The sequence below is a fragment of the Schistocerca piceifrons genome, chromosome 7 (assembly GCF_021461385.2).
Source record: "Schistocerca piceifrons isolate TAMUIC-IGC-003096 chromosome 7, iqSchPice1.1, whole genome shotgun sequence".
Lineage (NCBI taxonomy): Eukaryota > Metazoa > Arthropoda > Insecta > Orthoptera > Acrididae > Schistocerca > Schistocerca piceifrons.
The window spans coordinates 355,642,433-355,930,790 of record NC_060144.1 but is presented as its reverse complement, the minus strand read 5'-3'; the positions used below and the strand labels follow the sequence as shown (position 1 = coordinate 355,930,790).

At 41.1% G+C, this 288,358-nt stretch overlaps 1 protein-coding gene across 1 annotated transcript; it reads left to right on the top strand.

Annotated features, from left to right (window-relative positions):
* The first annotated feature begins 139,375 nt into the window (after window positions 1-139,375).
* LOC124804899 (mitotic spindle assembly checkpoint protein MAD1) lies at window positions 139,376-243,771 on the top strand. Its single transcript, XM_047265272.1, is given in 13 exon segments — window positions 139,376-139,895; window positions 151,166-151,338; window positions 167,113-167,280; window positions 176,464-176,670; window positions 176,765-176,895; window positions 190,344-190,637; window positions 191,413-191,557; window positions 207,208-207,397; window positions 213,859-213,908; window positions 213,911-214,029; window positions 221,296-221,462; window positions 234,465-234,655; window positions 243,153-243,771. Coding segments are annotated over 13 exon segments (2,454 nt in total). The 5' UTR covers window positions 139,376-139,441; the 3' UTR covers window positions 243,318-243,771.
* Window positions 243,772-288,358: the final 44,587 nt, after the last annotated feature.

The window sequence follows — 288,358 nt, the reverse complement described above, 5'->3', positions numbered from 1 at the left end:
GCAGGTGCTTGCTGTCGCCTGCGATTTGAACCAAGACAGTGAAGAAGTATGCAGCCCGCGGCTCCTGATGAGCGGTGCTGTGGTGGCAGGAGCGAAGTCCACTGAGTCGACTCTTGGCACATCCCGACATCACGACCATACAAGGCCGACACACAGCAGTGCGGGCGCAGGTCACTGAGGCAGCCATTCTGCGTCAAGTCGTATCGCAGTTAGTTAAGTGGTGTCCTCAGCATTGTGGGACTTGGTGACACAGACTGAGAGGAATGGGGGCACTGTAGTTGGAAACTATAAATCACTTGGAAAGCTCGGACAAGTCTTAATACAGTGTCTTCTACCTCTTCCCGCTACATTTTGTGTTGCTGTTACATTCGCTGAAAGAAGTTCTCACTACAGATCCAATCCCATCAGGTCAGTGCTTATCGTAGACTATGATACCTTGCTACTGGCAAGACTTGACATTTACAAGTGCAGTTTCACCTAAAAGTATTTGAGAAATGGTTATAGAATCATGTCATGCAATAATAAGTGAAAAAAAGAGTATATTCGGGTACACAAGGAGTTAAATATCCATATACACTGAAGCGCCAAAGAAACTGGCATAGGCATGTGTATTCAAAGAAAGAGATACGTAAACAGGTAGAATATGGGGCTGCGGTCGGTAATGCCTATATAAGACAACAAGTTGTTAGATCGGTTACTGCTGCTACAATGGCAGGTTATAAAGATTTAAGTGAATCTGGACGTAGTGTTACAGTCGGCGCATGAGCGATGGGACACGTCAAAAAATGGTTCAAATGGCTCTGAGCACTATGGGACTTAACATCTGTGGTCATCAGTCCCCTAGAACTTAGAACTACTTAAACCTAACTAACCTAAGGACATCACACCCATCCATGCCCGAGGCAGGATTCGAACCTGCGACCGTAGCAGTCACGCGGTTCCGGACTGCGCGCCTAGAACCGCTAGACCACCGCGGCCGGCGGGACACGTCATCTCCGATGTAGAGATGAAGTGCGGATTTTCCCGTACGACCATTTCACGAGTGTCCCGTAAATATCAGGAATCCGGTGAAACATCAAATGTCTGACATCGTTGCGGCTGGAAAAAGATCCTGCAAAAACGGGACCAACAGCGACTGAAGAGAATCGTTCAACGTGACAGAAGTGCAACCCTTCCGCAAATTGCTGCAGATTTCAGTGCTGGGCCACCAACAAGTAACAGTGTGTGAACCATTCAACAAAACATCATCGATACGGGCTTTCTGAGCCGAAGGCCCACTCGTGTTACCTTTGCACAACACAAAGTTTTACATCTCGCCTGGGCCCATCAACACCGACATTGGACTGTTGATGACTGGAAAGATATTGCCTGGTAGAACGAGTCTCATTTCAAATTGTATCGAGCGGGTGGACGTGGATGGAATGACATCTTAATTGGACTTGTAGTAGATAACGTTCTGTGAATAAAATTATAGCACTGCTCTGCAACTCAAAAAGTTTGATCGACACACAGACATTCTTACCAAACGCCAGAATCGCCCAAATGAATGTTCCAGCAACGGAAGCTGGGACTAAAGTATTTCTGTTATGTTTAAAGCCTGTTAAATGATGATTATGTAAAAATGACGCTGTACAAATAGTCTGAAGCACTTTGCAGCACCAAGCTAAACAGGCAAAGGTTTCCAATGTTCTTCTTTTCGATGGTTTGTGCAAGAAATTGTTAAACATCGCCAACACGGAGTTGACATGTAATTTAGCCTATTCTCTCAATTGCTTGGTTATCGAATATAATTACGTTATTTCTACAATTATTATTAGTCCTCTGCTAAGTTTTAGTAGAGACTTCGTGAGGGACCGAGGAGACAGAGTGACTACTGCACATTCTTCCATGAGTTTTGTCGTCTATAAATGGATAGCCTGGGTTCTTAATAGGCAAACTAAATTTACATTGTGGTCTCGTAGATTAAATGCAGTGAATAAAGTTATGGAATTACACTGCACCAAAAAAATTCTGCCCGACAAACATTCGTTCCGCGCGCCATTCACGAATATTATTAACGAAAAAAAAGTACACTTGACTTCTCCTGGGAGTCACGTGTATATCTGATCGCTACGATAGTGAAACTCAAAACTAGGGGAGAGCCACCTTCCGCATTTTCCCGTCAATTCGTGTGTGATACATTCATCAACGATCATTCTTTCGGAATGACGGAAAAATACTACAATTGCCAAGTCATAACTGAATGTGAATTTTAGTGAAATAAATGAAGTCCCCTAGCTATGGAAAATTATACAATATTTCAGGATACATGCAAATTCGTGCACATGGCCTACTCAGATATGTAGGGCAAGTGGAAAGGAGATGCATTACTGTAGTTTTAATCGAGATATGCTTATCGCTCATAGAGGCTGGCTGATACGGCAGACACCTCGCTTCTCTTTTCTCCCTGGGCACTGGGCTGGTGAGATTGAATTGGGAGGGACGAGTTGGGTGATGGGCAGCCGGTGGCCACTTTCATACAGAGGACCGTTGTCACAGGTGCTGACAAGCGCTTGCGTCCAGCGTTGTCTGAGGCACAGAGGTGGACTGTTCGGACATACAGCAGAAGCAGTTAAGAGCACGTCACGACAGTACTCTGTGGTGAGTTTGGAGGGTACTACACTGTATGGCATTTGTTCAAATATACCCATTGCAATTATTTGTCTACTATCCCAGCAGTTTGCATCCCCAAAAATGCAAGGCAACGGCAGCGATGGCCTGTAGATGCCCATAATATGGGTGGTTTACCAACCTCACTGTCCCCCCTCGTACAGCGTGACAACCATAATAATGATCTACATCTACATCTACATCTACATGACTACTCTGCAATTCACATTTAAGTGCTTGGCAGAGGGTTCATCTAACCACAATCATACTATCTCTCTACCATTCCACTCCCGAACAGCGCGCGGGAGAAACGAACACCTAAACCTTTCTGTTCGAGCTCTGATTTCTCTTATTTTATTTTGATGATCATTCCTACCTATGTAGGTTGGGCTCAACAAAATATTTTCGCATTCGGAAGAGAAAGTTGGTGACTGAAATTTCGTAAATAGATCTCGCCGCGACGAAAACCGTCTTTGCTTTAATGACTTCCATCCCAACTCGCGTATCATATCTGCCACACTCTCTCCCCTATTACGTGATAATACAAAACGAGCTGCCCTTTTTTGCACCCTTTCGATGTCCTCCGTCAATCCCACCTGGTAAGGATCCCGCACCGCGCAGCAATATTCTAACAGAGGACGAACGAGTGTAGTGTAAGCTGTCTCTTTAGTAGACTTTGGCATCTTCTAAGTGTCCTGCCAATGAAACGCAACCTTTGGCTCGCCTTCCCCACAATATTATCTATGTGGTCTTTCCAACTGAAGTTGTTCGTAATTTTAACACCCAGGTATTTAGTTGAATTGACAGCCTTGAGAATTGTACTATTTATCGAGTAATAGAATTCCAACGGATTTCTTTTGGAACTCATGTGGATCACCTCACACTTTTCGTTATTTAGCATCAACTGCCACCTGCCACGCCATACATGAATCTTTTCTAAATCGCTTTGCAACTGACACTTGCGTGTTCTTATCCGATCTATGATAGGAAACAAAGAAACGAATGAAGTATCGAAAAATTTCCATTCTGTCTCGAGACATCGTCTTATAATTTGCTTCACCAATTGAAGCAAGTGCCTAGTGAAACGAGGGATAATGTGAATCCACTTCACGAAAACCCAATCACCATGAACTTAGGCTTACGCAAGAAAAGTGTTTAGTATGATCACTAGTAACTTCAAGAGCGGCAACACCGCTTGGACCGTTAGCAGATTTACTTACTAATTTATTAATGAATCCTATTTTCAGCTTGCATGTCTTTGTGATGTGAGAAATCACGATGAAGTGCTTCAGTACTAGGGACATTCGGAAAGTAGATGCACGTCAATAGTTGCGCAATCGGTTGTGTGGGTTTGTAAGTGACCTGAACAAATACAGCTACAGTGCACCATTGGACATTTCATTAGTTTCATTTTAATGGTTTTTAACACCCGTATTAGAAAAAAAACTGTGAAGTGTCAAGTAATCCTGTACGACAAATGTTAAGCTGGAGCGGCGACTACGTAGAGATGTATCTGCTATTGTAAATAAAATATTTTTAATTTTCACAGTTCTGGGGTGTCATAGCAGGACCCTTTGGCTTGTCATTTGCTGCACACATATAGCTCAGCGCTACGTTGGCGATGTTGTGCACCCCGTTTTATTGCCTTCGTGTCAAACCATCCTGAGCTTACGCTTCAGCAAGATAATGCCCGCCTGCACACGACGAGAGTTTGTAATGCTTGTCTTTGTGCTTGCCAAAACCTTCCTTGGCCAGCAAGATCGCCGGATCTCTCCCCAAATGAGAACTTTTGGAGGATTATGAGCAGGCCCCAGCCATGTCGGGATTTTGACGATCTAACGCTACAGTTGGACAGAATTTGTCACGATATATCTCAGGAGAGATCCAATTACTTTGTCAATCAATGATAAGCTGAAATACTGCTTGCATAAGAGCCAGAGGCGGCCCAATGCTTTATTGCCTTGTTCAATTTGTGGAGCTCTTACTCTTGGACAAATCATCTAATTTTTCTGAAACTGTAATCATTAGTTTGTCTGTACATGTGCAGCACTTCTACCAATTTCCGTACCATGCGGATAACTCCGTCATGGTGGGACTTGTATTGTCTTACAATAAATACACTGAAGAGCCAAAGAAACTGGCACACCGATCTAATATTGTGATCCCAGTTAATTCTCTCGAAATCCCATCATGTTGCAACAGTACTGTTGCAGTAGTTAGAAGGCTGTCTGGCCCTCAGTAGGGGAACAAGGGCAGCATCAGCACACACTGCAGGTTGCCTACATCGGTGGCAAGTATAAATTCAGGGGGAAAACTATGGTTTTCTTTTGATTCACAGGCCCTTAACCTATTGTTCTGCTAGGAGGATTAAGACCCCCAGGTATAATCCTTCCTATTGATTGACAAGTCATTAACTTATTGCTCCCCCACCTCTCCCCCTCACTCTCTTCCCCCTCCACCTCCTCCTTCCCCATCCCTCTGGGAATTCCCCTTGCCAATACAAGCACAATTTTGATATCAAGTAGATTGACTAATTAATTAAATCGATCAATTAATTAAATACACCCTCTGGGAAGCCTCCAGCCGTCCTCCACCCCTCCACCTTCCGGAAATTGGCGGGAAAAAGACTCAGTTCATCGGCCATTTAGAAAAAAATTGGAAATTTGTGGCAAGGTCTTATGACACCAAACTGCTGAGGTCATCGGTCCCTAAGCTTACACACTACTTAATCTAACTTAAACTACCTTACGCTAACGACGACACACACACCTATGCCCGAGGGAGGACTCGAACCTCCAACGGGGGAAGCTGCACGGACCGTGACAAGACGCCTAAGACCGCGCAGCTACCCCGAGCGACGGCCACTTGGAGTAAAATCGATTGCAGTGTATAAGACATTGTTTAAACAATGTAGGCAGTATAGTTTTTTATTTATTTTTAAAGGATTTGGTGGGAAATCGATTGCAGTGTATGGAATATTGTTTAAACAGTTTATACAATGTGTGGAATATTGTTTATTTAAACAGTGTATGGCTTCAAAGTGGTCTGTGGAATATAGTTTATTTATTTATTCAAAGAATTTGTCAGGAAATCGATTGTAGTGCAAGAAATAATGTTTAAACAATTTACACAATGTGTGGAATATTGTTTATTTAAACAATTTTTGGGATACAAGGCACTGTTTGGAATATATTTTATTTAGTTAGTTAAAGAATTTGTCAGGAAATTTACTGCACTGTATGCAATAGTTTATTTATACAATTGATAGCATACAAGATGACGTATGGAATATAGTTTATTTAAAGAATTTGTCAGGAACTCGATCGCAATATGGAATATTTAAACAACTGCGGCGCTTTTTTTATCCCGATCGCGCTTGAAAACGCTGAGTAGGCTTAGTTGCTGCCAGAGTCAGGTATGTTAACGATTTTATTATTAAATTATCCTCACTTTTCGAAGTACACTGGTGTCCAAGCACAGACGGAAAAACTAGAACTACACTCCTGGAAATTGAAATAAGAACACCGTGAATTCATTGTCCCAGGAAGGGGAAACTTTATTGACACATTCCTGGGGTCAGATACATCACATGATCACACTGACAGAACCACAGGCACATAGACACAGGCAACAGAGCATGCACAATGTCGGCACCAGTACAGTGTATATCCACCTTTCGCAGCAATGCAGGCTGCTATTCTCCCATGGAGACGATCGTAGAGATGCTGGATGTAGTCCTGTGGAACGGCTTGCCATGCCAGTTCCACCTGGCGCCTCAGTTGGACCAGCGTTCGTGCTGGACGTGCAGACCGCGTGAGACGACGCTTCATCCAGTCCCAAACATGCTCAATGGGGGACAGATCCGGAGATCTTGCTGGCCAGGGTAGTTGACTTACACCTTCTAGAGCACGTTGGGTGGCACGGGATACATGCGGACGTGCATTGTCCTGTTGGAACAGCAAGTTCCCTTGCCGGTCTAGGAATGGTAGAACGATGGGTTCGATGACGGTTTGGATGTACCGTGCACTATTCAGTGTCCCCTCGACGATCACCAGTGGTGTACGGCCAGTGTAGGAGATCGCTCCCCACACCATGATGCCGGGTGTTGGCCCTGTGTGCCTCGGTCGTATGCAGTCCTGATTGTGGCGCTCACCTGCACGGCGCCAAACACGCATACGACCATCATTGGCACCAAGGCAGAAGCGACTCTCATCGCTGAAGACGACACGTCTCCATTCGTCCCTCCATTCACACCTGTCGCGACACCACTGGAGGCGGGCTGCACGATGTTGGGGCGTGAGCGGAAGACGGCCTAACGGTGTGCGGGAGCGTAGCCCAGCTTCATGGAGACGGTTGCGAATGGTCCTCGCCGATACCCCAGGAGCAACAGTGTCCCTAATTTGCTGGGAAGTGGCGGTGCGGTCCCCTACGGCACTGCGTAGGATCCTACGGTCTTGGCGTGCATCCGTGCGTCGCTGCGGTCCGGTCCCAGGTCGACGGGCACGTGCACCTTCCGCCGACCACTGGCGACAACATCGATGTACTGTGGAGACCTCACGCCCCACGTGTTGAGCAATTCGGCGGTACGTCCACCCGGCCTCCCGCATGCCCACTATACGCCCTCGCTCAAAGTCCGTCAACTGCACATACGGTTCACGTCCACGCTGTCGCGGCATGCTACCAGTGTTAAAGACTGCGATGGAGCTCCGTATGCCACGGCAAACTGGCTGACACTGACGGCGGCGGTGCACAAATGCTGCGCAGCTAGCGCCATTCGACGGCCAACACCGCGGTTCCTGGTGTGTCCGCTGTGCCGTGCGTGTGATCATTGCTTGTACAGCCCTCTCGCAGTGTCCGGAGCAAGTATGGTGGGTCTGACACACCGGTGTCAATGTGTCCTTTTTTCTATTTCCAGGAATGTATTACATATCTAAAAGTCCTTGACATATTTCGAAACACACCGTCACTTTCTGCAGATAGACAAATTACTAGAATCTAAGCAGCAAATAATTTTGTACAGCTCGAGAAACATACAGCAGTTATATTGCACTGACAGTTAAACCCTGTGAAAGTGGTCTACAGATCACGAATGAAAGTAAGGGTATAGTAGCCGCCATTTGTGGTCTCCCTTACGTGTCTCTATCGTCAGAGCGCCTCCATTGACCTCGTGGCCCCAAACGAAGCATCAAGTGGCGGCATTCTGGTGATCGGGAAAGTCGAGACCCACATTCTGTCTCTAGAGTTCTCAAGAGGCCACTCCCTGATGGTATGTGTGAAACAATGTCCCAAAACATGAAGACGGAGGTTTGCATCTCTCCTCGAAAAACCGTGTTCCTATTGGCTAATGCTGGAGACAAAGGGAGAGCTGATGTAATTTCGATATCAAAAATACAGTGAAATAAGCCATTTGTACTACACTTTCAAAATAATTCTTTAATAATTTGCAGCAGTCAAAGAGATTGCATAAAAGACTCACCTCCACCTTACGATGATGAACGTTTGAGTACCACACACAAACATTATGCAAATCAAATAATGTAATTTGTACCACAACTGGATCGTAGCGCTAAATATATCCGAGGTCTTGGAGGCACCAACATTTGAGAGCGCAAACACACTCCTCCACCACAACATTCCACTAAACATATCTAATGAAAAGAAGAAAAAAAAACAAAAAACCTACCGATCACACAAACTAGCGATCGCGAGGTGCGGGCTGTTCGCTGTATACAGGGTGTTACAAAAAGGTACGGCCAAACTTCCAGGAAACATTCCTCACACACAAATAAAGAAAAGATGTTATGTGGACATGTGTCCGGAAACGCTTAATTTCCATGTTAGAGCTCATTTTAGTTTCGTCAGTATGTACTGTACTTCCTCGATTCACCGCCAGTTGGCCCAATTGAAGGAAGGTAATGTTGACTTCGGTGCTTTTGTTGACATGCGACTCATTGCTCTACAGTACTAGCATCAAGCACATCAGTACGTAGCATCAACAGGTTAGTGCCCATCACGAACGTGGTTTTGCAGTCAGTGCAATGTTTACAAATGCGGAGTTGGCAGACGCCCATTTGATGTATGGTTTAGCACGGGGCAAAAGCCGTGGCGCGGTACGTTTGTATCGAGACAGATTTCCAGAACGAAGGTGTCCCGACAGGAAGACGTTCGAAGCAATTGATCGGCGTCTTAGGGAGCACGGCACATTCCAGCCTATGACTCGCGACTGGGGAAGACCTAGAACGACGAGGACACCTGCAGTGGAGGAGGCAATTCTTCGTGCAGTTGACGATAATATTAATGTCAGCGTCAGAGAAGTAGCTGCTGTGCAAGGTAACGTTGAGCTACTGTACAAGGTAACGTTGACCACATCACTGTATGGAGAGTGCTATGGGAGAACCAGTTGTTTCCGTACCATGTACAGCGTGTGCAGGCACTATCAGCAGCTGATTGGCCTCCACGGGTACACTTCTGCGAATGGTTCATCCAACAATGTGTCAGTCCTCATTTCAGTGCAAATGTTCTCTTTACGGATGAAGCTTCATTCCAATGTGATCAAATTGTAAATTTTCACAATCAACATGTATGGGCTGACGAGAATCCGCACGCAATTGTGCAATCACGTCATCAACACAGATTTTCTGTGAACGTTTGGGCAGGCATTGTTGGTGATGTCTCGATTGGGCCCCATGTTCTTCCACCTACGCTTAATGGGCCACGTTATCATGATTTCATACGGGATACTCTACCTGTGCTGCTAGAACATGTGCCTTTACAAGTACGACACAACATGTGGTTCATGCACGATGGAGCTCCTGAACATTTCAGTCGAAGGGTTCGTACGCTTCTCAACAACAGATTCGGTGACTGATGGATTGGTAGAGGCGGGCCAATTCCATGGCCTCCACGCTCTCCTGACCTCAACCCTCTTGACTTTCATTTATGGGGGCATTTGAAAGCTCTTGTCTACGCAACCCCGGTACCAAATGTAGAGACTCTTCGTGTTCGTATTGTGGACGGCTGTGATACAATACGCCATTCTCCAGGGCTGCATCAGCGCACCAGGGACTCCATGCGACGGAGGGTGGATGCATGTATCCTCGCTAAAGAAGGACATTTTGAACATTTCCTGTAACAAAGTGTTTGAAGTCACTCTGGTACGTTCTGTTGCTGTGTGTTTCCATTCCATGATTAATGTGATTTGAAGAGAAGTAATAAAATGAGCTCTAACATGGAAAGTAAGCGTTTCCGTACACATGTCCACATAACATATTTTCTTTCTTTGTGTGGGAGGAATGTTTCCTGAAACTTTGGCCGTACCTTTTCGTAAAACCCTGTATAGCATAGCCCCCGTCTGCACTGGCCAGGAGAGAGACCCATACCTGAACGCAAGTATGCACGTAGTACAACTACTGGAAACAATAAATTGATCAATCGGGAATTTGACATCGAGATTGGTTTTTAAAAGTACTGTAGAATTCGAAAATTTGTTCTCTCCGCTACATTCGGAAGGATAAAGATGCATGGTACAATAGAGGCAACAGCTAATACCACTGCAAGACAGAGCCCACTGCAATATATTGAGAAGCACTAAACACGACACATTTAGAACCGTGATCCAGTTCGTAGCAGTAGTTATCACGTCTACATGTCAGAGATAGCTGAAAGCATTGGCAGAGACCGCGCTATCGTGTCCCGAAGTCGACACGCTGCACACCCGCCTCCATATACACCGCCAGCGCCGAGTAAAGAGGTCGATGAAAACTAGCGCCGCGGCTGCAGCCGCAGTCATGGACACACTTGTGTGCCAGATTGCACCACCCCCGGCCACGAAGGGCACCCGGGGATGATTGGAGGGGTAGGAATTCGGACGTTATCGATACCTCCAGCGCAAAGGCCATCATTTGAATCTTCTCACACGTGACACGCACAAGTCCGCTTCTGTCGCGCTCACGCAGTCCACTGGTCACTTCGACAGCCCCCGCTGTCGCGGGCAAGATCAGACAGGTAGGCGCATTCTTTGTACACGTCAAAGACTGAGCTAATCCGTTAATGCGGTTACCAACTCCTCAAAATGTTCAAATGTGTGTGGATTCCTAAGGGACCAAGCTGCTGAGGTCATCGGTCCCTAGACTTATGTGCTATTTAAACTAATTTATGCTAACTACAAGACACAGACCGATGCCCAAGGGAGGACTCCAACCTCCGACATGAGACGCCGCGCAAACTATGACATGGAGCCTCAAACCACGCGGCCACTCCGCGCGGCTAAAACACAGAATTCCAAACAATATGAGCATTGTGCAACGGCAGGTTTGCCATAGCGCGGAGATGACTCCTCGTGACTGCCCTTGCAGGCAGCTGCTGTGTACTGTGAAACAAGCAGCTGCACCCTGGACGTAACAGTAGTTCTAAACAATTCCACCCAGACACACACCAATCAGTGTAAAAAGTCCACTTTACCCAATCCAAGGCAACGATGTTATTGACCACACACCTCGAAGTTCTCACGATAAATGTAGATTCCTCCCGTTTCTACGAGTTATTTTCGAAGATAGAAGTAATCAGACAATACATGTGTTTTTACGTCGCTAAAGTATCGTTACTTGTTGTGAAAATCCTTCACAACACTATGGAGTAGGCTATATTCCCTCTAAGTATTCTTTCATCACGTAGAATAATGTCTTTCCTCATCTGTCACATCCTGCATCACAGGACTAGAATATTAAACTCATTATTGGCTCATTATGGAGTGCTAAGATCTATTACTGTCACAGGACGCCTCCTCATTTTCGGACTCTCCCTTAAGGTAACCGAATATCTCGCCACTTACGAAGTCTCTTAAGGTAACAGCACAGAGAAGTTGTAAGTATAAGTTTTATACTACGTATCACTTTATAAATTCGGTAACACATCTGATTTTATTACGATGGTTGTATGTCCCTACATAGGTGGACGATTGAAATATCGTTAAATAATATCGCTGCAACGAAAAAAGCGCCAGGAGAATAATCATATCCGTGACGCCCTAGTTAGGCTGCATGTCATTGATATCAGATTGATAGGCTAACGAATTAAATAGATTATGGGAGTCACTTTGCATGGCGAGTAATTTTTCTTTTTCATTAGTCGGATTACACTCACCAGGTAGTTCAAATGGGAATCCCTGGAGGGAAGACGATGTTCTTTACGAGGAACACTATTGAGAACCGATATTTGAAGCTCACTACGGAAGGATTCTACTGCCGGCAACATACATTACGCGTAAGGACTGTGCTTGTAATAACACGATCACAACGACTATTTTACCGTCACTCTCCATAAAAGACGGCCGTGGTTCTACAAGTACACTCAAGAATCGCTGCTAGTGTTACGCTTTCTGTCAGAACTGCTGTCAGTCATTTGGAATCAAGTTTCTCCATTCAACTACAAATTAAAGTTGGATACTATTAAGAGGTCATTTAATAATTACAGCCACTGGTAAATAATATCCGTGACACTCTCATATCTCGAAACGAGTCACCTTTTTCGAACGTATCTGCTATAGCAAACCTCCAACGTGATTTTAGACAATTCATCTACATCTTGCAACTGTTCCCCAGTCTCCGCTCGCCTCCCAGCAGCTTCGTCTATGTGATCGTCCCAATTTGAGTCGGAAGTGAACGGAAGTTGGAGAGCGCTACGTCCTGCGCCTTCTGAAAGCCTTGTAGAAACAGGTTGAGCTGAGTGAATGCTACAAGACCGTCTTTTGACCAGTCGGAGGAAACAGGATCATGTTGTTGTAGCTCCGCCAACAAAGCTGACTACGAAAGTTTTCTACCGCTGGCAACATACCTGACGCATAAGAACAGCGCTGTTAAAAACACGGTCACAACGACTATGTTACCGTCACCCTGCAGAGAAAAACGGTCTTGGTTCTAGAGCTACACACAAGAGTCGCTCATAGTATTGCACTTTCTGGTAGAAATGCTGTATGCGATTTGGAATCAAGTCTTTCCATTAAACCACATACCTGGGTTGGATCCTATGGAGAGGCCGGCCGGGGTGGCCGAGCTGTTCTAGGTGCTTCAGTCTGGAACCGCGCGACCGCTACGGACGCAGGTTCAAATCCTGCCTCGGGCGTGGATGTGTGTGATGTCCTTAGTTTAGTTAGGTTTATGTAGTTCTAACTTCTAGGTGACTGATGACCTCAGATGTTAAGTCCCTTAGTGCTAAGAACCATTTTGAAACGAGTCACCTTTCTCGAACTTACCTTTTACAGTAAAACTCCAATGGTGTTTTAGATAGTCCCTAAGCATCTTGTAACTGCTCCTCAGTCTCTTCCCGCCATCCCTACAGTTTTGCGCATGTGATCGTTCCAATTTAAGTCGGAACTGAGCAGATGTTGGCGAGCGTTATATCTACCACCCTGTGCATCCCATGAAGAAGCACGGTAAGCTGAGTTAATGCGACAGGGCCGTATTTCCATCACTTGGTGGAAATGGGAACATGTTATCGTAGCTCCGCCAATGGTGTTTGATGTGTAAGGTCAGCGCCAAAACGAAGCTTTCTCATGCAAAATGAGGTACTATGAACGTCAGTACGACAGTTACAGTGGTGTTTCTCATTTGGAAAATTAGGAAGACTCCACGTCATACAGGAACTGGAAGGAAGGCAAGGTTCTGCTACTGCACTGCGATGCGTTTCTAAACTTAACAGGTACTACACTCTGAAGGAGATCTGCGTCCCTCAGGGTGCATTCACATTTGTCACCCAAACATATTGTCATCGTTATTTTATACCAACAAACAGAGAAAACTGCGAACTATAAAAGCTCTGATAACTTCATGCGACAGAGAACTCAATAACATTTTTATCGAAACTCTCTCTTCAGATAAATCGAAAACAAATACCGTCTGTGTGTCAACATCGAGCATATGTGGTGATCCTATTAAATACGCAGGTACTGATCCATTTGAATGAGTGACCAGTGATCGAAGTCGCTTGCACAGACCGGTGAAAAGTTTCATTGCCTGTAATGTAGGAGGGCCATATCCCACAGACTATCTGTCGCACTGTCGCTAGAGAGGGTCCATGTTTTGTTGTTTGATATATTGTTTCTTCTCTGCTGTAACACGCACGCTTTTTACACCGCCATAGATTTTGTTTTTTCCGCCACGACTTTGAGGTCTGTGCCATGTTCTAAACTGACATTAACAAGTTTCGATCCATTGGCTCTTACAGAAAACTGGACGTCGCACAGTGTAAATCATGTTGCTGCTGCTCCCACAACAGACACAGTGGATGATTGAAATAAAAGACAGTCAGAACGTAGGGAAAGTGGAAGAGTTTCACGACATCGTGGAGCGTTTCCAGACTGCTGTCCGAAGGTGATTGACGATCTCTACTTTTAGACTCATCTTTCACAGTGACAGGATAGCTGATGGCCCAGTGTACCATTTCGATTAATTCCTCATATTACAGTCATGTATGCGATCACTGTTTCCGTGATAGTTGTCCGCGGAATGTATTGCCCCTCCATCAAGACTCTTTCTTCATCTCAATCAAGCGATATCAGTCAATCATTATGTGGTAATCAAAAGTTTACCAGTGAAGAGATGCGATGGAAAAGACACCACCGATGTACTGTAATAATCATCACACTTAATAGTGCGATCAGTTTTATCAGTTTTTTACAACGCTGGCCAGTGACACTGCAGCATGCTTCCCAATTTCTGTAACATCACTAAACCGTCTCTCCTCTATTTTGCGGGTACCATTGCGAATGTATATAGATGATTGTGCAGTACGTTCATTCATTGTTAATTCTGTACACCAAACTATGCCAGACAGCAAGCTACATATTTCTAGCACTTCGATTATAGTACGTAAATGATGATTACAATTGCCCTATACGGATGGGAGTCACAGAGCATTCTCGCATTCTGAAGATAAAGTTAGAGATTGAAAGATCTCCTCACATTGTCTTTGACCAACGGTCCTAAAACACTGTCACCGATTTAATCTGCAGCTGACCAGAAGTAGACCGCCACATTCCACGTTTCGTGAAGGAACAGAGCGAAACGAGTTCGCAACTGCTGTCCCGCACCCATCCAAGAACACAAGATTTCTCCAGAAGCGCGAATGTTGAGGACTTCAGCACCCCTTATCGGTTTATGGTAGATATGAAAGTGTTGTGATGCTATAATAGAAGGTTAAGAACTAGAAACGGGTGGTTTTTATGCGTGATAGCTCCAGACGGACGGAGTTCGAAGCGCTTTACGTAAATCAACTGCGCTATCCTTTGTATAGTATTGTTCTAGTGTTTGGAGTCATTACAAAGAAGGCATTGGTAAGAGAGAACATCAACGCATGCACTCCTGAGGCTACATGGTTCTGCTCTTAAAACACGCTATTATGTTAGATCGTTGCGGTTTCCGACCTATTAGTCATATGGAGTGTACGGCTGTCACTATCCTAGTGTAAGAAACATGTTTCCAGAGCGTGCCATACACTCTCCTTGAGGGTTTCTCTACGATAAACTATGGTGACAAACTGTACAATGAAGAAACTACTTCCTTAAAACACCGATTCTTTGTGGTACACGCACAATATAGCTTTCGAGAGGTGTATAGCGCCCACTGTTCACATCCGATCACGGTTCAGAAATTATACTATGCTTGCACCAGTTCTATATAAAATTATTGTTAGTAACGGAGAATGCCTCTGACAAAAAAAGAGACAAACGCATAACAATGGTTTTTGACATTTGGAATTACATTCACGCCGCCACTAACTGCGTAAACAGGACATCTGTCAAGCAGATGTGTACATAGGATTTGCAGTACTTCACAAACATCTGTCGCTAGCTTAGAATCATCGTAGTTATGTAACTGATGACTCGATTTTATCCCCAAGATGAGGCAGGATAATGAAGTACGTCGCATAATTCTTCGTTCGCCTAGAGTAACATCTCGAAACAGGATGGACATGTTTCCTCGCCATAGGTTGGAAGTCGTCTGATGGCTGAGAGATTTGCTGTTAGCGATCGCAATTAGACAGTGCTCTAAGTTACACACAGGTATACGAGTCGAACGCGATTTATGTCACACAACTGATGCATCGCGACAGAATAACGGAAAAAATGGTCAAATGACCTGCAGTACCATCTCCCTCTCTCTTTCTAGAATGCATCATCAGTCTACCGTTAAATCATGTCTCGTTGCAACACCATCTCAACCGAACAGTCCATACACTCTCTGTCATCCTTTAATTCAGCTGCAAGTAAGGTTAGAGGCAAATGGTTCTCTTTTTCCCAGGAAAGCATCAAAGACAGCAGTCAACTCGCGTGTATCACTATTACCTCAACAGACATACAGTAGAATGTTGCCTCGATTAAAAAAAAAAAGACTGTTTCCCTGGTTCCAGTACTTCCATGTCAACGTTTTCGCGCATTCCTCTTGCTGTCGCATACTCGTTCCCATGTACTCAAAATAAAAAAAAAAAAGAAGCACTCCGTCTTCAGGCCACGAGTGGCCTACCAGGACCATCCGACCGCCGTGTCATCCTCAGTAGAGGATGCGGAGAGGATGGGCGTGGGGTCAGCACACCACTCTTCCGGCCGTTATGATGGTATTCTTGACCGAAGCCACTACTATTCGGTCGAGTAGCTCCTCAATTGGCATCACGAGGCTGAGTGCACCCCTAAAAATGGCAACAGCGCATGGCGGCCCGGATGGTCACCCATCCAAGTGCCGACCACGCCCGACAGCGCTTAACTTCGGTGATCTCACGCGTTCCCATGTACAGGTACAAGAATTGTTCTGCACCAAACAGAAGACATACAAGTACTCCCTGAATTTCCCCGCATTTCGGCGTAATTTCCCTAAATTTATACGTATTTTTCGTCATTTTTCGTAATTTTATCGATTTTATGTCACTTCTACCCATGCGATCATGACATCACTTCTCGTTCTGCATTCTAAAATTGCTTGTAAATGTAGTACAGCTGCCAACACCTAGCGCAAATGCACTACGTTTCTGGTCGGGCGATACACTAGACTAGAGCACTGTACTCGAATACATCAAGTCACCTACAACCACATATTCTACAGTTGCACCGTATATGCTCTGTTTTCTGTATGTCTGTGTCTGTGCATGTGTCGCAGATGGCGGTGATATAGTCGTGCTGATCATGTTTTTAATAGCACGGTCCTTACACGTAATGTACGTTGCCGGCGATAGAATCCTTTCATGGCCAGCTTCAAATATCGGTTCTCAATAGTATTCCTCGAAAAGAACATCGTCTTCCCTCCAGGGATTCCCATTTGAACTACCTAGTGAATGTAATGCGACTGCTGAAAAATAAAACTTACTCGCCATGCAAAGTGACTCTCGTGATCCATTTAATTGATTAGCCTATCACTTGATGCCAGTGGCATGCCACCTAGCGGGTGTAAGCGATTGCTAGGGCACCACGGATATGATTATTCACCTGGTGTTTTCTTCGTTGCGGCGATATCTTTTAATGATATTTCAATCCTCCACCTAGGTAAGGAGAGACAACCATCATCGTAAAATCAGATGTGTTACGGAATTTATAAAGTGATACATAGTATAAAACTTACATTTACAACTTCTCTGTGCTGTTACCTTAAGAGACTTCGTATGTGGCGAGACATTTGGTTACTTTAAGAGAGAGCCCGATGTTATGTTATGTTATGCTATGGTGATCTAGGACCTAGAAACGACAGAGAGGCTCCATCCCCGCCGAGGCGCAGTGGTCCGCAACCCCACGACGACTATCGCAGTCCACTTCACGCCTCCGGCGCCCCACACCGAACCCAGGGTTATGAGAGCCCGATAGTGAGGAGGTGTCCTGTGACAGTGGTAGATCTTAGCCTCCATTATAAGCCAAAAATGAGTTTAACATTCTAGTCCTGTGATGCAGCACGTGACAGATAAGGAAAGATAGTTGTCTACTTGACGATAGAATACTTAGAGGGAATATAGCTTATTCCATACTGCTGTACAGGATTTTCACAACAAGTAACGATACTTTAGCGACGTGAAAACGCGTTTATTGTCTGATTACTTCTATTTTCGAAAATAACTCGTATAAACGGGAGGAATCTACATTTAGCGTGAGAAATTCGAGGTGTGTGGTCATTAACATCGTTGCCTCGGATTGGGTAAAGTGGACTTTTTACACTGATGGGTCTATGTGTGGGTGGAACTGTTTAGAACCACTGTATATGCCCATGCTGCAGCTGCTTGTTCGCAGTACACAGCGGCTGCCTGCAAGGGCAGTCACGAGGGGTCGGCAACCGGATTAACGAATTAGCCCAGTCTTTGACGTGTGCAAAGAATGCGCCTACCTGTCTGATCTTACCCGCGACAGTGAGGGCTGCCGAAGTGACCAGTGTACTGGTTAGCGCGACAGAAGCGGACTTGTGCGTGTCACGTGAGAGAAAATTCAAATGATGGACTTTGCGCTGGTGGTATTGATAACGTCCGAATTCCTACCACTCCAATCATCCCCGAATGCCCTTCGTGGCCGGGGGTGGTGCACTTTGGCACACACGCGCGTCCATGACTGCGGCTGCAGCCGCGGCGCTAGTTTTCACCGACCTCTTTACTCGGTGCTGGCGGTGTACATGGAGGCGGGTGTGCAGTGTGTCGACCTCGGGACACGATAACGCAGGCTCTGCCAATGCTTTCAGCTATCTCTGACATGTAGACGTGACAACTACTGCTACGGACTGGATCATGGTTTAAGTGTGTCGTGTTTACTGCTTCTCAATATATTGCAGTGGGCTCAGTCTTGCAGTGGTATTTGCTGTTGTCTCTATTGTATCATGCACCTTCCTCCTTCCTTCCGAATGTAGCGGAGAGAACCAATTTACGAATTCTACAGTACTTTTAAAAACCAATCTCGATGTCAAATTCCCGATTGATCAATTTATTGTTTCCAATAGTTGTATTGTGTGCAAGCATGCGTTCAGGTGTGGGTCTCTCCCCTGGCCGGTGCGGATGTGTTCTATGCTGTATACAGCGAACAGCCCGCACCTCGCGATCTCTATTTTGTGTGATCGGGGGGAATTTTTTTTTTTTTTTTGTCACATATGCTTAGTCGAATGTTGTGGTGGGGGAGTGTGTTTGTGCTCCCAAATGTTGGTGCGTACAAGACCCCGGGTATATTTACCGCTACGATCCAGTTGTGGTGGAAATTTCAATACTTGATTTACATAATGTTTGTGAGTGATACTCAAACGTTCAAAATATGTTATATCACGAAGACGGATCATCGTAAGGTGGGGGTGTGTCTTTCAAGCGATCTCTTCGACTGCTGCAAATTATTAAACAAATAAATTTAAAGGGTAGTGCAAATGGCTTATTTGACTGTATTTTTGATATCGAAATTACATCAGCTCTCCTTTTGTCTCCACCATTAGCCAATGGGAACACTGTTTTCTGAGGAGAGATTCAAACCTACGTCTTCGTGTTTTGGGGTATTGGTTCACACAGACAATCAGGGAGCGCCCTCTAGCGAAAGACAGAGACAGAATGTGGGTCTGGACTTTCCCGATCAACGGAATGCCGCCACTTGATGGTTTGGGGGCCGCGAGATCAAAGGAGGTTCCCTGACGATAGAGACTCGCAAGGGAGGCCCCAAATGGCGGCTACTATATAAATATAATATTTCGAACGAGTAGAAAATCTAGAGAGTGATCGATGAGAGGATACAGAACAAAAAAGGTCTAATGAAGTTATGTCTGGAAATGCATGTTCTCCATGCCTGAACCATTTATTCAGTCATACTTCGTTACAGAGACTGCGATCTAATACACGCTGTACCATGCACCCGCAGTTACAGTATGTGTTGAAAACGATTTACGTGTGCCCCAGCGTATGCATGTACGCGCCGTAGGATTTTCTGTCTCACACGTTCACATCTGTCGGGCTGCATTCGAACAGTGTCAAACGTAGCACGAATACACTGCTCCAGTGTCTCCACATCTGGAATGGTTCTGCATACACGATACTTCTGAGATGGTCCCATAACCAGAAACTAGAAATCACGCGGGTTGAGATCCAGTGAACGAGCAGGCCATACAACTGGTCCCCCTTCTCCGATCCATCGACCAGGAAAAACGCGACAGAGATGCATCCTGATGTTAACGGCGAAGTGGGCTGGAGCACTATCATGTAGTAGCCACAGAATCCTTCGAATCATCAATGGCACTTCTTCCAGAAGGGAAGGCAGGTGACTAGAGATAAGAAGATGTGGGTTGAAATAAGCGAAGGAATGTTGTTTTTGGGTATAAATACGAATCGCTTTGGTGCAGGAATCATCCCAGTCTGAGACTTGCTAGCAGCAACATCAACAGCGCAAACAGAATCAGCAGAGATGAAAAGCCATAATGGAAATGATAGTTCTTCAGGACCCAATAAGCGACCCCAATTTGCCCCATTAATCATACAGGAAAGCACTTAAGATGATTTTTTTCCGTTTTTGTGTGTGCTCGTTATAGCTGCATTCTGATTATTAATTTCTTCTTCTTATTCTTCTGTTGCAGGTGTGATGAACGTGTACAGGCTCAGGATTGGGCCTGCAACAAGTACTCCACGACCTTAGAAAATGACGCATTCATCGTCCCAGCTCAATTAATCTGTACTGTATTCACTGTGCCTGCTAACATCACCACCGCCCAGTCTATCATCATTGCCATGGTACTGGCTGATGAGAACAGCTCGTTTGTGAATGCAACCATGCCATGGACCATCTTGCAATCATCATGGACAATCATTTCTAAATGCACTCTATGATAATATTGCAATGTGTTAAGCGGATATGATATTACAAGCCATCGCTGCAAATAACAATGTGACAAGGGGTTTCTGGACTATTCGGACGCCACTAATTTAAAACATGAGTAGAACTGCTGTAGGTGCTTGCACATACCATTTTTAAATTATGCATGATACCCACCAAATTTTTTCTTTCTTTGCAAGTGAGATGAAGGCCATACCCGGATCTCTGCTTGAACCTTCAACTGGTCCACCACCTGACAAATTAAGTGTTCGTTGCCCCAGTCTGTTTTGTTGACAACGTATTCACTGTGCCCATGAATACCACAGCAGCTGCGCCCATCGTCATTATTGTGGTACAGGTTGATATCACCAGTTCGTTTGCCGATGTGGCCATGTCCTGGACGAGTTCACAATCGTCATGGACCTGCTCAGCATCAGACATCGTTTCAACACAACTCTGGGTCTAGCAGCAGCAGTATCCCTGCTCGCTCTGTTACTGATCAGCAATATGTTCTGCAGTCGCACTGGACTACTCTGTGGCTGCTGACAGACTCTCAAAAGCCTTTATTGGTAACTTGAATGTGGGCTACTGAGAGCCTGCCACTTTTCTCCATTCCTGGTAATGCAGTTTGGAAAGGATGCTCTCTGAAATCGTCAAAGACCAGTGTCATTCCGTCATTAAGTGTAACACAGCTCTATACTGTGAACTCATGCATCCTGCTGAAGAGGTCAGTGATGCTGGCCGGTAGAAGAGCATTGTCCAAATCTGCAGGAGATCCGGCATGCTATCATGGAACGACTGAATCGCAGAGTAGTTCCGAAATGTTGTCAAGAGTGTCATACTGTTTCTCCGAAATGCAGGAAAGGGGGTCGAGTAAGGCAGTCAGATGTGTTCTCCATATTGAGGTGTACTTGCATATCTTTAAGCTTCTTAATGAGGGGTCCAGTTTCATCTCTCTTTCGAAAGTTACTGCTGCTGAACAAGCCTGCATTAATGTCCATAATCTTGGTGAGCAGGATGCATATTGCTTCACACAGTCACTTCTGAGTAGCGATAGAAATTAGCCAAGATGTACCCAGTGTACAATTAAATATGAAACATCTGATGTCCTCATGCATTACAGTTTCGAAGACATCTCATTCCCCATAAAACTCTAGAACCTAACAAGATTCGAGAAGCAGAAATATGATTATTCAGTTCACATATACTCACTAGATGGTAAAGACAGCAATCCAGATGAAGATGACCATGAGCACACTGAGCAGAAGATTTGTCTCTATACTACAAGGGAGAACCAATACTATGTGTGGATAAAAAGCACGTCCCACCTACTTTCTACCCAACTGAAAACAAGATAATATGCAAAGTAGTTTTGAAGTAGATATCTCAGCACTTTCATCAAGAGTGAGGATCTAGAAGGGCACACCATTAAGAGCTGAAGCCAGGAGCTGGTACTCGTGGATAAGCCTACCAAGGATAAAATTTCTTAAAGTTCAAGAATGCCCACCACCATGAGCAATGTCCCGTTATCAAATATGCAGACATTGAATGCCTCCTAATTCCTAAGGCACATTGTGACAGTGACCCCACTGCCTCCCATACTACCTTCACAGAATGGTACATACAGTATACTGCATTGTACCAAGTTGTACGCTGGTATAACTCCACTTGCAACAAATTCAAATCATATGTCGGGGATAATCGTACAAGATGGTTGCTTACTGAGATTGAAAAACATGCATGGGAGGTTTATGGGATTTATCACAACAACGTTCCCATGGCTGAGTCGCAGGAGAATGAGCTTATAAGTGTAGACAACTGACTGTCATATTTGTGGGCTACCATTGGATAGAGAAGCGGAAACTCGACGTAGAGACCAAGTTCCACAGTACAGCTCACAATGCATGCGACTTGAAGTACCGCTGTCATGGCACATACCTGTCACCTTTCACAATTTGAGTGGGTATGATGCCCACTTTCTCGTTCAGCACTTGGGTGATATCGGTTTGAAGGATGATAAGGTCAGTATCACAACCCAATACTGTTGAAAGGTACATTTCTTTTTTCAATAGAATCACGCAAAAAAATTAAGTGCCCACTTTCTGAGTTTGCTTCGCATCACGTATGCTTCTCTTCAGAAACTTACTGAGACAATGTGTCAAGAGGATAAGCATATCACCAAAGCTGCAAGTTTCAGCTGGTAACAAAGAAGGAGGTCGTTCCACATGAATAGTCTTCCCATACGAATACTTGAATTTTATAGAGAGGCTCAACGAAACTACATTGCCTCACATAACGACATTCTCCAGTAAACTAACAGGCACTACAATAATGGATTCAGTATATGAGTACATGGTGAATGTTTGGCAGACGTCTGACACCTCTGATATAGGAGAAGATGGAAGATTGTACATGAATACCAACGTACACTTGCTTGTGGGTATTTTCGAGAAATTACAATCCGTAGAACATGTGTTGACATCTAATTGTTGGCCAATACTGAGATGCTGCTCTACTTTCAAAGCGGAATTCATGTGGAACTTCGCCAGTGCGTGCACAGGTTCACGAAGGCAAGTAACCAGTGAATGAGTGACGAGTACAGGCCATCTGAAATATAAGCTACATCTTGTTGTTGGATGTAAACAATCTCTATAGCTACTCCACGCAAATAAGTAATCGTGAAAGCGTTACGGAGATGATAGATAAAATCCAGTGGAAGACTCTGCAGGAGAGACGCTCAGTAGCTCGTTACGGGCTTTTGTTGAAGTTTCGAGAACATACCTTCACCGAGGAGTCAAGCAGTATATTGCTCCCTCCAACGTATATCTCGCGAAGAGACCCTGCGGATAAAATCAGAGAGATTACAGCCCACACAGAGGCATACCGACAGTCCTTTCCACGAACAATACGAGACTGGAATAGAAGGGAGAACCGATAGAGGTACTCAAGGTACCCTCCGTCATACACCGTCAGGTGGCTTGCGGAGTATGGATGTAAATGTAGATGTAAATCTACCATTTGGAAGGTCCCAATGGATGTCCTACGGTGAAATCGCCAGACTGAAGGAAAACATCCAAGATGTAGCTGCAGATGCTGATGAGTGATATGTTCTGGAAGAAGAACTGGCATATTTCAGTCATTTGCATGACAAGCACTGCGCCTTGAACTGTGTATGGAGTGCCTTTTCTCGTGAAATGTTTACATCCTGAAGTTGTTGATAATGCTTGGAATAAGCCAGGGATTTCTCAGGATGGGTATGGAAACTGTTAGTATCACTTGCATCTCCTTCAGCCAGCATTGCTGGTTGAAGGTGTACACTGATGGAAACACCAAACAGGGCTCTCGTAATGTGTGACTTTGGAAAACGTATCTACGAAATAATTCACTTTTCGAAAAAACCATGGAAAATATTAGAGAATATGCGATATTAATATATTTTACCTGTGGGATAGACATTATGGAGCAAGGGATTACACCGCCAGATCAGATCAAATTGTACGCAGGTCATAATCTTCAAACGAAGGATTAATTACTGAGGAGATGGTCAAGGTTTTAGTGCAGTTCATAAAGCGTGTCTATGTTGGCATGTGTGTTCTGGACCCGTCCAAAATTCACATGTATAGATTCTGCTACAACTCTGTGAAGCCAAACTTCGCCGATCCCAGGTTACTTTCTTTGGATGCACACAGCCGCATCTACTGAGCGAAAGGCTGCAATCCATATGAAGCAATTAGGTAAAATCATTAAAAATTCGACACGTTTGGATATGCAACCGACAATTCTTTTGGAATAAAGCCTCAAAACAAGGAGATTATCAGCTGATGAAAGACGAGGCGAACGGTTCACAGATTGGGAATTTGTAGGCCTCATGTCAAAAATGCATGCATACCACATAGAAGCTGGGGTCACCTGGACATGGTTAAAGGTGTGCATCACACAGCCTCATAGGCTCTCACGATTGAAGATTACAAGACGTGCCTCCTCGAGGGCATTAGCTCAGCTCTAGATGTGGTGCCCCAGGCAATCTTTCGAGAGCCTATGCAGATTAGTTGGATGAACCACTTGTCATAGTTGTGTGTATCTGAGTATGTAAGCCTGATTGTGTATCAGACCTTACTGTTTACTCTTGAAACCAGTAATGGTATCAAGTGGTGCGTGCTCTCTACATTTGTAGGAAAATTGGAAATTTGTGATAAGGTCTTATGGGATCAAACTCTGAGGTCATCGCTCCCTAAGCCTACATACTACTTAATCTAACTTAAACTAACTTACACTATGGACAACACACACACCCATGCCCGAGGTATGACTCGAACCTCCGACATGGGGAGCCGCACGGACCGTGACAAGGCGCCCTAGACCGGGCGGCTACCCCGCGCGGCACATCTGTAGGCATTCGTAGTACATATGCCTAATTTTTTTCCTGACTGTGGAAACAACTAGTCGCTGGCTAGTCACTGACAAGTGAACATGCGTTAGTGGTAGTTGTCGGATTTCGTGTCGTGGGAAAAATGACAGGAAAACTGGAACAAAGTCATTTCATCAAATTTTGTTTTATTCTTGGCGATTCTCAAGTTGAAACAATCCTTACGATTCAACAATTGTTTGGGGACGAAGCAATAGGTTCTACTTAGACAAAGGAGTGGTAGAAGCGCTTCATAAATGGGCGCTCATCAGTGAAGAGTGAAGCACGTTCAGGTAGGCCCTCAATCTCTGCAAATGATGTTGTTATTGATCATGTAAGGGACCTCGTAACGCAGGATAGACGAATCACGATCAGAGAACTTATAGACGACGTTAAAATTAATATTGGGTTCATTCATTCCATTTTAAGGGAACATTTGGGCCTCACGAGGATCGCAGCAAATTTTGTGCCAAGTTTCTAACAACTGAGCAGACGCAATTTTGTTGGGAGATCCCGCAAGACATGCTGGACACTGTGAACAGTAATCCCAACTTTCTTAACACAATGATCACTGATGATGAGTCCTGGGTTTATGGGTATAGCCCAGAAACAGTGTTCCAGTCATCACAGCGGAAGCATCCATCATCCCCAAGACCCAAAAAGCAAGGCAGGTCTGCAGCAATGTTAAAGTCATGATGACTGTCTTTTTTGATTCCAGTGGCGTGGTCCGTCACGAACATACCACAGACGGTACCAATGTCAATAACGAGTACTACCGACAGTGTCTGCATCGCCTTCATGATGCTGTGAGATGCAAACGGACAGACTTCTGGGTAGTGGACAGTTGTCCTTTCACTATCGAATTATTGCTAATAACAAACTTGAACCTCTTCTCATGATACACAAACTTCGAAAGAAGAAGGCTACACAACTGAACTAATAATGAAGGATGATAAGGGTGATGAGGAGCTCGAATCTTATTGGTCCAGGTGTTTCTCGGCATTTTAATGTGGTCCTATTCGCCCAGAGGATTCAAACCAATTTCATATAACATGGTCAGTATCGAGTTACGCCATGACCTTGAATATAAATAAGACACTTGCCTAATGTGTGTGGGTTGATCTTTATCAGTTTCTGGTAGTAGCTCTGGTGGAGGAGAATTGGGGTGGCTTTGATTATGTCACCGAAGTGAGTAACCTGAGACCGAAAGTCCTAACCCGTGACCTTGTCTTACATCTATTCTGCCTTGAAGTGGCCCTTGATAACTTCTACTTATCGTTATGTCGTTATCATATCACTGTAAGTAATGTGTCATGAGATTTTTACCTGTGCTCGTATCCGTCCTAGATAACTTCTACTCAAACTGAAAAAGATACAGCTCTATACTGTGTATCAGTGTGCTCCAAGAACTATTAAAGAAGGCTGCTTACAAAACATTAATGTGTCCTAGTTTACGATATTGCTGAAATAAGTGGGACCCATATTAAAAATTACTAATGGGGGATATTAAATGTATCCAAATAACGACATCACGAATGGTCACAGATTTGTATGACTTGTGGAAGAGCATCACCAAATTGCTGAAAAACCTGAATTGGCAGATATTTGATGAGAGATGCCAATTACCCAACAAAATCCTAATTATAACAAAAAGTTTCGAGAACCAGTATTAAGTGAAGGACATAAAGATATTCTTCGGCCCTCAGTGTATAACTGCCACAGCGATTTTAAAGTCAATATTAGGCTGATTACCCCATACATGAAGACGTTTAAGCAGTCATTCCACCTGTGCTGTGTATGTGAGTGAATGAAGATATAATGAGCTGCTGATTTACAGGCTGGCCGAAATAAAAGAGGCCCCATGTCCTATAAACTACATACAGACAATTCACTCGTTTATTCGAAATACAGAGGAATAAATTATTAATATGAAAAACGACGTACTGAACACTCAATAATTCAATAGTTCATAGGAGATGCTGAAAATGTTCACAATAAACATGGGTAAGCAACTTAACACGTCTCAACACGTTTCTGGAAACTTTTGCCAATTCATATGTTATGATTTCCACAGTCGATTGCGAATGTTCGCTTTCAACTCTCCAATTGTATGTGAGTCGTTACTGTAGATTTTACGCTTTAAACTACCCCACAAATAAAAACAACAGGTAGACAGGTCGAGGGATCTGGTTGGCCATAAACCTGCGGAAACTATACGTTCCTCTCTAAAGGTTTCACCGACATATGACATTTAAAACCGTGAATTATGCGCCGTAGCGCCACCTTGCTGGAAAAATGCATACTCTCGTTCTTCCTCCGTTAGCTGCACTGTGAATGGTTTCAACCGTTCCGTTACATACAGTTGAGAGTTCACAGTGTTGTTAAGGAAAATGGTGCCTACAATTCATTGGCCTTACACTGCACACCAAAAGCGTACTTTGGAAGCATGCTGAGGCACCTCAAAGAGTTCTCTGGGATTGTTTCTTGACTAATAGCGTGTGTTCTGAGAGTTCGGGCACGGGCTAAGGTGAAACCATGCTTCGTCTGAGCTGATGTAAAGATTTGAATCCAGATAACCATCAGCGGCATGTGTGAGTAACCATTCGAAGTAGTGTTGTCATTGTGCATAATCCGCAAGTTTTAATGCTTGCATCACTCTTACTTTGTATTCTCGATTATGTAACAGCTTCAACATGTCCTGGCATGACATTCATTTGATGTTTAGTTGGGAGGATAGCCGTCTAGTTCATTTCGGTGGACTTCTTACCATAGTCCGTGAACATGTTCAATATTTTTGGCGAATAAACTTTCTTTACATGGTCACGTTTGGCGTTAGCGACTGAAACCGTTGCTCTAGACTTAATGATAAATGTTTGTACAACACTTTTTGCAGAAGCAGCTGTCTCTGGATATTTTATCGTGAACCTTTCATTTAACGTTTCAAACAATTTAAACTCTAAAAGAGTTTCAGCAATAAACACTCTTTGTTCGATTGAAACAGGCATTCTGCAGAGCTGTATTTACAACAAGCTTCAAAATGACTACTGAGAACACAGCACTGATCACTAAATTGCCGCATGACATCACGTGACACGGCTCGAGCGCCGTCCTAGCATTAAGAAATAACAACATTCAGACAGCTTCAAATACCACGATAACATGGGTCTTCTTTTATCTTGGCAACCCCGAACTCGTCTGCCAGAATGGCTACCACACTTTAGGATCACAATTTTAAGTGAATGATCAAGCTACCATGAATACAGAGATATCTGTCCGAGTCTTCGAGAAAGTCAGAGTTAACCTTTCAAAGGAGCAGAGTCACTCGTACAATATATACAAACAAGGACACACGTGTGTAGTGTCTTGTACCGCAAGGAAGCAAGGGAGAGGATATTGTTACGGGTAGCCGGCGTCATCTTTCTACAGCACAAATGCACAAGTGGATTAATACGGTTCTGTACTTACAAGAACTGGAAACTTCACTTATTTTGGATAGCGTACATGTGTTGTGGTAAAAGCTCATCAGTAATAACCCTCTTGCAGACTGATGTAAAGTATAATATTCACTGCTAGTAAAGTACAACTCTGGTTGAGATTAGCTAGTGCCATTATAGACACTAATTAAGTTAATTTTTTTGACTTGGGCAACGACTGATACAGCCTGGGCTTTTTATATTCTATTTTGCTTATATCGTGGCAACGGATAAAGTTCTCAAAAAACAACAGGACGACCACTAATGATATGTATTTGGTTATCTTTTTACAAAAATTTGAAGTGATTCGCACAATTCTGAAACATAGAAGCGGCATGCGTTTAAAAAAACCTCACAAAAAACGTGTTTTTTGTACGTAAAATCCGAATGAAGGTACATTTTGAAAGCGAGTATTTAATTTTACCATAAGAAAGCATTTTTTATTTATTTGATTCACTTTAATCCTTTTCCGTGCCCTCAATTCACATAAGAACGAATTTTACGTGTTATATTTAACTTGACTTTAAACCATAGTATCTCGACAACGGATAGAGATTATTGGATAAAAAATTTCGTTTCGACTTTATACATTTATCTACCTTCTTGCAAAGTTTGAACCAATTCGTTTAAGTTTAAGGTATAGAAGTGGCACACTTCAAAAACCTCCCAGAAGAATGTATTTTTTCCAAATGGTTAAAATTTGTCTTAGCTCATGGTCCGATACACCAGTGAACCAAGTTTGGACCATCAATCTCGCTCCAGTTCGGAGATATTTAACAGTGACTTTTTGCACACAAAATCCGTCAAGGGCGACTATTTTTGCACTTAAAATCGGAATGGTACACATTCAAATGGTGCCATTAGCTCAGCATTAATTTCAGCCCAATAAAAGTCGTACGCAAAAGGAATTAATTGATCCACACAATCCGTCACCAGCTCTGGTTTGTCTTTAAAACGTTGCTTAATTCACTGAAACATAGCTACAGTCAGACAGATGTCCGAATTTCTATACAAGTGCCCATTGGTACTGGCTGAAAGAAAAACAATTTACCCCATGTACCTAGCTCAAATAGGAATTGAGCATCAAGTCCCCCCCCCCCCCCCCCAAACCGCGAATCTGCGCGTGGCCTTTTCAGACACATTTGTTACAGCGCTTCCTCACTGTAACAATTAGCGTATACCAGGACACGAACTTGCCGTCCTTCTAACCTATTAACTGCACGTCTCTGACCACAACCATCGTATACAATTTTGTGCATTATTCCGCCTATCTTAAAATCTTCTTAGAACTTCTACAGTCGATGTGCCATTAACTGCCATTTAATTATAACAGACTGTATGTAGAGTGATGTGTGTTTGAAAAATCTTCGATGCGGCGTTGCTCTGAAACGGAATAGTAGTAGTAGTAGAGGGTTTTTGGGGGCACGACAGCAAGTTCTTCAGCGCCGAAACGGAATGCTATCATACCGCGCAAGTTACGAGGGTGGTTAGAAAATTTCTCGGAATCACGGCGAGAGACCAGCGCTAGCACAACGAGTTGTTCACTTGATATTCATTGGACTGTTGCCTGTAAACACATGCCACGTCAGTGCTCTTGGAAGAGAACTGTGGCGATGACGTGGCTTTGTTGTTGTTCCCGCGTAGTGATTTGCGAAGACGGAAAAAATCGAGATTCGAGCACTGATTAAATACTTCGTAAAGAAAGATATGAAAGCAAAGAACATTCACGCCGATTTCCAGAATACACTGGGGGACTCCGCTCTCTCATATTCAACTGTTGCCAAGTGGACAAATGAATTTCAATTTGGTTGGGAGACCTTAGATCCGGTCTGATGACATACGGCCGGAAGAGCGGTGTGATGACCACGTGCCCCTCCATATCCGCATCCAGTGACGCCTGTGAGCTGAGGATGACACGGCGGCCGGTCTGTTCCGTTGGGCCTTCATGGTCTGTTCGGGAGGACTTTTAGTTTTTTGGGAGAGCTTAGATGATGATCCGCGCATTGGTCGGTCAAGATGTGTCACTACTCCAGAAATCATTGCAAAAGTGCACAAAATACGTGAAATTGCTCACGCTTGCCAGATGTCATCTGAAAGGGTATATCACATTTTAACTGAAGAATTAGAAATGAAAAATTATCTGCAAGATGGGTGCCGCGAATCTTGACGTTGGATCACAAACATGTGCCTTCACCACGGCAAAATTACACGAACTATGGTATGAATTGTTGCCACACCCGCCTTAATCACTTGACATGGCTCCGTCAGGCCTTCATATCGTCCCAAAACTGAAAATTTTTCTTGGTGGACGAAGATTCACTTCAAACTAAGAATTGATAGCCGGAGTTGACAACTAATTTGCAGGCCTGAAGGAAACTCATTTTCGAGATGGTATCAAGGCACTGGAATATCGTTGGACCAAGTGCATTAATCTATAAGCAGACTGCACTGAAAAATAAAAAAAAGTTTCAGTGATGTAAGTACTTTTTTTCTATTCCGTTCCGAGAACATTTCAAACCACCCTCGTATAATACAGGAACAACCCAAATACCATCAATCAATTTGGCGTTTCAAGAGCAGTGAGCGAGGAACGTCACGTGACCGATTTCCATTTTCGGCCGAACGCCAACCGCCGATTTCAGATTTTAGCCGAACGCCAGCCGCACACCTGCCGGTGTGGCCGAGCGGTTCTAGGCGCTACAGTCTGGCACCGCGCGACCACTACGGTCGCAGGCTCGAATCCTTCCTCGGGCATGGATGTGTGTGATGTCCTTAGGTTAGTTAGGTTTAAGTAGTTCTAAGTTCTAGGGGACTGATGACCTCAGAATTTAAGTCCCATAGTGCTCAGAGCAATTTGAACCAACCAGCCGCACGCTGTGGCACTTCCTAGTTTTAGCCACTCGTGTGACGAACAAAGGAATAGATGTAGTACTCGCAATCGATCTTTGACTTACGAAAAGAGCGAAGAATGATATTACATGTTGACCATGAGAAAGCGCACCTGCACGTCTGGCGGTGGAGAGGCGGTGGCGAGCAAGAGGAGCCTGCAGGCAGCGGTGGCGGCAGCGGCGGCGGCGACGGCGGCCCACACTGGCGGGGAGAAGGGCCGCAGCAGGTGGAGGGCGGCGGGGGCGTCACCGGCCGCCGGCACGGCGGCGCACACCGAGCTGAAGCGCCGCGGCGCGCCCGCCTCCACCTCGACGTCCGTGGACGGCGTCGTCCCCAGCTGCGCCCCGTTGGCGCCCACGTGCGCTCGCCCTGTGGTCAGCTCCTCCGACATCCCCACGAATTCCTCCTCCCACCTCCTCGGCAGTAGGAACACGGTCCTGCCCCCCATAGCGCTCACCACCGTCTCTACTTCCCACGCGTCCGGCCCCGCGAACGTATCCGCACCACTCCTAACAACCTTGTCGTGGAATGGAAAGATGCTCGTTCTGACCCCGTGCCCGTGCAGGTCCTGCAGTTTGTCCGGAAACAGTTCACCTCCTTCGAGCCACCCCGTGCCAGTTTGCTCCTCCAAGAATCCGTTATATGTCAGGACCCTAGGGCTGTACCTGTCAGACAGTATAACTGACGCAGCATTTAGAATGTAGTTGCTCCAGAGCAAACGTAGATCTCTCCTTGCAGCTCCGAAGTTGGTCGATCTGTCGGTGCGTAACAGAACTAGCCGTCCTCTATTATTCCAGCAATAGTGGCCAATTAGTCTTTGCAAGCTTCCACGCAAAGACGACTCTGACACAATATCTATGAAGAACACAAGATAATTAATGCTAACTCTTTCGCACACTCTTTTGAACCTTCTCACTACATTGAAATCGTCCGATAATTCAAAGGAATTTTTTAAATCACTTGCCAACATCACAGTCACTGGCAGAAGCGACAGTGCTTTCAGGCATATAGACTTCAGAGCTCCAGTAGTCTCATTTGCTGTCAATACGAGTACACGATCGCCTTCTCTGACTGCCTTGTCCAGTATGAGTTCGACGTCTTTCACCACACCGAACGCTTCGTCAGGTATTTCCAGAGTTCTCTTCCGTGCTGGATGTGGCGTCCCAGTAGTTTGGGAGCATATCCACACGAGAAAGGTGACACGGCTCAACACTCGCATGTTAACCACTCGATTTTACTTGGCAACGCTACCTAACTTTGTAGCCGAGGTCTTAAACGCAAACTAAAATGGCAGTTCTCGATTCTCTGGCAATTAGTTTCACTTCTGGTGATAGCAGAAATTTTCAGCACCAGAATTGTGATGATGAGGTGGCCTACTGTTCCTGGACTTCAGTCTGGACAATGATATGCTAGTTTAAATTGCAAATCTCTCTGCTGTTACTTGTGGAATGAGATCTTGTGACAGGTTGATGATGATCGTAGCTCAAACGAGGAACTTAAGCTTGGCGATATCCTTGGCTTTGTTCGACAACATCAGGATACATTCTAGTTCCGGGTTTCACCCTATCCCTTCCCACAGTTGCTTCTATACCACAAAGACAAACACGCATTCACCAGTCATCTACTCTAAACTAACGTACTTGACACCCAAAGATCATTTTATGCGAACAGAAACTGTCAACTTCGTCCTAATAGACAAGCCCTTTGTGATTTAATTGGCTGAACTCCATAACGGCTTCCGAGATGACATCCGTTGTTTTTTGTCTCGTTATGAAGTATACCCTGGTACTGTTGGATGTACGTGGTCTGGGTGTTTTGATAACAATTTTGCTAAAGCTCACTATGACTCGCTCGATAGCGTGTAAAATAGCAAATCTCTCGGCCCCCAAAGTACATATCCGTTAACACCATCCCTTAAATCGGCTTTACGCTTTCTCTTTTGTTACTCTAAGACCACAACAGATCGTAATTGGCTGGCATCTTATAAAAGAATGTGCGGAAAGTTGATACATCATGTTCTCAACTGCGCCGACATATTATTAATCAGATTAGTTGTGCGATGCATCCGTGCCTACCTTTGTGCTCTATTCCATGACGTACGTGCTTGTATATTTTGGAAAATTGCTTGCGTTTGGCTTTTCACTGAGTCAGAATTATTTGTCTGTTTACATTGATGTTGCCATGACCGTTAATTATAAGTCGCTATTCTTATTCACTTTACGTATATGCACAATGCGATACTATTTTCTTCTGACAACTTGCAGTAAAGTAGTCGTCTTTAGCCCCGAAACTCATTACAGCTAATCATACTGCAGGCGTGGTAAGTCTTTGCTGCCTTCTGACTTGAGAACTAGCTCAATCCAGGCAGTATTAAAGCGGAGAGAAAAGTGGGGTGGAAGTGGAAGTGTGTAGCTTGACGTGAAACACAAAGCACCTTGCAATGCAGTATTTTTCGTGTATACAATGTCTGCAGCTGAAAGCAAGGCGTTGAACTAATAGACTGCCACTTAACCAACTCTGCTACTTGGCCACGACGAAGCAAAAAGCATAAGTCTTTATCATTTCAAGAACGTTCAAAGCGGACCCCAACTTGTAAATATGAAAATTAGCCGACCATGTATGAAATCATCACAAGATTTCATAGCGAGTATAATCCCAAATGTACCCATTTTATATAGCTTTTTAATCGAATTTCTGATGCGTAAATAGCAGCTTTACGTCTAAGACATAACAGAGGAGCGTGTGAATGTATTCAGTAAGTAAACACATAACTGTTACTATCACAGTCATGCTGCGTGTGACGGTAACGACGAATTGACAAAGCCTCCCCATTCCATGCTCGACTAGGCGCTATTGTCAATCATTTCGTTATTCTGCCCGCGGTTTAATTACCCAGTTGCCGTTCTGTGTTATGTTAGCGTTGTTCCATGTTGTGTTGCCTTTACTGCTACCGTTCTTACCAAGCTCACCGATCATACCATTAGCTGAAACATTAGCCGACGTCACGATCGTGATTGATAGCTTCTCGCGCCAGTGAGCATGTTGATGCTTACGTTCTTGTAGCAGTACAGATTAAGCATTTTGCTTGCCACAAATGTTTGTTCACTCGTTTGGCTCACGCCAGCTCGATCCTACGAAGTGACAGTCTCTAGTTACGAATGTGACACTGGAATGGTAAGACTCACACAACACAGGAAAGAAACTATCATTATTTACTGTGCAGCGAGGGCGCTAGTGTCTATCGACAACGTAATAAGGCAACCACCGAGAAAGGTACATTAAAAAAAAAAAAAAAAAAAAAAAGAAGACTGAAGAAATATTAGCGTAGTGTCTTATGCTTGGAAGTCCTATACATATCACTTAGCAACTATGATTTTTTGAGTGCCGTAGACCGAACTGTACTCTGTATAAAGCTGTAGTCTTTGAATTATGGTTTCATCTTTAGTGCGAGTAGATTCTGTTGCCTTGTCGGAAGAATTATCTTCCGATCACCTGAATGGGACAGTCAGTATCACGGTCACTTTATTCATCAGTACTTGTAAGTCCAAACTGTATTACAACCTTTTCAAGTACCTACTATATTAAATCCTCACAACGCCTTTGTTACTTTTACAAATTTTTAACGTGCACTTACTGCGTCTCACATATTCGTCACGAGAAAATCAGAAACTGTAATGATGTTTAAAACAGTTTTAATACACCCTTTTTTTCAGTCCCAGTTACACGTTTTTTTATGCGGTATGCCAAGTTTCTGTCTCCCTCGATCATCTTCAGGTCTATGCAATTGCGTGAGCAGCCCGTCATGTTTGTATTCTGACGTGTAGTTCCGATACAAATATGACAGACTGCTCAAACGACTACAGAGATTTGAAGATGATCGACGAAGATCAAAAATGTACTCTGTTAATTATAAGAGTGATCCTGATGTAAACAAATACATGCGCGGCATTTTGTCAGCGGTCTAGCATACGTTCACGGGTGTTGTTACACCATTGGAAATAGACCCATATTTCGTGTTATACTACCACTACTGAACCTTTAAGACGTTCTTAATCAATAAGAGACAGCAATGGTTTTACCGATCAGTAAGCTAAATGCTTACGCCATGTATTTCTTATTTCAAATCACAGTGTACAATCACTTTCCTTAGACAATTTTGTGCACAACGATATGGTTAGTTACGATCGGTACATGGCGGCTTGGTTTGTAAATACTCTCTCAATTCGTTCTTGAAACATGAAATTCCGAAACCCTTAAGTTTTCACCTTCTTTTTAATACATTTGAGAAATACGGTACAGTTATGTTAGAAAAATATAATTCGAAGCATATAGTTGTGGTAGCGTAGTGGATATAGTAACAGACGCAACTATACGCAAGGTTGTGGTTTAGATTGCACTTCATGTTTTTTTTTTAATGTTTATCGAAATGACATCGTGTGTTGTACACTTGAGATTAAATGGAGTGTGTGTCACCATTCGTCAGTTTGTAAGTGGTGTATATGTCATTCTGAAGAAACACCCTGAGGGTAGTAGCGTGCAAAGATCCTCTCCCATTGTGTATACCTAAGAAACAATCACGTGGGCAGTCGTTGTGGTGCTTTTCACTCGTTCGTGGTTCCCATGTGTACGGTGAAAATGGCTGAAACTGCATTGTGTTCACCGTTCAAAACCGCTGAAAAACTGATGGTTATCAATGTTTTTGAGAAGTTATTGTAAGACGTCCATCGCTACCGTTAAAAGAACTTCCAGCAATGACACCCGAGTTTAACGGTGTTTCTGTGACAAGCGTACTGTGTGCGTGTAAAGAAAGACACACTACTGGTAAGCTGTCAGTTCCATGAAAGATAAGAAAATTTCAATCGTGTTTTAGGAAAATTTTTACGATTTTGTTTAAAATGCTGTGCGCTCAAAAGTGCACGCATTTTTCTTCAGGAGCGAAGCGCCTGCAATAAACAAGGTACCTCAAGCGGTAAATAATGACGGTGACTTGCCTACTTTTAAATGAACAACAATTATAAAATGATAAAGGATATTGGTTTTGAATTCTAAAGTAGAAAACGAAATAGTGTTATTACAGATAGGGAGGATACTGCTTTGTAGAGGAGGCCTTCCCTCCGGCAGATTTAACTGTTCAGATGCAAGAAACGGGCGATTCATTACCTTGACGTAGCTGGACATGTTACACAAAAAATGTGGACTGACAGAACAGTGACTGATAAGAGACAAGCATTTCTTGCAGTTCTACCCTGGGGTTTACGAAATCAGAAGGGAATAGGAAAGAGGCTAAATATAGTGCATATACGAAGCAAATGTGGTTTTGTGGAAGGTGCTGAGTTGATTTTCGAGTAAAAAAAGACTGGAGATTATCATGAAGACATGAATGAGGGAGTGTTCCTAAAATGATTCAAAGATATTCATCCAAATTAGAGCCAACAGTGCTATAATTATGGACAATGCTTCACATCGGAGTGTTGAGGTTGAACGTAAGTGACAATAATCTTGGAGGAAGGAAGACATTGTAAATAGGCTAACGGAAAAGGGAGCACATGTCGGTCCTACTGCAGTTAAGCTTCAATTACTGGGACAGGTTGAACCTTGACGTTGTAGATCAGCACATTTGATGAAACGGCGCAGTCTGCGGGTCACAGTGTCGTTAGGTTACCGCCGTACCACTGCAATTTGAACCCCATAGAACTTATTGGAAGCCAGGTTAACGGATACATCGTAAGAAATAATACGACGTTTAAACTGCCGGACGTGCTAAAATTAATGCACGAAGTTCAGTCACACGACACTGCTGAATGCAGGTGGGATACAGAACAACATGTAGGAAAAGTAGAAGACTAACTATGGCACTCTGATGGTTTCGTAGATTGTGTTGTTGACCGGCTACTCGTCAATATTGAATATGACAGTTCCACTGATGAAATGACCTGAGTATAGTTGCACATCAGTTTATCCCTCTTAAAATTTAAATGACATTTCAAGTTTTATTATTTGGCTACTGTTTGTTTATTTTGTTAATTATCTGCAGGTGTAATGTTTGGTCTAATCTGGTTCCGAATTATTATTTTAATAATTTTGACGAAAATGATTTCAGTGTTCCAGCATTTTCAAATGTCTATCTCTGAGAAGTGTTAAAGCGATTGAAAGCAGATTAAATGAAACATTATTAGCATTCAGCTGTGAAACATCGTTCAGAAACAAACAAGCTTCCATATGATTATCTGTAGTCGTTGACATCACTGCGGGCTTAATGGACCAGTTTCCCTGTTTAAATGTACCAGCAAAGCGTTCGGTTATCTTCATTGAGCAGTGCGTGTGAATTACGCTGTCGCATAAAACTATTATTGTACCCGACTATTCACGGCTGAAGCTTCATGAGAAATAAAATCCAGTAAGGTAACAGCAAACGCTGAAAAATATGCAACGTAATATTTACGTTCGGATTGTTCTTACGAGGAACAAACTATAGTCATACTGTATAAAAAATATGCGACTGGAGCTGAGAATAAACTATACATTACAACTGTTTTAAATGTGCACATGCCTTCACCCAGTCTTCTTTAGTTACTTCTTCTATACAGTTCGATATGAAATGCTTCGAGTTTACAATGAATGGTTTGAAGAAGTCTTCCAAATCAGTTCGAATAGATTCAGGCTGCAGTGACAGGGGGTCATTAAGAATATGAAGCCTGTTTTATTATAAAATCTGTCCACAGTTTAAACAAGATTAAGTTTATTTTCGTTGACAATTTCAGAAAGTATTCGCCTCACCATGTCTTCTGCTGACTTACATAACTGTTTTTCTCAGCAATGATAATGTACAGTATTTTCTTTCTTGAAAGAAACTTTGCAAGTTCTTTTTCTTGAGTTGCGTTATATGGAGCATTGTCAAGTACAGCAAAGCAAGCTAAATGTGAGATTTTAGGTATGTCCTTTCTCCAGTAGTGCTGCAAAAGTGACGAGTTAATTATGTACCGTGTGTTTTGGGTATTGTCGAGAAATTTACCAGATACAAAGTACTCGTTACTGAACGTCATTTCTTGCGTATCAGTTAGGCAGACTGAGAATTTTTCGAAAACTTGTCGCTGTTGGTACAATGGCGCTGCTGTAAGATTAAGCTTCATAACTATTCTGAATGCCGGCCGCGGTGGTCCAGCGGTTCTAGGCGCGCAGTCCGGAGCCGCGCGACTGCTACGGGCGCAGGTTCGAATCCTGCCTCGGGCATGGATGTGTGTGATGTCCTTAGGTTAGTTAGGTTTAAGTAGTTCTAAGTTCTAGGGGACTGATGACCATAGATGTTAAGTCCCATAGTGCTCAGAGCCTATTCTGAAACAGTGGAAGCAGGAGACATGGGGTACATAGGTTTCGTATGCAGTGATGGAGCGAAGTGGCATACCCTGATGCTCGGAAGGAAAGACACCGCTATATCTTAAGACTGGCAATTGATAGGATAAGATCCTAGTTAAAACACGTTATTTGTCAAAGAAACATCAGTTTACTTACATGAAAAGAACTGTCGAGGTGGAGCCCTTGAGAACCAAACACTCTAAAGGTGTACAACATGTTAATAATTTTAAGAAATTCCAAGAATGAGGTAAATGACTGAAGCGAGAGACGAGTGGTTACCGACTTGTTGACAGAATCAAGATCTTGCCCGTGTCACAAAATCTGTTGTATCTAACGTACTCCAGCAAACTATTCGTAGTTAACTGATACTGTAAATGTTAACGTTCAGTTAAGCAAAATTATGGTTGTTGAAGTGGGTCTTATTCACACCATTGACATTCATTCTTTAGTTGGAATCCTTAACTTAAATCCTCACGAATGTTTGCAAGTTAAACTTTGCCTTGGAAAGTTAAGATGTAGAGATAGCCATGGGGTCTTGTGGGCAGTCAGATAGCAGTGTTATTATATATGGTGGCACACGATAAGTCACCCGATTGTATTTTGACCCTATAAGTATACTATTGGAGCAATAGCTTTCAAATTGTGCGCTCAACTTTGTGCAGTTCATGGAACTTACGTCAGATGTCGTTGAGAGTTTATCGCTTCCGATGTGAGTCCGCCATTTCAGTTTGCCGCGATGGCGGATAAAGGACGGTTGACTGTCGCACAAAAGACGAAGATTCTGTTAATGTTCTTGACGACGAACAGCGTTTCATTGACACAGAGAAGGTTTCGTGCTCATTTCGGCCCACGGCGGGCTCCCAGCTCACAGACAATAAACAGATTAAATAAAAAATTTGAATGTACTGGATCTGTTTTCGAGTGTCAGGGGCCACACGCACGTACCATGCGTTCGCCGCAAAACATTTAAATAGTTCCAGTTGCTTTGACTCGTAGTCCGAGTAAATCAACAAGAAGAGCCAGTGCTGAGTTGGGAATGTCACGCCGATCTGTACAAAGAATTATTCAATCCAGCCTTCGCTTGTATCCATACAAGATGACAGGCGTATAAGCTTACTGCGAGAGATAAGGAGCGGAGACTGCAGTTTGCAAGGTGGGCAATCGAGCAAGACCAAGAGGCAGTGCTAAACAACACGTAGTTTTCTGACGAAGCTTATTTTTACGTGAACGCTGTTGTGAACTAACAGAGCGTTCGATTCTGGGCATATGAACCTCCGTGAGTAATCCACATTAAAGAAACCTACGGGGGGAAAGTGTGCATGTGGGTTACGACATCAAGCCATGGAATCATCGGTCCGTTCTTCTTCGATGTTACAGTAACCGGTGGACGCTATTTACACATGCTGCGAAACCAGTTCTTTCTTCAACTCATGGCCTCATGTCTTTCATTAAAGACACAATAGTTCATTCGGGATGGAGCACGCTCCCATACTGCCAACGTTGTGCTTGATTTCCTACACGAAAGACTTGGCCTTACGGTATTGTCAAACAGATTTCCAGAACGCTATGCTGGAGAAGGAATGTGGCCGCCCCCACAGCCTGGCCATTAACCCATGTGACTTCACCCTTTGGGGTTCCTTAAAGAGAAGATGTACCACAGAAAACCTGAAAATGCAGTGTAATTTAGGGCCATCATTGTGGAGTTATGCCGCTCCATTCCAGCAGATTTGTCTCGGAGAGTCGTTGCAAATGCACGTGTGCGACTTGAAGAAGTTGTAAACCGAAACAGCAGTCATTTTGACCATGTGATTCATTAAGTTATGTTTCCAGGCTGTATTTTTTACTTCTACATAAATAAATTACATATCTTGTCAACAACAAATGTGTTATTCATTAAACAAATCAGGTGACTTATCGTGCGCCACCTTGTATAAGGGTCAGCCAGGTACTGTTAGGGGAGTAATGGAGATTATGAAGAATAACTTTGAAGCAAAATACACTCAGACAATAGAGGGAATCAGTAGAGGGTAAATACGATGCTGAGAGTACCAGGTAGATATTGGGCGCTGCATAATTCATATCTTTGTTGGATCCAACAGATGGCTGATGGAAGATAACAGAGGTTGCTGCCGTACGAAACTGCTTCAGTCTGTAAGCCGAAATGGTAAGAAACATGTAATTGTAAACGTGGTTAGCAATGAATTTTAGGCCAAATGGTTCTGAGCACTATGGGACTTAACTTCTGAGGTCCCCTAGAACTTAGAACTACTTAAACCTAACTAACCTAAGGACATCACACACATCCATGCCCAAGGCAGGATTCGAACCTGCGACCGTAGCGGTCACGCGGTTCCAGACTGTAGCCAATTTCAGAACATGATGTAATTAATATCCTCCTCGGTACATCAACTTCTCTCGGAGATTCTGTAAATAATGAGCAAATTTTGAGGAATTATTTCAGTTTGCATAAGAAAGCCGTTCACTTTTCAGAAAAGTGAGGTCCTGGAATGGTCCATCCTGCAACTGACTACCAAAGCTTTAATTAGCGGCTTTCTAACTAGCCATTCCACTACGTATCTTACATACACTGTAGTATTTTCCGATAAAGTATTAGTGCTCTTTCAGTTTCGATAAGTCATTTAACTGAGCATGTCTCCTGCTTACATGGCTAACATTCCACTTAAATGTAGTGTTCCTATCCTTACGGCACAGAGTCCGCCCCACATGATCAGTCTTCTCTTCGGTTTTCACTCTGATACGAATTCGTACAGGGCAATAATGTGCAGTAATTTTCCGTAATTCTGTAATCCAATCCAACACCAATCGTTCTGGAGTATGTTAATAAATGTCATAGTTTACAATGCGTCTTTTTAAATTATCAGTTTCCTAATCCCAACATCATCATAATCAGTAGTGTGAATCAGAAAGATACAAATTACATTCAGTGATCAAGTGGCCATCTCCATATTGCTGTACCGAGTTAGAGTTACTGTCTGCAGGTTTACACTAAGAACTCTTTCTTCTTAAATTCAGGGATAATACGATTCATTCTGGACAAAACAAAGTATGGGCCACTTCACGTATGGTCAATGACCAATGAAATTGAGAAAGGTGGGATATCTGGTGAGAGAAGTCGCTAATCTGTCCGACTACTACAAGAACAACCAGCTGTTAGAAATTCGAAAGTCTTTATCAACTATAAGCCCCAGATATTTCCGTAGATTTATATCAGATTAGCTCAACAAGTATCTTTCGCAACTTTGACTCAAAAACGAGTATCAATGAGAGGGAGACTTGGATATCGTTTAAGGGAACATTAAGAACCCATACTGTAATTTTATTTTTGCCAAAATGCTGGAAAAGTTCTAGAAGTTAGAGTATTTGATGAGCATCAAGATCCACTTTTCGAACGGTCACATTATTTTTCAGTGATAATCGGGCTGGTATCAGTGGAGACCTAGGTGAGTGCTTTCATCAAGACATCGAAGTGATGGAAACACGATATTTGGACCTCTGGTGTACCAATATAACGGCAGACTACTGTTGGTTACTTTACTAAGACGTGCAACAGGCAGTTCATAGGAAAAGAGCTACTGTATTTTAGATACTTTAAGCAGAAGATAGAAGAAATATTAGCCAATGGGTACACAATGAATGACAAGGCAGCATGTTTACAGATTAGTCATGGGTCAGCACACCACATTGTGCATGATGTGCTCCAGTTTCACAAAGTGTCTGCAAGATTGGTGTCACGGCAGCTGACTCCTGAAATGAGAGAACGACATGTTAATGCTTGTGAAGAACTTCTTCGGCTCTTTGAACGAGAAGTTGATGGCTTCCTTGCAAGAATCGTTACTGGGGACGAAACCTGGGTTCACTTCCACCAACCAGAAATGAAGAGAGCGAGCAAGGAATGGCGCCATTCCTCATCACCAAAACCAAAGTAGTTTCTAACAGAACCATCAGCAGGGAAGGTTGTGCTGACTCTCTTTTGGGACAAAAAAAGCGTCATTTTGGAGCATTGCATGCCCAGAGGGGCCACTGTCACCAGTGCATCATACACAGATCTTCTAAAAAATCATCTGCGGCCTGCAATCAAATCAAAGCGACCTGCTGTCAGCAGGTGTCCTTTTGCATCACGACAATGCAAAGCTCCACACTGCCCATACAACAGTTGAACAATCACAGACCTGCATTTTGAGTGTCTTCCACCATACTCACCAGACCTTGCCGCAAGTGATTTCCATATGTTTGGACCACTCAAATACGCAATGCGAGGAAAGAAGTTCCGTTCCGATGAAGAGGCACGCCACGCGGTCTATGAGTGGTTGTGCGGACTACCAAAAGAATTTTTTTCTAAAGGAATTTATGCACTTTGTAAGAGCTGGAGGGCTTGCATGAGCGTGGGGGAGATTTTGTTGAAGAGTGATACAGCTTTGTACCACTTCTGCACGATAAGTAATATTTTAAAAAATATTTAAGGTTTTCATTTGACTCACCCTCGTAATAAAGAAGTGTGTTGATGTTCCTGATTCAGTTAAACTTTTGCTTACACTGAAGAAGTGAGTTACCGTTTTAATTATTATGTATTGCTAATTTTCCATTTTTGTTGGCCGCATTGTGATAAAACTGTACGTGGAAGAAAATAAGGTTAGATACGGATTCAAAAATGGTTCAAATGGCTCTGAGCACTATGGGACTTAACTTCTGAGGACATCAGTCGCCTAGGACTTAGAACTACTTAAACCTAACTAACCTAAGGACATCACACACATTCATGCCCGAGGCAGGATTCGAACCGGCGACCGTAGCGGTCGCTCGGCTCCAGACTGAAGCGCCTAGAACCGCACGGCCACTCCGGCCAGCTTAGATACGGATTCAGTGCCCAAAAAACCGTAAGATTAAGTGTCGTCTCACCTAACAAAAGGTAATGAAAAATATTTTTATTGGCCTGTGCAATTGACGTTATTCGGTAACATGTACCGACACAAAGGAAACTACATTCCATTGATATCAGTGCCATCTTTGTGCCAGGCAGAGACATTGTCTGTTACTAATACTATAACTACAAGTAGTCGATGAAATTGCTTGCGGTGATATGTTGAGGGGTATGTGCCGTACGTCACGAGATCGGCGAGGACGTGACAGCAGATGAGGAGGAGAAGCTTCGGAATTGGCCCGCTGCGAGCAGCCTACTTGCTGCAGACCTGACCCACTAGCCCGAGGGACGGCAGTCCACGGACGCCAGAGCGGTGCAGTGGCAGCCACTACGGGGGCGGCTGCTTTCCGCACGACTGGCGACGCTCTTGCTGGCGAAGCACACCGCACTGGACCTCGTTTACATGTTATGGTCTTCGCCACCCCCGGTACCCAAGCCACGGCATATTGTGGGAATCGTCCCCCAGCCACAGCCGCTGTAGAATACTGAAAAAAAAATTAGGTACAACAATCTAGACATCGCCTGCTGTCGCTGCTGCTGCAGGGAAAAAAGAATACCGATTATTCGTAAGCAGAGTGAGTATGTATTACCTATTTTGCTCGGGTTCCTTGGCATCTCCCTAATCTTCTCACGACGATGAAGGTCTTCCTCCATCTCTTCCACCCACTGTGGCACTTCGCCCTCGCCTGAATTGGGGAAGGCCATAGATTCATCTCCCCTATATCGCCTGCAACATAATGATCTAATAATAAAAAAGCATACATACACAAAAACTACAGGAAACTCTATATATATATATATATATATATATATATATATATATATATATATATATATATATATATATATATATATACTGGCTGATCAAAAAGTCAGTATAAATTTGAAAACTTAATAAACCACGGAATACTGTTGATAGAGAGGTAAAAAATGCTTGGAATGACACGGGGTTTTATTAGAACCACCCCATATTTCTAGACGCGTGAAAGATCTCTTGCGCGCGTCGTTTGGAGATGATCGTGTGTTCAGCCGCCACTTTCGTCATGCTTGGCCTCCCAGGTCCCCAGACCTCAATCCGTGCGACTATTGGCTTTGGGGTTACCTGAAGTGGCAAGTGTATCGTGATCGAACGACACCTCTAGGGATCCTGAAAGACAACATCCGACGCCAATGCCTCACCATAAGTCCGGACATGCTTTACAGTGCTGTTCACAACATTATTGCTCGACTACAGCTATTGTTGAGGAATGATGGTGGACATATTGAGCATTTCCTTTAAAGAACATCATCTTTGCTTTGTCTTACTTTGTTATGCTAATTATTGCTATTCTGATCAGATGAAGCGCCATCTGTCGGACATTTTTTGAAAGTTTGTATTTTTTTGGTTCTAATAAAACCCCATGTCATTCCAAGCATGTGCGTCAATTTCTAAGTCTAAGGGACTGATGACCTCAGTGCTTAAAGCCATTTTTTACAAAGAACGAAACTCGTCTAGCTTGAAGGGGGAAACCAGATGGCGCTATGGTTGGCCCGCTGGCGCTGCCGTAGGTCAAGTGGATATCAACTGCGTTTTTTTAAAATAGGAACCTCCATTTTTTATTACATATTCGTGTAGTACGTAAAGAAATATGGATGTTTTAGTTGGGCCACTTTTTTCGCTTTGTGATAGATGGCGCTGTAATAGTCACAAACGTATAAGTACGTGGTATCACGTAACATTCCGCCACTGCGGACGGTATTTGCTTCGTGATACATTACCCGTGTTAAAATGTACCGTTTACCAGTTGTGGAAAAGGTCGATATCGTGTTGATGTATGGCTATTGTGATCAAAATGCCCAACGGGCGTGTGCTACGTATGCTGCTCGGTATCCTGGACGACATCATCCAAGTGTCCGGACCGTTCGCCGGATAGTTATGTTATTTAAGGAAACAGGAAGTGTTCAGTCACATGTGAAACGTCAACCACGACCTGCGACAAATGAATGATGATGCCCAAGCTGCTGTCGCGGCTAATCCGCACATCAGTAGCAGACAAATTGCGCGAGAATCTGGAATCTCAAAAACGTCGGTGTTGACAATGCTACATAAACATCGATTGCACCCGTACCATATTTCTACGCACCAGGAATTGCATGTCAACGACTTTGAACGTCGTGTACAGTTCTGCCACTAGGCACAAGAGAAATTACGGGACGTTGACAGATTTTTTTGCACGCGTTCTATTTAGCGACGAAGCGTCATTCACGAACAGCGGTAACGTAAACCGGCATAATAAGCACTATTGGGCAACGGAAAGTCCACGATGGCTCCGACAAGTGGAACATCAGCGACCTTGGCGGGTTAATGTATGGTGCGGCATTATGTGAGGAAGGTCTGTCCTTGGTAGCTGAGTGGTCAGCGTGACAGAATGTCAATCCTAACGGCCCGGGTTCGATTCCCGGCTGGGTCCGCTGAGGAACTGGATGTTGTGTTGTCCTGATCATCATCATTTCATCCCCATCGACGCGCAAGTCGCCGATGTGGCGTCAAATCGAAATACTTGCACCAGGCGAAAGGCCTACCGGGCGGGAGGCCCTAGTCACACGGCATTTTTTTATGGGAGGGTGGATAATTGGCCCCCATTTTATTGATGGCAATCAAAATGGTGCAATGTATGGTGATTTCCTAGGTAATGTTCTACCGATGTTACCACAAGATGTTTCACTGCATGACAGAATGGTGATGTACTTCCAACATGATGGATGTCCGGCACATAGCTCGCGTACAGTTGAAGCGGCACTGAATAGCATATTTCATGACAGTGGATTGGTCGTCGAAGCACCATACCATGGCCCGCACGTTCACCGGATCTGACGTCCCCGGATTTCTTTCTGTGGGGAAAGTTGAAGGATATTTGCTATCGTGATCAACCGACAACGCCTGACAACATACGCCAACGCATTGTCGATGAATGTGCGAACATTACGGAAGGCGAACTACTCGCTGTTGAGAGGAATGTCGTTAGACGTATTGCCAAATGCATTGAGGTTGACGAACATCATTTTGAGCATTTATTGCATTAATGTGATATTTACAGGTAATCACGCTGTAACAGCATGCGTTCTCAGAAATGATAAATTCACAAAGCTACATGTATAACATTGGAAGAACCGAAATAAAATGTTCAAACGTACTTACGTTTTATATTTTAATTTTAAAAACCTACCTGTTACCAACTGTTTGTCTAAAATTGTGAGCCATATGTTTGAGACTATTACAGCGCCATCTATCACAAAGCGAAAGAAGTGGTCCAACTAAAACATTCATATTTCTTTATGTACTACGCGAATATGTAATAAAAATGGGGGTTCCTATCTGGAAAACGCAGTTGATATCCGTTTGACCTATGGCAGCGACATCTAGCGGGCCAACCATAGTGCCATCTGGTTTCCCCCTTCAAGACAGACGAGCTTCATTCTTTGTAGTTTTTTCGTTTGAGGCTTATTTCGTGAGATATTTGGTCCATTCACGACCAATGCACCACCCTGTATAGTCAAACAATACAAATTTCTTATTGAAATGAAAGAAGTAACGTTCATCGATTTTGATCCTCGAAATCATCTGCAGAAACAACAACATATTACGTAAATGATGAAAAATATATATACTACTTACGATGACACTGCTGTCACTGTTGGACCTCCGCCTCCAGCTCTTCCACGATTTGATGGATGTATGCTGAAACAACAAGAAGAAAAATTAACACCTAAAACTGAACTTGATACTGCAAAACTTTTTATGAAAATGTACATTTCGAAATCCGACCTCATGTTATGAAGTTAAATATATGCTTATCTGGTAATTCCCATAGCCTCGGGCATTTGCCGCCACTGGCATTGCCACTGCCGTTCGTTGTCGCTGATCGCTTTTTATTATTTGATTTTTTTTTTCTAATAAATCGGTCGTGCGCACGCGCGCGCACAAACACACACGAGCGAGAACAACACAGTCGAGCTGACCCCATCGCGGACGATAGCAGAAAGAGAGTGACTGCCCCATGAAGAGGGTTATATAGGGTGTTACAAAAAGGTACTGCCAAACTTTCAGGAAACATTCCTCACACACAAAGAAAGAAAATATGTTATGTGGACATGTGTCCGGAAACGCTTTCTTTCCATGTTAGAGCTCATTTTATTACTTCTCTTCAAATCACATTAATCATGGAGTGGAAACACACAGCAACAGAACGTACCAGCGTGACTTCAAACATTTTGTTACAGGAAATGTTCAAAATGTCCTCCGTTAGCGAGGATACATGCATCCACCCTCCGTTGCATGGAATCCCTGATGTGCTGATGCAGGCCTGGAGAATGGCGTATTGTATCACAGCCGTCCACAATACGAGCACGAAGAGTCTCTACATTTGGTACCGGGGTTGCGTAGACAAGAGCTTTCAAATGCCCCCATAAATGAAAGTCAAGAGAGTTGAGGTCAGGAGAGCGTGGAGGCCATGGAATTGGTCCGCCTCTACCAATCCATCGGTCAACGAATCTGCTGTTGAGAAGCGTACGAACACTTCGACTGAAATGTGCAGGAGCTCCAACGTGCATGAACCACATGTTGTGTCGTACTTGTAAAGGCACGAGATCTAGCAGCACAGGTAGAGTATCCCGTATGAAATCATGATAAACTGCTCCATTGAGCGTAGGTGGAAGAACATGGGGCCCAATCAAGACATCACCAACAATGCCTGCCCAAACGTTCACAGAAAATCTGTGTTGATGGCGTGATTGCACAATTGCGTGCGGATTCTCGTCAGCCCACACATGTTGATTGTGAAAATTTACAATTTGATCACGTTGGAATGAAGCCTCATCCGTAACGAGAACATTTGCACTGAAATGAGGATTGACACATTGTTGGATGAACCATTCGCAGAAGTGTACCCGTGGAGGCCAATTGGAGGCCAATCAGCTGCTGATAGTGCCTGCACACGCTGTACATGGTATGGAAACAACTGGTTCTCCCGTAGTACTCTCCATACAGTGACGTGGTCAACGTTACCTTGTACAGCAGCAACTTCTCTGACGCTGACATTAGGGTTATCGTCAACTGCACGAAGAATTGCCTCGTCCATTGCAGGTGTCCTCGTCGTTCTAGGTCTTCCCCAGTCGCGAATGTTCCGTGCTCCCTAAGACGCCGATTAATTGCTTCGAACGTCTTCCTGTCGGGACACCTTCGTTCTGGAAATCTGTCTCGATACAAACGTACCGCGCCACGGCTATTGCTCCTTGCTAATCCATACATCAAATGGGCATCTGCCAACTCCGCATTTGTAAACATTGCACTGACTGCAAAACCACGTTCGTGATGAACACTAACCTGTTGATGCTACGTACTGATGTGCTTGATGCTAGTACTGTAGAGCAATGAGTCACATGTCAACACAAGCACCGAAGTCAACATTACCTTCCTTCAATAGGGCCAACTGGCGGTGAATCGAGGAAGTACAGTACATACTAACGAAACTAAAATGAGCTCTAACATGGAAATTAAGCGTTTCCGGACACATGTCCACATAACATCTTTTCCTTATTTGTGTGTGAGGAATGTTTCCTGAAAGTTTGGCCGTACCTTTTTGTAACACCCTGTATAACCTCTGACCTCTCCACCTGCCATTTTACCCAGGGAGCCAACAGGAGTGCGACGTTCTACCCCCCCTGCAGATGAATGCTGGTCTGAGCTCGCAAGACAAGTTGGTGCTGGTCTGGCCGGCTGCATTTTTCGCGAACTCGTGGATCCGGTCGGGAAAACCCTGGCTTCCGCGGACGATAGCAGAAAGAGAGTGACTGCACCATGAAGAGGGTTTATATAACCTCTGACCCCTCCACCTGCCATTTTACCCCGGGAGCCTATAGGAGTGCGACGTTCTACCCCACCTGCAGATGAATGCTGGTCTGAGCTCGCATGACAGGTTGGTGCTGGTCTGGCCGCCTGCAGTTTTCGCGAACTCGTAGATCCGGTCGGGAAAACCCTGACTTCCGGTCTGCACAACACTCTGTGATGAGATGTGGCTGTGGCTGGACATGCCGCCGTTTTGCAGGTCCCCAGTTACTACCGTGTCTCATGTAGCAAACTTCTGTGATAGTATATTTAACAATATTTTGCAAGTTTTGAAGTGGTGTATTTGCGCTCATTTATTTTAGCGATGATTTTTTTTTCGAGTGTATTTTGCCATAGTGTATTTCAGTGTCCGTCCCTGATAGCTGAGTAGTCAGCGAGACAGAATCTCAGAATGTCAATCCTAAGGGCCCGGGTTCGAGTCCCGGTTGCATCAGAGATTTTCTTCGCTCAGAGACTGCATGTTGTGTTGTCCTAATCATCATCATTTCATCCCCACCGACGCACAAGTCGCCGAAGTGGGGTCAAATCGAAAGACTTGCACCCAGCGAATGGTCTATCCGACCGGAGGCCCTAGTCACACGATATTTGTTTATTTATGTATTTACCTTCCACATGCACCTGGGAAGCCAGTTTAATGTTTTGTGTGAGGGTGCATTTGAAGCAAATTGTTTAAAGCAACATTTGCAAATGTATTGAGGCGTTAAATACTTTACATCATTTGTTATGGATGGAAATGTTTTGGAGTAGTGGAGGAGGACAGAGGTTTCACAAGTGTGCCGCAGTCTTTTTTTAGAGTCAGTGGCGGTATACATCGCAAAATTGATGCAAGTTACTGTGCAGCGATCTTTTTGAAAGTGTGTTTAGAGCCATATTCAATTGGATTTAGAAGCTCGTGAAGCAGTTCGTGCTCAAAGACCAGTGTATTTCCTGCAAAAGCGCGCAAAGCGCCTCAGGACCAGTTTCACAAGTGTGTTCAAGTCTGTCGGTGGAGGTATTCCTCGGAATAAAACGTGAAATTGTTTGAATGTTCTTGTGTCATCCGTAAAGCGTTATCTCTTTGTGCAGTGGTACATTTAGTTCCTGTGATATATTCAAGTTATGTTTGTGACAATATTCCCCAACCCCTGAAGTAATTCGTGTTCAACGACAAAGAGTATATGTGCACCGTGGATGGGGTATTTCCAATGCGACAGGAAGTGCTTACCAGCTACCGCATGACCATGCCATAAGCGGGTCGGAGGCTTGGGGAAGGTAGCCTGGCACGTTGCCTGACCGAGTCCCTCAGCCCGTCAGAAGAGATTGCATTCCGGAGTGGGTGGTGTTCTGTGCATTCCAGTCGACAGCGCACGTTTCGCGATTGAACGATTTTTAACTGCATAATTACATGTGATGGGTTGTCCACCTGCTTAGCTTTGTGTTAACGTGCTTGCCGCCCATGCTGCGGACCTGGGTTCGAGTTCTGGGTGGGTTGGAGATTTTCTCCGCTCGTGGCCTGGGTGTTGTGTTGTTCTCGTCGTCGTTTCATCCTCATCACCGGCACACGTGTCGCCCAATGTGTCGTCAACTGAAACAAGACTCGCACTCAGTGGCCCTACTTTCCCGGATGGGGCCTCCTGGCCAGCAATGCCATATGCTCATTTTATTTTAACATGTGATGGGAGTTTCATGACAGCACTCCTTGCGCGTTAAGAATAAAAAAAAGTGATTGATGTAATTACTTCTTACAAGACCTGCATCTTCCCAAACAGCAGACAATCATGAGAAAGAGGAATCCAACCCCTGAAAACTGATTTTTTTACAAATAGACAATATACCCTTGAATTCCCTGTCATGAGAGTATTCCTCTCCAGCACAGAGCCGCCAGTTTCCAGGTAGTGAAGGTGCGTTAGGTCTGTAAGTTGATGTTAGAATGACCGTTCTTGGAGGCAGCCCAACAGCTAACACAAAGAGCATCAATCGGCATGAAATTTACGTAATGAGAGATAATTATCGCTTGCAATACTGAAATTAATGCATGAATTCTTGTTGTAACTAAATTGGTGCCATCAACAGTCTTCCCTGCAGTGTAAGAAAAATGCAATGCAGTGTACCAATACTGAAGTCACACAAAACGTATTTTGCAGCAAACTTGGAGCTTAACAAAAAGTCAATTGTTCGATTATTACACTTATATATATTAGTATTGGGACAACCTACATTCTGGCGCACTGTTGCCAGATGTATCCAAGATGGCGGCGATGACGTCATCCAAGATGGTGAAGTGTAGACTTGGCAACAGTGCATGACATCAACCAAGATGGCTGCCATGACGTCATTTAAGATGGCGGCTTTTGGCGAGAAGTTTGAATTTTGACAGGAAGATAGGCCACTTGGGCTAACCCAAGTCACCCAACCGCCACTTCTTCCTATGAACTGGCGCCAAGTTTGAATTTTGGTGGCAAACGAAGGTCTGTACTAAGCTAAGAAAATGTCGCTAAAGAAAGGACGTACTAACCTCAGTCACCTGACCACCACCTCCTCCTAAGAAGTCGTTAGGATAAGGACTTAGACATAAGTCTTTATTTAAACAATTTCGTGCAATACGGCCATCTGGTGTGTTCACCACAAGGTCCAGCTGACTTAGTACACAGCGTCACCACCAGAGGGTGCTCTCATCTGTAATGTAATCTAACATGGCGGCAACCAGTGTGTTCACCATGCAGTCAGGACTCCACCTGACTTAGTACACAGCGCCACCACCAGAGGGCGCTGTTGTCCAAGATGGCGGTCATGACATCAGGTGATGACGCAAGTACCGTTATGCCAAGATAGCATCAACAGTATGTTCGCCACATGGCCTAGTACCCAGTACCGGCACCAGAGGGCGCTACCATGATGTCAGCTGATGACGCGAGTACTGTTATCCAAGATGGTGCCAAAAATTTTGTTCGTCATGTGGTCTAGGACATAGCCAGAGCACGATTCCAATATGTAATCCATGATCGTCGCTCACAGTACGTTAAACACTCGTCAACCCTCTAGTCAGGTGCTGAGAGAGAGAAATGCTGTAATGCTTTCTCTCTCACGCGTTTATAATGGGACATGCACTGCGTCTATAGCCCGCGAGCGCGCGAATGCTGACATCATAGCCTCTAGCCCACACTTTCCTACTGGCGCCATAGATCATCTTCTGCAAATATGGTAACTATTTATAACTGAACACATGTAGCACCCACATCGCGCATCTAACTTACGAATTAGCTAAGTGCTTAATTCCAATCCAATTTTAATCATATTCCATAACTAAATGTACCACTTGGATATTCAATGATCAAATGAGAGGTTTGAGGTTTACCCACTAGGAGTGCAGTGATCATTCATCACGACGTGGCCCCCTCCACCCCTAGAATACCGAACTCCTATTGGCTACTGCAGTAGTGACATGATTCAACGTCGTAGAACCTTTATAAACCAAACCACAACCGAACTCGCCCTCAGTCTGCTCCTGTACTTGGTTCAGTGATCAATAGCTGTACTTTCGATTGCATATGAAAGCGTACAGGCAACACCAACAGTGTCAGCAGCAGCAACGCCAAGCGTCGCCGAGTAGATGAAGATCAATTACTTGGTAAGTACTTTTTCATTGCTCAAATAACGGTTTGAGCCACAGTCCATAGACTGCTGCGTCCTTTAACTGATTTTGTGTGTGTGTGTCTTATATCTGTTTTGGACCACACTCTACACAGACTGCTGCGTGCTTTTAACGGATTTTATGTCTTCAATGTCTCTGTGTTCAAGTCTCTATGTAATATCTGTTTTGGGCCGCATTCTACACAGACTGCTGCGCCCTTAAACAGATTGTGTGTGTTCAATGTCTCTGTGTTCAATGTCTCTATGTTATATTTGTTTTGGACCACACTCTGCACGGAATGCTGCGTCTTTTAACGGATTTTGTGTGTTCAACGTCTCTATGTTATATCTGTTTTGGACCGCACTCTACACAGAATGCTGCGCCCTTTAACAGATTCTATGTCTGTGTTATGTGTTTGTTTGTAAAATATCTGTTTTGGACCGCACTCTACACAGAATGCTGCGTCCTTAAACGGTTTTTGTGTGTGCTATATCTTTTTTTGGATCTCAGACTGCTGCACCCTTTAAGTGATTGTGTGTGTGTGTGTGTGTGTGTGTGTGTGTGTGTGTGTGTGTGTATGTATGTGTGTGCTACAGAGATCTTTTCCCATACACAGTCTTTTCCAACTTTATAGAATTCATCCCACGCATGTTGGACGAGCTAGACCATCAGTTAGAGGTCGAGAGGGCTGAAGCACAGTGCGAATGTAAGCACCTTTGTAAAAAACATTTTTTTTCTTTTTGGTCATCAGTCTACTGACTGGTTTGATGCGGCCCGCCACGAATTCCTTTCCTGTGCTAGCCTCTTCATCTCAGAGTAGCACTTGCAACCTACGTCCTCAATTATTTGCTTGACGTATTCCAATCTCTGTCTTCCTCTACAGTTTTTGCCCTCTTATAGCGTCCCCAGTGCCAAATTTTTTATCATGTAGCCGTAAAATAATAATTTCTCTGTGTAGGTTTAGATTGCGAAGAAATAATTTATGACAGAATGATCTAAAGAGACGACAAGATACGCTCTTTTGTTAATTTTTTAGTCGACTTCACTTCTTCTTTTGTCTTGAATGTGTCTAGAGGGACATCTTGCGTGTGCTGACAAATGTAAGCATATTTGTATGAGTTAAGCATATAATATAACGATTTAATATTATTGTGCACTTTTAATTTGTAAGAGGTGATCCCGATTTCATGTCCGCCTTCCTTGAATTAACCTGCATTCAAGTAATTTACAGCTCAACAATCGCAGCGGCCGATGCAGCCAACGACGCCATTACGTGGCGATATTAACTTACGAAAAATTAGCGGAAGCGGAAAACTCGCCAGCTATTAACATAATATTAATTTTTCTCCACAGCCGCACGAAGTTGCAGAAATACTTAGCTTTAAGATTCTTATTTTCAGTACCATAGCTGAGAGCCAGAGCCAGGACTCCGACTACAATACAATGGTCAACGGAGGTAAGAAAAATACTCTCGCGCGTGTGTGGGCCGCAATTTTAATTAATAACTAAAGATTTCTTGCTTTAAAGTGAACTGACTAGCCGAGGAAAGTAATATGAAAAGTTTATTACGTTGTTCAACTTAAATATCATTTTTATTAAGGCCCACCACGTAAGTCGGCAACAATCAAAAAATAATAATAACAATAATAACATATACATTAAATTACGACGGCCGACGGACGCGAGACTCTACAGCTCCGTCTAGTACCATGGAAGTCATTCCCTCATGTCTTAGCAGATGTCCTATCATCCTGTCCCTTCTCCTTATCAGTGTTTTCCACATATTCCTTTCCTCTCCGATTCTGCGTAGAACCTCCTCATTCCTTACCTTATCAGTCCACCTAATTTTCAACATTCGTCTATAGCACCACATCTCAAATGCTTCGATTCTCTTCTGTTCCGGTTTTCCCACAGTCCATGTTTCACTACCATACAATGCTGTACTCCAGACGTACATCCTCAGAAATTTCTTCCTCAAATTAAAGCCGGTATTTGATATTAGTAGACTTCTCTTGGCCAGAAATGCCTTTTTTGCCATAGCGAGTCTGCTTTTGATGTCCTCCTTGCTCCGTCCGTCATTGGTTATTTTACTGCCTAGGTAGCAGAATTCCTTAACTTCATTGACTTTGTGACCATCAATCCTGATGTTAAGTTTCTCGCTGTTCTCATTTCTACTACTTCTCATTACCTTCGTCTTTCTCCGATTTACTCTCAAACCATACTGTGTACTCATTAGACTGTTCATTCCGTTCAGCAGATCATTTAATTCTTCTTCACTTTCACTCAGGATAGCAATGTCATCAGCGAATCGTATCATTGATATCCTTTCACCTTGTATTTTAATTCCACCCCTGAACCTTTCTTTTATTTACATCATTGCTTCTTCGATGTACAGATTGAAGAGTAGGGGCGAAAGGCTATAGCCTTGTCTTACACCCTTCTTAATACGAGCACTGCGTTCTTGATCGTCCACTCTTATTATTCCATCTTGGTTGTCGTACATATTGTATATGACCCGTCTCTCCCTATAGCTTACCCCTACTTTTTTCAGAATCTCGAACAGCTTGCACCATTTTATATTGTCGAACGCTTTTTCCAGGTCGACAAATCCTATGAAAGTGTCTTGATTTTTCTTTAGCCTTGCTTCCATTATTAGCCGTAACGTCAGAATTGCCTCTCTCGTCCCTTTACTTTTCCTAAAGCCAAACTGATCGTCACCTTGCGCATTCTCAATTTTCTTTTCCATTCTTCTGTATATTATTCTTGTAAGCAGCTTCGATGCATGAGCTGTTAAGCTGATTGTGCGATAATTCTCGCACTTGTCAGTTCTTGCCGTCTTCGGGATTGTGTGGATGATGCTTTTCCGTAAGTCAGATGGTATGTCGCCAGACTCATATACTCTACACACCAACGTGAATAGTCGTTTTGTTGCCACTTCCTCCAATGATTTTAGAAATTCTGATGGAATGTTACCTATCCCTTCTGCCTTATTTGACCGTAAGTCCTCCAAAGCTCTTTTAAATTCTAATACTGGATCCCCTATCTCTTCTAAATCGACTCCTGTTTCTTCTTCTATCACATCAGACAAATCTTCACCCTCATAGAGGCTTTCAGTGTATTCTTTCCACCTATCTGCTCTCTCCCCTGCATTTAACAGTGGAATTCCCGTTGTACTCTTAATGTTACCACCGTTGCTTTTAATGTCACCAAAGGTTGTTTTGACTTTCCTGTATGCTGGGTCTGTTCTTCCGACAATCATATATTTTCGATGTCTTCACATTTTTCATGCAGCCATTTCGTCTTAGCTTCCCTGCACTTCCTATTTATTTCATTCCTCAGCGACTTGTATTTCTGTATTCCTGATTTTCCCGGAACATGTTTGTACTTCCTCCTTTCATCAATCAAGTGAAGTATTTCTTCGGTTACCCATGGTTTCTTCGCAGCTACCTTCTTTGTACCTATGTTTTCCCTCCCAACTTCTGTGATGGCCCTTTTTAGAGATGTCCATTCCTCTTCCACTGTACTGCCTACTGCGCTATTCCTTATTGCTGTATCTATAGCGTTAGAGAACTTCTAGCGTATCTCGTCATTCCTTAGTACTTCTGTATCCCACTTCTTTGCGTATTGATTCTTCCTGACTAATGTCTTGAACTTCAGCCTACTCTTCATCACTACTATATTGTGATCTGAGTCTATATCTGCTCCTGGGTACGCCTTACAATCCAGTATCTGATTTCGGAATCTCTGTCTGACCATGACGTAATCTAATTGAAATCTTCCCGTATCTCCCGGCCTTTTCCAAGCATACCTCCTCCTCTTGTGATTCTTGAACAGGGTATTCGCTATTACTAGCTGAAACTTGTTACAGAACTCAATTAGTCTTTCTCCTCTTTCATTCCTTGTCCCAAGCCCATATTCTCCTGTAACCTTTTCTTCTACGCCTTTCCCTACAACTGCATTCCAGTCGCCCATGACTATTAGATTTTCGTCCCCCTTTACATACTGCATTACCCTTTCAATATCCTCATATACTTTCTCTATCTGTTCATCTTCAGCTTGCGACGTCGGCATGTATACCTGAACTATCGTTGTCGGTGTTGGTCTGCTGTCGATTCTAATTAGAACAACCCGGTCACTGAACTGTTCACAGTAACACACGCTCTGCCCTACCTTTCTATTCATAACGAATCCTACACCTGTTATACCATTTTCTGCTGCTGTTGATATTACCCGATACTCATCTGACCAGAAATCCTTGTCTTCCTTCCACTTCACTTCACTGACCCCTACTATATCTAGACTGAGCCTTTGCATTTCCCTTTTCAGATTTTCTAGTTTCCCTACCACGTTCAAGCTTCTGACATTCCATGCCCCGACTCGTAGAACGTTATCCTTTCGTAGATTATTCAATCTTTTTCTTATGGTGACCTCCCCCTTGGCAGTCCCCTCCCGGAGATCCGAATGGGGGACTATTCCGGAATCTTTTGCCAATGGAGAGATCATCATGACACTTCTTCAATTACAGGCCACATGTCCTGTGGATACACGTTACGTGTCTTTAATGCAGTGGTTTCCATTGCCTTCTGCATCCTCATGTCGTTGATCATTGCTGATTCTTCCGCCTTTAGGGGCAATTTCCCACCCCTAGGACAAGAGAGTGCCCTGAACCTCTATCCGCTCCTCCGCCCTCTTTGACAAGGCCGTTGGCAGAATGAGGCTGACTTCTTATGCCGGAAGTCTTCGGCCGCCAATGCTGATTATTTATCAAAATCTAGGCTGTGGCGGGGATCGAACCCGGGACCGAATACGTTTTGATTATGAACCAAGCACGCTACCCCTAGACCACGGGTCCTAATGTAAGAAACGTCGTTCTCAGGTAAAATAATTTCGTGTAATATATATTAGTTTTCGAAGAGAGTACATTGAGCTTTCTTAGACATTTTCTTTTCTTTTCTTTCTAGATGATTCCATGCATAGGAAAGGGGATGCCGAGGATGTCGTGCAAGGCAGGGGTGAAATCCCTGACTGGGTTCACGAGATGGCGACCGCTGCGGATCAAAATGAACAATCCGAAAGGTGCAAGATTATGGCCCTTTTAGATGAGAAGGTGAATGTTCTTGAGTGGGTGGGAGACCTCAGTGAGTGTGCGGATTAGTTGCTTAAGCCATGGAGCAAGAGTGGAGAAAGTTTATATTTTTGAACTTTATCATTACAGCCAATAATTACCATTATTTAGTCTTATTATTTATTGTTCTTTTAAATCTAGATCATTAAACTTATTTTTTTCTTATTTATGTTACAGGTATACCACACGAAGTACACCGTATACCTAGAGCGGTGGTTACGGGGGCGGGAATTGGCAGCACACCACCACAGAGACACGCTGTGCCGTGTATAGCGCCAATCACAGCTGCACGAGAGGCAGCAGCGGCAACAGCTCCCCCTGCACCACCGCAAGCCCTCTGGCGCCCATAGGCAATTCAGCCGGCGGAAGAAGAACAACAGGTGGATCTGTCTCCTACCCTACCAGTCGGTAATGGGAACATCAGGCCCCGGGGTCCATCGCTGTAGCCCGGTTGTTCCAGCCGACTATCACCGCCTCTGCCGTCTTCTCAGACAGCTCACCCCTGCTGTCAACGAAAGGTGCGTGTACAGTGGGTATACCCCTCCCTATAGCTGACGTACCATCACCAGCCCCATCATAGACGAGCTGGACACCTGGCTCTAGTAGTAATAGTAATACTGATTACCCTTTGGCTAGTGGTAGCGCTCTCCCCCGTCCTATTGATAGTGAAGTACATCAATAATGGTGTAATGACCCTCCTAGAATACTCAGCAGTTGCTAGGGCTTTAGAGGGGCGCATCTCCTTCACAAGGATTGATAATCTGGGAGGAAGGTATCCCGACCCGATCGGCTTTTCAGAGGCGTGCCTCCCCGTCTTGGAGACTGAGATCCTCAAAGTCCTAGACGATCCGAGATTTAACGCCACTAAGTGCAGTGCAATACTATGCTGTGAGTTGAATCAGCCTCCTAAACATCCAGGTGATGAAGAGACTACAACTCTGCACTATATATGGGGTGATAATGGCGTTATTTCTCAGAGCACATCCATTGCTGAGTGGTATCGTGAATCCACCTTGAGCGCTATTATAGCCCGATTTTCCGAGATGGAAGTACGTGGGTCTGCTAAAGCGCTCAGCTGTATACCACACCTCGTCATCCGTATACACGTCTATGATCCGTTAAATGGAGGGTCCAGTTATATTAAGCTCCTGAGGATATAGCTAACAAGAAGGCATGCATTAACGTCTAAAATAGAAAAGATCAAGCTTGTTTTGCATGGTCAATCCCGGCTTGTGAGAGGAAGTACAAGAAAGATCCGCAGCGTCCAAGCGTTTACAAAGCCACTGACATTAAGACATATAATAACTTTGATGGTATAGAGTTCCCCGCAAAGATCTAGGACATACCTAAGTTTGAGGCGCAGAATACTGGAATATCAGTTCACGTTTATGGTCTGGAGAAGAAGAATAACGACAAGTCAGATGAGCAAGACAAGCACACCGTAGTCGGCCCCCTCCATTTCTCAAAATTTGCAGGTGAGCGAGAGCTGCATGTAAACATGCTGCTCTTCTCTGAAGGTGAAATTATCACTATGTATGGATCAAAGACGACCTGACTCCTTTCCTCCCAACTATCAAAAGATCACTATAAAAAGCATATTTGTTTAACCCTTTGTTTCCTGACATAAGATAAAATTTACTTTTTAACATTTTCTTTGCAGAATTTATGCTATTGTGGCCTCAAATGATGGTAGGATTTTTTGTAAAATTTTATTTTATTTTTCACAACTTTTTTCTCTCCTGGTACTCAGAAGTACCGTCAGACTCCATGGACAGAATCACAACATGCGCAGAAAAATGCTCCAATTTTTATAACTTTTACGTTATGCCACATAAATATTAAATATTTTTACATTAGAAAATTAATTAACAGAAATATGATATTTCTGAATTTTTTTTTAAATTTCGCATAAATTTATTCTAGAGCAACTTTACAATACATAGTAACTTAGCTATACATTTTTGACATTTTATACATATCACATATTTAGTGATACCTCATGAAATTGTAGGAAACAGTTATTTTTCTCATTGCAGCACAAATACACTTTACATATACTACACTGAAAATGTGGTCTCGACTGAATTTTATTTTTCGCACACATTTCGCATCGTCCTCTTTTACAACTGAACACTACAAAATGGTTCCCTCGGTTGCCAAGACGTACATCCTTCGGAACAGAAAAGCTATCCTTCCTTCTCTTTGGGAGAGTTATTTCATTTTTACCAGAGTTTCTCTTTTTGAGATTTGGCACTTGCTGTTCATTCATTAGTCCTAGTGCTACAGCACGCCTGAATTCCAGCAGTGGCAGTGCCCCATGTACATCACTGAAAATGACGTAAGCATTGACAAAAGCAATTTCTATTGCTCCCCAGAAGAGACGGTGCCACCATTTCTTTGATCGCTTGTTAAGACCATAAGTTGAACGTAATCTGTCTGCATGATCCACACCACCCATGTTTTATTGTAATCACATACAATAATTGGACGTGGAATAGTCATACTAGTTCATCTTTCTGTTTTCTTGTCACTATCCTCTGTTCAGTGCCATGGAAGTTTGACGCAAAATACACTACTTTATTTTCCTTCCATTGAAATACTGTTAGGTCTAAAGATGACTCTCTGTGATTTGATTTAGACATTTTTCTTCAGGTAAATTCCCTGGCAAACCTTTCCTGTTTGTTCTAATTGTTCCACAGGCAAATGTATTTACGGATTTCTGTGTGAGAAAAAGTAGACAGAACAACTAGTGAGAGGTAACGCACTGTTGCTACAATGAAGTGCTCGCACAACCTGACGGTACTAATAAGTCCGCCTTATATTTTCCACTTTATCATATTCACTTGTGACGTAATGCTTCAAACTATTATAAAAAAAAACAAAGAAGGTAAGTACGTACAATGGAAAACTCAACGGAAGTTTCAATAAATTGCGCACAAATTCAGGCAACACCACGGAAACAAGCACATACAATCTTCTGTTTTCACAGCAGCGCGCGAAAAACAATTTCAAGCTCTGACCGCCAGAGAGGTCTATGTATTGCACAATAACATCTATGAAACAGTAGAGCAGAGTTACTGTTACATACCGACAGGCTCTCAGATCACGAAACTGCACCACGAGAAAATAATGAGAGTCAAAACTTACTGGTGCTTTTAAGTACCGTCAGGCAACAAAGGGTTAAGGCGTCTGAATTATTTTTCATCAGAAGAGTTATTAGCGATACATCTATTAGATTGTGCTTTGAAGGACCCAGTACGTGCCATTATGCCCACTGAGGAAAATAACTTCATTAAATTTCAAAAAGCTCGCCACCAGCAGCGATGTCCTTTTGTTGTGTACACCGATTTTGAACGCCTGCTGGCTCCTGTTACTCATTGTGAAAGGAACTCCTTAGCCTCAATGCAACCTTCACACAAAAACACATAACTTATGCGGCAGCGTTCCAAGTTGTATGTGGATATGATTCTAAACTTAACCGCTACCAGTCTTATGTTAGGCTCCTCACTGAGCTTGAAAAACTTTCATGGGAAGTTGATAAGCTCTACAGCACCAACATTCCCATGACCAAATCAAAGGAAGATGATGAATTGTATGAAAAGGCGATTAATTGTCATATTTGTGGCCTAGCCTTAGATAGAAAAGCGGAAACTCCCCTTAGAGATCATTGCCATCTTACGGGTAAGTACCGCAGTGCAGCTCACAAAGCATGCAATTTGAAGTATAAGCTATCATGGTACATACCCCTCTTTTTTCATAATTTGAGTGGGTATGACATTTATTTTCTCGTTGAGCGCTTGGATAATTTCGGTATGCAGAAAGATCAGGTCAGTGTCCTCCCTGACAGTGTTGAGAAGTACATTTCTTTCTCAAAACGAATGACGCCAAAAATTACGCTCCGCTTCCTTGGGTCGTTACGCTTGATGCAGACTTCACTCCAGAAACTCGTTGAAACTTTACCTTAGAATGATATGCATATCACTCGATATGCATTTCCTAATGAGGAAAAGTTCCAGCTTGCGACTAGGAAAGGAGTTTTCCATACTAGTACGTTGATAGTATGGCCAAACTCAATGAAACCAGGCTTCCCGACATATCTTCATTTACCAGTACTCTCACAGGCGATGCCGTAACTGCAGCTGATTATGAGCATTCCATGAATGTCTGGTGGGAATTCAATATATCCAATTTGGGAGAATATGCAAGACTATACATGGACACAGACGTTCATTTGCTTGCAGATGTTTTCGAAAAGTTCCAGAGTGTATGTATTGCCACATACTCTCTGGACCCCGCCTATTATTACATGGCAACTGGGCTGTCCTGGGACGCTATGCTCAAAAAATCGGGGCCCAGCATCGAACTTTTGACTGATGCTGCAATGCTTCTATGTTTTGAGCAAGGGATCCGTGGGGACTTTGTCAATGGATTCACAGGCATGACAAGGCAAATAACCTGCATATGGGTGTCGGGTTTAACGCATCCCTTGATTCGACTTACATTATGTCATTAGACGTGAACACCTTATACGGGCACACCATGATGCAGCCACTGCCGGTTGGTGGGTTACGATGGGTGCCCGAATGTGAATTGAAGGGATTAGGTGGAAAAATAATGGGTCTTTTGGCCAATTCTGATGTAGGGTATGTGCTTGAGGCAGACATCACATATCCTAATAATTTGCATGGAGAGACAAACGACTTGCCATTATGTCCATAGCAACAAATTCCGCAAGGAAGCACCATCGCTGAACTGTTGGCTACTGTTGGTGACAAGCAGTGGTATAATATTCATTATCGTAACCTCCAGCAGTGCCTCAGATTAGGGCTGAAGATTGTTAGAATCACCCGAGCTATCTCCTTCAAGCAATCCCCCTGGTTGAAGGAGTATATTGAACTAAATACCAAAAAGAGGGTGGTCGCGAATGATGGTTTTGAAAAAGATTTTTATAAATTAATGAACAAATCCATTTTCTGGAAACCTATGCAGAATGTAAGAAATGAACGCGACATTTTGATTAGAACCAAATGGGAAGGTCGTTATGGTGTGAGAAAGTGTATCGCCATGCCAAATTTTAAATGTGCCACCATCTTCAATGAAAACTTTGTTGCTGTGGAGATGTCAAAGACTGTAGTAGAATTAATGAAGCCTATTTATTTGTGGATGTGCATACTGGATATCTTCAAATCCTACATGTACCGCTTCCACTACGAGTTTGCGAAACCACATTTCATAGAACCAAAGTTGCTTTATATGGGTACAGACAGCTTTACCTACTGGATCAAGAACAATGATCCATATGAAGTAATTAGGTCCAATGGTAAAGAATTCCACACGTCTTCTTATGAGGGCAATAATCCTTACGGTATTGTTCCTAAGAACAAAAAGGTTACCGGTCTCATGAAAGACAAGGCGAATGGTTTACCGATTGTAGAGTTTGTGGGATGGAAGTCCAAAATGTATGCATATTGTACAATAGATAGGGGCACCCAGAGAGGGCAAAGGGTGTTAGACGTCCGGCATCTCGAGCGAGGTCATGAGGTGTACACTGTGCTGCAATCTGAAGGATTGTCTCCTCATGACGATAAAAGAGTCACTTGTGAGGAAGGGGTGGAAACCCGCCCATACTCACACTATTTACTAGAAGTGAAAGTAGGGGTTGGGGACTCTGGTTGATAGATAGAGAATAAGTGTGTGATTGGGGTGATGGGGGTTTATGCATCGAATAGTATGGCTCTTTTATCATAATGTAAATAATGGATGAGTGTGTTGTGTGGTGTGTATCAGTCTGTGTGCTTCTGTGTATGTCTGAGTGTGCGAGTGAGTGTGGGAGTCTGTGTGTAGGAAATAAGTGTATGTCTGTGTAAACATATCCTCATAAGTAGAAATTAATATACTAAGGAAAAAATCATGAAAACAAAAAAAATTTAAAAACTGAAAAACTATCCAGGAAAAAAGTCTGTATGTAAATATATTTGATCTTTATTATTAATTAATACGTCAAGAAAAAGGAATAACCAAGTTTTCGTATGTGTGTGTGTGTGTGTGTGTGTGTGTGTGTGTGTTGTGTGTGTGTGTGTGTGTGTGTGTGGTTATAGATTAGATTTTAGTTTGTAAGCTTCAACTGCTGCTAGCCATCCAGTTAGAACTAGTTTTAAATATGTAAGTTCCACCCAGTTAAACTGTTTATATATATGTCCACTTGCTCATGGTAGTGGAAAATGCTTAGAGCCACCCATTTCAGAAATATATGTTCACTTGCTTGTGGCAGTGGAAAATGTTTAGAGCCACCCATTTGAGAAATATATGTTCACTTGCTTGTGATAGTGGAAAATATTTAGAGCACCCACTTCAAAGAATATGTTCACCTGCTTGTTGTATTGGAAAAGAACAAATGTTCACCTTTACCTAAAAGTCTTTTTCTGTTTTGGGTGGATAGTGCAATTAGTTTGTAGTAGTACCTCAGCATTAGTTGTAAACTGATATAATGTAAATCTGAATCATGTATCTGCAAACTGATATGATGTAAATCTGAATCACGAATCTGTAAACAGCAGAATTTTGATATTTCTCAAAAAAATGTAAATCTGAATAATGTATCTCTAAACTGATATTTCTCAAAACATTGATAAATCTGAATCATGTATTCACAAGTAAATCTGAGTTTAATAGTACATTCACTTATTTTTTTGTAAAAATGTAGAATTTTATTATTTCAAACCTCAATTATCATTCTTTTGATTAAAATGAAAAATATGTTTTTGTACAATGGGCAGTTACATCCACATCGCACTGTACCAGTCTGTAAAGTCTGTTGCTTTAAACACTATTTCAATGAGAGTTTGAAATTATCATAAATGTATTTCTGTACAATGGGTGGTTACATCCGCATTGCACTGCACAGGTCAACAAGACTTGGCACACACTCGCACTCACATGCAATTTAAGAGAATTGACTGCAGTTACTCCTGCATTGCACACACGGCTACATGACGTACCGCCTTGAACACACACACATTTTCAGAGACTTCCCTGCAGGCCTGGGGGGTGAGGAATGTGAAAGTGCACCAATAGTACAGGTAGTGCTACTCCCCAGGTGATAGTGCGCAAAGGCTGTGGTAAGTGGGTCAGACAGTTCCAGTGGAATGCGTGTATAGATGGAGGCAGGTATAGTGTCACCAATAAAGTTACTTGTTTAGGACGTAGGTGTCAAAAAGAAAAAAAAATATACAATGATTGTTAAGGAAGGAAAAATTTATTTATTTCTCATCCAACTTAAAAGTAATTTTACATCTTCATAGGCAGATACAAGAGCACTTTTTTGATACATGTTCTTGAGTCGATAGATAGGCGGACAACCATAGAATTCCAGGTCTTGAAAAGAAGCAAATTTAAATATTCGATACATCCATGAGATTTTCTCCTTTCCCTTCATGTAGATGATGGTGTCCATGTGATCGAATAATTTAAGCGTAGTCACCAAATCCTTGTAGGATATGCCAGGATCATCCCAGTGAATTCCATGGTAGAAATGTGTTAACCACTTTGCACTCGCACTTGTCTTAGCACACCTCACTTGCTTGAAAGATCTTGCTCATGCAATGTTTGCGGAGAATGTCTCTATTATTTCAGAATCCTCTGTGTACGCTACAAACACGACATCTTTAAATACGAACTGTCTACGCTCACTGTCATAGAAACCTTGAGCAACCGCAATGATGTTCACACCGTGACACGTCATCGTGAAATGCTCTAGGTACAGAGCAGTACCTATTCATTTATACAGCTCGCTGCACAATACCTGTGAGTGGACAGTAGTTGATCACACGGTTATGTAGAACTAAAGCTTATGCGGCAGTGTGTTATTGGAAATTTGTAGATGATTGAAATTCAATTTGCACATCTATAGGTCCAGACTTAATTATCTCATTCTGTTTCGAGCAGACTATTATGATGATTTGTGAAAGCTCTTTGCTTACGTGGACCGAGTAGACACCCCCTCCCTCTCCTTCAGCATAGTAAGAAGGGTGAAACCTTGCATACATGTCATATGCTCGACTGTATGCATTTTGATTCCACTGCAGATTTAGATTGTCATATGGATAGAATTCTGAATTGAGGTAGACTTTGGCATTAGTTAACTTGCAGTTATCGCATACAGTGGTATCATTTGCTATATTGCCTCCTCTATCAGTCTAGGTGTTTCTAGAAGGCTCGAGGTTTCAATAGCCCATGTTTGTCTGCTCGCCATCTGTAACACTGGGTACTCGAAAATCTCCCATGCACGAAATGTCAGTGACAGAAATGTACCTGAATTCAAGACTTTTAAAAGCTTCAAACACTCCTCGTTGGATACACTGATTTGAGGCATTTTCCATATTATCTTACTAATTGTGATCATATTCTCCTCTTGAGCTCCTTGAATGTATGAGTTATTGTCCATCGCACTCTGCACCAGAATGAGTTCTTGTTTAGCGTTCATAATAATCTACCTCATGTCCTCAAAGTATCCCATAAGCATTTTTAGAGGTATGCATGCAGTAAATCGCTTGTACTCTGCAACTGTTCTATCCTCTGTATCGTCTGTGAACCATCCTGCATTTTCTAAACTATGCAAATCTGCTGTGATGCCGAGACATCTGTTTTAAGGGTTGATGTTATGTCAACATTGTGTGTACAGTCCATCTCAGATCCATTGAGTTCACAGCGTATCTCTTGGAACAGGAATGCTAAAGCATTACGTGTCAGCTTGGATCCCACTGTATCGCTGCTGGCAGTTTTCTTGAATCACCCCTCTAGATATATGAATCTCTTGCATGGAAGCGTGAGTGCGTCTTGATGCTGGATGACAATCCTGATTTCATCATTCTTATTAAACGTGGTTGAAGTGTAAGGTTTATGAGAGAAGTATTCCCGACGTATACTTCTCTCATCATACTCTACCGGACTGGTTATATAGAGTGAGGACGTCATTGCGCGCTTTAAGACCAACTGATTTAAGAAACTCATAGTTCGCACGTGTTATCACTTTGCTGTTCGGTAGCGAAGTGGCACGCCGTGGATTGCGTGCACTTGTTTTATACCGTACGCCCATCCTGCCTTAGATGTAATCGTATAATGATTTCCTCATCACGAAAGTCAACAAGTTGATTATTCTGGTCAACAATACGCAGCTCCAAATAGTCCAATGTCTGAGCTGTCACTGTATGGTATATTGCATTGTCAGGGGTCTGAACAATCTTATACCCTGTTGCAACTGAGGGGAAGAATCCGTAAATAGTATGAATCAGACTATCGTTGAGATAGGAGTTCGTTGCAATGTTGCACTCGACACGGGTTGTGCTGGTGGGGAGTATGTCCACTGCTGATCTGAATTGTAAAATTTACTTGGCTCGTTCTTCAAAATCTGTCATTTTGTGAACCCCAGCAGGCGCCCTATTGAACCTTTCTGGTTAAAGTCAATCGCTGCATTTACAGTCCTTATTTCAGATTTAAGTGTATTGATGTTTGCACGGAGTTCAATACCTTTTCCAGACTGTTTTAAGACTTCGTTTAAATCGTCGATATCGTATGCACCCAGTTCTATTTCCACAATATCTTTTTCACCATTAATATCCAGATGCAGTATATTGTTAGTCTCAGTGATATTTGGGATGCTGTTGTACGTCGCCAGTCCAGTCAATGCAATACTCCATTCATCAATGCTTAAATCAATTGGCGGGAAGTAATTTGCATGCAGTACAGATGATGGTTCTTTTAACATCAAAGTGTACGACATTGCATCTGAACCTCGACTGATGAATGAATGTTTAAACCTGCTCCTTATATAGCATACTTCTTCTTCTTTGTGAACGTCAAGAGAAACATGATGCATAGATGTCCACAGAGGTGTGTATTGAAGTCCTGATAGCGTCGATAATTGTAGATCACATGTCTTCTGTGAGTGAAGTATTGTTGTAATACTTCTGGAGGTTGAAGGTCACCAAATGAGTCGAAATAGTAGACGGTATTCGCATTTTTCATAACATATGACACCCAGTGGGTGCCGGGACCTCCAGCAACATCTAAATTCACAATACCGCATTCACCAGTTTTCCACATAGTCTTCGGTAATGTATCCCGCATAAACCCACCACAGAATCTTGGTATCTTGAATTTGTCTCTAACAAACTTAACAAGATCTGTATTTGTGAGGGGTCCATCTGTTAGGACCGCTAATGGGCTTTTTTATTTATAAATAGTCCAAGCCCTTTCCTGTACGGTTTCAAGTATAGTCCTTTTCCGATGGCTGCGGCTTCCATCGTGCAGTTATGTCTTCTTACCTCTTCTAACTGTGCTTGGGATTTTTGCGCGTTCTTGACCGTTCGATCAATAGCTGCAGCACCACCAGCGAGGGTAACTACCACCGAGAGCGCGGAGAGGGCCGGGATGGGAAAGGAAGAAAACCACCAGATGTCTTGGGTATTGGTAGAACTCGAGGTGCCTTAACAGATCCTCTTCTTCTTCTTCCCGCATCTTTCAGCTTGAGTGCGTTTTTAGCTGCGTACATCGCTGTCAGGATACAGTTTTTCAAACAGCCCTTCTTGTTTTTTTTCTCCTTGTTTAGTGCACAACGTGCAACATTCATAGCTCGCTTGAAATTCATCGCTCCTAAACCCAATTTGATTTTTCCACGCATGGTTTTATCAATTGCAAATGCTGCGATGCGTTGACCTATACCAATATCCTTTCTTCTCCGTATCGCCTTAGCCTTATCAGCTAAAATCCTATCTGCAATGTAACGACTTGACAGATCTTTATTTGCAGCATATGCAATGTCGTGTTCCATACACGCCTCGTCGAGCAGATTAATTCCCTTATCATTTCGCGCCAAGCATTTCTGAAGCTTTGTCCCAGGTCCACGGTAGTTCTACCCAGGGATGTGTAATTCCACTGGCAGTTTGTCTAGAATACCACCACCTCCTATAATGCGTCTCCTAGCATGCATGTTTGCTACTGTGGCAGTTGTGGACAATGCACGACCATTATATAGCAAATCGACGGCATCAATCCAACTGTTTTGTGTAGCAGGAAAACCAAGCCATTTGACTGGTGCTTTATTTCCCCGACGTCTTATGACTCTCTCCACGAGAAAAACACCCGGTTCTGAGCTTTTCTGAATCTCCTCAGTGTAGAAGCAGCCTGTATTTCTTCACCTATACTATCCTTCAATATATAAGTTCTAGGATTCGTTCGTTGGACTTTTGAAACTGTAAATATCTCAGTTGACCAGTTCGGTAGGTATGATTTCTAAAATGCCGTCTTGTGTTTTGAGATACGCACCAAATCAACTACATTAAATTTCTGTTTGCGTGGACCCAGCATTTTAATGCGATAGTACACCGTATCCATGAGTCCATTATCACAAACATCGATTGGTCTCATTTTTATTGTGCTATGTTTGGTTCGATTTTACTGAGCAATTGTTTCTGGGAGGTTGTCTGGGCATCGATTCGTCCCTGTCTGTAGCAAACGCTCAAAAACATGGGCGACATTTCGACCCGTTTTTGTTTTGACAGGTAATGCCCAGGCAAATTTGGAGTATGTATCAATAACCATTAAAATATATTTGAATCCGTTATTCTCATGTGAATATTCCCTCATGTCTACAAGATCAGCTTGCCACAAGACATCCAACCCCTTAATCATAACATGCCTGCGATGGTATGTTTTACGTGCTGGTTTGTGCATTTATCGAACTACTGTCTGCATACTTATTCGATGATACCTCTCTCTCTAAGTTCAGAGGTTATTGAAACAACCTCATTCCAATGAGCCGTATTACCTGTAGCAGCTGATGCCATGAGCAGCTGTAGTCGATGTATTAGCTCGTTGGGGTCGTCATAATATATATACTGAGGGATTCGATTCTTCACTGCTGTATGCTTAATGTCAATACCACCACCGCTGCTGCTGTTGTTGTTTTCGCCTTCAAGTATTGGTTTTATAATGGTTTTATATTTCTTGTTGCTCAGGCTTTTCGTATCATGTGTACACCAGTCATGTGCAATATTTCCCGGTACGTTTCCCTATCATTAAGGGAATAATTTATAGATTTTTTGGTAGGTCTTAGGAAAATAAGATTCATTAAGCCGGGTGTTATCTCAAACCGCCTATCACCAATCTGTATCGTGTCTTCAGTTACAGTTATAGGATGCGTTCCCAACATGTACGGTCTTCCCCTGCTAACGCCGAATGTTCTATCAATCTGACCGGAGGTGTGACGAATAATGAATCCATCAATGGCACACCCTTGTTATCGTGTGTTTTTGTTTGCTGAGAGCTGTTGGAGAGATTCAGTAACCGGCTTAAAGGTCTCTCTTAGTGTTTGCTGTCGATCCATATAATCTAACCTCAGCAGCCGCAATTTCTCACGAACTGCTTTACGCGCCTGAATCACTTTCTGCTTCGTTGACATCGCTGTATATACTAATCAGATATCTCCGCAACGTGAGGCTCTATATATATGGTCATTTTCTTCCTCCTATCATCCCCATCGCCCTTCTCAACAACAAGGAAGTCTAGATCTATTTTTCCCTGAAGAGCATCGACCTTTTCAGTTAATTCGGTTACTTTCTTGCTGATTTGATTAACTAGCTCATTTAACACATTCACAATTCTCAGAAGAGTCTGGTAATACGTCTCTAGTTCCCAGCGCATACCTGCAACTTTATGCGCCATAGCCTGAATTTTCGCATCCATGTACAGGCAAATGTTCTGTTTGTGTACACCCATCCTCTCAGGTTGAGAGGTAGAGATACGCACGAATTTGTCCATGGTGTAGCGTAGACTGATGTACTAAACTCACTTACCGTGCTATATAAGCAAAAACTCTTGAAAGTTTCGCCTGTACCTACTACGACTCAGTTTTCTTGTTTTATCAATAACGAAAAATCGATAGTGTGAATGATTCCAGCAATCTGCACATATCTTTACAAAATCATTGAGCGACATGTCCGTTCCGACATGTGCCTGGTAAATGTGTTTTAAATTCAGATTGTCTTGTTTGAAGGCTATAATGAGGTTTGCGTTATCCCTAACCAACTGTTTTGGGATTCTGGAATATGTTTGACTTAGATAAAATACATCAGCACCTATATGACGGCCGAAACAGAAATATTTTCGAATTTGGTCTTTGTTTTCCACAGCAACATCATCAAATAAGAAGACTGTGTTTGGCTTTGCTTTTTCAGGTGGAAGGATGTCACCACTTTCACTGAATGTCGTGTATGTAACACCATCTACACTGCGCAATATCTCCTGCAATAGCTGATACTTTGGTTGAAAAAGTGTTTTTGAGAATACGCAAACATGTTCAAATCGGACCCATCTACATGTGTTAGCAGAGTCATGACGACATTAGTCTTCCCACAATTGGATGGACCTACAATAATTCAAAAATGGCTCCGACCACTACGGGACTTAACTTCTGAGGTCATCAGTCCCCTAGAACTTAGAACCACTTAAACCTAACTAACCTAAGGACATCACACACGTCAATGCCCGAGGCAGGATTCAAACCTGCGACCGTAGCGGTCGCGCGGTTCCAGACTGAAGCGCCTAGAACCGCTCCGCCATTCCGGCCGGCTCTACAATAATTGCTCGTATATTATCAGGAAGGAGAATTCCATTCTTCTTGTTCTTCTTCAGGTCTTCATTTGCATCTTCACAGGACCAGTCACCGACAACCAAGTCTTTGTGGCGAGGGTGCTTCACCCAGCCAGCCGTGATACTAGCTGCGTCAGGTACAGAGAAGTAGTTGACATACATAGAAAAATACACTTGAAAGAATAATAATAGTATGTGTAGCCACTATAGTACCATCAATTAAGTCTCTTTCATTATTGCGCCCACGTTCGTGGCAAGTAGTTGGCGGCCTGGCACCGGGACTTCAACGGTTGCGTCCTCGCTGAGTACTTTTAACTAGTGCGTGTCCATTTCACGCGGAGTAAAACATTGAAGTCGTCGTGCGTTACAGGTGTGCGTGCTCGTGCTAGTTTCGATGCTGCGACAGAAGACATCCAATTTTACGGTCCGGGACTCATAGTTTACCTGTCGTAACGTGCTTATTCAGCGAACAACAAATCCGTCGATCAGTACCCGACGATAAGGTAAGTTCTTTATAAAAACACTTCTCCATTTATTCAGAGTTGAGTGTAGTTTAATAAAAATTTTTGTAGGTTTGCACAACCGTACTAAGCATCAACGCACTTCACTTTAAAAAAAAAAATAATTTTTACACAGGTTCCTTGCCGAATTGCCGTCCATCTCTATTAATCACTTATTTTGCCTAAAGTGTCTCCTTTTGTGTGCTGTTACTCTTTAAACAAATTGTTATTTACATAGTTACAATTTTAATACTATCATATATTACCTTTTATTGCTGACATTCCACTCACATTTACTTCATAGGCAGCCATACAAGTTTAGTTTATAAATAACAGATTCATTTACGTTCATATTATAGAATAAATATGCATAACCTCAGTTACATCGATCATCATTATATACATATATACATCTGTATGTTAGGGTATCACAAATCTTTACATAAGAAACATTATACATAATTCCTTTCACATTATTCATGGGAGCTTGTTATTTATTTATGGAGCAGCTGGGATAGCATCGGCATTTACTTCAAATACACTATGTGCTGCTTGTCTAACTACGCTTAGCATCACCTCTGCGAATGAAAGAAGGAATCTATTTGACTACAGACCCATCGGATTACTAAGGAAAAGACGTATAGTTCATATATCGTATTACAAGAAGACTCTCAATCAGCATTGTTCATGGTAGATTCTTGTTATGTTCCTACTACGTGAAATAGACATTGTTTACTTCAGACGGTGTGATGACATGTTTTTAATTGCCGTAAATGTTGTTGTCATGCAATGGTAGAAATAATAATCCTGTTTATAATGATCACGTATATATACATATTGTAAAGAGAAAGATGGGTGTGTGGATTTTCTGAAGCAGTGGTTGTACCCCGTGTATAGATCAGCCCCTTACTTGTTCGGTAGCGTCAAACCTATATCATTATATCATTTACTGGATTCCTTGCTACTGCGTATACTTTGAACTGTTCATTCATGTCACACACACACACACACACACACACACACACATATATATATATATATATATATATATATATATATATATATATATATATATATGTTACCTTTACCCTGCAAAGAAAAGTATCTACAAAATTCTATAAAGTGTGAGATACTTGTGCTCCTCAACTCTGTATCCTGCTTTCACTTAGCTGTCATCGTCCATATCCTTAAATGTATGTTACACATGCCATAGTTCACTTTCTGTAAACGCCTGTACATATCTACACTCCTGGAAATTGAAATAAGAACGCCGTGAATTCATTGTCCCAGGAAGGGGAAACTTTATTGACACATTCCTGGGGTCAGACACATCACATGATCACACTGACAGAACCACAGGCACATAGACACAGGCAACAGAGCATGCACAATGTCGGCACTAGTACAGTGTATATCCACCTTTCGCAGCAATGCAGGCTGCTATTCTCCCATGGAGACGATCGTAGAGATGCTGGATGTAGTCCTGTGGAACGGCTTGCCATGCCATTTCCACCTGGCGCCTCAGTTGGACCAGCGTTCGTGCTGGACGTGCAGACTGCGTGAGACGACGCTTCATCCAGTCCCAAACATGCTCAATGGGGGACAGATCCGGAGAGCTTGCTGGCCAGGGTAGTTGACTTACACCTTCTAGAGCACGTTGGGTGGCACGGGATACATGCGGACGTGCATTGTCCTGTTGGAACAGCAAGTTCCCTTGCCGGTCTAGGAATGGTAGAACGATGGGTTCGATGACGGTTTGGATGTACCGTGCACTATTCAGTGTCCCCTCGACGATCACCAGTGGTGTACGGCCAGTGTAGGAGATCGCTCCCCACACCATGATGCCGGGTGTTGGCCCTGTGTGCCTCGGTCGTATGCAGTCCTGATTGTGGCGCTCACCTGCACGGCGCCAAACACGCATACGACCATCATTGGCACCAAGGCAGAAGCGACTCTCATCGCTGAAGACGACACGTCTCCATTCGTCCCTCCATTCACGCCTGTCGCGACACCACTGGAGGCGGGCTGCACGATGTTGGGGCGTGAGCGGAAGACGACCTAACGGTGTGCGGGACCGTAGCCCAGCTTCATGGAGACGGTTGCGAATGGTCCTCGCCGATACCCCAGGAGCAACAGTGTCCCTAATTTGCTGGGAAGTGGCGGTGCGGTCCCCTACGGCACTGCGTAGGATCCTACGGTCTTGGCGTGCATCCGTGCGTCGCTGCGGTCCGGTCCCAGGTCGACGGGCACGTGCACCTTCCGCCGACCACTGGCGACAACATCGATGTACTGTGGAGACCTCACGCCCCACGTGTTGAGCAATTCGGCGGTATGTCCACCCGGCCTCCCGCATGCCCACTATACGCCCTCGCTCAAAGTCCGTCAACTGCACATAAGGTTCACGTCCACGCTGTCGCGGCATGCTACCAGTGTTAAAGACTGCGATGGAGCTCCGTATGCCACGGCAAACTGGCTGACACTGACGGCGGCGGTGCACAAATGCTGCGCAGCTAGCGCCATTCGACGGCCAACACCGCGGTTCCTGGTGTGTCCGCTGTGCCGTGCGTGTGATCATTGCTTGTACAGCCCTCTCGCAGTGTCCGGAGCAAGTATGGTGGGTCTGACACACCGGTGTCAATGTGTTCTTTTTTCCATTTCCAGGAGTGTATATATAGTATGTTAACATTACCATTTTATGTAGATATTACTCGTAGTCTCTTGTACATTTCCTTAGTTCAACATTGAATATATGTATGATGATGTAGTCCACCTTAGGTTTGCAGTTGTAATAGAGCTATTCCTTCTTTCTTCCATAATGTATATAATTCTTATAGATAGAAATGTGGGGGACTTCGTTTAACTGCGTTAGCTGTCTGTCGTTTATCATGTCAGCAGTCTAATAATTAAATTTCCTGTGGTCGTGTTTACATGCGCGAGTCTTGCTTTCACCACGTCTGCTGGCGTAGCTCACCGTTGCGACCACACCGTAGTGTGTGCCGAGAGTTCTGTTGTGATTCGCCACTCTTCGCGTCAAGCGAAGCGCTGTCTCGTTTAATAGCCCTCTCAATTTCACTTACCTGCTATTTTATATATCAAAATACAAATTAAATCTCTTACATCTAAACATATTTCCTTAACACTAGTATCCAAGAGAAAACAGAAATTAAATTACTGTTTTGTTCACTATGTACAGTCATTTTCAGTAAAAATACTTGCGTTAAAAATGTTAATTTCACAAATTCCTGTTTAAGTCCCTGTGGGGTAGAGATATTTGTCTCGACCAGTCCTCTCGTAAATCAGCTCCAGGATATGGGTTTTGGAAATTATATACGGTCCTTTTTAAAGTAATTGCCACATCTTGTTTAACTTTCCTATTTTTGTTGACTTGGGATGGGTTCGTAACTGAACTCGTTAGCCTTCACTAAACTGTGTAAAACGCTTCACTTTCCGATCATAGATTTTCTTCCTATATTCAGTCCCGTTTCCCAGTGTGATTACTGCTTCTTTAATTTGCTCCTCCAATGTCATTCCCACTGCTACATTTTGGTAGGGATGACTCTCATTCGTCCTTTTGTCTGATGTACAACATTAATTCATTTGGTGTGAACGCAATCGGAGACTTTGTAAGACTGTTAATAGCCTGCATGAAAGGTGTGACATATTCTACCCATTTTGTGTGTGTGTGGGGTGTGTATGTTCTTACGGACCGATTAAATTCCTTTTATACTCTTTCTATGGGCGATGCCTCGGTGTGGACTCTTAATACTAAGATGTGTTTTATACCCTGTGATGTCATAAATTGCTTCCATTTCTGTCCTATGAAAATGATGTATTATCAGTAAGTATTACTCATGGTTTTCCTATCCTCGCCGGCCAATGTGGCCGAGCAATTCTTAGCGCTACAGTCTAGAACCGTGCGACCGCTACGGTCGCAGGTTCGAATCCTGCCTCGGGCATGGGTGTGTGTGATGTCCTTAGGTTAGTTAGGATTAAGTAGTTCTAAGTTCTAGGGGACTGGTGACCTCAGAAGTTAAGTCCCATAGTGCTCAGAGCCATTTGAACCATTTTTTCCTATCCTCCTCACGTAATCTTCTTTGATCCTTTTCCTTATGGAAGTCGCTGTTGCACTACGTACAGAGTACATCTAAATATGCTTCGTAAAAACATCCTATAGTACTACTATACATCTTACTCCACCCTTGCCTCTTGGCTAGGGGCCAGCCACATCCAGAGAAACTAAATCTAGAGGTTTCTTACTTACAATCGGGTGAAACTCTATATGTTTAGAGGAGTTAGAATGTTTTGCCTTCTGACACACTATATATTTTCGTAGTGCTCGAAGTACTCGTCGTCTCAAATTTGGAAAGTAACAATGTTCACCTATCTTACGGTATCTTTACTTACCACATAGTGTCCCCACACTTCATGAGTGTACACTATGAATATCTCAAAGTACATCTCAGGAAGACAAACGCACCATTGTTCTGAGACAGGTTGTTTGCGATGGAATAAAACACTTTTATATTCCTTGTACAACATTTTTAGCTGTTTCGTGCCTTCCTATGTTAGTTTTTGTTTGACTTTGCTCCACCTTAGGTCCTGTTGTTGCATCGTTTTCAATTGTATACAAAACTTATTGTAGTCAAATTGCAGTATTTTACTTTGCATAAGTTCTTATCTCAGAATCCTGTTCCAGAAATTCACTAAATTCATCTAGACCTTGAGGTAACCTTGACAGAGCATCAGAAATGATGTTCTGACTGCCCTTGATATAAATAGTATCGAAGTTAAATATAGACACCAACTTACCAATGTCCTGTGCAGTAATCTACATGTCAACAAAAATGAAAGGGATTGGTGATCACAATATACTTTTGTACTCTTATCCCATAAAAGGTACTCAAATTTTTTGAGTGCCCAAACTACTGCCAAACTTTCTAATTCTGATACAGAGTGTGATCTTCCTGCCTCAGTTAACATGCAGCTAGCGAAGCTAATTACCTATGGCAATATCTTACCTTCTTCCTCTCTCATCTGGTACAGACATGCCTCCCAGACCCTGTGAGGAGGCGTCTGTGCACAGACAGAAGTCCTTCTCTGTAGGCGGCCGGAGTGGCCGAGCGGTTCTAGGCGCTACAGTCTGGAACAGCGCGACCGCTACGGTCTCAGGTTCGAATCCTGCCTCAGGCATGGATGTGTGTGATGCCCTTAGGTTGGTTAGGTTTAAGTAGTTCTAAGTTCTAGGGGACTGATGACCTCAGAAGTTAAGTCCCATAGTGCTCAGAGCCTTTTGAACCATTTTGAACCTTCTCCATATTGGGGTGACTAAGTACATTTCTATTCACTAATACCTCTTTAATATCATTGAAATCCTCTTGGCACTTGTCATCCCACAGCTATGGTTTGTTTTTCCTTAATAAATTAAGCGGGGCGTCACTGTTCATCAGTTGTTTGGGTATGAACTTACGGAAGAATGATGCTAATCCTAAATAAGCTTTATATTGTTTCTTGTTCCTAGATGCAGGACAATTGCGTATGGCATCGAGTTTCTTAGGATCAGGGAGGATACCTTGTTCGGAGATAATGTGATCAAGAAATTTTATCTTCTCTCTGCCAAAGTCAGACTTTTTTAAATTTGCTATCACCCATTGTTCTGAAAAACGTTGTAAAACTTTCTCAATCAGCTGAATGTGTTCTGACCGAGTGGGGATAGTGATTAACAAGACGTCAACATAGACCGTAACCTTGCTAAATAGCTCTGGTCCTAATACTTCATCTAACGTTGCGATGAATACACCTGCACTTGTATTCAGGCCAAATGGCAGGACGCAGAATTCAAAGCCCCTAACACCAAATAAAAAGCTGTGTACTGTCTACCTTCTGGATGGAGTTTGATTTACCTGTAGGACACTCGGAGGTCCAATATGGTAAAATACTGGTTATTACGGAACTTCAACAGTTGTTCATCCAGGTTGTCAGGCCTGACTTGAACCGGTACTAGGATCTTATAAATACCTCGACCATCCAGAACTAATCTTACTGATCTGTCTTAATTTCTTACAGGCAATATGGGGCTACAGTAATTTGAAGAGGAATGTTGAATGGTCCCCCATTGAATCATTCAATTGATTTCTTCTTGTACTGCAGCTCTTTTCGTCCAAGGAATAGGATATAATGATACACAATAAGTTTCATGTAGGTAAACATCCATTTGTTACTGATAATCCTGGATAACTCCAGGTTGTTTCCCAAGTACAATGCATACTTAAATAACAGATCTGTAAGTTCCTGTTGCTCCTGTACAAATAAGGTGCTGGACTCACCTTTTGCTCTACCATTTCATAGTTTACATCTGATTCTGGCACTTGTTCATTATAGTGAGTGTTTACAAATAATACAATAGGAAATACAAATCGATCAGTCACATCAGACTCCTCCTTCTGCTTGACCTTCTTGTCTGACATTGTTATTAAATCGACAGAAAATACCTGTTTGTTTACACTGAAGTAGCATTTACCACTTCTTATGTCAATTTGCATCTTATAAGTTCTAAACATGTCCATCCCACTCAAACAGTTTACTAGTAATTTGTCAATGAGGAGGAAATTACATTTGACAGTAAAGTGTCCCATTGTAAGTGGAATAAGTGCTTGTAGCTTCACTACTTTCGATTTGTTTCCAGTGGCTGTCGGCATTCTACAATTCTGCACTGGGAACTTGGGAATTTTATCTCTTTTCTTTAACTCTTGAAAAAATTCAGTTGACGTTAAGTTAGTGGTTGCACCTTTGTCTAGAACTGAGTGTACTTCCTTGTCAAATATGGTTGTCTTTATAACTGCCTGTACCCGCTCTTTGTACAAGTTTTCCTGAATTTCCTCCTCATGTCGGTATAAATCATCTTTCATGTCACCTTGTTCATCGTATCTCACAAAAAATGTTTTTACAAGTGTATTGCCCCATTCTCTACCTGGTCAGCAGTGTGGGGCCTCACTGTAACCAGTGGAGTTTTCCGCCGGTGCAGGAGCACTGACTTCGGTGACCGGAGTAGTATTAGTGAGCTGTACAATGTGTGCTGTGTTACGCCAATTCGTGTCATTGGCTGTGCGTGTCCCATCTCCGCGCGAATTCGTATTGGTAACTGTGAAATTATAGTTGGCGCTATTATGTTGTCCAGAGGTTGGCTGCAGCACAGCGAGCGGGATTTGATTCTTGCCCACCGCTTGCCACTGCATCGGCTAGGTGTTACCACTTACGGGCGGCTGATAGCCTTATACTGGCGGACTGTAGTTCGCTTGTCCGTTGTAATTGGTCCCGTTGTTCTGATAACCGCGCTTAAATCTTTTGTTTGTCCCATTTCCATTATCAAATCCATTCCCCTTTTGTATGTACTGTGTCGGATATCGTTGCCATGCTTGTTGTGTAGTAACATTATTATTTACAGGTTAGTTCCCTAAGACGGGTTGAGATGTTTGTTTATCTGCTGCTTTATGTTGCCATGGTGTCTCTTCATAAATTAGGTCAATGAAATCCAAAACTGACAAAAATTACTCAGTGTCGTGATCTGGTGTGGTTACTAATCTTTCCCTTATGTGTGGCTGAAGTCGGTTCTTTAATATCTTCAATACATACCACCTGTGATATGAGATTGGTCCAGTATCTAGTCTTATTTAAATACTTTTCGAAATAAGCCCTGAAGCTTCCATGCATACTGTTAAATGCAGCAGAGTTAAAGATTTCAGGTCTTAATCTCTCTTGAATGGCTTCTCATCAGTACTCGCCTAAGAAAGCCCGTTCAGATTGCTCGTAACTTTCACAACTTTCCGCCATTTCAGTGGTCCACAAAAGAACGTCACCGTGGCTGTAACCAAATAACAAATCTTATCTTTTGAGCCTCTGTACAGTTAGGCGGAAATACACTACTGGCCATTACAATTGCTACACCAAGAAGAAATGCAGATGATAAACGCGTATTCATTGGACAAATATATTATACTAGAACTGACATGTGATTACACTTTCGCGCAATTTGGGTGCATAGATCCTGAGAAATCAGTACCCAGAACAACCGCCTCTGACCGTAATAACGGCCTTGATATGCCTGGGCATTGAGTCAAACAGAGCTTGGATGGCGTGCACAGGTACAGCTGCCCATGCAGCATCAACACGATACCATAGTTCATCAAGAGTAGTGACGGCGTATTGTGACGAGCCAGTTGTTCGGCCACCATTGGCCAGACTTTTCAGTTGGTGAGAGATGTGGAGAATGTGCAGGTCAGGGCAGCAGTCGAACATTTTCTGTATCCAGAAAGGCCCGTACAGGACCTGCAACATGCGGTCGTGCATTATCCAGCTGAAATGTAGGGTTTCGCAGGGATCGAATGAAGGGTAGAGCCACGGGTCGTAATACATCTGAAATGTAACGTCCACTGTTCAAAGTGCCGTCGATGCGAACAAGAGGTGACCGAGGCGTGTAACCAATGGGACCCCATACCATCACGCCGGGTGATATGCCAGTATGGCGATGACGAATACACGCTTCCAATGTGCGTTCACCGCGATGCCGCCAAACACGGATGCGACCATCATGATGCTGTAAACAGAACCTGGATTCATCCGAAAAAATTACGTTTTGCCATTCGTGCACCCAGGTTCGTCGTTGAGTACACCATCACAGACGCTCCTGTCTGTGAAGCAGCGTCAAGGGTGACCGCAGCCATGGTCTCCGAGCTGATAGTCCATGCTGCTGCAAACGTCGTCGAACTGTCCGTGCAGGTGGTTGTTGTCTTGCAAACGTCCCCATCTGTTGACTCAGGGATCGAGACGTAGCTGCACGATCCGTTACAGCCATGCGGATAAGGTGCCTGTCATCTAGACTGCTAGTGATACGAGGCCGTTAGGATCCAGCACGGCGTTCCGTATTACCCTACTGAAGCCACCGATTCCATATTCTGCTAACAGTCATTGGATCTCGACCAACGCGAGCAGCAATGTCGCGATACGATAAACCGCAATCGCGATAGGCTACGATCCGACCTTTACCAAAGTCGGAACCGTGATGGTACAGATTTCTCCTCCTTACACGAGGCATCACAACAACGTTTCGCCAGGCAACACCGGTCAACTGCTGTTTGAGTATGAGAAATCGATTGGAAACTTTCCTCATGTCAGCAAGTTGTAGGTGTCGCCATCGGCGCCAACCTTGTGTGAATGCTATGAAAAGCTAATCATTTGCATATCACAGCATCTTCTTCCTGTCGGTTAAATGTATATTCATATTGACAGTCAAACGGAAATTAACATTCTCCATTAACAGGAATCTCCTTAAAACCACCTTTCTATATCTGTTATTTTCATCCTCGTCACTACCACTACTACTAGTATTATCTTTTTCGTAACCACTACTGCCACTTTCCATCTTTCTTTTCGCTCTCTTCTCCTATACCTCCAGCTTGTCTTTCACCTTTAGCCCACAGACGCTTGAGTCAGTCACGACCTTGGACACACCTGTAAATATGTCTTCCCCCGCGAAATCCAGCTTTTGTCCCTCTTCCGGCCAGCAGGTAGACGGAGCGCGCTCGGTCCTACAGGCGGCCACAATGGGACGGACCGGTTCCGGCGGCGGGCTCTTTGTGGTCCACGCGAACGCACAGTCGCTAACGGCTCACTTCGACGAGTTCTGTGACCTGTTCTGCCAATCGCTGTTCCATACTACCCTTGTCTCTGAAACTTGGTTGAAACCAAACATTTCTTCCGACGCTATCCGAATCACTGGTTACTCTCTCCTAAGGGCAGATCGTGAAACACGACGCGGGGGTGGTGTGGGTGCCTATGTTCGCTCTGATCTGAGACCTACTACACTATGCACATCGGATGCAAAGGGCGAAGGAGAAGCAGAGTTCTTGTTTTTCGAAATAAATACATCAAATCAGAAACTGCTAATTGGAGTAATCTATAAACCTCCAAACGTCGGTGCTATGTCCTCCTTTCAGTCTGCCCTGTCCTCGCTCGTGACACTGTATGAACACATAATCATTATGGGCGACACAAACATCGACTTACAGTTAAAATCTCCCTCTGCAGAAAAACTAAGGAGACTGTTCCACTCCAATGATATGAGTTTAACACCGCTGGACCCAACTCATCACACGCCACACAGCCATACACTCTTAGATATAATAGCAACAAAGCGACCAGATAAAATAATTCGCGCCAATCAGACATCCGCTCCAGGACTCTCTGCTCATGACGTGATATTCTTAAATTACTCAGTACATACTACCAAGAAAAATCTCACCTGGTAACCTACAGAAACCTAAAAAATGTTAACCATGACGCTCTTCAGAAGGATTGCTCAGACATCCCTTGGCATGATATAAGCAATGAACCGACTTTAGACGGAAAAATTCGGGAATTATGTCGCAAAATTATTGCACTGTATGATAAACATGCTCCTCAACGCACTGTCAAGGTAAAGAGAGCTCCCGCTCCGTGGCTCACCACTGCATTACGCCAGTTAATGAATAAACGTGATGCTGCACATAGGGCCTTCAAGCGTAACCCAACTCCCGAGGCGTACGAAGCTTATAGGAAACTCCGAAATAGAACCAAGCAAAGCGTGAGGAATGCCAAAATCAGACATGCCCGCTCTGTCGTATGCGGCATATCAAAACCTGCTGCACTGTGGAAAAAGCTGCGCAGTTTCGGTATAGGGAAGCGAAGATCTGGCGCTGTTTATCAAGCGTCTGCAGAAGAATTAAACGATTTCTTCTCAACAGCTGTAAACTGCCACGCAGCGACAAATTACCAGCCCCAAGATATCAATCTCTCGAGAGACAAGTTTTTCCTAAAACATGTCACTACCGGCACAGTACACAAGGCAATTATCAGAATCTCTTCCGAGGCAGTAGGAAATGATGGAGTGAGCATTGGCATTATTAAGAACGTCGTAAACACTATTACTCCAGTTATCACAGACATCTTCAACCTGTCTCTTGTCAGTAGTACATATCCTACTGAGTGGAAGCAAAGTTTAATTCAACCTATACCCAAGACTGACAACCCTAAGTCGCCAGGTGACTACAGGCCGATCAGCATACTTCCTGCAATATCTAAAGCCCTAGAATACATCGTCCATGAACAGCTGACGGATTACCTCAAAACTCATAACATCCACGACAAATATCAGTCAGGCTTTCAAAAGCACCATACTACAGCAACTGCATTAATCAAAGTAACTGATGAAATTAAACATGCTATGGACAGACGTGAAGCTACCATCCTAACACTGTTTGACTTTAGCAAGGCTTTTGATACAGTTGACTTTGATATATTACTAATTAAAATGAAGCAGCTGAATTTCTCAAACAGCGCAATACACTGGTTCGACAGCTACCTCAAAAACAGAAGTCAACAAGTCATTTGTGGGTCGGAAAAGTCATCATGGGAAAACGTGCGCTCTGGAGTTCCCCAAGGCTCCGTCCTTGGTCCATTACTCTTCTCACTGTACATTAATGATATTTCCTCAGCGATTCACTCCTGCAACTACCATCTATATGCCGACGACATCCAACTGTACATAAGTGCAAGCCCCAAGAACATTGCTGATGCAGTAGCGAGTATGAACGCAGATCTTTGCTCTGTTTCTCGATGGGCACAGAACCTAGGTCTGAAACTAAACCCCAAGAAATCCCAGGTCATACTTATATCTCATCCAAAGTTAATCAGTCGGTACTTTCGCGAAACAGTCCCTCAAATACTCCTCAATGGTACCCAACTACCATACCAAAAAACAGAAAAAGACCTTGGAATAATCTTGGATGAACACCTAAACTGGGAAGAACAAACAGTCACAGCTTGCCGGAAATCGCTCTCCTCCCTACATGCAATTCAAAAATTTAGAAAAATATTTCCAACCCATGTTAAACAAAAATTAGTCCAAACACTAGTCTTGCCTAATCTTTACTACTGTGATGTAGTTCAACACGGCACAAATAGTGAAAATTCGAGATGCCTCGAGCTAGTGATGAATGCTTGCGTTAGATACGTATGCAATATACGGTTGTATGATCATATCAGTCCTTCATACTCCCAGCTAGGTTGGATACGCCCACATAAGGCACGCGATCTCCACACGATGTGCTTACTTCATCGATTTCTTAGCCACTGGTACCCCCAATACTTATCTTCTCACATTAAACACCTATCATCATTCCACAACCGCAATACCAGATCGGATACGTCTAGCATCTTGGCTGTGCCTTTACATAACACAAAATCTTTCTCTGTGTCATTCTCCATCTCAGCCATACGACTATGGAACGCGCTCCCCTGTGATCTGCGTCTTATCCAGAACCACTCAACATTCAAGAGGGAACTCAAGACTTACATATTAGGGACGGTATAGCCACCATTGTTGTGCCCCTCTCATCTTTATCTTTCTCCTCTCCATAATAGCTTCGAATTTTACCATTCTATTTCTCTTCCTCTAACCTATCTACCTCATCTATATCTCTTTCGCCCCATTCCATCGTCTTATGTCTCTGCTTGATGAGAATAACTCACAAGCTGCAAGAATATAACGAGAAAATTCCCAACTAGCAATAGGACTGACATTCATAAAAGAAAAATATGTTTACTTTCATATACATAGTCATTATTATTATTATTATTATTATTATTATTATTATTATTATTCTTGATTGTTATTATTATTTTTTGATTGCTATAATTATCATTGTACTACTTTTATAATCTCTATTTTTTTCCTTTAACATTAATACTGTATAACATGTTATATGTTGGTTGGTTGTTTCGGGGAAGGAGACCAGACAGCGAGGTCATCGGTCTCATCTGATTAGGGAAGGACGGGGAAGGAAGTCGGCCGTGCCCTTTGAAAGGAACCATCCCGGCATTTGCCTGGAGCGATTTAGGGAAATCACGGAAAACCTAAACCAGGATGGCCGGACGCGGGATTGAACCGTCGTCCTCCCGAATGCGAGTCCAGTGTCTAACCACTGCGCCACCTCGCTCGGTCATGTTATATGTCCTTAATGTTCTGTAGAAACTGAAATTTGTTGAATCTGAGTATGCCTGGTTAGGTGTAAGAGAGGGCCTGAAGGCCCTAATCTTGCCAGGTAAAATAAATGCATAAATAAATATATAAATTTCGCGTCTGTAGCACGTCATCTTCGTGGTGTAACAATTTTAATGGCCACTAGTGTACGTTGCGGAAGGAATTGATAAAAACAACCTGGTTCATTCGCTTTCCATCTGTGGAATACTTAGGAAACTGCCTATGTCGAAGCAACCCATCATCAGCGAAGATGGATGTTAAACATGCGGAATTATCTGACATCGGTGTGTTGTTACAAGTGTGTTTGGCACTGCGCATGTGCTATAGGTACTACTGTAGGTAAATTACGAGTCTTACCATCTTCACTTGTGCTCGCTGTAGGGCTTGTGACAAGATGTGGATAACTATTACATCCATCCATCCTGGGCACAGGTAGTAAAATATTAGCAGCCTCACTTACTTCATTTGGTGATTCGTTTTCCCTTTTCTTCATGGCCTCTTCTACCTCGTCTACATACACTTTGCATTCAGATACTACCTTTTGCTCCAATGTACTACTTTGATCTAAGGTACCTGCTTCTGCTCTTTTGGTTATGTCGTCTAAATTTTTTCTTATCTGAGTTCTTTCTATTTTGGCACATTCCAAGCTTTCTACTATTATTGTTAGCTCCTCTACTGGAAAAGGTAAACCTTCTTAGGCCTTGTGTAGGTTGTTGACAGTAGTGGCCACTTTCTTTACGGTATTACCCACTTAGTTTTGATTTGCTCTTATACTATTATTCGTGTCCGTGATTTTCTTTAATTCACTTTCTACGTGTTCTTGATTGTCACTAACTGCCTACCTTTCCGTTCAAAACATCAAGACTTTCTTTAACGTCAGAAATAACCTCCTGCTTTAGTTGTTTTTTCATTTCTTTTGAATTTTCAGATATCTCTGTGTGTAGACTTTTTGTCAGGTCGCTGAATTTTTGTGTGACACTGTTTCGGAAATCTTCCAACACCTGTTTTTGTTCTGTTTTGAAATCTGAGAAACCTTGTGACAAATCGCTACATTTTGTGTTCAAGTTACTAAGCTGTTGTGTAACTGTATTTAATTTCGTGTTCAAAGTTGTCAGTAATTCCTGAAACAACACTTTGGCGGTACTATTATCGTTGTTATAAGCTGTACTTTGCATGCCAATATTCGGATTACCGATAATCGCTGTCCGTTCTATGTTGTCAAAATACATCGCTGTCTCACGTTCCTCTGTATCGTTCAGCAGAGACATATCGCTTCGGGAGATGCGTGAAACAGTCTCATCGATAGTCATCATGGTATTGTCATAGTTTATCTGTGTATCCGTGGTGTCGTTTGTTACATCTGTGATACCTATCTCTGATTCATGTCGACTTTCTGTTAGATGCGAGATTGGTGCTTCGTTTTCATTTTCTGTTTGTGCACATCGCCATCATCTTGGCAGATTGTACCTCATGTATTACGATCAACAATGGGTAATTTTTGGTCAGCCATTTTGATCGTGCTGGCAATTATCAAAAAATTAGAAAAAATCGTATGTAAGTAAATGTTGCACCTGAAACGTGCAATTTCCTGTGAAATCGCGTTTCAAAACATTCCTGCCGATTTGGGAAAACTATTACGACACAAATGATTGAAATTTTCGTAATAACTTACACTCTACTGATGAGTCAAAGTTTGGTATGGTTTTTGAGTCCTTTCGATTGATAAATTTTCAACTAGGGAAACGGTGGGTAAAAGAGAAAGGAAGCTAAGTACGACAAGAGAGGCTCTACTAAGCATAATCATGCAAGTTATTGCGCGAATTTCCTACCTTCTCTGCGTAGTCAAATAGCTCACTTACGCCTTCCGTTAGTGAATAAATTGGTCTTTTTAATTCTCTGCTCTTCGTTTTTCTTTTTTTATGTTATGCTCCTCGTTTTCATATAATATGGCTTTTGTTCCTCTCGTATTCAAGCAATAAGAAAACAGACAAAAAATAGTTTTTATTTTACACAATAATGATAAAATTTTTGCTTCTGTTCATTTACATACGCTAGAAAATATCTGTTTATGTTTAGCTATGACTTTGTCCTGGAAAGTCGGTCGCCAATTGTGTTAGTTCTATTGGTCGATGTTGAAATAACCGTGCATGGAGGCAGCCCAACAACTAATACACAAGAATATGAATCGGCAGGAAACTTAGTAATAAGAGATAATTATTACTTGCAGTACTGGAATTGCTTAATCTAGCTGCACACTTTCCCCACGAACACGACACACCCTCTTGGTATGAAAGGAGGTAAAGTGCGACTGTACGCATTTAAAGGGCAGTGCAGCCATACTGCATACCATTTGGTTTTATGTTTCACATTTCTTAACAACATAGATCATGAACAAAACAAGTTTCCTGAATTATTTATTTTCGACACTTTCAAGACGTAATATAAGTTTTATCTGGTACAGACTGTCGACATACGAACACACTCGGACAATTTCTCAAATTTTCGCGCTCAGGTTGCCACTCAATCGTGACTTATTTAGTTTCTGAATCAATTTACCTTTCACATACGTTTGTTAATCAAAATATATTGTTACATTTGCTACCTCACTGTGGAGACGCGGAAACTCTTTACGAGGATAACAACGTAGGCCTCCTGGACTATTTTACCGTAAAGTGATTTGTCTTTTAAATGGGAATTATATTGCAGATAAATAATTTACATCTGCAAAGGTATAAGGACGCTCTCAACTGAAAGGAAAACAGTCTCGAAAATAGTTCGAAAATAGGTGTAAGATTGGTAGTGTCCTCAAAACTTTTAGAAAACTATACTTATAATTCTTTCAAGCACAAGATGAATTCTCCAGACCTCACATTTTCGTTATCGGCAGTGAGCGTAGGTAAATGGACGGTGTTTTTTGTCAGCTTTTGTCCCTTCCACGATGCGAGTTCGTTTTTAAACGCATCCCCATCAAATCAGAAATTAATTGTTTCTCACTTTGCAGTGTCTTACTGTGGGCAGTGTGCAGACAAGTCACTTAAAACCCGAGGTCTGCAATCCGTTCTAATTTTCGTTTCCACGCTCCATTTTCCTTCACAAATTCAATAATAGCGGGTTTTAAATCGAAAATTTATTCCAGGCGTGCCCCTTGACGTAACCAACGTACTATGCAGTATTACATACAGGGTGTTTGTCCCAAGAGATGTCAGAGGCACGTCTTGTAAGCGATGACATCTCGGTCGGCGAATGATTCCAATCCAGGTAGAGAGGCATTCTCACATCGGACGATGGCGAGAGTAAACCATCCACTTCCCGTACTCTCTGTGGCGACGTCAAGACTGAAATTAACTCTACAACCACGGAAAAAAATCGGTCCATTCAATATGACACTTTGTGCAGTTCCATTTGTGCCAAGTTTATTCTCCAGGCTTATTATGTGTTTGTAGACTGGCATGCGACGGCGACGTTGACGATACACGTGTCGATGAGGCATAGTGCTTCAATGCTGTTGCAGATATAGCTCACAGCGGAATGATTCCGCTGGTCTGCGTTGGCCGCTTTTATACTGAGCGCATGATCTTCATTACATAAGAGCGCTGGTAACGGACTTAGCCGCTGCGAGGGCCGGCGCGGGAGTGCAATGCCGTACGCGTGCTGTAGTCTCTCTAGCAGCACGCGTACCCGCGTGCTTACCGGCCCAAGAGGGTTGCATCATGCAGACTCGCAGGCGCTCAGCGGCCAACGCGGCACTATGTTAGCGATTTTTTTCAAACTGTTGCATCCTTGAGCACCCGTTCACCAGATGTACGTCTAGCGATTGGTGGCTGACGATACAGATCACACTTTATTAACAATTATAGTACAGGGTTACATCACCAGATCACAAGACCTGACAGATATTTCCAAATTCGTTTTTGCAACATGTAGCTAGAGTCAGTCTAAATACTGTTCATCATTTCTTTCATGCGACGGACAGTGCCAATGGAGCGTGTCGGCTTGTTTCGCTTTACAACCAAAATGATTTCTAAAGCGGAGTTCAATATGTCCATTCGACAGAATGTCCGCAGATTAGTCTAGTGCGACATTCGCTTTATCGGTATGTATTAACAGGGACAGCATAACACGAAGAATAAACAGTAGTCCAGCAGCGATTCTGCAGCGCTGCTTCATGGCAGTAGCTGTCAGCACGGGTCAGGGCGGCGCTGCCGCTGCTGGAATACTGTTTCTTCTTCGTGTTTTACTGTCCCTGTTTATAAATATCGATGAAACAAACATCACAGTGGACTAACTTGTGGAATAATGTGTGCAACTTCAGAAATTTTAGTATTTGTTCCACAAATTTCTTCACGTTCTCTGCACCTGCACAGAGATCGTTGTAATTTTATACTCTTTCACTGTCAACTGAATCTTTTTTCTTCATGGTATTGTAATGTCGTTACGTAGTAAATTTGCAGCACCTGCCTATTATGACTGCGTCAAAGATGTTGAGAATTCTCATCCCTCTCTTCTGTCATTCCCATTCGGTTTTAAGGACTTGTGACGACAGGTCACTAGACTGCCTCTTTTTATACAAACAACCACTGGACCTGTGAACGTCCTTCAAACCTCAAACAATTAGCAAATGGTAAACAACGCTGACACCACGGTTCTGCCGCACTGAAGAGAGTTGTGCCGACCGAAAAAAATGCCACGCCACGTTAGTAAATGAAATGTCGTGCTGTGCCGAGTACTTCCAAGAAGGACCGAGCAAAGCTGAGGCAGGTCGAGCCCTGGCCACACACCAGACTCGCGCGCAATTTGGCATGCTGTGACCAGCACTGCTGTAGAGGAACTATGGCTCAAGTCTGAAAAAATGATTAACGACACATCGGATAGAAAGGTACCCAGCAGAACAGTTCGTGATTGGAGGGACCCTCCATGGTATACAGAGACTGTAAAGAACATTCTAAAGGAACAGAGACTACTGCATAATAGATATGAAACAAAACGTAGGGCTACAGATAGGGAGATGATAAATGAAATGCATCTGGCTGTCAACAAAACAATGCTTGAAGCCTTCAGTGACAATCGTAGGAGGATATTGTCAAAAGAGCTTTCACAAAAACCAAAGAAATTCTGATCATACACTATGTGATCAAAAATATACGGAGACCCCTAAAAACATACCTTTTTCATATTAGGTGCATTCTGCTGCCGCCTACTGCCAGGTACTCCATATTAACGACCTCAGTATTCATTAGACATCGTGAGAGAGCAGAAAGGGACACTCTGCGCCTCTCATGGACTTCTAATGTGGTCTGATGATTGGGTGTCACTTGTATCATACGTCTGTATGCGAGATTTGCGCACTCCTAAACATCCTTAGGTCCTCTCTTTCCGATATGACAGTGAAGTGGAAACGTGAACGGACATGTACAGCACAAAAGCGTACAGGCCAACCTCGTCTGTTGACTGACAGAGAGCACCGACAGTTGAAGAGGGTCGTAATGTGTAATAAGCAGACATCTATCCAGACCATCACACAGGAATTCCAAATGCATCGGGATCCACTGCAAGTACTATGACAGTTAGGCAGGAGGTGAGAAAAATTGGATTTCACTGTCAAGTGGCAGTTCATAAGCCACACATCACGCCGGTAAATGCTAAACGATGCCTCATTTGGTGTAAGGAGCTTAAACATTGGACGATTGAACAGTGGAAAAAATTGTGTGGAGTGACGAATCACGGTACTCACTGGGCCAATCTGATGGCAGGGTGTGGGTATAACGAATGCCTGGTGAACGTCAGTAGTGGGGCTAGGGCGGTGTGAGGCCATTTTGTTAGTGTGGGTTGCCTACACCAGGGGCAGGTATGCACTCAGCGGCATACCTATTGTTCTCCTTTGATTGACAGGTCCTTAACCTATTGTTCTGTTAAGTGGTTTTCTATGTCACCCCCATTTCCTTTTGATTGACAGGCAGTTATCCTCTGGCCTGCCCTCCCCCTCCCCCAATGCCCCCTCCCCCTCGCTGCTACAAGTACACTTTCAGGTCTGAGTTATTCGAATAGCTCCTCTCACTCTTACCAATTTGATTGACTACTTAATTAAATTGATCAATTAATTGACCTCACACCCACTGGTAAACCCTCTCCTCCCCCAGCAAATGGCGGGAAGTTCAAGTTCCATCAGGACAATGCAATACACCTCCACTAACCTAAGAAAATGGCGGGAAAAAAGGGCACTTTGGCTACCTCCATGAACATAAGTCATCTGACCGCCACCTCTTTCTAGGAACTGGCGGGAAACGACTCAGTTGGTCGATCATTTGGAGGGAATTCGGTTGTAGTGTATGGAATATTGATTAAACATTATAGACATTGAGTGGAATGTAGTTAATTTAAACAATTTAGAGGATTCAAGGCAATGTATGCGGTCTTGGTTCTACATGTGCACACAAGTATCCATGTTAAAAGCTATACTGGCCTTACAAATCGAGGTATGGCATTACCTATGAACGAATTAGTTTTCCAGGTAAATACCATGGCACTGAATATAGATGGTGCACCATCGTAATAAAATTGACGATTCTTGAACGTGATTCGGCTAAGAAGCGTGGTATGAAACAGGTATTTGCAACCCCCTCACACCGCCGCCACTAGATATTTCCCCAGTATTTGTAGCACATTCTGCCTTGATGCCATGTCATAATTCTGTCTCACTCATATCTCGAAACCAGTCACCTTTCTCGAATCTGTCTGCTATAGTAAACTTCCAATGTGGTTTTAGTCAGTACCTATGCATCTTGCGAATTCTGCCATTTCTGCAGCTTTGCGCATGTGATCGTTCCAATTTAAGTCGGAACTGAGCAGAAGTCAGAGAAAGCAATATCCAACACCTTCTACAACCTGTGTAGAAACAGAGCGACCTGAGTTAGTGCGACAGGACCGTGTTTTGACTATTCGGTGGAATTGGGCGCATTGTGGTGCATCCCAAAACTACATACAGATACTACAATCCGAAGCAGATCTGCATCCCTCAGGCTCCATTCACGTCTATCAACCCAACATGCTATCATTGTTATTCTGTACCATCCAGCAGGGAAAAATTACGAACTATAAAAGCTCCACTAACTTCATCTGATAGAGAACTCGATAAGATTTTTACTGCATCTCTCTCTTCCCATGTATCGAAAACAAATGCCACATGAATTCCAGCATCGAGTACATCCGACAATCCTATTAAATATACAGGTGTCCATCCACTGCACTGACCAGCTTAAAGTTTCATCACCTGTACTGTAGGAGGATGACCATATCCCACAGACCATACCGTAAGTCGCAAGAGACACTCCCTTTGACCCTGTGTCATTGTTTGAAATATTGTTTTTTTCTGGTGTAACACACTTTCTACACTGCCATACATTTTATTTTTCCACCACGACTTCGAGGTCTATGTCAGGTTCTAAACTGACATTAACACATTCTCGCAGAAAACTAGATGTCGCATGTTGTAAATCATCTTGTTACTCTGGCTATCATAACACGCCCCACACACTGGGTGATTTTAAATAAAAGACAGTTACAACATAAGAAAACTGGAAGAGTTTGTGCGGCGTTTCCAAACTGCTGTCCGAAAGTGATTGAGGACCTCTAAATTTAAACTCATCTGTCACAGTGACAGAATAGCTGATGGCTCTGCGATCCATTTCGACTGATTCCTCATATTGCAGTCATTTACGCGATCGCTGTTTCGGTGCCATCCATCCCCAGAAAGTGTTGTCCTTCAAGCAAAGCTCTTTCTCCAACTCAAACAAGCGAAGTCAGTCAATCATTATGTGGTAACCAACAGCATACCAGTGGACAGATGGAGAGGAAAAGACACCATCAATGTACTCTAATAATAAGCATCACAACTGATAGTGTGACAATTTTAGCAATTTTACAGTAATTTCAACACTGAACAATGCTGTGACAGCATGTTTCCCAATTTCAGTATCGTAGTTAAACCGACCCCCCTCTCTAATTTGCGAATTTCAATGCGAATGTAGATTGATGACTGTGCAGTACATCCATTTATGCAGACAGGTTCGAGAAAGATGGCTCGTTTTGGGATACGAAAATGCCAAAAATATGATATGGCATCAAGGCAGAAAGTGTACAAATACTGGGGAAATATCTAGTGGCGGCGGCATGACGGGGTTCACCTTGAGCATCAGGCTTATAAAGTACACTCCTGGAAATGGAAAAAAGAACACATTGACACCGGTGTGTCAGACCCACCATACTTGCTCCGGACACTGCGAGAGGGCTGTACAAGCAATGATCACACGCACGGCACAGCGGACACACCAGGAACCGCGGTGTTGGCCGTCGAATGGCGCTAGCTGCGCAGCATTTGTGCACCGCCGCCGTCAGTGTCAGCCAGTTTGCCGTGGCATACGGAGCTCCATCGCAGTCTATAATACTGGTAGCACGCCGCGACAGTGTGGACGTGAACCGTATGTGCAGTTGACGGACTTTGAGCGAGGGCGTATAGTGGGCATGCGGGAGGCCGGGTGGACGTACCGCCGAATTGCTCAACACGTGGGGCGTGAGGTCTCCGCAGTACATCGATGTTGTCGCCAGTGGTCGGCGGAAGGTGCACGTGCCCGTCGATCTGGGACCGGACCGCAGCGACGCACGGATGCACGCCAAGACCGTAGGATCCTACGCAGTGCCGTAGGGGACCGCACCGCCACTGCCCAGCAAATTAGGGACACTGTTGCTCCTGGGGTATCGGCGAGGACCATTCGCAACCGTCTCCATGAAGCTGGGCTACGGTCCCGCACACCGTTAGGCCGTCTTCCGTTCACGCCCCAACATCGTGCAGCCCGCCTCCAGTGGTGTCGCGACAGGCGTGAATGGAGGGACGAATGGAGACGTGTCGTCTTCAGCGATGAGAGTCGCTTCTGCCTTGGTGCCAATGATGGTCGTATGCGTGTTTCGCGCCGTGCCGGTGAGCGCCACAATCAGGACTGCATACGACCGAGGCACACAGGGCCAACACCCGGCATCATGGTGTGGGGAGCGATCTCCTACACTGGCCGTACACCACTGGTGATCGTCGAGGGGACACTGAATAGTGCACGATACATCCAAACTGTCATCGAACCCATCGTTCTACCATTCCTAGACCGGCAAGGGAACTTGCTGTTCCAACAGGACAATGCACGTCCGCATGTATCCCGTGCCACCCAACGTGCTCTAGAAGGTGTAAGTCAACTACCCTGGCCAGCAAGATCTCCGGATCTGTCCCCAATTGAGCATGTTTGGGACTGGATGAAGCGTCGTCTCACGCGGTCTGCACGTCCAGCACGAACGCTGGTCCAATTGAGGCGCCAGGTGGAAATGGCATGGCAAGCTGTTCCACAGGAATACATCCAGCATCTCTACGATCGTCTCCATGGGAGAATAGCAGCCTGCATTGCTGCGAAAGGTGGATATACACTGTACTAGTGCCGACATTGTGCATGCTGTGTTGCCTGTGTCTATGTGCCTGTGGTTCTGTCAGCGTGATCATGTGATGTATCTGACCCCAGGAATATGTCAATAAAGTTTCCCCTTCCTGGGACAATGAATTCACGGTGTTCCTATTTCAATTTCCAGGAGTGTATATGTTTGTGTTCCGACATGCGCAAAGGAAATGACTATGTCCAGTCATAAGGAAGGTATGGATTTGATGTGGAGTACTGTGACAGCAAAGGGAAGATCATGTGAAGTCATAAGAATGGTACTGATATTTCTATTTACAGAGCACAGCCGTCAGCTGGGTGTATTTCCAATACTTAACTCATTGCCGAATGTCATTCAACTGAGACCTCCATCATTACATTTAGTTGTAAGTACAGGGATAGAATATATATGAGGCCGGATTTTTTCCTAGGACGATTCTGTCTATGCTTGCTTCGCGTGCAGCGCTAGTGACTTGTGGCAGGAACGATTCACGTTTCCTGTAGGAGCCGTCCGAATGCAGAGGCCTGTTGGAGTGTAGGAATTTAGCTCACTTAACTGTTGGCCTCTAGACAGCCAAATAGCGAACTAATACTTAGTATGTGTTGGATAGCTATCGTGATTGCATGGAAATTTGAGAAGATTCAATATGGACATGTCTTTGCACTGGACCGTTATTCCCTCCCACCTAAATTGTCAGGTTGTCTACCTCTGAACATTCCGCACCTTTATTTAGTTGAGGGAAAATCGATTGTGGTGTGTGCATCTAGCATGTGGAAGACGCGTTTACCAGTTCTCTAGACATGAGAAACACCTTAGTTGACCTTGTAATTTATACTGATGACTTGGAATCTGCTACCTCACCAGCATCAGTATTCGCGAGTGGAAATACCAGTTCTCTCTATTTTTCTCCAGTTTCCGCGTGAATGTCTTCGCAGACGTGACAAGTTTCTAGTTAGTCAATGGTTTACAGCATGCCCCACCTAGCTAAAGTTTCAGGTTTGTAGAGAAATAATTTCCAGTCTATATCTTTGGAATTATGTTGCGGGAGCGATCGGTAGGATACTGCTGGGTGCTTGATATCGAGAAGTACCGCGAAAATCGTATATTATTATGGCAAACCATGCGAAAATACGTATGTTCTTGTAAATCCAGAGTCTAGAGATGGGTGTAGGAAAGCGAGCAGGCAAGCAGGTTCGGACCAGAAACGCGTTTGTGTCGAGGGGAAATGAGCCCGAAATTGTAGAACAGTTCTGAGAGTGACTTTGGCCCACTGATGGCGCTCTGGTCATCCATCAGAAGTGGATGACCACTGACCTCGCAGGGAAATATCTAGTGCCGCGAGTATATCTACGGTGCTGTCTGTCTTCACAGTATATGTGCAAATGATGTAAAAGGGGCAATTTTTGTATGGCGTAGGATACTACTTGTATGTTTACTACATCGACACGGTATGCGGTGATATATTAATGTGTTGGAGATCAGTTTCATGCTCTAATATTTAATCCCCTGTCCTCAGTGGGAGAACAGTGTTCAAATGTTCAAATGTGTACGAATTCCTAAGGGACCAAACTGCTGAGGTCATCGGTCCCTAGACTTACACACAACTTAAACTAACATGTGCTAAGAACAACACGCATACACACCGATGCCAGAGGGAGGACTCAAACCTCCCCTGGGAGGTGCCACGCAGTCCGTGACATGGCATCTCAAACCATGTGGCCACTTCACGTGGCAGTGAGGAGTGTAATTGAGTAAGAGTTTTTCAGTATTTGACGATATGTAGGGGCACTTTGCAAAGTTTAAATGATGGTGTAATATGGCCATCTGTGTAGAATAATTTTTTTTCTGCTGAAAGCCTCTTCTGCAGAAAGAAAAAAAAGGCAGATGGTGCTTCCACACTGGTGGCATAAGTAATTCGGCGGGTAAATTCGAAAAGAGCCAATCATAATGCCCAATTCATTCACAAGAGTTCCTTTGTGCTGGGATATAGGAGTCTCTACGTAGTGGTGAGAATGTTTGCGTATGTTGAAAGCAGGAAGGGTAACACGTGATGGACAGGCGGCCATGTTAGGACCGCGTGGAAGAATGCATTCGACGTTATTCTGCGCTATTTTCGTAAACAGGTTCTGTTAGGGCAAGAATTTCCGTGCATACAAGCCGAGACATCACGAGAACTCCTACAAAAGTGCACGTTAAGTATTTCTGGGACACTAGGCAATTTCCGAGAGTTCGCTATAGATACTGAGATTCGTTCCAGAACCGCATCTGTCAAGAGAAGACATTACCTGCACATCGATCGGTATCAGACTGTAGTAGCAATCGTAATATTTAACTGTAGTTACACTGGTAAATATGTTCCTGGCTTCCAGTACTCTTGTGAGTGTTGTGTGCATTTGATGATCTATAGACAACTTTCGCTGGGTTTAACTGTCAGTGCAATTCAGCAATCTGTGCAAAATAATTTTACTGCTGAAAGTCTCGCCTGCAGAAAACAATGGCGAAAGGATCGCTAGGAACAATACACTCTGTGCTATTCTGGAACATCTCTCTCTGCACTGGACCATACGATAGCTATGCATCATCGTGTATGGGACCAGCTTGAATGCACCTTGGAGGTCTGTGACGTCAGTATAACACTCAAAGAATTCTAACTGTATACACGGAAATAGACCACAACTTTCACCTGTTCGCTGTAGGTAGCAGCGGCGTGGGAGCGATGGCTCATGCTGCCTCGCGCTGGCTTGTAACTGGCGGTGGCTTGAGGTGTGAGCACTCTTGGAGCGTCTGCGCTCTGCAAATAGGTCTTCGCTTCTGGCCAATCGAGTCAGCAATGGTACCTAGGTGATCACGTATTTTGAGAGGAATTTCTCAGGTGTCAAGTATGAAAGGGATGCCGCCGCCTCAGGCTTGAGAGCACCTGTGCGTCGCTGGGCAGCTGACGGCCGCGTCGCCACTTCGTGGGGCTCGCCAGTGCATCCAACTCTGGCGTCGACATTGGGCGTTGAGTGGCCAGATGTGGTTTTTCTTAGCAATCTTTTGTTTAAACTATATTCCATCGATTTCACCGACCAGTAGGATGCTGCGAATTAAGAAAAACTACCCCATACATGTGAAGAATACCGATTTAATTAATTTGTATAAATTTTTTAAATCAATGTGGTGTTAGCGGTACAGTAGTTAATGGGAAGGTGTGTGTGAGGGGGTGAAATGGAGCAGAACAGCAGTTTATGTGCTGAAAACTAAGTTAATTTGCATAATTTTTATGTAAAACACAGTACAATAGTTTAAGGGGGTGGGTGACAAAGAAGAATGCGCCAGAAATGGCGTTGAAAAGCATGTGAAATTCGAAAAGTGTACCAGAAAATGGTGGGAAGACACAACTGATTACTTAATTTGGTATCAAAGGCTCACAGTAGTTTAAGGAAATGGGGGTGACATGGAAAACCAGTTAACAGACCAATAGGTTAAGTGCCAACAAAGGCCCAAACATTAGGTTAAGATACCCAGAGTACAGTGCTGAACATTAGGTTATGCAGCATGTTTGCCCAATGTAACTGCTTCTTGCAAGACCTTCACGTTTCCAAACAGCAGAGAATGATGAACAAGAGAAATCCACCCCCAAAAATGTTTTTTTAATAAATAAACAATGTACCCTTGAATTTTCTGTCATGAGATCCTTCCTCTTCACCAATTTCTATATATTCCACACATTGCCTTGAATCCCCTAGGTGCCTGTCAATCAAAAGGAAATGGGGGTGACATGGAAAACCATGTAACAGAACAATAGGTTAAGGACCTGTCAATCAAAGGGTACCTGTCAATCAAAGGAGAACAATAGGTTTGCCCCTGATGTAGACAACCCGCACTAACAAAATGGGCTCGCACCAACCTAGCCAGCATTATCAGAGTCGGTGGTGATATCGTGTGGTCGTGTTTTTGACAGAGGGGACTTGCACCCACTGTTGCTTGGCGTGGCACAATCACAGCACAGGCCCACACTGTAGTTTTAAGCACCTTCTTGCTGCCGGCCGCAGTGGCTGTGCGGTTAAAGGCGCTGCAGTCTGGAACCGCAAGACCGCTACGGTCGCAGGTTCGAATCCTGCCTTGGGCATAGATGTTTGTGATGTCCTTAGGTTAGTTAGGTTTAACTAGTTCTAAGTTCTAGGGGACTAATGACCTCAGCAGTTGAGTACCATAGTGCTCAGAGCCATTTTTTGAACCATTTTTGAACCTTCTTGCTTCCCACTGTTGAAGAGCAATTTAGGAATAGTGACTGCATCTTTCAACATAACCGAGCATCTGTTCATAAAGTGCGGTCTGTGGCGGGGTGGTTACACGACAATAACATCCCTGTAATGGACTGGCCTGCACAGAGTCCTGACCTGAATCCTTTAGAACACCTCCAGGATGTTTTGGAACGCCAAGTTCGTGCCAGGCCTCACCGAGCGACATCGATACCGCTCTTCAGTGCAGCACTTCATGAAGAATGGGCTGCCATTCCCCAAGAAACCTTCCAGCACCTGATTGAGCGTATGCCTGTGAGAGTGGATGCTGTCATCAAGACTTAAGGTGGGCCACACCATATTGAATTACCGGTGGAAGGTGCCACGAAGTTGTAAGCCATTTTCAGCCAGGTGTCAGAAACTTTTATCACATAGTGTACTTATGGACTAAGACACCAACTGAAATTGAGGGTAGCAAATCAAAAGACGAAATGCTTAACTTCGTTTTCAAATGTTCGTTTACAAAGGAAAACACAACAGAATTGCCCCAGTTGAGTTCTCATACTACACTAAGGATGAGTGAAATAGATATTAGTTTCAGTGGCGATGAAAAATAGCTGAAATAGTTGATACTGAACAAATCCCCAGGGCATTATGGAATCCCTGTGATATTCAATAGTCAATTTGTGGCTGAGTTAGCCCTCTGTTAATTACATCGATATCCACTTCAGTACTCAGCAATCTACCTGACATTGTGTGACAGACGGCACTTCTGGTACCACTAACTGATCCCCCCTTTCCTCTTCCATTTGCGAGTGGCAAGTGGGAAGAGTGATTGCCAGTAAACCTCGGTATTAGCTCTAAGTTCTCCAATTTTCTCATTGTGGTCATTTCATGAGACGTACATGGGAGGATGTAATATGTTGTACTACTCTTCCACAGGCAGGTACTCTGTTGGAATTTAAATAATAAACCTTTCTGTGATGATTCCTCCAAACACATCATAACAGGTGAGTATAAAACAAGTTCCACAATTCTAAAATAGCCTGACATCATCGATAGACGCCCATCTGCAAGAAGGGCAGTACAAGTGACCCACAAACTACAGTGCATTATACTTGACGTCCATTTGTTGCAGAATCTTAGAACATATTCTGAGCTCAAACATTAGGAGGTGTATTGAACAGAATGAACTCCTGCGTGCCAACCAGCACGGATTTCGAAAACATCGAACATGTGTAGATGTAGGAAGTATGCAGCAGACCTCAGCAGTTACGGTGGCTAGAACAGTTGCAAAGTCTAAGAGAAAGAAGAAGGTTCTGCTGTTAGGTAGTTCTCATGGTAGAGGTGTAGGCCAGCAGTTGCAGGAAGTTTTGGGGAGTGAGTACCAGGTCACCAGCATTGTGAAGCCTAATGCAGGATTGGCTCAGGTGACTTTTAACATAGGGGGGTTATGTAGGGATTTTACTAAAGAGGATCAGGTAGTGATTGTGGGTGGGGCTGGTAATAGTATTGATAGGGATGGGGAGTATGTCATAGATGTTGACCTAGAAAAGATAGCCACTCAGACTGGCAACACGAATGTGCATTTCGTGGAACTGTTTCAGCGTCACGATCGGCCTCATCTTAATACAGCTGTCAGGCGTAATAACATGAGACTTGGGGGTGCGCTGATGACAGAAGGCATGAGTCACATTTCAGTGGTGTCGGTGGAGTCTATCAGTAGGACGGGTTTCACTAGACATGGCCTGCACCTCAACAGGTATGGAAAGGGGAGGTTGGCAAAACTTATAGGTGACAGCATAGGTGGGGGTGGTGGGACCACTCATGGGAAAATTCCGGTAGTTGTGGGTGTTAGAGCTGTACCTTTTTTAGATTGAAGTCAGCTGATAGGTATTCCTGCTTAAGGGAAGTCTCTCTAACAAAGAAACCACTTTCTACAAAGCTTGGGTATCCGATTAATGAGGGAATTAGTATATTTCATCAAAATATACAGGGTATTAGAGATAAAGTTAGTGAACTGCTTATAGATGTTGACTCAGAAATTATTGGTATATCTGAACACTTCTTAAATAAGGAGATAATTCAGAGGCTTCCTTTACCAGGATACAGGTTGGCTGGCAGCTTTTCTAGGAGCTCTTTGCGGTGTGGGGGAGTAGCCATGTATGTGAAAAACGGTATCCCATTTGAGTCAATTGATGTTTCAAAGTACTGCACTGAAAAGGTGTTTGAATGTTGTGCAGGTGTGGTTAAATTTAGTGGAGCTAAACTTCTTACTGTTGTTATTTATAGATCCCCCGACTCCGATTTCACAACATTTTTGCTAAAGCTAGAGGAGGTTCTTGGTTCACTTTATAGGAAATACAAAAAGTTAGTTATATGTGGTGACTTCAATATTAATTGTATAAGTGATTGTGCAGGGAAAAGGATGCTGGTAGACCTCCTAAATTCATATAATCTTATGCAAACCGTATTCTTTCCAACGAGAGTGCAAGGGAACAGTAGAACAACCATAGACAATATTTTTGTTCATTCGTCATTATTAGAAGGGTGAATGGCCTTTCAGATCATGATGCACAAATTTTAAGTCTAAAAGATTTTTGTGCTGCAACACATGTTAAATATAGTTACCAACTTTTTAGGAAAGCTGATCCAGTTGCTGTATAGACTTTTGTAAACCTTATCAAGGAACAAGAGTGGCAAGATGTTTATAGTGCTGATACAGTAGACGATAAATATAATGCTTTCCTCAAGACTTTTCTCGTGCTCTTTGAAAGTTGCTTTCCGTTAGAACGTTCAAAACAGGGTACTAGCACAAACAGGCAGCCTGGGTGGCTGACCAAAGGGATAAGAATATCTTGTAGAACAAAGTGGCAATTATATCAAAACGTTAGAAACAGTCAAAATCTAAATGCAGCAGCCCATTACAAACAGTATTGTAAGGTGCTTAAAAAAGTTATTAGGAAGGCAAAAAGTAAGTGGTATGCAGATAGAATAGCTAAGTCTCAGGATAAAATTAAAACCATATGGTCAGTCGTAAAGGAAGTGGCTGGTCTGCAGAGACAGGTCGAGAATATAGAATCAGTGCGTAGTGGGGATGTCCATGTTACTGATAAGTCGCATATATGTACAGTACTTAATAATCACTTTCTGAATATAGCAGGTGAACTAAATAGAAACCTAGTCCCAACAGGGAATCATATAGCGCTCTTAGAAAAAAGTGTTCCGAGACTGTTACCTGAAATGCTCCTCCATGATACTGACAAGAGGGAGATTGAGTTAATAATTAAATCTCTAAAGACCAAGAACTCTCATGGATATGACGGGGTATCTAGCAGAATACTGAAGTATTGTTCCGCGTATGTTAGCTCAGTACTTAGCCATATCTGTAACTTTTCCTTTAGGAGTGGTCGGTTTCCTGACCGATTAAAGTACTCGGTAGTGAAGCCACTTTATAAAAAGTTGGAACATTATGGAGTAAGGGGAGTAGCTTACAATTGGTTCACCTCCTACTTTAAGAATAGAAAGCAGAAGGTAATCCTCCGCAATATTGAGAGTGGTAATGATGTTCAGTCTCAATGGGGCACTGTTAAATGGGGCGTTCCCCAAGGGTCGGTGCTGGGGCCACTGCTGTTTCTTATTTATGTAAATGATATGCCTTCTAGTATTACAGGTGATTCAAAAATATTTCTGTTTGCTGATGACACCACCTTGGTAGTGAAGGATCTTGTGTGTAATATTGAAACATTATCAAATAATGTAGTTCATGATATAAGTTCGTGGCTTGTGGAAAATAATTTGATGCTAAATCACAGTAAGACTCAGTTTTTACAGTTTCTAACCCACAATTCAACAAGAACTAACATTTTAATCAGACAGAATGGGCATGTTATAAGCGAGACGGAACAGTTCAAGTTTCTAGGTGTACGGATAGATAGTAAGCTGTTGTGGACAGCCCATGTTCAGGATCTTGTTCAGAAACTAAATGCCGCTTTATTTACCATTCGAACAGTATCTGAAATAAGTGACATTTCAACACGAAAAGTAGTATACTTCACATATTTTCATACGCTTATGTCATATGGTATTATTTTTGGGGTAATTCTTCTGATTCAAAAAGGGTATTTTTGGCTCAAAAACGGGCTGTTCGAGCTATGTATGGTGTAAGTTCGAAAACCTCTTGTCGACCCCTATTCAATAGTCTGGGAATTTTGACATTGCCCTCACAGTATGTATTTTCTTTAATGTCGTTTGTTGTTAGCAATATTAGCTTATTCCCAAGAGTTAGCAGCTTTCACTCAGTCAATACTAGGCAGAAATCGAATCTGCATGTGGAATGCACTTCCTTGACTCTTGTGCAGAAAGGAGTGCAGTATTCTGCTGCTTCCATTTTCAATAAGCTACCACAAGAACTCAAAAATCTTAGCAGTAGCCCAAACACTTTTAAGTCTAAACTGAAGAGTTTCCTCATGGCTCACTCCTTCTATTCTGTCGAGGAGCTCCTGGAAGAGCTAAAAAATTAAGCAAATTCCAGTGTTACATTCTTGATTTTCTTTATTTAAACTAACGACTTGTCGCCTGAATATGTTTTTTTATATTTCATTTTATCTGTTTCTACAACCGTGTTATAATTTCATGTATTGACTCGTTCCATGACCATGGAGACTTCTCCTAAATGTGGTCCCACGGAACAATAAATAAATAAATAAATAAATAAAAATAAACAACTCGAATTTTTCTCACATGATGCACTGAAAACCATGGATCAAGGCAGTCGGATAGATGCAGTATTTCTCGGTTTCTGAACCCATTTGACTCAGTTCCAAGCCTAAGCTTATTATCAAAAGTACGATTTTATGGGGTATCAAGCGAAGTTTGTGACTGGTTTGAGCATTTTTTGGTGGGCGGGGCGATGCAGCACATATCTGGGATGGAGAGTCATCGAAAAATGTAGATGCAACGTCAGGTGTACCCAAAGGAAGTGTGTTGGGTGCACTGTTGTTCACGTTGTGTATTGACAACCTTGGGGACAGTTTTAATAATAATCTCAGACATTTTGTGGTTGACGCAGTTCATCTACAGTGAAGTACAGTCTGAAAGAAGCTTCACAGATATTCAGTCAGATCTTGATAAGATATCAAAGTAGTGTAAAGAATTACAACTTGCTTTAAATGCTCAGAAATGTAATATGATGCACTTCAAAAAAGAAGAAACGTAGTATCCTGTGACTACAGTATCAACGAGTCACAGTTGGATCAAGAAAACTCTTAAAAATACCTGGGTGTAACACTTTGTTGGGACATGAAAGGGAACGATCACATAGGCTCATTCATGACTAATACAAGTAGCAGACTTAAGTTTATTGGTATTATACCAGGAAAATGTAATTAGTCTAGAAAGTAAATTGCTTACAAATCACTCATATCCTAGAGTACTGTACTAATGTTTGGGACTCCTATCAAATAGAACTGCTAGAGGATAGTGAAGGTATAAAGATAAAGGCAGCATGGAGGATTATAGGTTTGTTTGATCTGTGGAAGAGTGTCATGGAGATGTTGAAAGAACGGAACTGGCGTACCCTTGAACATGGATATAAACTATCCTGAGAAAGCCTACTTACAAAGTATCTAGAACCAGCTTTAAATGAGGATGCTAGAAATTTATGAAGACCCCCCCAAATATTACTTCCATAGGAATTGTGGGGACAAGATTACATTAATCACAGCACACATAGTCATTTAAACAATCATTCTTCCCTGCAGTGCGTACATGAATGGAACAGTAGAAACCTTTATAAGTGGTACAATGGCACGTACTCTCTGCCATGCACCTGACAGTGGTTTGTATAGTATAGATGCAGATTCACATACAAACAAACTATTCAAGATCTATGAGACAGCAGAGAGAGAATAGATGTACCCAGCAGTAGTTGCTGAAGCTCATGGGTAATTGTGTTGGAGGCAGCATTGTGTAAGAAAACCGTTTAATTTTTTGCAACTTACATACAAGTTGGCATACCAGCTTGTACGTAGAGTCATTCCACACGTAAGCTGACTTATGTGAGTGCTGCTGGGGTCATGACAGTCTAAGCTGACTTCCCACTGCCAAGTGAAATTATTTGCATGAAAATTGTGCATCTTTTAACGAAGAGCTTATAGTGACAATGACAATGAAAAAAATGGACCCGCAAATGATGGTCACAGAAATCGTTTGGAAACATTCAATACACTGAAAAGGGAGCTGCCTGCTGTGAGTAATAGCAACTTTGAAATATTTTTGAGTCACTTTTCTGGCTGTATACGAGTGTTTAATACACATATAAGAGATGTCATGCCAGCTCACATTAAATTACAGGTAACATCATAATATCTGGCCACTGGGGACCCTGCATTCAAAAGAGACTATTTCTAAATTTTTGGGTTGAATACTACATTATATCTACAGTACTTGAATATAAATTGGATAGTAAGAATTTTGCTATTATTTTTAGTTAGGAAAGGTGGACAGATTACTGGTGTAGTATATATAATACTACTTAATGTTTTAATCAAGCTTATTACTACTGTGCAGAATAGTCATTATTCAACAGTAACACCAATGCAAACACTGTTGTGTTGCTATACAATTTTAATGAGGGTCAAGTGTAGCAGTAAATATCTAAAGCTACAAATAATTTTCAATTCACAGTAATATTTACACTCAGTGATTAAAGCAAAAAATTATTGTCATTATACTGAAATGAAAAATACCTTTACAATATTCTCTGCTCTGCAGTGTGGTATTATGAACCTCAGAATGCTCACATTTTCAGTCATAACACATTTAGAGCCCTTTTGATCACTTCAAACAATGGTATGTTACTGTACTTTATTGCAAAAAGGTGATAAGTAACAATAAATAATTGCTGAATGTTTGAATGAAACCTTGTCATACGGTTTAAGAACATTTTTCCACTTTCCAAAGTATTTTTTTACTTCACTGAAGATTAAACTCAAAATTTTGGCATCATGCTAACTTTTTACATCCACAAATAAACATACATTAACAAACTAGTACTTCCAAATGAACCACAGCAAAATAAGAGCAAATCCATCTAGTGGCAATTGCTGAAGCTCATAGATGATGGTGGGGGAAGCAGCTTTTAGCTGGGTTCCCATAGGCATACATGTGCATAGCCCCGTCAAGTCTCACGAAATACAGCTTACATAACTTGTTCACTGTCATGCCAACTTACATGTAAGTTAAGAAAGTTAAATGGCCTTCTACTTTCTTGCATGCTGTTGCTTTCCCCATCATCGCCTACAAGCTTCAGCAGCTGCATTAGCTAGGTCTTCTGTTCTCAATCGTATGCCAGCACAGATCTAGAATAATTTCTCTATGTGTGTGAAAAGTTAGCGTCATACCAAAATAATTGACTTGGTTCTCAACTAAGTAAATAAACACTTTCTGAAGGGGCAAAATTTTTTTAAACAATGCAATAGAATATAATTTTCACATACAGCAGCCCCTTATGATCAGTCATTTGTAATAAAGTAACACACCATCTTCTGAAATGACAACATGGATTAAGAGCATTGTAACTAAAATTGTGAGCTTGATATTTCTGCAGAAGAGTCAACAGTTTTATTTTAGTATAATGATCATAATTTTTTGCTGTAGTTATTAAGTGCAAATATCACAGTGAAATGGAAATTTATTGTGGCTCTAGATATTTAAAACTACTCTTAACCTTCATTAAAATCCTATGAAAATGTAACAATGTTCAAAATGGAACTGTTGTTGTTGTTGTTGTTGTTGTTGTTGTTGTTGTGGTCTTCAGTCCTGAGACTGGTTTGATGCAGCTCTCCATGCTACTCTATCCTGTATGGAACTATCATGGAGTAATAACTGTTCTGCACAGTAACATATTGTTTGGTTACAAAATTAAGTACCATACCAGTAAGTAGTAGTAGTAGTAGTATGGTATTCTGCCTTACGGCAGGTCTTGTCTTGGGTTAAGCCTCTTCCACTTTTGTCTGTCCATAGCCAGTCTTTTCATTTCTGAATATTTGTCTCCTTCGATATTTTCCAGCATTTGATATTCTCTTTTTCCTCTTCCCCTTTTTCCCTCCCTTATTCCTTCTGTTCCTTCCTCCTCATACCATGTCCAGTCCAGTTCCGTTTCCTCTTTCTGATGACTTCCAGCAAGTTTCTTTCTTCTCCAACTCTTCTTAATACTTCTTCATTCCTTACTCGGTCTTCCCATTTCACTTTTTCCATTCTTCTTCATATCCACATCTCTAGTGCCTCCAATCTTTTTTCATCTCCCTTCCTCAATGTCCAGGTCTCTGCACCATACAGTGCACAGTGCAATGCTCCAGATGTAACATTTGGCAAGTGTTTTCCTCAGATCTTTGTTTAGTGGTCTGCAAAGGAAGTTCTGTTTCCTCTTGAATCCTTCTTTTTCCATTGCATCGATTTTCCTAATTTCTGTTGAGCAATACATATCATCCATTATTACATTTTCCAAGTAATAGAAGTTATTCACTTGCTCCACTCCCCCTACTTTCATATGGCATTTTCTCCCCTTTCCTCCAATTACCATGCTTTTCGTTTTCTTCTTGTTAATCTTCATTCCATAATCTTCTAATTTTGTGTTTAGGTCATCTAACGTTTGTTCCATCTCTCTTGCACTCTCTGCCATCACAACCATGTCGTGTGAAAATCTTATACACTCCACCCTCTGACCCCCTCTACAAACTCCTCTCCTTCCATCAAAACGTTCATTAATAATTTCCTCCAGATAGATATTGAACCCTCCTCCCATGAACCATGGACCTTGCTGTTGGTGGGGAGGCTTGCGTGCCCCAACGATGCAGATAGCCGTACCGTAGGTGCAACCACAACGGATGGGTATCTGTTGAGAGGCCAGTCAAACGTGTGGTTCCTGAAGAGGGACAGCAGCCTTTTCAGTAGTTGCAGGGACAACAGTCTAGATGATTGACTGATCTGGCCTTGTAACACTAACCAAAATGGCCTTGCTGTTCTGGTACTGTGAACGGCTGAAAGCAAGGGGAAACTACAGCCGTAATTTTCCCCGAGGGCATGCAGCTTTACTGTATGATTAAATGATGATGGCGTCCACTTGGGTTAAATATTCCAGAGGTAAAATAGTCCCCCATTCGGATCTCTGGGCGGGGACTACTCAAGAGGATGTTGTTATCAGGAGAAAGAAAACTGGCATTCTACGGATCGGAACTTGGAATGTCTGATCCTTAACCCTTTTGTGGGTAAAATTATGAGCATTTTTTTTAATGAATGGAGAGCAGATAGTAGTTGACAGATAGGTATATTTATCATACAGAATGTCAAATTTGCTCCAACTGTGAAAGTGAGGTCACACAACAAGGTGGGAAGTTTTCTTCCCACTGCCCTCCCTTGGAGTTAAATGACAAAGCAACTTTTTCAATATATTTCATATTTATTTGATAAATTTAATTCTCTTGTTACAATGATTGTTCACAATTACTTACCATGAATTTTTCTGAAACATGCGTCATTGCAAAGTGGCATTTGACAATATGTACAAACACAGCGAGTGCTCTTTTCCGCAGCTTTGGTACTACAATGACGGCACCTCCAGTAGGTTTCTTCTAAAATGGGTTGATGCTCCCCTACAGCCACACGACGAACATCTTCAGGTACTTTACCCCTTTTTGCCAGAAAGACAGGTTTTTGTCCATGCCTTTTTCACGATGAGAAGCCAGCGACCAATTGTCTGGCTAGACAGATCCTGTATGTGAGCTGATCATGCTGTCCACTTTCTCTTTTACTTATTTTCCACAGGATAAAACTGTTCACTACAGTAACGTCCAGCAGGAAATAAAATATTCTGTGCCACCATTTTACAGAACGTCTGCCAATAGCATACCTTCCTCGTAATTGATCAAACTTATCGACATCACCCATTATTTTCTTGTATTCTGCCACAGCTTCAGGACAAGAAATCCCTGTACTAGTACCATCCCTGTTTTTCCTTTTCACTGTGGCTGTTTCTCTTGGGAGGATAGGAAAGTGACTGGACGGTTATCCATCGATTTTACTGCAGAAATGGCTCCTTTTGTTTCAAACTGGAATTCTCCTCGTTCCAATTTTATGTTTTCCTTCATAAATTTCGGTAAATCTTTCCTGTTGGTCTTCACTGTTGCACATCCATACACACCCTTCTTCAAAAGTGTTGACATCAATTTCATGGTGGTGAAGAATCTGTCAAGTCAAACTACATTATTTTTATTATTTATTTCCTTTGTTACATCTACTACAACACTTTCGCCCAATGTCAAGTCACTATCTGCCTATACTTGCCTTTGTAAACATCAGAATTCATTATATATCCAGTGAGTCAATCTGACAAGCACCACACTTTGTACTCTTGTTTCACCGGCTTCATCGGCATATACTGTTTCATAGATGATCGTCCTATGAAAGGAGTCATAGATTCATCCACTGACATAAATGATGAGGGCTCACAATTATTCTTACAGCTCTGCAAAATCTTTTCAATCAATGGCCATAATTTATGCATTTAACATATTCTGGATGATTTCTTGACTTTGCAGTTTCGTTGTTATTACAGTGAACATTCTCTAGAATCTTTTTAAATCTTTTACTTGTCATTACATTAGCAATTGGCTCTACTTTTAGTATAGGATCTGAACTCCAGAAGTTAGTGAGAGCAGGAAGTTTATAAATTCTCATTACAAGAAGACATCCTACATAAGCTCTCATTTCTTGAGTAGTTGTGTCCACCCAGGTTTTTGACGGATATCTACTATCATGATTTTGTTTCGCATACAAGTTTGTTTCATTTACAATGAGAGTTGCAAAATACTAACAGGAATTCTTTACAGACGAATGGAAAAAACTGATAGAAGCCGACCTTGGGGAAGATCAGTTTGGATTCCGTAGAAATACTGGAACACATGAGGCAATACTGACCCTACGACTTATCTCAGAGGAAAGATTAAGGAAAGGCAAACCTACATTTCTAGCATTTGTAGACTTAGAGAAAGCTTTTGACAATGTTGATTGGAATACTCTCTTTCAAATTCTGAAGGTGGCAGGGGTAAAATACAGGGGGCGAAAGGCTATTTACAATTTGTACAGAAACCAGATGGCAGCTATAAGAGTCGAGGGGTATGAAAGGGAAGCAGTGGTTGGGAAGGGAGTGAGACAGGGTTGTAGCCTATCCCCAATGTTATTCAATATGTATATTGAGCAAGCAATAAAGGAAAAAAAAAGAAAAGTTCGGAGTATGTAATAAAATCCATGGAGAAGAAATAAAAACCTTGAGTTTCGCTGATGACATTGTAATTCTGTCAGAGACAGCAAAGGACTTGGAAGAGCAGTTCAACAGAATGGACAGTGTCTTGAAAGGAGGGTATAAGATGAACATCAACAAAAGCAAAACGAGGATAACGGAACGTGGTCGAATTAAGTCAGGTGATACTGAGGGAATTAGATTAGGAAATGAGACACTTAAAGTAGTAAAGGAGTTTTGCTATTTGGGGAGCAAAATAACTGATGATGGTCGAAGTAGAGAGGATATAAAATGTAGACTGGTAATGGCAAGGAAAGCGTTTCTAAAGAAGAAAAATTTGTTAACATCGAGTATAGATTTAAATGTCGGGAAGTCGTTTCTGAAAGTATTTGTATGGAGTGTAGCCATGTATGGAAGTGAAACATGGATGATAAATAGTTTAGACAAGAAGAGAATAGAAGCTTTCGAAATGTGGTGCTACACAAGAATGCTGAAGATTAGACGGGTAGATCACATAACTAATGAGGAGGTATTGAATAGAATTGGGGAGAAGAGGAGCTTGTGGCACAGCTTGACTAGAAGAAGGGATCGGTTGGTAGGACATGTTCTGAGACATCGAGGGATCACCAAATTAGTATTGGAGGGCAGTGTGGAGGGTAAAAATCGTAGAGGGAGACCAACAGATGAATACACTAAGCAGTTTCAGAAGGATGTAGGCTGTAGTAGGTACTGGGAGATGCAGAAGCTTGCACAGGATAGAGTAGCATGGAGAGCTGCATCAAACCAGTCTCAGGACTGAAGACCACAACAACAACAGATATTGAACAGTGTTGATGATAAACAACAAACTTGTCTTACACCTCTTCCCAGTTCAATTTCTTCACTCATTACTCCTCCTATTCTTGCTCTTGCTCTATGGTTCAAATATAAATTTCTAATTAGCCGTCTATCCCTCCAGTCAACTTCATGTTTCCTTAGGATTTCGATCAGTTGTTCCCATCTGACACAGTAAAAAGACTTCTCAAGACCAATGAACACAACATACACCTTCCTTTTCTTCTCCATGTACCTCTCCGCTATCAGTCTCAGTAGCCCAATGGCATCTCTAGTTCTCACTCCTCGTCTGAAACCAAATTCTGCATCTCCTATTACGCAATTCAACTTTCCATATAGCCTTCTATTGAGCGTCCTCAGCAAGGCTTTGGCTGCATGCGATATCAGGCTCACAGTTCTATGTTCCTCACACTTTTTGCTGTTTTTTTTCTATAGATATTAAGATACTTTCTGTAAAGTCCTTCGGCCATTTTCCTGCCATGTATATTTGATTAAACAATTCAATCAACTTCTTTTTCCCTTCTTTCTCCAATGTCTTTAACATTTCCTCAGGAATCTCAACAGTTCCCATTGCCTTTCCATTTTTCATCTGCTTCATAGATGCTTCAGTCTCACTAGTTAGTATTGCATTTCCTTTGTCATCATCGACAACTTTCTCTTCTTCTTCTATCCCAAGTTCTTCTTCACTTGTACGACTGTCTGCAGTGTATAGCAATTCCATACATTATTCCCATCTTCCAATTATTTCTTGGGGGCCACTCACCATTTTACCATCTGCTTCCTCTACTTCATTTAGTCTATTGTTGTTTCTCTTTTCCCTGGATGTCAAATCCATTGCTTCTTTGTACATTGCCTCATATTTTCCTTCTTTCTCTAATTTCTCTATCTTGTCACACTTTTCTGTCAGCCATTTCTCCTTTGCTTTTCCTGTCTCCCTTCTTAATTCATTATTTAACCTCATGTAGTTGCACTTCCCTTCTTCTGTGTTTACCGTTTTTCTGCATTCATCCATCTTGGTTACCATATCTGGTGTTACCCATTCTTTCTTTATTTTTTTCCTCTCCTTGACTTCAAGTGTTTCCTTAGCTACCTTTTTGATCCCATTTTTAAAATGATCCCATCTTCCTTCTGTGCATTCCATTTCTTGTCCTTGTATCATAGTTTCACAATATGCATTCTCTAATTTTTCACAATTGCCTTTGTCTTTCAGTTTCTCAAAGTTAATGTGCTCTCTCTTCCATCCTCCAGGTTCTTTTCAATTTAATTAGAACCTCAGCTATGACTAATATATGATCTGAATAAATATCTGCCCCTGGATAACTTTTGACACTCTTTAGGCAATTTAGGTATCTTTGTTGTATCATTACATAACCAATTTTATATCTTTTGTTGTCAAATCGAAATATCCAAGTATACTGTCATCTTTTGAGGTTATCAAACAGAGTATTTCCAACTACCATGAAATTTTCATTGCAGTATTACAACAATCTTTGCCATCTCTCATTCATTTCTCCAAGTCCAAATTTTTCCAGAGCTTTTCCTTCTGGTCCTTCATTAACTGCCACATTCCAATTACCCATTATAATAATACATGCATTTCTTTCCTCTCTTTCTGATAAGTTTTCTATCTTCTCATAACATTCTTCTGCCTCTTCATCTGGATGATTACTTGTTGGCATATAGACCAGGATGATAACTAGGTCTTTCTTTTTCTCTTTCAGTTTCATCATCATTATTCTTCCAATAACATAGTCAACCTTGATAAATGTGTCCTTCAGTCTTTTACCTATCAAAATTCCAACCCCATACATTCCATTTTTATCTTCACCTGAATAGTACGATTGTCAGCAGTTTCTAGTTCTCCACAATTACCCCATCTCACATCACACATTTCGAGTACATCCAGTTTGTCTCTTGTCATTTCATGTTTGGCGTTTTCTAACTTCCCTTCCTGGAGAAGGGTTAAAATATTCCAAGTCCCAATCCTTAATAAGTCTTCCTTTTTCTTCTCCTTCCTTCCTTTTCCATTTGCCCTAATCTCTGAAGTCTCGGCGTGTTCCCCTCCCAGAGATCCAATTGAGGGAAAGTTTTACCTCCAGAAAATTGTACAAAGAGGTCCATCCCATGAACGTCTAGGGAAGTAATTTCAGTGGTGATTTCCCATTGCCTTCCACTGTACTCCACATCCTGTCGACTCTCTGACCCAGTTTCCCACTGTCGCTGGTTACCCAGCCTTCCAGAGGGTTACTCCGCTTAACAGGGGCACCATGTGTAGGTAAGATTGTTGAAAATTGAGGTGAGAGAGGCTAAGAGAACTCTCTTGTTGACTTCTTATATTCGCTTCTCACCCCCATTTTTAGCCAGAGTCGCAAGGTTGTAGCAGCGACTCCCCCAGGTCATCTCCTGGGCCCCAGTAAAACAAATGTGTAATTACAGCACCTGTGATTTATCATAAGCTTGAATAACTCTAAAAGTATAAACAAAGCTGAACTCTTTAGACAAAAATCTTACTTTCCAATACAGGTATCAGCAGCACTAAATTATTGGGTGGTCAACTCAATAGATAGGGTATAAGTCACTAGGGGGTCTAAATGGGACATCCCCTGAAAAAACTTGAAAAAAATAAGACATAGGATCACTTTTGGAAGCATTCTAGGTGCCTCTGATCATATGTTTCAAAGGCACCTAAAATTCCTAAAACACATTCTGGAATTACCAAGTATAAAAAAGTTATATAACATTAACTTTTAAATTTGTCAGCAATGTGTGTATGATTATTATTTATTATGTCCTAAAGAAAACGCCAATAGTTCTAAGTTCTTTCTGAGTATAAGAGCTTCATTCATGCAAAATTTCAGCTCAGTCGATTGAGTGAAACAGTAGGAAGGAAGACCTCTACATTTTTAAATACTATATTAGTTTGATTATTAAAATCAGTTTCGGAAGGTGGAAATAATCTACCATAAAACACGATGTATTTAGTAGTTTAAAGTGTAGGTATATCCTTTTAAAACATGGAGAACATTGGAAGCCTATTGCTTCACAAGGACACCCTTCAAACTTCACAATGCATAGTTTTCCCTTACTAAATAATGTGGAAAAGCCATAATGTTAAACTGCTACTTTAGCTGAATACGTTTTTGGGGTAGAATCAAGTAAAAATAATATGTACAGTACATAATAAATTGTATGCTATCTTTAGATCAACTTCAAATCAGTTGATAAACTCCTATAAAGAAGGTGTTCCACTACACTGTTGTGGTAAAAATGAGTAAACTGGAGTACACTTTGCAATAAATATTTACTTACTATCATTCCTTGGTATTAAAAGAAGACAATATTGATGAACTGCCTTGAACACTCTTCATAGCAATTGCTCTTGACACATGCACTGACTATAACTTTATTATTACACCAACATCAAACTGTAAGTGATTGTTGCAAGGCATTTGGCGGTTAGCCATCTGCCTGCTGTCCACCTCTCCTACAAACTTATTTATGTATTTAGTCCTTTGATCATATGTTGTACAACGTGCAAGATGATATTGGACTTAACTCTAGTCATTACAGGGGACAGTTTTCAGGCTTATATATAGTTCGACGTGTTATACATTACAAAAGTTACTTATCTATGCATTTACTGCAGTTCAAGAATTCACATACTGAACGGAAGCAATGCTACTGTAGATATTCTCTAACATATCTTTCAAAAGCATTGATATTTAGTATACATTTTATATCATTTGGCAACTTAAAGAACAGTTTGATTCCCATGTAGCATGTACCTTTCTGTTACGAATCATTGTCATCAGGGAGTAAATGCAAGTTACCTTTCAATCTAGTGTTGTGATTATGTCAGCCACAATTTTTTCTAATATTTTTATCATTTCCAGTTACATATTTTTAATGAATGTTACTATGTCAAGACCAAACATGCATGGTAATGTTAGTATGGCTCTGAGCACTATGGGACTTAACTTCTGAGGTCATCAGTCCCCTAGAACTTAGAACTACTTAAACCTAACTAACCTAAGGACATCACACACATTCATGCCCGAGGCAGGATTCGAACCTGCGACCGTAGCGGTCACGCGGTTTCAGACTGTAGCCCCTAGAACCGCTCGGCCACATCGGCCGGCCCCTCAAAGAGAATGATGCTTGGGTATTTGTTGAGCGACCAATTAATGCACAGGTTTTGCAGAATAGTTGGGTCTTGTACAAGAAAACTGCAGAAAATGGGACTGTATGTTTCAAGGGTCGACTTGTGGTCAAATGACATGTACAAAGGCAGGGAATTGACTATGAAGAAACATTCAGCCCTGTTGCACACTATGATACGACTCGAACGTTTTTGGCAGTAGCTGCTGCATAGAAAATGAAACTCGACCCCGTTTGACGTCAAAACACCTTTTCTCAATGGCATATTAGAAGAAGATGTATACATGGAACAACCTGAAGGTTTGGAATTTGATACTGGACGTGTATGTTTACTGAAGGAAAGTCTGGATGGTCTCAATCAGGCACCACATTGCTGGAACAAGCGTTTCATAGACTTCATGAACAAAGTTGGATTTGAAAACAGTAGGACTGATCTGTGTTTCTTCTACCACTGGAGCAAGCAAAATTGTTTATATGTTACAATCTATGTTGATGACAGTTTAGTTGTGGGCAACAATAAAGAAGATATTGATGAGTTCATGAAAATGTTCATACAACTAGAGGATTTCTCAACAACTTTTTAGGTATGAAGAAACAGCAAAATGAAAAGAGGTCAACAGCAATTAATCTAGAGGACTACACAATGTAAATTCTGAAGAGATTCGGAATGGATGAAGCTATTGGAGTTTCTACTAAAAGTGGACGTAAAGAAAGTGGTGTCAAGGAGAAGATCACAGCCAAAGTTCCTTATCGTGAAGCGGTGGGATGTCTGATGTATTTGACTACAGTCTCCCATCCGGATATTGATTTTGTAGTGAACAAAGCGGCTAGAGCCGTGGAAGATCCTAGAGTTGCAGACTGGAATCGAGTAAAAAGAATTTTTACATAACTGAAGAATGCGATGACTTGTTGAATTATTTGGAAGAACAATGCACTTTGTTTAAAAGTCTACAGTGATGCTGATTATGATGGTGACAAGGACACAAGGTATACAACAACAGGTGCTGTCGCATCACTCTCCCATATGGCTGCATCATGGACCAGTCAATTACAAAAGACAGTGGCAACACCCACTGTGGAAGCAGAAATAATATCAGCCAGTGAAGGAGAAAAGGAATTGCTCTGGCTGAAAAGGTTGCTGTGTGAACTGATTGGAACATCCAAACTAATGACAACTACCACACACTGTGTTGACAATGCAAGTACAGTGAAGTTGTCTAAAAATACAACGTATCATCGAAAGTCGAAGCACATTGAAGTCCTCCACTTTTACGTCAGAGAGAGATTTTTGAATGGGGATCTTATATTAGAACACACTGATGGGACATATCAACTAGCTGATCTATTAACCAAGCCATTGGAAATGGTCCGATTCGAGATGCTGCATGAAGGAATTGGAGTGCAGAAGATCAAATCCATGTGACATTTAGTGTTTCCTTTCACATTTTTTTATTTGCAGGAAGTGTTAAAATTTGAAGTAAAAATTACAAATTACGCCTTCCGGAAGGCGTTCGATACAGTTCCGCACTGTCGCCTAATAAACAAAGTAAGAGCCTACGGAATATCAGACCAGCTGTGTGGCTGGATTGAAGAGTTTTTAGCAAACAGAACACAGCATGTTGTTATCAATGGAGAGACGTCTACAGACGTTAAAGTAACCTCTGGCGTGCCACAGGGGAGTGTTATGGGACCATTGCTTTTCACAATATATATAAATGACTTAGTAGATAGTGTCGGAAGTTCCATGCGGCTTTTCGCGGATGATGCTGTAGTATACAGAGAAGTTGCTGCATTAGAAAATTGTAGCGAAATACAGGAAGATCTGCAGCGGATAGGCACTTGGTGCAGGGAGTGGCAACTGACCCTTAACATAGACAAATGTAATATATTGCGAATACATAGAAAGAAGGATCCTTTATTGTATGATTATATGATAGCGGAACAAACACTGGTAGCAGTTACTTCTGTAAAATATCTGGGAGTATGCGTACGGAACGATTTGAAGTGGAATGATCATATAAAACTAATTGTTGGTAAGGCGGGTACCAGGTTGAGATTCATTGGGAGAGTGCTTAGAAAATGTAGTCCATCAACAAAGGAGGTGGCTTACAAAACACTCGTTCGACCTATACTTGAGTGTTGCTCATCAGTGTGGGATCCGTACCAGGTCGGGTTGACGGAGGAGATAGAGAAGATCCAAAGAAGAGCGGCGCGTTTCGTCACTGGGTTATTTGGTAACCGTGATAGCGTTACGGAGATGTTTAATAAACTCAAGTGGCAGACTCTGCAAGAGAGGCGCTCTGCATCGCGGTGTAGCTTGCTCGCCAGGTTTCGAGAGGGTGCGTTTCTGGATGAGGTATCGAATATATTGCTTCCCCCTACTTATACTTCCCGAGGAGATCACGAATGTAAAATTAGAGAGATTAGAGCGCGCACGGAGGCTTTCAGACAGTCGTTCTTCCCGCGAACCATACGCGACTGGAACAGGAAAGGGAGGTAATGACAGTGGCACTTAAAGTGCCCTCCGCCACACACCGTTGGGTGGCTTGCGGAGTATCAATGTAGATGTAGATGTAGATGTCTGCAATGCTTTATACCTTTTGCATGTCAGACAAGTTGTATCTGCCTGTGTAAAACTGTGTTTTTCCTCTCTGTCTTTTATATGTTGGTGTTCGAATATGTAATGAAACTGTTAGCTAGTCGGAAATAAATAATCTTAACAACTTCAATATCATCCTTGGTGTATATGGTTACCCTTCCCCCACCCTATAGTGACTCCCTGGACTACAATAGTGTCAACCAGAGAGAAATTTTTATGGAGACATATTCTATTAAGGTCTCATGAAGCTAGTGCTCAGAAGACATGTTACAGAAATATCTTTTAGTTCATGCACTATTAGTACATTTAAATCTTCAAGTTTGTTATACAGGGACTAATATTTTGGTGATAGATCTTCATTCCAGAACTTATGAGAATATCTTCGGTGCCACTCATATTCTATTTAAATGCTGCTCATTTGGAACTGTTGTAGCTATTGCTTTTTGCAATAAGAAATACTTGAGATAACTTGGCTGGTAGCTATTGCTTTTTGCAATAAGAAATAATTGAGATAACTTGGCTGCCTTACGTTTCTTCCAACTGGATGTGCTGCTAGGGCGCTTGGTGTCGATGCTAAAGTGGTTGTAATTGTTGTTGGTGATCATTGCGAGGTTGCTGCACATCCTGTCGAAGTTTCTTCTGATGCTTGAGTGGGACTTTCCATTTAAATTGAAGGTCTTGCAATTGTCTATTATTTTTCTGCCACTGGAACAACATTTTTGACAAATGAGACAGGATCACAGTTGTACTGGTTGATATCTTGCTCTCTTCTTCCTTCTGTGTGGTTTGTTTGGTCCAGATCATTTTTAATTCATCGGCTATGTTCTTTCTTCTTTCCTTTTACCCTGAACACTGGTCAATTCTAGTTTACACTCTTTTGATTACTTTTGTGGGGACATAACTCCATGGAATGCTACTCCGAGGTAGCTCAACTAACCTCTCTGGACCTGCAGTTAGTACACTCTGATTAATGTTTGTGACAACATTCTTTGTAATTTGTAGGACAATAAAATATATTTTCATAGGATCGTATGATCTTTTAGTTATTATTCATAACTACTGTCCTGAGTACTGTACTTCATACATTTTCCTTCTTATGTTTTCTCCCTTCTTTGGAAATGCACTGATTAATTGTAGCTTGTACTGTTTTAGTCATTGTCTTTCCTAGGCCTTCTGTTTTCTAATTTCTTATTTCCCTGTCCATAGTATTCTGAGACTTAATATTAACACTTAGGATTTTTACTTTGTTCTTTCTTGCTACTAAGAAAAGCCAGTCGTTCAAATACATGTTTCTTTTCTTCCCTGTTTAAATGGAAACTTTGTACAGTAAATTTGTTTTTATCTTGTCTTCCCATTTCAGAACTAACAGCGATCCTTCTTTTACTCACATTTCTTAATTCATTAATTGTCTGTACCATGTGACGATTTTTTGCTTCCATCTTTGAATTTAGATGATGTGCCTCAGGCCATTTTGGAATAGGATGAATATGTGTATTCATGTTACAATTATGTTTCAGTATAGTCTCCACTGTTTCATGCAAATGGTTTTTAACCATTTGAATGAAATAATCAGTCTCATTTGTACCATACATACATAGATCATGAATACGACATTTCATATTTATGTGGAACATGTCACTTTAACATAAGTCTTCTTCACACAAAATAATTATTTTTTTTACAGTTACTATTTCATTGAGTAGAAGGAGTTGTCATTCAGAAATTCTTTTAGTTTGCTTTTAAATGTTGGTTGGCTATCTGTCAGACTTTTAATACTACTTGGCAAATGACCAAAGATTTTTGTGGCAACATAATTCTTCCCTTTCAATGCCAAAGTGAGGTTTAATCCAGAATGGCGAAGATCATCGTTTCTTCTAGTGTTGTAGCTATGCACTTTGCTGTTATTTTTGAACTGGGATGGGTTTTTAGTGACAAATTTCATAAGTGAATATATGTATTATGAAGGTAATATGAATTTCCCAAGTTGCTTAAATAAATGTCATCAAGTTGATCTCTTGGGTGGCCTCCAGCTGTTATTCTGATTACATGCATTTGTGTAATGAATACTTTCTCACTTAATGACGAATTGCCCCAAAATATAATGCCATATGAAAACAGTGAATGAATATAGGCACAGTAGGCTAGTTTCCAATATGTTTATTACCAAAATTTGCAATAACCATAATAGCATAAGTAGCTGAGCCTAACTGTTTCAGCAGATCATCGATGTGTTTCTTCCAACTCAATCTCTCATCAATGCACACTCCCAGCAATTTTGAGTATTCTGCCTTAGCAACAGACTTCTGTTTATAGTCTGTATGTATCAATGGTGCTATTCTATTTACTGTACAGAATTACATAAACGGTGTTTTCTGAAAATTTACTGAGAGTCCATTTGCAGAGAACCACTTAATAATATTCTGAAAGACATCATTTGCAATTTCCTCAGCTGATTCTTGCTTGTTGGGTATGATTACTATACTTGTATCATCAGCAAAAAGAATTAGCTTTGCATCTTCATGAATATAGAGTGTCAAGTCGTTAGTATATATTACGAACAATAAGGGACTAAAGACTCATTCCTGTGGGACACAGTTATTGATACCTCCCCAGTTAGAGGACTCTGCTGGTTTTTGCAGACTATCTGTACTGTTAATTTCAACCTTCTGCATTCTTCCAGTTAAGTATGAATTAAACCATTTGTGCACTGTCCCACTCATACCACAATACTTATGCTTATCTAGAAGAATTTCATGATTCATACAATCAAAAGCTCTTGAGAGATCACAAAACATCCCAATGGGTGATGTTCGGCTATTCAGTGCATTTAATATTTGATCAGTGAAAGCATATATAGCATTTTCTGTTGAATAGCTTTTCTGAAAACCAAATTGATATTTTGTTAGTACTTCATTTTACAAATATGTGATGCTACTCTTGAATACATTACTTTTTCAAGAATTTTGGATAAAGCTGTCAGAAGAGAGATTGGGCTGCAGTTGTTAGCATATGATAAATCCCCTTTTTTACACAATGGTTTAACAATAGCGTATTTCAGTCTATCTGGAAAAATGCCTTGTTTCAGTGTGCTACTACATATGTGGCTGAGAATCCTGCTTATTTGTTGGGAACAAGCTTTTAGTACTCTGTTGGAAATGCCATCAATTCCATGTGAGCTTTTACTTTTGAGTGAATTTATTATTTTCCTGATTTCAGTAGGATAGGTGGGTTGAATTACAAGTTTATCAAATTGCATAGATACTGCCTCTTCTATACACTACCTTGCATTTTCTAATGAATAGCTGGATCCTATTTTCTCTACAACACTTAAAAAGTGATTGTTAAAAATGTTTTCTACTTCTTACTTCTTGTTAACAAACTTTTCATTGTGTTTGGTAGAAATACAGTCTTCCTGTGCTCTCATTGCCCTGTTTCCCTTTTAACAGTATTTCAAATTGTTTTAATTTTATTATCAATGTGCTAATCTCAGAAATAATGCACATACTTCTGGACTTTTTAATAAATTTTCTTAATACAGTGCAGTAGTTTTCATAATGTTTCACTGTTTTGGGATCATTACTCCTCCTAGCTATAAGATACATTACCCTTTTCTGTTTACAAAGTATTTTTATCCCTTTTACATAGTTTCTTACAATTATATTTCACTGTTTTCTTAGGGAAACTGTTTTCAAATATACTCATTAAGGTGCATGAATTAGATTAAATTTTAAATTACCATGATGTTCCCCATACACGTCATCCCAGTCTAACTAAATTTTTGAATTGTTAAATCGTTAATTGAACACATTATTTTGGAGGACTGTTTTGCATTACTGTATGGACCTATATCATATACTGTAACTAACTGTGCATCAAGATCATACAGACCATTCTTAACAGGAATAGTTTTTATTTGATTAAATTTATCTTGGTCTATTAATACATTATCTATCAGTGTGCTGCTTTCCTGTACCACCTGAGTAGGAAAATCAATAACTTATGTCAAACTGAAAGAACCAAGTAGTACTTCAAGGCCGAGCTTTCTATCGGACTCTTTCAGCAAATCCACATTGAAATCCCCACAAACAATAATGTGATTTCCTCTGTCTGACAGATAGCACAACAAAGAATCCAAGTTTCTCAAAAATAGTTGAAATTTCCCAATAGGGTCTATACATAGTTACAATTATAAAAGTGCCATTATTTAGTTTAAGCTCACATGCACATGCTTCTGTATGTTACTCTATGCAAAAAGTTTTAGTGTCTAAATTTTTCACACTATGACAGATTTTAACATATATGACAACTCCTCCTCTCTCCATAGTGTCTCTACTTACATGTACTGAAAGCTTATATCCACCTACATTTACCATTTCCATACCTATGACTATATGATGTTCAGACAGGTATAGTGCATCTGTTCCACCCTCAGATTCTAAATCTTCTAAACAAACAAGAAGCTCATCTACTTTGTTTGTCCCGTGATATTCTGATGCAGTATATTAAGATTGTTTTTCACCTACTGTTACCTGTAAGCATCGTCTGTTGTGAACGTTTTTGTTAGGTTTACCGCCTTTTTTGTGATCTTTATGCATGCACCTGGTTCAATGATCAGTTCCTCCTGATAGGAAGAGGCTAACTTCTCCTGTAAAAGTGATTTACATCCTCTTCCTTGGCTGTCCACTAAAATAAGCCACTTGCTTCTCTTGTGTTTCTCAATTCCGACCATTTCCCTTTGGGTAAACGTATTTTTATCAAACAAGCTACTGGACATTTTCACTTCACTCACTTTTGTCGTCACTGATTTTTATAAATGATATACCATTTAGTACAAGTCTGTTGTGTAAATTTACTTTACTTGCTGATGATACCACAATTTTTATGAGCAGCAGAACAGTTAGTAATCTTGAGGAATCCATTAATCACATGCTCTCAGATGTGATTAATTGGTTCAAGGTCTCTCATTAAATTCCAATAAGGTCCATTTTATTCAGTTCTGTACAAAAACAGAAGACGAGAGAGAGAGGTAAGTGTGACATGTGATAATAAGCCAATAGAAAGGACGTAAGCAACAAAATTTGTTTTAGCGCACATTGCAAGAAAATGAACTGGTCTTCGCATGTTAGAGATCTCCATAAGAGGCTTAGTTCTGCTACGTATGCTTCACAGGTTGTCACCACGTGTGTTGAACTTAACACTGCAAAAGTGGCATACTATAGCTATTTTCACTCACTCATTGAATACAATATTATTTGTGGGGCAACCAGCTATTAGCAAGGAAAATGTTCATTGCTCAGAAACGAGCTTTAAGAGTTGTATGTGGATTGCGCCCAAGACACTCATGTAGAAATAGCTTTTGAAAATTTAAAATATACACAACTACATGCCAATACATTTTTTCTCTCGTGTAAGAATATAGAGATGTTTCAATCAAACAGTAATTATCATGAGCATAACACATGGAGGAAGAATGAAATAGACATTGAGCATGGAAATCTAAGCTCGGGGCAAAAGAGTGTCCACTACACTGGAACAAAACTCTTCAATGCTCTTCCTCCTGCAATAAAGACACAGATTCATAACAAGAGTAAGTCTAAGAAAACATTAAAAATATTTCTGCTAGAAAACGTTTTTTATAGTCTAGATGAATTTATGAATAAATAAACTGTAAGATTTTAATATTATATAATGCAAGTTGACATAATGTCACTAAGAATGTTCTTTAAGTTGAGCTCTGTAACCATTTGTGCTCTGTATCTGTTTTCCTGTAGTGCTTTAATGATTCTAAGAAAATATGTATCGTCTTTTTCTGCATTGCTGTACAAAGAAATTACTGTATACATTTTTATACAATTATGTCCTCAAATGTCTGCATATGCTATAAGATTACCATATTGTATTTGTCAAAAAGTGTCTCATTACACGTCCTTTTGAACCAAACAAATTTGGATCTATGGAACACAAAATAAAATCAATCAATCAATTCTCTTTCACTATTCATTTTTGCATCTTGTTTATCATACTTTTGAATGCTGTTGCATTCAAGGTGTTAAACAAAATGTGTTTTTGTGGGTTTCAGTTTCGTTAATATGTTGTTTAGCAAAGAATGTTCATAATTTCTTCCTTTCTGGATAATTCGCTCTCAAAATTAACACCACACTTTAAAATTCATACTCCTGTTGTTGCATGTCACAGTTACCATATCTGTTACTTCACTTGTAACACAACTATTTGTCAACCTTGTTACAGGACTCATAGCTTTTAGTTCTCTTTTCATGTTCAGTACACACAAAACACTCTTGTACACTTATTTTGGGGCACTTTTTGCATATAATACCAATAAATACGTTTTTTTCTAAGTGCCAGTTACAGAACTTCTGGGCCCCATCTTGTTCACTTGCATCCAAACCAGTCATATTCATGCTTATCTACCCTGCTCCTTCATCACTCATAGTCATACCAGAACAGTTCATTAAAGCTTGGAATATATATATTTTTTGTTGGTATAAGCGAATTTGATTTACTGATGTGTTAGTAAATCCTACAAGCCGATCATTCTTACTGTACATGAACTTTTTAGTATGTGCAGCTAGTTAAGCTTAGAGATATTTATTCAGTGGTGTAGTTTTTTCTCAAAAGACTCAAAAATTGATTTTAATTTTCTTAAAGTATTTTAAGGACATGTCCCCTGCTCCCCCCCCCCCCCCCCCTCATCCCCAGCAGTAATGCGCATCTCACATACATGCATTAGACTTCTGCATGGAGCTAGGAACATACCTCAAAAAGATTTAAAAATTGACTTTACCAATTCGAAAATTATTTCCAAACGAAACATTGTTCTAGTCAGATAACACCCTTAAGCCATCAGCATATGAGATGAGGCAGCTAACATAAGTGTGCACGAGATTGGATATCCCATCTCACAAGACACAACCCTGTTGTCACGTGGCATGAGCTGGTTGACGTGATTTTGCACTTTCCTGTGGCAATTTTCGACTTTCTTTGGCTCGCAAACCATGCAGTTTCTTCACAAAAATGGACATGAATAAAATTTCTATGTTAACTGTATTGGGTGAACATTTCCTTTCCTGACCAAATGCTAGTCATGTTCTTCTGTTTGTGGCCTACATAAATAAAAACATAAATATTTTTGAACGTGTAATAAGACAAAAATGAAAGCTACAACTTCAGAAAGACATCAGCTAAAAAAAGTTTACCAAATTAATTAAACCTACTCTTGATGGAGGGCACATTTATATTTATATAACATCAAATACTACAGAAATTAGAGTTATTAACTTCACATGAAACTCCAACAACCTTTTGGAAAACGTGAAGGTGAAAAGAAAAATTGATACAGTGGAACACAAGCCCATATCTGATTACTCTTTGGTTCCACGTACTGTTGCCTCAACCAACTACAGTATGTTGAGACTTGGTTTCAGTTAGTGTCGTTTTCTGTACTAAATGTTAGTCATTTAATTATAATAAATCCCAACAATAAGACACGTTTTCATGAGACTTAAACGGGTCATTGCCTTAAAACGGCTTACTCTCATAACATGGCACGAAAATGACTAAATACAAAATTCTTTAACCACCAATATGACGTTTCATGTCATTTTAGTATAACAAGTAGTACCAATGACGATTCATTCGCGAGCCATTCAATGTGCTGGTGCTTAGAAACAGCATGTATTCATAGGGTGTAATATATAACGTAAAACCAATGGAATATGGGCTTCTGCTGAACATGAGAAATACAATATGGCGTCTTGCTTTCTGCTTGTGACACAGGGAGAGTTCTTGCTTCCTATTGGTTCTACTTTATGTGGCATGAGAAACAGCAGGGACCGATGACCCAACGCCACCTAGGTGGCGTTGGATGACCTCAGCTGTTTGGTCCTGTAAGACCTTACCACAAACAGCAGGAAGCGACGTCACAAAACACGTACAGCGCTACGTCCAAGTTAGTTAACTCGTCTTGTGCGTCAACCGATTTATTGGCATATTGGATATTCTCAGACAATTCCTATGACATGCTCATGTCCATTCCCAGCATTTTTAGATCTAATTTTCCACTGTAATTTTCAATACAAACTCTTCAGCTAAAAGCTGCGCGACTTCTGTATTATTAATTTCAGTCGCCGCCATCTTGTAAGTCATGTAAGTAGCATTTACACCTTCGACGTGTGGAAACGCTAACCTGCATGTAAGGTCAGTGGCGAGCGGATGCACATGTAAGAAATTTGCGCCTGTCGAAACCTGGCTTTTAATTTACGTGTAAGTTGTCATGACAGTGAGAAAGTAGAATGTTTCCACATGTAAGATGACTTTAGAGAGTCATGGTGGCGGAATGCATGTGTAAGTAATTCTCGCTTGTGGAAGTCCAGCTTAGATGTTTCTGCTGCAGCTTTTGTTGTTGTTGTCTTTCTTTAGAAACTTTGGTTCAAGTCATAGAGTATAATTATCTATGGAGAGAACATCTGGCTGCACAGACAAAAATTCTGCCAGCAGCATCTCCTGCAGTTGAAGTCACGTGATTTTGGGACAGTGCATTTTGGCCTGTATAGCGCTTAGTGTATTTTGGATGTTATTACTTCTCCGCTACAGATAAATCACCTTCAGAAGTACTGTGAAAGTTTGTATGAGTGTTTTGTAGACATTTTAACAATCTGATACCAGGAACTGAAGTTGTCTTAAATATGTGAAGACCAATGGTACAGTGCTTTTTCGCCATAGTTTTATAGCTGAGATTCCACTTCATTTACATTTTTTCAGTAACAAGATAAGGAGTCACAGACAACAACATTTTTTACATTTTCTGTTGCACTTACTCATATTATTGAATCTCTGTCCTACTGTAGGTCATGCCAAAGTGTCACAAAAAAAATGCATTAGGAACTACGAAATTGTTACAGTAAATACGGCAAGCAATTTGCCCCACCTGCTTGTCCATTATTATTTTCAATCTATTTTCATTTACCCTCCTGATTATTAAAGACAAATAAAATACTTGTATCCAGCCAGTGTGACCGAACGGTGCTAGGTGCTTCAGTCTGGAACCGCGCAAACTCTACAGTCACAGGTTCGAATCCTGCCTCAGGCATGGATGTGTGTGATGTCCTTAGGTTAGTTAGGCTTCAGTAGTTCTAAGTTCTAGGGGCTTGATGACCTCAGATGTTAAGTCCCATAGTGCTCAGAGCCATTTCAGCCATTTGAAAATACTTATATAATTTTTTGGCATCTCATCAGAAAAGTAAAACCATACACTATGCACAAAAAAATTAAAAATTGCAAGGTCAGTGTGCGAATTTCGGCATAATAAAAGAAATGACAGCCAACAATATTTTTTGTATGTTGTCTGTTATGTTGATTCGTATTGCTGCATCTGATCCAATTAATTATGTTACAATGATACTGCATTGGAAACTGTCTCATCCGGAAGTAGTTAGATTCACACAAGGGTTTGTGAATGTGCATAAATTGGGGGAAATTAACACAAACACTTGTGCTGTATGACCTTACACCTCACAGAGCAATCCACTGCGTGCTAGTGAAATATTGTCATATATCAACTGCTGTAAGCTATATTATTTAAACACTGAACTTTCTTATATAGATGGGAGGTTGTAAATGACTATATAGTTTTCTTAAATGGCTTTTTTTTATTACAAGAATGAGTAACAAAGGGTATTCACAAAATGTGCACAGTATTATTTATAAACAATGTTTTCTATTTTTTAATGTTTAGTTTTCTTATATCTGAATGTGTATAGTGCAACTGAATGACTTACTTGACTTTTTTTAGTTATCACAATGAGTAACACAGTGCGTTTACGAATTTGTTACAGGTCAAACTTCAACACTATACCAGAAATTAGTTTTTATGTTTGCTTAATTACATGCTTCTAGTCAACATGAATCTGAACTTTAATATATAAGGTAATATAATGTGATGGATTATGTGATTTTCACAGGTTGTTTTAGCATATGGTGTTTAGAAAATTAGTTACTATCATAGTATATTTATGCAAAAATTCATAAAAAATGAAACTCATGTATATTAGAGCGAAGTGAGAAACTGTAACTAATATCAGCCACTGTGTGCAGCCGGTGAGCACTCTCAGTACAAATTATTACTCTACATTCATCACAGATCGCCCTTTTACAACTATTTCAACACTTTTTGGTTTTTATAATTCTTTTTCTTGAACATAGTGAGTATCTCACTTTGCTGGTTAGAGGTTCTCGTCTGTATGGAGTCACAGTGTCTGTTTCCAACATTTCTTCCAGGATTCTTGTCAAATTCCTTCATAGTGTAAGCACATTCAATCGAGCCCTTAGGTGTGGGGCAGTTAAGTTCCATGCCAGTTCATGAAGAAATTTTCTATATGGCCTCTTCACTTCAGTATTGGAAAGGATAAATAGAACTAGGGAACTTATACCACTTTGATCCAAAATGCCACAGAAAACCCTCATGATACATCTTGTTTTTGCAACTCAGTGGTGTAAGTTTTGCACAGTTAATCAAAAGTGTCACTATCTCCTTTTACTTTATTGTATGAAATTATCATTTCAGTTTTCCTGTTGTTTCGTCGATATCATTTGAGTAGTGCATTGTAAACTGCAAGAGTACAAATTTATTCTTCTTTGGAATATATGATAATAGCATCTCATTGACATCAAAGGCAAATTGTGTTTTCCCAATATTTTGGGAACATAAAAATGATTGTGGTATTTCAGGCTTATTTTTTCTTACAGTTACCAAAACTGTCAAACCAAAGTTTTTAATCATTGTGTGATTAAGAGGCACAGATGAAAACAGTCAACAGTCAGGTTTCTATTAGTGCCATGAATGGGTTCTGATAACTTTCTCATAGAATAAGACAGAACAGCTTCATTTTTTTCTATTATTACCTTGTCAATGTATGAGAAAATAGCGTTATGCATGTAATAAGTCTTGAAATCATTCAACATCAAAATCTTAGCTCCATATTTGTCAGGTTTTGAAGGCATATATATTCTGAAAGGGCAGTTCCACAGTAACCCATTAGCTGCCCATCTATCATACAGTATTTGAAAGGTGTGTATAGGGATTTGTAGTTATTAATAAATTTGGTCCAAAAGTCCCAAATGGGTGCAATTTGGTCTTTGTGTTCTCTTTGGATGCTGGTTGCTTTGTCATCAAATCTTAGACAACTAGTCAAAAACTCAAATTGCCTTTGTGGCATTGAAGCATGAAACAGGGCGCTGACAAATTTAGGAGACCAAAGTTCATCGAAATTCTTCTAAGCAGCCCTGTTTACTCTGCAAACAAGAGACCAATGACAACCCTTAGTTCTACAATATTTGTAGTATTTCTCCATCTGAAATTAAGAAAATTATACATTCTCTCAAAAATAAAAACTTATCTGGTTTTGATGATGTTTCCAATAGAGTACTAAAAATTTTTTCGCAAGTAATAATCCCAGTCATATCTGAAATATGTAATGCATCATTAACTCAATGCATTTTTTTCCAAAGAGACTTAAATATGCTGTTGTTAAACCCCTCTTTAATAAAGGTGATAAGGAGATGTCAATAACTACCGACCTGTTTCACTACTGACATATTTCTCCAAAATTTTTGAGATGGTGATGTATTCTGGAGTAGTATCTCACCTTAGCAACAACAGTATCCTTAGCTAATTACAGTTTGTCTTTCAGAAGGGTCACTCTACTGAGAACACAATTTGCATGTTCACTCACCAGATTTTACAAGTATTAAATAATAATATAGTGCCAGTTGGTATTTTCTGTGACCCCTTTAAGGCACTTTACTGTTTGAATCACAGTATTCTCCTAGATAAATTGACGTTTTATGGGATTTATGTTGTAGCCAACAAATGGATAACATCGTATCTAACCAAAAGAATGCAGAAAGTTGTACTTAGTAATTCAAGCAACATAGTACAGGATCATAATTCTGTCTGGTTAGAAATTACGCGATATTCCCGAAGGTTGAATCTTAGGTCCACTACTGTTCCTCATTTATGTAAACCATCTTCTGTCTAGTATATAACAAGCAGAATTAGTTCCTTTTGCAGATGACACTAGTTCTATAATCAGTCCAAGCGTACATATAGAAAAGAAGAAATGCAAAACAAATTTCTTAAAAGTCTCATTGACTGGCTTTCTGCAAATGATTTTTGAAAAGACACAGCATATATAGTTCTGCACATCTAGAGGTACTACTCAATGATAAGTGTGACAAATGCTGAGGGAGTAATAAATAAGGTGGAAACTTCAAAATTTTTGGGGTCCATATAGATGTGAATTTAAATTGGAAGAACCTGTTAATGAGCACCAAAAACAGCTTAGTTGAGGCACATACGCTCTTGGAATCATTGCAAATCTTGGAGAGAGACAAATCAATAAGTTGACATATTTTATGTATTTTCATTCAATAATGTCATATGGAATAATGTTCTGAGGTAATTCATCTGTAACTCTCCCAGCAGACACCACCTCGTAGTAAGCAGCTCAGTGCCAGATGGGAGGGTTTGCTTACTTTGTTGTACTCGAGAGCTGTGCCAGTGATAGTGCAGCTAGCGGCAGGATTTCCCAAGGTGGATTGATCTCGACTGAAGAGCCAGACAGAGTGTGTCCTGCAACATATGGCAGGGAGGGCGCAGTGAAGCCAGCTTCCCTAGAGGAGTAAATTTAACACAAATTCTGATCCTCCATGTTGGGGGTTGGGCATGGTGGTAATAACCCCATACTGTAAAGAAAAAAATATTAGGGAAATTCGACAGAAGCCTCAGAAACTGGACAGAAAATATGTATCACAACCCTCACAAAGAAAATGGATAAACAGTCCGACAGTAGCTTCATGGAATGTGGGACAGTGCTTCAACCTGGAAAAATGAAAGAAATAGCAAACGAAATTTTAAAATTTAAATATGATGTCGTGAGGTTACAGGAAATAAGATGGGAAGGAAATGAGCAAACAGGTAAACCAGAGTACTGATTGGTATACAGGGTAGTCCATTGATCGTGACCGGGCCAAATATCTCACGAAATAAGCATCAAACGAAAAAACTACAAAGAACGAAACTTGTCTTGCTTGAAGGGGGAAACCAGATGGAGCTATGGTTGGCTCGCTAGATGGCGCTGCCATAGGTCAAATGGATATCAACTGCGTTTTTTTTAAATAGGAACCCCATTTTTTATTACATATTCGTGTAGTACATAAAGATATATGAATGTTTTAGTTGGACCCCTTAAATGTGACCTGATGCTAATAATAGGAGATTTTAATGAAAAATCTGGAGATAAACATCAATATGGAGTTTTTCAAAATGTTCACTGCATGACGAAAGCAACGAGAATGGAGACTTTCTACGCCAATTCGCAGCAAGGAATAATATGACTATTATAAATACCTGCTTCCCACACAAAAGGATCCATCTGAGTACTCAGAAGTCTGCAGCCAAAGGAGTAGTCAGTCAGATTGACGCTATTTTAGTGATTCCACGCTATTCTGTCTCAATTACAGACATACAGAGCTGCAGAGCACCAAACTGTGACTTAGATTACTTTGTGATAAAATCAGTCTTGAGAGAGGAACTGTCATTAACAAATGGCAACAGAACAGAAAAAAAAGATGAACTGGAATCCTTTTGTTAGTTCTGTTGGTCAACTTTGGAATAACTGTGCTGGGAGGCAGCTCAACAGTAACACAAAGAGTATGAATCAGCATGAAATTTACATGATGAGAGATAATTACTACTTGTAATACTGGAATTGCAGCATAAATTCTTGTTAGAACTGAATTGGTGCGTGTCCTCCTCGCAGCATAAGAAAAATACAGTGCAACATATCAGTACTGAAGTCACACAAACTGTATTTTGCAGCAAACTTGGTGCTTAACAAAAAGTCAATTGTTCGATTACTACACATACATATAATAGGTCATTATTAAGTTATACTGACATTATTTTACCTCTAATTTTCTGTGGTTGCCGATCATACAGTGGGGCCACTAAATCTTGATGATTAGCACAAACATATTTTTAGATGTCTTGCAGGATGGAAGAAATTACTGCATCTTCTTATGATTGCTGGTAAATGTCATGCTTGTAAATAAAACTATTCATGTGTCTACTATAACTCTCAATATATATGTATATATTTGCATGTTTATTACACATAGTATTTACTACTACATCTAAAAGATAAATACTCTCAAACGAGACTGAAACAAAAGTTTTTAAAAAATTGAATATTCTCCAGATATTTCTCTTTTGTTAATAGATAATTTTAAAAGCCTATCTTTGCTGTCTTCTGTGGCAATGTATAAATTTCTTATTACTATTGAGCAAAAGAAAACATTCATATAAATTAATATTGGGAGCTAGTTGTTTAGACATTACACATACTGACAAACTGAAAATCCCTGATGAAGTAAAAACATACCAGGTAATACAAAGCAGAAAGTTGAGCAATGAAGAGACTGCAGTAGGAGTAGATGAAAGGTGGAGCAGCATTGAAAAAGCCATTAAAAATGCTGCAGAAGAAATAATGAGCATAAGAAGGAACATAAGAATGCAGGAATGGTTTGATGAAGACTGTAGGTGAACGATAGAGTAAAACAACAGGGCAAGAATAAAAATGCAGCAGAGTGTAACCAGAAATAATGTGGAACAATATGGACAATTAAGGAGAAAAGCTAACAGACTGTGCAAGAGAAAGAAAAGAGAGTGGACGAAGAAGAAATTTCAAGAACTAGAAGACTTAAAGGAACAGAATGAAATAAGAAAGTTCTATCATGCTGTAGGGAAAATAAAGAGCCGATTTCAGCCAAAGTAATTGCATACTCCAGTAAAGATGGGAAATTGATAAGGGAGGAAGAACAGATAGTGGGAAGATGGGCAGAGTATTTAAAAGACACACTAAATGCCAGCTTATAAGATGAAGAGACAGCTGCACTGGAGGAAAGAGTGGAGCTGGAAGTAGATAATGATGCCAATGAGGCAAGAAAGCCAACACTACGAGAGGTCTTCCCGACTGTGCACAAGACGAAATACAATGGAGCCTCTGGGAAAGACAGAATAATCCCTGTATTACTAAAAACTGGTGGACAGACTGTTATAAAGGAACTACACACATGAATATTGGATGTATGGAAAACACAAACTATGCTAGATAGTTGGAAAACTGGAATAACAATCCCCATTTATGTGAAAGGGATAGAACAGCACATGAAAACTATAGAGGTATGACACTCCTAAGCACAGCTTATAAGATCTTCACAAGTATATTAAACGAAAGGATACAGAAGTGCACAGAAGACATACTAGGTGAATATCAGTGTAGCTTTCGACCAGGCAGAGGAACAACTGACATTTGTCATAAAACAAAAGGAGGTAGAAGTTCTATGAATATGATACAGATTTACATTTGCCATTCAAACAGGCCTTTTAGCATAAACCGGCAAGAACCACACAGAGTACTGGAAGAAGTTGGCATATGTGCTAAACTGATAAGACTAATCAGAATGACAATGACAGGAACAACGACAAAAATAAAGGTCTTTAGCAGAACAAGTGAAAGCGTTGACTTTCGTAAAGGCGTGAAGGAAGGGGATAGTCTCTCCACTTTCCTATTCAATGTAGCCCTGCACAGTGTAATAAATAAAGTCAACAAAAGAGGCACCACATTTATGAAAACTAGCTATATATGTGCATACACTGATGACACTGCTATAACAGGAAGAAACCTCATTACACTCCAAGAAACATACTGGGCAATGGAAACATTAAAAATTGGCTCATAGTAAATGAAAATAGAACAAAACATATGGCAATGTCACAACCAGGGGCCAAAGGACTCTTAGAAGCGGTGGCTCGTTTTATTTTACAGGTTATTATTCCTTGCCGTAGGGGCTGTGATTTTTGATATTTTTGTCTGAACCAGCAAGGCAAAACAGAGGCCACTACTTCCACCACATCAAGTGAATTTAGTGCTCATGTCCTCACACTGAGCCGTGAACACTTCCCAGTTTATCAATGGGGAATAATTGAACATGATTACTTCTGTTATTGGTGCCATTCGTGCAATGGTCGTGCCAGGAGGGCGATATTGAATCTTTATACTATCGTTAATGGCGCTAGACCTGCACGACCTTATAGCAACTGTTATTGTTCTGCATTATTCTGTTACACTAGGGATGAGTTCATGTAATGAAAGAGAGAGAATGTAAGATTAACGGACTCATTTATTAAACAGTTGAGAATCGAACAATAATACAACCAAATGGGGTGGAGGGAAGAAAGATTCGAGTTCAGCAGCCTGCCCGAACGTACGTTCATAACAAGCCACGATGGCAGGAGGAAAGGAATTTCAATAACGATCGCCGTATTATCAAATGGAGTCCAATTTCCTAAAGGAAGGGGTTGCAGGCATGCAACAACCACCACCAGGAAACAGCCAAAGACTAAGAAGATGCTACTGCGCGTGAATCGCTAGGTAGCCTCTCGTACTAAAGCAATAAAACCGGCAAGGCGCGAAACTATTCACAATGACCTATCAGGTTCCCCCTGGGCCGCAGGACGCGAATCTACAGTGCACGTCGGCGCTCATGCTTACCGAACTTCATCTCCTGGAAGCGGCACCGGTCTTCGGCACGGTCACACTAGAACTGAGCTATTGCCCCTTTGTTCACTACCCATCCGCGTAGGGCGGTTGGCGCCCGCCCGCGAAAAACGGACGCGCACCTGAACTGGCCAATCATAGGGCCAGAATTTCACAGGGAGGCGGCCTCGCAACGTTACAATTGAGCAGAAATAGCGTTTACAAAGTTGGTTAGACAGGTTGGGGAACTGAGAAACAGGAGAAACTTTGGCCACTATTGAATGTTCAAACGACACCATGTGCTACGCTGGAGATCGGAAAAGTATGAGAAACGGGAAGCCATCATGGCTGCTAGGAAGATTGCTGTCCTCGCCCATAAATAAAGAAAATTCATGGCGCCAAGCTCCTTTCACAGATTAGTGTGAGACAACTGTAAAAATCGTCAAATAAATCAGGCGACCCATAGAAATTATTAATATTGTCTGAATTATTATTTTACCGAATACCAGAATTCTGGGATTAGAAATATGAAATACGAGCACTAAATGGTGAATGAAGTGCACATCTTTCACCCTTAAAGACCTAAACATCAATGGGAAACGCTTCAAAGGAATGTTCTCTTGTAACTACTTCTGGGACCTAATAACAAATGATAGCTGTATTGGAATGTTTATAAGGGAAAGAATACAACCAGCAAACAGAGCCTACTTTGCAAATATGCAGCTTTACAGAAATAGCTATGCTACAAGAAAAACAAAACTACTAATATGTAACTCCATAGTCTGCCCAGACATCAAATATGGGGCAGGGTTATGGGCGTTGATGGAACGTGACAACCTCTGAGAGGAAAATACTAACCAAAATCTATGGTCCAAAAAGGGAGGGAGAAGGCTGGAAAACACGTTACAATGCCAAATTACAGGAATTAATATGAGATAGCAATATAGTAAAATTTGTGAAATTACAATGAATATGATGACTAGGACACATATAGAGAATGGCAGAGGATAAAATTCCAAAGAAAATAATGAAAGGTGTGATCCATTCAGCTAGGCGAGAAGGGGGACCTAGAAGAAGACAGAATGACTTTGTAATAGTATATCTCACCAGTATGGGAGTCGGGGCAGGAAAAGAACAGCAAACAACTGAGAAACGTGGAAGAAAACCGTTAAAGAAAGCAATGTGAATGTAAGATGATTCGTTCCACATCATTACTAGCTATGGTAACTCAGTGGTTTCCGACTGCAGAACACTTGCGAGTTCATGTAAGTAGCAATCAAGTCCAGCATTTCATCTGTCAATAGTAATTACCATGGCTCACTTAGACTGGAAACATACCTTGCATGTCTTTTTGCTGCTATGAGAAAAGAAACTAAATGTCTGGATTTCGTTCTTCACTTCTTAGATGATACAGTTGAAGACCGCTTATAGCCATTTTCACGTAGAAGGATATTTGAGATGGAAGAACTACCATGTCTATCATCATCATCTTCTCAATTCTCTTTCATACCTGATGATTCACTGTTTCAACAAAATAAGGATCTTCATCAGAATCGTTTTCCTGTCCAAGTTGTCCATAAAGGTGAGTCACGAAGATATGCAAATATTTTAATATGTTATTCTAAAAGTAAAACTAAAGAAAAAGGTTCATATAAACTTAGGTACACAAATGTTTAGTTACGGAGTTATGGCTAATAAAAGATTTTGCCTGAAATTTAGTGGCTTCGCTAATATGAAGCCACTGTAAAATTGTATGAGGTTAAAGTTGAAGGATATTTGCTTTCGTGATCCACCGACGATGCCTGACAACATGCATCAGCTCATTGTCAATTCGTGTGCGAACATTACGGAAGGCGAACTACTCGCTCTTGAGAGGAATGTCGTTACACGTATTGCCAAATGCATTGAGGTTGACAGACGTCATTTTGAGCATTTGTTGCATTAATGTGGTATTTACAGGTAATCACGCTGTAACAACATGCGTTCTCAGAAGTTCACAAAGGTACATGTATCACATTGTAACAACCAAAATAAAATGTTCAAACGTATCTACGTTCTGTATTTTAATTTAATAAACCTACCTGTTACCAACTGTTCACCTAAAATTGTGAGCCATATGTTTGTGACTATTACAGCACCATCTACCACAAAGCGAAAATAGTGGTCCTTCCTATTTTAAACAAACGCAGTTGGTATCCGTTTGACCTATGGTAGCGCCATCTAGTGGGCCAACCATAGCGCCATCTGGTTTCCCCCTTCAAGCTAGACAACTTTCGTTCTTTGTAGTTTTTTCTTTTGACGCTTATTTGGTGAGATATTTGGCCCGGTCATGATCAATGGACCACCCTGTATATGAGTTGTATCTCAAACCTCATTCAAACTGTATTGCTTAAGTGCAGTATGATGTATAAGTTTGGTGTATGTCGATTTCCTTGTTTTCAATAGCATTAGTGTCCTGTTGTTCAGTTGAACTATGTATCCCCTGCTTCACTAAACCCTAAATGAAGCACGAGATACAAATTCTACATGTGTTGTTTATTTCGCCTCTGCTGTCACTAACAGTCTGTTCTTAAGTAGATATTAGAACTACCGAAGGCAAAACAAGATATGTACATAATATTTGTATCCCATACTTCTGTTGACCTATATATATGTACGCTGCTAACGAAAACCCTGAAATGGATGCATGTTACATTTGCAACCACAGTTGAACTACGCGAAGAGGCAATAAGACGATAAATATAGAATTTGTATCCTGTACTTCACTATGGGGTACAGGTTTTTTTCTCGTCTAATAGTATCCCATTCTGTATTTGAGCTACATAGCTATACACAACATTTGTATTCTGCTCTCCATTTGACATATATTTGTAAATCTCATCAATGTTAGACATGTCGTTCTTTTCAAATACGTAGGGTCAGTGTAAAGGTCAACTGATGGACGGGATACAAATTTCAGTTGTGTCGGCCGTTTCGTCTACAATATTGCTAGTACAGATTCAAAAAAATCGTACCGATACTAGTGCTGGGAAACGAAAGAAGAACGACAGCTGCGAAATTTCTATTACGTACTTGACTACGCGACAACATACGTATTGGTGTAATACAACAATGATATATGTCAAAATAGTCAAATGCAGTAAAAGAAGAAAAAGGAAAAGTGAACTTACCAGATGGGGAATTCCTAAAAGAACCGAAGCTCGCCTAGAAAGACATCAATAAAAATCACAAACCCACATACACAACAAACACAGCATTACGAAACACACACACACACACACACACACACACACACACACACACACACACACACACACATTCAGCCCCCACCCCCATCCTAATGTGAAATTAGCTAAGATATTTCGGAGAGTACATTTGCCCAACATGTTTAATAAAACATTTAAACGGGCAATATGTTTGGGGAATACTATGTCTCCATGAATATTTGTCTAGGTGACTATGAAGTGTACAAATCTGGCGTTACCCTTTCCCTACAAGAGATTTCACATCTGACCAGTAGCCCTCTATGTTATTTGTGCAAGTCCCTGTGGATAATGAACTCAATATTGTGATTTACTATGAGATGCTGATAACGCCTTTTCCCTAAATCCCTATGTGAAGAAAACCCATCTGAAATTACAGTTGAACCCTCTGCAACGTGATCTTCAATTAAGCTGACCAAATCTTCCTTCCTTCGATTGGGAACTACTTTGAACACTACATCGTCACACTCCTGATCTGAAACTACTGCCCCCCAAACCCATATACCACCAGAGGTTCCCCCTTGTTGTACTTCCTTCTGGCAAAATGTGATTCGTTAATTTCGACCATAACACCTGCCGCCCCCCACCCCCCTCCAACAGCCCACTATATTTCATGTACTCCCCCACACATTTCCCTACAAAAAGAATATGAATCCACAACTGTATGCTTACTCACACGACATTCATGCACACAGAGCCACAGAGGATATCTCAAACACCAACAGTAAATGATTTTCATAATGTCTCTCAAGGCGAGCATAGATTTTTCGAACCACGTCCCTCTTCTAATGGATCGTCACAACTTATCTCTGCTGCAGCGCTATACGAATAAGTCGTGAGTACGGCGACGAGATACACTTGTGAGGCGCATATGTTCGCTGCACTCATGACATCGAACATACTCTGCAATGAGACCATACATTTGCAAAAAACAAATCGTGGACAACATGTCTTCGCCCATAGCCTCTCATAAATCATCAGGATTCATCGGAACAGTTAAATCCATACCTATAAACGAAAATGAGATTCTAAAAATTGTTCTAAAATAATAAAGGCTTCGTAATACCGCGTCTCGATACTTTTCGGCTTATACGGTATCTCATACTAATATGACATTTACAGCTATACAATAGATGTACATATATAGGAAAAGTAACTGGTCCTCTTGTGCATATACTTCGTTTTACATCTGTAGCAACGACTATTCTGCACCAGCTGTTACTAAAACTCAAACTGCAGAAACGTATATGAAACAAGGCGAATAAGTGCAATATTCAAGTTTCGCTATTACCGCAAATTGTAGACAAGCAGCTTGGCCCCAAAACCACGAAACTAGCTCTGTTTGATATTGAGAATATGCGCAGCAGAATATTCTCACCATGGAGGTAGAATATGTTTACCTCCATGGTTCTCACCACGGCCGCCTGTATTAATACAGGCGGCCGTGTTCTCACTCCATTGATGTACACACTCTATGAGTGAAGTCAACGTTTCCTCTAGGATCGAGTAAACATCGTTCAGCTGTGTGGTCCGTGGAGCATCTGTGATAAAGGGTAGTAGATCTTTGCATGTGTAAGCGTTTGTTTTGATGCTCATGGCGGGTGAAAATTGAATGAGAGAGAAACGAGTTAACTTGATAGTGACATGGAGAACGAAAGTGCAGAGTTTGATTCCACTGCTGTTATCAGCATGCTGGATGAACTTCGAACATTGTCTTATGGCAGGAGGTATTCTACATCCATTCTTCTATCGCCTGGCGAGACATCGGAAAGTGGACAGATCACTTTGGATTTGACAACTGAATCTGAGCACGCTTTTAGTGACCCATCATCGGCATCTGACGTACAGAACACTCAGCGTGACCCTTCTGCAAGTAGTGTGTCTACCGGAAAAACATCAGTTCGTAAATCAGAACCGCTGTCTGTCACTAGAATGCTGAATGATTTCAGGCCTCTCTCAACAACCCAGAAAAAATATCCCCAGAAGTTAAATTTGAGAGACTTGTCCCTTGCGAAAAGGAAGTTAATACCATGTGAAGAACTTTCGCCATCACCAGGGAAGAAATACAGGGATGAAACCTCTCCGACTGTACCCAAAGGTCTGTCTGTGTAGCCTTAAACCATGTAGACTTTAATGTAGATTTAAATTTGTTTGTTTATGTAGTTAATTTTTTCCAAGATGTTATTTCTGTGTTAATAATATGTGTTGTCAAACAAGTGCTTTACATGTTTTGATCGAATTTGTTTACATCCTGCTATTTAGAATAACATTCGCGTAGTTTGCTTCACGTGTGGCATCGTTTGGGAGTATTTGTGTAATACATTACGTTCCATTAGAGCTGGCCCACGGAGAGCGCCATTTTTGATGCAGAAAACAATTAAAGATCTCCAGTTAGTGTAGTACAGTGCTGTGAAATGATTTAACATTACGAGGGCCTATTTTAGTTCAGTGCTAAGTCTGACTACAAAATAACCTAAAACATTAAATTTAGGAGTTTCTGTCAAGATACTCTTCAGTGCGCAGGAGTAGTTGCTCAACAGGATGTTCTTTTATTCAGCCTTCAAGTCCACCGTGTTATATACATGACATTTAATGTACCGTACTGTCAGGTTGTTGAATTTATGTGTACGTCTCTCTCTCTCTCTCTCTCTCTCTCTCTCTCTCTCTCTCTCTCTCTATCTCTACTATCTCTATCTCTCCATGGCTGGCTTGCGTACTGCTGGTTGACAGTTCAAATCCCCATCCAAAATGGATTTCTCTTTGGTCTGTACATCAGAGTGTGTAATGAATGTGCTTTCAGTGTTAAGTGATATTTTTTCTGATCACCCTGCTTTTGGATTTGGGCTTGAATGTAGTTACTATATGACACTGCATAGTGGAGACACTGGATACTTTGAAACATTTACATTACCATGGCTCTAATTAGGCAACATAAAAGCTGTTACGTCCAAGGGCAGGAACCACAATAAAAGTTTACATCATTGCCAAGGTTCATATATTTTCGAGACCAATGGGTTCCAAAATGGCAGTAAGTCAGTAGCAGATCAAACATCCATCAGTGTTTATCAGACACACTGGTCAGGGTCTGACGAAATGCCTGAAAGGAATCGACCATGTTGCCAAATACAACAGAGGAGATGATGTGATATGTGTGACAAATGTGTACTTTTACTTGGATGACACAGCCCAGCAATGGTTCGAGAACAGTCAAGAGAAGCCAGATAGTGGGAGAACAATTGAAGAGCAGGGTGCAATGTAATTGGAAAATTCATGGTCTTGCATACAGAATGTTTTGTCTCTAAACCTCATTGTGAATCCAAATGTGACAAAATCTCACATGTGACGAAAGAAGCCTCAGAAGGAAGATGTGCACCAAGCTCTTCTGGTGAATGATGTTAAGACAACAAAGGAATTCATTAAAGAGAAAGAAAGTGTTGTTGTTAGGTAGTTCCCATGGAAGAGGTGTTGGCCAACTTTTGCAGGATGAACTAGGATCAGAATGCCAGGTCACCAAATTTTTTAAACCTAGTGCTAGTCTGGAGCAGGTGACAGAGGATTCAGGATCACTTTGCAAAGATTTCACTAAGGAAGACATCGTGGCTATAGTGGATGGGTCAGGTAATAGTATTGACAGAGATCCTGGTTACAGTATAGTGTGTGACCTGGCAAAGATTGCATCAGCATCGAAACATACTAGCGTTGAGTTTATATCTGTTCTTTAGCTCCATGACCGACCTCATTTGAACTCTTCTGTCAAGAGAGTTAATTTGGAGTTGGAACGGCTGCTTATGTTGGGTGCAGGGTCACACATTGGTGGGGTTCCTGTTGATTCTCTCAATGGGTGGGATTATACTAGGCATGGCCTTCACCTCAGCAGGAAAGGGAAGGGTAAACTGGATGGGAAAATAGCAGGGAAGTTAAAGGGGGAGGCACTGTCATGAGTGATAAAATACCAGTGGTTATAGGGTTCAGAAAAGACCTTTTTTTAGGGTAGGGAGGACAGAAAGAAACCAAATTTTAAGAGAGGTTAGAACTGAGACAAACCTTCAGTTTGAGAAAGAAACCAAAAAACATAATTCTAGCTTACCACATCAGCATAAACAGCTATTGCCTAAGAATTTTCAAGTCAGCAGGTATTTCAACTCTACCCAATTTTAACTCAGTCAGTGTGAAATGTCACCTAATTTTATTGCATCAAAATATTTGAGGACTGAGAAATAAAATTAATGAATTAATTATCTGCATAGATGAATTAGAGTCCTCAAACCCAGCTGACATACTCTGCCTCTCTGAACACCATGTGACCACTGGTATAGAACTTTCAAGTGTTACAGGGTTTAGGTTAGCATCTCACTTTTGTAGAGCAGAATTGGAGAAAGGAGGAGTTGCCACATTCATCAGAAACTGTCATAAATTTAAGAACAAAGAAATTCATAAATTTTGCCTAGGACAGCATATGGAAGCATGTGCAACAAAAGTAGAATTTCACAAAAATCCTTCATAATATTAAGTGTATATCGAGCACCTGCAGGTAATTTTAATCTGTTTGTAAACCACCTTGAAGCTGCACTGGCCCATTTAACAACCAAAAACAAAGAAATAGTGGTTGCTGGTGATTTCGATGTAGATTTCCTTAAAGACCCTCCCAATAAGAATTTATTTGAGTTAGTAACACTGTCATTCAACTTAATTCCCACTATAAAGTTCCCCACTAGGGTAGCCAATTGCTCACAAACAGCCATTGACGATATCTTTACAGAAAAGTCCAATGAACAAAATTATATTAGAAAACCAATGGTCAATGGCCTCTCAGACCAAGACATGCAGTTCCTTCTGTTAAATATTAATACTGAACAGGATATAAAATGTGTTAAATCTGAGCTCAAGAGGGTAATCAATAAGCCACAAATTGATTATTTTAGGACATTCCTCAGAGACATTCACTGGACTGACGTTTACAGTGTTCGTGGCATGAGTGAAAAATGTAACACTTTTGCTAATAAAGTGCTTACCTTATTTGTACATTGTTTCCCCCCAAAACTAACCAAGGTTAGAGCAAAGTCTACAAAGAAGCCATGGGTTACTCAAGGAATAGGGGTATCTTGTAAAAGAAAAAGAAAACTGTATCTGTCAATCCGAAACAGTTCTGATGTTGATGTTATAGCACATTACAAGAAATACTGCAAAATATTAAAGATTGTAATACGGACATCAAAGCAAATATATTACAAGGGAAAGATAGTCATATCAGATAACAAAATAAAGACAATATGGGATGTAGTGAAGGAGGAGACCAGTAGAACCAGACATGAAGAGGGACAAATAGCATTAAGAGTAAATGATACATTGGTGACAGATGTGTATAGTGTTGCAGATCTTTTTAACAAACATTTTATAACTGTTACTGAAAAGATGGGGTTGTCAGGTTCTGTAGATGCTGCTGTGAAATACCTCAGACAAGAAATTTCAAGTAACTTCCATAATATGAATTTGACCCTCACTACCCCAGCAGAAATAAAGTTCTTCTGATGTAATTCTTCATGCTTTCCCGTTGAAATAAAGTTCGGAAATACGGAAGCGTCCGATCCCACCCGTTTGCTTTGACCCATGACGTCACAAATATGGCGGCAACAAAAACAAACACACACACTTTCCACAAGAAGCCTAATGACACTAATGCGACAAGTGCGGGAAATGGGATGTTTTGGGTGGGGGGACAAACTAAATATAAACAAATTTAGACGCCTTGCGTAGCTACAACGTGTAAGTGAAGACAGCCATGCACGAATACCCACCCACCTCCCCAGGGGTCGTAACCCATGCAACCCATAGAAGATAAAGATGCTTCAGTAGCTGATTAGTGTTCTTTGTCTTAAAAAAAAAATCTCACGGGATAGAACGAACAGATCAGAAAGATAAATATAATAAACTAAAACAGAAACTAGAGGAAACAGATAATTAAAATAAGTAATAAGTGTTTTTAAATTTAAAAAAAACTCATGAGATAGAACGAACAGATCAGAAAAGTAAATAAAATAAGATAAAACAGAACTGGAGACAGCCACACTCAAACCAAACTCCGCGCCGTCATGACGTCACACACGACAACACCCTTACGTCACGGGTCAAAGCCGACGCGTGGGATCGGACGCTTCTGTCGACCCTAAAGTTCATCATAAAATCTTTGAAATCAAAAACATCTAGTGGGTATGATGAAATATCAACAAAGTTAATTAAAGAATGTGATTCTGAGTTAAGTAACATATTAAGCTATCTGTGTAACCAGTCATTTATCAGTGGAATATTTCCTGAATGGTTGAAACATGCTTAAGTTAAGGGGAGATAAAGAAATAGCATCAAATTTCTGTCCACTTTCACTTTTGCCAGCATTCTTTATAACCATCTTATCTCAAATAACATACTGTCATAGTCGCTGTTCAGATTTCTAAAGGGTTCTGATACTGAGAAGGCTATCTATATTTACAGTGAAAATGTGCTTAATTCATTAGACAAGAAATTGCAGGTAACTGGTATATTTTGTGATCTGTCAAAGGCATTTGCCTGTGTAAATCACAATATCCTTTTAAGTAAATTAGAATATTATGGTGTAACAGGAAATGCTGAAAAATGGTTCAAATCTTATATCTCCAGCAGGGAACAAAGCGTGATATTAGGAAAGAGACATGTATTAAGCTATCAGGCATCATCCAACTGGGAACTAATTACATGTGGGGTCCCCACAAGGTTCCATTTTAGGGCCCTTACCTTTTCTTGTGTATATCAATGACCTTTCATCAGTAACATTACCAGACGCCAATTTTGTTTTGTTTGCCGATGATACAAACATTGCAATGAATAGCAAATAAAGTGTAGTCTTAGAAAGATCGGCTAATAAAATATTTGTGGACATTAATCACTGGTTCCTAGCCAATTCTTTGTCACTAAACTTTGAAAACACACTCTACACAATCTACCTACATAGGTAGGAATGATAATCAAAATAAAATAAGAGAAATCATAGCTTGAACAGAAAGGTTTAGGTGTTCGTTTTTCCCGCGCGCTGTTGGGGAGTGGAATGGTAGGGAGATAGTATGATTGTGGTTCGATGAACCCTCTGCCAAGCACTTAAATGTGAATTGCAGAGTAATCATGTAGATGTAGATGTACATGCAGTTCAGATGGGGTGTCCCAGGAGTGTGTGCCTAACATATGACAAGCAGATAGAAGAAATTGACAGTGTTAAATTCTTGGGATTACAGCTTGATAATAAATTCAACTGGGAGGAGCACACCACAGAACTGCTGAAACGTCTTAACAAATCTCTATTTGCAATGCGAATTGTCAGACATAGGGGATATAGAAATAAAAAGCTGGCATATTGTGCTTACTTTCATTCCATAATGTCATATGGGATTATTTTTTGGGGTAATTCATCAAGCCAAGCTGAAGTTTTCTGGGCACAAAAATGTGCAGTAAGAGTTATATGTGCTGCGAACTCAAGAACATCCAGCAGAAGCCTATTTAGGGAACTAGGGATAATTAACTACTGCTTCCTAATATATTTATTCCTTAATGAAATTTGTCACTAAAAATATATCACTTTTTCAAACCAACAGCTCAATTCGTGGAATCGATACTAGAAATAAGAGTAATCTTCACAAGGATTTGAAGTCACTAACTCTTGTACAAAAAGGTGTGCATTATTCAGGAACACACATTTTCAATAACTTGCCAGCAGCCATAAAAAGCTAACAGCCAATGGAATTCAGTTTAAGAGAAGCCTGAAGGATTTATTGGTGGGCAACTCCTTCTACTCCACTGATAAATTTCTCGGTACAACCAACTGATTTGTTTTGTGTGTGTGTGTGTGTGTGTGTGTGTGTGTGTGTGTGTGTGTTAGTACAATCTAACTTCTGCACCATTTCAGTCCAGTAATGTGTTCATTGTAAATAAGTACTATAGTAGTTGTAATACATGTTTATTACTTTATAAATAAAAAAAACTTTTTTATTTTAAATTCAGTGCATTAGTGTTTGTAAAATGATTCTTTCATGTAGTGTTCATTAAAAAAATTGACGATTATTCCACTTGGGACCTGTGGAAGGAACATTAGCTTATTTGTTTCAGTTGTAAATATTTGTCATGTATTATTGTTTTTCTGACATGTTCTACATCCTGGAGGACCTCCTCGCTACAGATCAATTGGAATGAAAGTAAATCTAATCTAATCAAATGGTGAAGAAGTGTGGCTAACTCCTGAATGTGGTCTCTATGACAGTTATGGAAGACCAACACAACCTCGCCTCTCTCACATGTTATTTATAAGACAAGAGACACAGCAGCTTATGGCAGCCAGAATCATCAGACCAGGTACACTAGAGCAGGCATGAATTTTGGCCCCCTATCTCAGGAGGCGCAGAAGAATAGACGTTTAAAAGATGGAGGACAACATACCAGTATGTCTCCACTGTGGCTGCATTGGGCACTTTTACACTATTGTATAGAAAGAATACCAGTGTTTGAGAACTACTATGCTGCAAGACTTCAGCCATCACTACAGTCCTGTTCATACTGGCCAGCTGCAGACGATTATAGTCGACCTGTGGGGTGAAGCTCATCGCCATACCCTGGATGAGTTCATTCCAGACCAGAGCTCTTCTCTGTAGCTGTGTAAAGGTACCTGCTGCTTGACTTACTAGCACAATCAGAAAAAGAAGCGAAGCAACTGTCTGTAGAGGAGAAACCACAACAGACGAAAATTCTCCATGAATGACAGTTACCAACATGTCAGAAATTTTCATTGATAGCCAACTTGTCCAGGCGGTAGTCAACTCGGCGGCTTCTTTTACTGCAAATTCAAAAGCTTATCATGGCTCGTTAAAGCTAAAAGTGATTGTGCTGAAGGTCATAAAAGGGATATGTGTCCACCTGACATGAACATGTTTTGCAAGAATAACTATCCGTGACAGAACATGGCCCTTCAGATTTGTTGTTTTAGGAGAATATGGCCATAATGTTATTCCGAATAGGACTTATTGCAGGTATCGCAAGCAGTCATAGACTGTGGAAGATAAAGATTGCTCAGGGCAGTTGTTTGTCACCATCACCAATAAGACCCAGGCTTCAATATAGCTGCTCAGTTAAACTGAATTTTTTATTGATTTGCAGAAACTTCGCAAAATAAATCTACATACCAGCAATAATCATAAGCATTGTAGGTGGTCAGGGAGAACATTGGATCACTAACTGTTACGAGCGGCCACAAATTACCCCAACAGATATTTTCATAAGAACAGTCAAACCTGTCTAGCAGAGGAAGTTCAGTCCTGTCAATGAAGAAGCTCCACTACCACTACAGACAAAACATTGGAGGCAGCTACTATCAAACTGCCAATGTGATCTGGCCTGACCGTTGAACAATGTCGACGGTGTTAACTGTTCTGTGCCAATTTTTGGCTGCTTTCAGATCAGGAATAGAGAAAAAGACTGGCCAAGCGGTCCATAGTCAAACACTGTATCAACACTGGGGATCATCCAGATCATCCGCCAACTAACCAGTGCTCGTGTATGGTGTCATCAGTTTAGCAGCACATAATCCAGGGAGAAGTGGGAAAGATGCTGCAAGATGGTCATTGAACCTTCAGAGAGGTCTTGATCCTCCCTGTGGTCTTTGTGAAGAAGAAGAAGAAGAAGAAGAAGAAGAAGAAGAATGGCACATGGCATTTCTGTGACAATTACTGATGACAGGACAGAATCATGAAGAAAGATGTCTATCCATTGCTTCACACTCATGACAATGCAGACTGCTTAAAAGGTACCAGGTATTTCTCAGCTATGGATGTGGAAACAGGCTGCTGGAAAATCATGGTTGGGGAGGCTGACTAGGAAAAGACTGTCTTTATATCTCATTATGACCTCTGTGAGTTCAAATGTCTGCCTATGGACATGTGGTGGTCTACCTACTTCTGTAACAGAGCAAAGTGTAACCTTCCTGCTTGTTCTTGTACAACTCCTGGGCTCTACAGAGTTATCTTTTACTTTATTTGATCCCACTTTGTTGATAGCACATATGACAGCTACACAAAGTAGCTACTGTACTATCTTATTCAAGCAGTAATTCTTAAAATTATATTAGTCACAGAGCAATTTCCCGAGCAATGATAATAGTACAGTTGGTTTAACTGGTACTAATTTTCCTAAAGAAATATGCGTAATTTAAGCTGCTTCAAGTACACAAGAATATGAAATTTGCAGTGAGACAATAGGTATTTCTGGCACAGTAGATGTAGCTCATTTCAAACCCTCATATCCCTCTTCTCTGTAAGTATTTTGCTTTTTTCCCCTAAAACTTCCTATTTGAAAAATTATTGATTATCAACAGCCTTGTTGTGTTCTACAATGTTCATATCTTAACTTGTGCTTATTTCTAAAATTTGGTCCTGTAGTTTTCTAGCCATGATTTTTCTCACTTCTTCTAGAATAACTTGTTTTTGTGTTGTAATATTTTGATTTTTAATCTTACACATGTTTATAAGTGTGCTGGGCAGTGATCAAGTCAGTCAGCAGTATTCTTCAGTAATGTCAACATCTCTCCATGTCATCATCAGTAAGTCCATGAAATTTATACTTCCTTGGGAGTCAGTCTTAAGTTCACAGTACCATGTACTTAATCTGTGGGTATCAAACATTACGTTAACATCTTGTGTTTGTGAATCAATGTGTGGTTGAAGTATACATCTATATGTTTCATCTAATCTGCCACTAATCGAGCGTGGTACTTTATTAGTGTGTGTAGTTTGCTGATCTGGTTTAAATATTGAGACTACTGATTGTTAAAAAGCTGATCATAAAGTACGAGGGAAGTGAAAACTAAGTGTAGCATGTGTTCTTTAACGAATGTCAGTCAAACCGATTAATAGTAGAACAGTGATTCAAGACAGCAAATTAGGAGACAACCAAAGGTGAATTAGTAGATCCAAGTAAATTACACTTTGATACCTTAAATGTACGATGTGTCTTTGGTATCTGTATGACAGTGTCCATTTTTTGAAGAACGTCCAAGCCACCAGAAAAACCATGCTGTACTGCATTCAGATTGCAGGCCTCCGTTTGAATCCAAAAACCTGCCTCTTTGTCACCCCCCCCACAAAAAAAAGTCTTGGGGTACCTCATGATTGGTGATGGAGTCTGCCCCAATCCAGAGAAAATAAGCAGTCACAGACTTTTCAACTCCTTGGCACATTCATGATGTGACAAGTTTCCTTGGGATGTACATGTACTACCGACAATTTGAAACTTAGGCTTTCTGTACCAAGGCAAGTCTTTTCCAGCTCTAGCATTGTACGATGTGTGTGTCTAGGCAGAACGTCGCACCGACACTAGTGGTTTTGGAATGTGGACAGTTCTAGTAAAAGTTCAGGAAGGTGCTGAAAAGGTGACAGCTTATGCTTCCCGGGTACTCTGCAGCTGCTTCCAGGGTATTCTTCAAATTCGTTATGAACTACTCTGCAACCAAGAAAGACAGTATTGCAGTTGTTTGGGGCATGTGTAAGTTGTGACAATATTTATTTGGCAAACCATTCGTGATTGTGATGGATCATCATTCTACTGTTAGGGGACTAGCCTGAAGGATCTGCCAGGTCTACTGGCGAGATGGGCACTGAGGGTTTGAGAGCGCAATGTCATAGTGGTATATAAAAGAGGATGCAAACACAAGAAGGAATCTGTTGATGGGACACTGCAATGTGGATGAGATTTCAGTCATTGCTGCCTTAAATGACATTGCTGCTGAACAGGGCAAGGTCAGACAGTGTTGAAATCCATATAAGCCTTGAAGGAGGAGGAACTTACCAAAGGAGAATTCCAGTTAATTAACAGAGCATTGTATAAGAGTAATGGTGTTTCAGTATGGTGGAAATGGTTGGTCGTCATCTCAGCTCCCTCATGGCCAGCTGTTCTGAAATATTTCCTCAGTGCTCCAACATGTGGTCACCTGGGATTTATAAAGACTCAAGACTGAAACAGAAGCAGGTATAACTGAACAGGTCTCTACTGATCTGTTAGACACTATGTGAGCCCCTTCAAAGAATGCCAGCAATAGACAAACATGCCACTGTTACCAAAAAGGCACCTGATACCAATAATTCCACATGCAGCAGTGCCATTCCACTGAATTGGTGTCAACCTCTTGGGGATGGTCTCGAAGTCAATGAACAGGAATCAATGGACAATAGTCTGCACTGACTAACTCACACTGCTGTGCTGTCACCATAGCTGTGCCCTCAGCCATAGCTCCAGACATTGCAGGGTTTCATGTAGAAGACATCATTTTGAAGTATAGACACTCTGTGTGATGATCTCTGATTGTGAAAAAGTTTTACATTTGAAATGAATATCGGGGTTAATTTCATGTTGTGACATTATGCACAAAATGCCAAATGCCCACCAACCACAGACGAATTGTCTCACAGAAAGCTTTTATAAAATGATGTCTGTTAAGAAACTTGTTTTCAGTGCTAAGTGTTGTACTTAATTGATGAATCTGCAGTCATATTTTTGATTTATTCTTGATTGTGTTTATAACATGACAATATATTTATGAATCCAGATTTGTTTTTACTATAGTGGTTGTATGCTTTGTATGAAAGTAATTTTCATTTCTCTTATGGAGAACATGCATACGCCTTACTCATAATTTGTCAACATTTGATTTTACTATCTTTCAGCAGAAAAATGCACTGTGTAGCAAAATTACAAGTCTTATTTATTGTTGAATTTATGCACTTGTTTTGCTAGTGTCATTATTATTGCAACTGGTACTGAATAAATAAATAAATAAAGTTTCCTCAGTACCAAGGTTATTATTACAGTAGTAACTTTGGCACCTGTGTAAAATACAATAAAAGGCACTGTGCTATATTTCTCTGTCAAATAAAAGAACAGAAATGTACTTTAAAATCAGGAGACAGTGTTTCTAGCCCTCTTTACCTTCAGGAGAAATGTCAGTATTGCCAATAGAAACACATTAAAAAGCATACACTATCCTAGCTTTTGGAACTGATAGTTCTTTCCTCAAGAAGGAGACAGGGATAGATTGGGGAACTTTAAAAGGTCACTCAGACCTCACTATAAGAGAAACCCATTTGTTGTGATGATGAGTCAGTGACTGTGGACCAGTACATAAGAAATAGAGTACTCCAATGTTTTTTTATGCTGTGTTTCATCCTCATGACTCTTAACATGAGCAAACCAAGCCAAGTGGAATTACTGTGTCAAATAAAACTATATTAATTTTGAAATGAGTGTCAGCATAATCATTTTCTTAACATTTATAGCCAATTTGTTTTTAAATTGAAATATTGTGTGCAGAGTCTCCATGGGAAAGCAGACGCATCAGAGCAGATTTAGCAGTAGCAAAAGCTCAAATTACTGATTTAGAAACAACTATTAAAAGACTGCATGTTTTACGAAAGGAAATGGAAACAACATTTGAAAGTGAGAAACAGTTGTTGCAAACACAACAAGCAACTGATAGATGCAAGGTAACTGATTAAGTTTCATTTTATTTTATTTTGGAGATTGTAGATTTGTTACTAGGTTTACTTACTAGTGTTGATAATGTTATTGGAAGTGTATTGCGGTTATTTTGCTTGGGGTAGTCTTGCTATCTGTATTACTGTGTGCTGTAATCAGCTTTAGTTTTTTTTAATTATCTGACATAGCCGACATAGAGAGAGCTATCTGTAAACTTCAATGTTGTTTGCCTAGATCTCGGTGCAGAAAACGGTGACTACTAGTCTCAGGGGTCGTCTTCATATTAGGATAAAAACACATTGTGTCTAAGTCTTTAAGGGTAGGTCTTACCTGTTCTCTTGATGTAGGCACCACATGTTTGTATGTTAATCTGAAGATGTCCATTAACGTTGCTGAAACTAGTAATCACTGTTTTCTACATTGCAATCTTGGCAAGTAATGGTTGTAATACAAAATCTACAGTGTTCAACTTTTGTGTTCTTGTCTATGAGAGAGATGGAATATATTTATAGTAATCTGGCATTAACCTTGAAGCCGTATCGACAGATAATTGACTGTAACGGTTTCAAAAATGTGAAAAGCTTTTCCAAATACTGCTACCAGTCACAGAATTTGTTGACTGCTTAAATCATTTAATTAGCAACATGTTTTGAGGTTAGATCTCAACATTGGGGTACAGCGGCAATACAAAAAGCATTTAACACAAGTGCACATAGATATTAAAGTTTCTTTGTAGAGTCTTGGCATGTGCTGTGGTCACCCTGCAGGGAAAGAGTTGGATAACCTGATAAGAGGTGATGTCTCTTTGTTTGTTGCTTTGCTGTTCACAAGAAAAATTTTCAATAATCGCTCAGTGTGTTCTTGTAATGTGTCTGTCTTCTTATGGTGTGATCAGGTGCCTCTATTTCTTTGGCTCCTTTGAACTTATTAGCCATTGTTCACAGATTTCTAAAGACAGTTTGAAACACAATATCAAAACCAATTCAACAATGCAGAAAAACAAGATGGCACTCAAAACAAAGCTCGCTTTGATTTAACTATCAGTATGTCAATCTTGGTGTTGCCAGTCAGTTGCAGTGCCTTCTGCATGTCTTGCTGTCACATTACTGATGTTGTTTGTCGAAATATATAACAAAATGAGTGACTGCGATGATTTTATGTTAAAAATGACGGACAAATTTATTTTTAAGATTTACAAAAAGGTTGCTGGGACCTATATTCATATAAAATCATAATTTTATGTATTTTCTATTTTAGGAGTATTGTATTGAAGTTGATGATGAAATCTGAATTCCTAAACTCTTTCACTTCATTTAGGTTCTCATTTTTCCACTTTAGGCCATGTATAAAAATTTCTAATACAAATTTCAAACCGTCTTTTCAGTGAAAAATAGTTACCAAGCAATTTAAGGCGTCAAAAAATTTCAGATCCCAGTCAGTGCAAAGTTTATTTCCCTAGAAATTTAAACATATACAGTGGCATACCCATCAAAAATTCCATAGATGTAAAATAAATATAACTTATTAAAATACCAGACTGTGTCCACAGGTGGAGTAGTTGGACTAATAGAATTACTAGATGTTGTCAAACTCCCACAACTATTTCACATTTAATAAAATAATGTAGGCCTAGCAATGGGTACTCAACTCAGTGAGATCATTGCGGTCATTTTTGCCAATCATTTCAAAAGTAAGCTTCTGAACAATAAGGATATCTTCACCCAGAAAACCGTATGCTACTGGAGATATTTAGATGATGTGTTCTTGATATATAATGGAATTGAAGAGAAAATATAAGCCTTTTAAAGTAGATTCAATAACTTACACAAAACATCCACTTTATCATAGAACACCAGAAACACAACAAAATAGATATTTTGTATGTGACAGTAACCAGACACTGAGCATTAGGGTGCACAAACACAGCCACACACCCCAACTCACATATACAAACTGCATTCAGATCCTTTGTAAACAGATCACATAAATTCCCACTTAATGTTTCTGACCATGAGACATAAATAAACACAATTGAGTACATGGTACATAAAAAAAAGTTCGGCATACTTTAGAAAACAGCTGGAAAATGGACATCTTGGAGGAAATGGAAATTTTCATGCATGGCCAAAAGTGGAAAAATGGGATCCTAAATCAAATGACGGAGTTTAAGAATTCACAATTCTTCATCAACTTCAATTCAGTACTCTTAAAATAGAAAATAAATAAAAATTAAGATAAAGTATGAATATAGTTTGGTGGCAGGAGGAACAGGACTTCTCGTCAGGTGAATACGGGATTATAAATACAAAATCAGATAGGGGTGATTCAGAAGTAGATTTAATAATGGATAAAAAATAGGAATGTGGATAAACTGCTATTAACAGCATAGTGAACACATTATTGTAGCCAAGATAGACATGAAGCCTACACTCACCATGGTAGTACAACTTTATATGCAGACTAGCTCTGCAGTTGAAGAAGGGGTTGAAGAAATGTGTGGTGATGTACGATAAATTATTTAAAAACTTTAATAGTCAATTCAGTAGTCAGAAAAGGAAGAGAAGAAAAAATGGTACATGAATATAGACTAGGGGAAAGGAATGAAAGAGGAAGTCGCCTGATAGAATTTTGCACAGAGCATAATTTAATCATAACTAACACTTGGTTTAAGAATTGTGAAAGAAGGTTGTATACATGGAAGAGACCAGATTGATTATATAATGGTAAGACAGAGATTTCAAAGCCAGATTTTTAATTGTAAGACATTTCTAGGGGCAGACATTGACTCTGACCACAATTTATTGGTTGTAAACTATAGATTAATACCGAAGAATCTGCAAAAAGGTAGGAATTTAAGGAGAAGGGACCTGGATAAACTGAAAGAACCAGAGGTTGTACATAGCTTCACAGGGAGCTTAAGGGAATGATTGACAAGAACAGGGGAAAGGCATGCAAACCATAGAGAAAGTCTTTCAAACATACATTAGTAGATGGCATAGGGTCGTTGTGCCAAGCTATTCTTCCCTCTGGAGTACCAAAATTTAAAAGGTATAATAAATGGGTTTTCATGACTATGGTTCTACTAGTTAAAAACATAATACTGTGTTACTGTGCTTGTATTATCACAAATGAAATGTTATGCTTCAGTGTTAAAGGCATGTGGAACAAAAAAATTCTGCCTTCTATTTTGTTGAAAACTGACATCTTTGAGAATATGGTTGAGTACAAAATACTGATTCTTGCAAAAAAGAAAACAGCAACCAGCCACTGTTAATAATGCTATTTATTTACGAAGATAGCACCACTACCAGTTTCAAGCTGACATATTTCTCTTCAGACAGCTGTTCACATTTGTTAAATTTGGTGGTGGAAAAAACAATCAACAAGTAATGTAAACAGCAACAAATGTGATATAATCTTGAACAACCATCTGGAGATAAAAGTGTCAGGCCAAATCAGTACTGAGTCTGTTTGTGTAAATAAATAGCATTATTGATAGTGGATAGTTGTTGTTTTCTTCTTTGCAACAATCAGCTTGTAAACACTTTCTTATTGGCACTTAGGACCAGTCAGTTTCCTGGTCCTCCCCCCAGGGGGTTCACCACTCTTTAGCAGGTTCATTCGTGGCTACCACAGGGTCCCAGCCTTTGCAGCATGCTGCATGTCTGTCCTCTTCATATTCTTTTTCCCTCCCTTAGGGAACACATCTGGGATGTTTTTGGGAAAGTGTTCTGCATTGTCAGTAGCAAATATCAGAACAGTCTCTCCATTGTTTTTTGTTCTTTTTTTCTCTTGTCATTCCCTTTCTCCTGTCCTTCCTCCACTTTGGTGTTTGAGGTTCCTCTTTTTCTTCATCCTCCCTGTGCGCTCCTGAAGGCCGGCCCATGTGTCTGACACATAGCAGGTGACAAGGTAATGTGTAATTCTCAGCCCCGGGTCGATAGGTAGGGTTTGCATGTGTTTAGGAGGTGTGAACAATCACCTGAGGTGGGTGCGCCTCCCTCTGAGAGGGGGCCCCCAGTTGGAAGGAGCACACTATCGGAAATGGTGGCAGTTATGGGGGTGTTTCTCACAGTGAGCCAATCATCATCTTCGCAGTCAACATCTACTAAACGGTAACGGAATGAGGCTAACGATTCAAAGACCCTCCCAGCTGCACCATTGTGATTTCATGTACTGAAGATGGTCAGTTCTTTGCTACGGTAAATCTGTTTATTACTCAGAAAGGTGTTGGTGCAGTTGCCGGCCTTTGAACTCCTGCTCTCATTTACACAATGGCACTTTGCTTTTGGAGATTATTTCTGATTCTCTGTCACAACCCCCACTTGCAGCTTCACTCCTCTATACCTATCCTGTTTGCGTTGAAGCCTATCAAACTCTGAATCCTTCACATGTTACTTACACTAGGCTGCTTGATGGTCTGACTGAGACAGAAATCCAAATGTACCTCTCTCATCAGGGTGTTATTGCAGTCCATCAGGTGATAAAAAAGGTAAATGGATCAGTAGTGTCCACACACACTCTTTTTCTCACTTTTGATAGAGGGGTGTCCCCGTCAGAGATCAAAGCTGGTTAAAAAGTTACCACAGTCTGAACGTACGTTCCAAACCCATTGTGCTGCTGCCAGTGTCATTGTTACAAGCACACTTGAATGCCCTGTCAACACCCGGCCAAATATGCAAACTGTGACCTCAAATTCAGCACCGCAGCTGTAAGATTGCCCAGTGTCATGGTAGCATCCCTGTCTCCTCCTGCAGCTGTGCAACCAGCCACCAAACTTTCACCTTACGGGGTGAAGTCATCTGCTACACAACTGGCAGGCTGGAAAGGGCAGAAGGAGTATTCCCTCAAAGACTTCTTATGTCCCTCCTAGCCAAACAAATCTGAGTCTTCCTCTGCCGACCATAAAGGCTCCAAGAAATCAAACAAAGGCAAACGGTCTTCTCCTTCACTGATTGGAGGTCCTCTTCAGTGGTGTCACCACATGATACACTTGCTAGACCGACCTTCGTGTCACCAGTGCACACTACCTACCATTTTGTGCCCTGGACTCCGCAGACTGACAGAAGGAGAATGCTGAGGCCTCTGTAGATCCCATGGAGCAGAATTCTCAGCCTCTGCACCCTGTAGCAGTGAGTCTTGGAAGGCTGGCACTCAACAGCCATGGAGGTGACACCCCTTCATTTTTTTGCTCCTCCCCTTTCCTCGTCATGGCTCTCCTCCAATACAATGTTTGTGGCCTTCGATCCAACAAAGAGGACTTATGGCTGCCCTTGGAATCGCAGCATCTGCTTTGTCTCTGCCTCCAGGAAACAAACTTGCATCCTAGTGACAACTTTGTGCTCTCAGATTTCTTCCTGGTCTGCTTTGACCTCCCCCCCCCCCCCCCCCCCTGAGGACAGCGTTCCATCTAATGGGGGAGTCATGCTGCTCTTCCAGGATGACATTCATGGTCAAACTGTCTCCCTGGCCACCTGGCTGGAAGATGTTGCAGTCCAAATTTTCCTTCCTCACTTCACGTTTTCCCTTTGCACTGTTTACACCCCTGTGTCATTCAGTGTTACAAGGGCGGACTTCCTCCAGCTTTTTGGGCAACTCTGTCACCCCTTTCTGCTACTCAGTGACTTTAATGCGCACCATCCCCTTTGGGGCTCTCCTAGAACTTGTCAGAGAGGTGCTCTCTTGGCTGACCTTCTCAATCAACATAACCTCATCTGCCTTAACATGGGAGTACCCATGTTTCTTTTAGACTCCATGCACATCTATTCCCATTTGGACCTCTCCTTCTGCACTGCCCAGCTTGCCCATCATCTCGAGTGGTTCGTTCTTTTGGACTCGTACTCAAGCGACCATTTCCGGTGCGCTATCCAGTTCTTGACTCGTACTCCGCCTGTGTGCACACCTAAAAAGCAGCTTTTTAGGGCCAACTGGAAGCTTTACTCCTCCCTGGTGACCTTTGATGAACAACATTTTCCCAGTTTTGATGACCAACCAGAATATCTAACAAACATTATCTTTCCCACCGCAAAATTTCCATTCCTTGCACTTCCTCTTTACCACTCCCTGTCCCGATCCCTTGGTGGACTGAGGTGCAATTTGCGCTCGGAGACATTCTCTCCATATTTTTAACTGTCATACTACCAATGGCTAACTGCGTTTGTTATAAACAGTCGTGTGTGCAGTGTTGACACATTCTTTCAGATAGCAAAAAAGCTAGCTGAATTTCCTTTACTAGTTCTTTGAACCATTCCACTCCCTCTTCCATCATGTGGGCCAACCTCCAATGGTTCTCTGGGACTGAGATCCATTCTCCAATTTCCGGTCTGACAATAGCAGCTGATGTCATAGTGGACCTTACTGGTATCTCTAACACCTTGGGCTGCTATTTTGTGGAGATATCGAGCTCCACCCACTATCAACCTGCTTCCCTCCATCAGAAATGAGTGGAGGAGGCTCGGGCGATACCCTTCTCTTCTCAGAATCATTGGTGCTACAATGCCACCTTTAGTATGAGGGACTTAGATCATGCTCTCACTTCAGCCCAACCCTCCGTTCCTGGACTGGACAATGTTCACATTCAGATCTTGCAGAACCTTTCTCTTGCAGGCAAACACTTTCTCCTTCGTACATACAATCACATCTGGGCAGAGGACATATTTCCCAGGTGCTGGCATGAAGGCAGTGTCATAGCCATACCTGAGTCCGGCAAGGACAAACACCTTCCTTCTATTTATCACCCCATTTCTCTCAACAGCTACGTTTGCAAGGTGGTGGAACATGATTCATGCCTGGCTGGTGTGGTGGCTCGAGTCTCACAATTTACTAACCACTGTAAAGTGTGGATTTTGAGCGCACCATTATGCAGTTGACCGTCTTGTTGTTTTGTCAGCCTATGTCACGAATGGTTGTCTGCAGAAATACCAGGCTGTGGCCGTGTTTTCCGATTTGGAGAAAGCCTGCGATACCTGTGAAGGACTGGTATCCTCCGTAGTCTCTACACATGGGGCTTCCATGGTTGTATACCCCTTTTCTTTCAGGAATTTTCAAAAGACCGTGTTTTCAAGGTATTTGTGGGTTCTGCATTGGTGGACACTTTATCCAGGAAAACGGTGTGTCTCAAGGTTCCGTCCTGAGCGTCAGCCTCTTTGTTATCACCATTAACCGTATTATGGCCTGTCTCCCACTAGGCATCTCTGGCTCCCTTTTTGTTGACAATTTTGTGATCTGTTGCAGTTCTCCATGGACTTGTCTTCTTGAGCAGCATCTTCAACAATGTCTCGATTGGCTTTACTCATCGAGCAATGACAATAGCTTTTATTTTTCCACTGACAAAACAGGTTTTATGAATTTCTGGCAGCACAATTAGTTTCTTCCACTGTCTTTACTTCTTGGGCCTGGAACTATGAAATTCCTAGGGCTCATGCTCGATAGGAAAGTTTCTCGGTCCTCCCAAGTGTCTTACCTGGCTGCCTGTTGTACGCAACCCTCAATGTCATACGTGTCCTCAGCGGTACTTCCTGGGGAACAGATTGGCCCACCCTCCTCTGTTTATACTGGTTCTTTGTCCATTTGAAACTAGACTATGGATGTTCCATGTATGCATCTGCACATTCGTCCCTCTTTACGCCGTCTCAATATTATCAACCATTGTGGCATCCACTTCGCCATTGTCTCCTTTTACACTAGCCCGGTTGAGAGTCTGTATTCAGAAGCTGCCGAACTATCGCTGTCATACCACCACGACTTGCTCCTTAGCAGATACTCGTGCTGTTTGTCTGTCATGCCTGGTCACCAATCCTACTCCTCCTTCTTCGATGTACTCCTTAGATCACCAGTATGGGGCGTGTTCCTTTTCTCCATTACCTCATGTAGTTTGCTTTCAGCTCTTGCTCCGGCAGCTTAACTTCATGCTTGCCACTTTCCCATTGGGTAAGAAACACTCACCACCTTGGCTTCGTGCGGCAGCCCATGTTCACCTTGGGCTTATCCACTTACTAAGGACACTACTCCAACCTTGCTCCATCACTATAAGTTTCATGATAATTCCTTTCTGTACACTGATGGCTGTCGGACTGACTGTGGTGTCAGGTGTGCCTTCATCATTGGCACCTAAGATTTTCTATATTGGTGTCCGGAACACTGCTCAGTATTTACATCAGAGCTCTTTGCCTTGTATCAGGCCATGAAGTAGATCTGGTGACACAGGCTTTCCAATTGCATCATCTGCTCAGACTCCGTCAGTGCCCTTCAGAGCCTCTGTGTTGTACACCGTCCATACTTTAGTGCAACGGGTCCTGAAAAACTGTCACGTGCTCACTGTTGATGGAGCCACTGTGATGTTTGTCTCGGTTCATGGTCACGTTGGTATGATGGGAAATGAGGCCGCTAACACTGCTGCAAAGGCTGCAGTCCTCGTGCCTTGGCCCGTTAGTTCTTCCATTCCCTTCGATGATCTTTGTGTTGCCATTTGTCAGCAGGTTGTGTCACTTTGACATCACCACTGTTCTTCCTTTCATGGAAAGAAACTTCAGGAAATGAAACCTCTCACAGCGACTTGGACGACTTCCCTTCCGCCTTCTTGCCGTGAGGAGATTATTTTAGGTAGGTTGTGTATTGGGCACTGTCTTTTTATCCATTGCCACTTGTTAAGTGGTACTCCCTCACAACTTCGTGCTCATTGCCCACAACCTTTGACTGTTTGCTGTTTTCCTGACAGAATGCATTTTTTTTTAATCACTTAACATTCTTATTTATGTTTGCCATCTGAGTGTATCTGCTGTAGCAATACGGTGAAGGACATTCCTTTATGGTGTATTTTATGGGCCTTTTTCCAAGTCCCTCTTTTTAGCTGTCTTTCCTTCCGTTGATTGGGCTTAATGCATAGCTGGTTTTATCTCCTTTTTTGTCTTCCTGTTCTATGGTTCTGAATGGGAGCATGTGACCCTAGTTGTTTTTGCACCCTAAAACAAAACAATTTCCTGGTATGGCATGTAGAATATTCTTAATAAAGTATTTATTACGTACTTTGAGTCATTGTTTTTGGAGTGATACAGTGAGCAGCAGAATCCTGTAGTAAAAGAAAACAACTTCTTAATTTTTTTGGATACAAATCATTTATGTTCAAACAGAGCTACTTTGCTTTTTCATTCTCCCGACAAAAGTCAAATTTCACACTTAGAGCACTTTTCATTTCCGGTTTTCATATTACAGCATGTAGAAACTTCTCTCTTGACTATTTTACATACGTCCATGCACTTGTGATTTTCAGGTTTTGTCTGTACTTCTTTTGGTACTTATAGTACATTACATTATGTAGACCAATGGCAGTTCTCTGTTTCATTAAATGTGTGGCATACGGCAAAGTTATTTGAATTTTCTCTGTCTTTTCCGTTTAATCCATCTTGGTAAGGATCTTAGGCTGATGAGCAATCACCATTCAACTGTAAACTGCATTCCGTGGATACATCTAGTTGTTTTACAGTTGTACCTAAATTTTGACAGCTGTAACTAATTTCAGTGATCGCCTACTTTCAAGCCCTTTGGTTATTTGCATACTTTGTTATACAGAGTGTCCCAAAAAGAATGACCCAATTTTAACTTGTAATAATATTGAGACAAATGTCACTAGGTTACTGAAACAGAGTTAGATGTAATCGGCATGGTCTAGGGTTTCAGAAAAAATCCGCTAGATGTCACTACGAGTGCTGACCTGGAGCGTGCAGCCAGTCTCGCACAATATGGTATCCACGCAACAGAAGGCATTTCTTGTTACTGAATTTAGTCATAATCAATCAGTGATCGCACTTCAGCAGGCGTTTCATATTCGATTTCTTGCTAAATCACCATCACCAAAGAACATTAAACAGTGGTATAAACAGTTTGAAGAAACAGGGTGTTTCTTTAATGGCAAAAGTCCTGGCCGGCCATGCGTTCCTGAACAAACCGTGGAACAAATCCGACGAGCATTTGAGTCTAAGTGTCGTGAGTCTGACAATTTCATTTACCAGCAAGATGGAGCACCACTGCACTGGCACTACAACGTGCGCAGTTTCCTCAGTGCCAACGTGCGTCAATATGTTGAATAGGGCGTACAGGACCGTGAGACCAGGCTTTACACTCTTGGCCTCCTAGGTCCCCTGACTTAATGCCATGTGTTTTCATCCTGTGGGGATACGTTAAACAATGTGTTTTACGTTCCTCCCTTACCTTGTGACATTGATGAGCTAAAAATCAGAATATCAGCTGCTGTAGCTTCAGTGACAGAAGACACCTTACACTCAGCCTGGGATGATTTCGGCTATTGGCTAGATGTTGTCCGTACAGCCAATGGAGGACATATTGAGCATTTATGATGGATTTTTATAAACTTCTGTCTTTTCTGGGTAATTTAATATGCAATTTGTTAGTGTTAAGCCCTTCTTCCTAATAAATAATTCTATTTAAAATTGGGTCGTTCTTTCTGGGACACCATGTATTTTATTATATTTATGGGCACCTGTCAGTGATTAATCCAAATTTTGACAATTTGATGGTCTTTCTACAGTTTGCAGCAATTTTCTTATTGACACCTTGAAAGTGCCAGGTGTTCTACCGGCTATCAGTATTACCCACACATAATACAAGAAGAATTGGAAAGTAACGCACAATTATTTTATTACCAAAAATTGTAATAGGTAACAAAACAAAAAAAGAAAGTCACAAGTGAACTCTCACCCTTTACCTACTTTTGTCTACATCTACATCATCAACCACATTCTCAACACATTTCTCCCATTGTGATACCAATTTCAATACACCATGTTCATAGAAGTCCATTGTTGGAGTATAGCCATCTGTGGACTACTGATTTCACTTCTGTATCTGTTGCAAAGTGTTGGCCGGCCAGGAATTTCTTCGTGGAACCAAAACATTTGTCAGTCCGACAGTGCAAGGACCGGACTGTATGGTGGATGCTGCAAATCTCCCACACAAATTTGACTATTTTCTCACAAACGGATGCAGCGGCATGAGGGATGAGCATTGTGAAGAAGTTTGACACCATCAGCATTAATGTTGTGGCATTTATTACAAAGGGCACGACGCATCTGAACCAAAGTTTTATTGTAGGCTGCAGCATTAACAGTGATCCTGCGTTCAGCAAAGCCCACCAATAACACAGCATGCATATCCCATAACACTCTCAAGCACTTTCCTAGCAGGTTGAGTCACTTAGAATTTTCTTCCTATCGTGGAAGCAGCCTGTTTCCAACCCTTAAAGGTCTGCGTGGTTTCATGCATGTAGTGGTATACCCATGACTCATCACCAGTGACAGTTCCTTTCAGGAAGTCGCGCCCTTCTGCGGCCTAATGCGTTAAGTGATCCAAACTTGTCATCATTCGCTGGCCCTTTTGGTTATCTGTCAGTTTCTTAGGCACCCACCAAGCACTAACTTTACGAAATTTCATTGAGTCTTGAACAATATCGTACGCTGCACCATAAGAAATGTTGAACTTCTGTGGTAAGGTTTGCAGTTGCACATGCTGGTCTTTCAAAATTGCTGCCTTAGTGGCTCTGACATTCTGTGAGGTTGCAGCTGTTACCAGCCACCTAGAGCATCATAAACCACTAGGGTTCATATGGCCCTTAGGGAAGAATGCACACCACCTGGTGTCATTGCTACAGTCCATACCATCATCCTCATACATGCCACACATTTCCATGTCAGTTTCACTTGGTTTATGCCCTTTGGTCCACAAATATCAAACTACACTTTGCTGCTCTTCACAAGTTGAGGACAGTGACATGCGTCCCATGTTTGTTTCATAGTTCAGGATTCTCTCATTAGAGATTAACATGAAAACAAAATACCCCCTGTAGTGCAAACATCAAACTATGTCATCATGAAATTTCAACATTCCAGCTGCAATACCACGTGAAAAAAAAGTTAATGTGAGTTACTTTCCGATCCTCCCTTGTATTTTGAAAGTATGACTCAGCATCATCAGATGCTACCAGAGACTTTGATTTGAGTGGAACAGTTCCATCATTTACTGAGAACAGTAAGGTGCAGCTGGTTTTCTGTCTGGGGTTCATTCTTTATGTCCACTTTCTCAGTTCTTCTTTGTGTTGAGTTCTACTGCTGCAACCATTGAAGGCAGTATATGCCTGAACAGGTCCATTTGGGAATCATCTAATTTCTCTGCAATAAGTTCCAGTGAATCTTTTGGTTGTACCATGTTACACAGGGAGACCACATTAAAACTAACCATTGTATCAGATTCCGTGATGTGTAGTTGCTTGAGGTGTATATGAAGTCCTATGAGTTGCGGATGTGGTGAATACATTTCCCCCATATATGGGCAGAGCAGTGTCTTCAAATAAATTGCATGATGTGCCAATGTTGCTGACAATTGGGTGTAGTGGTGCAACCACTTTTGTGTACCTTAGGCAATCCATACCGTCTTGGTGGAACTGGCACTCCTGATTGTTGTTTGATGACCCTTTCAAGCATGCCTGTTGTCTTCAAAAGAGCCCTGCTCGTGACACAATTCAGCAAGCCTGGGATCCTGCACTGGAGTTATTCAAAACACGATGGTCACAGCAGGAGAACTCAACAAAAAGAACTGAACATGTGGATATGGGGACCAAACCCCAGACAGAGCACCAGGTGCACCATTCTGACAACAGAAAATCGGATTGCTGCCAGACACGCTGGACTAAAAACGGAAAATGTCAGGATGATTCTAGTGTTAACAGACTGCACATGGAGCACATAGATCTGTCAGTGGAGGGGGAAGACAGTAGGTATAAATACTGGACCTGTTCCTCTCGACAGGTAGTCTCAGATAGTATCTGATGAAGGTAGGTCATGTTGTCAAACTATTGTGCATAGACACCACTCATATATCGTAGAACAACTGACATGTTGTCGAAAAATTGTGCATGTACAACACTGATATCCAACAAAATACTTGACATGTGAAGATGTCAGCAGATCACCAGAAAAGAGTGAAGAATTAAGATTTTGCAACTACACCTCCCTTGTGTACAGTTATACGGTCTGTGAACAATTTCAGAGTTACTGACATTATCTGCCAGATCATTTATGTAAATTGTGACAACAGTCTTATCAAACCTCTAAGATGACTTTCTCACCATAAAGTCTCCTGTCATTGGAAAAAATGTACTGAATTCTATTTGCTAAGAAGTCTTCAGTTCATTCACATGCAAAGTCCAATACTGTCCTGAGCTATGGTGCACACAGTCTGGTGTAATGGTTACCATTGCTGTTTGACATGCTACAGTTCACCTGTTTGATCTCTACCACCAACAGTTACTTGTTATTTAAGATTTACTTCTTCTGGAATGTTCTTAAAACATTTTTTGTATGTAATATTTGTTAATTCTGGAATATTTGACATTTGTGTAAATAATTGCACTTTTCTTCCGGGAGTGCAGTTCTGTCATGGCTGTATGTTAGTGTCAGTACTAAACATCCTTCCAGTTCTAAGTGTTGTACTTCATTGATGATCCTGTCTTTGGTTTTTGACTTGATTGTGGTTTCGACATGAAATTAGTGGACACACTTGATATTTCAAAAATTCTGCTACACTGTGGCTCCAATTAGGCAATACAAGAGACGTCATCTACACGAACAGGAGTTGAAATACACGCATTACATTGTTCCTAAGATTCGTATATTCAGAAGGCATACTGATTTCAAAACAGTGATAAGTCAGCTACTAGTGTTTTCCTGAGGCATTGGTCAGGGCCTGACAAATGGCTTTAGGGATTTGACTGAGCCACCAAATACAAGAAGTGGGATGACATGATGTGCTTGGCAAATGTGTACTTTTTCTTGGATGGTACAGCCCAGCAGTGGTTCATGAACATTGAAGAGAGGCTCAATAGCTGGAGCTAATTCCAGGCAGAATGCAACAATCAGCAGCAAGTCCACATAGCAGAAGAACATTTGAAGAACAGGGTCTAATCTCATTGGGAAACAACACATAGTTAAACCGAGTATGACAAAGGCCGACAAAATCTCACATTTATTGAAAGATGTCACAGAAGTAGTCTGGTGAAGGATGTCATGACAACAGAGGAATTAAAGTGGTGGTGTCAGTGAATTGAGGAGATGCAACAGAAAAGTGTCAGACAAGAGGTATGACTGAAAGCCAGATGTGGTTGTTACAGTAGTTGTGGAACATCGCTATGAACTCACCTCTCTCATATGCCAGGCAGTAATGGAAAAGATATAGCAATGTATGGCAGTCAGAAGTCTGGAGCCGAGCACACACGAGATAAGTCATAAATGTCAACCCATTTTTGAATGATACACATAAAGAATGAGCTTGAGTTTCTTAGATTTTACAGTTACAGTTCTTTCAAAAGATATATTTGGAATTAGGTAATATGTAGCTGGAATCTCAGAATTTTAGTAGTAAACATTTCCGTAACCCACAACGCCTCTCTTGTAGCATCTACCCCTAGTGATGGATGAGTATCTCCTTGATATTCTCATACTTTCTAAATAAACATGTGATGAAACATGCTGCTCTTACTTGTGCCTTTTTCATTCTCTTCTATTCACCCTACCGTGCATGGTTCCATGACTGATAAACAGTTATCATTAATATGTCAAAGGAGGGTTTCATAAGCTACCTTCTTTGTAGGTGAATCTCAGTTGCACGGAATTTTTCAGTGAATCCATCTGTCATCTGAATTACCAATGACTAGTTTTACTATTGTTGTTCAACTTCAAATTTATGTAGCAGCAGGTTCCTAGATGTTCGACAGGTGTGACTCTTTCCAGTACTTGGGTGTCAGTTGTGTAATCAAAGAACTGATGATAAATAACTTAAGGCAAATGCTGGTAGTTTCTTTCCCATCCTTGTCCATTCCAAACTCCAGCTCTATCTCTAAATACCATATTATTCATAGAATGTTAAACCCCATCCTTTCTTCCTTCCATTCCACGAGTAAGGCCAGTGGTCTCTTAAGTTGACAAAAAGAATTGTTGGTGATGTATGAACAAATGAACAGGCTTCATTATTGCTTACTTGACTCTACAAGTGCAACCAGCAGTATCCTTTGCATTCGGTAGCTGCTGGAAATTCATGTCCAGCAAATGTATGGAATGCAAATGCGATTTCATCTCCAGTCTAATTTAATTTCTTGTAAGTGCTCTTCCACCCTTCTAACTTTGATGTTCCTGTAATCCAGTAGTCACACACTTCACACGTAGCCGGCTCAACCAACTTGGCATCGGGAAAACTAGTAGTTGGAAAATATTTAATAAGACAAGACAAAAATGGTATTGTGTACAACAGATTGAGGATGTTGAAGTAGAGATGAAAAGATTAGCACAACATAGGCCAGAATGAAATTAACCAATGGATGGAAGACTGACAACAAGAAGGGACGTAAATGATGTAGAATTACACAGTGACAAAATTGAAATCCAGTAACATAAAATGATCTAGAATGTGCACTGTTGATTCAGCAGCATCAACACGGTTGTAAGTAAAGAGAAGTATATTTGTTGCTTGTCATGATGGAATAGTATGAATACCACTACTACATATTTCAGAGTTTCTACATACCCTGCATGGTGTAAATTCTTGTTAGTGTTAACGAAACAATATTCATCCTGATATTAGTCTTTGAAATTGCTGTTTGTGACTGAAAATGGATTTTTCTACACACTGTTTTTGTAGGGGATTTCTTTATTGATTATTTGATGTATTTTTTCAGTTGTCTTCGAAATAATACCAATTCCCTCTACAACAATTTGTTTTAGATTCTAGAACTGGAAAATCACCTTGAAGCCATTCGAATGCGGGAAGAAGAAGCCATGGAAGAGTACTCAGAATATAAAAAGAGCATGAATACTAAGGTGAATAATTTAGAGAGAAGTAATAATTCACTGAAGAGTGAAAACAAAGAACTAAAGGATAAGATACAAGAGGTAAGTTCAGTGGTGTATCATGACTAATTAGAGAATAGGAAAATAAAAGAAGTTATTAAAAAATACTCGCAGCTCTTCAGTATTTAGGAGAATCGCCTGGTGTATCTTTTGGCAGTGGATAGTGAGGTGGTGGGAGGAATGAGAAACCACATTACATAAAATGCAGGAATTTGTTAACCCCATTAGTCAGACACAAGGCAGCAGAATGTCCAGTATGTAAAAATATTGTCATTTGCAAAGGCATATGTGACTTTTCTTTTCAGTTTTTTGCTTATACATACAATTGTACATGGGAATTACAATGATAGAAAATTTCTACATATTTTGTAAGAAATTCCTCAAATTTAGCATTAGCTTATTTCATGAGAATATCATGGAATTGAATAAGGTAAATCACATAAAGATCACGAATGCATAATAATATCTTGTCTGCCTGAACACTACACAACCACTGGGATAAGGAAGTTAAGCGTAAGTTATTATATAGTAGAATATTAATTTTGTAGAGTAAATATAGAAAAGGAGTTATTACCACTTATATAAAGGCAGGTCAGCAATTTAGGAAAATTGAAATAAGTAAAATTTGCAAATATCAGGACACAGAAGCAAGCACTTGTGACAGTATATAGATACTTCCTGCAAGACTTTGATTGTGAGGCATCCTGATTATTTTTTATGCTATCTGTCAGACCAGATGAGCAAATAATGACTGTGGTGATTCAGTTGTAGATTTTCTAAAGTAATGTGAGAGAAAAAATACCTGGAAACTTGGTTTGAATCATACAGTTTAAGTATAATTAATTGCTTCAGTGCAAAAGATTTTAAATGTACCTGAGAAAAGATAGACAGAGCCCAATTTACAGGCAGGAAAAATCATTGTTGCCGGCCGGTGTGGCCGAGCAGTTCTAGGTGCTTCAGTCTGGAACCGGTGACCGCTATGGTCGCAGGTTCGAATCCTGCCTCGGGCATGGATGTGTGTGATGTCCTTAGGTTAGTTAGGTTTAAGTAGTTCTAAGTTCTAAGGGACTGATGACCTCAGATGTTGAGTCCCAGAGTGCTCAGAGCCATTTGAACCAAAAATCATTGTCACATATAATGTATTCCATGTAAACTTGTGTCATTATTGAAAAATAGCTTTCCTAGTAAACAAATCGGAAAGGACAGTAATAAGGCATGCAAAAAACACTGATAAGTAATGAGATTAGAGTATTTTGGGAATGGAAAAGGGAAGTTTATATGTTTACAACATCAAGTAAAGATCTTTCATTAGTTGTATATTACAAAAATTACTTCATGTTACTAAGAAAATTTATTAACAAGTTTGTAAGTATACATATTATACGCTGATCATCGGAACATTATGACCTCCTACCTTTATTATTATTATTATTTTGAGGTCTTCTTCACTACAGAGGATTTTCTCCAACATAATAATTTACTCGGAAATTACTATACAAGGAATAAACATTCTTTAACTATATTTTCAAAATATTCTTCCAGGTGTTTCGAACTTGTCTCCTCTTCCTCTGCACCCATTTGCCTCATTGTGTGCTGTACATTTTGGAGCCAGATGTTCATAGGTCATCATCTTCTTCTTCTCCCCTCTGGTTCCCACTCCAGTATCAATTTTGATATTCTGGCTTCCTCCATTCATCGTACATGCTCGCAACACTGTAATTTCTTCCTATCCATCACGTTATATACTCTTTCTTTTATTTCCATTCTCCTTATTATTTCAGTGTTCCTTATCTTCTCTTTCCTGGAGATTCTTGCCAATCTTCTCCAGAAGTCCATCTCATACCTACTATCGATATAAACCCGTCCAGGCAACAGCAGCATCACCTGGCGAGGAATGACTGCTAGTCACACACATGTATGGTGCACATAGTATCAGTGAGCTTGTTGTCCGTGTGTAGAATGAGGAAGGTGTTATATCCTAGCCAGTAATGCCACCCGAGCCCGCTGCCAAAAGGTTGGCAGCATCAAAGTCCGGACGCCGTCCGCATAAGCAGCGCCAGCGAGACAGGAAATCGCCGCAAGTCTGCGCGCGCCATCGCTGGCTTCTGGGTTCTTAAGCGGTGGAGTCGCGAGCGCTAGGACAGTTCTGTATTCGCCGCTCAGTTGTATACTCGCCACCGAATTGTGTACTTGCTAGTCAGTTGTGTGTTCATCGCGGCAGAGTTGTTGTTTGTTGTCAGCCGACGCTGACCTAGCCGCTCCGACTCGAACTAGACAGATCTCTGTAGACACGGAGTTCACTATTGTGTTTCTGTATCTTCGTCAATAAAGATAAGTACCGACTTTTATTTAATCAGAGTGTTTGGGTTTTCATCTTTCTGTTTACTGTTCCAGCGGACCGGTCGGCCCGCTATTAAAAGTGTGGCGGTGGCTTCGTAAGCCGTTTCTACAGCGAATTGTTGGTCGCTACGAACACCGCCACAAAAGAAGGTATACGATCTATGTGGGTTTGAGCGAGGGCAGATTGTAATGGCTCGGCACAAGCATTTTGGACTTGTTGGTTGTTCAAGCAGTGCTGTAGTGAGTGTCTTCAACTCGTGACAAAACCAAGGTGAAACCACATTGTGGGGTTAGGCGGCTAACCCTCATTACAGATGTCAAACGTTGTAGGCTGGGCAGATGGTTAAAACAGGACAGGTGACAAACTGTTATGGAACTAACATCAGACTTTAGTGTTGAGCAGAATACAAGTGGTTCTGAACACAAAGTGCACTGAAAACTCCTGAAGATGGACCTCCACAGCCGATGACCCGTGTGTGTGTCATTGTTAATGCCATGACATCGTCATCTATGATTGAAATGGGCGTGTGACCATCGGCACTAGACATTGGCACAGTGGCAGAACATTGCATGGTGTTCTACGGGAACAGCTCCTTGACACCTATACTACGGGATGGAGACAAGCTGACAGTGGCTCCATTATGCTCTGGGGGACAGTTACGTGGGCATCCATGGGTCCAGTGGAGCTTGTGCAAGGCACTGTGATGGCCGAGGACTATCGTACACTGGTTGCAGTCCACATATGCCCCTTCGTGACGATCCTGTTTCCTGATGGCAGTGGCATTTTTCAGCAATATAGTGCACCAGGAGTGAAATGATGGAGTGGTTTGAGGAACACAGTGGCAAATTTCAGTTGATGTGCTGCCCCACCAATTCACCAGATCTGAACTTGATCGAATACAACTGGGATATGATTGAAAGTGGCATCAGAGCTCATGCCCCCCCCCCCCCCCCCCGGAATTTATGGTAATTAGGTGAATTGTGTGTGCAGATATGGTGCCAAGTCCCTCCAGCGACCTACCAAGGCCTCATTGCTTCCATGCCACGACACTTCACTGCTTTTATGCATGTCAGGGTGGGGACATTAGGTAAGCTGTCATGATGTTCTGGCTGGTCAGTGTATCTGAACAATATTACGTAAAGATAGATTGCTACTCGCCATGGAGATGACACATTGAGTTGCAGACAGGCACAATGAAAAGACACCCCCCCCCCCCCCCCACACACACACATATTCACACAAGCAAGCACATTTCCTACACACTACTGCTATCTCTGACCAGAATGTGTGTTGTGTCAAATAGAAGCAGCAGTCCGGACTGGGGTGGGGAAGGGGGAGGGGAGACGTCAGTGCTGCACAAGTCAGCACTGGCTGGTGGAGCATGCAAAAACCAGAGTTGACGGGACGAGGCAGCCAGGTACAGGCATCGGGAGGCCATGGACGAGGATGGGTGGGAAACGTAGAGCAGAAAAGGAGAGGAGCAGAGATGGAGAAAAGACTGGTGTGTGCATTGGTATAGGGTGGCATACAGCGATGGTGAGATGATATGAATTGCGAACAGGTGATCAGAGGGGGTAGAAACTGCTCGGTGGAGGGTTTGGAGATGGAAGGTTACCGTTGGTTGATGCCAGTATGATTTCGGGAGCAGAGGAAGTGTTGTACGGATAATCTCTGTCTGCATGGTTCAGAAAAGGCGGTAGTGGAGGGGGGGGGGGGGGGGGGGTGGGGGGGAGGATCCAGGTGGCCCAGATTGTGAAGCAGCATGTTGTGTTAAGCTGCATGTTGTACCACAGGATGTTCCACGTTGCTCTCGGCCACAGTTTGGCAGTGGCCATTCATCCTGGTGGATAGGTGGTTAGTAGTCATACCAATATAAAGCACTCCGTCTTCAGGCCGCAAGTGGCCCATCAGGACCATCCGACCACCGTGTCATCCTCAGTTGAGGATGCGGATAGGAGGGGCGTGTGGTCAGCACAGTGCTCTCCCGGTCGTTATGATGGTTTTCTTTGACCGGAGCCGCTACTATTTGGTCAAGTAGCTCCTCAATTGGCATCATGAGGCTTAGTGCACCCCGAAATACCAATATAAAAAGCTGTTTAACGATTACAGCAGAGCTAGTATACAACACGACAGCTTTCAAAGGTGGCCTGGCCTCCAAAAAGCTCAGTCTGTATCTGAAATTAATAATTTAGATAACAGAAATGAATCTATGAAGATAGAAGCTGAAGAAATTAATTAAAACTTATGCCATGGCTGGGACTTTAACCGAGGTCTCCAGCTGACTAGGCAGATATGTTAGCCATTACAACACCGTAGCAGTATAGGTAACACAGCTGCAGCTGCACGGAGTACCCTGGGAGGGAGGGAGGGGGGGGGGGGGGGGGGGGGGGTGAGGAGGCAGACATGAAATGGAAAGTGTCAGAGAGAGTATGTTGTTAAAGATAGTATAAAGGTAGGCAGCATGTCCATACTTAGTATAAGGACAGAATATAAAGGGAAGAGGGATAGAGGAAGAAAAACAGAAGTGAAATGAATATTGCAATGACAAACTTAAAAGGGGACATGAAAGAAAAAAACACAGAGAGAGAGAGAGAGAGAGAGAGAGAGAGAGAGAGAGAGAAAGGTGGTGTGGGAAGGGATGAGGAAGATAAGGAGGAACAAAGAAAATGATTCAGTAAATAAATAAAATATATAATAATCTACCTACTCTCTTGTTTGTTTTTGTTATCTATTTAATTACATCTTATCTATTTACTCGGTCATTTTCTTCGTTCCTTCTTGTCTCCATTCCCAGCGTCCCCCCCCCCCCCCCCCCTTCCCAAATCTAGCTTTGCTTTTTCCATGTTCCTTTTTGAGTTTTTCATTGCACTATCCATTTCACTTTTGTCTTCCTCTGTCCATCTTTATTTTATACTCTGTCCTTTATTATCTTTGGCTAGCACAGTGTTTACCAATATACTGTCTTTGACAATCTACTTCTCTGACACTTCCACCCAAATATTTGCTCCCTCTTATTCTCACAGTTGCGACCCCCCCCCTCATTCTAATGACACGAGTGACTGGATCCTCCTTTCTTCTAAACTACCTCAACCTATCCCTGTTTCCTCCATGGGTAAGGAAATAATAGTTCTGCAGGTTTGGGTTAGTTTTCTTCAGTTACAAATGTGTGCCTTGACAATATTGTAATTTCACCACCAGAAGATAACACACCTTGCTTATTTTCATGCAGCAATATCATATAGAGTGATATGGTAACATAACACAGTGGCAGAGAGGATCAATCATGTTTGGATGTGGTCACGATTACAAAAAGAATGAAGTTGTGCGATTCGTTGGTGTATCAAAGCAGGCAGTTAAACATGTTTACAAAGAACACTGTACCACATGTGGCCATGTAACATAGTGTTAGAACATTGGTCATAAAAATAAAATCCTAAGCCAGAGGGACCACAGACAATCGTCATGACTTGTCAGTGGCAGTCTGTTCAAATCCGACAGAAATTACTGCTATCAGGTTATGCAGATCAGTTTCAGCTAATTTCGTGAACACGTGTGGATGCAATGAACTTTTGGAGTTGGGTACCTCACTAAAGGTCATTGCTAACAGTGGCGCTATAGCTGGACTTTTTCAGTGGGCCATACAGCACACAAACTGGACAGTAACAGACTGATTGTGCATAATGTGATCCTACTAGTTGCAATTTTGCCTTTTCTCAAATAATGCAGTGCATAAAGTGCACCATGGGTCTAAGGCCGGTATTACACTATCAAATTTCTTTGTCAAAGATTTTATCAAAGATGTGATCAAATATTCCGTCAAATATATTTGACAAAGATCTTTGACGTAGTGCTAGAAGGGGTATTACACTGTCATCATATTTCTTTGTCAAAGATTTTATCAAAGATGTGATCAAATATTCCGTCAAATATATTTGACAAAGATCTTTGACGTAGTGCTAGAAGGGGTATTACACTGTCATCATATTTTTCGTCAAAGTTCAAGATGGCTGACAAGTGACAACAACAACTTGTTATTAACCGCAGCAGTTGCATGTACCACAATTGCACTGTGTGCATATGCAGAAGTGAAGCAGGGAAAAAAAAGGAAACATAGCTGGGTGAAGCCGTGGGTTTTACGACGACACAATAAAAGTATTCAACAAAACTTGTTATGTGAGCTTATAGTGAAGGACGTCAAGTCGCACATCAATTACTTAAGAAGGGATAAGCATACATTTCTGTATGTGCTCAATGAAGTGTATCCTCATATCACAAAGCAAAATATTCACTTAAGAACTCCTACATCTGCAGAAGACAGGCTCACTGTAACACTCCGATTCCTTGCTACAGGAGAGGGTTAGGTTAGGTTAGGTCAGGTCTCCAATCTTCGTAATCTATTTTTGTATGCAGCGTGCCTCATGTTGTAAAGTGCCTATCAGCTTCATACATCTCTATTAATTTTGTAGTTGTTAGCACACACCAATTGTATTTACCCGCAATGTTTATAAAAACACTACAGACGACAGAATGCAGTGATGCTAGCGCTCCATGTGGTAACATGTCACATCGCAGTGAACAGAAGACAAGCGACTTCTTTGATCAAATCTACAGCGAGGCCCTAGATTTGATCAAATATTGGATGACATTTGACAAAGTTCCCTATTACACCATCAAATATCTTTGACAAAGACATTGGACAAAGAAATTTGACAAAGAAATTTGATAGTGTAATACCGGCCTAATGAGCGGTTTAACCCATGAGGATGCAGTTCAAGCCAGATGTGGTTTAGTAATGTTTTGTGGGTGCTTTTTGTACTATGTCTTGGGCCCAGTCATTTAGTTTACTGTTAATGTAAACCGTGCTGTTTATTTTACCATCTTGGTGACAAAGTTTTGCCCTTTCTTCTGTATTTACATAACGAGTATTGTAAGGTCGTCTCCCCCCCCCCCCCCCCCTATTATTTTAGTAATTTCTTTTACTTCATCCTAGGAAAAGTTGTCTGTTTCATGTTAGGCAGTCAGGGCAGTCAGGGCAGTCAGACTAAACTTTAATACAACAGTTTAAAGAAGAATCTTATGCCTGAGGAACCTGTGCCTAACTAATCAGCCTTGACCATGTAATAAATTCCTGGACTGATGGACACTAAGGCACCTTAACGCTTCTCATATAGCCAGCTAAATTATCCAATCCTAATCCTGTGGAAAAGTCTGAGACAGTTTGAAATAGTAGAGGAAATGTTGCCATCATCATCCCTATAGTTTGGTAGCTGTGTGGGATCTGACAATCTTCAGCTGGTTCGGGTGTATGTGAAGAAATTTTTAGGCTGTATTCATCATAACATTAATACAATTACAAAACAGTTATGCATTATTGGTGCGATTGCTTGTAGGGGTGACTAATTTTTTTGTCCGACATCTTATTTTCTCTCATGAAATTTGTCATGAATAATCAATAGTTCATGGGGAATAATGACAGACATAATTACAGTATTAGAAGATAAATTATGTTCATTGTTCTTCATTTAATTTCACTTATATCAGTCAAGCATTTCAAATCCTTAAGTAAGTGATCATTCAATGTCAATAATGATTACATATGGTTTCATATAGAAACTTTCAGCTTATGTAGTGCAAAGGTGTTACATATGTACTCAAGTTACTAAACTAAATATTGTGTGGTATTCTGCAATCTCATCTGTAAATGGTCAAGATGCAGCCATTTCCAGATACAAATTAAGTTACTAATTCTGTTACCTGGCTCTATCCCAATCATTACAATATATTGTGCAAAGCTATCGCTGATCCTGTATTTAACTAGTGTTATACCTGTATCAGAACAACAAAGTGAGTGGCAGCTAATTGTTTACATGACAGTTAGTGTAGCAACAACCAACCAGAGAATGAGCCTGATCCCACTTTCTATACTGTCCACCATTGTCACAACGCTCTTCTACCATGGGGCAGTTGTCCAATCAGTTGCATACAATGCTTGCAGCTGGTAGTGCAACAGTTGTGATTTGTTTTTATTGTTTGCATTGCTTCTCTCCACAGCTTATTTATTTTACATGACAGAATGTTCTTAACTAGCTGTCACAGTGGACAGAAAAGTGATAAGTAGTATTACCTCCCTCTGTAGCAAACAGTCAGTGCGAATGTATCCAGAATGGAATTGCCCAGCTGTTGCTGCCACAGCCATAGCTTTTGTGCAGATAAATGTGAATCGACGACTTGTTCCTTTACTCTTATCAGATATTAAAAAAATTTAAGTAATTTGAGAAGTCCAGAAAATTATTATTTGGTAACTCACCAAACTACTTACAACATACGTTCACATGTCTGTCTGTTTAGAGCAGCAGAACATATGGTAAGTGTAATGTTTGATGGTTAATATCTTGAAGCATATCTTATTTCAATCTCCCGTGTTCACTATTGTAAAATTATTTATGATGTAGTGTTATCCTTGCACAAAAATTGTGTTAGGGGTTGTAGGCTTCAGCCATTCTTATTTAGATTTTCATTACTGGATGTGAATGATGGAATTGTTCTTTAAAGACCACAGCCAATTTCTTCTAGCACCTCACTCGATCAAACTACTGTTCTGAAGGTGGTGATCTTGACGTAGGTGGAGTATCTGTAATCTTTCTTCTGTTTGTCCAAAACGATAATGCTGTAAGGGGAAGCTTATCACATGTGCAATGCAGTTTCATACACACTGTTGTGTATATATTTTTCATTATAAATGTAATGGTTAGATGCTAAAGAATTGTTCTCTGCACTGATACATTATTATTGTTCTCAATGTATTATATTAAGAAACAGTATTTTTGTAAAGTTTAATGCCCAAACAACCTATCATGAAAGTGATACATGTGTATTGTTCACAGTTTGAATTTGATGTACAAGCCAATATTAAAGCTAATGAGCGACAAATGATGCAGCTGAAACATGAACTGAAAAATACAAAACAGCAAATTGCTGATATGTCAGAGAGAAATACCAGTTTAGAGGAGAAACTGCAAGAGTTCAAAAATATGCAAAATAAACTAAAAAATGCAGAAGATAATTTGCAGCTTGCTAATAGTAAAATAAAGGTACTGTTGCAGTTGTTCTGTTAATACATATACCAACAAGATCCATCTATTTTTGGGTTTAATCATCCAGTTAATTTATGGACTTCAATTTTAGGATTTACAAAGGGAGCAGGAATCATATCAAGAGACACTAGCATATGCAAAGTCTCAAGAACAGAAACTACTTGCATTTCCAAGCTTAGAGAAAGAAGCTGCCTCGTTAAAGGAGGAAAACAAGCGACTGAGGTAGGTTGTCATTGTAAGATCATTGTTGCTTCTATTTTAAGGAAACTGTATGTAATGACATTACATGATGTGCGATTTGCAGTTTAGAAGCAGCTGATTTGTGGCAGTACCATTCCTAGTATCTTATTTAGGCACAATTATCCGCAGTTGTGTAAGTGTCTATTTGAAGCAATTGTGCAACCTCTTGTACCTCCATCTCCTTTAGTGGAGTCTAATCTCAGTGAAAACTTACATGTATTTTTAAGTTGTATTTTGTTGTTCTCTTGTGTAAGGTTTGCTTTCAGGAAATTGTAAATGTATAGGCTTACTTGTTTCATTGCTACACTGCAACCATTATATGAATGAGATCAGTGCCCTGGTTAAAAGGTTAGTATTTGTCACTAAAAGTTAAATGAGGAAGCTTGCATGCTCTTTATAGGTGGAGGTACTTTCATGCCAGCAAATAAAACAGACAGAAATGCTAATAGCTTTTAGCTCTCCTCAAAAAACTGCTCATGAGAATTGACTATTTAAAAATTATCTACAACTGTGAGGCAATAAGTACCACGTTCAGCAGTGTATGAACAACTTTCTCTTTGAGTATTGACATTTTGTGCTAATCATTTATCGAAAATTCTTCCATTTTTACTCATTATGAACTTTATCTCCCCTTTTTTTCATGTTTTAAAGAAATTGTCCTTTGTTGTGTTCAGTTTCTTTCAAAAAGTACAGAAATAACTGCAGATATCTTTATCATGTGTCTGTTTTATGGATTTTAAAAATAAATATTACAATCTGCATGCTGTCAAAAGCAGTTAAATGTTGTATCTACACACAGATGAAAATATTTTCAGGAATATTCATAATTTCGTTACAGTCTCAAACAATCTAAATTTGTGTGCAACAGTACAGAAACCTGTACTATACATAGATGAGTTTCTGTACCTAATTTAATTTGTAAATATGGTATCCTGCCTATGCGTCGAATATGGGGTGCCTAGGAAACCTGCTTTCTCGGATCGCTAGACAATAGTTCAAGCAAATCATATTAATGAAATATATTACAAAAGGAAATGATTGCAATTCTTAACTTTGTGAATTACCGATGTGTCACAAGCGAAGCGTGACAGACAAAATAAGAAAGCTCTTCATTATAGAAAATGCTACATAGTAGAAGTGAAATGACTAGTCTTGATGCTGTTCTTGAACTCACTGGTGTAGTACTCACAGAACTGGGCTGCAGCCAGGTGTCGCGGCATTTATGTCCTTTTTGTGTAGAGGGTGCTGCCGTTGCGTTGCCGTGCTGCCGTTGCGTTATTGTCCTGCAGAGGGGTCGGACAGCGTGCAATTGGCTGACATCATCTCACAGCCCTCTCTGCTCTAACGTTCCCACCTGGTGTGCTGGCACTTGACTTTACACCGGAACAGTAACCACATTTACATTCTCCATGATGTGTAGAATTAATTTCCATCGACAGATAAATACAGTCTCAAGAAGAAATTGCTCAGAAGTATAACATACTAGTGTGAATGCATTGTAACACAAATATGAATTCTCACTAATGGAAAACATTTCAATATTTTATGTAGATTTAGAAAAGAAACTTTTTTTTATAGTAATTGTTGCTACATCACTTCTGTCTACTTCTAGGTCGCTGTTGTTGGTACTTAATTTTTAGGTGTTAACAATTGAAGAAACACAACCGTTATTGTAAAAACAGTTTTGTACAGTTCTGCAACATTATTCTTGCTGCAGTAGGATCAAAAGGAATAGCTCCTTTGAGATCACATTTGTAAAATAATTGCTCTTAGCCATGAAATGTCAGGTAATTCAAAATGATTCCTTGGAGAATTTTATACATATTCTACATGATTATTTGGCATATGTCCAGATTTGATACAACTGGGAGCAGTGTAGTTTGATTATGTGTGTTAGGGATTTATAGATACAAGCAGTTGTGTCAAGTTCTAAAAGTAAAGGGTCAGTTTTATGTGTTGTGAAACACAATTTCAAGCAAAGAAACACAGAATTGGAGGTCAGAATATGAACAAAAAATTCAGCCACTATGAAAAAAAGTGTCCATTAATAAGAATACTTTCAACAGAATAGTGTCACAGTAGTTGTAAGATTATACCATGTGGGAATTTGGGAATTTAACTATGACTTTTCTGTCAGTTTTTTATATAACCATTGAAAATTCTGATTGCGGTAAAACTAATGGAGTGAATAAACACAACCACTATTCAACGCATGGTGGTGACAACATAAAGCAGACAGGCATTAAAACAAAATGTTGGAGATCATAACTCAGCATTCAGACAAGCATTCTTCTTGCACACATGTGCTTGCAGCTACATTCTCCTCTCACTACAGCTTGACTAAACCTGTCCATGGCCATTTGAAATTAAAAAAAATGTCAATGATTGTGCCTTCACAGAGATAAGTTCTGGTATCGGTTCAGTGGTTTCATTCAGAAATATATTCCCATATGGTGCTACATGTGCAGTAAGTTCAGGCACTTCTCAGAAATCGTATATCCTACAATGCTTTGCGATATTATAAACCTTGATACACTCAAATACTCTGTTTGATAAGTCTGTGTAAACTATATGCAGTTCTTATTGCCCCTCTGTTTTTCCTTGTCACTGTTCATTGTCTTAACTCATAAAGTAGAAGTTTCAGCCTCTCTCATAAATCTTTCCAGTTCTTCAGCATATGCTCTGTCGTTTATTTATTTATAAGTTTCACACTGTTCTACAGATTCATTTCTTAATCCTTCAGTTAGGCTGTACATCTTCCTTTCAGACATCTCATGCAAGCCATTCTGATTTTTTGGGGGGGGGACCTCTAGTGTATATGTCACAGTGGAAGTGGAAGATTAGGGAAGGCAAACCTTCCCTAATGGATGTATACCATCACTAAAGTGATCAGTGACAGTGTACCATAAAGCGAAAAAAAATGTATGCACTAGTGAAGGTGAACCATCACTGTACTCAGCTAGGTAACGTGAACATAGCATATTATCCACTAGTGAAGGTGTACCACCACTGCTCTTGGGTCATTAATGGTGTGTCCAACAATGTTACCACGCATCAGCATGAATGTAATTGTCATCAGCTGATTATTATGTTATACAGCAGTGTAGTTATGGTTGTCAGTAGTGCAGTTACGGTTTACAGTAGTGCAGCTGTGGTTGACAGTACTGCAGTTACAGTTCACATCAGTGCAGCTGTGGTTGAATCAGTGAAGTTCTACAAACATCTTAGAGTGGAACGGGGAAATCTCAGTTATAATTCTGTCTTCATGGACAGAGAAAAGTAAGAGTCACTTATCAGCAAGGCTAAATCACTAAAACCTGGACAAAAGAGGAACGGCAACAACTACAAGTTTTTGAAGAGATAGGAAGCAAAACGAGGATAATGGAATGTAGTCGAATTAAGTCAGGTGATGTTGAGGATATTAGATTAGGAAATGAGACACTTAAAGTAGTAAAGGAGTTTTGCTATTTGTGGAGCAAAATAACTGATGATAGTCGAAGTAGAGAGGACTGGCAATGGCAAGGAAAGCGTTTCTGAAGAAGAGAAATTTGTTAACATCGAGTATAGATTTAAGTGTCAGGAAGTCATTTCTGAAAGTATTCGTATGGAGTGTAGCCATGTATGGAAGTGAAACATGGACGATAAATAGTTTGGACAAGAAGAGAATAGAAGCTTTCGAAATGTGGTGCTACAGAAGAATGCTGAAGATAAGGTGGGTAGATCACATAACTAATGAGGAAGTATTGAATACGATTGGGGAGAAGAGAAGTTTGTGGCACAACTTGACCAGAAGAAGGGATCGGTTGGTAGGACATGTTCTGAGGCATCAAGGGATCACCTATTTAGTATTGGAGGGCATCGTGGAGGGTAAAAATCGTAGGGGGAGACCAAGAGATGAATACACTAAGCAGATTCAGAAGGGTGTAGGTTGCAGTAGGTACTGGGAGGTGAAGAAGCTTGCACAGGATAGAGTAGCATGGAGAGCTGCATCAAACCAGTCTCAGGACTGAAGACCACAACAACAACAACAACAACAGGAAGTGCTGGAAGTGAATGGAGTAACCAAATTAATACAACCTGTAACTGAAGCAAGTAATATTAAATACAATGTTTATGATGAAGAACTGTATGATATTCTGCTTGAAGGTCATGTAATGACTGCCCATGGTGGACGCGACCGAATGATAAAATGCTTGAAGTCAAAGTTCTGTAATATAGCATACAGAGATGTCTAAATTTATATCAGTTTGTGTGAGCCTTGTTTACAAAACCAAAAAGGTGAGAACAAAGGAATAGTAGTGAAACCAGTGCTGTTCAAGGAGCTAAATTCCAGATGTCAAGTTGATCTCATTTACTTCCAATTGCAACCAGATGCAGATTACAAATTTGTAATGGTTTATCAGGACCACCTCACTAAATTCGTTGTTCTCAGGCCACTGAAGTTCAAAACTCTCTTAAGGTAGCCAAATAGTGGCATATTGGTTACAGGCGGACTTTGTTTTTCAAAGCATAGTCTTCCTGCAGCCAGGCTGCTGCTGCGTGGCTCCTTCCTTGGGTTGTAGCTACAGGGTGAGTGATGCACAATACATGGGCCTAGCCCTCTTTGCCTATCCTCACCTGCGGTCTTCCCCCCTTCACGTGGGCCCACTGATTTTGCCAAGTGGAAGACCACACTGGGGGCCTGGGTGGAGTTACCAGCCCTTCCTCGCATTATACCCTTTCTTAGTTGGGGGCAGTTAAGTAGATAACAGAGATATGCGATAACATTATTGATATTTTTACATTGTTAGGCGCTCCCTCAGTATATTGCAGTCTGACAGTGGTAGAGAGTTCATTAACAAAATAATGAGCAGCTCATCTGAACTATGGCTCAATTTTAAGATTGACCACAGTAAACCTAGACACAGTCAGAGCCAAGGTAGTGTAGAGTGAGCAAATCAAGACGTAGAAAATATGCTAACTACGTGGATGCAGGAGCACAACACTGTGGAGTGGAGCCATGCATTAAGATTTGGGCAGCGAATGAAGAATGGCACTGTACATTTTGGAATTAAAAGATCTCTGTACAAAGCGATTACAAATTTATAATGGTTTATCAGGACCACCTCACTAAATTTGTCGGCTGCCCTCCTAAACATGGTTTGTCTTAAACAAGTGTATATCGTGGAGCATTGATGAATGTTCACTCTGAGGGTGACTGTGAAAATAGAATTAATCAAGTGAGTGTTAGCAGTGAGACAGGGATGAAACATTGCAGGATAATGATCATAGTAAATCTTCATTGCAAGAGGGTAACATTTCAACAGTAACAGAGGTTGAGAACACAGAGAAAGTATTCCTAACAATAATGACTACTGCCTGACTGATTTAGATGATTCAACTTTGCTATTAAAAACCACAGAAATGAAGCGTACAAGTGCTTAAAATAACAAGTGCAAAGAACGTGGCAGTGTTCAGATTGCTGCTTTCCAACAGTGGGAAGTTCCAGTTCCTGACATTGATAGAGGAAGAGGAGATGCTAGGTCAATCTTAGGTGTCATCCTCAAGACAACGGTCTATGGCTTCTACCGAATTGGGATGAGAGATGGTGTTCTGAGCAAACTAAATGCACGGTAATAAATTGTTTGTTTTTAAATAATTATGAAAGGGACGATACGATATGCCACTGAAGCTATAACTACAACATTTCGCTTTAGTTCCCAGTTCAGTACTTGCTCTCTAAGAATAATCTCAATGGAGGAAGTTCCAGCAGAGAAAACTATTGCCCTGAGGACAGTCGATGGGAAGTGGCCAGGGATTCTTCAAATGCAACTGCCAGCAAAAATGCCAGACTCTAGGATGCTTTTGCAAAAACAAAAATGTGTTGTACAACTCAAAGTGCCATGGTGCACATCCTTGCTGCAATAAATGAATTTTACATAATATGACTATGTTTTCAAGCTATAGGTGATAAATGCAACTTTCAAAGTACGACTGTTTTGTTATTACAGCCATGGTTCACATTCCTTACCTCTTGACAGTGAAAGTATACATTCACTAGTGATAGTGCACTATCCCTAGTCAATGTGTTGTGTGAGAGAACTTGAATCAGTAATCCACTTTCACTAAATGGACCAGTGAAGGTGCACTATCACTGGTGATGGTATACTTTCCCTGAAACTTCCACTTCCACTGTAACATATATAATACATTTTTCATGTCAGTTGAACCATTTTGGTTACAAGTACTTTGATAAGTGTTACTGCCAAATTAAATCTTTCAGTTAACCTGTGAAGTGTCCATGGCTCATGCTGACAATAGACTCCCTGCCCCCTGGACAGTCACCATCATACACCAGAATGCTTTTGAGAAGAGTAGAAGTGACCTGTTAGTGGGTGGAGCAGAGAGGACAGACAGGATGTGAGGTGGTAATGGAAAATAACATCACGCAATTTGCTAAGAGGAAGAATGCTTGCTGTGAATGCCCTTTAGCGTCTGCACATACTGTGACAAATGGGTAGACAATCACAGGATATCTATTCTTAACTGCCGACATGGAGTTCGCCCAAGGAAGGAATTCCACCCACAATAAAATCTATATGTGGTCATCCAGCCATGATAATTGTGGCTGGCACAACATGTTTAACAATGATGCTGAACAACAGTTTGATTGGCCAGAAGAGAAACATAAACTAACCAGTTGAGCTCTTGGCCATGTTCAGAACCATGCCTCTGGAGAACACAAAGCGATCACCTTGAAGGGGTCACTTAATGGCGGATACTGGAAAGAGGGGACTTGTCATCGAGACAGTGCTGCCTGTTACTTATGCACTGCCAGGAAATATGCCAGCCAATCACAGCACTTCTACCTGCTGCTGTCACAGTGCTGACCTGCAGCATGTCTTACACCACACCAATAGCAGCCAGATCACTGTGTGGTAAAATGCACTACAGATCTCATTTATGTCTGCCTGCCAGTTCCATTTGACTCATAGCAATCACAATTTGAACACCCTGCTAATGACCCTGAGATTCTTGTAATTGATAATGGGCAAATCGTTATTTCCTTTTTCTTGAGTAAAAGTAACTTGTAAATTGGATTTGAATAACTGTGGTCCAAAGAGATTTATTTATGACTAATCTCCCTAAATTCTTGTTGCTGGCACTCCTAATCATTATTACTTTGATTTAAAATGCAAATCCTGTGCAGAAGTGCAGTTTAATAATATACGATAAAATTTTTTATCACCATAAGGTCAAGCTTGCATTGCATTTTTGCTTTACTAGCTGCCCCAATTTCAGCAGTCATCTCCTCAGAAAAAAGTTAATAAATAAATAAAATAATAAAAAAGATGTTTACTTTGAATTTCAGTGTACACCTGCTTGTATAAACATATATTTTTGAGAATTTTTGGCTGTTACAAGTGTAGTGCATAACATAAGCTATCTGAGTAACAGCATCTGAAAATCCCTACATTCTGGGAATTGACCACTACACATCAAGAGAGGTTGACCCACCACAATAAGAAGAGGCATGGGAATTATTGTGTTGTCAGTAGAGAAGCTGTAACAACAGAATGGATCAGTCAGGAGAGCTCATGACTTCAGATGTGGACTAGTCATTGGATGTCACGTGTGTAACAAATCAATCAGTGACATTTACTCTCTTCTAAAGCAGCCCTGATCAACTAATGGTGATGTGATTTTGAAGTGGGAACACAAAGGAAGAACCATAGCTTCATCAATACTGACTTCATATACTGATGAACAGGGATCATCGAGCATTGCAGAGGGTGGTTGTAAAAAATCACATGAAATTTGCGGAAGGGCCACTCATGAATTCCAAGATGCTACCAGCAGTCCAGCTCATATGATGACTGTGTAGGGAGTTAAAAAGAATGGGGTACCGTGCTCAAGGAGCTCCTCATGTGCCAAACATATTTGTACTCAGTACTAAGCAATGTTTGAGGTGATGCAAGATGTGATGCCACTGGACAGTGGATAATTGAAAATGAGTGATTTGGAGTGATGATTCATGCTACATCAAGTTGCAATCTGATGGAAGGGTAAGGCTTTGGAAAATATTTGGAAAATGTTACAAATGTTACCTGCCGTCATGTGTAATGCCAATAGAGAAGTGTAAAGGAGGGGGTGTTATAGTATTGGCTGATTTTTCTGGATAGGATGTGGTCCCCTTATTGTGCTTAAGAAAATGCGAAAAGCAGGAGTATGTGAACACATTTTATGGCACTGGAACAGCAGAGGAACAGTTTGAAGACGGCTATATCAGTAAGACAAAGTACCCTGCCGTAAAGTAACATCTGTTAGGCAATGATTTGTGAACAATAACATTCCTGAGTTGGATTGGCTTGTCCAGAGTCTCAAACAAAACCCAATGGAATACCTTTGGGATGAACTAGAAAGTCCACTTCACTCCAAACCGCAGCGTCCAACATCACCTTCATCCAATATCACTACCTTCTCTGATTCCGGCTCTTGAGGAAGAATGGGCTTCCATTCCTGTACAGACATTCAGACACCTCACTGAAAATCTCCCCACCAGAGTTCAAGCCATCGTAAAGGCAAATGGTGAACACACTCCATATCAGTTCCACTAATAGGTGTCAGGACACTTTTTGAAGTATCTGCACTAGCAGAATAGAAATGCAGAAAACACAAATCTGAAAACAATTTATTGGACTCACCAAAACGAAACAATTATACAATTTCCAAAAGAACAACCAACTCGATCTTTACTGCGGGTTGACACAAATACAAAATAACAAACAATAATAATAGAAAAGACCTGACTCTTCATGGGGAGCGAACACAATAAACAATTCTACAATGTCAAGAGGTTCGTTGACTATACCAAGTCCATCTACAAGAGATCAGCCAGCTAGAAGAGGCGTTGGACCTTGGCTGCCGGGGCGGCAGCTCTGTATCCTTCCAAGCGCTGCATCAAACTCCCTTTTGCCAGCAGTGCACCACCTTATAAAGCCTGTTGGCAGATGTATCTGCCAGAACTATTTGCAATCACGTGCCTGATGTATCAAAGTAGTTTCTGGGCTAGCTGCGACCTCTGGTGAAGCTGTTCTGCAGGCTCTGCGAACGGGTAGTGGACCCTGGTGGCCATTGGTGAAGACCTTGTGTTGGGTTGTGGCCACTGCTAAGTATTTGTGTTTACAAAACAGATGACGTAGGTTTTCCTTGTGAATATACGCCTCCTGATGCAGGCATCCCATGTTGGCTGGACATGGAGTGGGATACCGATGCAGTAGGCACTACAATGTCCGAAGTAGGCGCCCCCAGCGCTTTTGATCAGATAGGATATTTTGTAATAAATCAGTGTTTGATTTAAAGTTGTAGCACACATTATAACTATTGTATCATATCAGATTTAGTTTTCCCTTTCAACAGAATTGTATATTGTCTGCATTTATCATAAATTATTAATCTTTAAAAAGTTTCAACCTTTTTTTTTTTCCCCCCCCCCTCCAGAAATCTTGTTCTACGTGTTTACTTCTTCAGTTCTTATATAGAAACTGTAGTAATACCTTTAGGTTAACAGATCCAGAAATTAAAAGATAATCAGCAGGTCTGTTTTAAAGTTGTTTGTTTACTCTTGTGCAAAACATGGCACCAGCCATAATGCAGCCCAACAGTGGGTATTGTTCTCAAACATGGGACGAGGTAGTTGATATTCATAAGCTGCTGTGAATGAGTTTGTTTAGAAGGCTCCTGAGATTTGTATGCCTTTGGTGCCTCAAGTACTGTCCTCTCCTGTGAATCCTGTCTCCTGTGAATCCTGTCTCCTGTACAGCATCTACCAGTACCTGCCCACTTGACTGTGAGTGGCATGCCAGTGGTAGGTTTAGGCATCCTTCACAGGTCAGACAGGGACCAGGGAGAACTCACAGTGTTACACCCATCCCCTTAACCATAAGTTCAAGGTGCTGTCTTCCACCGAAACTGAAAGTGAGCCAATGAGGCTCATTTCATCCGTTGGAAAAGGTACTATGTGTAGTCTGTCAAGGCAAGGCACGGCACATGCACTGATGTTGAGAAAGAGCTGAAATCACTAAAATCAAACAAAGCTACAGGTCCTGGTGGGCGCTTTATCAGATACTATACTGAATGAGCCCCTCTTTTAACTGATCCCCTGAACAAAAAATCATGCCCAGTAGTTGGAAGAAAGTGCAGTTCACACCCATCTACAAGAGTAGCAGAACTGGTCTACAAGACTATCATCCAATATTGAGAATGAATGCAGGAAACAATCCGCCAGGTTGTGGCTGTGCCATGTCTCCGTAATATCCTTTCTTCCCGGAGTTCTAGTCCTGTAAGTTACACAGGAGAAGTTCTGTTAAGTCCGGATGGTAGGAGATGATACACTGACAGAAGTGCAGCTGTCAAGATGGGTCATGAATTCTTCTCGGGTAGCTCAGTTGGTAGAGCACTTGCCTGTGAAAGGTGAATGTCCCAGGTTCAAGTCCCAGTACAGCATGTTGTTTTAATCTGTCATTAAGTTTCATACCATACAATATTCTTGACATCCATTGACTGAAGAATCTTAGGACATGTTCTGAGCTCAAATATATTGAGATAAACTGAACAGAATGACCTTCTCCATGCCAACCAGCATGGATTCTGAGAACAATGATTATATGAAACCCAACTCTCTTTTTTTTCTCACGATATCCTGAAAGCTGTGGATCCAGCAAGTCAGGTGGGTGCTGTACTTCCCGATTTCCAAAAAGCATTTGACTCAGTGCCATACCTACACTTACTATTGATAGTATGACCATATGTATGGGTATTGAGTAATATTTGTGACTGGATTGACATTTTCTTGTTAGGGAGAACACAGCATGTCAGGTGTAGAAGTAACTAAATGTGTTCCCAGGGAAGTGTGCTGGGACTAATTGCTCATGCTATACACTGAAGAGCCAAAGAAACTGGTACCCCTGGTTAGTATCTTGTAGGGCCCCCGTGAGCATGCAGAAGTGCTGCAACACAACGTAGCATGGATTTAGTAATGTCTGAAGTAGTGCTGGAGGGAACTGATGCCATGAATCCTGCAGGGTGTGGAGATCTTTTCTGAACAGCACATTGCAAGGCACCCCAGATATGCTCAATAATGTTCATGTCTGGGGAGTTTAGTGGCCAGCGGACGTGTGTAAACTAAGAAGAGTGTCAGTGGAACCACTCTGTAGTAATTCTGGGCGTGTGGGGTGTCGCATTGTCCTGCTGCAGTTGCCCAAGTCCTTCGGAATGTGCAATGGACATGAATGGATGCAGGTGATCAGACAGGATGCTTACATTTGTGTCACCTGTCAGTCATGTCTAGACGTATGGGGTCTCATATCACTGCAGCTGCACTCACCCCACACCATTACAGAGCCTCCACCAGCTTGGTGACATGCAGGGTCCATGGATTCATGAGGTTGTCTCCATAACCATACATGTCCATCTGCTCGATATAATTTGAAACGAGACTCATCCGACCAGGCAACACGTTTCCAGTCATCATCAGTCCAATGTTGGTGTTGACGGGCCCAGGTGAAGCGTAAAGCTTTGTGTCAAGTTGTCATCAAGGGTACATGAGTGGGCCGTCAGGTCCGAAAGCCCTTATCGATGATGTTTCATTGAATGGTTCGCATGCTGACACTTGTTGGTGGCCCAGCATTGAAATCTGCAGCAATTTGCAGAAGGGTTGCATTTCTGTCACATTGAACGATTCTCTTCAGTCGTAATTTGTCGTGTTCTTGCAGGATCTTTTTCTGGCTGCAGCGATATTGAAGACTTGATGTTTTACTGGATTCCTGATATTCATGGTACACTCGTGAAATGATCATAAGGGAAAATCCCCTCTGCATCACTACCTTGGAGATGCTGTGTCCCATCGCTATGCGCCAACTACAACACCACGTTCAAACTCACTTAAATCTTGATAAGCTGCCACTGTAGTAACAGTAACCAATCTAACAACTGCTCCAGTCACTTGTTGTCCTATATAGGTGTTGCTGAGTGCAGCACCGTATTCTACCTGTTTTCGTATCTCTGTGTTACAATAACCATGCCTATACCAGTTTCTTTGGCAGTTCAGTGTATGTTAACAACCATGCAGACTAGACAATATTCCAAGACTCCTTGCAGATTATGTAGTAATAATGAAGTACTGTCTGAAAAGAGCTGCACAAACATTTCACTCGTTCTTGATAAGATTTCAAAATAGTGTTAATATTGGAAAATTGCTTTAAATGTCCAGAACTGTAAATTATGCACTTCACAATACAAAAAAAATGTCATGTCGTATGACAACAATATCAATGAGTGAGAATTGGAATCGGTCAACTTACACGACTACTTGGTTGTAACAGTTTATAGGGACATGAAATGGGATGACCACTTTGACTCAGTCATAGGTCAAACAGGTGGCAGACTTTGGTTCATTGGTAGAATACTAGGCAAATGCAGTCAGTCTGCAAAGAAGGTTGCTTACAAAACCCTAATGTGACCCATCCTAGAATATTGCTCAAATGTATAGGACTCATATCACATAGGAGCAACAGGGGACATTGAATGCATACAGAGGAGGACAGCATGAATGCGCACAGGTTTGTTTGACCCATTGGACAGTGTCATAGAGATGCTGAAGAAACTGAACCGGCAGAACTTTAATATAGTTGCAAATGATCCCAAGAAAGCCTACATACAAATTTTTGAGAACCAGCTTTAAAGAATGAATGTAAGAATACACTTTGACTCTTTACATATCACTGCCATAGGGATCATGAGAAAAAGATTAGATTGTTTAAAACATCTGCAAAGGCATTTAAACAGTCATTTTTCCCACACTCCGTATGTGAATGGAACAGAAAGAAGCCATAATAACTGATACAGTGGGAAGTACGCTCTGTCTTGCACTTTGCAGTGGTTTGCAGAATATAGATGAAGATTTAGGTGTTTGTTGATTTAACTGCTAATGCAGTACACAGCATTAATCTGTCTGTGAGCTTACTAATAGTGTAAATTACATTTTCTGAGCGAAATATTCATTCTGGAAATAATTTATAGACCATGACTAAGCTCTTCTTCACAATACCCTTGCTAGAACAAGGTATGCAGTGATGTTTCTGTAAAATTAGGAAAGTAGATTAGAGTTATTGCAGGGATGGAGCTTTGTATTGGTTTGCTACATCTACCTGGGTATCTGTTAGGGATAGAATCGCATATGAAACACAAAGGTACACGTTGACTTCCGGTCTGGTGCACAATTTTAATATGTGGAACACTTCAGATGAAAATTCAACCTCACTCAAACTTTTTACACCATTGTCTAGTTCAGAACATGCATTCCTTACAGTTGTGAAACATGGTACTGAGATGTGAACTACTTTTGTTCAGCACATTATAAAACATCAAATAATAGCAACAACATTTTACAGGAACGCTGTGCAAAACAAGTTACTGTTGGAGGAAATGGTAGCAGATCTAAAGCAGCGACAAGAACGAGCAGATGAACGGGAGCGAGAGTTGGTTCGTGTTCAGGCCAGTTGTGAGACCCTGCAACACCGTCTTCAGGAGTGGGAGGCTCTAGGGCAAGAGGTCTGTGGGCCTGCAGAAAGTGAGTCATCTGCTTCCGCTACTACTCCAATGGCTGAGAAGGTTCGCTCTGTGGTTCGGGCCTTGCAACAGCGGGAGCTGTCTTTGAAGTCAGAGAACGGATCACTGAGCACAGAGTCAGTATTATTGTAATTAATATAGAAATAGTTTATAGCATCAGTTATCACAATTTAGTTTTTGGTAGCTCATGCCACTAACACTATTCACCCAGTTCTCAAGTTAAACGGTTGCTCGCTACGTGATCTTTATTTTGTTCTTCCTGGATTTGTCTTGGCATCTGTCTGCCAGTCCTCCCCACCCCAATTTCATTTACATTCTTTTGCATCAGTTATGTTGTTCATTTATCTCATGCCAGCTTACAGGAACCTATTGCAGACACTAGTAGTGATACTTGGCCCGTTTGTCCTTCATCTCTGTAACTTTTTTCTATTGGTTTAGATATTATCTGAAAAATGGCATGGAACTGGAAGAGAAAAAATGTGTTTATATGGGTGGTGGAGTGGCTCTCACATTGTAAATAAAGTGAGGAAGAGGTGAAAAGACAGATTGAACAAAATAGGAGATGTACTTGAGTTTGCTCATTTGTTGGTCCATTCTTGAGAACTATAGTAGTGTGTGAAACCACACGTATGTGCTTTTAAACTTCAAAAAATTTAATTTGGACATGCTACTCAATTTGTTGTAGTCTACTTGTTTCTGGGTGACGGTGACACATTATTAACATGAGTGAAGACATAATCTTAGAACTTAAATATATTATTTAATTTATTTTTTGTATGTGATGGTTTTAGTACAGTTTATATCAGTTTTGTAATGTTATATACAGGAGCAAGCTGTAACATTCCCACTGTCTCAGAAATTGTCACAAATATTATTTCATTTTCTTTTCAGATTGAAGGCTTTACAACTGAAATTTGATTCTGTTGTATCGGAACTAGATAAGATAAAAGCAGATACCACCAAGAATCAGACAGAAGCTGAACAACAAATATTACTGATTCGAAGACTACAGAAGAAACTACTACTTGTTTCTGGGGTTAGTTCTAAATTGAAAAAGATATTTTTATTCCCAACTCCATTCTTTTATGTATATCTAGCAGTTGTATATTTAGCAAACTGGGTTTGTTAAAAACACATCATCTTTGAATAGTAAAGATAATCCCATAAAACAATGTGGACACTTACCAAATTCAGAACTCTCCATATTATCTCCCACATTTCTCCTCATTCTTGTTCTTTCCCTTATATGGTAACCATGATATCACAAACACATTTGCATTCACAACAGTTTGCTGAGTATTAATGTGGCCAAGTCACCCTCAGACATGGTGAGAACTCATTCAAGTACAGGCCACTTACTATGTGTTTATGTGGTTGCGTTCATAGTCCTTTTGGCTCACCTGAAAATGCAAAACATTACCAACAGATTCCGGTGTACAGAAGCAAGGTTTATATTTGTTGAATATTGTTTGCTGAATGTATCAAAACAGGAATTTGTAGAATTATGGGCTACTTTTGAGCAGTTTATGTATGATTCTAGAACATGCACTTGAATAATTGCATAATCAGTTAAATTAGGATTATTTATTTAGATCAGTCAAATGAAAATGAGAAATTCATTGCTGAAAATCAAATGATATCCTGCCATTGGAAAGATTTAGGGAAGTAATTCAACTGGTTGAGTAGATTTATCAACTGAGATTGTCCAATTTGTGTGTACTGTGTGCTGGTGTATAATTGCAGAACAGTGATGGGGTTTACAGTTACAAGTGCTCTCAACTTCTTGCAGTGTAGTTTCAGAAGTTTTTAGTTACTGAAGATGGGTCATCATCTTATATCGATATCTGAAGAGGGTGTCAAATAATGAACATCACTCAAACAACGGAAAATCCAGAATGGGATGCAACAATATTATGAAAGGATATTTGCTACTCACCATATAGGGGAGATGCTGACGTGCAGATAGACACAACAAAAAGATTGTCACAAAATAAGCTTTTGGCTAACATGGCCTTTGTCAAAGATAGACAATACACACACACTCACAGAGACAGAGATGTGTGTGTGTGTGTGTGTGTGTGTGTGTGTGTGTGTGTGTGTGTGTGTGTGTGTGTGTGTGTTGTCTATTTTTAACGAAGGCCTTGTTGGCCAAAAACTTATTTGGTGAAAGTCTTTTTGTTGTGCCTATCTGCGATTTGTGACTAGCATGTCATTCAAAAGAATTTATAGAATGTCAGGAAAATACCAAAAAAAGGTGAACCTCAGTGCAAGATAATCCATTTCCTGATAGTCCCTCTTTGGTACCAGACACATAACTCTGATGATATATCTTGGAATACTGATGTCAGTTATGGAACTATGCATAAAATATGCACAACCAGTTGTAGAATCAATAGGTGAGTACTATGAGTGGAAATATCATTGCAAGGTACTGACAGTAAGTGGCTAGTATCTGGTAGACAGTGAACAGGAGGAAGTATGGTTTCCTGTATCATTTGACATCAAGAGAATGAAATGTAGTGTAAACAGTATTTTTATCATTCTTAGGATGTGCAGATGTTAAATATTAAAAGTCACTGACATTAAGAAACTTTCATCATCAGGAATGTGATATGTCCTTGTATTCACCAGACCTCCTTCTGACTTCTCAATGCATTCCACTCTTCTGCTACTGTAAATACATTCTTTTTACTAAAACAGTTTTACTGATGTCCCCTACCTACTTTCTGTTAGTTTTTTCCCTTTTCTTATCTCTTGGGGGGGGGGGACCCTCCTTGTGTAGTTTACCACCCATTTGCTTGCCCACCTACGTTTTATTTTCATTCCAGCTATACTTAACATTTCACACTCCAATTTGTTCCCTGATCCACATTTTTTTCTAATAACTCCCATTGTGCATCTGTCCATTGCTCACTGAGTATCTTTGTGTTTGATCTGTTTTCCCATTGAAAATCCATGTCTCATTGCTAAAAGTCAAAACAAACAGTATGTGTTGACATTACCAAACAAATGTTTGACCATTGCATAAACCTGTAAATGAGATATATTCAAATAATTAGCCCTGTTATTGCAACACCTTTTAGATTTACTTACTCATATTTGTTGAGAATGTATTGTGCTCCAAAATCCTCGTACGACTAATTATCCGCTGTGTGACAAAAAAAGTGAAACACCCTGAAGGGGAGGAGAAAATGAAATGAAACTTAACAAGTTGAGATGTCTGTGATGTTATTTTAGTGATTAAAAATTGAGTCATATTTACGTATAACTTGACATTACGAGCTCACTTATCAGTATGGTGTTCCATTCTCTCTGGCCTGGGTTTACCCACTGATTTGGTTGGGAAGGTTGTCGTAAAGCTGTTGTATCCTCTCCTATTGCAAGCTGGCCCACAACTGCTGTAACTGGTCCTTGATGTTCTGAATACCGACACTGGGACAGAGTTGAGATCTGAGCTGGTCCCACACATTGTCTATTGAGAAAAGATCTGGGGATCTTGTTTGCCATCACACAGGCAGTTCATACAGTTACATTCCATATGTGGACAAGTATTGCCCTGTTGATAAATGGCACATGTGAGGGATGTGTGTGAAGTACCACTGTGCAGTCAGTATCCTCTATTAATACAAGCCATGATCTGAAGTCATACATGATAGCTCCCCATATCATGACACCAGAAGAAACACCAAAACTTTGAAAGAGTAGGACCTCCTCTCTGATTGCCGTCATAACTCTGTCATGTGATGCTAACACTGTTTTACACGAATACGCAGCATCTTCATGTCCTTCAGTCATCACTCCACATTTGGCACTGTTCGTGCCCCTTATATACCCTACCAGGTCTGATAACAACATAACACACGAACAACACTAATTTACTCTGGTGGCCGTTTTATCGTTGCAGAAAACTGCATCTCTTAATTGTTTACATGTCCACCAATAGTGTATACATGTATGAAGTTACATTGATAACTGGCTGTTCAACTTTTGTTAGGCAGAGTAAAAAACAGGAAAAGAACAGTGTGCCACTAACATCTGTCTGTTACAGAATGCTAAAATGTGTTGTGAGCTGAACATTCTGATGTGTCTAGGAAAAAAAGCTTCTATCAGAGAATAAGCACAGTTTTAGGAAAAACAACTCATGTGAAACACAGCTTGCTTTATTTACCCACTGCATCTTCTAAATAATAGGGGCAGGTGAGGATATAGAGCCTATTTTCCTAGATATCCACGAAATACCAAACTCTGATCATATGCATTACCTTTACAGATATGATTGCCTTAAATAATTATAACTGACACATCCCAGTTTGTTATCAGAGTTGTTGGCAAATGTTCAACAGAAATAAAATTAATATTGAGTGTGCACCAACAGTGCATTATAAGACCACTGATCTTCTTAATATAGGTAAACATTATCTTAAACAATGGAATAATGACAATATTATGAAAAAGACCGAGTCCAACTCAACATATTGAGGAGATGTTGAATCGCAGATGTGCACAACAAGAGTCCAGTCTCGGTGACCAGAGATGGTGGCAATGTGTATGTGAGTTGCGCTTGCATGAATGTGTGTGTGTATGTGTTTTTTACTTTAGAAGAGGGTCTTTTGACCAAAAGCTTAACCCTTAACTGGAATCGATATTTTGACGAACATAACTGGAATCTCAGGTCGAAATGGATCCTTGAATAAAAATTCAACATGATCCCCATAAAAGATATAATTCATATGTAAATATGTACTGATTGTATTAAAATAAGTTTTATTTCAAATATAAATCAACTTCTATTGAGCAAAAATTTTAGATTGTGTTATTTTTTTAACTTTAAGTCCTTTGTCTCATATTTTACAAGAATTTTTAGTACCTTATGTTGTAATGCTATATGATTGCAAAAGAGGCTTAGATTAAAAGACCTAGATGTACTATGGAATTTCTCACAAATTCCCCTTGATTAATGAAAATGATACATGGAAGTGTCCAAATGTTATCTATATCAGTACCTGAACTAAGAATGGCACTTGGTACAGAACTCTCTCTCTCTCTCTCTCTCTCTCTCTCTCTCTCTCTCTCTCTTTTCCTACATGTCGTTCACAGATGAATTTAAAACATTTGTTGCATTTTTGTGATTGCTGTCAGTTTTAGGACCACATAAATAACATCTTCCTCTTTCTTGTGAGCTACTTTGATTACAAGTGAATTTTCTAGTCATAGGTCATTTTGCAGTTCATCAGCTTCCCCTAGAAAACTATCTATCCTACTCTTCAAATCTGCTGAAAATGAATAATACACCATCTTTCTTTCTGTGATAAATGGCCTTATCAAATTTAGTCAAATTTCTTTTATGTAATGATTAAGTTTTATACATTTTCCACCATTTGATGCCTTCCATAATATGAATCCATTTGTACTCGCAACATTCAGTATTGCTGAAAAAACTACACATCGCCTGTGATGAGTTTTTCGAGACTGAATAAGTGGTGCATTTCTGATTTAGTGTATCAGTACCACCATTTTTTCTGTTGTAAAATTCAATTATCTCAGGTTTTCCACTGTTTTCATTGACTGGAATTGTCAACTTGCATTGATGAGATCACCACTACGCTTCGATTCTTTTTTGGGACATAAGATGCCAATGTTTTATTCTTCATGAAATTAAATAACGTAGAGCCTACTACCCGTTGTTTATTGGCTAAAAATTCGGGTAGTATTTTCCTTTTATTTTTGCGCATCACTCCAACATAAGTCAAACCATTTTCAATCAGTTTGTCAACCAGGTCCACAGAAGAGAACCAGTTATCGGCAGTTATATTTCTGTTTGTTCCAAATAAAGGTTCTGCAAGCTGCAGTACATTCTGTGTTGGAACTGAAAGTTGGGTTGTTTTATTAGTGATTGCTTTGCCCATATATATGAAATCATTGTATAAATAGTGTGTTTAAGTGTCACAAAGGTACATAATCTTGATGCCATATTTAGCAGGCTTTGATTTTGTATGAACCCTGAAAAAACATTTCGCTCTAAAAGGGCAAATCATTTCATCAACTGTAAAATATTCTGAGCAGCTATGGTTTTTTGAACAGTTCTGAATGAAATTTCCAAATATTGTATGAACCCTGAAAAAACATTTCGCTCTAAAAGGGCAAATCATTTCATCAACTGTAAAATATTCTGAGCAGCTATGGTTTTTTGAACAGTTCTGAATTAAATTTCCAAATATTTCTGAGACGAGAGCAGTGTGATCATAAGTTCTTCTTTCTTCCCTAGAATTCAGATCGTCAAATCTCAAAGCAAATAACAGGAACATAAATGGCTTTACTGACATCATTATTCTGAATATATCTTGGCCTGTTCCATCAGTTGCCCATAAACTTTCTATATCTTCATGTCCAGATTTGAATACACCTGATAACAACAACCCAAAGAATGCTTTCATTTCCATAACTCTCACATGGTTAGTGTAAGTAGCATTAGTTTTATGCTTTTCTGAATATTTTGTAATTTTCTGATTAGTGTGAGTGCAAATATGTGTGATCATTTCATTGATATCAGCAACTGACATGATTCAGTTGGTGACCTGTTCTGTTTTTCATGAGCTGTACCGATAGACCAGGCAGGTGAGTGATGATGTTGTGGCTTCTACTCTTTCCTAGCTGGTGGATGAGTAGACCACTTGAATCGATTTTTACCTCAAAAATATGCATTACGTGACAGCCGGCTATCTCTCTCTACTGAATCATCAGACGATGAATTGCTTGAATCAGAAGAAATTTTCTTTTTGTGTATTTTCGTCATCACTTATGTCGTCACTTATGTTCTCTTCATCACAAGGTTCAAAATCACTTAAAGATTCTGTGTCTGAATAATTTTCGTCTAATAATAGTTCACAGATTTCTTTTTCAGTTAGACCCCACTGCATTGTGGCAATAAAGTGCCTGAAACACCACAAAATAAGTCAGTATACATTGACTAAAACAAATCCTGTATTTGTAATTTGCTGGTCAAATTGGACCCAGGAATGGCACTTACATCCACTTCCAGTAAATTTCAAGCAGCGAGCTCCCAGTCCCTGGTGCACTTCGCAATGTACTTAGATTACATTGGCGCACCAAATTGAAACTTCAACATTTCCGTTGTTAGGTGGTTTTATTGTTGTTGCCGAGTCCAAAATGACCCACAATTCCAGTTAAGGGTTAAATGTATAGCAGCCCTTTTGTTGTGCCTGTCTACAACTCAACATCCCCTCTATATGGTAAGTAGCTATCTATCAGTTCCATAATATTAACTTTTTATCAAATAGGCTCAGCATCACCATCAATTTGGTCACTGATCATGTTATAGTCTACAGGACAGTATCATTGTTGGATGATCGTAGGGAATGAAGATTTTATGGTTGATGTTACTTCTTCCAGTAATATAAGTAAGTTTCATATCTGTGCTTCTGAAATTATCTGCAAAGGCAAGCCTGAGTTATTCCCCGGCATTATTTACTTAATTGAACTACTCCACTGTTATCAGTAACAGATGGAACTGGGCCGTACCTCCACTTTGACAGCTGCCACCAGTTCCATACCAAGAAGTCTCTTCCATACAGCCTAGACACCCATGGCCGTCACATCTGCAATGACGAGCGGTCCCTCTCGAAATATACCAAGGGTCTCACTGACGCCTTCACAGATCGTAATTATCCTCCCAACCTTGTACAAAAACAAATCCCGCTTGCTTTATTTTGCCAGTCTCCCACCACCTCTCAAAGTCTCACCATCCAGCCACAGAGGAGCATTTCCCTCATAACTCGGTACCGCATAGGACTGGAGCAGCTGAATTACATTCTCCTCCAGGGTTTTGAACTCTCATCATGCCCTGCAATGAGAAGTGTTCTGCCCCCTATGGTATTCCCTGCTCCCATCCCCTTACCTCATGGCTCATATCCCTGTAATAGACCTAGATGCAAGACCTGTCCCATACATACTCCCACCACCACCACCACCACCACCACCACCACCTACTCCAGTATGGTCACAAACATCACATGTCCCATCAAAGGCAGGGATACCTGTAAAAACAGTCATGTGATCTACAAGCTAAGCTGCAACCACTTTGCTGCATTCTATGTGGGCATGACAATCAACAAGCTGTCTGTCCACATGAATGGCCACCGACAAACTCTGGCTAAGAAACAAGTGGACCACCCTGTTTCTGAGCACGCGGCCCAACATGACATCTTTGATTTCAGTGATTGCCTCACAGCCTGCACCATAAGAAACCTTCCAACCTTCACCAGCTTTTCTGAATTGCGCAGGTGGAAACTCTGCCTGCAATATATCCTATGTTCCCGCAACCCTCCTGGCCTCCACCTTCATTAGTCATTGTCCTCGCCTATCCAGCTCCTTCCCTTTTCTCATTCTGGCACAACATAGCCCTCATTCCACCAACATACCCAGTCTTTTTACTTCTCTCCTTTTCTGCTACCCCCCCCCCCCCCCACCTCCCCCACTTCTCCCTTGCCATCTGTCTAACCTCCCGATTGTACCTAACTGCCTTACCCTCTCTCCAGCTGCCCAGCACCACTTCACTGTACCCCGCCACTACCTTCTCCCCACGCCAGCCTCCTCCTTACTCCCACCCAGTTGCCACTCCATCACGTACTGCAACTGTTGCTGCTGCTCGCAGTGTGGCTTCAGCAGCTAGAGACACTGCAATCTTTGAGTGAGCGAGTGAGTGAGTGAGTGAGTGAGTGCGCGCGTGCGTGGGCACATGCATGCCATCTATTTTCGACAAAAGCCTTGTTGGCCGAAAGCTTATCTGTAACAGTGTTTTTGTTGTGCCAAACTGTGACTCAGCATCTCCTCTATATGATGAGTAGTAACTATCCTTTTCGTAATATCGCTTAATACATTAGGTTGGATGTTAGGATTATTTTCTTCACAGGTATGATACTCCTTTTAATGTGCTTCACTGACATCATAACTTTTCCAAAATTACAGAATGTTTCCTTTTTGTCCTACAAGATTCATTTATTCTTAAAGTAATCCAGGTGCTATTCCCTTTTCTTTCTTGTTGGTATCTACTTGATCCGAGTTACTTTTAGGGGAAAATGTTATTAGATTACAGTTTTACTAGTGAATGTATTGTATTTTCGTTCAAGCCATAAGTTCATGCTTTGAACAGTCTCCTGAAATACTCATATTTCTTTATATTAATACATCCCCCACATTTAGTTTCAAAAAGTATTAGCCTTAATAAGTGTTAATAAGCTTTATGAACTGCGTGTCATGGTCTGAGAGACCATTTACAGTTGCTTTTGTGATATGAGTTTATTCAGAAAACTTGTCTGTAAAGATACTACGAGGGCTATCCACAAAGTACATTACGTTTTAGAATTAAAAATAAATAAAGTATTGGAATTTTTTTTATTATATACAGGTGAAAGCCATACTTAAATACTACTTTTCTACATAGTTGCCATTTAAATTAAGGCACTTATTGTAGCGATGGACGGGCTTGGAAATTCCTTCATCATAAAATTCGGCCGCCTGCGTCTTCAACCATGTGGTTACCTCTTCTTGAAGCTGTGTGTTGTCATCAAAACGCTGCATAGCCAACCACTTCTTCATTCCTGGGAATAAGTGGAAGTCGCTCGGTGCCAGGTCGGGACTGTACGGCGGATGAGGAAACAACTCCCACTTAAAAGATTTGAAAACTTCACGTGTGGCATTTGCCTTATGGGCCCGGGCATTGTCGTGAGTCAGCAAGATCTTTGAGCCCAACTTTCCCCTGCGCTTGTTTTGTATTGCTCTTCTGAGGTTGTGCAGAGTTTGGCAATACCTTTGAGAGTTTATTGTAGTGCCTCTTTCCTGGAAATCCACAAAAATCACACCTTTTCTGTCCCAAAAGACAGTCGCCATCACCTTCCTTGCCGACATTGTCTGCATGCATTTCTTGGGTTTTTGGGGGGAATTTGTGTGCCCCCACTGCATTGACTGCAATTTTGTCTCGCAGTTCACATGCTTAACCCATGTTTCGTCACCAGTAATGATGCGATCGAGTAATGAGTTGCCATCTTTCTCGTAAGCGTCCAAAAACGTTAACGCTGCAGCCATTCGCTGATTTTTGTGAATCTCTGTCAAGATTTTTGGTATCCACCTTGCACAAAACTTGTGGTAACCAAGCTTTTCGGTAATGATTTCGTGCAACAAACTTTGTGAAATTTGTGGAAAACTCATAGAGAGTTCAGTTATTGTGAAATTACGGTTTTCACGGACCTCAGCATCGACTTTTTCGACAAGTTCGGCAGTCACTATGCTGGGTCTTCCACTTTCGGCCATTTTTAAACTTTATGACCCATTGATGCACTCCACCTTCAGTGATTATGTTGTCCCCACACACTTCACAAAGCTGCCGATAGATTTCTATCGGTGTACAGTTTTTTGCAGTCAGAAACCTTATTACAGCGTGCACTTCACACTTTGCGGCATTTTCAATCAATGCTGACATTTCAAACTGTCACAGTAACTCAACGGAGTACAGCACGAACCTCTCACTAGCACGGCAGGATGCCGACTGAGTGGCGGAATGCCATGACACCAAGATGGCCGCACTAGCCCCGCCCCTAACAGACACAAACGAAAACTTAATGTACTTTGTGGATAGCCCTAGTATAATAATTGCAACTAGGAGGAACAACTTGCCTACTTTCGGTGCAAACACAATAGAACTGATCGTAGTACTCTTAACTCCTACCAGCCTTTCCCTCTTCATGGAGGAATAAGGAAATGGTTAGGGAGCTTGGATATGAAAAAGGGATGGAACAGTATTGAAGGTAGGAATTAGTGCATTACACCATCCACAGCTCAAAAGGTGATACAAGAGAGAGTGTGTGAAGTAATGATGGATTAAAGGGAATTTAAAATATGTGAAAATAATGGAGGTAGAGATGAAGAAGAAAGAAAAGAGAGAAAGAGGAAAAAGGGGACACACACATGCGGAAGATGAAATAAATAAATGTATATTGGAATAAGATAAAATTCTGACAAACATAAAGATGAGAAGGGGAGTGGGGTGAGACTAACAAAGGTTTAAGTCCAGGGTCCAGAATATGTTGGAGAGAGAATTTCCGTCCCTGAAATTCAGGGACACTGATATTCGAAGAAAATACATACTTCTCTAGATAATGAGTGTTTTATTACTAATTATTTTGCAACAATCAACTCGTCTTTCTATATTTCTTGCTTAGAGTATTAACAAATTTAATGCTACACAGTGCAAATTCCAATATTTTCCTTCTTGCTAACAATACATTTAAATAATGAAACCATTAACCAGAGTATTATGATAGGTATTATAACAAAAGCCCTTTTTAATGACCCTCAGAAGACCGAAATATTTTTCTTTCAACAGCAGTTTCCCTTAAATGTGGGTTTAAGCCAAGTGCATGGAAGGAATGACCCAAAATAATAATTCAAGGATGTTTAAGTGATATAAGTGCCATTTAATTACAAACTTACCAATGTCTTGTGCTACAACTTTAAATACAGTACATGCACGAAAAGAAACATGCAACAGAAAACAGTCTTTACATTGGCTTTCAAGCACTTGCTTTTTGTCTAATAAAATTACACATATACACCTTTTGTGTGGTTGTGTGTGTGATTATGTGTAATATTACTAGAGAAACAAACATTCCATGTGGTTGTGTGCACAAAAATGCGTAATTTTACTAGAGAAGGAGCAAGAGCTCGAAAGCTAGTGTAAATACTGTTTTCTATTGTGTGGTTCTATGTGCCACACATCAGTCAGCTATAGGTGGGTTGTTGCAATTGTTGCAAAAATTATTTTATGTTTTGAAAGGTGGTAGAATGGATCAGAACAAGATAAAAATTCCAGTAAACATGGGCTCTAAAAGGGGAAATAAGCACTTGTTGTTCTGTGCTAGTATAAAATGTATATTTTCTACTGAACAAGTGCACATAGCTCTTAAGGTACGGATTTTAGAGCCCATGTTTATTGGACATTTTTTCCTTGCTTTGGTCTGTTTTACCACCTCTCACATTTTTGGAAAACTTTTTTTTAAATATCCTGTGTGTATGTTTTCTTTTAAGTGTTGTCAGGTGCATTTTTCTGGTGTTTTGGCAGATATTTGCAATTTCATTTTTGCCAATATGTAGATGGACTCAGTCCAAGCAAATACTACTCACCATGTCTTTCATGTGACATCCAGCACTGACAAAAGAAATTGGTTTATTTCCCATTAAACAAAATTATTTTTAAAGCAGAGTTTTATCTGTAGTGATCACAAATCAGTCTAGTGCGATATTTGTTTTACTAATATGTATTAACCACAATTATTGCACCTGGGAGTGAGGGCACTTCAGTCAGCTTATCATGAGTTTTTATCATGGTAGTTCACAAGAGCACACTGAACCACTTGACGATAGTAATGCCCAACTCTCCTGAAATCATTCACAATGTGATTTGTTTTCCTTTGTCACTACTGTACTTGTTTACTGCAATGTCACGATGGGTTTCTGATAACAGCCATGGGAGGCGAAGTGCAATAATGTAGTGGGTGGGTTATACTCATTACAAAAACAAAATTGGAAATATACGCCAATACACCAAAGTAAAGGTGTCTTATATATACTCTTTATTTAAAAATCAAAAATAGTTGATTGTTTTCTTCAGGGAAATTTCATGTGCTATTGCCATATATTCCCACTTATAGGAATGCTGCCACATCTCGTTCCTTGACACCGTAAAAATAAAAAATAAAAAAAAAATTCCACATCATTGAACATTGACATGTGAATGTTCTTCCTTTTGGATCCAAACAAAGCACTAGGATCGGCAAGTAAGATTGCTTCTTTCTTTTGAATATGCTGCACAGTGAAGACTGTGCCAAATCATGTTGAAAAGTTTTTTGTTACATTTATCTTCAACATTGTGGATGATGATTAGGTTTTGCTAAATTGTTAGCTTTCTATGTTTGCAGGTCATAACTCTACTGAAGTAAATTGATAAATTTGACATTAAACAACTACACTTCTCAGCTCACACTTCATAGATTCAGTTACTGTGACATCAGATCATATGACCGAGGCCACATGATATGCAGGGCAGAAATTGCTTTCTGATCAATTTGACACATTTTCTGGCATCATTACAAGGGAAATGGAGTTGTTGATGAAAAGACAATGATCTAGGTACAGGCTGACTCAAAGAATCAATTACCTTTTACTCTTATTGCATGACACTCCCTTGGACACGTTAGGAATTGCATAAAAACTGGATTTTAATTTGCAGAATTTTTTCTGTTTATTCCTTAGAAGACCACTTTGTCTGAAAGTGGGGTTCATTAAATATAGGGAGGAATAAAATAGTTCATATGGGAGTTTCACCAGCACAGACAGGAATAGTTGTTAAAAGTAGGATTTCTTTAAAAGTGAGTTTTTAACTCTGAATGTTACTGTAATATTTTTATTGACTTTGTAACATTCACATAATTTACTGTTTTTACCAAAGCAGTGACACTTTTTTTCTACAAGAGTATGTCAAAAACCATCTTGCTTGCCTCAGAGAGTTGTCAACTCAACTCTGAATCCCAGTAGGTGTTCCTCAGAAGTTAAGACATTTCCAGCCAGAGGCAAAGTGATGTTCTTCATATTCTCTAACAGTGGAAAATCCAGGATGGGATGTAACAATACTGTGAAGAGGGAAATTGCCACTCACCATACAGAGGAGATGCTGAGTCACAGATAGGCACTACACAAGGACTGTCACAAATATAGCTTTCAGCCACTAAGGCTTTTGTCAAAATTAGATGACAGACACCCACATATACACTCAGGCAAACACAACTCTCACACATGACTGCAGTCTCAGGCAACTGAGGCCACACTGCGAGTGGCAGCATCAGCACGTGATGGGAGTGGCGACTGGGTGGGGGTAAGGAGGAGTGATAGTATGGTAGGTGTGGCAGACAGTGACATTCTGTTGGGAAGCACGCAGGAATGAGGTGGAAAGAGGGTAGGGCATCTACACTTCTGGAAATTGAAATAAGAACACCGTGAATTCATTGTCCCAGGAAGGGGAAACTTTATTGACACATTCCTGGGGTCAGATACATCACATGATCACACTGACAGAACCACAGGCACATAGACACAGGCAACAGAGCATGCACAATGTCGGCACTAGTACAGTGTATATCCACCTTTCGCAGCAATGCAGGCTGCTATTCTCCCATGGAGACGATCGTAGAGATGCTGGATGTAGTCCTGTGGAACGGCTTGCCATGCCATTTCCACCTGGCGCCTCAGTTGGACCAGCGTTCGTGCTGGACGTGCAGACCGCGTGAGACGACGCTTCATCTAGTCCCAAATATGCTCAATGGGGGACAGATCCGGAGATCTTGCTGGCCAGGGTAGTTGACTTACACCTTCTAGAGCACGTTGGGTGGCACGGGATACATGCGGACGTGCATTGTCCTGTTGGAACAGCAAGTTCCCTTGCCGGTCTAGGAATGGTAGAACGATGGGTTCGATGACGGTTTGGATGTACCGTGCACTATTCAGTGTCCCCTCGACGATCACCAGTGGTGTACGGCCAGTGTAGGAGATCGCTCCCCACACCATGATGCCGGGTGTTGGCCCTGTGTGCCTCAGTCGTATGCAGTCCTGATTGTGGCGCTCACCTGCACGGCGCCAAACACGCATACGACCATCATTGGCACCAAGGCAGAAGCGACTCTCATCACTGAAGACGACACGTCTCCATTCGTCCCTCCATTCACGTCTGTCGCGACACCACTGGAGGCGGGCTGCACGATGTTGGGGCGTGAGCGGAAGACGGCCTAACGGTGTGCGGGACCGTAGCCCAGCTTCATGGAGACGGTTGCGAATGGTCCTCGCCGATACCCCAGGAGCAACAGTGTCCCTAATTTGCTGGGAAGTGGCGGTGCGGTCCCCTACGGCACTGCGTAGGATCCTACGGTCTTGGCGTGCATCCGTGCGTCGCTGTGGTCCGGTCCCAGGTCGACGGGCACGTGCACCTTCCGCCGACCACTGGCGACAACATCGATGTACTGTGGAGACCTCACGCCCCACGTGTTGAGCAATTCGGCGGTACGTCCACCCGGCCTCCCGCATGCCCACTATACGCCCTCGCTCAAAGTCCGTCAACTGCACATACGGTTCACGTCCACGCTGTCGCGGCATGCTACCAGTGTTAAAGACTGCGATGGAGCTCCGTATGCCACGGCAAACTGGCTGACACTGACGGCGGCGGTGCACAAATGCTGCGCAGCTAGCGCCATTCGACGGCCAACACCGCGGTTCCTGTTGTGTCCGCTGTGCCGTGCGTGTGATCATTGCTTGTACAGCCCTCTCGCAGTGTCCGGAGCAAGTATGGTGGGTCTGACACACCGGTGTCAATGTGTTCTTTTTTCCATTTCCAGGAGTGTATGTGCAGTTGGGAGTTTAGGCAGAGGGCAGTGGAGAGGTGGGGTGGGGGTGGGAGTTAGCAAAAAAGGAGAGAAGTAAAAAAACTGGGTATGATGGAGGAAAGAGAGCTGTGTAGTGCTGGAATGGGAACAGAGAAGGATCTGGATGGGAGAGGACAATGACTAATGAAGGTTGAGGCCAGGAGGGTTACGGGAACGTGGGGTATATTGCAGGAAAAGTTCCCACATGCACACTTCAGAAAAGCTGGTGATGGTTGGAAGGATGTCATGAAACTTCCTGGCAGATTAAAACTGTGTGCCAGACGGAGACTCGAACTCGGGACCTATGCCTTTCACAGGCAAGTGCTCTACCATCTGAGCTGCTGGAGCACGACTCACAACCCATCCTCACAGCTTCACTTCTGCCAGTACCTCATCTCCTATCTTCCAAACTTCACAGAAGCTCTTCTGCGAACCTATGGTAGAGCACTTGCCCACGAAAGGTGAAAGTCCTGAGTTCGAGTCTCGGTCTGGCACACAGTTCTAATCTGCCAGGAAGTTTCATATCAGTGCGCACTCCACTGCAGAGTGAAAATCTCATTCTGGAAGGGTGTCATGTTTGGCAGCATGCACAGCAACAGGGTGGGCCACTTGTTTCTTGGCCACAGTTCGTCGGTGACCATTCATGCAGACAGATAGCTTGCTGGTTGTCATTTCCACATAGGACGCAGCACATTGGTTCATTCTCTGATTCATAGGATTCATTAAAATGCCACTTCATGACAAATGGAAACTCTGCCATCTTCACCCAATGCTCCGGTGTACCACCAAAAACTAGTGACCTGGACGTTTGAGTGAAAGTATCTCTGGTTCCCCTCTGTCCTCTATATATCCCAGACTCGTAATTACTAGATTTTTGGGGATCCCGAGTGATTAGAAAATTTTGTTATTCAGGGCAGAGAGAAACATGACTAAGAAAATCAAGCAACACTCTTACCTTGCATCCTAACAGTTTTTAATTTGGTAAGCCAGCTAGTGATGATTTGACAGAAAGTCAAGGTCATTGTTTCATTCATTGAAAAAGACATTCCCTTCATCATTGACTATTGTCATTGACTCTATTTCTCTTTTTATTATGCTGTTCGTCATTTTTTTGTGTTTGATTGAATTGTGTAAATTTTGTTACTTAAAAGAATTTTGAGTTATACATGTTTCTTCCTTTGTAATAAACAAAAAAAGTTTATTTCAGGAAAGGGACAGTTACAGATCACAGCTGGATAGTTATGAAAATGAACTTACCTTTTGTGCATCTCCTTCAACGATGTCTCGGACCCAACAACAGGCAAACAGAATAGAAGTACTACAAAAGACTCTTGATGGCTACAAAGACCTTGTTGAAAGATTAGAAGCAGAAGTGGCAAATTTTCAGGATGGGGGAGGTATGCTTTTACTCTTCATGTCCAAAAGTCATGTATCCACTAATGATCAGTTTGGTGCTGTTCTTTAACTGCTTATTGGCACAGTTGGCACATTCTTCACTTTAACGTTGCATAATAATACTTATCTGTGTAAATGCAGTTGTTTTTGATGTTTTTATTGGTCATAATACCAGAGATTTATTTATTGTTATTTATATTGAAGTATAATTTAATTTAAAATACAGTTGTCAGTAGACCAGTATACACTGACCCAGACCAGGTGAATTAAATACTGAATGCAAGTTAATGGAAGGTATTGATATACTGTACTTGCAGCTAGATTTAGATGAGTATAAATTCACCTGCAGTGAAGAGTCACAGTAGAAAACCATGAGAATTTGTTGTGTCTGTTATACACCTTGTGCTAAACTGAGTTCCATCTGATTGCAGACTTGAATCACCTGCTGTTGAACATTTTCTTTATTACCTCATTACCTTAATTATTATTTTTGTCACTGATTATTTATTTCTTTTTTGAAAGAATTGCAGTTACATCTCTTTACATCCTCGCATGTTAAACACTAAACTTACTTCTTACCTTCTTTCCTTCCGTTCTTCCTTCCTTCACTGACTCACTGATTTGTTATAGATCATCAAACTCATGATGGAAATACTTGTAGATAACTTCCTGTGCCAATCTTAGTATTACTATCTGTTATGTTTTCCCAGAACTTACTTCCTCTGCTTCAGCTTTGATTCAAAAATTTTTGGGCTAGGCTCTCAGAGACGTGAAACTATTAAATTTATTACATTATTATCCAACAGGTTGGGGAAAATTAGATGTAGAGAGGAAAAGACTACGGGTTAAGATTCATTATAACTACATGAATATAAGTTTCAAGGGAGCAGAATGGTTGACCAGTACTACTTTCATTAGATGGAATTCGAGGTATAGCTGACAGATACATTTAAGGTAGAAAGAACAATACCTATTGGAAGACAACCTGGGGTGCAGTGGAGATAAATGCTTCCTATTTACACTATGTGTCAAAAGTATCCGGACACTCCTAATAACGTATGTTTTTCATATTAGGTGCATTGTGCTGCCACCTACTGCCAGGTACTCCATATCAGCGACCTTAGCAGTCATTAGACATTGTGAGAGAGTAGAATGGGGTGCTCCGCAGAACTCCAGACTTCAAACATGGTCAGGTGACTGGGTGTCACTTGTGTCATATGTCTGTACACAAGATTTCCACACTCCTAAACATACCTAGGTCCACTGTTTCCGATGTGATAGTGAAGTGGAAATGTGAAGGGATGAGTATAGCGCAAAAGCGTACAGGCCGACCTCATCTGTTGACTGACAGAGACCGCTGACAAGTGAAGAGGGTTCATACTATGTAATAGACAAACAGATATCCAAGCCATCACACAGGAATTCCAAACTGCATCAGGATCCACTGCAAGTGATATGACAGTTACGTGGGAGGTGAGAAACCTTTGATTTCATGGTCGAGCGGCTGCTCACAAGCCACGCATCACATCGGTAAATGCCAAACGACGCCTCGCTTAGTGTAAGAAGTGTAAACAGTGGACACTTGAAAAATGGAAAAATATTGTGTGGAGTGATGAATCATGGTACACACATCCAGTGGCAGGGTGTGGATATGGTGAATGCCTGGTGAACGTTATGTGCCAGCGTGTGTAGTGCCAACAGTAAAATTCGGAGGTGTGGTCGTGTTTTCATAGAGGGGGCTTGCCTCCCTTGTTATTCTGTATGTCACTATCAGGGTATAGGCCTACATTGATGTTTTAAGCACCTTCTTGCTTCCCACTGTTGAAGAGCAATTTGTGGATGGCGACTGCATCTTTCAACATGATCGAGCACCTGTTCATAATGCATGACCTGTGGCGGAGTGGTTACACGACAGTAACATTGCTGTAATGGACTGGCCTGCAGAGTTCTGACCTGAATCCTATAGAACACCTTTGGGATGTTTTGGAACACCAACTTTGTGCTAGGCCACACAGGCTGACATCAATACCTCTTCTCAGTGCAGCACTCCATGGAGAATGGGCTGTCATTCCCCAAGAAACCTTCCAGCACTCAAATGAATGTATGCCTGCGAGAGTGGTAGCTGTCATCAAGGCTAAGGGTGGGTCAACACCATATTGAATTCTAGCATTACTGATGGAGGGCGCCATGAACTTGTTAGTCATTTTCAGCCAGGTGTCCAGATACTTTTGATCACATAGTGTCCATCAACCCATTTATTACTACGATAAATTCTCTCTCCCTAACGAGTGGGCAAAGTATCCTATTATTTAATGTGGTTAGTGCTGCAAAACTACTTTTCAAGTTTTGAAACAATTGTGTGATCAAAACCTCAACAAAATTGTTGTGTGATTTATCCATCTTAATGGGATAAGAGACACATATCTGATGCAATACTTTCCTGATGTATTACATATCTAGGTGTCTTAAGGGTGTTCAGCTTAATGAAATCATACCATATTCCAACAAAACGTGGTGTCACAATCATTAACTGATTTGTGTGTACTGAAGATGGAATTACATTCCAATTTGTTATAGTGCAATCATCAGTATTATGTTACTGTAGTAGTTGCTGCTGTCAGTACAAAAGACATGCAGTGTGTTGTGGTGTCATAGCTAATAACTTCAATAAGAGCAAACATTAGTGCCATCAGGTGCCAAAGTGGAATAGTTTGCACAGCCATAACAGCAATCTCAGTTAACTTGTCTACTGATAGTACAGGGTGCTAGCTACCATCAGCCCAGCCCTCTCATGTTCTATTCGGAACTTAATCGCTGAGTTTATGCCCAGCTGTGCTCACCAGCTAGAAGCCACAAATCTGTAGAACATCCTCTGTTAATCTGTGGATATTACAATAAATAGTTTGAGGGCTCCCTCTATCTCCCCCCTCCGGCCCCCTCTATCTCCCCCCTCCGGCCCCCTCTATCTCCCCCCTCCGGCCCCCTCTATCTCCCCCCTCCGGCCCCCTCTATCTCCCCCCTCCGGCCCCCTCTCTCTCCCCCCTCCGGCCCCCTCTCTCTCCCCCCTCCGGCCCCCTCTCTCTCCCCCCTCCGGCCCCCTCTCTCTCCCCCCTCCGGCCCCCTCTCTCTCCCCCCTCCGGCCCCCTCTCTCTCCCCCCTCCGGCCCCCTCTCTCTCCCCCCTCCGGCCCCCTCTCTCTCCCCCCTCCGGCCCCCTCTCTCTCCCCCCTCCGGCCCCCTCTCTCTCCCCCCTCCGGCCCCCTCTCTCTCCCCCCTCCGGCCCCCTCTCTCTCCCCCCTCCGGCCCCCTCTCTCTCCCCCCTCCGGCCCCCCTCTCTCTCCCCCCTCCGGCCCCCTCTCTCTCCCCCCTCCGGCCCCCTCTCTCTCCCCCCTCCGGCCCCCTCTCTCTCCCCCCTCCGGCCCCCTCTCTCTCCCCCCTCCGGCCCCCTCTCTCTCCCCCCTCCGGCCCCCTCTCTCTCCCCCCCTCCGGCCCCCTCTCTCTCCCCCCCTCCGGCCCCCTCTCTCTCCCCCCCTCCGGCCCCCTCTCTCTCCCCCCCTCCGGCCCCCTCTCACTCCCCCCTCCGGCCCCCTCTCACTCCCCCCTCCGGCCCCCTCTCACTCCCCCCTCCGGCCCCCTCTCACTCCCCCCTCCGGCCCCCTCTCACTCCCCCCTCCGGCCCCCTCTCACTCCCCCCTCCGGCCCCCTCTCACTCCCCCCTCCGGCCCCCTCTCACTCCCCCCTCCGGCCCCCTCTCACTCCCCCCTCCTGCCCCCTCTCACTCCCCCCTCCTGCCCCCTCTCACTCCCCCCTCCTGCCCCCTCTCACTCCCCCCTCCTGCCCCCTCTCACTCCCCCCTCCCGCCCCCCTCACTCCCCCCTCCCGCCCCCCCTCACTCCCCCCTCCTGACCCCCCTCTCTCCCCCCTCCTGACCCACCTCTCTCCCCCCTCGTGACCCCCCTCTCCCCCCTCCTGACCCCCCTCGCCCCCCCTCCTGCCCCCCTCTCTCCCCCCTCCTGCCCCCCTCTCTCCCCCCTCCTGCCCCCCTCTCTCCCCCCTCCTGCCCCCCTCTCTCCCCCCTCCTGCCCCCCTCTCTCCCCCCTTCTGCCCCCCTCTCTCCCCCCTCCTGCCCCCCTCTCTCCCCCCTCCTGCCCCCCTCTCTCCCCCCTCCTGCCCCCCTCTCTCCCCCCTCCTGCCCCCCCTCTCTCCCCCCTCGTGCCCCCTCTCTCTCCCCCTCTCTCTCCCCCTCTCTCTCCCCCTCTCTCTCCCCCTCTCTCTCCCCCTCTCTCTCCCCCTCTCTCTCCCCCTCTCTCTCCCCCTCTCTCTCCCCCTCTCTCTCCCCCTCTCTCTCCCCCTCTCTCTCCCCCCTCATGCCCCCTCTCACTCCCCCCTCATGCCCCCTCTCACTCCCCCCTCATGCCCCCTCTCTCTCCCCCTCTCACTCCCCCTCATGCCCCCTCTCTCTCCCCCCTCCTGCCCCCTCTCTCTCCCCCCTCCTGCCCCCTCTCTCTCCCCCCTCCTGCCCCCTCTCTCTCCCCCCTCCTGCCCCCTCTCTCTCCCCCCTCCTGCCCCCTCTCTCTCCCCCCTCCTGCCCCCTCTCTCTCCCCCCTCCTGCCCCCTCTCTCTCCCCCCTCCTGCCCCCTCTCTCTCCCCCCTCCTGCCCCCTCTCTCTCCCCCCTCCTGCCCCCTCTCTCTCCCCCCTCCTGCCCCCTCTCTCTCCCCCCTCCTGCCCCCTCTCTCTCCCCCCTCCTGCCCCCTCTCTCTCCCCCCTCCTGCCCCCTCTCTCTCCCCCCTCCTGCCCCCCCTCTCTCCCCCCTCCTGCCCCCTCTCTCTCCCCCCTCCTGCCCCCTCTCTCTCCCCCCCTCCTGCCCCTCTCTCTCCCCCCCTCCTGCCCCCTCTCTCTCCTCCCCTCCTGCCCCCTCTCTCTCCCCCCCTCCTGCCCCCTCTCTCTCCCCCCCTCCTGCCCCCTCTCTCTCCCCCCCTCCTGCCTCCTCTCCCTCCCCCCTCCTGCCCCCTCTCCCTCCCCCCTCCTGCCCCCTCTCTCTCCCCCCTCCTGCCCCCTCTCTCTCCACCCCTCCTGCCCCCTCTCTCTCCACCCCTCCTGCCCCCTCTCTCTCCCCCCTCCTGCCCCCTCTCCCCCCTCCTGCCCCCTCTCCCCCCTCTTGCCTCCCTCTCCCCCCTCTTGCCTCCCTCTCCCCCCTCTTGCCTCCCTCTCCCCCCCTCTTGCCTCCCTCTCCCCCCCCTCTTGCCTCCCTCTCCCCCCCTCTTGCCTCCCTCTCCCCCCCTCTTGCCTCCCTCTCCCCCCCTCTTGCCTCCCTCTCCCCCCCCCTCTGGCCTCCCTCTCCCCCCCCTCTGGCCTCCCTCTCCCCCCCTCTGGCCTCCCTCTCCCCCCCCCTCTGGCCTCCCTCTCCCCCCCCCTCTGGCCTCCCTCTCCCCCCCCTCTGGCCTCCCTCCCCCCCCTCTGGCCTCCCTCTCCCCCCCCTCTGGCCTCCCTCTCCCCCCCCTCTGGCCTCCCTCTCCCCCCCCTCTGGCCTCCCTCTCCCCCCCCTCTGGCCTCCCTCTCCCCCCCCTCTGGCCTCCCTCTCCCCCCCCTCTGGCCTCCCTCTCTCCCCCCCTCTGGCCTCCCTCTCTCCCCCCCTCTGGCCTCCCTCTCTCCCCCCCTCTGGCCTCCCTCTCTCCCCCCCTCTGGCCTCCCTCTCTCCCCCCCTCTGGCCTCCCTCTCTCCCCCCCTCTGGCCTCCCTCTCTCCCCCCCTCTGGCCTCCCTCTCTCCCCCCCTCTGGCCTCCCTCTCTCCCCCCCTCTGGCCTCCCTCTCTCCCCCCCTCTGGCCTCCCTCTCTCCCCCCCTCTTGCCTCCCTCTCTCCCCCCCTCTTGCCTCCCTCTCCCCCCCCTCTTGCCTCCCTCTCTCCCCCCCTCTTGCCTCCCTCTCTCCCCCCCTCTTGCCTCCCTCTCTCCCCCCCTCTTGCCTCCCTCTCTCCCCCCCTCTTGCCTCCCTCTCTCCCCCCTCTTGCCTCCCTCTCTCCCCCCTCTTGCCTCCCTCTCTCCCCCCTCTTGCCTCCCTCTCCCGTCCTCTCCACTACTGCCCCCTCTCCACCTCCTCTCCCCTACTGCTTCCTCTCCCCCTCCTCTCCCCTACTGCCCCCTCTCCCCCTCCTCTCCCCTACTGCCCCCTCTCCCCCTCCTCTCCCCTACTGCCCCCTCTCCCCCTCCTCTCCCCTACTGCCCCCTCTCCCCCTCCAACCTTCTGTCTCCCCCCCCGCCCCCCACTCCTTCCTACACCTCCCGCCCCCACACACACACACCTCCGCTTAAAAACTGACAATGTTCTGAGAATGCAAAATTCATATTTATATTAATCATTTTGCCATAAAGCACCTTATTCCTTACTTATTTCGATTTTAGATGTGATAAATACAGCTATAAACCATGAATCAGCCAGGTGAGAGAATCTGAATATCTCTTTTTATAGGTGGTGGGCAACTTTCAGTCAAATTGCAAAAACTTGAAAGTGAATGTGAATATCTCTGAAGAAGGAAAAAGAAGCTCTACAGAAACGGAGAGATGAGCTTGAGATAGAACTTGAATACAGAGCTCTTAAGGGTGACTTCAATCCAATGACAACAAAGGTGTTGCATTTAAGGTAAGTGCAACATAACTTCTCCCAATACAAGACATATGAATCAAAGCTAAGGAAATTTGTTAGTTACATTTCAGATAGATGAAATGTGATAAGAAGTTTCATCGGCTCTGAAGACTGTTTAGTATAGAAAATTAAGTAGCTGTTTACAGTTGTAGTAAAATGTGGCAAAAGTGTTTTTGTGGTGAAATTTGGGATCTGTATTGTTGTTTAACACAAGAAAAACAATGTATAGTAACCATGTTTTAATACAAATATTCTCCACCAAATGTGTACATATCTTGCGTAATCCGGGGTGCTACATCCTGATGATGCCATAGGTTCATTTTGTTGTTACTGCGTCATCACATGGAATTTATGCAATAGTTTGAATAAGTGTCAGTGTTTCATGTTGACAATAGATTTTATTTCACACACTAATTGTTCGGTGCCCAACATAAAACTTAAAAAGTCTGTTCATACAATATTTGGTCTAAGACTGAAGTAAGATTTACCTGAGACTGAGCTTTGGCAGCGTACAAATTGCCTCTCTCTCTCTCTCTCTCTCTCTCTCTCTCTCTCTCTCTCTCTCTCTCTCTCTCTCTCTTTATATATATATATATATATATATATATATATATATATATATATATATATATATATATATATATATATATAAAATAGAAGGAAACATTCCACATGGGAAAAATTATATATAAAAACAAAGATGAGGTGACTTACCGAACGAAAGCGCTGGCAGGTCGATAGACACACAAACACACACAAACATACACACAAAATTCAAGCTTTCGCAACAAACTGTTGCCTCATCAGGAAAGAGGGAAGGAGGGGGGAAGACAAAAGGAAGTGGGTTTTAAGGGAGAGGGTAAGGAGTCATTCCAATCCCGGGAGCGGAAAGACTTACCTTAGGGTGAAAAAAGGACAGGTATACACACGCACATATCCATCCACTCATACAGACACAAGCAGACATATTTAAAGACAAAGAGTTTGGGCAGAGATGTCAGTCGAGGCAGAAGTGTAGAGGCAAAGAAGTTGTTGAAAGACAGGTGAGGTATGAGTGGCGGCAACTTGAAATTAGCGGAGATTGAGGCCTGGCGGATGACGAGAAGAGAGGATATACTGAAGGGCAAGTTCCCATCTCCGGAGTTCGGATAGGTTGGTGTTGGTGGGAAGTATCCAGATAATCCGGACGGTGTAACACTGTGCCAAGATGTGCTGGCTGTGCACCAAGGCATGTTTAGCCACAGGGTGATCCTCATATATATATATAGTTTTAAACAATTACTGTCATAGTTACACACTGAATTTTGGATTTATACAATTAAAGTTTTTGCATACAGCTTCCCAAATTACATAGAAATTTACATGGAATAAAAGTGAATAATTTCATACAAAGACAGGAAGGAGTCTGTTTCTATTAAGACTATAAATTACATGTTTTATCATTGCAACAATATATTTCGTTAATTTGCATATACGATTTATTTACTTAAAAGAAAATCATCCTATCATTTTCAGATGATCAGAGCAATTAGTTTTATTGAATGAAAGGCCTAGATTCGATTAATTAAATTTTGAACGAGTAAAATTGTACCATTCTGTATGGTCGTAATTACAGTTCTATTATCTAACACCAATTACATCATAAGTATGTTTAATTCTGACTGAAAAATCATTGTGTCATATTTTTTATTAGAAATACAAACAATTTTATGGCTTAAAAACATAACAAAATAGCTGTCTCTCTATGACTTGGAAATATCCGAACTTTAATTAATAATTACTCCATAATTACAATAGCAAAATTATTCGTCCCATGTGCCTGAAGTTTGTATTGTGTGTCAATTATGGTGGTACATTAGTTTTTAATCCAGCATGTTTCCTTCATTCTATATACTGGTGAGGCTCATTGTAAACAATGTCAAAACAGCAGTTTAAATTAGTGTAAATTACCATTATTATTATTATCATTATTATATATATGACCTCTTCGAGAGAATGAAGATGAGATTGGAATAGCATACAGGATCCCAAGGGGTTGTGGTGTTACACAGTGACATAAATGTAAATTTTTTCTCGGTAAGCTACTAAAAGGTTAGCCTCATTCTAATTAGATACTCCTAACAATTTTCTTATTTAGATGAATGGCACTAAAACATTATAGAATGAGTTGCTGCATGAATATAAGATAATTTAATAGAATATTCTTATCCCACTTTGCTCACGGATTTGAAGTAATCAACCTAGGTGCCAAAGATTGTTTGCTTTTAAACTATCATTACCTTCTTGAGAGCTAACAGAATACATAGGTACACACACATGCTTTTGTGAGTACATTGCCGCTGCCGACTACATTGGGCTGGCTCTGGAAGCTGATCGGGGTGAGTAGTTGTCAGATGGAGTGGGTGAAGGCATGAAGGAGGGGGGGAAGGGCACCTGAAAGCTCAGTGTGAAAAGCTGCGTGCTCATGTGATAGGTGTGTGGCACTGATGAGGTCATTTGGCCATAGACAGGGTGAGTTGTGCCTGGCACACAATGGACATAAAGGAGTGAACTGGGCGGGGGAGGGAAGGACAGTGAGAGGGGGAGGGTGTGAGTGCAGGATAGGTGAATTCAGGGTCATGGGGCATGGATGGAAGTGGATTCGGATCAGCGGCTAGTGGAGACTGAGGCCAGGGGCATATGCACTTGCTGATGACTCAGTGTGTCAACTGTATGAGTTACATTATGTTGTAGATTATACAATGAAATACATTTCTCAGACTATAAGAAGACCCTTTCAACTATTTATTAGTAGTAGTAGTTGTTGTTGTTGTTGTTGTTGTTGTTGTTGTCTTCAGTCCTGAGACTGGTTTGATGCAGCTCTCCATGCTACTCTATCCTGTGCAAGCTTCTTCATCTCTCAGTACTTACTGCAACCTACATCCTTCTGAATCTGCTTAGTGTATTCACGTCTTGGTCTCCCTCTACGATTTTTACCTTCCATGCTGCCCTCCAATGCTAAATTTGTGATCCCTTGATGCCTCAGAACATGTCCCACCAACCGGTCCCTTCTTCTTGTCAAGTTGTGCCACAAACTCCTCTTCTCCCCAATCCTATTCAATACCGCCTCATTAGTTATGTGATCTACCCATCTAATCTTCAGCATTCTTCTGTAGCACCACATTTCGAAAGCTTCTATTCTCTTCTTGTCTAAACTGGTTATCGTCCATGTTTCACTTCCATACATGGCTACACTCCATACAAATACTTTCAGAAACGACTTCCTGACACTTAAATCTATACTTGATGTTAACAAATTTCTCTTCTTCAGAAACGCTTTCCTTGCCATTGCCAGTCTACATTTTATATCCTCTCTACTTCGACCATCATCAGTTATTTTACTCCCCAAATAGCAAAACTCCTTTACTACTTTATGTGCCTCATTTCCTAATCTAATTCCCTCAGCATCACCCAACTTAATTCGACTACATTCCATTATCCTCGTTTTGCTTTTGTTGATGTTCATCTTATATCCTCCTCTCAAGACACTAACCATTCCGTTCAACTGCTCTTTCAAGTCCTTTGCTGTCTCTGACAGAATTACAATGTCATCGGCGAACCTCAACATTTTTATTTCTTCTTAATGTGTATAATTTGAAAGTAGTTTAATTTTATTATTTCAAAGCAAAATTTGGTATTACTCCCACTTTTTTCTGTAGGTCACTGTGATACCCGGATATCCTGGTTTCATCTCCCTAACATTATTTAAAAACTTATCAAAATAAATTATTTTGTTTGTCTTGAAATTTATATGAGCATCCAGAGCTGGGTATTTCCTTCCCATGGAAGATATTCTTACGTTCCCCAACACCAGGAACACAACTACTAGATATAGGAAGAGGTTGACAAATCAGCCAGCCAGTTGCAAAAAGATTGTCTGATTTTTCAGCCTCTTCAGATTTACACAGTTACTGTGTCACAGCCAAGTTTAAGATTTTGAAACACTAGATATACAGATTCTGTAGCAAGTGGAGTCAATTATGAGGTATTAAGTCATTAACTGAATACAAAATCATTTTATTGATCCATTAAAGTCATTTTGTATTTAGTAGTGACTTATTACCGTGTGATCTGCTCAGCTTTTTACAGACTGCACACATGGTTCACCATGATTGCTCTCCTCCTCCATGACTTTGTCATGGCCTTGGAACAACTATTAGAATTTACATTCATTGCATCAATGATTGTGTACTGCGATCGAAATGAGATTTTGGAGTATTGTATCAGTAATATGAAGACTCAGCAGATCACATTGTCGACTTGACAGGAAAAAGACACTTCACTCAATAACAAGTGAAATGACACACTGGTTTTAAGTCACTAGATTCTCATTTGGAAAAGGTGAGATTTACATCTCTATTAAAGCACCCAGCTTTAGATTTTTTTCATTCATTCATCATCTTGGACAGTTTCCAGCCTCTGGCTGGATCTGTAGGGAACATAGGCCTCTCCAACATCTTGCCACCATCTCTCCGTCCTCACCTCGGTCCATTCTTCTCCTTTCTTCTGGACGCATTGCTCTACTCCTTTCAGCCATCTGTCTCTCGGTCTTCCTCTTGGTCTCTTTCCTTCCAGTTCCATCTTGTGTATCCTCCTGGGTATCCTCTTCTCTTTCCATTCCCTTAACATGTCCAAACCATTTTAGGCTTGATTTCTCTATCTCCTCCTGTAATGGTTCCACCTTCATTAACTCTCTGATCCTCTCATTTCTTAACCTATCTATCTTTGTCACTCCAATACTGTTTTTCAAGAATTTCATCTCACTAGCTTGTACTTCGCTTTTCTCTCTTCTTTTCATAACCTAGGTTTCTGATGCACATGTCAGGATCGGGACGTAGTATGACCGGTCTATAACCTTTTTACTGATTTGGGGTACATCCTTGCTCCATATCAGGCTTCTGACACTCTTCTGAAATGCTCCTGCTCTTCTCCCCTGCTCGTTTATTTCTGTGTTGTCATTTCCATTTTCCTGTATCGAGCTTCCAGAAAAGTGACGGCGCGTGTGTCGAGCGTTGGGTGGTGTAGTGTGGTCTTCGTGTTGGAGAGGACAAGAGAAGGGAGAAGGTGAAACCTGGTGCAGGCAATAGCCTACTCCTCTCAAAGAGCACCAAGGGGGCCACTGAACTTAACATCCCCATCTGATGGATGGGTCACCATCAACAGTGTCGTGTGCCCTCACTTCACGACACACTGAGGAGAGGTTTGGAATTTAATTTAGGATATTGGCACAGAGAATGGTGATCGTGGACTTCGTGCTCCCACCCCTCTTATTCCCTCTGCCATAAAGGCAAAGGGTACATTATCGACAGCACGTTGTGTACTGGGAGCCATCCATCCAAGTAGGCCTACTGGCCACACCTGATGGTGCTTAACGTCTGTGACCTGATGGGAGCCAGTGTCTCCACCTCAGCACTACTGTTAACGATTAAGGCAAACGATTCCTTTGAAAAGGGCATGGCTGATTTCCTTCCCCATCCTTGTCCAGTCTAAGCCTGAGGTGATGACAACCATAAGAACCCTATATACACTCCTGGAAATTGAAATAAGAACACCGTGAATTCATTGTCCCAGGAAGGGGAAACATTATTGACACATTCCTGGGGTCAGATACATCACATGATCACACTGACAGAACCACAGGCACATAGACACAGGCAACAGAGCATGCGCAATGTCGGCACTAGTACAGTGTATATCCACCTTTCGCAGCAATGCAGGCTGCTATTCTCCCATGGAGACGATCGTAGAGATGCTGGATGTAGTCCTGTGGAACGGCTTGCCATGCCATTTCCACCTGGCGCCTCAGTTGGACCAGCGTTCGTGCTGGACGTGCAGACCGCGTGAGACGACGCTTCATCCAGTCCCAAACATGCTCAATGGGGGACAGATCCGGAGATCTTGCTGGCCAGGGTAGTTGACTTACACCTTCTAGAGCACGTTGGGTGGCACGGGATACATGCGGACGTGCATTGTCCTGTTGGAACAGCAAGTTCCCTTGCCGGTCTAGGAATGGTAGAACGATGGGTTCGATGACGGTTTGGATGTACCGTGCACTATTCAGTGTCCCCTCGATGATCACCAGTGGTGTACGGCCAATGTAGGAGATCGCTCCCCACACCATGATGCCGGGTGTTGGCCCTGTGTGCCTCGGTCGTATGCAGTCCTGATTGTGGCGCTCACCTGCACGGCGCCAAACACGCATACGACCATCATTGGCACCAAGGCAGAAGCGACTCTCATCGCTGAAGACGACATGTCTCCATTCGTCCCTCCATTCACGCCTGTCGCGACACCACTGGAGGCGGGCTGCACGATGTTGGGGCGTGAGCGGAAGACGGCCTAACGGTGTGCGGGACCGCAGCCCAGCTTCATGGAGACGGTTGCGAATGGTCCTCGCCGATACCCCAGGAGCAACAGTGTCCCTAATTTGCTGGGAAGTGGCGGTGCGGTCCCCTACGGCACTGCGTAGGATCCTACGGTCTTGGCGTGCATCCGTGCGTCGCTGCGGTCCGGTCCCAGGTCGACGAGCACGTGCACCTTCCGCCAACCACTGGCAACAACATCGATGTACTGTGGAGACCTCACGCCCCACGTGTTGAGCAATTCGGCGGTACGTCCACCCGGCCTCCCGCATGCCCACTATACGCCCTCGCTCAAAGTCCGTCAACTGCACATACGGTTCACGTCCACGCTGTCGCGGCATGCTACCAGTGTTAAAGACTGCGATGGAGCTCGTATGCCACGGCAAACTGGCTGACACTGACGGCGGCGGTGCACAAATGCTGCGCAGCTAGCGCCATTCGACGGCCAACACCGCAGTTCCTGGTGTGTCCGCTGTGCCGTGCGTGTGATCATTGCTTGTACAGCCCTCTCGCAGTGTCCGGAGCAAGTATGGTGGGTCTGACACACCGGTGTCAATGTGTTCTTTTTTCCATTTCCAGGAGTGTATATATTCTCAGCACCTCACATCTTCCAGGTCAAATGACCTCACCATTGGCACAAATTTTAACTGTAACTTTCCTTACTTCTCCCACTTCTAGCCAGGGCTTGCAGTGCTAGTTTACGAATGATGTCTTAAATACACTCATCAGATCGTCTGTTTATTATATAATTTATTTATTTTAATAGCAATTCTCCCTTTGATAAATAAAAAGAAGTACCGAAGACGGATGGTAAATATTTTCTTTCCTGATTAATTTTTATCTTTATCTTTTCTCTTAACAGGTCAAATCCATCAGATGAAATGCATAACAAGAGAACAGAGGAGCTGTCTAATCTCCAGGTTGAATGTGAACGTTTGCGGGAAAGAGTAAGAGTCTTAGAGGCGGGCCAGGCAGTCAACGTTACACAAATTGTGGAAGAAAATGTGGCTGGGAGCAAGGAAGTGAAAGGTATATTATTATATTGCAGCATGTTTTGAATAAGAGAAATGGCGTAACATGAAAATACCTGCAGCTGCAGGTGTGAGCATTTGGATGCCTGTCAGCTGCTTGTGTGAATATGTGTACTTTTGCTAGAGAAAGTGCGGGAGCTCGAAAGCTAGTGTAAGCACTGTATTCTTTTGAGTGTTTTTATACGCCACATGTCAGTCAGCTATAGATTAATGGTTGCTTTTATTTTACTTATTATTCCATCCAGGAATTTTCATTGTTGTTAAAATGAAATAAAAATAATGATCACAATCATTTTGATAAAGATCTAAAAAAATAGATAGCACCCAACAGTACTTAAAACCACAACCTTCAGCACACCAGTCAAGCAGCTTTACCGCTACAGAATGGCACAGTTTTGAAGTTTTGAGTTATTATCAAACTCTAGTACACCATGAGAAATACTTTTTTCTTGATTGCTCATAAACGAGTGCCTATCAGTGTGATTGGGTACTTAGTGTGATACCTGGGACCTGAACCTGCCCCACTGTGTAGTTGATTTCAAAATACCAATCCCATGTCTGGGGAAGTCTCCCTGTAAGATGTGACTTAATGCATGTGTGATAAGTAAATAATTTTTCTGTTTTTCAAGAACAGGTACCTAATGAATTTAAAATGTGTGCTTTGTCATGTATTGTGCTGTTTAGGTTTAATGTCAATGAGAAATTTAGACTCTTTAGGGTGTAGTAAAATTCCAACCAAAATTAATAATAAGTCTCTCATAGAACTTTACGTACACAGTCTTCTATAATCAGCCGGCTTTTAAGGTGGTCTTTTCATCAAGTAAATTAAATATACTGAAGTATGACTAATTCATAAATAGAGTGGATCAAGGCCATGTGACTCCATTATTTGAAGCCTGCAAAGGATATTACTTGTCTAAGTGGTTATCATAGTATTATTTCCGCAAGTTATGTAGATAACATTCTGCAGTGGATGGTGGACCATCACACATAGTTCTGCCGACAGTCATTCATCGTGTGCATCATTCACGATTGGAGCAGGGAGGAGGAAGGAATATTATTCAATGTGTCCACTATTACATGCCATAATACAGCTTGCAGAGTTAGATATTTACAAATCGATATGATTACCACACTTAAGGGATTCAATCTACCTTACATATCTAACCAGCTTGAAGTATCTTAGGCACATGTCCTGGGCATGCATGTGCTCCAATTTTAAAGATTTTTGTGATGTCCTGATTCATTGGTGGGTGTGAGGTCCAACAACAAAAATAAACACAACGCATGTGCCTTATTGGTCATTCAAATGTTAAGCAAGTTGCACTGAGAAATTTAATTAGTGGCAGGGTTTGTAGGGCCACAACTGGAGGTGGGGAAACTGTGTGTGTGTGTGGTTTTTTTTATATCAGGATGGTATTGCTACTCGCCTCCCAGGCGCTTCAATTTTGAATAGCAGTTTGGATGATCAAGGTCCATACAGCAAGATTCCAGCACCTGTATTGAATTATTTGACTAGCAATAGGACCCAAAAGTGCTTGGACGAAAAGGCACCCATGTGCCGCAATTTGATCTGGTATAGTAAGCTGGACCACATGGAGTATGGTGGTGGCAAAGCATCAGGCGTAGTGGATAGTCAGAGGGCCAGCCCAGCATGCAGCTGAAGGTTGGCAGTGTCTTATACTGTAGTTTGAGCAGAGTGTTGACACTGGCAGGTCGTTGTCATGGCCACAGTTTTGGTCATCCAGTGTTATAGTCTACGACCATAGTGCTGATGCCAAACTCCATACCTCGATAACAATTGGTGGTTGGTGGAATAAACAATGGCTGCCCAGCCGATGAGCAGCTCAGTGCCCTGGTGGCAGACTGTTTGCATGTGAATAGCATCTCAGTGACTGTATGTTTTGCTACGGTTGGTGGCAGTGTCATTTTGATGGTTGCCTCAACGTTAATTCGATGACCAAGTTCATGGCTTGCTGTAATGCAGTTTTAATACTGGTAGCGGTCATTGCACTATTGCTGCCATCACCTGTGAGGAAACATGAGGAAAAGGTGTGGAAAATGTGCTACACCATCTTGCTGTAACATTCCTCCACGATTCAAAACTTTCTGTACACAAATTATTCATTGAGGCTGATTCATGGGGAACTATTTACATGAAATAATTCACATTGACCTGACACAACTTTAATTCATTCATGCTGACTTTTCCTGAACTATGACTGTGTTGGTGCAGAGCTGTGGGCAGAAGAAAATGAGCGTGAGGTTTGCCTGATTTTCCGTCAATGGCAGAAGCACACTGCACATGCCACATGCAGGACCAAGATGGTGGCCGATGATGACGTTCTCATCAGGGTAGCTTGGTGGTCGTAGTTCCTGCAGTATCAGTGTATGTGTTGAAATAAATGTTTGATGCCAATCTGGTTGTTTTGAGCAGTGATTAATTGATACACATGAAGTGGTCCATGGGTGCAGAGCCACTTCTGTGCAAAGTGAGTCAATGGAGGGAGCAGGCTGTTTGTAGCTTAGACAAACAGCATCATCAAAAGTCATAACACACACACACACACACACACAGCATGTGGCAGTGGTGAACTGACGGCTATGTGGTATTGGTACCCTGGAAAGCTTACTCCAGAAGCTAGAAGCTTACACAGTGGTATGCGAATGAAGCCAGCAGTCCTGAAGACTGCTGCGCTTGCTGGACATGCCAGCATCTGGTGATGGATCTCTCTCCTGTGGGTGACAGCATGTGACACCTAGGGTCGTGCTCCAGCTCCAGCATGGAAACGTGGGCAGCTGTACCGTGCCAGTCTTGTTCCGTTGCCCTCCAGGGCTGTTGCAGTGGAGGGCCAGGAGGCAACTCACCAGTGCAGTAGTCCACCTCGTGCTGTATACTCAACAACTCTGGTGCTGCAATGGGCCTGCCAATGTTTCAGCACGTGCCAGCTGCCTCCAACTGTTGCGGCTGAGCTGTTAGTTTCTGCGGCAACATTCAAAAAATAAGGGCAGTGCTACATTACCTCTCCTTAATACGGTCCACACACATCATCTTTTACTTTTCCAATTCACTTACAAGTTAGAACAATATTGAAATACTCTTTGTCTTAATAATTTATCCTTAACAAATCGCCTTTAGCAGTACAGTCTGACACCATTAAACTCCTTTGTTTGGCACCTCCCTTGTCAGTACGATGGGTTTTTAACCTCATTTTTAGGAACATTGTCAGAATTTTGCCCTACAACAGTTCCCCTTAAGCTTTCCTATAAAACAATTCACCAAACTACCTCACACTTGTACCACATATATTACTACACTCATTTGTCGACAAGTAATGTCCCTTAACTCACTCACTGTAATGCTCATCACAGACTGGATTTCTCTCAAACTATTTGACTCTTGGGTACTCCTGTTCATTGAAAGCAACTTCCTGGTGCCTAATAGCACTACATCGTACGAATTAAGCCTTAATGATTTTGTTCACAGTTTAATTGATGTATTGCGTAAGACAGGTGAACCTTGTGACAGTACTCAGCTGTCGACAGCTTTCCCTAGCTGGAATTTTGTTCTTCCACGTTTTTCCATGACTCACTGAAGGTCAACTTTGGCATGATAGTTTACTCTCAGGGTTTTGTCGTACTCTTCACTACATTATCCCTGTCTCTCATGTCAGACTGCGGCTGCATGGTAAGCAGCTTACAGCATTTGTCATAGCTTGCTCTGTTAGGCTGTGACATAGTGCCTGCACTACTGTAACATTCTGAACCTCAAGCATACACTCAAAAGATTCAGACTTATCAGCCTGATTACTATATCTCTTCTTTTTTTTCCTATGTTACCCTGCTTATGCATCTGTACTGCTTCCTCCACAACATCTGCAACACAGCTGCGAACATCAGCAACATCTTACACATTCCATGTAGTATCTACAATAATATCATTGTCTACAGTTCCACTCTGTGTGTCGCAAAACTCAGTGGCAACGCGCTTCTCTGTACATAATGGTCTAGACTCTGTGACCCCAGAAAACACCCATTAGCACCCAATAAGGAAAATACTACTGCACTTAATCACCCACGTTGCTATCAGTACACTTATCAGTGTGGTCTCTGGGATGGACAGTCCACAACAAATTTTCTTATACCCTTTCCAATGGCTTCTGGTTTTCACCTGTGAAAATGAGTGTCATGTCTTTCTGTCATTGCATGTTGATTTCATCTTGACTTAGAGCACTGTGTGTGTACACCCAAAAATTGGACACTGTTGTGCAGTCCTGGTTTTGAGACTCCTCTTTGATAAAAAACTGACATGGCTTCCCTTTATTTGTCTACATCAGACTAGCTGTATGTGGAAGCTTAATGCTCTCTGCTTCCTCACCAACACCTCTTGGAGTGCAGATCATACAACTCTACTTAATTTTTATTGGTCCTTGGTATCATCTTCACTGAACTGTACTTGCCAGGTTTATATATAAGTGGCACCTTGGACTATGAAATTTTTGGACCCAGTACATTATCGTATAGTAAGACTGGTCGCCGATGCCTTCCAGACTAGTCCTGTAGGCAGGCTCTTCGCTAAACTGAGGTTCTTAATTCTTAATTCTTATATTCCAATGGTATCGGCTCTTCCTCACTTATATAGACACCATATGGCAATTTCCTAGTCATCTAACTTGCCGGATTCTTTTTTTCATACAGTTGGGGTTGACCATCTGATGCTCAGTCTCAGTTGGGACTTTTGGTTTAAATGCACCCTGAGACCTTCTTCTGGGATGTTCAGTTATTCCCCTAACAATGTGTTCCCTTGTATTCCCATTCACTGCTCCTAGCTCACTATACAGACTTTAAATTAGGATCAATTTATTGCAAGGACCTAAAATTTCAGCTGCCCCCATGACCTTTTGACCTCTGTTCCACTCACTTCTTCAAGAGTGTCAGAGTGCTACCATTATTCACATTCTTGGTTCTAAAACCATGGACAGAAAAAGCATATGCTTTTACATCTTCCCCAGTCAGAAACCACTTTTGTTGCTGGAAACATGTGCTGTAGCTGATAGCCATTAGCAGAGCTCTACATTTTAATAAATATATCTCCCTTGACAATGGTTTGATTCATAGTGAGTCAATGAGTCTCCATGCTCTTGATTGATGTTACTCTTGTCACCCTGTGGCAGCTGCTATTTGCAATCTTCTCTTAGAGCTAAGTCATACTGTTATGTGGACAGTATATTGTGGCAGTCGGCCACGACCATAAACAAATGAGAACTTATACTGCCTGAGGGGAGAGGAACAGTGTGGGGGAATAAGCTCCACCTCCGTCTTGATGGGCTGCCATCCTAGTTCTCCGTTTTGTGCTTCCACGAAAGCAAAACTGACATAAGGGTCATAGAGATCATTGATTCCTTTTGTGGTGGTGAGATTTGCATTCAAATCCTTTTATGCACTGGGATTAGTCTCTTCATTCAAAAAAAAAAAAAAAAAAAGAGATAGAGAGAGAGAGAGAGAGAGAGAGAGAGAGAGAGAGAGAGAGAGAGAAATTGTGTCCATGTAATACTTGTTCAGTTGCCTTTCTCTGGCTCCCAAAATGTGTATGTATCTCAGGGAATGAACTGCTCGATCACTTGGCTAGATAAGCAGTTACTCACCAATCGATTGTTTTGACAATCCTCACTGTGAACTTGCAGGTGCAGGTAAGACCTCTACTCACTCAGATATGGAGTAACATGTGGAGGACTACCTCTCTCCCTAATAAACTATCGAGCCATCAAGGAGATTGTGACCGCACGGCATTCCACCTTCTACTCTTCACGGAAGAATTCGATCGTCCTATGTTGCCTCCACATTAGTCATACAAGAATAATCCATAGTTTCATCATATGTAATGAGCTGCCCCCATGTTGCCCACCGTTGCGCCTCTGAGGGTCAAAATTGCTGTGTGTGTACCAGGGTGGCACAACTCTGAAGCTGTAGTTTAACATTAACCAGAGATGTCATTTCAGCTACTGACAGGGAGCCTCTCATCTCTTGTGGTAAACTTTTCTTTTTTCCTTCCCTAGGAGTGTATAAACTATGTAGCATTATCCACTAACTGTTGTGGAATTTTGATCATTTGGCTTACTTTCATAGCACTCCTTCCAGGCTTTCTGTAGCTTTAGTGATTGTCTTATGAACTTGGTGCCACACTGCTTTAAATCTCGTCATGAATCCACAGACCGTTAAAATGACCTCTCCAAGGCACGGTTTCATTAACCGTAGAGAACTTTGCAGAGTGATAGCTCATTATAACATATGGCAATGAGGCATTCTAATCATTATAATGGCTGTTAACATAATGACTTAGCATCTTATTTAAAGCTCTAAATAGCTGCTTGTTTTTTCCATCAGTTTGCAGAAGTTATCTACTTGTATATAAGTTCCAGATTCACAGGAGATGGCACAACTCCATCGGTAGTTGCAACATAAAATTGGCGTGTTAATGAGTTAGGAGACCACCCCATGCCTAACTACTGAGCACAGCCCTTGCCACTGTTTGAACCTGCTGATTGGGGATGGCAATAATTATCAATAAAAAGTGGTCAAGGCATAGTGATTCCCCATGGGGTTCGCCAAAGGGGTTTGTGCATATTTATTCATTTTAGGTGGTTGACTAACTTTCAGTAATCTTTGTGAAGCCATCGTCTGATGATTAAGTTCTGCCCTTTGCATGCAAGGTAAGCTTGTCCTTGTGTTGCTCTAAATCTCACTTGCAGGCCCACCACTAATAGTTTACTGTGATCGAGCATTCAGATCTAGCTGTCTTCAGTATTTTGCCAAGATAGGATTGTGGACCTGCTTCGACATTTCATTGTGTAGAGTTGCTGGAACGACTATACATCAACTATGCTAGGTTGAATACAGTTTCCTGTCACCAGTCTACAACTCTGTTGGTATTGCGAATTGTTGACAGTCTCAGTTAGCAGCTTGTGCAGTTCACCATACATGTGCAGAAATACCAACACATTCTATTGCACATGCATTTTGAATCGACCATCTGCATTACCAAGAGTTGAAGTTCAAAATCAAATTCACTGTGACATAAGGCCCCTCAGATGGGGCAGCTAGTTGACTCTTTCAGGGTTACAAGCCATTTTAATTCTGGATGGGCAGTTACTACTTTGAAGCATACACCATACAAGTAGCATCTTGCTTTCCGTGGTAGAAAAGTTTCTTCCAGCCTTGTTCACCTGCCTAGGAGCATAGGCTGTTAGGTGCTCTGTTCCACATTCTTCTTACTTAACATGTATTCTAAGGTGTGGTTGTTAGCCTCATAACGATATACCCGCAGGGGTTCGCCACCCTTTGACAGTTTGCATTTGCTTACTACAGGGCCCCAGCCTTTGGAGCATCTTTCCCCAACCATGCTGCATGTCTATCCTCTTGCTGTTCTTTTTCTCTTCCCTTGGGAGAACATGTTTGGGGTGTTTCCAGAATGTGTTCTGCGTTTTCAGTGCAGACTTCAGAACAGTTTAACCACTGTTTTTTGTTTCTTCTTTCTTTCTTCATTCACTTTCTCGTATCCTTCCTCTGCTTTGGTGTTTGAGGTACCTCTTTTTCTTTTTTCTCCCTGTGTGCTCCTGAAGGCCAGCCCTTGCGTCTGCCACTTAACAGGTAACTGGGTGACACACAATTCCCAGCCCCAGGTCGACATGTTGGGTTCGCACATGCCCCCTGTTACAGGCCAGGCCCAGGGAGGGGTGATAGCCTGAGCTGCTACCTTCCCACATTGCCGATTGGTCCCTCTGTCAGGTGTTCGGGAGGTGCGACCTGAGGTGTGGACAACAATCACCTAAGGCGGGTACCCACGCCCCCCCCCCCCACCCCCCTTTTTACATCACTCAGTCATTTGATCAGGGCAGACTTCCTCCAGCTTATTGGGCAGCTACTTCACCTCTTAACACAGGAACACTCTCATTCCTTTCAGACTCCACACACACCTATTCCCATTTGGACCTATCCTTCAGCAATGCCCAGCTTGCCCATCGTCTTGAGTGGTCTGGTCTCTCTGACACATACTCGAGCAACCATTTCTATGTGCTATCTGTTTGCGGAATCCTACCCCACCTACGTGCACACTCAAATGGCAGCTTACTAAGGCCGACTGGAGGCTTTACTCCTCCATGGCAACGTTCGATGAAGAATATTTCCCCAGTTGTGATGACCATTCAGATACCTTACAAACATTATCCTTACCATTGCAGAACATTTCATTCCTTGCACTTCCTCTGTACCAAGCCGTGTCCCAGTTCCTTGGTGAACTGATGCATGCCGCAATGCAATTCGTGTGCAGAGACGTGCTCTCTGCGTTTTTAACTGTCATCCTGCAATGGCAAACTGCATTCATTATAAACAGTTGCATGCACAGTGTCATAGCATTCTACAGTGTAGTTCTTTTCAGCATCTCCACTCTCCTTTCTGTCAGTTGGGCCAACCTCTGACAGCTCTCTGGGACCAAGATCCGTTCCCCAATTTCTGGCCTGACAATAGCAGACGATGTCATAATGAACCCTATTGCTATCTCTCGACGTTATTTTTTTGAGATTTCAAGCTCCATCCACTATCACCCTGCATTTCTCCTTCGGAAACGAGTGGAAGAGGCTTGGGCGATACCCTTCTCTTCTCAGAATCGTGAATGCTACAATGCTGCCTTTAGTATGAGGGAGCTAGATCATGCTCTCAGGGCCAGGCAACATTCACATTCAGATGTTGTAACACCTTTCTCTTGCGGACAAGCACTTTCTGCTTCATACGTACAACCACATCAGGGCAGAGGGCAAGTTTCCCAGACACTGGCGTGAAGCCACTGTCACACCCCTACCCAAACCCATTAAGGAAAAACACCTCCCTTCTAGCTACTGCCCCATTTCTCTCACCATTTGTATTTGCAAGGTAATGGTATGGTGGCTCAAGTCTCGCAATCTACTAACCACTGTACAGTGTAGATTTCGAGTGCGCCATTCTGCAGTTGACCATCTCATCCTTTTATCCACCCATGACATAAATGGTTTTCTGTGGAAATCCCAGACTGTGCTCCGTGTTTTCCAATTTGGAGAAAGCCTACAACACCTACTGGAGAACGGATAGAATACCAGAGGATCTGTACCCTATACTCATGGGGCTTCTGTGGCTGCCTGCCTGCCCCATTTCCTTCAGGAATTTTTAATGACAGTTTTCAAGGTACATGTGGGGTCTGCATTGTCTGACACCTTTATGCAGGAAAATGGTATGTCTCGGGGTTCCGTCCTGAGCGTTGCCCTCTTTACTCTCGCCATTAAACCTATAATGGCCTGTCTCTTGCCAGGCATCTGGAGCTCCCTTTTTGTTGACGATTTTGCCATATAATGCAGTTCTCCGTGCCGTGTCTCATTGAGCAGCATCTTCAGCGATGTCTCGGTCGTCTTCATTCACGATGCATTGACAATGGCTTTCATTTTTCTTTTTCTTCTGACAAAACCATTTGTATGAATTTCTGGTGGTGCAGTTGGTTTCTTCTACCATCTTTACATCTAGGGCCTGTTGCTCTTCCATTCATTGAAACTACAAAATTCCTGGGGCTCATGCTTGACAGGAAACTTACTTGGTCCTCCCATGTGTCTTACTTGGCAGCCCACTGTATGCGGTTCCTCAGTGTCTTGTGTGTCCTCAGTGGTACTCACCTGGGGAGCAGATCGTACCACCCTCCGCTGTTTGTAGTGTTCCCTTGTCCGTTTGAAACTAAACTATGGTTGTTTTGATTATGCATCTGCACATCCTTTCCTCCTACGCCATGTAACATTATCCACCATCATCGCATCCATTTGGCCATTGGCGCCTTTTACACTAGCCCGGTTGCAAATCTGTATGCAGAAGCTGCCGAACTACTGTGATTTTCTCCTCAGCAGATATGCGTGTCGTTTGTCTGCTATGTGTGGCTACCAAACCTATGCCTCCTTCTTCGGTGACTCCTTTGATCACCATTATGTCTCTGTTACCTCCTGGAGTTCGCTTTTGGCTCTTGCTCTGGCAGCTTAACTTCACGCTCCATACTACTTTCCAGGTTGGTGTGCGGCTTTCACCACCTGGGCTTCGTGCGGCAGCCCACGTTCACCTAGGCCTTCATTCGCTACCTAAGTACCCTGCTCCAGCCTCACTTTGTCGCCTTTAGTTTCACGATCTTCCCAAGGACCTTTGCAGTAGTACCTTTTTGTATACTGATGGCTCTCGGACTGACCGTAGTGTCGGGTGTGCTTTCGTCATCGGCACCGATGTATTTCAGTAACAGCTTCTGAAACACTGCTTAGTATTTACAGCAGAGATCTTCGTCCTGCATCAGGTGACGCAGTACATCCAGTGACACAGGCTTTTGCATTGCGTCACCTGCTCTGACTTTCTGCTGTACTCCATCCATCCCTTAGTTCGACGTGTCCATGAAAGTTGTCACTTGCTCACTCTTGATGGAGCCAATGTGATGTTTATGTTGGTTTCTGGTCACATTGGTCTCTGTGTAGCCATCTGTCAACAGATGGTACCACTTTGGCATACCACTGGTCCTCCCTTCATGGGAACAAGTTCTGGGTTATTAAGCCTCTCTCAGCGGCTTGGACAACCTCGTCTCGGCTCCCTCGCTGTGAGGAGATCGCCTTGGCTAGGATGCGCATCTGGCACTGTCTTTTTAGCCTTCACCGTTTGTTAAGTTGTGCTCTCCCACACTTTGTGGTCATTGACCTGAACGTTTGACAGTCTGCCATTTCCTGACAGAATTCCCTTTTTTAAACCACTTACATTCTCATTTATGTTTGTTATCTGAGTTATCAGTCATTTTAGTGAATGACTTGGCTGTCGACGGTGTTTCACTTTTTACCCGTTGTAGCAGTATGGCAGAAGGCCATTTAATTTTTAGTTTAGGACCTCCATTTCTCGGTGGCATATTTTATAGACCTTTCTATATGTCCCTGGTTTTAGCTGTCTTCTCTTCTGTCTTTTGAGATTAACATGTAGTCATTTTTAACTCCTCCCTTTGTCTTAGTGTTCTATAGTTCTGACATGGGCACGTATGACCCTAGTTGTTTTTGCACCCTAAAACAAGATAAAACAAAACAAACCAAAGCCATCACAATGGTATAGGCTGCTTCTGGTAATCCGCCAAGAATAGTATCCGTGTTCAATAAGTCCTTCAACCACATAAAGGTTCCTTCACAATGTGGTGTTCAAGGAAAATACCCACTTCTTCAGAAGATATATGAGGGGTGTCCCAATTTCTGCAGAGCTATGCACAAATTTGTGGTAATGTTTTAGCCATGCCCATAAAGAACTGCAGATATCTCGCTTCATTAGTTATAGGAAATTCCCACGCAATTTGTAAAAGTCGAGGATCTGTCTACAAACCATACTGGCCAATAATATTGCCTAATAGGTGAACCTCCTTTAACACATAGTGGCATTTCTCCAATTTGTGCTGTTCATAGTTGACCAAATACATATGTAACTGTGCTAAATGCTCCTGGATGTCCTTTGAAAACACAGCATCCTCATACACAAACATATGTAACTATGCTAAATGCTCCTGGATGTCCTTTGAAAACACAGCATCCTCATACACAATGCCGTGGTTTCAGGCCTGGTAGTACTCTGTTTAACAGGTGCTGGAACATCACCAGTACATTTTTCAATCCAAACGGAATTCGTGTTATGAATAGCAAGCGCACACACCTGTAAACTCAGTCTTGTATTGATCAATTTGTGCTACTGCCAAGTGATGGTATCTGCATTACAAATCCATTATTGTAAAGCCTTTGTTTTTCGGTGTTTCCATAACATTCAACATTGTGTAAGCATTCCATGACTAACCATTGCTTTAAATATTGATAATCACAGCATAAGTATGCCCTCCTCTCATTCCTGCTCTTTTTGGATACAGTTACCATGGGTGCCGCTAATGGGCTGGTACTTTCTTCTATAATCCTGTCATCAAGCTGTTAATTTATATACCAACACTTTCCCTTCCATACTCCATTTGCAGGCAGGTCCAAATTTCTTACTCCATCTTGACTGCCATGGATACCCATGAGCCTGTATGCAACGAAACTTGCGTGCACTTCTCCTTACAGATTTGTTTATAAAGTAATCTTCCACTGACTCTGCATATAAGTTTTCCTGTGTTAACATTTATGGGGAGCATATCACAGCAATTGCATTCTCCCCTCTTTCATGAAATGGCAGAATACGACATCCACCTCCTGTCCATATGTCTTGCTCACACTACAGTATGTCATATAGTGTAGTGTCAGACTGCAGTTGAGAGCTCACACAGTGGTGGTTGACTGTCATGGTGATAGATCAGGGATACCTAACATTGGTGTCAACAGCTGTAGTGCTGGGGATGACTTTGAGATGGGACAGTGCCAAACTCCAGACCTTGGCAAGTATCAGTAGTCTAATGAACAACGTATGCTCTGTGGATGCCAAATTGATGTATTAGTTTCTGACAGATGGATCAGTCGTCGCTGGATGGATTTGGCTGCTAGAGTCTCGAATGGATGACTGTCAAACTGCTCAGGGCCTGGCTGTATGGTGGCCATACAGATATAGTGGCTGAGCAGCTCAGTGTCCTGGTGGCTGGCCGGCCAAGCACTTATAGATGTCACCTTGGTGACTGAATGTTCTGTTGCGGGTGGCGGAAGCATCACAGCAATAATTGCCATAATGCAGCTGTAATACTAGTACTGATCGGTGCGTTAGCAATGTAATCAGTTGATCGGTGTGTTAGCAATGTAATCAGTTGTGGAGAAAGTTTAGTAAAAGTGCAGAATGTGTGCTGCATCTACACTTCACTATATTGGAAACATTATTGTTGCTGGAAGAGGCTTCTTCAATGCCTTTCTTTTATGAAGTGTAATATCTTTAAGTCTGTGCCCATAATTTTTAATCACCTCTATTTTATTGAATGTGTTAGAAGTTTTATAAAACATATTTTTGCTTCTTACAGAACTCCGTGAGCAGTTGACGTCTTATCAGCTCAAAATGCAGCGAATGAAAGAGGCATTTACATCTTCCGGCCAGGAATTTCGTGAAGCTTGTTATGTACTTTTGGGTTATAAGATAGATCGCATTCAACAGAATCACTACCGTCTGGCGAGCATGTATGCAGATTCACAAGATGATCACCTCATGTTTAAGGTAACACAATATGCCTGTCATCCACATAAGGATATTCATATTTTAGTTTGATTCATTTATTTGAGAAGCAGAATGAACATTTCATTTGTTCTCTAGGTTATTTCTGCAGCTGTAATACTAATTTGGGCACGTGGCAGAGAACCTTTATGCACATCGTTGTCTACCAACCCAAGTCCAACATAGCCCAGCTGTAACCAACACCTTTTCGCCTTTTTTCATTCCAGATCTCCAGTTAGCTTTCCGCTCCCGGGATTGGAATGACTCCTTACCCTCTCCCTTAAAACCCACTTCCTTTCGTCTTCCCCTCTCCTTCCCTCTTTCCTGATGAGGCAACAGTTTGTTGCGAAAGCTTGAATTTTGTGTGTATGTTTGTGTTTGTTTGTGTGTCTATCGACCTGCCAGCGCTTTTGTTCGGTAAGTCACCTCATCTTTGTTTTTATATATAATCTTATAATAATAAAGTTGACTCAAATGGGCTGTACTATGTTTCCATTAACTCAGTGACCTATATGTTCTTATATATAATAGAATAGCATTGATACAGAAATCTGTACCAGAAGCTTTGTTTATAAACTATAGCCCTCTTATCCAGTGATATGTCATTGGAGATCATTTACTATTGTCTCCAGTTTTAATTGACCTTTTAATCCTTGTTCCCCAGGTTGTTATTGACATTGCTTTTATCAGGTAAGTTTCCCTGTAAACAGCAGCTTGAGCCACCAACATGGTCTTATTTCAGGCTGTGTTGTATATGCAATACAGTGTTGGCAATTAACTAATGCATTTGTGTGGCTTTCCTTATGTTTTTCTTTGTCTCTATACAAATTGATGTATAGATATATGGGAAAATACAAGACTTATACCACATAGTGAGTAAAGTGCTGTGTAAATTGACACAGTCTCTGTCATGTTAATAACATTAAAACAGTGAGACAACTGTCCATGAGCACAGAGACTTAAGACCTCTGGCTTTAACCACTGACATGCTACTGTTCTCCTGAGATGAATATGTTGGAGGTACTTCTATGTATCAGAGTCACCTTTATAATTGCAATGACATGGAAAATGTTACAACATGGAGACAGCTGATGAGAGGAAAATGTGAAAAATTGCAACTGTAAATTATCTCATTGTGGGTAACTCAGGAAATAACTGCAGGTTTGATGTGATGTGTCTACAAAGGTTTCACACAAAGTACCCAAGAAACTGAATGATGAAAGCATACTTTTTAAGTATGCTGTGATCAGTTATCATAATTCCGTATTAAAATCTTCTGTCATACTGAAGGATTGGATATAAACATCTTCAGTTACCAATGGTTGTGATTAAGTGTTGTTAAAATTATAGACATGTAGAAGGACTAGCCAGTACCTCTGTTCAGAAGATTCAAGTTTCTATACTAATAATAGAAATATTTAAAATAGGAAACAATACTTCTAGATTTCGTAATAATATGTTCATTCTCCAGAAAAGATGGAGGGACAGAGGGGTTAAATGGGCTCGTTACCCAGAAGATAGCTTGAGTGGGGCCACCTGCTGTGAGAAATGAGAAAGGCATTAGATGAGTAAGTGCTGTGGTGGAGAAAATGGCAAAAGAGATGGTGAAAAAGGAAAATAAATAGGCAAATCATAAAATTCTAATAACTACCATGAAGGAAAGGGTGGGAGGGAAGTTATACTGATGGTTGTTATGTCATAAAGGGTGGCAGAGTTCGAGCTTGTGTTGGAGAGCAAGTTCTCATCTCTAGAGTTCAGGAACACTAATGATAGGTGGGAGGATTCAAATGATGATGTGGTAGTGTTAACACTCAGGCCACATTAGCCACACTATGGAGTAGGGGCTGCAACTGGGTACTAGACACCCAAAACTAAGTAGGTCTCTTTCAATCATACATTCAGCCAGATTAGTGGTGGTCATTCCTACATAAAGAGCAGCTCTATACACACATTAGTTGGTAAGTCATGTGAGCTTTCGTATGTTGCTGTGTCTGTAATTTTGTACAATTCTAGTGGTGCGACTGGAGTAAAAGGGTGTTTGCAAGGAGTAGGTTTCTACAGTGGAAAAGGTTTAATTTCTTAATTCAATGAAACCAGAATCTTTTTGAAGTGGTAACATTTCATATCAGCCTCAGCTGAGAAAAGACTGGTCGGGATTATCTGTTATTTTAAATAAGTGCTGGTAAATACCCATTCTGTTAATATGTAAGATACACCTTTACAGCTATGTAGGAAAGGACATGGCTGCTGAAGATGGTATTCAGTGTGAAGTGAGGTCTTTTTACTTCAAGATACATTGTATTTAACATAATATGAAAGACTGTCTTCGGAGCACATAAATGCCTAATCCACTTGAAGAAGCTGATACTGTTACATAATTGCTATTGTGGTGGTTTGCAGTTCTGTAGTTACTAGAGATGTGAATGACTCTTCATCATAAGATTATAAAAGTGAGAAATTTTCCCATGTTGGCTTTGAAGAAACACTATGGTTCACTCCAAAAGTCTTAACATCATCTGCTTTTATGGAATGGTTAGTTTGTAATGATTTGTGCAAATGACCAAGTGAGGTTGTATTAACCAAAATTGAAAAAGTAGTTGAAGTAAAATATTTCCTAATCACTAATTCTTGTGGTTATTAATTTGGAATGGGGGGTTTCTCCCTTAATTGCATCTTAACACTTTTACTGCTACAAACGACCTCTCTGTATTTTGTGCTGAAATGCTTTTTGTTATGGCTGTACTGCTCACCAAACGCTGGTGCCTGTGCTGAAATATTACGTTTCAGCCAATATTAAATACTTATTGTCCAATTTTGCAAAAATTATTATGTGAAAAAATTTGATTTTTGCACATCTTATAGTCTTGTCTTTGCTTGATAAAGGATGCAATACTCACTGCACTGAATCAAATTAAGTACATCACTGCACGGAATTTTAAAGATTTTGCAGAGGTAAAAAAACCCATTGTATATGGTTTATTTTAGCTCATATATTGCATTAAATGAAATGTAGATAAGATTTCGAATTTTTGTTTAAAATTTAGAGCAAAACAGTCACAATTTGCCCATTCACGTCCCTGCACATTGCAAATCGTGGTCATAACAATTATCACATCTCATAAACGATTCAAGATGTCAAAACAAAAACAATTCCCCCCCCCCCCCAAATGATAGCATGCAATGAGTCCCATATATTGTATGAAATTTCTATGTTCGCTGAGATATGGAAGTAACTCGTCCGCAGCAGTGATAGGTCGACGGCCCAGGATGCGTATGGATGTCCATAGTACTATAGGAAAACCCGAGTGGTGCATGCATGTGTGTCCGCAGTACCTCAGGAATGTTGTGGGTGGATGTGTGTATACAAGGAGACCACCTATGGTAGATCCTAATTTCCACTCCATTTGTTCAAGGTTGTGCAACTGTTAGGCTCATAATGTAACCAGCTTGATGGATCCATTTTTAAGGAGCAAATATGGATGAACTGATCATTAAACTACACTGCATAATGCATGGTGTTTCAATCCTTTATACTTGATCGCCCTGTGTCTGTCAAAGACTGACTGACAGCTTAATTACAGTATTGACTCGAGGACTCCTTCGGTGCATGATCAGTATGTGAACTGGTCATGTTTATCTAGAGCTCTGATGTATAGAAGCACTCAGGCCTGAGTTGAGGCTGGAGCCATGCTCTGCCAGAGATTTTGCACTATAAATAGGCGTTACCAAGCTCCTTAAGCTATGACAGGCAACTGTACCATGGGTAGTCTGTATCCTGACCCAGGTCAAAGATTGATAGGAGCATGGACTATGAAAACTCACACCAATAGCTTGCCCATGTCCATCTGTGCCTCCACAGTACTACACAAATATTGGCTGAATGGGCAGTAGCAGAGACCTTAAAACCCCAACTGTTTTGACTACTTCTTATTTAGGGACAATAAAATGCTGAACTTCAGGGTTAAAAGATGAGTTAGTGGAGGCGTAAGAGGAGTTGTTACATAACATTAAATGAGAAATAATAAGGTTATTAAAAGTGAGCTGAAAGAATGACATGTTTGAATTAAACTTGGGAAATAAGTTTTATTACTACATATAGGATTTACAGTGAACTGGAAAATTGATAACATTAGTACAGATATTGAAGTAATCTCAGACAGAACTGTAATAATTGTTTTAAATGTAGACAAATATATTTTATAGAAATCTCTGAAGTCTGTGATCCAACACTTTCACATTCTGATGAGGTAGAGGTGCTCTGTGAAGAGTTACAAAATCCGTTCAGTGACGGCAACCACCACCACAAGATGATTGGGGGAAGAAGGGGGGAGGGCTGAGAAATTTAATAAAAAGTAATAGGACAAAAAAACTAAAATGGTTCTTGTTCAGTGGGGAACTTTGGATTATAATACAGTTGCTAAGAGGAACACGTTTCCCCTCAACACACCTTCAAAAGAAACAAGCATAAAAGGACTAGATAAGGAAGAAATGAAAGTGAATAAGTTTTGTGAAACAGTAAAGAAATTATTGAATATGTGTTGGTTCTAAAGCACTTTTGACTTACGAGATGTAGAATAAAAAAGATAGAAAACTAGAAACAAATACAGTCACTAGGAAGAAATCAGAAATGTGGAATAAGGTAACTTACTTAAGAATTAGGTGACATACCTGATAATAGTTAGCAAACAAGTTCAACGTCTTCAAAAATAGTGGTTATACAGACATAGATGAAAGAGGCAATTATTTGATTAAAGTACTTATATTTACAGCAGAAGATTTTGTAAGTATGTAGAAAAATCATTAGTTTGTCAAATTATGTGGCAGTGTGCAGCTTTGTTTGATGTGTTTCAGATGTCTGAGAGAAATTTTGATTGACAGACGATTTGACAGATATGTGATGTTTTGCAATGCAGTTTAAGTGAGAAAGAGTTTTTATTATAGTTTGTCTCATTGCTTCATGAGTTTCCACAACTGTGGAAACTACGACCTAAGGAAAATATGGACGGAGAAAAAGAGCACCAGCAATTACCAAAATGATTAGGGTGTTGTGTCTTTCCTGGGCATATATTCTGCAGCAAGATGTTAAGAAGAAAACCAGTATTCCATGCACAATGCAAAAGTGGGAGCTGAATGAAATAAAAATAAATTAAAGTTGATGTAATCATCATGTTCAGTGTGCAATGTTTCCTTTATCAGATTTTAATGTGTGTATTTTTTTCTGAATTTCAATCATTCCGTGGACCAGCATTTTGTTTTATTTTTCTTCTTTATACATAGTGCTAAAGTCAGTACAAGAAATGCTTTGCGTGTATTGGTAGCAATTCCCACTAGTGTCAAAATACTTCGTTACACGATATGCATAGTGTGACAGCCGCTTCAAAAATAAGGCTAAATTTTCCAGACTTTGTTGTAACACCTGCACACTTGTGTGACAAACCCATGGATAGGAGACAGCAAATTTGACCAAGAAGTTATTGTATACAGGGGACTTAATAGGAACATGATAGAATATATTGGATTAGGCTGAAGCACTCTTAAAACGTATATATGTTGAATAAAAAGTTGTGGTAAAAGAAACAATAAGAGCGTGAACTAAACACAACAGAACCTTATGCTCAATAGAGATCACATTTCACCAGTTATGATGAAACTAACAACAGAGAGAAAATTCTACAATCCATCAAATATTTCTTTAAATATTTGTATAGTTCAGTTGATCCAGTCCTGTATCTGATGCTGTTTATGAGCCTGCCATTAACTTTATAACCCCCTAGCTGTGTTTTGAAAACTGCGCAGATTAAATTGCATGATGGGGCTGCCACCTCTAGGTACTGCAGCCTACTTGATTTTGAGTTCAGAACAGGCACCAGCCTAATCCTGGAAAGGAAGATAATGGTGATGATATTTGTGTAGTTAAAAAGACGAAACAGAAACAGTGGTGGTTAATAATGAAAACAACAATAGCAAAAACTTATGCACTGCCTCTAATGACCTCATCCTTGATGGGACATTAAACACTAATTTCTTTTTCTTTTAATATTTGCAAAAATAACCATTGAATTACACTATATATCTCACATATTGTAACGAGAATTATCCAGCATATCCTGTAATGCATTTACATTGACATAACAACACAAAAGTGATGTATTCTGTTAAGACAATTTGACAATAATTCTTTAAGCATAAGAGAACAATAATGGTCATACACTGTGTTGTTGCATTGACAGCCACAGTAATTATGTACCCCAGAATGAAGTGACATTGTTTTATAAAATACCAAACAACAGTCATCGTAACTTAGTTCGGTTTTCTTGCCTAAATGTTTATACCTACTGTAAATAATACCATGCATTATTATTGCACAGAGATTTGACTTAACAGTCCTGCTTTGTGCCCTAAAATGAGTAGCATTGTGCATAAAATCTTTATCACTGGCCAACCTAAGAAGTATTCTGATCCACCCGCATGCCATTTCCTGCCATTGGTCCATATCTCCATCTTTAATGTCCTCAGCGGCAACAGGATTTAACACTAATCTTCCTTCCTTGTTTGTTCATATCCGTATAAAAGGCATGTCTACATATGGCCCCTTGTCATAATTCTGCCATTGGTATATCATGTCTTCCTCATCAGAGACAGGGCCCTCTGTGAAACTCATTTTTTATTTCGGTTATGAATAGCAGCTGCAAAGCTTTTCAAGTTAACAAGGGGACCAATGAGCAGTTGTCCACCTCTGTGAACTACTGTTGGCAAAGCTTAGCCAAGGACAAGTTAACCAGCTAATGGCAGAGCATGCTGCCCAGTACAACATGGATAACTGCAGTGCTGCTTCACCCCAAACTCCCCCATCCTCAGCCCCTCCTCTCTGCCTCTCCCTTCCCCCAAATATTCACATGTGAATTGCAAGCTGAGAACATTCCTCCACTACAGTACAGTTCTCCTATCCTCTGTCTCTGAATCAGTATTTAAGGTTGAATAACAAGTAAAATAGATTAAGGAAAGGCAAACCTACATTTCTAGCATTTGTAGACTTGGAGAAAGCTTTTGACAATGTTGACTGGAATACTCTCTTTCAAATTATGTAGGTGGCAGGGGTAAAATACAGGGAGCGAAGGGCTATTTACAGTTTGTACAGAAACCAGATGGCAGTTACAAGAGTCCAGTGACATGAAAGGGAAGCAGTGGTTGGGAAGGGAGTGAAACAGGGTTGGAGCCTATCCCCGATGTTACTCAATCTGTATATTGAGCAAGCAGTAAAGGAAACAAAAGAAAAATTCATAGTAAAAATCCATGGAGAAGAAATAAAAACTTTGAGATTCGTCGATGACATTGTAATTCTGTCAGAGACAGCAAAGGACTTAGAAGAGCAGTTGAACGGAATGGACAGTGTCTTGAAAGGAGGATATAAGATGAACACCAACAATAGCAAAACAAGGATAATGTAATGTAGTCGAATTAAATCAGGTGATGCTGAGGGTGTTAGATTAGGAAATGTGACGCTTAAGGTAGCAAACAAGTTTTTCTATTTAGGGAGCAAAATAACTGATGATGGTCGAAGTAGAGAGGATATAAAATGTAGGCTGGCAATGGCAAGGAAAGCGTTTCTGAAGAAGAGAAATTTAACATCGAGTATAGATTTAAGTGTGAGGAAGTCTCTTCTCAAAGTATTTGTATGGAGTGTAGCCATGTATGGAAGTGAAACGAGGACGATAAACAGTTTAGACAAAAAGAGAATAGAAGCTTTCGAAATGGGGTGCTACAGAAGAATGCTGATGATTAGATGGGTAGATCACATAACTAATGAGGAGGTATTGAATAGAATTGGGGAGAAGAGAAATTTGCGGCATAACTGGACTAGAAGAAGGGATCGGTTGGTAGGACATATTCTGAGGCATCAAAGGATCACCGATTTAGTATTGGGGGGCAGTCCAGAGGGTAAAAATTGTAGAGGGAGACCAAGAGATGAATACACTAAACAGATCCAGAAGGATGTAGGTTGCAGTAGGTACTGGGAGATGATGAAGCTTGCACAGGATAGAGTAGCATGGAGGGCTGCATCAAACCAGTCTCTGGACTGAAGACAACAACAACAACAACAACAACAACAACGACGACGACAACAAGTAAACTGTGTATGTTCAACTGATTTTTGTTTATTTCTAACTAGTTGTCAGATTATTGGGTGATCTTCAGTAAACAACTGACTAAGAGATCGCAAGGATCACTTGTTCATAGGGGAAGTGGGACTTGGTGTGTGCCTTTGTGTTTGCATTTACAATAGAAGATCTAGAACATATTTCATGCTACGTTTGTTGTAGTTTCCTTATAACCTGTGTAAATGACAATATACAAAACAGCAACAGCTATTTGTGACAGTCAGTAAATATGTTTTCTGGAACCATTTTTGTTAAGTAATGTCTATTAGTTAAGTGTAAAAATGTTTTCAAGTACTTTAGTTGGTATGGACAAAAACTTTAACTTTTACATTTTTCTGCAGATGAAATCTGATGACAGTCTTGACCTGTTGGAGACAGCCTTTTCTTCATCTCTACCAGATTTTATTCAGGAAAACCTCCATATTCATCATTCTGTGCCACTATATTTGAGTGGCATTACTCAGTATTTATTCAATCGACAGACATTGATGACAACGACATCATGATGGTGTAGACTGCAGCTGCCTTAGTGTAAATGCATGAGTAAACATGTTGTTTAACTGTCATGTTAACATGATTGAAATAATAGCTCAGAGAGCTACTGTGAAACTGAAAGTAATAAAAGGAGAGGAGGAGCTTATTGGATAAAGTACATTGCACTTTCAGTTTTAGAATTTATATAAGAAGAGCAAGGGTTAATATACGTGATCATACTTGGTGATTGTAGAAACAATCAATTTAAGTTCCCATATCGTTCTTCTTCCAAAACTTGACTGAGAAATTAAAAATGTCAGTTTGGGCTCCCCTCTTAAGTGATACTTCAGCTTCACTTATGGTCTCATTTGTGTGTCAAAGGTGGCCTTCCTTTGTGCCTGTTTTGATATTCCAAAAATTGTAATGAATGTGTTTGTACATACAGACAATTGCTGCAGTTGTCACAATATATTGATTTTTATTGTATCTTTTAGTCTTTTTCCATGCTATTTCCCCAACTTTATAATCCTATCAAAACTTCCTACCAATAATAGAATATCATTCAAAGAGAAATGACATAATGAACATGTAATTATACACATTGTAAGAAAATGATGGTGATTTAAATATTATTTGATAAATGAAAGTACATAGTGGTAATCATTATTAACTGATGAATTTCTACTAAGTATTACTTAGCAAACATTTATCTCGGGTTACCTATTTTCTTTTTTGAAGAATTAAAAATATTATTACCTGCATTAAAAAACATTATTACAGTATCATATGCAGAATTTTTAAGCTACTATTTATTTGTAATACTCTCTTCTCTTTGTATGATTAACATTTTGTATATTCTTTTATGTTGCCTAGCTTACACTTTATCTTACTGTTCAGTATTCTGTGCATATTTGTCTCTCTAATTTTCTGATAAATTAACTTTCAATGGCAGAATCCTGAATTTGACTTGCTAGATTAAAATAATTTTGTGACTGACCTCTCAATGAAGTGAGTGGTACTGAACATGTACCTGAGAATTTCAGTTATTTCTTAAGTGCCACATGCTCACTGTTATCTGTTTTGGTAAATGTTGAATCTTGTCAGTTGGGGCTGCCTGCAGCTACTGCAGTCTGTCAGTCACAAAATTATTTTATTCAAGCTGTAACTGTTCTGTTTATTTCCACATGTTCCAGTGGTTCCTTATCTTCTCTTGATAGTCCTTTTGTTCACAAGAATATAGTTGCAGTTTTCATTTGTGGTTATCGACCTAAAGTTAATATCTGATCACATGATCAGGGATTTCATAGTTTTAAATGATAGAGTATATCATTTCCAAGCCAATAGGAATGGGTGATCAAAGAAGTAATTTGATCCAGATTTCAATCCAGAGAGTAATTTCATGCTCTTTCATTGCTGTTCAGCAGACTGCCATAGTCATTGACAATCTGAACTGTGCAGGTGCTGTCATATCACTTCTGGGGGCAGATTTATGATGGAGAAGGAGGGGGGGGGGTGGATTGCCCCAAATCTGAGCACAGTGTAGCTCCATGGAATGCTTTCACTGCTTGGAGTTTTCAGAGGGTTTCTCATGATAACAGAAATGTTCTGGTCATAATTTTGCCAAATTTAGTTACACAAGTGTTATTCTGATACATGACAATGTCAAGGAATGTTGTACTAAGTTTAATAGAGGCTGAACCAGTGTGAAACAAGCCAGCTATTCTGCAGTTACAGAGACGGTTAAGAAGACTACATGTTTAATAGACTATGGTAGTAGCTTAAACTTGCAAATCGGTCTTGCACACTCTAAAAGGAACAAGACAGGCCCAAAAAGGCCCTTATGCAATGTGTTGTTGTCAATCCCAAAGGTTCACAGACAAAATTTTGTCATTTTAGCATAGGTATGTGTGATTTTATGGCAGCAACTGTGCTACAGTAATAGCTGATCAGCATTTGTTGATTTCAAAGTCAAACTCATGATTTTTTTAAAAAAAGTTTTTTCAGTAGTTTAGTACAAGTCAGACAACTAATTTGTATGAATACATGGTGTCATGGCAGTTTGACTAAATATAATTTTCTCATGCTTCCAGCCATGTCAGGAGATTATACTTCCACAAGCTTTCATCCAAGTATTCCTCAACCGGTGTCAACTGGTAAATGAATGCCATGTGCTTACTGCCCTGTCCTTATATAACAATGGTATTGGCTGTGACATCAGCAGTACTTTCCATTGTCACATAAGACAATGTTTCTGTCCCACATTCACCATGACCACTTACAGTTGTGATACTGGGTTCCATCCTGTGCTCAAATGCGAAGTGCAATCTTTATTGATGGTGTTATCAGGTATTTTGATCTATGTAATCACTTTATTATGCCGTCCCAGGAACCATTCACCTTTGTGGTGATAGAGGTGTCATTGAATGCAACTTTGCATCCATTTTTTCAGTACATGTTTGGCTTCTGCCAATTTCTCCTGATAGTGTAATCACAGCCTGGTTTTCTGTGTGCATGGTCCACCCAGATGTATTACTGTCAAATCTCATACATCGAATTTTTATAAATGCTAGAAGCTCTGAGGCATACATTATTGTTAATAGGCCTTGTGAATTGGCATATTTTAGCTGGAGACTGAAAATTGAGTTGATATCCAGGAGTCAGTTAATCTTCCCTGTAATTGAAACACACAATAGCAAAAATGCTATCTTTTTAACTGTCCTCCTCAACAGTGTTCTATTTGCAGGTTCCTCCTGAAATGAAATGCTTGTGATATCTTTAAATGTGAACATTTTAGGTTAGGCTTTACTGTGACTGTTATTGACTAAATGAAACAAAACGTTTACTGTTACCAGTCACTGTTTATTTATCTCCACAGCACGTTTCAAAGGTTTAACCCTCCATCACAGGTGGATTTACGTTTGTTGATATGGCATTTGTGTGTGTGTTGTGTTACAATATTTTGCAGGAACTTGTGCCACTGTCTAGCGGGGAAACAAAACACTATTTCAGACCATGGTTTTGGGTTTCTTTTGACAAAAAATTAAACGTGTATCTAATGGTAAACATAAAAATAAGTAAAATAAAGTACCTCCAGTTGTCACAGGTTCCTTTCACTGTCGTAACACATCACATGTATACTCTCATATTTTGTAAACAAATATGGCATCGGAAACTACTGGGTGCATGGATTGTATAGCAGATGAGAAAACATTATCACAAAGTACAAAGAATATATGTCCTAACAACATTATTACAGAATAAAATTTTTTGAGGGATTTGTAGTGTTGTTTGAGGTGTTGAATACATTCGTTGGAATAAATACCTTAGGTGGTATATAAATCCAATTCTGACAAGTGAAAATAGCTTAAACTTCATACTCATTCATACAATCAGGTGAAGTGTTATGAACTTTATGTACAATAATCATATTGGTCACAGTGGTAAAATTATATACAAATTAAAATTTTGGTTGGGATTCATAGATAGATATGAAAGGTTGGAGGCACAGGGAGAGCGAGAGAGAGAGAGAAAGTGAGCGGGGGAGAGAGGGTGGAAAGAGTGATTTTATGAGAGCAAACTTTACAAGGAAAGGTTCTTAAGATTATATCTGTTACATGTAATAACTGCCTAAAGGTTGCGGTAATACATTGGTTAATGCTTAAAAATATGCAGATGGATGTGCAATTTGTGCCAGTAGGTGATGTACATATAGTTCCAAGCTGATAAGTGGTACAAGCTATTGGTGTTATGATATATCTGTAAATGAGGTCAATCTCTTGTACACTCGGGGGCTGTCTTGGTAACATAACTAAATATTTATGGTAAATAGTAGGGTGTGTGTGTGTGTGTGTGTGTGTGTGTGTGTGTGTGTGTGTGTGTGTGTGTGGGCTCGCGCGCGCGCTTTGCATGTTTTAATGATGTAGGCAACTGCTGAAAACAGAGATGATACTATTGTAAATATTTTCATTTTTGTCATTTAAGATGGATTCAGGTTGTTTTGTTTGTATATTTGGAGTGTTCCAAGGCTGTCTAGGTTTCTGCCTTTGGGTGGTTGTGTAGGATGCTGATACTTGTGTTGTTAACATGGTGTTTTATTTCATGCAGGTGGGTGGCTATTGCTGACGTGTGGCATTTTTTTGTTTTTTGGTGCTGCCATGTGCTCTTTGAAACAATCTCAAATGATCTGCGTGTCTGGTCTATGTAGAAGCAGTCACAGTCCAAACATTCAATTTTGTACACACCTGTGTGATGCAGTGGGTTTCGTGTGCAGATGATGTAGGGTAACTTCTGTCCGATCTTGTTGTCTGTGGTAAAGGATATGCTTATGCCTTTTCATTTGAAGACATTGGCAATCTGATACGAAATGTTACATAGAAAGGGTTGTGTATGGAAGATGTTATTTTCTTTTTGTTTTTTATGTTGCGATTGCTCTTTGCCGTTATTATTGTGCGTTTCAGGATGTCTACTATGGAGCTGTTATAACCTTTTGCAATAGCTGTTTGTTTTATTATTTCAATTTCTTGATCACATTTGTCTTCAGAGTGTGGTAGTTGGATAGCTCTATTGATCATTTACTGGAATGCTGCCATTTTGTGGGCTGTGGGATGATAGGAGTTGTGGATTGTAGTATGTGTTGTGGTAGGCTTACTATAAATTTCAAACTGATATCTGTTATTCCTTATTCTAATGGTAAGGTTTAAGAAATTTATACTGACATCTGTTTGGTGTTCAACTGTGAATTTTATGCTTTCATGGGAGTTGTTGAATAACTGGTTCAACTCACTGATATCATCTGTGGTGCCTTTGATTAAAATGATGGTATCATCTACATATCTGTAGTAGTAGATGATATTTTTGTAGAGGTTGTGATTCGATTTCAGGATTTTGTCTTTTAAGTTACTTACAAATATTTCAGCTAGCAGTCCTGAACGATTTGAGGCCATTGCCAGACCGTCTGTTTGTTTGTAGATTTTATGGTTAAATTTAAAATAGTTGTGTGAAAGTGTGAATTCAAACAGGTCCATTAGTTCAGTTATGTGGGTGAAGGGATTTTTTCGTGCTTTTGTAGGTTGGCATTGATTATCTGTAGTGTGGGATCTATTGGCAAAGATAAATAAAGGTTTTGTATGTCAAATGAGGCAAGTGTGGCTCCAGCAGGTACATCTATATTTTTGACATGTTGTGTAAATCCTGTTGTGTTTTTAAGTGTTCTCTCGTTATTGAATGTGTATGCCTCTTTGAGAATTTTGAAGAGCATTTTGCTGAGTTTGAGTGTTGGGCTGTTCCTACTGTTCACTATAGGCCTCATGGGGCTCCCATCTTTGTGTATCTTAGGTTGTGATCTAAAGCAAGGTGCTTGTGGGCTCATTGTTACAATATTTCTTGCTTCTTGGATGGTGAGTAGAAAGCTGATGTTGTTTGAAATGTGTTTAATCTCCTTTTTTATTCTGGCTGTCTGTTATGTTGTTGGTTTGGAAGAAGTCTAAAGTTTTTTTCTATATTTGTTGCTTCGTTCATTACAACAGTTGTTACCCTTGTCAGCTTTTCGAATTATTGCATTATTCTTGTTTAATTTAGTTTTAATGGTTTGTGTAAGGACTTCTTCTCTTTTCTTACATCTAACAGATATAATCTTAAGACCCCTTGTCTTGTAAGTTTGCTCTCTTACAATCACTCTTTCCACCCAATCTCTCTCCCTCTCACTTCCTCGTTCTCTTTCTCCCCCTCTGCCTCCAGCCTTTCATATCTATCTGTGAATCCCAACCAAAATTGTTATTTGTATATAATTATACCACTGTAGCCAATATGATTATTGTACATAAAGTTCATAACACTTCACCTGATTGTATGAATGAGTATGAAGTTTAAGCTATTTTCACTTGTCAGAATTGGATTTATATACCACCTAAGGTATTTATTCCAACGAATGTATTCAACACCTCAAACAACACTACAAATCCCTCAAAAAATTTTATTCTGTAATAATGTTGTTAGGACATATATTCTTTGTACTTTGTGATAATGTTTTCTCATCTGCTATACGATCCATGCACCCAGTAGTTTCCGATGCTATATTTGTTTACAAAATATGAGAGTATACATGTGATGTGTTACAACAGTGAAAGGAACCTGTGACAACTGGAAGTACTTTATTTTACTTATTTTTATGTTTACCATTAGATACACGTTTAATTTTTTGTCAAAAGATACCCAAAACCATGTTCTGAAATAGTGTTTTGTTTCTCCGCTAGACAGTGGCACAAGTTCCTGCAAAAAATTGTAACACAACACACACACAAATGCCATATTAACAAACGTAAATCCACCTGTGATGGAGGGTTAAACCTTTGAAACGCGCTGTGGAGATAAATAAACTTGTGATATCTGTTTAACATTGTTTATTATTGTAGCCATTTTCACAGAAAACATTTTGTAGGTGGTCCAGTTCTTGGGGAAAGTTTTTGACAACAGAGATAGATGAAAACTCTTGTACGGATAAAGAACTCTTGCTCGGATAAAGAATTGATGTGTCTGGAAGCCCAAGATGATTTTCTTCACATTGTGAGCATCTTCGCTATTGTGAGAAATTGAAGGGGGCTGAATATGCATTGAAAAATGGAAACAAAATTGCAATCAAAGACATCCCCATCATCACAAAGGCTAACAGTTATTGGGATAATTTAATTAAAGAAGCTACAGAGATCAAAATATCTGATCACACCATCACAGAACACAGCAGGTTGCAGCTGAGCACACTAAGGAAGCTGGCCATCATGATGTTAATGTGGGCATAGCAGGTGTAAGACAAAAACATTCTCACACAGCAGTGGACTGAGTGTTGATGATATCACAGCCAATACAATTGCTACAGAAGAATAAGGACAGCATCTACAAGGCAGTCTGTTACCATTAACAGTGGTCGAGTAGTTGCAGCTGCGAACCCAAGATTTTTACCTAAGTGTGTAAAATTGGTTGATCAAAGTAAGAATCTTGGCAAGATTTATTAAACTGAGAATAAAGTATTGTTTACAGGAAAGCTGGAGTGTTTATGTGGATTTTTAACCTCAGTATGTTATGCTGAGGCTTTCTTCTTTCTAAGATTACTTAAAACATTGGAAGGAGCCTTTGAAAGTTAAAAAGTGATAGTTATCATTGCATGTTTACAGTATAGTGACCAGATCATGGAATTTATCTACATCTACATACATAAACTGTGAGCCCCTGCTTAGTAAATGTTGGAGGGTACTTAGAACCATTGTTAACCACCCCCTTTTCTGTTCCATTCTCGAATGCCTTCATTAAACCAGTCTACCTTATCTTGTCCTTACACTATGTGAATGTTGCAGACAGTATAGTTATTATGGTGATTGTTGTGAATTTTGGTTGTGTAGATTTCCTCAGTAACATTTTGCCAGAAGATCACCACTTTCCCTGTAAGGATCCAAACTAACAAAGCATTTCCATAACACTTCTGCCTGATCATTCTGACTGGTAAGAAATACAGCAGCATGCAGAAATTTCGAACTCTCCTCAAAAGCTTCTTTACAAAGGATCTAATTCTCGCACCACTGAAAAGGTGCACGACATTAATATGAGTGTCCGTGTCATTGAAAAAGTTGAAAGGTATCTGGCTTAATGGATTCCGTATCAGACTATATAGGATCTGCAGTAAGTTAGGCCATCTATCTGTGCCCCAGCAATTGCAAGAAATTTTATGGCAAGAACCCTGCAAGCACCTGTATTTTGTACAAGTTTTATCAAGACACTGCCACTTTTGTGGCTTATAGCCACATCATCAGGTGCAGATCTAAAAAACAAGACAGAAGCAGTGATGGGGATTGAACCTCTTTATATCAAAGTGATACAAAGCCAGAATAGATAAAAACACAAGTGCACTTACAAATATTAAAATGTGGTAAACAATATGGCAGAGAATGTAGAAAGCCCAACCTTCAGATTTAAAACCATAATGTCTGTAGGTGAGGTCAATGTATAAATAGTTGGGCAATGGAAAGCATTTGCTTATCTGAACAACAAAAAATAGACACTGGTAGTGATTGAACCCCTATACATAAAAGCATCAGTGCGACCATAAGCACCCAGTTATGGTAACAGATAAAAACACAAATGTACTTACAAACATGTCCGCAGCTCGTGGTCTTGCGGTAGCCTTCTCGCTTCCCATGCACAGGGCCCTGGGCTCAATTCCTGGCAGGGTCAGGGATTTTCCCTGCTTCGAGATGACTGCGTGTTGTTGTCTTCTTCTTCATCATCATCATCCCATCATCATCATTCATCCCCATTATGGTCGGAGGAAGGCAATGGCAAACCACCTCAGCTATGACCTAGTCGGTGGTGCGGGTCTCCTGCATCATTCCCTAACTCTTTGGAGTATGAGACCTCATTATCACTTACAAACACTAAAACATAGTAAACAACATAGTGAAGAAAACATCCTGTGCCCTGTAGTAAGGACGCACCTATAACCAAAGTTACTGGACCAAAAGCAACATACCGTTGAGGTGAGAAGCAGATGGCCTCCCAGCAAGTCACCACATCATGGAGCCATCTGAGTGAGTCACAGCAACCACCAGCCAGGTGGCTCCATGATGTGATGACTTGCTGGGAGGCCATCTACTTCTCACCTCAACGATATGTTGCTTTTGGTCCAGTGTTTCACTTTCGTTCTTTGGTTATTGGTGCATCCTTATTACAGGGTACCGGATGTTTTCTGTTGCCAAACTTTTTATTCACTGACTATCTGCCCTATGGATATTATGGTTTTAACTATGCAGGTTTAGTCTTTTGTATTCTCCACTATGTTGTTTACTATGTTTTAATGTTTGTAAGTACACTTTCTTCCCCCATGAACCATGGACCTTGCCGTTGGTGGGGAGGCTTGCGTGCCTCAGCGATACAGATGGCCGTACCGTAGGTGCAACCACAACGGCCGGGTATCTGTTGAGAGGCCAGACAAACATGTGGTTCCTGAAGAGGGGCAGCAGTCTTTTCAGTAGTTGCAGGGGCAACAGTCTGGATGATTGACTGATCTGGCCTTGTAACATTAACCAAAACGGCCTTGCTATGCTGGTACTGCGAACAGCTGAAAGCAAGGGGAAACTACAGCCGTAATTTTTCCTGAGGACATGCAACTTTACTGTATGATTAAATGATGATGGCGTCCTCTTGGGTAAAATATTCCGGAGGTAAAATAGTCCCCCATTCGGATCTCCGGGCGGGGACTACTCAAGAGGACGTCGTTATCAGGAGAAAGAAAACTGGCATTCTACGGATCGGAGCGTGGAATGTCAGCTCCCTTAATCGGGCAGGTAGGTTAGAAAATTTAAAAAGGGAAATGGATAGGTTAAAGTTAGATATAGTGGGAATTAGTGAAGTTCGGTGGCAGGAGGAACAAGACTTTTGGTCAGGTGATTACCTGGTTATAAATACAAAATCAAATAGGGGCAATGCAGGAGTAGGTTTAATAATGAATAAAAAAATAGGAGTGCGGGTTAGCTACTACAAACAGCATAGTGAACGCATTATTGTGGCCAAGGTAGACACAAAGCCCATGCCTGCTACAGTAGTACAATTTTATATGCCAACTAGCTCTGCAGATGATGAAGAAATAGATGAAATGTATGACGAGATAAAAGAAATTATTCAAGTAGTGAAGGGAGACGAAAATTTAATAGTCATGGGTGACTGGAATTCGTCAGTAGGAAAAGGGAGAGAAGGAAACATAGTAGGTGAATATGGATTGGGGGGGAAGAAATGAAAGAGGAAGCCGCCTTGTAGAATTTTGCACAGAGCATAACTTAATCATAGCTAACACTTGGTTCAAGAATCATAAAAGAAGGTTGTATACTTGGAAGAATCCTGGAGATACTAAAAGGTATCAGATAGATTATATAATGGTAAGACAGAGATTTAGGAACCAGGTTTTAAATTGTAAGACATTTTCAGGGGCAGATGTGGATTCTGACCACAATCTATTGGTTATGAACTGCAGATTGAAACTGAAGAAACTGCAAAAAGGTGGGAATTTAAGGAGATGGGATCTGGATAAACTGAAAGAACCAGAGGTTGCAGAGAGTTTCAGGGAGAGCATAAGGGAACAGTTGACAGGAATGGGGGAAAGAAATACAGTAGAAGAAGAATGGGTAGCTCTGAGGGATGAAGTAGTGAAGGCAGCAGAGGATCAAGTAGGTAAAAAGACGAGGGCTAATAGAAATCCTTGGGTAACAGAAGAAATATTGAATTTAATTGATGAAAGGAGAAAATATAAAAATGCAGTAAATGAAGCAGGCAAAAAGGAATACAAACGTCTCAAAAACGAGATCGACAGGAAGTGCAAAATGGCTAAGCAGGGATGGCTAGAGGACAAATGTAAGGATGTAGAGGCTTGTCTCACTAGGGGTAAGATAGATACTGCCTACAGGAAAATTAAAGAGACCTTTGGAGAGAAGAGAACCACTTGTATGAATATCAAGAGCTCAGATGGCAACCCAGTTCTAAGCAAAGAAGGGAAGGCAGCAAGGTGGAAGGAGTATATACAGGGTTTATACAAGGGCGATGTACTTGAGGACAATATTATGGAAATGGAAGAGGATGTAGATGAAGATGAAATGGGAGATAAGATACTGCATGAAGAGTTTGAAAGAGCACTGAAAGACCTGAGTCGAAACAAGGCCAGGGAGTAGACAACATTCCATTAGAACTACTGATGGCCTTGGGAGAGCCAGTCATGACAAAACTCTACCATCTGGTGAGCAAGATGTATGAGACAGGCGAAATACCCACAGACTTCAAGAAGAATATAATAATTCCAATCCCAAAGAAAGCAGGTGTTGACAGATGTGAAAATTACCGAACTATCAGTTTAATAAGCCACAGCTGCAAAATACTAACGCGAATTCTTTACAGACGAATGGAAAAACTGGTAGAAGCGGACCTCGGGGAAGATCAATTTGGATTCCGTAGAAATGTTGGAACACGTGAGGCAATACTAACCTTACGACTTATCTTAGAAGAAAGATTAAGAAAAGGCAAACCTACGTTTCTAGCATTTGTAGACTTAGAGAAAGCTTTTGACAATGTTAATTGGAATACTCTCTTTCAAATTCTGAAGGTGGCAGGGGTAAAATACAGGGAGCGAAAGGCTATTTACAATTTGTACAGAAACCAGATGGCAGTTATAAGAGTCGAGGGGCATGAAAGGGAAGCAGTGGTTGGGAAAGGAGTGAGACAGGGTTGTAGCTTCTCCCCGATGTTATTCAATCTGTATATTGAGCAAGCAGTAAAGGAAACAAAAGAAAAATTCGGAGTAGGTATTAAAATTCATGGAGAAGAAGTAAAAACTTTGAGGTTCGCCGATGACATTGTAATTCTGTCAGAGACAGCAAAGGACTTGGAAGAGCAGTTGAACGGAATGGACAGCGTCTTGAAAGGAGGATATAAGATTAACATCAACAAAAGCAAAACGAGGATAATGGAATGTAGTCAAATTAAATCGGGTGATGCTGAGGGGATTAGATTAGGAATTGAGACACTTAAGGGAGTAAAGGAGTTTTGCTATTTAGGGAGTAAAATAATTGATGATGGTCGAAGTAGAGAGGATATAAAATGTAGACTGGCAATGGCAAGGAAATCGTTTCTGAAGAAGAGAAATTTGTTAACATCGAGTATAGATTTAAGTGTCAGGAAGTCGTTTCTGAAAGTATTTGTATGGAGTGTAGCCATGTATGGATGTGAAACATGGACGATAACCAGTTTGGACAAGAAGAGAATAGAAGCTTTCGAAATGTGGTGCTACAGAAGAATGCTGAAGATAAGGTGGGTAGATCACGTAACTAATGAGGAGGTATTGAATAGGATTGGGGAGAAGAGAAGTTTGTGGCACAACTTGACTAGAAGAAGGGATCGGTTGGTAGGACATGTTTTGAGGCATCAAGGGATCACAAATTTAGCATTGGAGGCCAGCGTGGAGAGTAAAAATCGTAGAGGGAGACCAAGAGATGAATACACTAAGCAGATTCAGAAGGATGTAGGTTGCAGTAGGTACTGGGAGATGAAGAAGCTTGCACAGGATAGAGTAGCATGGAGAGCTGCATCAAACCAGTCTCAGGACTGAAGAACACAACAACAACAAGTACACTTTTGTTTGTACGTAGTCTCATAATTAGGTGCTTATAGATCCACTGTTATTTTTATGTGTAGGGATCCAATCACTGTCAGTATCAGTGTTTATTTTTTGTTATTTAGATACACACTTGATGATGTGGATATAAGCCGTAAAACCAGTAGTGCCTTAAAAAATAGGTTTGAAATACAGCTGTTTGTGGTGTCCTTGTCAAAAAAAAATGTGCTACCACAGCTGCGGATGCTTCAGAGTCCCCAATATTAAAGAGGAATAAATGTTGTCTTTGTTACCTGGCATCTGTGGGTCCTTTAAATGACCTTGGCCATGTTCCTGCGCAAACTCACTAGGTGGCATGGCTGTGCATAGCAACATACTGTTTGGATTCTTGGAGCATTGGATATGGTGACACAGTGGATGTTGATTGTCAGCAAAGGGTGAACATCAAGTTCTGCATTAAGTTCGGGAAAACCCCTCATAAACATGGTCAGTGATTAAGCAAGCATGTCCTGGCAAGACACTTTTAAGTGCCATAAAAGGTTTCGGTGGAGGCAGAGATTCAGTGCAAGACAATCCCAGAACCAGTCGCCTGTCTACAGCATGTACCAATGCAAACATGGAATGTGTAAGACAGTTACTGCAAGAAGACCATTATATAACTGCAATATCAGAACAACTTAATTTGAGTAGTGATGTATGTCATAAGATTTTACATAAAGATTTAGGGAAACGTAAACTTTTGTCCTTCACACTGCAACAGGCAAACAGAAATACAAAAGACAAATAATTTCTGCCGAGCTATTGGATAGAGCCAGACATGGTCCCACATTTCTGTCAAAGATTATTGGTGGGAATGAAAGTTGGTGCTACCAGCATGCGGGCTTTCAAATAAAAAAGAATGTGATGATGGTGTGGTGGCCCTCAACTACATACCTACAGACTCAGAGTTGAAATATTAAAAGTTTTGGCTGGTTTAGTTGTATAGGGGCCGGGATACATAGTTGGTGCATTACAATCCAAATACTGCTGAGTACACAGTATACAATATAAATAGACACATGAACCGAATGGTCGAAGGTTCCTATCACTCGGCAATTGCAAATTTTTAATGCAACATAGTAATTTATAAATGACAGATTGCAATTAAATAAAATCTGCAGGTACTATCTTAACAACTTAAAATGATGAGTATGATAGCAGAAGTACCTTTTAGAATGCCGTTTATTACTGCAAACACTTATTGGTGCCCATGGTCCAGCAATTAAATAAAATATAAGTTGAATAACAGGGAAACAATGGATTCCTACTTCAAGTAATTAGTTATGAACAACAACATAGCTCATGAGATATTCACTTCTAAACTCGTACTACGTCTTCGCTGCAGAAGCCACAGAAATCTCACAAGTGCACGTCAGCACAACGAAATATTTCTATCTCCCACTACCACATGCAAAACTGCTACACTCTCCAAGTCTTTCCCGCGACTGCGGGTCCGTCGCACCGTACTGTCCAGCACCCTTTCGTGTCTTCTCCCGTACTGTACTCTCATTGCCATCCAGTCTCCCCATTCACGAGTGCTGTGATTGGCTAGAGCACTCCCGCAATGTCTTCAAGCCAACGCACACTCACAAACACAATGAAACACATTCAAAATACTGCATTTACATTTAAATAACTTGAAATTAAATAAATATTCCTACTTATGGACCATAAACACGCTCTAACAAACATTATTAAATAAATAAACAAATTAAATAAACATATATCAGAGGAATAGTACAGAAGTAAGCCAGTAGTCTAATGTCCCAGTGCTTTCTAAAACACAGTAAATAACTGACCAATTTCTTCGTGAATAGTATATATTGGATATAAACAAAGACATAGATGAATAAATATATTTATAAGCATGCTGCTACTGTTTTTTTGTGTAACTGTGGAGTACTTATGGCCTGACGCGATTAATAGTAATCGGCCACTTTGACCTCCAATAATTCAGGTACTATTCAAGTTACACACCTGTAATTTGTACCAATTTAGGTTTACACTAATAGCTTTCTAAAGACATGTCAATCGAGTAAATCGGATGAACCGTTTAATTTTGGAAATTCATTTAAGGTTTCACAAAGTCCACCATCTTTGGCACTCCTGGCATGTCTCCATTGACACAGCGTCACGATGGGATTCCCAGTCACATGGGCCGGCCTGGACCTTGGCTAACGTTCAGCACCACACAGCTGCCGACGAGCTGTGGCCCGCCGAGACGCCCTAGCGCGGCCACACCAACTCCCAACTTAGAATATTTTCAGGGCGCCAGAACTCGCCTGTTACCTCACAAGCATGACCATCGCATGAAGCATCAAAGTGCTGAATGTTGGAGTACTGGATCACCAGCCAAAAAACAAAAAATTCAAATGACAACCTTCCAGAACAAATATCATGTTGACTGCATTCTTTCATCATGAATTTGTTCCTTCAGGTCAAACAATGTACCAAACTCTTTACATCAAAGTCTTGAAATGTTGGCTACAAGCAGTTTGGTGTTGCTGCCCGGATTTTTGGCATTCTCAGGAATAATTCTTATTGGATAACAATGAAAGACCACACGCTACTTTATTTGCTACCAAGTATCTGGCCAGACATTCTGTTATTGCCATCGCACATCCACCATATTTGCCTGACCTCTCAGTTTACAATTTCTTCTTGTTCTGCGAGTGAAAAGGCAACTGAAAGGAAAGCTTCATCAGGATATCAAAGACGTCCAATGGGCTGTGACAGATAAGCTTACAGTCATTGCAGTTGAAAATTTCCCTGCTTGCTTCCAAGACCTCCAGAAACATTGGCAACTGAATATAAGTCGCCAAGGGGACAACTTCGATAGGTGCTAGGATCATTACTTGGTACGTGTAATTTTCAGTTTTTTTTAAAAAAAAAAAAAAGGGACAACACCCAAACACAACCCTGTCCTGGAACTTTTCTGACAAAGGGAATAGATTTACACCTGTAGAATGTGAGGAATAGTCTTAGCTCAAACACAGTGATGCATCTTAAACAGAAGTGACCTCATCCTTTCCAACCAGTCTAGATTCTCAAAACACTGGTCATGTAAAACTCAGTTCTCTTGTTCTGCACAAATAATTATTTGTGAAAAGATAACTGTATGGGGCATCAAAGTTTTTGACTGGGTTGATTTCATGGCATGCAGCACATTACTTGGATGGAACCTAATTGACAGATATAGAAGTAACTTCAGCATAACTCAAGGGGAAATATATTAGGATCCTTGCTGTTCATGTTGTGTATTAATGATATGGCAGACAATATTATTAGTAACCTTGGATGGTGCAATGTTCTGAAATGAAGTACTGTGAAAAATGCTGCAAAAATATTTTTCTCTCTCCTTAAGAAGATTTCAAACTGATGCAAAGATTGGCAACTTCCTTTTAATTACTCAGAAATGTAAAATTGTGAACTTCAGAAAATGCAAAAATGTAGTGTCCTATGGCTACAATTTCAAACAGTCACAGTTGAAGTCACTTAACTTGTACAAATACCTGTGCATAAAAAAGAGCAATAGAAATTTTTACTGGTTGGTTTGAACCATTGGAGAGCATTCTGAAGATGCTGAAAATCTTCAACTAGCAGACACTGTAAATAAATGCCAGCTATCCCATAAAAGCCCACTTACAAAGCATCAAGAGCCAATATTAACTAGAAATTTGAGGGTATATTTCATCCCCCTACATATTTCTCCTGCAAGCGCTGCTAAGAGAAGATTAGTCTAATTACAGTGTACACAGAGGAACTGAAGCAAGCATGCTTCTTGTGTCAATATGAAAATAAATGGAACAGGGGAAAAAGTGTAACACTTTGTAAAAACAAATAAATAAAGGAATTGCAGTGGAACAACAATCAATGATTCGATTTCACGTTTTGCTTGATAAAACTACTATGGTGACATTTGAATCAATGATAAAGGCTTATGACAATAATTTTTTAAGTCATGCACGAATGTTTGAATATTTAAACATTTCAAATGAGGGCAGGTGTTACTTGGGGCAGCAAGAAGTCAGGGTGTCCATCAAACAGGAACGTTGAGAAAGTTCATGATATTTTGAAACCTGGCTGTCATCTTTCACGCAGAATCACTGAAGAACTGAATATTTATAAATCAAGTGTTCAAGACATTCTCCGAGTGTTTTGAAGAAGAGAAAAGTGTGTTCAAAGATTGTCCTGCACATTTTGACTCGCAAATAAAAATGATGGCATATGGACACCTGCTGTGACTTGATTTAAATGATGAAAAAGTGGACAGTTCTTTTCTGGAAAAACCATCATGGGTGATGACTGGTGTTATCAGTATGTACCTACCACAAAACGACAGTGCACACTAGGTTTCTGATGTTTGCTGAGACCAAAGAAGGTGCGAATGATAAAATTGAAACCGAAGACAATACTCATTTCCTTTTCTACTTGAAATTACCAATATTGGTGGTGTGTCTTGGATCAGTTGTGCAAGATGAATAGTGGCATATAGGTGGGTGGGCAAATAATGGAAACTGATTAATAATTGCTGCTTGAATAATTTAAAAAAAATGATTGGAAGGTCATTTATGAATCTGTACACATATCCTGGGTGCACTTTAACTGGTAATAATATCAGCAGACCTTCAATGTCAATACATTTAAGATCAATATTCAGATTTTGGTCTATGTACAACTTCACATTAGTTCCATTGTGCGTAGTTCTGATTACGATAATAACAATATAGGATTGTGCAAATTCCTCTTGTCTGCTTCGAATCTCCTGATGCAGGATTCTTGGCGTGGGTGAAATTATGGCCAGACGGGTGTGTTTGATGTAAATATTTGAATAAACCTGACCTTCCTAATAACTTTTATAACTCTTTTTAATATAAGATTGGAATACACATTTTTAAACAATACTGGTACGATGGAGCTAGTCATATATCTGCCCGCTACCACTTATACAAACAAACAAGTATAGATATACTGGAATTAATAAATTGAAGAGTGTATCTCCTCTCTTTTTTTGTATAAAAACATCATCTTTGCCACAAATAACTCGTTGCTTTACGTTTAAATATAATGTACAAAAAGGAAAGAATGAAAGGAAAAAAATAACAGTAATATGATTCATCATCATTGGCCCCCACTATGCACTGACGTCATATGGAGGTGCACAGTGCCTGAGCTTATTTGTCTTTTTGAGGATTGATAACCCTGGTCATTATGGGCATAGCTGTTATTTTCGGCCAGTGGAGTTATCCTGTAGGGTTAGCAATTTTTATGGGCATGTCAGCTTCTCTTAACACATACATATATACATCAGTTTTCCCTCCTAACAAAGTGCTTTCTGTAACTGCATAGTCCCATTGTTGCCAGTTGGCATCTGCACAGTGTTTAGTTTTTGCGGAACATGTGCACAAAGCTCAATGCCCGTTATCGTTCCAGTTTGCACTTACACGTTCAATACGAGGCCAAAGTCTCTGTGTTGTGCATGTACAGTAGCTTTCACTGCACAAATTCGTGAAGCTAGTGTTCTGCGGCATGATTCTTTGTGAAATCTTCAATGCGTTGACAACTGGTTTCCTTATCAGTGACCTTAGGACTTCATTTCACCTTGTCGGTCTCACTTATTAAGCGGGGACACCAGCTGTACATCCGACGACAAGGTAAGTTTCTTACCGCTTTTACTACATTGTCGAGTACAGAAAATTCAAGTTACACAAAATATTACCATCTTTAGTTTATCACATGCACAACCACGTATATCACATGCACACTTAACACTTTGCAACCAGGTTTCTTGTGTCCTTGTTCTTTGTTTTTGAGCATCTTTCTTACAGTTGCATTACATAGAGTTTCTGTAGTGTCCTTTCCACATACTATACACATAAAATAAAAAAATACAATTACAAAAAACGCTTATCCTATTCATTTGCTGACATGCCATTATTGTCGCCTATGTAGTTATAGTCCGTAACATTTTCTCTCTCTCTCTCTCTCTCTCTCTCTCTCTCTCTCTCTCTCTCTCTCTATATATATATATATATATATATATATATATATATATATATATATATAAAAACAAAGATGAGGTGACTTACCGAACAAAAGCGCTGGCAGGCCGATAGACACACAAACATACACACAAAATTCAAGCTTTCGCAACAAACTGTTGCCTCATCAGGAAAGAGGGAAGGAGAGGGGAAGACGAAAGGAAGTGGGTTTTAAGGGAGAGGGTAAGGAGTCATTCCAATCCCGGGAGCGGAAAGACTTACCTTAGGGGGAAAAAAGGACAGGTATACACTCGCACACACGCACATATCCATCCACACATACAGACATATTTTGTTCGGTAAGTCACCTCATCTTTGTTTTTTTATATATAATTTTTCCCACGTGGAATGTTTCCTTCCATTATATATATATATATATATATATATATATATATATATATATATATAGTTTGTCATTTTGTTTTAGTACATATTGTTAAATTACAATTTTGTTACATTGTTCAATTCCAATTATATGGGTACACATTTTACTCTTGTTTGGTTTTTACATTCTTCATATAACATTCATGCAATAATAGATTCAATTTTCCTTTGCGGCATAAATTGACACACATTTCATTACAATTTACAGAGATTTCTTGTCAGAGCATATTTATCCATTCCAAAGAACTAAAGAAGTAAACAATAGTCGCTACAATAGATACTATGCGCCGTTCATATACACATGGCCTCGCCTCTGTAGCATTCAGCATTTTTCAGGAAGGATCTACACACTACAGTGTTGAAGAAATTCCACAGAAAGACATTATGTGCTCAGTCATGTCTCGTTACTAGACTTAACTGTAATACCAAAAACAAAATAGTTTGTTCAATAAAATTTTCCTGGGTTTATGAGCACATTGTCAATATATATAAAGCTACCGATGTTTTGGTCCCTGTTGCAAATGACCTTGTTCAGGGTGTTTTTGTTTATGCTTGCAACAGAGACCGAAACATCTGTAGCTTTATATATATTGACAATGTGGCCACAAACCCAGAAAAATTTTATTGACTGTGACAATGGCTGCGGAAGCCTATGTTTATATAAAAATAGTTTGAAACTTCCTGGCAGATTAAAACTGTGTGCCAGACCTAGACTTGAACTCGGGACCTTTGCCTTTCGCAGGCAAGTGCTCTACCATCTGAGCTACCCAAGCACGACTCACACCTCATCCTCACAGCTTTACTTCTGTCAGTATCTCGTCTCCTACCTTCCAAACTTCACAGAAGCTCTCCTGCGAACCTTGCAGAACTAGCACTTCTGCAAGAAAGGATATTGCGGAGACATGGCTTAGCCTCGGTCCGGCACACAGTTTTAGTCTGCCAGGAAGTTTCATATCAGTGCGCACCCTGCTGCGGAGTGAAAATCTCATTCTGAAACATCCCCCAGGATGTGGCAAAGCCATGTCTCCGCAAAATCCCTTCTTCCAGGAGTGCTAGTTCTGCAAGGTTAGCAGGAGAGCTTCTGTGAAGCTTGGAAGGTAGTAGACGAGATACTGGCAGAAGAAAAGCTATGAGGATGGGGTGAGAGTCGTGCTTGGGTAGCTCAGATGGTAGAGCATTTGCCTGCGAAAGGCAAAGGTTCCAAGTTCATGTCTCGGTCCGGTACACAGTTTTAATCAGCCAGGAAGTTTCACATCAGCGCACACTCCGCTGCAGAGTGAAAATCTCATTCTAAAAATAGTTTGTTGTTTATAAACACAACTCAAATCTGACGATTCCAATCGTATCAAATACTTATTCAGCATCTAAAAGTGCAGCTAAATATTTACTTGTTATGTTCATTGTATAAAGGATAACCATTTCATATGCTGAAGTATACAGAGTTGTTCCCCATCGAAGGTTTGAGTCTTTCCTTGGGCATGGGTGTGTGTGTTGTCCATAGTGTATGTTAGTTTAAGTTAAATTAAGCAGTGTGTAAGCTTAGAGACCGATGACCTCAGCAGTTTGATCCCATAAGACCTTACCACAAATTTCCAATTTATACAGAGTTGTATCATCAATACTACATGTTATGTACAATGAGTGTAAAACATTGTTTAAGTAAGTAACAAATGTGCATAAAAATTTCAGTGTAAATCGGGTGTTTGATGCTTTCATGGGTAGTAGACACTCACAGTAGTTAGGTTTTGACCCCTTGATTATTTGGTAGCGTTCAACCTAAAATCCGGATTACGATATGTGATGCATGGCAACTGTTTTCTTCTTCACATACTTTCACACTACCACATTCATAAATATCATAAACGTATAACTATATTTATCTTGTGGTGCGGTCCTTTCTTATTTTTATATGGTACCTAACACTCTCCAAGCATTTATCTTTCTTCACTTTAGGACGTGTCTATGCATTGTTCCCTGGAAGGAAAACTAACTTAAAACTAAATCTTCATAGATAAGTGTATAGTGGCTCGGTGGCTACTAATACCTTTTTCATATATTCAACAATGTATTCATTCATGTCAGTGTGTAGTGTTGCTATCACAAAATTTATTTAACGTCATGTGTGTGTCTCTACTTACCTTACACATCTGGAAGATAAAGTGTATTATAGGGATGGTGTGACCTCGTTTTCAGTTTGCCACTTATACTGTACTCGCTTGTTTTCCTGCAACAGGACTTTTCTGGTCCATCAAATATAATTAGTGCATTTACTTTCAGTACTTAAATTTGTAAATATTGTACATATATAGAGATAATGTATATAGTAGCATAACTTAAGTAAATATCTCTTAGTTTAGGGTCCCTTTCCATGTACGAGGGCCGTTCAGAAAGTAACCTCCGGTTGATTTAAAAAAATACACCAAGTTAAATAAAAATATTTTAATATATACATCTTACAACTATATCTTTGCACTATTTTTCTACATAGTCTCCAGAGCGATTGAGGCACTTATGGTATCTCTTCACAAGCTCTGAAATTCCTTCTGCATAAAAATCACCCGCTTGTGCCTGGAGCCAGCCTGTGACCGCATCTTTGAGCTCTTCGTCGTCATCAAACCGCTGTGATCCGAGCCATTTCTTCAAATGCATGAAGAGGTGATAATCACTTGGCGCCAGGTCTGGGCTGTAAGGTGGATGGTTGATAACGTCCCACTTGAAGGACTCAAGAAGGGCCGTTGTTCTGCGAGCAGAGTGAGGACGGGCGTTATCGTGCAAAAAAACGATACCGGAAGTCAGCATACCACGGCGTTTGTTCTGTATAGCCCGTCGTAACTTTTTTATTGTTTCACAGTACACGTCTTGATTAATGGTCGTACCACATTCCATGAATTCAACCAACAACACCCCTTTGGCATCCCAAAACACCGTTGCCATCGGTTTTCTGGCAGAAAAATCTTGCGAGGCTTTTCTTGGTTTGGTAGGCGAATTTGAATGTGCCCACATCTTTGATTGTTCTTTTGTCTCAGGGTTCACGTACTTAATCCAGGTTTCGTCACCGGTCACGATTCTGTTTAACAATGGTTCTCCTTCGTCCTCATAACGTGACAGAAAGTCTAATGCAGAGGCCATTCTTTGAGTTTTGTGGTGGTCGGTAAGAATTTTGGGCACCCATCGTGCACAGAGCTTACGGTAACCCAATCTTGCTGTCACTATCTCGTACAAGAGAGTCTTAGAAATCTGTGGAAAACCAGTAGACAACTCCGACATTGAGAAACGTCGATTTTCACAAACTTTTGCATCAACTGTCTGAACGAGTTCGTCAGTCACCAATGATGGTCTACCACTTCTCTCTTCATCATGAACGTTTTCTCGTCCACTTTTAAATAAACGTACCCATTCACGGACAATCCTTCACTCATAACTCTTGGTCCGTACACGGCACAAAGCTCACGATGAATAGCTGCTGCAGAATATCCTTTGGCTGTAAAAAACCTTATGACAGCACGCACTTCACATTTGGCGGGGTTTTCTATTGCAGCACACATTTCAAACTGCCACAAAAACTAAACTAGCGCAGGTACGACGTTCACTCGACCACGGCTTGATGCCGACTGACCTGTTGAGTGCGTGAACGCACAGATGGCGTCGCTACTCCCCCCACAACCCGCACTGTGACCAATCGGAGGTTACTTTCTGAACCGCCCTCGTATATAATCCCTTAGCTTATCTTTGTACGTGTGTATTGTGTAGATAGTTGTAGTATAGACTCTCCCTTAATTTTCTATGTCCCTGTTTATGCAATATGCTTTAAAAATGCTAGTGATGGCTGTAGCTCATAGGATTTGTTTGTTTTGGGTGCTCCAACGCTGTCAGCTGTGTCTGTCTGGCATGCACACGCTTGTGTTTTGTTGACTAGCTTGCTCCCCAATGCGCATGTGCTGCGTCACTCTGTTACCACTAATGTCGCGTCGAGTTGTGTATTGCATTGTGGACTACTGTGCATTTCACAAGTTCGTTTATTTCTTTACAACTGCGCTATGCGCAAATCGAAATGATGTATTTAGAGGATTGTCGTCTCTAGACACACAAAAGTAAAATTCTTCCTTGTTATATCCACTCATATTATCATTTACACACTTGACATATAAGAAAAAAAAAGCAAACAAAAATGTTTCTTATCAACAAACAACATAAATTCTGGAATGCGATTTTCCAGCTTCTTAAATATGATATTAATAGACATATGTACAACTTAGTGAGTATATAGCCCTTCTTCAATATATAAAGGTTCTCAGGTCTTTGTATGGGTAAAGGCCCTTGTCTTTACCCGTGTTCGTGTGTACCAATCTGTAAGCTCCCGGGTAGGGGATCTTAGTAATTATGTATGGTCCAGTGTATAGTAGCTGCCACTGATGTTCAGTTTTCCAATTTTTTGGATTTGGGGTGTGTTCTAAGTAACACCTTTTGTCCTATATAAAATTGTGTGTACATTTCAGCTTTGTCATAAATTCCTTTCCTATGTTTAGCCCAGGTTTCAAGGTTAACTACGGCTTCTTGTATTTTATTACCCAGCAATAATTCCGGTATTGGAACTACTGACGGCCTTGGGAGAGCCAGTCCTGACAAAACTCTATCATCTGGTGAGCAAGATGTATGAGACAGGTGAAATACCCTCAGACTTCAAGAAGAATATAATAATTCCAATCCCAAAGAAAGCAGGTGTTGACAGATGTGAAAATTAGCAAACTATCAGTTTAATGAGTCACAGCTGCAAAATGCTAATGCGAATTCTTTACAGACAAATGGAAAAACTAGTAGAAGCCGACCTCGGGGAAGATCAGTTTGGATTCCGTAGAAATGTTGGAACACGTGAGGCAATACTGACCGTAAGGCTTATCTTAGAAAATAGATTAAGGAAAGGCAAACCTACGTTTCTAGCATTTGTAGACGTAGAGAAAGCTTTTGACAATGTTGACTGGAATACTCTCTTTCAAATTCTAAAGGTGGCAGGGGTAAAATACAGGGAGCGAAAGGCTATTTACAATTTGTACAGAAACCAGATGGCAGTTACAAGAGTTGAGGGGTATGAAAGGGAAGCAGTGGTTGGGAAGGGAGTGAGACAGGGTTGTGGCCTGTCCCCGATGTTATTCAATCTGTATATTGAGCAAGCAATAAAGGAAACAAAAGAAAAATTCGGAGTAGGTATTAAAGACCATGGAGAAGTAGTAAAAACTTTGAGGTTCGCCGATGACATTGTAATTCTGTCAGAGACAGCAAAGGACTTGGAAGAGCAGTTGAACGGAATGGACAGCGTCTTGAAAGGAGGATATAAGATGAACATCAACAAAAGCAAAACAAGGATAATGGAATGTAGTCAAATTAAATCGGGTGATGCTGAGGGGATTAGATTAGGAAATGAGACACTTAAGGGAGTAAAGGAGTTTTGCTATTTAGGGAGTAAAATAACTGATGATGGTCGAAGTAGAGAGGATATAAAATGTAGACTGGCAATGGCAAGGAAATCGTTTCTGAAGAAGAGAAATTTGTTAACATCGAGTATAGATTTAAGTGTCAGGAAGTCGTTTCTGAAAGTATTTGTATGGAGTGTAGCCATGTATGGAAGTGAAACATGGACGATAACCAGTTTGGACAAGAAGAGAATAGAAGCTTTCGAAATGTGGTGCTACAGAAGAATGCTGAAGATAAGGTGGGTAGATCACGTAACTAATGAGGAGGTATTGAATAGGATTGGGGAGAAGAGAAGTTTGTGGCACAACTTGACAAGAAGAAGGGGCTGGTAGGACATGTTCTGAGGCATCAAGGGACCACAAATTTAGCATTGGAGGGCAGTGTGGAGGGTAAAAATCGTAGAGGGAGACCAAGAGATGAATACACTAAGCAGATTCAGAAGGATGTAGGTAGCAGTAAGTACTGGGAGATGAAAAAGCTTGCACAGGATAGAGTAGCATGGAGAGCTGCATCAAACCAGTCTCAGGACTGAGGACTGCAACAACAACAACAACAACAATTCCGGTATTGGTACCAGAAAATTGCATCATACACAAAACTGTCCTAATTGTATGGGAATTAATGCTTGATTTTGACTGCTTTCAATTTCTGACCAGTGGTAATTTGTACCTTGCAATTTTGCACTGGCAGTGTGAGTATATTCCCACGTTTCCTCATTTCTTGAAAGAATCCCAGTTACATCAAATTAGTCGTAGCAGCTGTGTTAAGCACAGTGCGTACATCAAGGTCAAATATTTTGGCTTTAACAGTAGCTTGCTATTTGCTACTGTGGGAGCAAAAAAGTGATGATGGTTGAAGTAGAGAGGATATAAAACGTACACTGGCAATGGAAAGGAAAGTGTTTCTGATGAAGAGAAATTTGTTAACATCGAGTATAAATTTGTGTCAGGAAGTCTTTTCTGAAAGATGGAGTGTGGCAATGTATGAAAGTGAAACATGGGCGATAAATAGTTTAGACAAGAAGAGAGTAGAAGCTTTCGAAATGTGGTGATACAGAAGAATTCTGAAGATTAGATGGGTAGATCATGTAACGAATGAGGAGATACCGAATAGAATTGGGGAGAAGATGAATTTGTGGCACAACTTGACTAGAAAATGAGATTGGTTGGTAGGACATGTTCAGAGGCATCAAGGGATCACCAATTTAGTACTGGAGGGCAGCGTGGAGGGTAAAAATTTTAGAGGGAGACCAAGAAATGAATGCACTAAGCAGATTCAGAAGGATGTAGGTTGCATTAAGTACTGGCAGATGAAGAAGCTTGCACAGGATAGAGTAGCATGGAGGGCTGCATCAAACCAGTCTCTGGACTAAAGACAACAACAACAATGACAACAACAACAGTAGCTTGTACCTTGTTCTCTGTCAAGTCTTTCTGTATATCCTCATTACCTTGATAAAGATCATCTTTCACATCAAGCCCCCATTCTCCTCCAAGGTCACAGAACGTGGGCCTACCGTGACTGGTTCAAGTTTTCTGGCATCGCGGTGGCATCAGTCTGGGTTAGACATAACGTATACTAAATGTACTGTTGGTGTTTGATTACGCAAATGAGTAACCTGTGAGGTTCTTGACTGAAGTTCTCTTGCGTGTTACTCGGCATATTTGTGTGACTTTGCTGGCCGAATTCCACTGTCTGTGGGTTATTCGGTTGTCTGTTGTTGTTTTGCATTTGCTAAGCGATTGGCTGATTATTGCCAGTAGCCTGTGTCTGTACATATTGTACAGGCTGGCCATACACTACTCGCCCATTGTAGTAGTTTTTGCTAAATTTTTACTCATTTCTTTTATATCTGCCTTTGAAATTTTGGCTTTCTCCATTGCCGTTGTGATTACTGTTACCATTACCATAGGTCTGTGTGGGGTAAAGTTGCCATCCATGTTGTACTATGAATCCGTTGTTTACTTATTGGTCTGTAACTCTCTGTGTCGCTATCGGTGTATTAACTGGCTTGGCTTGTACTGGTCTCTCTTTGTATATGAAATCTATTGTGTCTTCGGTATCATGTTGCAGACTGGTAATGAGCTTTTCCCTAATGTGGGCAGGAAGACCTCTCTTTAAAATTTTCAGCACATATACTTGAGATACCGGGTTTGCCCCATATCTGGTTTTATTCAAATATTTTTCTAAATAGCCCCTTAAGCTTCCATATTGCTATTGAACGAAGCTGGGTTGAATACTTGACGTCTGAGCCTCTCTTGTATGGACTCAGATTAATACTTATCCATAAATGCTCTCTCAAACTGTTCATAATAGTGGTAATGTTCCGCCATGTCCGTAGCCCATAGCAGAACATCACACTGTGTGTATCCAACAACAAATCTAATTTTCTGGGCTTCGGCCCACGTATGAGGTAAAACATTTCGAAATGGTATGATAAAAACCACAGGGTGTGTTCTTTTCCCTTTGGAAGTAAAAACGGGAAATTGTCGATGCCCAAGTAAGCCCTCATCTGCAAGTAATGTTGACAAACGTGCCACGCTGTCAGTGACAGCCGTGTTTGAATTTGCTTCTGGAGTAGCGCATGGCAACTGCACTTGCTCGACAGGTGCAACTGCCGGCAAGTGTTGTTGCATTGTGCAACCTTCGCTATTTTCCTTCGACAGGCTAACCCCATATTGTGGGTAACCAGAAAAGCTATCTAACTTCTCTAAAAGCATAGTTTTGTTTTATGTCATATGTTGTTTTGGAATGTCCTCTGCTTCCTTTAAACCCGAGTCTATTTTACCTAGAAGTTGACTTTCTTTCTCTTTTAGAGCTTCTTCTACAGTACCTACATAAATTTTGCATTTTGACACTACCTTTGCAGCAAGGGTGCTACCATTATCCAGCATCAAGGCTTCACCTTTTTCAGTTATTTACTTTACATCTGCACATAACTTATCTCTCTGTTTTTTGGCAAATTCTGACTCTAAACTTAACTGATCTATTCTTAGACTCAACTTGTGTATTTCAGTAGGTAGGTTTTTGCATACATCTTGCAGCTCGCTAACTGTGTTCGTCACATTTTTTACCGATGCATCCAGCCAGCCGGAGTGGTCGAGCGGTTCTAGGCGCTATAGTCTGGAACCGTGCGACCCCTATGGTCGCATGTTCAAATCCTACCATGGGCATGGATGTGTGTGATGTCCTTAGGTTAGTTAGGTTTAAGTAGTTCTAAGTTCTTGGGGACTGATGACCTCAGAAGTTACGTCCCATAGTGCTCAGAGCCATTTGAACCAACGCATCCACTTGGGATTGCCTCTCCTGAAACTGAGAATATGCTTCACTAAGGTTTTGTAACTCGCTTCCAAGTTGTTCCCGTTTATCATCTATGGATGATACTTTTTCCATTGTGGGACATGTCAGTAATTACAAGGGTGAGTCAAATGAAAACCTTAAATTTGTAATAACAAATCGAAATTTCGCGCCGTTATCCTGTAAGTTGATAAGTGTGCTACAAACAGCATGCAGAATGGCCTGTAGGTGGCAGCCTAGTGCAGATGCACACACACAGTCGCAGTATCTGTATAAAGATGGCTGCCCCACTTGCGACTGGCACCAGGGAAGAACAGCCTTCTGTTATGGTTTTTGCATAGTGTAGGTGTGAAACCTATTGAAATTCATCAACAAATGAAGGTTCAGTACGGTGATGCATGTTTGTCACAGCAAGTCTACCAATGGAGTAGGAAGTTTGCAAATGTTGTGACTTCAGTGGAAGATGCTCCTCGTCCAAATCAGGCAGAACGAGTTGTGACTCCACAGAACATTGCAGCAGTTGAAGCCATAGTGAAGGAAAACCACTGAGTGACACTGAATGACATTGCAGCATGTTTACAGATTAGTCATGGGTCAGCACACCACATTGTGCATGATGTGCTCCAGTTTCACAAAGTGTCTGCAAGATGGGTGCCACAGCAGCTGACTCCTGAAATGAGAGAATGACGTGTTGATGCTTGTGAAGAACTTAACCGGCCCTTTGAACGAGAAGGTGATGGCTTCCTTGCAAGAATCGTTACTGGGGACGAAACCTGGGTTCATTACCACCAACCAGAAATGAAGAGAACAAGCAAGGAATGGCGCCATTCTTCATCACCAAAACCAAAGAAGTTTCGAACATAACCATCAGCAGGGAAGGTTATGCTGACTCTCTTTTGGGACTATAAAGGCATCATATTGGAGAATTACATGCCTAGAGGGACCACTGTCATCAGTGCGACATACACAGATCTCCTAAAAAATAATCTGCAGCCTGCAATCAAATGAAAGCGACATGGACTACTGTCAGCAGGTGTCCTTTTGCAACATGACAATGCAACAATCACTGACCTGCATTTCAAGTGTGATTTCCATGCGTTTGGACCACTCAAAAACGCATTGGGAGGAAAGAAGTTCTGTTCTGATGAAGAGGTACGCCACGTGGTGCATGAGTGGTTGCGCGGACTACCAAAAGATTTTTTTTCTAAAGGAATTTACGCACTTTGTAAGCACTGGAGGACTTGCATTTGGCATGGGGGAGATTATGTTGAAAAGTGATAAGCTTTGTACCACTTCTGGACAGTAAATAATATTTTTAAAAAATTTAAGGTTTTCATTTGACTCACCCTCGTATTCCTTCTTTTAGTTGTTTACGTAGACCAGTCAACTTCCCGGATAGTTCGTCAAATAACGCAGCGCATATAGTTTTGATCACCTCACTGAACTGTTGACTAATACTATTCTTGAATCGTTAAATGTCTGATTTTGCTGTGTAAACTGTTGTCCCATATTTTCCTGATGTCTTGTGAACTGCTGTGTTACACCCTTAAACTGTTGTTACACTTTCTGGAAATTCCTGTTGTTTTGTAAGCTGTTGTGTTATTAGTTGCACGAGTTGTGTCAAATTGTATCACTAGTATTTACATTGCTTTTTCGAACTGTTTCCTGCCCTTGCCTGTGTGGCATAATGAGCAAATAGTTAGAGGAAGTTTTGCTGTCATTCACTTCAGTTTAACTATTTGGAATAATGTTTCTCTGTGAGAACTGAGAAATTGTCTCATCGAGTGTCATAAAAGTGACATCATGATTTGTTATATCACCACTGTTATTAATTTTTAATAGTGGGACACCAACCTGGTTGGTTTGGTAGCCATTGGCCAATTCACAAGTTAGTGCGTTACTTTCAACAGTTGCCAAGCTCGGAATTCTGACATCTTGGCATATTGCATTTTGTAATGAGTTTTCAACAATGGCCATTTCCTTTGACTTATTTTGAATAGTTTTTAACAAAATCATGAAAATTTTTTTTTCAAAAATGAAAATTTGTCTCTATCGCTACTTTTCAACTAAGGTCGATTCATCTGCATATTCACTAATGAACCTGATTGTTCTCTGAACAACCTTATAGAATTTGATGATTTATCTTGCACTTTAATGATGACTTTATACAAATTTTCGTCTTTTCTGTAGAAATGCACTTTCTGTAAAGGATACTAATTGGAAGGAAAAGAGATTATCTACTGTTAGAGAGATGGTACCAAGGTCATCCATATAAGTATACAGCGTAGCAGCTTCCTACCTTCACCACTGAAACTAGCATTCCTGGTGCATCTCATTTGTAGGCAGAATTTATTTTTAATTTGCTCCTTCAGTTTTTTCTTATTTCTTATTTTGTGCTCATGCAACAAAGACAACAACAGTTTCATTTGTTTCGTGTGACAATAAAATTAATCTGTTGTCTCAGTTTTGTTATTATTTCAACAATTGAGAAGCCTTTTCGTATTCTGCTCAGTCCTGTCCTTTAAACGGTGGCCATCAAATAGTGGTATTTAAGTGGGAGGGCAAATAATGGATACTGATCAGTAATTATTGCTTGAATAATTTAAAAAAATTGATTGGAAGGTAGTTTATAAATCTATACACATATAATGGGTGAACTGTAACTGGTACTAATATCAACAGATCTTAGTGTCAATACATTTAAGATCAATATTCAGATTTCGAGTTACTTACTGCTTCACATTAGTTACGTTGTACTTAATGCTGATTATGATAATGCCGATACAGGATTGCCCCTCCGCTGCTCATGCAAATTCCTCTTGTCTGCTTCAAAACTGCTTACACAGGATTCTCGGTGCAGGCGAAATGATGAACAGATGGTTGTGATTAATGTAAATATATGAATAAATTTGCCCTTTCTAATAACTTTTATAACTTTTTTTTGATATAAGGTTGGAATATACATTTTTAAACAACACTGGTACAATGGAGCTAGTTATATGTCTGCCCGCTACCACTTATAGAAACAAACAAGTGAAGATATACTGGAATTAATAAATTGAAGAGTGCATCTCTTCTCTTTTTTGTATCAAATATGTTTATCTTACACATATTAAACAAAAGAACAAAGAAATAAAAAAATAATAATAGGAGTCTTCAGAAAGATGAGTCAGAGCGTTTGTTCTCAACAACGGAAGAGGAGGAATTTATTCTTGCCACATGACAATGCACACGACTGCATCTGTAGTGCAGTATTTAGCATTTTTTTTTTTTTTTTTTTTTTTTTTAAAAAAAAAAAAGAGGCCAATTCTCAGTCACTCTCCATATTCACCCGATTTAGCACTGAATGACCTTTTTTTAATTTCCAAGAAATAAAAGTCCACATGAAGAGTCAACATGTTGATGAACTAACTGAAATTCTAGCCAGTGTGATGCAAAAGTTGAATAACATCCCAAAGAAGGACTTTTCTGATCGATTCACATGGTTTTGTGAATCCATAGTGTGTGGGGTCATGTTGAACACATAAAGCATTAAAACCACTATCTTAACTTTTCTCCATTTTTTTATTAATCCAGTTTTGAAACTTTTTGGACTGCCAGTGTAGATGCTTCTGAATAGCTTCAACGTATCCTCTGATCAGACCTGCTGGGCATCCCAAACACTCAACAATGCTTAAGAACAGATCATGCAAGTGTGTGGTATGTAGTCTGTGAATGAGTATGTAGTCTCATTTATAAGTGGCTTCTCCAAGAGCTTTTCCAGTAGACTGTAGTAAGCCGTTTGCCTTCCATACAACTGGCCTTAAGTACTCATTCCATTTTTATGTTATTTCATAACATTATGCCTAAATGTTTAATCAAAGTGACTGAGTCAAATAGCATGCCATTAATGCTATATTCAAACATTACAGGAATGCTTCTTCAACCAGTTCACATTAACTGTAATCTAGTTGAGAGGAAAGCTGTCCTCAGCCTGAAGGGTAGTTGGTACACTGTATTGCTTTACCGTGCATGGTGCCATCAGGTGTGGTATGATCTTATTTTCTTCGGGCGTTGCTCTGACTTGACCATCTGAGTATAGGGGGATCTACAGTTTAACTTGGACTCCAAAGCATGGTGAAACTTCACATTTTCCACATTAACAACATTGGAAGAAGTGAAAGCATCAGAAAAAACAAGGGATATAGTTTAACTTAACCCTGGACTTTGGAAGATTATCTGGTAAGTACCCATTGAGCCACAGATTTTATCCCCATTCAAAGCAAGCTACCTGTTTTGACCACAGGGGGATTCCGAAAGTTATTTCTATAAATAAAAACTTTCAATGTTAACCACTGCCAAAACAGAAAAGAGTAAACCAAGAATTTGCAAGAAACTGCCTATAATTTCTGCAGATGATGCTTCTGTAAACATTGAGAAGTCACTGTCTAATATGTTTTTCACTGATGCCATCTTAATGTGACGAAATCAGGACGATTCCTTTTGGTTCAACTAAACTACTATGACCAGTGGTTTTGCTTCTGTATGTCTATTTTGTACTAAAGCACCATTCTTTTTAAATCAGAGGTGGTCCCCACCACGTGTATCCCATCTTCTTAAGAAGCAACATTATTTATCTCAGCCTCCCTATTCTCTTAGGAAACATGGAAATAACTTTGAAAGTCTTTGTTAGAGTCATTAATGAAATGCTGACTAATATTTAGAAATTCAAGAATAACATTTCCATTTCCGTTGAGAGAGAGAGAGAGAGAGAGAGAGAATGAGTGAGTCTTTTTTTTGGGGGGGGGGGGGGGGGGGCAGCATGTAGTTCAGTAACAGATTATGAAGAAATAAAGCAACATTGAAACATAAAAAGTAATAGCTGCAACACACTTGAACACAGAAACATTTTTTTCACACACATTACTGAATAACTTTGTTAGATACACACAATAGAAGTAAATCATTTTGGCACGGACTCAAAGTGCTGCACTATGGAGCTATTTTCATGAGATGCTGATCAATAACCAGTCCATTCACGACAGTTAATTTGAGCAGGGCTTATACATCTTTCTTCTCGACATTATGGTCATTGATACCAGCAGTGTATCTATATTACTAAGTAACTACCTCAGGGCAAAGAACCTATACACAGTTGTAAGTTGCTTATCTACTGCCCTCCAGAGGCAACAAAAATTTGATGTCCTATGTTCCATATAAATAGTGACTGAAATTAAAATGCTGTACTCATTAAGAGGAAAGATTCAGTACAGTAAGACAAGTGACTACCAAACAGCTAGTATTTTTAAATCGAATGCCAGGCTCATCAGAGGCACCTGGGATTTAGGTGCTGTGGAGAAAGATCTCGGTAAAAGTCATATCGTGATTATTAAGGTTATCAGGAACAGATTAGATTATAGTCTCAGCTATGCAACTGAGCATGATGTCAGGCATATTATATTGCATTTTTTACTTTTTGAATTGGAAATATTTTCTGATGTTTAACTGTGAAATCATAAACGGAAGTTAATGAAATGCTTTTACGGCCACCTGCTGAACAGACACCATCAAACATATCTGAAATAAACTTTCAATTTTCTGTGCTGGTCACCTCAAATACAGCTGCGTAGAAGTTGCTAATTGTTTACCGTCTCACCTAATGAAAGAAACTCATATTCAGATGTGATGAGATGAACTGTTTATCAAATAAATAGACAGGCACTGTAATTCATGTCATGTTATTTATATTAACCCAAAACCCAGTATTATTAACAAAACTTACTGTAGGGAGAACGATAAAAGTGTTCGTGTCCTCTCGTCATCAAGACACACTACAAACTACTCTTTTTTTTTCCTGACTTAAAAGAAAGTGACAGTCACATTCCTTTCATCTAACAGTGTCACTTTCTTTTTTATCTTACATATACCTCTTTGGAAACATCTAGCAAGTGCCATTACACCTGCACCATAGTGTGGGCTGTGAATTCATATACACAGCACACAGTACAAAATGTGCTTTTCTTATTAATATATACATTTTATGTTTTTTTCACCCAGAGAGCAAGGTGCAATCATCTGCTTTTATGGCCGAGGGGTCATAAACATTTATATTGAGTGTTCAATTATTGGCAAATATATACCTGTTGACTATTGTGTGTTGGGTATGTGGTAACCTTGTTTTTATTGAATTCTTTGTATGCCATATTTTACCAAAAAAAATTCTTAATGTTATATTAAAATTACAAATAAATCACTTTCTTTACACACATAAGAAAAATATTACAAGTTTTGTTTAACATCATGAGTCCATTTTCACATTCAATAAAATATTTATCTTTCTTTATTTACATGTGTGACATCTGTGTGTATCTCCTTTAGTTTGCAATAAAAATTTGTATTTTCTCCATACTTTGTCATTGAGTTGTTGGCATGCGGTGGCTCTGCTCCTCACAGTTATCGTTTCCTGCACCATGCAGTGTGTTATATGCATACATGATGGAATGTGATCATCTCATAGTGTCCACTCAAGGTAACTATTTACACCTGACTATGGATTCTGTAATCTGAGGCTGAAGAATACTACTGGACCAACTACATCTGGATGAAATCCTTGTCGGCATTTTGGTGAGTGTTCACCTTTCCATTAGCACATATGTGCCACTGTTCCACTCAGCACTACCGATTTGTTAAACTTTCTGCATTGCAGATGATGAATCACTTGGTGATTGCAAACCTGAATTGTCACACAGCATTATTTTTTTAACCACTAGGTGGCAACTCCGCATATTTGAAGGGATTTTCACAACTTATGTAGCACTCTTTTACATATATTTGCAGTTTCTAATATGTCTGATGTCACATAAGATTGGCTTTCACAGGTTTAAAAAATATACATGAATGTATTTACAAAGGCATGAAATTTATAAAAAGTCATACAAGCACAGTTACAAAAAAATCTTATATACATTCTAATATTAGCTGACACCTTTATTTTTAGCTCTAAGAAAATTTTCTCATTGTTATTTGAAGATTTTACTTCTAATACATCTTTACATCTCCCGTAACAACCTGAAAACTGATGTTATCATCAACACAATCAAGAGCAATTTCGCTACTACGTGAAAGAAAGAAAAAGAACAGGAAATACATGAAGCAACTTCTGTTTAAGATTGAACATCATGCATCTTCATGTACTAATATTTGTTTTCACAAACAATTTACACTACTTGCCATGAGGACAGGTGAAATGCTGGTTTTAAGTCCATGTTCTGGTCACAGCATAGTGTTTCTTATATTCCTATTTCATCTCAAAATCGTTTTTGTAATATTCATATTTTTCACTTAGCTAATCAATGTTGAAACCATCTTTTTATGCTACAAACTGATATTCATGTGTATATGTTTTCATTGGATTTTATGTTCAGATTCAGTGGTAACTTTTGTTTGAATATAGTGTTCAAGTGTTTCTGCATCACTAGTTTTACGAGTACATTACTCTTTGTACAGTGTTCACGTAAGTGTTAATGTACCCTCAAATGTGGCTTGCACAGCTATGTGTGTATTTCATTGGCCATAACACTCAAAGGTTTACATAATTGCTTAACATGCACCTGAGCTAATGTTAGATTCACTGTATTTGTTATTATTCTTTAGCTGGTGGAGCTACAATCTCATTTTGATGTTTCAATGTTCCATAAATGCTGCTAAAGTCAATCAAAATTTACGATTTTCTTTAAATTATTATTCTCTTGGTAATTAATTAAAATTGGAAAATATATTTTTGAATCTTCTATCCTTCTTATTTATTAACATGAAAAAAATTAGGTGCACATCTGTAATTATTTACACATAGTAATCGAAACAACAATGATCAACTTAAGCGTAGGAGGCTGCTAAAGTCAATCACCATTGAAATAACACAGAGGCTGGCTTAAGAAGTTTTTGACAGTAAAGTCGATTTCTGTTTTACATTAAAAAAAAAAGGATGGAATAAATACAAAATAAAAATCACCTGGAAGCCTTTATTAACATACTGTAATTAGTACTTTATTTGTGAGTTACAAACTGTAGGAAATGTTCAAATCACATTAGACTTATTTAACATCCATGGGAATAATGTTTGTTAACAAGGCATAGCCTGTCACAAACAAATAATTCTGTTTCACCACTGTAAAAATGTCAATATACTAACTGATATGTGTAATACGAATACTTGGCATAATAATATCAACCTCATCTAATATCTCAACCTCTTACTTTTGTTACAATTATCAGCCTGCTTCACAGAAGCTTCATCAACAGCTTCAGGAGAGACAAAATATGTTTCTTTGGAGTGACCATTTTCCTCATGAAACTGATTGTGAGGTCCTATACCTCATTGTTATTACCAATAGTTTTCTCATCAAAAGATTTATGGTTTCCACTATTGTCTTTCAGATCAAGTAGAACAATGTAAATATTTTTTTCCTCAGTACCACTCTCAGTATTAGATTTGTCAGAGATGCCTTCTCTTCCTGCTTGCATTTTGTCATCATCATTGAGAGAAAAAATTCTCCATTGCCATTTTCTTTTGAGGGCTCACTCTGGTTATTAATTTCATCAGGCACGTCTTCCCTGTCTCCTAACTCCGTATCATCTTTATTCTCACTGCAACAAATATATTTCTAGTGAATACCTTTCCCAGGTGGAAGTGGCACTCATTTCCTCTTTGTCGTGGCTGACTGCGCAGTTTCTCTGAAATGAGCCCTCTATAGATGAGTGGTGAAGGCATCAGTCCAGGATGGTTTGCTGGACATACTGTCATTAAGTGTGGGATTTTGTCGCAGAATTTGTCAAGAGTGAATGGGTATATCCTAGAGGGCATAAACCCTGCCTTACATTACAGACTTCAGACCTCCTCAAAGGCTTCACAAAAGACACCTGGAAAAGCACTTTTGCGAACAAGCTCTCTGTTCTTGGTCTACCATTGATTCAACACATTCCTCCAAGTTCTCTTCAAAGGTCTGAAATATGCAACATTCAAAGGCTGACAGAGATGGTGTTGAGTTTGGAGTTAGTAAAAAGGAGTTTAGCTACCTCCAAAGACACGTAACTGGACAGATTGTCACAAATTACAATTTTACACTCAATTAATTTTCTTACATGTGGGAGCAAAAGTTCCTTGAACCAATGAGCAGCAGTTGGCAAGTCTAACCAATCACTAGCTCTTTGGTTGTAATCTACTCGTCTCACATTTCCTTCACACCATCCTGGGTAGATGTGTTTTACCTGGTACCCTATATAAGGCGGAAGGACCAGTCTGTCAGCCAGTGTAAAAATTATTACACTTGTGCTTCATTTATAGGAGTCTACAATCTGCTCCATATGTTTTACACCACATTTTCCCAAAATTTTTCTGACTCCTGTATCATCAGTAAAATTGGTTTCATCAAAGTTAAGTACATTGGATGGTAGCACAACTTGGAGGGTTTCCTTTAGAGTGGTAAAATAGTCTCTCATTCTCTCTTGTCATGGAACATCCTGGTCTTTTTACATTCTCACATAATTGGGCTGTTAATATTTTATTTCATTGCATGAATTTATTTACCCATTCCTTTCATGGTAAGTTATCTATCAATCTGGGTTTGACTTTTCCTTCATCATTTAAATAATCTTGGTCTACATCACAAATGTCGTCACCCCTCCACTAAATGTCATTCTTATCACAGGTTAACGCTGTCTGCCACCCACAACTTAAAGGATACCTATTATTTACTCTCATTCAATGTAGTATATGGCACAGCACATTCATGGGAAGCCTTTGTGATACTCATGTAACCAAGTGTCATGGCTTCAACTGCTGATCACAAAGGTTTTTCATCATACATTTTATTCCATCCAATGCACATTTATTTTTCAGTTGTTCTTGGCATGATTGACATTACCCGATAAAGTAACAAATTACTGAATTACTTAAATAATTATATATAGAAAACACTTTAAACTAAAAATGGGCACTCCATAGCACTGTTGCGGACATGTTTGAACTACGACTACGAATTTTATGAGGTTATCATTTTTAAACCACCATATGCTGTAGTTTGCCTTTTAGCTAATCGAAATTTAATTGAAAATATGATTCAAAACACTCACTAAGATACACACTACATACACTGGAATAACAAAGCACTAGTCTTCGTGCTAAGAGCTTGACAGAAATTGTAGTTCTATCTGTGTCCAGTAGATGTCAGAACTCGAAAATCTGAAATCAAACGTAAATGATTGACTCTAGAATGCCCGATTGACTTTAGCAGCATTTACATTACTGAATATTAATTACTAAATATCCTCCTTTCCATAAAGTCACACACATTCGCAGTTATACATAACTTATGAACTAATCGGGGCGGAGGGGCTTTCATTTGGTACCTTCCACCTCCAATTCAATCCTTTCTCCAAGTGGGATGTGCTACTGTGTCTCATTCATTACAAAATTTTTGTTACTATCTAACTTCTTAATTATACGTAACTCCCCATAGGCCAGTCAACATGTCCATTCACACATACGGACACATAAGGTACAACTTGGCATATCTTGAATTGAATTGAATTTTATTTGATCCTGTAAGATTATATTGTGTACAGTAAATGTATGTGTAATATAGGACATGTCAAAGGAGTAACATTCATTATCACTTATTTTTCTACCTCTTCAGCTTACATTTTTACATCATTGATAATGAATAACAATATATACAAATTTAATGGCATAAGTATTCTGCAACACCTTAAAACTCTTTTTCACTGAGATAGTCTTTAAGTTTCTTTGGAAAGTCATTGTCAAGTACACTATCTTGCAGGTTTTTAGGCAGACTTCTTAGTAGTCTAATACCAGAGTACTGGGGTCCTTTTTCTAGTATTGCCAGTCGGTGGGGTATGCTCCTTACTTCATTCTTCCTTCTTGTATTGTGGGTGTGTACACTAGCATTTGTAATCCAGTCCTCACTACTTTTTATGATGTACATTATTGTTTTGTATATATATACAATGATGAAAAAGTTAAGACACCTAACTTCTTGAAACAGTTTCTGCACGTTTCAGAGGTCTTTTTTCTTAAAATGGTCCTAATTGCTTTTTTTTTTTGTAATGTGAACACTCGTTTTGTATCTTGTTTGTTTGAGTTTCCCCACACAGTCACTCCATAGTGTAAGTATGGTTTGAAAAGTCCATGATACACTGTACACAGAAGATTCTTGTCTGAATACTGTGATAGCTGCATCATTAAGAATATGACAGAGCTCAGTTTCTTACAGACATTATTAATATGTTTTTTCCATTTCAGTTCACTATCCAGAAGAATACCTAAGAATCTAGCAGATTCTACTTCTTCCAGCCTTGTTCCATCAACCTCTAAATCCATGTCTACAGCCTTCTCCTTGTTTTTAAACACTGCTTACATAGTCTTTTTTAGATTTATAACCAGTTCATTTTCCAACAGCCATTGAGCTGTGACATTTGCAGATATGTGTGCTCTCCTCTCAAGCTGTTCCATATTTTGGTCAGAATTTAGTATTGTCATGTCATCAGCATACAATATTTTCTTTTCTTTCTCCTCAACACCTATATCATTAACAAACACATTAAATAACAATGGCCTCATTACCGAACCCTGCGGCACTTCATATTTGATGGGTTTGGTTTCTGATTGATACGAGTTTCCTCATGATACATACTGCTTGCGGTTGCAAAAGTATGATTTTATCCATTCACCTGGGTTCCCTCGAATGCCATAGTTGCCTAATTTTTGTATCAGCATTTCATGGTCAATGGTGTCAAATGCTTTTGAAAGATCCAGAAACATTGCAGAGACAACCTTTCTTTCATCTAAGCACTGTAAAATGTATTCTGTTAGACTGGCAATTGCTGATTCTGTAGATTTACCCTTTCTGAAATCATGTTGTGAGGCTATGAAAATGTTATTTTTGTCCAAATAATTAACTAGTCTGGTATACATAAGCATTTCTAGGATTTTCGAGAAACCTGATATAAGTGAAACTGGTCTGTAGTTGTTGGGGTCATCCGTATCCCCTTTCTTGTACACTGGCATCACCTTCATTATCTTCAGTTTTTCTGGAAAAAATCCATCTCTGAAAGAACAGTTTGCTATGTTCAGCAGTGGCGTTATTATCTGCTCACTTATCAGCTTTACTACATGATTTGATATTTCATCACCACCAGCTGATTTCTTGGACTTCAGTTTCTGTATAGTTTTCCATAGCTCATCTTCCGTGACTGGTCTTAAGAATATAGTACTGCATGATCTTTTTGGTACCTTAATACTCTTCTGTTTTTGACTATTTTTTTCCAATTTTAAGTTTTCTACTACACTGATGTAGTTGTTATTCACTATGTTTGCTATTTACATACCATCTGTGTCCACTGTGTTGTCTGTTTTAATTGACCTAATATCTTCTTCTTTGTTTGACCCATCCTTTTCCTTTCTTTCAGCATTAATTGCATTCCAAGCTGCCTTTGCCCTGTTTTTTGAGTTCGTTATGGTGGTGCCAATTGCTCTTGCTTTTGCTTCTCTTATTGTTTTTCTATACTTCTTTTTTTTAACATTTTATAGTTTTCAGCATCACCCATCCATCTCAGATCCTGCAGCTTCCTTCGCTGTTCTAGTATTTCACTGGTAATCCACTGTGTTTGATCTTGCAGCCTTTTTTGTCTCTTTACTTTGGGAAATGCTACATTAAAATGGTATTTAATTGTTAAAATAAATGCCTCATATTTTTATTTACACTCTGGGCTTGTAGGGTTTCATTCCAGGTTTCCTTACTTAACATTGTTCTAAAGATGTTGATATTTTGTTCACTGATGATCATAATTTATTTGGTTGCTCGTTTTGGTTCTGATACTGTGTCATCACGTCTGAAAAAGCTAATTAGTTGTCCATGATGATCAGATATTTCTGTCTGAACTACATATTTCCTTACATGCTCTTTCACAGTGATTTGCCCGCACTGCATTGTGTGTGTGTGAATAACGCTTATTTGCCATAATGAACCTTAACATACCTTGAGGTTTGTAGTTGCTAGCTATGCAAAGTTTTTGCCGTTTTAATCTTGTATGCCTAATTTGATTTTTGTTAATCCCTTGTACACAGTACATTAGTTTTTATATTTAGTGTAGAGGTAGTTTTCAATAGAATATTACAAAGTTTTGTATAATCGCCATAGCTTAATTGGTTGTAGTTTTATACACAAAAAGCGTAGTTCTTTCTTATTGTAATTGGCTTTAAATAGTGTAATGTAAGGTAATATAAATCTCACTTAATTCTAGTGCCATTACTATATTCATTAACCTGTTCCTCTTCATAGCTTACTGATTAACATTTATTTTATTTATTACTTTACTATTAACGTAACCTTTCTGTAAATAGTTCTTTCCTCATGCATGACCAAAGCTCTTTCTGTGTAAATAATTTCTTTTGTATATAGCTTCTTACTCTGATGTAGCTTTCTTCTTGTACAAAGTCTTATGTCTACATACTGTCATACATGTAAAGTTGGTTTTGAAGTTTGTCACTTAATGATGTGGCAAAATGGACATGTCATTAGACAAAATATTTCCTACAAGCCTAATTGTGTAGAAAATACATAGTATGCGGTAATCATTCTCCTTATTCAAGTTAATTCATATGGTTAATACATTGGCCAGCAATGAGGGTTATCACCCCCCACGAACCATGGACCTTGCCATTGGTGGGGAGGCTTGCGTGCCTCAGCGATACAGATAGCCGTACCGTAGGTGCAACCACAATGGAGGGGTATCTGTTGAGAGGCCAGACAAACATGTGGTTCCTGAAGAGGGGCAGCAGCCTTTTCAGTAGTTGCAGGGGCAACAGTCTGGATGATTGACTGATCTGGCCTTGTAACACTAACCAAAACGGCCTTGCTGTTCTGGTACTGCGAACGGCTGAAAGCAAGGGGAAACTACAGCTGTAATTTTTCCCGAGGGCAAGCAGCTTTACTGTATGGTTAAATGATGATGGTGTCCTCTTGGGTAAAATATTCTGGAGGTAAAATAGTCCCCCATTCAGATCACAGGGTGGGGACTACTCAAGAGGACATCGTTATCAGGAGAAAGAAAACTGGCATTCTATGAATCATAGTGTGGAATGTCAGATCCCTTAATCAGGCAGGTAGGTTAGGAAATTTAAAAAGGGAAATGGATAGGTTGAAGTTAGATGTAGTGGGAATTAGTGAAGTTCGGTGGCAGGAGGAACAAGACTTTTGGTCAGGTGAATACAGGGTTATAAATACAAAATCAAATAGGGGTAATGCAGGAGTAGGTTTAATAATGAATAAACACATAGGAGTGCAGGTAAGCTACTGCAAACAGCAGAGTGAACACATTATTGTGGCCAAGATAAACATGAAGCCCACGCCTACCACAGTAGTACAAGTTTATATGCCGACTAGCTCTGCAGATGATGAAGAAATTGATGAAATGTATGATGAGATAAAAGAAATTATTCAGGTAGTGAAGGGAGATGAAAATTTAATAGTCATGTGTGACTGGAATTCGAGAGTAGGAAAAGGGAGAGAAGGAAACATAGTAGGTGAATATGAATTGGGGCTAAGAAATGAAAGAGGAAGCTGCCTGGTAGAATTCTGCGCAGAGCATAACTTAATGATAGCTAACACTTGGTTCAAGAATCGTGAAAGAAGGTTGTATACTTGGAAGAATCCTGGAGATACTAGAAGGTATCAGATAGATTATATAATGGTAAGACAGAGATTTAGGAACCAGGTTTTAAATTGTAAGACATTTCCAGGGGCAGATGTGGACTCTGACCACAATCTATTGGTTTGAATTGCAGATTAAAACTGAAGAAACTGCAAAAATGTGGGAATTTAAGGAGATGGGACCTGGATAAACTGACTAAACCAGAGGTTGTACAGAGTTTCAGGGAGAGCGTAAGGGAACAATTGACAAGAATGGGGGAAAGAAATACAGTAGAAGAAGAATGGGTAGCTCTGAGGGATGCAGTAGCGAAGGCAGCAGAGGACCAAGTAGGTAAAACGATGAGGGCCAGTAGAAATCCTTGGGTAACAGAAGAAATATTGAATTTAATTGATGAAAGGAGAAAATATAAAACTGCAGCAAATGAAGCAGGCACAAAGCAATAAAAACGCCTCAAAAATGAGATCGACAGGAAGTGCAAAACGGGCTAAGCAGGCATGGCTAGAGGACAAATGCAAGGATGTAGAGTCTTATCTCACTAGGGGTAAGATAGATACTGCCTACAGGAAAATTAGGGAGACCTTAGGAGAAAAGAGAACCACTTGTTAGTCAACAGCTCAGACAGAAACCCAGTTCTAAGCAAAGAAGGGAAAGCAGAAAAGAGGGTCTATTCAAGGGCGATGTACTCGAGGACAATATTATAAAAATGGAAGAGAATGTAGATGAAGATGAATAGGAGATATGATACTGTGTGAAAAGTTTGACAGAGCACTAAAAGACCTGAGTCAAAACAAGGCCCCAGGAGTAGACAACATTCCATTAGAACTACTGACAGCCTTGGGAGAGCCAGTCTTGACCAAACTCTACGATCTGGTGAGCAAGATGTATGAGACAGACGAAATACCCTCAGACTTCAAGAAGAATATAATAATTCCAATCCCAAAGAAGCAGGTGTTGGTGGATGTGAAAATTACTGAACTATCAGTTTAATAAGTCACTCCTGCAAAATACTAATGCGAATTCTTTACAGACGAATGGAAAAGCTGGTAGAAGCCGACCTCGGGGAAGATCAGTTTGGATTCCGTAGAAATGTTGGAACACGTGAGGCAATACTGACCCTACGACTTATCTTAGAAAATTGATTAAGGAAAGGCAAACCTACATTTCTAGCATTTGTAGACGTAGAGAAAGCTTTTGACAATGTTGAGTGGAATACTCTCTTTCAAATTCTGAAGGTGGCAGGGGTAAAATACAGGGAGCGAAGGGCTATTTACAATTTGTACAGAAACCAGATGGCAGTTACAAGAGTTGAGGGGTATGAAAGGGAAGCAGTGGTTGGGAGGGGAGTGAGACAGGGTTGTAGCCTCTCCCCGATGTTATTCAATCTGTATATTGAGCAAGCAATAAACGAAACAAGAGAAATGTTCGGAGTAGGTATTAAAATCCATGGGGAAGAAATAAAAACTTTGAGGTTTGCCAGTGACATTGTAATTCTGTCAGAGACAGCAAAGGACTTGGAAGAGCAGTTGAACGGAATGGACAGTGTCTTGAAAGGAGGATATAAGATGAACACCAACAATAGCAAAACGAGGATAATGGAATGTAGTCAAATTCAGTGGCGTGATATGGAGGGAATTAGATTAGGAAATGAGACATTTAAAGTAGTAAAGGAGTTTTGCTATTTGGGGATACAAAATGTTGACTGGCAATGGCAAGGAAAGCGTTTTTGAAGAAGAGAAATTTGTTAACATCGAGTATAGATTTAAATGTCAGGAAGTCATTTCTGAAACTATTTGTATGGAGTGTAGCCATGTATGGAAGTGAAACATGGATGATGAATAGTTTGGACAAGAAGAGAATAGAAGCTTTCGAAATGTGCTACAGAAGAATTCTGAGGATTTGATGGGTAGATCACGTAACGAATGAGGAGGTATTGAATAGGATTGGGGAGAAGATGAATTTAAGGCACAACTTGACTAGAAAAAGGGATCAGTTGGCAGGACATGTTCTGAGGCATCAGGGGATCACCAATTTAGTATTGGAGGGCAGCGTGGAAGGTAAAAATCTTAGAGGGAGACCAAGAGATGAATACACTAAGCGGATTCAGAAGGATGTAGGTTGCAGTAATTACTTGGACATGAAGAAGCTTGCGCAGGATAGAGTAGCACAGAGGGCTGCATCCAACCAGTCTCTGGACTGAAGGCCACAGCAACAACAACAACAACAACAACAACAAGGGTAATCAAGTGTAATCTTTCTTCCTTTAATTAGCTATATGTATATAACATGGAAAATATGCTGCTTCACGTGTTTGTATTTTCTGTAATTTCGTCTTTCTTATGTGTCTGTGTTTACTTAATGTAGTTTGTTCATAGAATTTCATTCGCACAGTTAGGCCTCATTTCATCATTTTCACTAGTTAATGTTCGAATGCTGTGCAATGTCTTCAAAGCCAGGTTCTAACACACATCTAATGTGGCGCCACAGCTTGTGACACTCTGTGAGCTACCATTCACTCAGAACTCCACAAATTCTACTTAGTTGCATAGCTTTCAGTATGGCGTCAATTGAAATCATATGGGTGGCAATGAATATTATAGTGCAAGTTACGGCACTAGAGTCATGACAAGAGTTAAATACAAGGACCCAAATGGTGGCTCTGAAAATAGATTTTTCACAGGTATAAATCAGGGGCCACAAACACATTCATGAAAGAAATAACACTCGGAGATGAAAAAGCTGTCTGCAACAGCAAGCTAACCAACAGCAGCCATGTAAATATCACTTGCTGACATGCCACTCCTTCAAGATTTTATACTTATTGTATTTGTTCATATAGGCATTTTGAATAACTAATTTTTAATTGAACAGCTGCCACATTGCACTTCGGAGTTATTTCTTGTATATAATCCACAATTTGTACACCACACACACACACACACACACACACACACACACACACACACACACACACACACACACACACACACATTTTCAG